Raw genomic sequence first — 271,487 nt, forward strand, 5'->3', positions numbered from 1 at the left:
GAGACACACCTGAGAGTGGTGGACCAGGTCCGGCTGAGAAAGGGGTGGGTGGGCCAAGTATTCCACTCAGGGCTGGATGAGAAGAGGAAGGGGGTGGCGATCCTGGTGGGGAAGAAGGTGTCGTTTGAGGCGTTGAAGGTGGTGGCTGACAGTGGCGGGAGGTACGTGATGGTGAGTGGCAAGCTGCAGGGGGAGCGGGTAGTGTTGGTGAATGTTTATGCCCCAAATTGGGACGATGCGGGGTTCATGCGGCGTATGCTGGGCCGCATTCCGGACCTGGAGGCGGGGGGCCTGATCATGGGGGGAGACTTTAACACAGTACTGGACCCCCCATTGGATCGATCCAAGTCCCGGACGGGTAGGAGGTCGGCGGCGGCTAAGGTGTTGAGGGGATTTATGGACCAGATGGGGGGGGTGGACCCTTGGAGGTTTGCAAGGCCAAGGGCCAGTGAATACTCGTTTTTCTCCCATGTACATAAGGCCTACTCGAGGATTGATTTTTTTTGTCCTGAGCAGGGGGCTGGTGTCGAGGGTGGAGGAAGTGGAATACTCCGCCATTGCCATTTCGGATCATGCCCCGCACTGGGTGGACCTCCGGCTGGGGGAAGAGAGGGACCAACGTCCGCTCTGGCGCTTGGAGGTGGGGCTGCTGGCAGAGGAGGAGGTTGCCAGGAGGGTCCGGGGGTGTATTGAGAGATACCTCGAGGCCAATGATAACGGGGAGGTTCGAGTGGGGACGGTCTAGGAGGCATTGAAGGCGGTGATGAGGGGGGAATTGATCTCCATCCGAACCCATAGGGAGAGGGGGGAGCAGGGGGAAAGGGAAAGACTGATAGGGGAGATGGTGCAGGTGGATAGGAGATATTATGCGGAGGCCCCAGAGGAGGGATTGCTGGGGGAGAGGCGTAGCCTTCAGGCCAGATTTGACCTACTGACGACCAGAAAGGCGGAAGCTCAGTGGAGGAAAGCACAGGGGGCGGTGTATGAACACGGGGAGAAGGCGAGCAGGATGCTGGCGCACCAGCTCCGGAAGCGCGACACGGCCAGGGAGATTGGGGGAGTGATGGATAGAGCTGGGAAGGTGGTGCGGAGGGGGGTAGATGTCAATGGGGTCTTCAGGGACTTCTATGGGGAACTGTACCAGTCTGAACCCCCGGTGGAGGAGGGTGGAATGGGGCGCTTCCTGGACAAGTTGCGATTCCCGAGGGTGGAAGAGGAGCGGGTGGAGGGACTAGGGGCGCCGATTGAGTTGGAGGAGGTGGTCAAAGGGATAGGGAGCATGCAGTCGGGGAAGGCGCCGGGGCCGGACGGGTTTCCGGCTGAATTCTATAAAAAGTATTTGGACCTGTTGGGCCCCCTGTTGGTCCGGACCTTTAACGAGGCAAGGGAGGGGGGGGCTCTGCCCCCAACTATGTCACGTGCGCTGATTTCCTTGATCCTGAAGCGGGACAAGGACCCTCTGCAGTGTGGATCATATAGGCCGATTTCGCTGCTGAACGCCGATGCTAAGCTGCTGGCAAAGATCCTGGCCACTAGAATAGAGGATTGTGTGCCGGGGGTCATACATGAGGACCAGACGGGGTTTGTGAAGGGAAGGCAGCTGAACACAAACGTGCGAAGGCTCCTCAATGTCATTATGATGCCGGCTGTGGAAGGGGAGGCGGAGATAGTGGTGGCGTTGGACGCGGAGAAGGCCTTCGATAGGGTTGAGTGGGAGTACTTGTGGGAGGTGTTGGAGAGGTTTGGGTTTGGGGAGGGGTTTATCCGGTGGGTGAGGCTGCTCTACGAGGCCCCGATGGCAAGTGTAGCCACGAATAGGAGGCGGTCGGAGTACTTTCGGCTGCATCGGGGGACGAGACAGGGGTGCCCCCTGTCCCCCTTGCTCTTCGCGTTGGCGATTGAGCCCCTGGACATGGCACTGAGGGAGTCAGGGAACTGGATGGGCATGGTGCGGGGGGGGGGGAGCAGCATCGAGTGTCGCTGTACGCGGACGACCTGTTGCTGTATGTGGCGGACCTGGTGGGGGGGATGCCGGAGGTGGTGAGGATTCTTAGGGAATTCGGGGGTTTCTCGGGGTATAAGCTGAACCTGGGCAAGAGTGAGGTGTTTGTGGTGCATCCGGGGGATCAAGAGGAGGGGATTGGTAGGCTCCCATTGAAGCAGGCAGGGAAGAGTTTCAGGTACCTAGGGGTCCAGGTGGCGGGGAGCTGGGGGGCCCTGCACAAGCTCAACCTCACAAGATTGGTGGAACAGATGGAGGAGGAGTTTAAGAGATGGGATATGTTACCGCTGTCACTGGCGGGGAGGGTGCAGCCCGTCAAGATGACGGTGCTCCCGAGGTTTTTGTTCCTGTTCCAGTGCCTCCCCATCCTTATCCCGAAGGCCTTTTTCCGGAGGGTCAAGAGCAGTATCACGGGATTTGTGAGGGCTCGAAGAGTGTTCCTGGATCGAGGCAGGGATAGGGGGGGGGCTGGCGTTGCCCAACCTCTGTGGGTACTACTGGGCGGCCAACGTAGCGATGGTGCATAAGTGGGTAATGGACGAGGAGGGGGCGGTGTGGAAGAGGATGGAGGCGGCGTCTTGCGTGGGCACGAGCCTGGAAGCGCTAGTAACGGCGCCGTTGCCGCTCCCTCCAATGAGGTATACCACGAGCCCGGTGGTGTCGGCTACCCTCAAAATTTGGGGGCAATGGAGACGGCACAGGGGAGAAATGGGGGGCTCGATGGAGGCCCCGATACGGGGGAACCATCGGTTCGTCCCAGGGAGCATTGATGGCGGATTTCTGGGCTGGCACAGGGCAGGGGTTAGGAGGTTGAGGGACCTGTTTATGGAGGGGAGGTTCGCGAGCTTGGGGAGTTAGAGGGGAAGTTTGGGCTCCCCCCGGGGAACATGTTTAGGTACATCCAGGTGAGGGCGTTTGCCAGGCAGCAGGTGGAGGGGTTCCCCTTGCTGCCCCCACGAGGGGTGCGGGATAGGGTGCTCTCGGGGGTGTGGGTCGGAGGAGGGAGGATTTCGGACATATACTGGGTAATGCAGGAGGTAGACGAGGCCTCGGTGGAGGAACTGAAGGGGAAATGGGAAGAGGAGCTGGGGGAGGAGATTGAGGAGGGGACGTGGGCGGATGCCCTGGAGATAGTGAATTCCTCCTCTTCCTGTGCGAGGCTTAGCCTCATACAGTTCAAGGTGCTGCATAGGGCCCACATGACTGGGACAAGGATGAGTAGGTTTTTCGGGGGCGAGGACAGGTGTGCTAGGTGCTCGGGGAGCCCAGCGAACCACGCCCATATGTTTTGGGCGTGCCCAGCGTTGGGGGAGTTCTGGAAGAGGGTAGCAAAGACGGTGTCGAGGGTGGTGGGATCCAGGGTCGAGCCAGGCTGGGGACTCGCAATTTTTGGGGTTGCAGTGGAGCCAGGAGTGCAGGGGGCGATAGAGGCCGGGGTTCTGGCCTTTGCGTCCCTAGTAGCCCGGCGGAGGATCTTGCTTCAATGGAAGGATGCGAGGCCCCCAAGCGTGGAGGCCTGGATCAATGATATGGCGGGGTTCATTAAATTGGAGAGGGTGAAATTTGCCCTGAGGGGATCAGTACAAGGGTTTTTCAGGCGGTGGCAGCCTTTTCTGGACTTCCTGGCGGAACGGTAGGGAAAAAGGCTGACAGCAGCAGCAACCCGGGGGGGAGGGGGGGGGGGGGTGGTGGTGGTAAGGATTGGGGGGAGGGAGAACTGTGCACATGGGTTTGTGGAGGGTGCTATCTCTCTCCTTTGTTTTTTTTCTTTTCTCTTTTTCTTTGTTTTTGTTCGTTCCTTTTGTTTGAAGTTGCTTTTGAAGCTGGGGGGGCATTGTTTATGGGGTGTTACCGCCGTTGTATGTTAATAGAGTTAAGATGTTTATGTTTTGTATTTTGTAAAAATTTCAATAAAAATTATTTATAAAAAAAAGAAAATGCGGCTGGTGGACCGAAGAATCCCGCCCAGAATCTTTTCATCAATGGGGAGCTGCACGCACAGATTGGGCCACCAATTTGAAAGGGTGCCCCAATCTCTAAGTGAGCTTGTGGGTACCCCCGCCCATGTGCAATGTCCCCCCTACAGACATGGCACAGCTCCACTCTCCCGCAATTGAGGACAACGTGCTGTGGGGTCCCTAAGGGCCTCCCCTCTTCAGGACCCACCCCCCCCCCCCCCAAGTCCTACAACAGACCCCCCTCAAGGACACCTGCCCATCACCCCACAACCTCCTAGAGGTCCCTCATACCTGCCATGTACCCTCCCATCTTTCAAAACCCCCTCCACACTCTTTTCATAAGCATGGCCCCTTTTGGGTCCTGACCTTTGGCAATGTCATCCTGGTGCCTGAGCATTCTTGCACTGCCATCCTGGCACCGCTCCTGCCAGTTTGGTGGTGCCACCCGGGCACCTTGACAGTGCCAGGGTGACAGAGCCAATGTGGCAGCCGGGCAGTGACAAGGTGTCCATGTTCCAGTGGGAGGGCAAGGGAGTCACTCTGCGCTATCTCTGGCCACCCAGGGGCCTCCGAAGGTCAGGGAGACCACCACGGCTGCATTTCTGCCTAGTCCACGGTGTGTGGACCTGTACTGAATGGCGCCCCGCTGCAGTCTTGCTGGTGAGGCCAGTAGTTCCCGGGAGACTGGTAGATACAGGGTAAGCTCGCCTAAGTAGGTTTTAAACCTAATTTATGCGAGCGCTGTTTGGTCATGCTCTTTTTGGGGGGGATTCCGATGCCTCGTGGGACTTGGGCATGTCCCACGAAATGTAAAGGCTGCCAAGAAGCCTGCAGGAGGCCTCTCTAGGATCTACTGGCCTGGTTGGTCTCTCGCTTGAGCGCAACGCGGTCGGTAAATCGCACCCAGAGAGGGATGAGGCCCTGGAGTTATTTGAAAACAAAAGTGGGGATTTTAAAATTGAGGCAACATTTGCTCAGGAGCTGATGGAGGTCAGCAAGCACATGGGTTTCCAGATTTCTGGATGATCTCCAGTTTACAAAGGGTGAAATATGGGAGGCCAGCCTGGGGAGCATTAGAATCATCAAAGCATGAAGGAGATTGGGGCAATGTTGTCTGATGTTACGAAGGTGGGAGTAGGTTGTCTTAGTTGTGGCACGAATATGTGGTTGGAAGCTCACCTCGGGGCTAAGTAAAGGCACTAAAGTTTCATACAGTCTGGGGATTCAGCCTCAGGTAATTGTCAAGGAAATAAGTGTAAATGGAGGTTAGGGGACAGGGTTTGGAGCAGAGACTGAAGACAATGGGTGGGATTTTGCCAAAGCGATCTTCCCGGTCCCAGTGAAGGTGACCACCATGGCAAGTCCCATGGCGGTGTGGCCGGCGAGCAATGCAAATGGTCATTGACTTTGGTGGGGCTGGAATATCCCACTGGCAGCTAATGGCGAGAGCCGGGAAACCCGCTGTGTGTGTGTGTGTGTGTGTGTGCGGCAGGAGGGAGGGGGGGTAGAAAATCCCAGCCAATGGCTTTGGTTTTCCTGATCATTTATTTGGAAGAAATTTCGGCTCTTCCAGTACTGGATGTCAGTTTAGCGGTCTGGCGACTTAAAGACAACGGAGGGGTTGTGAGAAGTGGTGATGAGGTAGAGCTGGATCTCATTGGATTGGGTTTGTTTATTGTCACGTGTACCGAGGTACAGTGAAAAGTATTTTTCTGCGAGCAGCTCAACAATCATTAACTAGATGAAAAGAAAAGGAAATAAAAGAAAATACATAATAGGGCAACACAAGGTACACAATGTAACTACATCACACCGGCATCGGATGAAGCATACAGGGGTGCACTGTTAATGAGGTCAGTTCATAAGAGGGTCATTTAGGAGTCTGGTAACAGCGGGGAAGAAGCTGTTTTTGAGTCTGTTCGTGCGTGTTCTCAGACTTTTGTATCTCCTGCCCAATGGAAGTAGTTGGAAGAGTGAGTAAGCCGGGTGGGAGGGGTCTTTGATTATGCTGCCCGCTTTCCCCAGGCAGCAGGCGGTGTAGATGGAGTCAATGGATGGGAGGCAGGTTTGTGTGATGGACTGGGCGGTGTTCAAGACTCTTGTGGTTTCTTGCGGTCTTGAGCACAAGTGAGAATTATGGAGATAAGAATTAGGAGGTGGGGTCTGAGGATAAACCCCTGGGCACACCAGCGTTTATGGTTCAGGAGCAGCAAGAGAAGCCACTGCGAGTAATATGCTGGCTCGGATTAGATCGATAAGAATGGAAGCTGTGAGAAGAGCTGAATAACAGTGGTGGGTGCTGGAGGAGGGTGGTGTCAGCCTTGTCAAAGATTGCTAAAAGATCAAGAAGGAAGATGTGCCATCGTCACATTGGCTGTCACCTGTGACTTTGATAAGAGCTGTTTTCAGAATGAGGGATGGGCAGAAATCCCATTAGAAGGCCACATCCAACGTTAATTCATTGTACTTGGAACCAAGGCAGTAAATACAAGAGATCAAAGCAGGACTAGCATCCTCTAAGTTGTTCACTTTAAATTTGTAGACATTAGTGAAGCCAAAATGGCATTTCAAGAATGGCAGGCAGCCATGTGACGTAGTTAGGGGCATAAATAATGTAAACTTTATAGTCACAATGATTCTTCAGAAAAACAACTGGGATTGAGTGGTGCCGATTTACATGAACCGTAACTTAATTAATTTACTCAAGAAAGAGCCAGAAGCAAAGTGAGGTGATTTATTTTATGGATCAGGTTATTATGATCTGGAACCCAATGCCTGAAAGAGAAGAAAGTTACTTTCAAAAGGGTGTTTTGAAAATACTTTAAAAAAGAAAATCAAAAATCAGGGCTATGGGGGAAGAGTAGGGAAGTGGAATTAACTTAATTAATTTGAAAGAGTCTCAGGTTTTAAGAACACCACCAGCTTCGATTCCAGTAGTTTTGTGGTTTAGTAAGAGCTCGTCATTGCTTGGAGGCAGTATGTTTGTCCTCAGCACTCCTGAGCTGAGGGGAGTGGCTTGGGGTAGGGAAGCGGGTCTGGGCCGGGGTTGAGGTTGGTCAAGTATCAGCTGGTATCTGCTCGGGGAAACTGATGTCTTCTATCGTTGAGTAGCCCACAGCGTTCGCTATCTACGCTCGAAGAGGGAGGGGTGATTAATTCGAAGAAGTGCTAGGCAGCTACTGATACATGTGAAACCCTATCCAAGCAAGACTCAAGCAAACCATCCAACTGCCCCGCCCCAATCCTAACCTGCCTGACGTTACCCAAGCACAGTGTTTCCTAAGTTCACTGCACCAATCCAATATTGTCCGCTCCCCGGAAGAACACTGGTATCTGGTTTGAGGCTGTTTCAAGTTTGAAGCAATGGCAACAGTTGTCATGTTTAGGGACTTCTGGCTTCTCCCTGATTGTGCAGCTACTGCAGAAAGGGGCACTCTGATTTCCCCCTTACACCGAGTCAATAGCCTAGAATATGCTGGGCCTACAGGAAAGAAATGGAGATCCACTTTCTTAGACCCCCATTGTGTTTGTTTGGTTGGTAAATATATTCAAAAATAGATCCATTTGCCATTAGCTGTGAGGAACAGTTATGTCTTTATGAAATGGGTAGGCTAGGCACTTCAGTGAATGGAACCTCTCTGAGAGCCTGAAGCATTGGAACAAGAATAGGCCATCCAGCCCCTCAATCCAGTTCAATGGTTGACCTGAATCGCAACTTCACATCCCAGTTTAGCACCAAATTCCTTGACGTCCAATACCTAACAAAAACCTATCAATCTCAACCTTGAATATTTCAATTGACCCAAGATTTACAAATATTTGAGGGAGATCACTGCAGATTTTCACCACCCTTTCACTGCTGAATGGCTTAGCTTCTCTTTGAAGACTGTGTGTCCCATTTTCCTGAAATCCATCATAAGATCTACACCAGAGGGCGGGATCTTCCGGCTATTCACGGTAGTAGGGTCTTCCGATCCCACAAAGGGCCCAGCTCCACCTTGGGTTTTCCAGTGCAGTGAGGTGGATTCAAGGGAAATCCCATTGACGGAGGCGGAGCCAGAAGATCTCGCCACCGGCCATGGTGGGCCACCTCCCATTGCTGAGAAACTCGCCGTGAGGAGGCCAGAGAATCTTGCTCAGACTATCAAATCCTTTTATCAGTTTTAAATTAGATTATCCCTCATTTTTCAAAACTAAACAGGGCATGTGATGCAACCCATCCTCATATATGACCACTTTTAGCCTCCTCACCATTCTGGTAAATCTGCACTGTACATCCTTCAATTTTAAAAAATCTTTCATGGGGCTGTGTGTGTTGCCGGCTAGGCCAGCATTTATTGCCCATCTCTAATTTCCCTGGAGAAGGTGGTGGTGAGCTGCCTTCTTGAACCGCTGCAGTCCAAATGGTGTAGGTACACCCTTGAGAGAGGATGTTCTGGGGTTTTGACCCAGAGAGAGTGAAGACATGATGATATATTTCCAAGTCGGAATGGTGTATGGCTTGGAGGGGAACTTGGTGGTGGTACCATGTATCTGTTCCCCTTGTCCTTCTTGGTGTTAGAGATCACGGGTTTGGAAGGTGCTGCCAAAGGAGCCTTGCCCAGGGCTGAAATAGTGCTCTGATTGGCATCTGACCAAGGCTCGGTATAGCTGAAGTATAATTTCCAACCCTAGGCATTTTAACCTCATTGTGATAGTGGCTTATATTCCATTAGACCTTTGGATTATTCTTTTTATCTTTACACAAGCATTTTGTGGCAAAATGGGTAGTGTCCCTATCTCTGAGCCAGAAGCTCAGGGCTCGAGTTCCATCCCAGGACGTGATGACCAAGTAAGGTGCGTTCATAATGTGAACATCAAACAGGTTGTGTGACAACCTGGAAAATCCTTCCAATACCCCAATGGCCGGCAGTAAGAGCAGGAGAGATTTTTGGTCAGCCACACCTAATGTCGAGGGGCACCCCACAAGCTATAAACTCCTGGTGACAGACTAGTGACTTGCTCCGGGAATTACCAGCTATGGAAACAGACAAAAGTCTGGCTTAGAAAACTTGTCTTCCTTGGGTCCAAAGTGGACAAGCTCACATTTCAGGTCACGCCCAAATTCTACGTGAACTGCACAAGAGCACATCAACATTAAACTGACTGTTAATTAAGGGCAGGCTCATTTTGTGCAGGTGTAGTTTAACCAGCCAACAGCTGGGAAATATCAATCTACTCCCCCAAGCCTGCCTCTAAGATGTCACAGTGGTTAGCACTGCTGCCTCACAGTGCCTTGGGACCCATGTTCAATCCCAGCCTCGGGTGACTGTGTAAAGTTTGTACGTTCTCCCCGTGTCTGCGTGGGTTTCCTCCTGGTGTTTTGGTTTCCTCCCACAGCCCAAAGATATGTGGGTTAGGCGGATTGGCCATGCTAAATTGCCCCTTAATGTCCAGGGTTCGGTTTTGGGATTATGGGGATAGGGCGGAGTGGACACTCGTAAATGGGCAGAGTGCTCATTCGAAGGGTCGGTGCAGAATCGATGGGCCGAACGGCCTCCTTCAGCACTGTAGAGATTCTATGATTCTATGAAAAGGCGAGTCCATTCCTGAAAATAGCTTGGGCAATAGGCGAAATAGGTCAATTATTTGTATGTTGATCAATTTCTATCGTGAGGACAAGCAGGGTGACCGCTGGTCTTCTTCAGCTGCACAATCTAACAGTCTTCATTTCCCAGGTGCGGGGAGATGACAAAATGAGCGTTCAACACATCTTTGGCTGCCCACTGTTCCAGCAGCAGTTCTGAGGGACTATCTTTGGGATGTGCTTCTGTCCCAATACTTGGAAATAAACAGAACTAAATATATTCCACGATGGTGTGGGGAGACAGTGGGGGAACACAGATAATTTATAGTTTAATCAGCGAAAATATAAAAAGGCTGTCAACTTTGGTACAATACAATTTATTGTGACTGAGAAACAGTCTCCACTTGGGCACAGGCAGTGTATGGGAAGTAGAAAATATTCCAGTAAATATTACTGACAGCTGTGAGCTATAGTCAAGAATTGGTACTTAGAAAATGACAGCAATTTCTATTTGCATTTTGTGGGGTGAACAAACTTATGGAAAAGTCGTGAGAAACTTCCAGAAGATTTTTTTTAAAGAAAGCCTTCCTTTCACTCGCAGGAGGAAATATAACAATATTATTTATCCATATCTCACTACCCAAAAAAGTGAACTATGCAGTTATTAGTCTCTATGGAGGAAATGTCAGCATAATTTCCCAGAGTAATGAGTATCGGGCACAATAAATCTTGCAGAATGTTACATTATTTAGTGTTCCGTGTGGTTCTTTCTGAGAAGTCTCTCAGGTGGCACAGGCACAATACGTTCGAGCTACATAAACTTTTACATGTTGTCAACCCAGTTTTATTTACAGGAAGCCAGGGAAGTTGGGGTACGGTGAGTTCAGAACATTGACAGCAGAGTGTAATCCAGGCAGCTACTCCAGTGCAATATGGAAAAACATTGCACTCAGAGGTACCGGGCAGGATTCTCCGTCCAGCGACGCCAGCATTGCAAAACGGGATTGGGCGGAGAGTGGCACGGGAAAGTAGCGATCGTCATAGTGGCACTTACAGTTCAATGGCTGATGGCTCAACGGCTGGTGATGGAACTGGAGTCAGGATGCGATGTATCAGCAAAGCGAAGCCGGAGCGATGAAAACAGCAGAGAGCCGGAGCCAAAAACAGACCGAACCATGTGCGGGGTCTACTTTTATAGGTCCCCCAAAGTCCGTGGCCCTTCGGGGCGGTCTTTTACCTGCCATGTATCGATTGGGCCTTTTCCCAATCGATATCTTCCAAACCCCCCAATCTGAGGGTCTCTTCTCGATGGGTGGGGCGGTGCCTATGGTTCTTTGTGTTGGATACTATGGTGCCGTTCTGTCTGGGCGTCTACTCAAAAGTATCCATTCATACTTAAATGTTTCTATTGTGCGGGCCTGGATCTGGATCACCTCATTACTATGTAGATCTTGTTGCCATTTATACCTTTGGCTGAAACTCTGCACCTGGCCAAAAACTGGTTTCTGTACGTGCAGAATGCTAATTAGTCTTCTGCAAACTGCTTGTCCTTGCTAAGACTGTTTTCTCCCTGCAGCCTTAGCAGTTCTCCATTTTGTAGCCCAGTGTCCATCTTAGGTGGCTACAGCATACTGCGGGTTAGCTGGATTAGTGTGGAGTAACTGGACTTGTTCCACCAATGGGTCGAACTGGTGCACCCGCACATGCTTCCGGAGAAAGATGGGTCCGGGGGCGGCCAGCCACGTCGGGAGAGGGGATCCAGAGGACGACTTCCTGGGGAAAACAAGAAGTCGTTCATGAGGTGTTTGATTTGTTGTGGTACAGAGTAGTGAGCGGATAGAATGTAGGGCATCGGGGATAACCTCTTGCCATCGGGAAATAGGGTGATCTCTGGACCGGAGGGTCAGTGGTATGGTCTTCCAGATGGTACCATTCTTCCGCTCGACCTGTCCGTTACCCTGAGGGTTATAGCTGGTCGTCCTGCTAGAGGCAATGCCCCTGTTGAGCAGGAATTGACGCAGCTCGCCGTTCATAAAGGACCCCCGATCGCTATGTATGTATGCGGGGTAGCCGAACAGGGAGAAGATGGAGAAGAGGGCCTTAATGACGGTCGATGTGGTCATGTCGGGGCAGGGAATGGCGAAGGGGAAGCGGGAGTATTCGTCGATTACCGCCAGGAAGTAAATGTTGCGGTTGCTAGAGGGAAGGGGCCCCTTGAAGTCAATGCTGAGACATTCGAAGGGGCGGGATGCTTTGATCAGATGTGCGGGCTCGGGGCGGTAGAAGTGCTGGTTTAGCTCACTGGGCTAAATCGCTGGCTTTGAAAGCAGACCAAGGCAGGCCAACAGCACGGTTCGATTCCCGTACCAGCCTCCCCGGACAGGCGTCGGAATGTGGCGACTAGGGGCTTTTCACAGTAACTTCATTGAAGCCTACTCGTGACAATAAGCAATTTCATTTCAAGTGCGGTTTGCACTCTGCGCAGATGTGGCAGTCACGGGTTACTGTTCTGACTTCCTCGATGGAGAAAGGCAGGTTGCGGGCCTTAATGAAATGGTAGAAACGGGTCACCCCTGGATGGCAGAGGTCCGTGTGGAGGGAGCGGAGGCGGTCCATCTGCACGCTGGCGCAGGTACCGTGGGACAGGGCATCAGGAGGCTCATTGAGCTTCCCAGGACGATACAAGATCTCATAGTTGTACGTGGACAACTCGATCCCCCACCGTAAGATCTTGTCATTCTTAATCTTGCCCCTTTGTGCATTATCAAACATGAAGGCCACTGACCGTTGGTCTGTGAGGAGGGTAAACTTCCTGCCGGCCAAATAGTGCCTCCAATGTCGCACAGCTTCGACTATAGCCTGGGCTTCCTTTTCCACAGAGGAGTGGCGGAGTTCGGAAGCCTGGAGGGTTCTGGAGAAGAAGGCCACGGGTCTGCCCGCTTGGTTCGGTTTGGCCGCCAGAGCTACTTCTGATGCGTCGCTCTCGACCTGGAAGGGGAGGGACAAGTCGATGGCGCGCATCGTGGCCTTTGCGATGTCCGCTTTGATGCGGCTAAAGGCCTGGCAGGCCTCTGTCGAAGGCGGGAAGGTCGTGGTTTGAATGAGGGGACGGGCCTTGTCGGCGTAATTGGGAACCCATTGGGCGTAGTAAGCGAAGAAACCCAGGCAGCATTTGAGGGTATTGGGGAGAGGGAGTTCCATCAGGGGGCGCATGCGTTCGGGGTCGGGGCCTATCACTCCGTTACGCACTACGTAGCCGAGGATGGCTAGACGGTCGGTGCTAAACACGCACTTATCCTTATTGTACGCGAGGTTAAGAAGTTTTGCGGTTTGGAGAAATTTCCGGAGGTTGGCGTCATGGTCCTGCTGGTCGTGGCCGCAGATGGTGACATTATCGAGATACGGGAAGGTAGCCCGTAATCCGTACTTGTCGACCATTCGGTCCATCTCCCGTTGGAAGACCGAGACCCCATTTGTGACACCGAATGGAACCCTAAGGAAGTGGTAGAGGCGCCCATCAGCCTCGAACGCGGTGTACTTGCGGTCACTCGCGCGAATGGGGAGCTGGTGATAAGCGGACTTAAGGTCCACAGTGGAGAAGACTTTGTATTTCGCGATATCGTTTACCATGGCGGAAATACGGGGGAGAGGATACGCGTCCAGTTGCGTAAACCGGTTGATGGTCTGGCTATAGTCGATGAACATCCGGTTTTTCTCCCCAGTCCGGACCATCAGCACTTGGGCTCGCCAGGAACTGTTGCTGGCCTCGATGACCCCTTCCTTCAGCAACCTCTGGACCTCGGACCTGATGAAGGTCCGGTCCTGGGCGCTGTACCGTCTGCTCCGTGTCGCGACGGGTTTGCAATCGGGGGTGAGATTAGCAAACAAGGAGGGGGGGTCCACTTTGAGGGACGCGAGGCTGCAGACAGTGAGGGGGGGTATAGGGCCGCCGAATTGGAAGGTCAAGCTCTGCAGGTTGCACTGGAAGTCCAGTCCTAGGAGTGCCGGTGCGCAAAGGTCAGGGAGGACAAGGAATTTGTAATTTTTAAAAACCTTCCCTTGGACCGTGAGGTCCGCGATGCAGCAGCCGGTGATACGAACGGAGTGCGAACCTGAGGCTAACGTGATTTTGTGTTTTACAGGATGGACAGGGAGCGCGCAGCGTCTTACCGTGGCAGGGTGAGCGAAGCTTTCCGTGCTCCCGGAGTCCAGCAGGCAGCCCGTCTCGTGGCCGTTGAGGTGGATCAGCATCGTTGTTTTGGCGAGCGTGCGTGGCCGTGACTGGTCGAGTTGAATGGCCGCGAGCCGTGGAGAAGAACCATCGTCGTAGTCGTCGTCGGCCGAATAGTTGCTGGCAGAACCTTGCGTGCCAGTCCAGGATGGTGGTGCCCAGGATCCGCACGTGGAGTCGGGGTCCCAAGATGGCGGCGCCCAGGACCTGCACGTGGAGTCGGGGCCCCAAGATGGCGGCGCCCAGGACCCGCACGTGGAGTCGGTGCCCCAAGATGGCGGCACCCAGGACCTGCACGTGGAGTCGGGGTCCCAAGATGGCGGCGCCCAGGACCCGCACGTGGCGTCCGGGGCCAAAGATGGCGGCACCCACGGGACCCTTGTGGTTGGTGGGGCGGGGTTAGTGGTGCCAGCGGGCCGATCGGAGCGGCTGAGAGCGGGGGCAGAGAGGCGCGCAGGCCGGACGCAGGGGCCGAGGGGCGGGGGAGAGAGATTTGCACAGTGCGCTGGAAGGGCCCGGAAGGGCCCGGAGTATAGGGGGAGGCGCGCAGGCCAGGCGCAGGGGCCCGGGGGCGGCGAGGAGAGAGTTGCGCGGTGCGCTGGAAGGGCCCAGAAGGGCCCGGATGAGAGGGGGAGGCGCGCAGGCCGGGCGCAGGGGCCCAGGGGCGGGGGGGAGAGATTGGCGCGGTGTACTGGAAGGGCCCGCAAGGGCCCGGAGGGGGGGATACAGCAGCGACCGATTTGGCCTGGCAGACAGATGAAAAGTGGCCCTTCTTCCCGCAGCTCTTACAGAGGGCAGAGTGGGCCGGGCAGCGCGGGCGAGGGTGTTTAGCGAACCCGCAGAAATAGCAGCGGGGCCCCGCTGACTTGTCGGGGCATCGCGCAGCGCAGGCCTGAGGTGGGTCGGGAGTGGCGGATGGCGGTGGGGAAGCGTGCCAGGAGGCCCAGGGTGCTGCAGCGCGGCTGGGGACATATGCGCGGGCGTTTAAATCGGCGACCTCCAGGGAGGTGGAGAGAGTCCGTGCCTCAGTTAGGCTGAGGTCATCTTTCTCCAGCATCCGCTGGCGGATAGCGGCAGACTGCATCCCAGCCACGTAAGCATCTCTGATCAGCAATTCCATGTGCTCCGTGGCTGAAACTTGGAGGCAGGAGCAATTCCTCCCCAGGACAGCGAGGGCCTGGTAAAAATTGTCTAATGACTCACCGGGGAGCTGTTGTCTGGTGGCCAGCAGATGTCGGGCGAATACTCTGTTTACCTGTTTAAGAAACTGTCTATTCAGCTTAAGCATGGCCGCATTGTAATCTTTTTCCCCTTTTATCGTCGCGTAGGCTGCCATGCCCACGCTGGAGTGGAGGATGTGAAATTTCTGTGCCATGGTGGAGGGGCTGTTTGCAGACGCCAGGTATCCCTCGAGACATGCCAGCCAATGTTGAAAGATTTCTGAGGCGTTCTGAGTTTGCGGGCTGATGTGGAGGCATTCGGGCTTGATCCAGAGCTCCAACTTCAAAATTCTAGTTTATTAAATTGATGAACCATCAATCGAACGCGAGACGAGTTGCTGTACAAAAGTTAGGCTTTAATAAGCTAGAAGTTAGCCCTGCGGTCGACTACAGCAAATGGACGAAGGCCGGGCGTTCTGGGTATTTATACCTTGCTCTGGAGGCGGGGTTAACTCAGCCTCTCGATCAATCGGGGAGCAGTCACATGACTGGTCTCAACCAATCGGTCGAGAGGCACATGACCGACCAGGGCCAATGGTAAGCAAGTGTTCTGCACCAATGGCAGGCAGCTATGCAAATCATACCACCACAGATCCTAACAGTGGGCTGGATTCTCCGATTTTGGGACTAAGTGCTGATGCCGGCATGGGAACAGTGGCGTTTTACGACAGGAAAAATGGCGCAACAGCTGCACCGATTCAGCCACGTGGGCTAGCCACGTCGAACGCAATCAATTCCATGCAAAACGGCGCTGGATTTGCGATTGGCATACATGAGGTTCACACGCTGCAGCCGCACAAACGATCCATCCCCCTCCCCCACACACACCGTCCCATCCAACAAGATGGCTGGAAGGAGAGCAGCACCCCAGTTCAGGGACGCTGAGCTAGAGACCCTCCTGGACACCATGGAGGAGAGGCGGATGACCCTGTAACCTACCACAGGAGGAAGGCCACTAGGAGCGACCGTTCTCTGTGCCTGGGCACAGCTGGCAAAGGCTGTCAGCACCATGGGCAATGCCACCCAGCTGGTCAGCAGTGCCAGGGTGAATTGGCACATACCCGTCACCCTACCCACCCACCCCGCACCCAAGGTACCGTCGAACCCCCATCTTGCCCCACATGGCAGCACCCCTGCCAGCCGCCATGGTCGGGTGTCCTGGCCACTGAGGCCATCATCTACCCAACCCCTGGGCTGCATGCGTCGGAACGTCTAACAGTGTCATTGTTTGTGTTTTCCACCCCCCCCCCCCCCCCCCCCCCCCCCCACACAATGGCTTGGGCTTCCTTTTCGACTGAGGAGTGTCGAAGTTCCGAAGTGGAGAGTGTTCGGGAAAAGAACGCTACTGGCCTCCCTGCCTGGTTCAGAGTGGCAGCGAGAGAGACCTCTGAGGCGTCGCTCTCCACCTGAAATGGGACGGATTCATCCACCGCCCGCATGGCGGCTTTGGCGATGTCCTCCTTAATACAGTTGAAGGCCTGGCGAGCCTCGGCTGACAGTGGGAAGAGTGTAGTCTTAAATAGTGGGCGGGCTTTGTCCGCATACTGGGGGACCCACTGGGCGTGGTATGAGAAAAATCCGAGGCACCTCTTGAGGGCCCTGGAACAGTGAGGGAGAGGGAGTTGTAAGAAGGGGCACATACGGTCAGGGTCAGGTCCTAGGACCCCGTTTTCCACGACATAGCTGAGGATGGCTAGTCTGGTAGTCCAATTCACCTAACAAGCAAATCTTTCAGGAGTTGTGGGAGGAAACCGGAGCACCCGGAGGAAACCCACAAGGAGAATGTGCAGAATCCGCACGACAGTGACCCAAGCGGGAATCAAACCCGGGATCCTGCCGCTGTGAAGCAACAGTGCTAACCACTCTTCCCTTCCCTTCCTTGATTTCTCTCTCCATTTCTGTTGAAAGGTTGTCCAATATTTTTTTTAAAATAAATTTAGAGTACCCAATTATTTTTTCCAATTAAGGGGCAATTTAGCGTAGCCAATCCACGTATCCTGCACATCTTTGGGTTGTGGGGGTGAAAGCCACACAGACACGGGGAGAATGTGAAAACTCCTCATGGACAGTGACCCAGGGCCGGGATTCGAACCCGGGCCCTCAGGAGTGGCTGGCTGGGCCTCTTTTTTCTTGAGAAAAGAAGGTGAAGCATGAACAAATAGAGGCCTTTAAAATTATGAAATTTAATTAAAGTGGATATGGAGAGAGAATGTTTCTTCTTGTGAGATAGAATATAATTCGAGGCTATCAATATAAGATAGTCACCAAGAAATATAATCGGGATTTCAGAAGAAACTTCTTTATCAAGGGAGAAGTGAGAATGTGCCGCGGGACAGGTCATCTGGGGGTTCATTGAGCTTCCCCGGTCGATATATAATGTCATAATTATAGGTGGCGAGTTCGATCCTCCACCTCAAGATTTTATCATTGATTTATTTTGCCCCTTTGCGAGTTGTCGAACATGAAGGCAACCAATCTTTGGTCGGTGATGAGGGTAAACCTCCTACCTGCGAGGTAGTGCCTTCAGTGCCGTACGGCATCCACAATGGCTTGAGCTTCTTTTTCGACTGAAGAGTGTCGAAGTTCCGAAGCGGAGAGGGTGCGGGCGAAGAAGGCGACTGGTCTCCCAGCCTGATTCAGAGTGGCGGCGAGAGCGACCTTTGAGGCGTCGCTTTCCACCTGAAAGGGGACGGATTCATCCACCGCCCGCATGGCTGCTTTGGCGATGTCCTTCTTGATGCAGTTGAAGGCCTGGCGGGCCTCTGCTGACAGTGGGAAGAGTGTAGTCTTAAATAGTGGGCGGGATTTGTCCGCATACTGGGGACCCACTGGGTGTAATAAGAGAAGAATTCCAGGCACCTCTTGAGGGCCCTGGGACAATGAGGGAGAGGGAGTTGTAAGGTCCGGGTCAGGGCCCAGGACTCCGTTTTCCACGACATAGCCGAGGATGGCTAGTCTGGTAGTGCGGAAAACGCATTTCTCCTTATTGTCGGTGAGATTGAGTTTCTGGGCGGTTTGGAGAAATCGGTGGAGGTTGGCGTCGTGGTCCTACTGATCATGGCTGCAGATGGTGACATAGTCCAAGTACGGAAACATGGCCCGCAGCCCGTACTGGTCCACCATTCGGTCCATTGCTCATTGGAACACCGAGACCCCATTCGTGACGTCAAAGGGGACCCGGAGGAAATGGAAGAGGCGGCCATCTGCCTCGAACACCGTGTAGTGGCGGTCCTCTGGGCGGATTGGGAGCTGATGGTAAGTAGACTTCAGATCCACCGTAGAGAATATGCGGTACTGGGCGATCTAGTTGACCATGTCTGCAATTCTGGGAAGGGGGTACGCATCGAGGTGCGTGAACCAGTTAATGGTTTGGCTGTAATCAACCACCATCCGGAACTTTTCCCCGGTCTTGACGACCACCACCTGAGCTCTCCAGGGGCTGTTACTGGCCTCTATGACTCCCTCACGTAGGAGCCGCTGGACTTCGGCTCAGATGAATACTCTGTCCTGCAGGCTGTACCGCCTGCTGCGGGTAGCTACTGGTTTGGAGTTAGCCGTTAGATTAGTGAAGAGTGGAGGGGGTTGATTTTTAGAGTCGCTAAGCTACATATAGTGAGAGGAGGTAGGGGTCCGCCGAAGCTGAGTGTGAGGCTCTTGAGATTACATTGGAAATCAAGCCCGAGTAAGAGTGGGGCGCAGAGGTCAGGGAGTACATACAGCTGGAAAATAGAGTAGCCGGCGCCCTGAATCGTTAGGGTCGTGACAATGCGCCCTTGTATTTGGACCAAGTGCGGGCCCGAGGCGAGGGAGATAGTTTGCCGTGCAGGGAAGATAGGGAGCGAACAGCGTCTTACCAGGTCAGAATGTACGAAGCTCTCGGTGCTCCCGGAGTCGAAGAGTCTTGTATCCGTTGACTTGAACGGACATCATTGAGCTCTGGAGGTACTTCAGACACGACTGGTCCAACGTGACTGCGTTGAGTTGCGGTAGTTGGCGGCTCGATCAGCAGTGCTGGAGTGGCCCCGTGATGACTGTCCGCGGAGGTCGTAGTCGTCGAGGTGAACATCGGGTGATGGCCAAGATGGCGGCCCCCGTTGATCGCATGTGGCAGATGATGAAGAAGATGGCGCCCAAGGTGGCCTCCCCTGTGGATCGAATGTGGTGGGGGGGTCGAGAAAGATGGCGGCCCCCATGACTCGCACATGGCCGGCTGCGTGGGGGAGGATTGCCAAGATGGCGGCCCCCATGGGTCGCACATTCGGGCGGAGGCGGAGGCGGCAGACACGCTGCAACGTTGCGGGGTCTGCGGGCCTGCGAATTGGGGGAGCGATTGTTCTGGACTGCGGGAGATTTAGAGGGTTTCGATTTGGCCAGGCATACTCTGGCATAATGTCCTTTGCGACCGCAGCTGCTGCAGGCCACGTTGCGGGCCGGGCAGTGCTGCCGTGGGTGTTTGGGCTGGCCACAAAAATGGCACGCTGGCGCTCCAGAGTGAGTGGGTTGCCGCGCGGCGCAGGCCTGGGGCAGTCGCTGGTCGGGGGTCCACGATTGGGTCGCTTGGTCCGCGGAGAATGAGTATAGACTGCAGGACACGACCTCCATAGTAGTTGCTAGCTCTACTGTGTCCTCCAAGTTCTGGGCCCCTTTCTCGAGTAGTCGCTGGCGCACATAGTTAGACCGGAGCCTCGCAATGTACACATCACGGACAGCGAGTTCCATATGCTGGGAGGCAGTTACAGCATGAAAGTTGCATTCCCGAACGAGGGCTTTTAAGTCGCATAGGAAGTCCTCTAGCAACTCTGCGGGGCGCTGGCGGCAGGTAGTGAAAATGTGCCGCGCGTAGACCTCATTTACCGGCCGCACGTACAATCGGTCGAGCATAGCGAGGGCCTCAGTATAGAAGTCGGTACAATTGAGTTGCGTAGAGATGCGCTGGCTCACCCGTGCATGCAGTAGGATGAGTTTCTGCTCCTCTGTAGTCTTGGAGGTGGTTGATGCAGCCAGGTAGGCCTTGAAACACCAAAGCCAGTGTAGAAAAATTTCCTTTGCCTCTACAGCCTGTGGGTCGAGTTCTAGTCGATCAGGTTTGAGGGCTGATTCCATAGTAGTTTTCTTAAGTCTATTAAATTGATGTGACCATTAATTCACTCGGAACACAATTGGAAGTAAACTGTGGTTTTAATAGACTTACAACTGAGCCTGCCTGCGACCAGAAGAACTGAGAGCAGGCTCACACAGCTGCAGCACTTTATACTTCCAGTAGTGGGAGGGGCCAGGGGCGGAGCCATGGGAGGAGCTGAGGGTGGAGCCCTGTACAAGCTCCTCATCTCCCCTTGTGGGCAGAGCCGCGCAACGGCTCACAGACAGAGCCCACAAGGACACAATACAATACAGTAGACACAATACAATACAGTGTGAATTACATTCACCACAATTATTAAACTGCTTTATTGCACTGAGTAACACACAAGGTTTCCCATTTCCCGCAGGGGTTTACATCGAGCAGACCCTGGCTGCTATAAGGAAGTCCCTGATTCAGGGAAGTTTGCATTTATCCTGACTTGCGGTTCAGTTCCTTAACCGGATAACCTCTTGGATACAGTAGTGGGTGGCTGGGGGTATCAGCCCTGCAGATTAGCATTGGAGAGGAGGCCCTTGAGGTTTGATCAGGCAACGTTTGGGTCACTTGAAGAAGTTTTGTTCTCTCCCTCTCTCTCCCTGTCTCACTGGGGTCTAGTCCAGACTCAGGTTTTACATGAAGGTGATAGCTTTGAACTGGGAGCTTTGGTCAGAACCAATGTGAACTTGGCTCTGCCTGGCACAGACTTACCAGAGCCACAAATAGGGGAAAGGGATAGTATTTGGACCACTCCAGGCCATACGGCCCATCGCGTTCTGTGCTGTAAAGATTCTGTGATTCTCACAGGACATGTCACCCTGAACTCAATTTTGTACCAATGTTCCTGAACTACACCCTGTGATCATACTCAATAACAGGGAGCTTTCATAGTCCAAACAAAACTACAGTAAAGGCAAAGGCCATTCAGCCCTGACATACCGACGCTGTCTCCTGTCACTCCAGAATTGAGGCTGCAGAGTTGTGGTTTTTGAGCTGAGTAATGAAGATATCCTGGACAATTGACACTACCAATGAAGAGGTGCTGGTAACATCTGAGAGCAAAAGAACTCTGCTGACCAAGATCAGGAAAAAACAGCTGGAGTTACTTGGGCAGGTAACAGGAACTCATTTAGAAAGTATGATACTGACGGGAAAGATGAATTGTAAAAAAGAGATTGGTTAGACAAAGAATGATCTTTTTAAAGAGTCTTGCAAACTGGGTGAATGTACCACCAATGAAGATGATCCTGTGTAAGATTAACATGTATCGTAACCATTATTGCCAACACTTTCTTAGGGCATGGTACCTGAAGATAGAGAGAGTGATAGCCCCTATGCATGCACATCATATCTGAATAAGTTACTGCTGAATCTGATGTTAGTGCAGGCAGTGTTGAGAACATTCTATTAATTTATTCTGACTGCGTATTTCCTGTCGACTTTTTTTCTTCATAAATTCTCATGCTCACCACGGTGCAGATTTCGCAATCAGCAGCAACGTGATGGCACCCACTGTTAATCTCAAAGAAAGCTGCCCACAAAGATTGAGTAATCTCTATGCCATGTATCTCTTCTTTCCAATGCCAGTTTGAATATGGCACGAAGTCAATGGGATCTCCAGGTTTCCAGCATCAAGGTGTCATCAAGAGGTTAAATAGCCAATGATTTTCAAGCATTCTCCCATGCAGCAAACCAGGAAGTTAAATGCATTGATCCTCCTTAATTTCTTATTAAACCAGCACAGACCCACAAAACATTTTCAGTCAAACTGGTACCTTTATTGATACAAGACCTCTTAAAAAACATTTCCAGTTATTCTTTCACCAAAGACTTTAAGAGAATCATGGTGTAGTTACTGGTACAGTAACACAAACCATTATTCGTGAATGTAAATGTTATATACATGACACAGAATGTACATCAAAGTACTTAAGATGTGGTCTTCTTCGATTACGGTAAGACTTCCTTATTCTTAAACCCCAATCCCCGGTGGTATAGGCTGACATACCAGTTGCCTTCCTAATGGCTTGCTGAAACTGCTTGGTAACTTATTTTATCTGAGGACAGGGACCACACAAATCCTCACGTTTTACAAAATATCCTATTTTTTCATTTCCACGTCCATCCTGTACATCTCCACATTATACTCCATCTACCTTATTGCCCAATCACTTAACTGCTCAAAATCTCCTCAGCTTATCTTCCCACCTATCTTTGTATTGTCAGAAAACGTAGATATATTACACTCAGTCCCCTCATCTAAGTCATTGATATAGACTGCAAATAGCTGAGGCTGAAGCACTGATCCTTGCAGCACCCCACTAATTACAGCCTTCCAACCTGAAAGTGACATGTTTATTAGTACTCTCTGTTTTCTGCCCTTTAACCAATCCTCAATCCATGTTAATATATTACTTCTCATCCCTTTTCTAAATTCCCTACTGGATTTATTAGTGACCACCTTGCATCTGTGGACCTTAGTTTTGGCCTGTTTGACACAAGAAAACATCTCACAAACCCTCTCATAATCTTAAAGATCCTATACCAAGTTAACCTTCAGCGTTCTCTTTTTAAATAAAAGAAGCCCAGCCTGTTCAATCTTTGCTGATTGATATAACCTCTCACTTCAGGTATGGCTCCAGCATGTCTTTTTGGCACCAGTGCCTCTATATCCTTCATATAAAATGGAGACCAAAGCTGTTCTGGTCTAACTAAGCGTTTGTGCAAGTTTAAAATCATTTTGTTGTTTTTCAATTCTATCCCTCTGGAAATGAACTTGAGTTATTCATTTTGCTTTTTTAATGGCCTCATTAACCTGCGTTGCTACCTTTATACAAAAGCAAAATACTGCGTGTGCTGGAGATCTGAAAGAAAAACAGAAAACGCTGGGAAAACTCAGCAGGTCTGGCAGCACATGTGGAGAGCGAAACAAACATAACATTTCAGGTCTGAGTCCTTTCACCTGAACAGTTGAACATTTTCTGTTTTTATTTTAGACATTTCCTCGAGATTTATGTCTCCGTAAAAGTTATTTGACCTTTCCCATCATGGTTCTGTGTGATTCATATCAGACATTTAAAAGGATGTCATCTTTTTTTATGTTGCAAAGGCGTTACAATTTACTGTGTGCCTTGGAACAGTACACAGTGTATGCCTCAACACACCTTGTCTGATGGCAGCATGATATAATAGTACATGGGGGCCTGTTTAGCTCAGTTGGCTAGACAGCGAGTTTGTGATGCAGAGCAAAGCCAAAAGCGTGGGTTCTAATTCCCGTCCCGGCTGAGGTTATTCCTGTAAGCTTCACTTTCTCAATCTTGCCCCTGGCCTGAAGTGTGATCCTCAGATTAAATCATTACATGTCATTTCTACCCCTCAAAGGTAGAAAGCAGCATATCGTCAGATGGGACTATGGCGATTTTACCTGCAATAGTACATGTGATATTGCATGCGGTGTGGGGGTAAAATTAACATTCCTGTTGGTGTAATTAAAATGGGTGAGAGTTAGGTTAACTGCAAAGTCCAGTTCTGGCAATCCATTGAATCATTAGAAGAGGGCAGAAATTAGAATACTTTTTAAACAAATGAAGATCATTCATGTGTCTTAACTCGGGGGTGGAGGCGGACACACTCTTTATCTTTGGAAGTTACTTTTCTATGGAGAATTTAAGAGCAATGTGCAAATAAAATCTGCTATCTATACATAATTTAGCTCATCACCCTAAAGATTGCTTTAAAAACATTAAGCGCATTTGAATGTCAACCAGTGTTCAGATTCAGGCAAGTAAATCTTATACTTAAAATGAATACTGAGCCTTAACTGTGTAGTTTGTTAACTTAACACTACGTACAAGGAAACTCATGACTGAGGCCCCTTATTCAGTTGCAATTCTGGTCAAATGCTTGCTTGTGCTCAAAATGTCCAAATGCAGTGTCAAGTTTGAAAGATGTCGAGTAGTCACTTGGGTAAGGTGTTTAACAGCTTTACTTGCTCTTTTCTCTCCCTACAAATGCTGCCAGACCTGCTGAGATTTTCCAGCATTTTCTCTTTGGTCTGAGATGTATTCAAATCTGTAAATAAACAAAAATGGTTTTCATGAATAATGATCAACAGTAATATTCTTAGGGTAACAGGCAGCCCTAATGAAACCCCATCTAGACCCGGAACTCATGATGAACCAAACAGTAACTACCCTCAGGTAAACTTTACTCAATAAGCTTAAAGGCAGGGGAATGTATCTATTAACCAGCTGCTTAAAGTAATGGATTATCTGGCTATTGTCTCAATACTATTTGTAATAAATTATTGTGTGCAAATTGACTGCTGTGCTTCCTACATCAAAAGTGGCTACACTTCAAAACACTTCATTGGCTATAAAACATTTTGGGTCACCCCCAGGTCATGAACGGGACTATATAAATCCAAGCTGTGATATAAATCCACGTTCTTTCATTTTAGATGATGCCATCATTGCATGTTTCTGTAAAATTGTAAGCAGCTGAACATAAGTTACTGACTGCTATTCAGGTTCAGGATTAACACTGTGACATACTGCTGAAGTACAACAGTTTCACCCCTGGACATAATAGATAGTTAAAGGCGTCCCTAAAGATAGATTATACAGATTTGAATCTGTTAAATTAATCCACCGTATCTTTAAGCACAGGTTACATATAATATTGATTGCATTTATTTTTCAAGCTATTAATGCTTCTCACTCTATTATTATATGTCCTGCTGGTCCTGTTTCTGAACTAGTCTATGTGTATAAGAATTAGAGGATTAATGTGAGTGTCTGAGTGCATTGAAACGTCACTCCAGAGACTGGGGCCTGGATTTTCCAGCCCCTCCAGTGGCAGGCAATGTTGTGGACGGGAAGCGAAAATTTGGAGACTGGCGATGATGCCCATTGCTGGCAGGATGGGAAAGTCACGCCCTTAAGCACATAATCAAAGACAGCTGTCCAGTGCAGTAATGAGGGAGTGCTGCACTGATGGAGGTGAAGTCCTTTTGATCGGACAGCTGCCACCTCAGATGGATAGAAAAGATCCCACATTCAAAGAAGAATAAGGAAGTTCTCCTTGTGTTCTGCTTAACCTTTATCCCGCAACCAACTTGACTAAAATACTTCATTTGGCTATCATCATACTGTCATTTGTGGGGACCTACTGTGTGCAAATTGATTGCTGTGATAACTACATTACAATAATGGCTACACTTTAGAAATATCAGGCTCTGAATCCCCTTGGGACATCCTGACATTGAGAAAGGCACAATATAATTTTAAGTTATTTCCTTCTAATGAGAAAACAATGCTTAACTAGTATTTTAATGTTGCTTATAACTGCTTGCCTAGCACTAATGTGGGAAATGAGAAGCAAATGACATTTACTTTAAGGTCATTAGCATTCCTATTTGGAGCTATATGTCAATACATATGGTGACTTTGAACTTGAGGAAGGTATTCCTTCAGGATCTCCTGGAATCTTGCACAGTACATGTGATCAGCTGCAGTTGACACACAAGGATTCTTGTCAACACTTAAAAAATATTTTTTGGACTATAATAATGGAGTCAGATATCAACCTCAGTACTTCCATTGTCTACATGCTATGGCACCATTGGTGCTATTTATTTCTTTATTGCCTTTCTGGCAAGTGTTTTAAATAGATGTCCCATCTTGTTCTATTCCATCACAGAACTGCTTTGGCAGATGTCACAAAAATACATTGGAGGATTTGCAAAATCTTATTTATAAAATTAAACATTGAAAGATTATATTTCTTATGTAAAATTCCTCTGAGTCACAGAACATTGCCGAATTAGACAGGACGTTATTGTTATATGTTTGAGTTATATTACTCACTCTTACTCGAAAGGTATCTTTGCTTTTACATCTTCAACTGCTTATGATTACATATCTTTCTGACCGTTCATACTTAATCCAATATCTAAGATTATTTGATAGTGATCCCAGGCTAATAAACAGAAAACCTTTCTTTAGATTTGTTTTAACCACATTTTGAATCCTGTGCCTCGAAGTAGCTTAGAAGTAGCAGACGACACAACCAAGGCATACAATTTAAATCTAAAGATGGGACATGTATGTGGTCTAGGTAGGTGTTGTTTGCCAGCACCTATTTTAACTGTGATTTCTTGCTTTTTAGTCTTAAATTGCTAGCCTAATTTCTTGAAGAGGACCCAAGGAAGCAAGTAAATAAGAGTAATGTATATAACTGCAAGAAATGTTAGATTATGTAAATACCTCATTAGACAAATAATAAATGCTCCACAAACTATATTTTGAACTATTCATTACCTATGTGTGTAACTAAGGTTTATACTCTCACTTGCTATGTCAGTGTCCTATGTGAGTGGATTTTCATCAACAATACATGATACGTTCACAGACTTTAGATCGAATAGCTATAGGCCAATAAGTGCCCCCAGAGAATTCCGGGCACCTTGGAATTGATTCAGGAACATTTGTAAAGCCGGAACATCTGCAACAATCGCATGTCAATTTCATGTTCAAACTGCAGGGCTTGCTTCCTTCCAAGACTGTACTGACTCAACCAAGCAATTGTAACAACATTGTGTGGACATAGTCTGAGATAGGGGCACGATTTAACAGTGGGGTGGGGGGGGGGGGGGGGGGGGGAGAGAGTCCCATTTCCACCCCCACGTCATAAGAGCAGGGCACCCCCAACCCAATCCCCAGCAGTGCCAACCTTGCACCTGGCAATGCCAACTGGGCACCCTGACAGTGCCAGGGTGGCACTACAAAGGCACCTGTGTGGCAGTGTCAAAGTGCGAGCAGGAGTACCAGGGTAGCAACCTGCCCAGAGCCCCCAGTACTAAATGATGCCACAGCATGGTCTCCCAATACAAGAGTTCGTTCCCAGGCCTTTGGAGACACCGGTGCAGACATATTTCAGTGAGGCTAGCTGTCGCTTCAGTATGCAAATCTGGATCCGGCCCAGTGAGGGCAAGATCCAGATCACATGGTCTCACAAAATGTCGTTAAATCCCGTGAGGTGTCCCGAGCATCGCAAATATCGCGTGAGGCCTCTCTCGAGCTGCAACGGCCTCGTCCCCTCGCGAGTGGGGCGGGATGAGCCGTTCAATCAGGGCCAGCGTTTCCACGGGTGAGTTCAATCTTAAAATACTTATGTAGTGTCTGACTGAATTAACTGAAGCTAAACAAAAAATATTAATTCTGTCACGATTATGTTACTGAACCTAAACCATCAGGATTTTTTTGATAAGCGTGCAATGATAGATATATTTGAAGACTGTGTCCTATGAGCCTCCGTGCAGCTATAATATGAGAGTGGAATTTATTCCAGTCGAGGTTATGAAAACATCCTTCTTTCCAAAATGAGTATTTTAAATAAGATTTTTAAATGCAGTGTATGACATGCATTTACTGTAGAATTACCAACAACAAGGGGTAAATCGTCTGGTGCTGCCCGTTGCGGGCTACGTCGTTGGCGGAATGGACAATTTGACAGATCGTTGAAAGATCCGTTGACCTTGGGCGGGTGGGACCGGAATATCCCGCCACAAGGGTCTGGTATCGTCGCAAAGTTCAATACCCAGCAGAAGCATTTGTATTATTCCACAATAAAAAAAAGAAACAATTGAATTAACATCGGACCTATTATGTCCCGATGTACTTTCCAACCGATGAATAAAATATAATGGATGAAAGTTGTTCTATGTGGATAGAGTAGGATTGGCTTTAAAATTTCTGGTTGAATACCCCATCTCTGCCAACTGATGGAGTTAGTTGGCACATTTGATAGGATAACTCTGCAGGCCGTACATGCTTGTAAACGTAAGTAAACCTGTGAAAGAATGTGACTCACTAAACATAATAGACTCAAAAGGGTTTAGTCATTGACCGATATGCATGGCCTATTCTCTATTTGTTTTTCTTTTATGGCATTAATAAATGGGTATGGTATTAGCTCCTTTCAAGACCTTGCACTTCAGGGGGCCTTTGCCTTTCTCAAGAGTCCGTTTAATGGAATTGGATGTACCTCCAGGGCTCGCTTGGCACTGCAATTGAAGGCCATATTGGTCTGGTTTCTGTACTGTTTCAAGGACAGGATAGGAGTTAATGTGCACAGGCATGCTCCTGCTTACTTTTTGATTGGCAAGGTTAATGTCAAGAGGGACGAAACAGGCAGGAGTTTCTTCATTGAGCTACTCTGATTTGATTAGCTAACTCTCCTGCCTAATCCTCTAACACCACTGTGGCCCTGGGACAGTCAAGTGATTTTTCACACTAAATGTACGTGCCACAAATTAGACTTGCCAGCAAAGTTGAAGCTCATGGAACAAAAGAGAAAGTAACAGCATGGTTACAAAGTTGGCTGAATGACAGGAAATGGATGTAGTGGTGGAGGTTGATTTCTGCACTGAACGAAGGCACACAATGGGGTTCCAGTTGTCAATATTAGGACCACTGCTTTTGGTGATTTATATTAATGACCCACACATGGATGTGTTGGGCACAATTTCAAAATTTGCTGATGGCACCAAACTCGGAAGAGGATAGTGATAGACTTTAAGAGAACATAGGTTGGTGGAATGGACAGAGAAGTGGTAGATGAAATTTAATGCAGAGAAGTGTGACGCAATACCATTTGGTAGGAAGAACAAGAAGAGGCAATATAACATAAAAGGTAAAATTCTAAAGAGGGTGGAGGAGCAGAGGGACTAGAGGGTGTATGTGCACAAGTCATTGAAGATGGGCATGTTACGAAAGTTGTTAAAAAGACATACGGCATCCTGAGCTTAATAAATAAAGGTGTGGATTATAAATGCAGGGAAGTTAAGATGAACCTATAGATAACATTACTTTAGCCTCAACTGGAGTACCGTGTCCAATTATGGGCATTGCATTTTCGAAAGGATGTAAAAGCTTTCAGGAGGACGCAGAAAAAAATTATGCGAACTGACATAATATGCACCCATGGACATCATGAGGTAAAAGCAGGCAGTGACAGACACCCAGGCGAACCAATCAATATACAGAACAGAACACGACCAATCACAAGACACGACACCAGAGTGGGGGCTTCCAACCATAAAACACGCGAGGCATCAGCACTCTGCCTCTTTCCACTGGTGACAACTGTAGTGTCAGTCAGGGTGTACAAATCATTCAACACCTTCTACATGTGGATCGGAGCTAGCCTGGTCTAGATAGTTAATGTTGGTTTACTTCGAGTAGTAGAGAGTCAACCCACAGGCAGCTGTGTGCTTCGTTACTGAAGTTCAATAAATCTTATGTTGAACCAATGCCCACGTTTGGTGTATACACGATCAGTTAACTGCATCGTGTGCAGTCCGTGTTACCCCAGGGTGAGTAACACGACATGATACCAGAAGTGGCTACTGCTTCTAAGTAATTTACCTTCGAAAATTCACTGATGACCAGCAACTGCCTTCCAGTGGCATGGAAAAGATCCAGGCACCTCCGCAGCTCTGGATCTCTGGGAACTTTGGCACCAACTGGCGGGTCTTCAAGCAGAAATTCAGTCTATACATTGAGGCCTCAGGCCTCGAAAGTGCCTCCGATGCCCGAAAAATCACGCTGCTGCCGTCTACTGCAGGAGACCAGGCCATCCAAATCTTTAATTCGCTCACTTTTGCCAACGGTGAGGACAAGACCAAATTCCAGACCGTCTTAGCCAAATTCGGCAGTCACTGTGAGGTCGAGACAAACGAAAGCTTTGAGCATTATGTCTTCCAGCAGCGCCTTCAGGGTAAGGTCGAGCCTTTTCAGTCACTCATCTTTGCATCCTAGCGCAATCCTGCAACTTCGGAACACCGCTTACTCCCTCATCAGGGATCAGATTGTGTTTGGCGTCCACTCTGACGCCCTGCGGGAGCAGCTCCTAAAAATTAAAAATATGATCCTGCCAGTGGCCATCGATACGTGCAAAGTCCACGAACAGGCGTAAAGTGACTATTCCCACCTAAAGCCGGCAGAGCAGGACCAACTTGCCTCCCACGAGGCTGAGAGTGTACAGGCCATCGCTCGCATACGGGGCCTGAGCATCGATGAAGGCGGCCATTTTGCACGCTTTTCCAGGGGTCCCACGCATGCGCACCACGGTAGGGAAAATGAAGCGGCTGAAGACTACACTGCGCAGGTGCGAGCGGTGGCTGACTGTCGACATGATGACATGCCCCAACTACGGCACTGCCCATTTAAAGCGGCAATGCCCTGCAAGAGGCAGGCGATGTCTCAACTGCAAGAAGCTTGGCCATTATGCGGCTTTGTGCAGATCTGCACCTCCGACAGGGAGCCAGCGATCCCAGTTCCAATGTAGATGAGTTTGCAGTGTACAGCAAGGGCTGCTCGACTTGGAACTGGATTCTGTCACCGATCCAGAGGACGACTGCCAGGAGTCCCCTTATCGAGCGGGCATCATCATCATGCATGACAAGGCCTCCTCGCATTCACCAACACACACACACACACACACACACACATCCTGAACGTGAATTATGCAGACGAGTGGCGTGCCACAGTACATGTCAACGATTGTAGCATCCGGTTCTAGCTGTACTCTGGTGCTTCGGCCAACCTAATATCCCAAGCAGATCTTGCTCGTATCCAAAGGCAGCCTACCATTCTTCCGTCAGCCTGCCAGTTGCTCGACTACAATGGGAATGCCATCACGGCGTTAGGGTCCTGTCACCTGCAGGTATCCAACAGGGCCATCAAGGCTCCTTTGCGGTTTGAGATCGCCAAGCCCGCCAGGTTTCTCTGCTCAGTGCCCATGCATGCAAGCTACTCCATCTCGTTCAGTGTGTACATGCCATTTACTCTGCCAACAGCACTCTTCAAGCCGACATTGAGGAGCTACTATCGCAATACCCGGATGTGTTCAGTGGGATGAATACGCTGCCCTACCGCTATAAAATCCTGCTCAGGACTGATGCCAGGCCTATCATCTATGTGCCACGCCGGGTGCCGGCGCCCCTCAAGGACCGTCTAATGGTGCAGCTGCAGGAGCTTCAGGATCAAGGAATAATATCCAAGGTGACAGAACCAACTGACTGGGTCAGCTCGATGGTTTGTGTCAAGAAACCCTCTGGAGAACTGCGCATTTGCATCAATCCCAAGGATCTGAACCACAGCATCATGAGGGAAGACTACCTGGTCCCGAAGCGGGAGGAGCTGACGAGTGAGATGGCGCATGCCAAATTCTTTACAAAGCTGGATGCATCGCTTGGCTTCTGACAGATACAACTGGAAGCTCTGGATGTTTAATACACCCTTCGTAAGATATTGCCACAACCGCATGCCATTTGGCATTGTTTCGGCCTCCGAAATCTTTCATCGAATAATGGAGCAAATGCTTGAGGGCATTGACAGTGTGCGGGTTTATGGTGACAACGTCATCGTCTGGTCCACGACCCCGGAGGAACATATTTCACGTCTGCAGCAAGTCTTCAGGCGCATACATGCCAACGGCCTGAAGTTAAACCAAACCAAATGCTCCTTTGGCAGGTCGTCAATTAAGTTTCTGGGTGATCAGATCTCCCAGCAGGGCGTGCAGCCCTACCCGGAAAAAGTCCAGGCAATCAACACGATTAAGACCCCAGAGGAGGGCTTCGTCAAAGGTAGACAGCTTACCTCGAACATCAGGCGCCTGCTGAACGTGATAACGACCCCCTCCGGGGAGAGAACACAAGAGGTGATCGTCTCCCTGGACGCAGAAAAGGCCTTCAACAGAGTCGAATGGAAATACCTCATAGAGGTACTGGAGCGGTTCGGGCTTGGAACAGGGTTCACCGCTTGGGTAAAGCTCCTATACAACGCTCCCATGGCGAGTGTCCGGACCAACAATACCAACTCCCAATACTTCCAGCTGCACAGGGGCACCCACTGTGATGCCCACAGACAAGGATGCCCACTGTCCCCGCTGGTGTTCGCACTAGCAATCGAACCGCTAGCAATCGCGTTCAGGGCAGCAAAAAATTGGAGGGGGATCCGAAGGGGAGGCAGAGAGCACAGAGTCTCACTCTATGCAGATGATCTGCTCCTCTACATCTCGGACCCACAAAGCAGCATGTACGGAATCATCGCGCTCCTGAAAGAGTTTGGAGCCTTCTCGGGCTACAAACTCAACATGAGCAAAAGCGAGATCTTCCCAGTACACCCGCAAAGGGGGGGGGGGGGGGGGGGGGGGCACTAAAGGGGCTGCCGTTCAAACAAGCCCGACATAAATTCCGCTACCTGGGGATCCAAATAGCCCATGACTGGAAAGGGATCCACAAATGGAACCTCACCAGCCTGGCGGAGGAAGTAAAAAAGGACCTGCAAAGATGGAACACACTCCCACTCTCCCTCGCGGGGAGAGTCCAGACGATCAAAATGAACGTATTGCCCAGGTTCTTCTTCCTGTTTAGATCCATTCCGATCTACATCCCCAAGGCCTTCTTCAAAGTGCTGGACAAACTTATCATGGCGTTCGCATGGGGGGGGGTAAAAATGCTAGGATCCCAAAGAAGGTCCTACAAAAAACAAAATCCGGGGGGGGCTAGCTCTCCCGAATCTACAATTCCACCACTGGGCGGCAACAGCCGAGCGAGTAAGGGGATGGATCCAGGAGCCAGAAGCCGAGTGGGTGCGTGCGGAGGAGGCCTCCTGCATGGGGACCTCCCTCCGGGCCCTCGCCACGGCAGCACTCCCATCCCCACCCAAAAAACACTCCAGCAGCCCAGTGGTGACAGCCACCCTCCAATCCTGGAACCAACTGCGGCAGCAATTTGGCCTGACCAAAATGTCGGACAAGGCTCCCATCTGCAACAACCATAGGTTCACACCAGCACTGACTGACGCCACCTTCAAAAGGTGGAGGCAGGACGGGGAGACACTGACAATCAGGGACCTATACACGGACGACAGGATCGCAACACTGGACGAACTGACAGAGAAATTTTGGCTAGCTGGGGGGAACGAGCTGCGGTACCTCCAGCTCAAAAACTTGCTACGAAAGGAGACAAGGACGTACCCACAACCGCCACGACAGACACTACTGGAAGACCTACTGGACGCAAGTATCCTAGAGAAAGGGAACTGTAGCGACTTGTATGACCGACTGGTAGAAAGGGACGACACCGTACTGGACGCAACAAGAAGGAAATGGGAGGACGTCCTGGGAATGGAGATAGGGTGGGGACTCTGGAGCGAAGCACTACACAGGGTCAACTCCACCTCCACGTGCGCAAGGCTCAGCCTGACGCAACTAAAAGTGGTACATAGAGCCCACTTAACAAGAAACCGTATGAGCAGGTTTTTCCCGGAGGTGGAGGACAGATGCGAACGGTGCCAAAGAGGCCCGGCCAACTACACCCACATGTTCTGGTCTTGCCCCAGACTTGTGGAGAACTGGACAGCCTTCTTCGAGGCTATGTCCAAAGTGGTGGGGGTGAGGGTGGAGCCATGCCCGATAGTGGCGGTCTTCGGGGTTTCAGACCAGCCAGATCTATTCCTGGGGAGGAGGGCAGACGCCCTTGCCTTTGCCTCCCTGATCGCCCGCCGTAGAATCCTGTTTGGCTGGCGGTCAGCAGCACCGCCCAGAGCTGCAGACTGGCTGTCCGACCTCTCGGAATCTCTCCAAATGGAGAAAATCAAATTCACCATCCGAGGGTCGGACGACGGCTTCCACAGAACGTGGGAGCCATTCATGCAATTGTTCCGGGACCTGTTTGTGGCCAACGAACAAGAGGAAGAATAGTCGGGTGGCCAAGAATCAGGGGAAAATGGATGGGAATCGGGGGAAGGTTGCGGGGGGGGAGGGGGGGGCTACAGGTTCGTTATGGGGGTTTGACGGCTAGCTAAGGCTCAAAACCAAACTAAATAAATGCCAATAAACATGTGCCTTGGCCATATTGGGGAATGTAAAATATGTATGCCGGCTAAAGGGGGGAGGCCACAGTTGTTATTACGAAGATGCTTACCTGTAAATATATATGTTAATTTTTGCGTGTTCTTTTTTTTTCTCTCTCTCTAACAATTTGTAATTTGTTCAATATAAAACATGAAAACTGAATAAAAAACATTTATTAAAAAAAAAAGACCCCAGAGGACAAGAAGGCGGTCCTCCGCTTCCTCGGGATGGTAAATTTTCTGGGGAAGTTCATTCCCAACCTCGCATCACACACCATGGCCCTCAGACACCTGGTAAAAAAGATCACCACTTTCCAGTGGCTGCCCGCACATCAAGCAGAGTGGCTCGAGTTGAAAGCAAAACTAACCACCGCTCCTGTTTTAGCTTTCTTTGACCCAGCAAAGGAGACTAAAATCTCCACAGACGCCAGCCAGGACGGCATTGGGGCGGTGCTCCTCCAGAAGGACGACACCTCGTCCTGGGCTCCAGTGGCCTACGCATCCAGGGCCATGACCCCCACTGAGCAACAATATGCTCAAATAGAGAAAGAATGCCTGGACCTTCTCACTGGCATCGTGAAATTCCACGATTATGTCTATGGTCTCCCGACCTTTACAGGAGAGACGGATCACAGACCCGTAGTGCACATTATACACAAGGACGTAAATGACATGATACCCAGGCTCCAGCGCATTCTCCTTCGACTCCGCAGGTATGATTTTGAACTGGTTTACACGCCTGGAAAGGAGCTAATCATCGCGGATGCCCTGTCGCGTGCCATCACCTCGCCATATGAGCAGGTCGACTTCATACACAACATTGAGGCGCAAGCCTCTGCTGCAGCGGGTCATACATCACCACACGAATGGCTGACAGAAAGGATAATGCCCACAATACTATAATGTAAAGGATGGCCTAACTGTTGTTGAGGGCATTCTCCTGAAATTGGGTCGCTTCATAATTCCGCGCAGCCTCCAGAGCTTGGTGCTCACACAGATACACGAGGGACACCTCGGTATAGAGAAGTGCAGGTGCAGGGCCCGGCAGGCTGTCTATTGGCCCGGCATCAATGAGGACATCTCAAACATGGTCCTCAATTGCGCGACCTGCCAGCGCTTCCAGCCTGCTCAGCCCAAAGAAACGCTCCACCAGCATGAGATCATGACCTCTCCATGGTCTAAGGTCGGAGTGGACCTTTTTCAAGTCAACGGGCGTGACTACGTCCTGATAATTGATTACTTCTCCAGTTACCCCGAGGTAGTGAAACTGTCGGACCTACCATCCAGGACCGTCATAAAGGCTTGCAAAGAGGCATTCGCCAGGCATGGAATCCCGTTCACGGTCATGAGTGACAACAGTCCCTGTTTCTATAGTCAAGAATGGTCCAATTTTGCAAAGCAATACCACTTCCAGCACTTCACCTCGAGCCCGCATTACCCACAATCTGATGGGAAGGTCGAAAAAGGGGTACACATCGTGAAGCAGATGCTCTGCAAGGCTGCGGACTCAGCTTCGGACTTTAATCTTCCTCTTCTGCTGTACGGCGCAACTCCTCTGTCCAACGTAACCTGCGGACAACTGTTCCGGCCATTCATGTACCTGACCTGGATCACCTTCTGATGCTGCAAAAGATGCAGCAGATCAGAACCCGGCAGAAGCTGACATATGATGCTCACGCTACGGTTTTGCCGGTGTTCTCTTCAAAGGACGCTGTTCGCATCAAGTTGCCTGGTGAAGGGTGGTCAGCTCCAGCTGTTGTTGTTCGACAGGCTGCTCCCAGGTCGTTTGTGGTTCACATGGCTGATGGATCTATTGTGAGGCGCAACAGAAGGGCACTACGCAAACTTGGCTGCCCACCACCGGATCTCATTTTCCCAGATGTCACTTTCCGGACACCTCTCTCCAAGGGGCCATCAATCTGGCTGCATGCCAACCGATCAAGACACCATCATCCCCACCTCCACCTCTCAGGTGGTCCACAAGAATCCAACGACAGCCTCAACAACTGGACTTATAAATAGTTCCTTGTACATATGCTGTTATGTTTCTGTACGCTAGACACCTTACATGTACATATCCATCCACTCACCAATTGCTGTATATATTTACTCTTGTAAATATGTCGTTTCTGCTCTAAGCAACCGACAATTTAAAAAAAAGGAGGCATGTCATAATATGCACCCATGCACATCATGAGGTAAAAGCAGGCAGTGACAGACACCCAGGTGAGCCAATCACCATACAGAACAGAACACAACCAATCACAAGACGGGATACCAGAGGGGACCTTCCAACTATAAAACACAGGAGGCATCAGCACTCTGCCTCTTTCCACTGATGGCAACTGTAGTGACAATCCGGGTGTACAAATCATTCAACACCTTCTACACATGGATCAGAGCTAACCTGGTCTAGATAGTTTAATGTTAGTTTACTTTAGAGTAGTAGAGAATCAACCCACAGGCAGCTGTGTGTTTCGTTACTGAAGTTCAATAAACCTTGTATTGAACATCGTTTGGTATATACTTGATCAGTTAACTGCATCGTGTGCAGTCCGTGTTACCCCAGGGTGAACAACACAACAAGAACGTTTCTGATGATGAGTGACTACAGTTACCTGGGTAAATGGGAGAAACTATTTTCATCCCTTTATAAAAGCAAAAGTTAAGAGGAGATTTGATGGAAGTGTTTAAAATCATGAGCGGTCCAGGCAGAGTGGATAGGCAGAAATGCTTTCTATTGTCAGAAGGTTTGAGAAGCAGAGGACACAGACTTAACATTACTGGCAAAAGAAGCAATGGCGGGCAACATGAGGAAAAACATTTCTATGCAACAAGTGGTTAGAATCTGGAATGTGCAGCCTGAGTGTGTGGTGGAGGGAGATTCTATTGAGAATTTCTAAAGGGGACTGGATAAGCATTTGAAGATAAAATTCTTTACAGGACTAAGGGGAATAGATGGAAGATTGGACTAACTGTGTTGCTCATACAGGGAGAAGGCATGGTCTCAATTGGCTGAATGGCCTGCTTCTGTTCTGTAACTGTGATTCATCCGAACATTTTCCAAGTCCGGTTTCAGGTGAATTTGGCGGGTTGGTTGACAGTGGCTGCAGTGCCGAGATTGACATCGCTATTCAATGGCACCTAGCCATTTGTTTCGGGTGTTGAGGAGTTTCTCTACAAGGAGGGTCACCCTTTTGGAAATTTCCTGCACTGGGGAGCTAGGCTTGCCAGCAGGACTGGCTCCAAGCAGGTCGGGTGCTATTTTGAACGGTTGCCCCAAACTCTATACCCCCCTTTCAGCACTCCTCACTTTCAGAAATCCCCCAACCTTTCTTTGACTCCCTTAAACCCCCCCCTCACCCTTGCTTTCATGGGCATGATACCCCATGCCCTGATTCCTGGCAGTGCCAATGTGGCATCCTGGTAACTTGGCACTGTCATCAAACACCCTGGCAGTGCCAGGTTGGCAAGTCAGGGTGCCCTTGTGACACTGCCAGGTACCAGGATAGGAGTGCCAAGGTGCCAGGGGGAGTGCCAGGGTAATACCCTGTCCTGCCTCCGGCCACATGGGGAGCTCAGCGAGATGTCCCGAAGTGCCATCAAGCCTGGTCCACAACTATGGAAACCAGTGCTAAACCCTCAGCAAGCGTGGCAGTTGGCTCCCGGGCACCGGGCAAATATGGTTTCCGGATATTTAAATGAGCCTAATAGCTCAGCTGGGCCTGTTCCAGATCGGACCAGGTGTCCCGAGTCGGGTGACTCGTGCAAGGTTTTGTGCTCAGCTCGGAGCCCGATTTGGGACTCTCTTAGAATTCACCAGTTGTGTGCTGGACGCAATAGGTTTGTTGAATCACACCCGTGGCTTTATGATTCTGTTATTCTATGACGCGTACTATGGTGTAGACTGGGTGCTGAGACAGGAGATTGCACTTTACCGAATTTTGGATGAGATCTGACCATGGAGTAGGAGCACCACGAAGTTAAGGGATTTGTCCTTCTGTGGAAGCTGTACACATCTATATGTGTGTGTGACTGTGGGCTTGTTGGAGTATGAAATGCATAAATCTTTTCAGTCACTGGATTGCAATACTTGGGATGTGCTTTGCCTTAAGTCTTTTTGCAACAGAAATGTAATTGCGCAGGGAATGAGTGGGGGGCATAGAAGTGCCGAATAAGCATAGGAAAACCAATGAAGAGAGGGCTGTGAGATGGAGTGTTTTTATGGACCATGTTCTTTGGGTTCTGTGTATGGGGGCATGGCTATGTCATTGTGGGTTTTTTTCCTTTATTGGATTTTTCTGTTTAAAAGTGTTAAAATTATAAATGCCTTAATAAAATATTTTCTAAACAAAAATGTCATTGCACGAACCTCAAACTGCAAAGGCAATCAGCCTAACTACATCTCACTAAGGGACTGCAGGCTGTGTTTTTATAGATATCCTATTCATATGTATACCCATCTATATTTATTGAGTGGCTTGTTGTTGCTGAGATCCTCCCACCTTTCCTTAGCCAGTAATATATGTAGAGAATTACAGTGCTCAGGCAATAAATTGCATTTCATAAAAATATTTTGCAGGATGTTGCACCATGTCAATTCACTTGCCCTAAATATAGGGTGAGATTTTCTGCTCCCTCCCTTGGCGTGTTTTCCGGTGGTGGAGGCAGCCTGCCATTGGCTGGCCCCGGAATCTTCTGGTCCTGTAAGCTTCTATGGGGTTTTGCAAGCTCCGCATCCTTGTCCCCCGGGGAACGTGCGGTGGGTTCTCCATCGGAAGGACTGGAAAATCCCGTTGACAGTAAAGGCCTGAAAATTCTGCCCATAGAGCCTTTGCCAGTGGTACACGACTGAATAAAATCTGGTGAGACTGTGTTACGATGTGAATCGAGCACTGCTTTCACCTTTATTAGTTTTCAGTTTTGTTACACCACCTTATAGTAATAAGTGCCACAATTTCATGCCCGCATTCGCCACGAGTGCAGATGGTGATATAGGTGCAATATATCGTGAGACTCGGAAAACAAAAATCTTGCTGGCTTTCCTGCCACACAGTTTCCGCTCCCCTCCCCCATCCCGACATTAGGAATTCCCCATTGGTGAGGTTTCCAACTGGTTTTAAAAAATGGGAACAAGGGTTAGGTTTAAGGTTAAGGTTACCCAATGGGGGCACAGAGGTACTTATAGCCCCCGGGGGGGGGGGGGGGGGGGGGAGGGGGGACAGCAGCTGGCCAGTATCCTGGCACCCTAACACCCTGGCATTGCCCCTGGTATGACGGCATGGGCCATACTTGCAGGCTTGTTTCTGCACGAGTACTGTATATACTGGTGAGAAAAGCTGGCTGCACAGTCTGCGAGCTGCACGCCAGTTTTGCCGCTTCCGCCAGCACTTAGTGCAGGGAATGGAAAATCTGTCCAACATCTCTAATTTAAAAAAAATAAACTGTAAATTGTAACAAACGTCTGACACCTGGTGCAGACACGATGGGCTGAATGGCCTCAATCTGCACTGTAGAAATTTTATGAAACCTTGGACCCCCTTCTATATTTCATAATGTGAAATAATTTTGTTTATTTTATTTTGGACATTGCCACTCAAGTTGGTCACATTTGACGCACCTGGCTTATAATAATCTAACCACACTGATATTTTTGTTGCTTAAGAGGTTACATTTGGTCAGAATTAGACATAAACAGCTTGCATTTTTTTTAATGCCTGTAACTTAGTAACGTGTCCAAAGATATGGCAGCCAATTTATGCACAGCAAGATTCCACAAACGGGTGTTGTTTCAGAGGCAAATAGTGTCCAGGACGTCACTGAGAAATCACCAGCTCGTCAAAATAGTGCCATGGGATCTGTAGCCTGCCTGTGTAAGATAATTTTAGTAAGATTTGAAGCCCCATATTGGGGGCACCTTGGGCCTACCCATTCAGCTGCAAGGATCAGTGGAGTTGCTAGGCAAATGGTCTTTTGGGAACTAAAATGGAAAGGGTTTTCTGAATATGAAATAACAAATAATCAATGATGCTTAATAATGGGATCAGCATCCAAGTCACTGGATTATATAGCTTTGTCACCCATTCCTCAGGCTCTATTCTTTAATATGAAGCAGGCCAAGTTAATCAAAATAAATAACAGATTCACCCTCCGAGATCCCAGGTTCGATCGCGGCTCTGCGTCACTGTCCGTGTGGAGTTTGCACATTCTCCCTGTGTCTGCGTGGGTTTCGCCCCCAGAACCCAAAGATGTGCAGGCTAGGTGGATTGGCCACGCTAAATTGCCCCTTAATTGGAAAAAAATTAATTGGATACTCTAAATTTAAAAACAAATAAATAAATAAACAACATATACTGGAATTTGTATACAGCAAGAAAAATTGTACCAATTCTGACCTGGGAGTTAATTCCTTCTTACATTTTATAGCATTGCTTAGTGTGTTCATATTCATTTCTATCCATGCTATTCAAACTATATAAAATAAATAAATGGATAACTATTTTAAAATAGTATAGATGGGAATTGAACATAAACACGATAACTAGAACAATAAAAAGAGCAAGAGAAAAGAAACCTGGTGCTTGTGATGTGCTTGTGATCTCCCATCGAGATAGTGTACTCACATATCCAGTTATATTTTAAAAACCCTGGGATCTCTATGTTGATAATACAGTTAATCAGCCGAAACCTTGTCTGAATACAGCTGTGCAACTCATGGATTGTCTGCACACGGCATTCCTGTAAACCATTATGGAATCAGAGAACCACCTTTAAGGTGCTCTGCTCAAATTCATCCCTGGCCAGGCTGATCTTCAAGACCATTCTTCAGGCCCAGCCTAACATCTCATAATGAAAGTTAGCAAAGCTAAAGTGTAATGTTACGTGCCGTTGTGAAGAAACACCAGTGCTGGAAACCATGCCTTACTATTTTATTAGAATTCATTGAGGTGGTAACGAGCAGGATAGAAAAAGGGGAACCAGTAGAAGTAAAACACTTGGATTCCCAAAAAGTGTTCAAAAAGATACCACACAAAAGGCTACTTGTTAAGTTAAGAGCCCATGGTGTTGGGGTAGTATATTAGCACGGATAGAGGATTGGCTAATTGATAGAAGACAGAGAGTTGGGACAAGAGTGCCATTTTCAGGGTGGCAACCTGAAACTAGTGGAGTGCCACAGGAATTAGTGTCGGGCCACAGAATTTACAATATATATTAATGACTTGAATGAGGGAAGTGACTGTACCATTGTCAAGTTGGCGGATGACACAAAAATAGATTGAAAGGCAAGTGGCGAGGATGACACAAAGAGCCTACAGGGGGATATTGACAGGTTAGGTGAGTGGGCAAAAACTTGGTGGATTGAATATAATAAGTTTTGCACCTTGGTAGGAAGAATAAAGGAGCTCAATATTATTTAACTGGAGAAAGACTGTAGAAAGCTGCAGCACAGAGGGATTGGGGTTCTCGTACATAAATCACAAAAAGCTAGCATGTACGTTCAGCAGGTAATAGGGGAGGCAAATGGAGTTTTGGCATTTATTTCAAGGAGAATGAAAACAATTGTTAAAACTATTCAAGGCACTCAATCCTGGCCCGGGATCACTGACCGTGTGGAGTTTGCACATTCTCCGCATGTCTGTGTGGGTCTCACCCCCCACAACCCAAAGATGTGCCGGGTAGGTGGATTGGCCACACTAAATTGCCCCTTATTTGGAAAAATTTAAAAAACTGAACAAGGTACTAGTTAGACCACACCTGGAATAGTGTGAACAGTTTTGGTCCCCGAGGTTCACTAAGTTGATCCCTGGTATAGAGGGATTTTCTTATCAGGAGTGGTTGAGTAGGGTTGGGCCTGTATTCATTGGATTTTAGAAGAAGAATTGCCGTAACTGCACCACGCCGCTGGCATGTGATTCTCCGAGGAGCGGAGAATCGGCGGCGGCACATTTGGCGTGGAGCTGGTCGCAGGCCACTGTCTGTGGCCAGACCGCCGATTTTCTGGCCTTGATGGGCCGAGCGGCCGCCTGGAAATGGCGGAGTCCCGCCGGCGCCGTTCACACCTGCTCACAGCCGGCGGGAGCTCTGAGCGTAGGGTCGGGGAGCGGCCTGTGGGGGTGGTGAAGGGAGCTCCTTCACCAGGGGGCTCCGATGGGGTCTGGCCCGCGATCGGTGGGCTGGCCTCTCCAGCCCCAGCCCTATTTTATTACTCGGCCGGCCCCTTTACCCCCATGCCATGTTGCGTCGGGGCCGGCGCGTTGAGGAAGTCCCCCACGCATTTGCGGGTTGGTGCGGCGCCACTGCGCATGCGTGGGTTGGTGCAGCGCCACTGTGCATGCGCGGGTTGGCGCGGCGCCCAATTAGCGCCGGGAAGGGAGGCTGGAACGACGTGAATCGCTCCAGCGCCGTGCTGGTCTCCTGTGGGGCCAGAATCGGTAGTGCCCGTGCCCGTTTCGTGCCGTTGTGAAGCGCAACGGGGTTCATGACGGCGCGGACACTCTGCCTCCATTTCGGAGAATCCCGCCTATAAAATTCTCAGGAGGCTTGACAAGATAAATGCTGGCTGGAATTTTCCGTTCCGAGTTCGCCCCGTCACGGCTGCCAGCGAGAACAGAGAATTTGATGCTCACCCAAAACTCCATTTACTGCAGTGGGATTGGAGAATCTTGCTTGTGTGAACAGACAGAGAATTCCGGCCCCGGAGAGGTTGTTTTTCCTTATGGCAAGTCTAGGACTTGAGCTGATAGTCTCAGAATAAGGTGTTGCCCATTGAAGACAGAGGTAAGGAACTTCTTCTGTGACTGTACTGAATCTGTGGAATTCAGTTTACCGCAGAGAGCTGTGGAGGCTGGGTCATTAAGTATGTTCAAGGCGGAGATAGACAGATTTTCAATCATAAAGGAATCAAGGGTTACGGGGGTAAGGCAGCAAAGTGGAGTTGAGGATTATCATATTAGATGATTCATAATCTCATTGAATGGCCGAGCAGACTCGTTGGGCCTGATAGCCTACTTCTGCTCTTACTTCTGCTCTTATGTTCTTAAATATATAGGAAAGGTAACTTAGAGAGAACATTTTGTCAACTCAAAAATAAAAAGTGGGCAGCCCTGTTTAAAACTTTGAACAGGGGAGTTTAGCAATCTGCTGTAAACTGTGCTTCTGGTGAATACATGAGTACATTTTCCTTGTAGCTTACTTCATTTACCAAAGATCACAATGACTAATTTGGAATGATTTCTGTTCAAGAACTTGGGACTTTTATTTACCATACATTGCAGACGTGCACAATTGATGTCAAGTTGTGTCAGCTTTAATTATCATGATACTGTGGTTGGAGTGCAGTCCTGTGATCTAGAGTTGCCATGCACATGATGTTCCTGGACAAATCCTTTGTATCCCCATCAATAACCTGTAGTCACATGAACTGGCATAATGATCAGACGGATCTTTGTTCCCATTCTCTGCCTCAAAGCAGTCGCTCGTTGAAACTTCCATAGTAGCACACATAACTAACTAATTATTGTTCATCTTGACAGTGAACGGACAGTGGCGCATTGGTTAGCATTGCAGCCTCACGATCCCAGGTTCGATCCCGGATCTGGGTCACTATCCTTGTGGAGTTTGCACATTCTCCCCGGGCGCGATTCTCCGGTTTTCACTCCGGCGTCGGCTGTTTGTCTCCCTTTGGGAGAATTGCGCCCTCTGTGTTTGCGTGGGTTTCGTCCCCACAACTCAAAGATGTGCAGGGTAGGTGGATTGGCCACGCTAAATTGCCCCTTAATTGGAAATAATGAATTGGGTACTCTAAATTTATATTTAAAAAAATCTTGACAGTGAATATCAGCAGGCAGTTTGACTATAGACAACAAACCAAAGCTGAACCTGTCTTTTACCTATTATCCACACTTCTTCGCAGGGCACCGGAAAGAAGCAGGATGTTGGGATGATTTATCCCCTCTCTCCTCCAGGGGAAGTAAGCTATTTTATAGGTCCCTACTATTATCAGCTAATTCAACATAAAATGGAGATTGAACCTGCAAATGTTATGGTCCAGGTGATTCCACAGAACATTAAACATCGCATTTATAAACTATTGGAAGAACTTCAAACAAGGTGAGAGCTTTATTGCAGCTCAGTACAGAGGGAAAGTGCACCATAGTCAGTCCCCAAGGATGTCATTTCTGACTTTGTTTGAGCCGCTGCAATACTGTGGCAGGGGCAGATATCTGAGTAGAGAGATGCAAGCAAGGGCACAGATTTGGGAGATGGCAACACGCTCAGGGTGCCTGGAGACTAGCAGAGGTTTGTAAGGACAAGGTTCAAGGGTCAATTTTTCTGAGGAGGAGGCAGAAAGAGAGGGAACAATGTGGAAAGGGATGCATTTTCAGCCAACTAACAGTGGGGTGAGAAAAAAGGAACGTTTAGTGGGAATGTGGTGCAGGTGTTTCTTCGCATGGACAAAATGAACTCAAACAGGACGTGAGGGGAAATGGTAAAGAAACTAGAGAGAAGGAAGGTCACGAGTAGGGCAGGGGAGCCAATGGCTCCCAAGTCCAATGGCTACAGTTGGAGTACTGTGTGCAATTCTGGTCACCACGCTATGGGGGTTGGGGGGGGGGGGGGGTTGGGGGGGGGGGGGGGGGGTTGGGGGGGGGGGGGGGGAATTGATTTTGGAGATACTTTGGAAGGGATTTGAGGAAATACTTTTTCACCCAGAGGATGTTGTGAATCTGGAACTCACTGCCTAAAAAGGTGGTAGAAGTGCAAACCCTCACATTCAAGAAGTATTTAAATGAGTGCTTGAGCTCATACAAGGCTGCAGATCAAGTGTCGAAAAATGGGATTAGATTAGACAGGTGCTTGATGACTGGCGCAGACACGTTCGGCTGAAGAGCCTCTTTCTGTGCCGTATGAACATGTGAAAGAGAGAAGCAGCAGATTCATCTAAACAAATGGTGTGGAATTTTCCAGACCCCCCCCCCCCCCCCCCTCGATCATGTGTCTCCCATGGAGTGGCTGGCGAGCCATTGAAATCTCCATTCACATTGGCGGAGCTGACGATCCCGCGGCGTGAAGGGTTGGAAAATTCTGGCCATGATCTCAACCTCGATGCCAAAGAAGACCATGAATGTCTTGCACTTCTTGGAGATGAATGTGGAGAGGGTAGGGGAAGGGGGTCTTTGAAGAAGGTTGGGTTATCTTTTACTGTTGGAGTGATTGGCGATTTTGACAGAGGTGGTGAAGCCCAATAGCCCTTAATATGGTTTGGTTAGATCCAATAATTATTGAAAGTGAATAAAATGTCTTTTATTCCTTCCACATGAACATATGAAAGACATTTTCATGTTTCGTAGACATGTTATCTAAAATAAGGTTTGTGACAACAAGTTTAAACATCAGAAATTGTTTGTTTCAGTTCATTAGTCGAAAAACATCTGTATTAAGAGATGGCTATTAATTTACTAACCTATGGTTTGAACCACATTACAATCTTGGTATCTAAGGTCACCTTGTACCTAGTCTGTATGAAAATTTCTGCCACTTAAAATGCACCTGCATAAATTAACACAATTGAAGCAAACTTAGCAATTGGAAGAAATGATTTTCCCACATACTTGGGGACTTTAGACTAGAACCACAAAAATGCAGTTCATTTTATGTTCTTAACAAAATTGGCCACAAACCAAACTGGTTGCAATGAAACGTTCCTAATTATTTTGATATTCTCCACGGTGACCTTATCCAAAAGGAATTAATTATCACAGAAAGCTAAGAATGCGCTTAGAAAATATAACAATGTGAAAAAGCCCCATTCAAACATCCAAATGAACCAAAATATGATAATGATCACTCATCTCAATGGCTCGTGTGAATGCAAAATCCTGCTCCATCTTCAACCTTTTACTTCACAAGAATGAAATTTCACTGAGATGCACATTGGCAATCCTAACGATGGATTTACTGGTTTATTGGATATATGGATTATATATTTTTGTTTTCTCACTTTTTTTCTGTTCATTCAACCACTATTCCTGTTATTCAAAATCAGTATCTTTATTTTAACCATATCATTAGTGAGGTGAGTGACTGCCTGACACAATTGCAGCGTTTGATCGAGTGTGGCATGAAGGAGCCCAAGCAAAATTGAATCAGGGGAAAACCTTTCCACTGTTTGGAATCATACCTAGCCCACAAAGGAAGTGGTTGTGGAGGTCCATTATTTAAGCCCTGGACATTGTAGTGATCTCTATGTGTTAATACATGTTAAGTTAATGTAAAGTAAGTACAGATGATCACTAAATGGCAACGCTAACAGGAGCTATATAAGGAGTTCCCCGCTCTGTCTTTAGTTGGTATGTGTGGAGGACAGCTAGAGTGAAGACGTGATCAGATGAGAGTGTAGTGTATTATCATAATTGTTAGTTTAATTTTAATCTAAACTTTTTTATTTGTTTTACTAGTCTAGTATTAAAGTGAAAGAATTAACAAGTTTATTATATATTACTCAGTAAATATTTTGTCATCATCTGGAAGACTTCCACTGTTTGTCATCAGAATTCAACACAACTCGGCAAGACAAAAGAGTAATATTTATATTACATTTCAGTAATATAACAGACATCACTGCAAGAGTTCCTCAGGGTAATGCCCTTGGCCCAACTATCTTCAGCTGCTTCTTCAACGATCTTCCCTCCATCATAAGGACAGAAGTGGAGCTGTTTGCCAATGATTGTGCAGTGTTCAGTAGCATTCATAACTCCCCAGGTGCTGAAGATGTCAATCTCCACATGGAACCAGATCTGGACAATATTCAGGCTTGGGTTGATAAGTGACAAAGAATATTCACCTCACACAAGCACAAGGCAATGACTATTTCTAACAAAGAGAATCTGACCATCTACCCCTGATGTTGAGCAATGTTACCATTCTCAAATAACTGAACTGGACTAGCCATATAGATACTGTGGCTACAAGAGAATCATAGAGTCCACAGTGCAGAAGGAGGTTACCTGGCCCATCGAGGCTGCACCTGCTCCCGGAAAGAGCACCCCAGCCAAGCCCACACCTCCACCCCCTCCCCGCAACCCCACCCAACCTAAGGGCAATTTAGCATGGCCAATCCACCTAATCTGCACATCTTTGGACGATGGGAGGAAATCGGAGGAAACCTACGCAGACACCGGGAGAACGTTCAGACTCTGCACAGACAGTGACCCAAGCCGGGAATCGAACCTGGGACTCTGGAGCAGTGAAGCAACTGTGCTACCGTGCTGCCCATGGAAGGTCAAAGGTGGTGTATTGTGAAGTAAGTAACTCGCCCACTAATTCCCAAAAGCCTGTCTACCATCATGTCAAGAGAGTGATGAAATATTTTCCACTTGCCTGCATCAATGCAGTTCCAACAACAATCAGAAGCTTGACACCATCCAGGACAAAGCAGCACTCCATCCACCAGCATAACCATTCACTCACTCCACCATCAGCGCACATGGCAGCAATGTATACCATCTACAAGATGCACTGCAGAAACTCATTAAGACTCCTTCAGCAGCATCTTCCAAACCCACAACCACTACCATTTAGAAGGATAAGGGATGGTATTCTCCGCCCCGGCACCAGTTTTCTGGTGCAGCGCGCTCCAGCCGGCAGAGGGTTTCTCCGTCCCACCTGCTGGCCAGTGAGATTTCCCATTGTTGGCAGCCCCATGCCGTTGAGAAATCCCTGGCCATGGGTGCGCTGCAGGCGCAACAGAGAATCCCGACTGTGGGGAATCCATCCCGGGAACAGGAAATACATGGGCGCCCACCACCTGGACCTTCACCTTCAAGCCACTCACCATCTTTTTAAAAAAATAAATATTTTATTGAATTAGCAAATATAAACAGTAATAAACACATGGACAAAAATATACTCAAAATAGAGACTTCATAAACAACAAAATGAAATAGAAAATAAACAACAGAATCAAAAGTAGGAAGGCAGTTAATCAGTGCAGTGGAATAAGGAACCCCAATTACTAAACTACCCCCCACTAATTCAACCCCCTCTATCCCTCTAACGTGTCTAGATCTTTAAAGAAAGAGATGAATGGCTGCCATCTCTGGTAGAAACTCCGTCACTGAGCCTCTGATTGTATGCTTGAGCTATTCCAGATGCAAGTCCGATATATCTTCCACCCATATGATGCCTTGGGTAGAGAGGGGAATCTCCAGTTGAGTAATATTTGTCTCCTGGTTGTTAAGAAAGCGAAGGCAAGAACATCTGCCCTCACTCTCAAATAGAAAGAAGGGGAGTCCGAAACCCCAAACATTGCAACCAGCAGGGAAAGTTCTAAGGTTGTTTGCAAAACCTTGGATATTGTGTCGAAAAAGGAGGCCCAGTATATTAGGACAAGACCAAAATGCATGCGTGTGCTCAGCTGGTGTAACAGTGGTCATACTTGCTCTTCACGTCTTGAAGGAATCCACTCATCCTTGCCTTCGTCTGATGTGTTCTGTGCAGCACTTTGAACTGAACCAAACTCAGTATGATACAGGATGAAGTGGAAGTTAGCCTGTAGAGGTCTTCTCTCCAAACCTCCTCAGTAAGCCAAGGGCCTCGTTCCTCTACCATTTCTCATTTACTCTATTCAACGTAACAAGATCTGAAGATAAAAGTAGGTTATACAGATTAGAAATTAATTCTCTCCCCTTGCTGTGCCAAGGCCAATACCTTTTCCAACAAGGAAGAAGGGGCAGGGGGCCTGTGAAAGAAGAAAATAACTTTCATGAGAAATCCCAAATTTGAACAAACAAAAATGGTTGGGATCTGTCTGTGAGATTTTCAAGGCTGGCAAAGCCTCCATCAAAAACAAATCCCCAAAGTGTACCAGGCCTCCCATTCTCCAGGTCCAGGCCTGAAGGGCCACACACCATCTTGACTTGGAAATATATCGCTGTTCCTTCACTGTCACTGGGTCACATCCTGAAATTAGGCAATCCCCTCCCCTTGTCCCTCCTCCAACAGCACTGTGGGTACACCTACACCATTTGGATTGCAGCAGTTTAAAATGGCAGCTCACCACTACTTTCTCAAGGACAGTAAGAAGCCTTACAACACCAGGTTAAAGTCCAACAGGTTTGTTTCAAACACGAGCTTTCAGAGCACTGCTCCTTCCTCAGGTGAATGGAGAGGTATCCTCCATTCCCATTCACCTGAGGAAGGAGCAGTGCTCTGAAAGCTCGTGTTTGAAACAAACCTGTTGGACTTTAACCTGGTGTTGTAAGACTTCTTACTGTGCTCACCCCAGTCCAACGCTAGCATCTCCACATCATGGCTTCTCAAGGACAGTTGGGGATGGGCAACAAATGCTCCTTTATTCATGAAAAAATTATTTTTGCTGTTACCTTTTTCTCTTTTCTCGTCTTTCGGTTTCTTTTCTTTCAAAAGATCAGAGTATTGAGCTATGCCAGGTACAATATTGACCAGGGATAGTGCATGATGATATCTCTGGTCCTGGATCAAGCTGCTTTCCCAAAGTTAACATTGAGATTTGGAGATCGCTTGAACTCGAGAATGGAGTTTCCACTTGACCCAATAGCATGTGTATTTTTACAGCTGTAGGTTCCTGTAAAAATGATTAATCTGCAACAGATGAAGAATACTAGGATGAAATATGTTCCTTTTGTTTCCATCGTTCTATTTTCCAGCCACCTGAGATGACTGACTTATCTCAAAGTCTCAGCCAAAAGGTGTCACCTCTGACAAAGCAGCACTGGAGTAAGTGTTAGCCTACATTTGGTGCTCAAGTCCCTGCAGCAGTCTTGAACTCTCACTCTTCAGCCACAAGTCAGAATGCTCCCACCGAGCCATTGCTGGAAACAGCTCACAACTTCAACTGCCTGGAAAAACAGAAGGTTTGAACTTTACAGCAGGTCAGTTAGAAATGTTTAGCAATCATCACTAAGGTAGGCGAAAAAATGTCAACTGCAAGTGTTAAACAGGGGAATTCCTTTCATAGTCTCGCTAATGTGTCTGTTAACATTAGTAATCAGAGGAAACTACACACTTAGAAGTCAGTGTAGTGATTTAAAAATCATGTGAATAGGACAGCTAACACTAAATAACAATGTATCATTGGATGAGTACAAACCACATCAGAGTAAGCCGTTCATGACAGATGTCCGAAATTCTCCAGTTGTTGCGATTCAGTTTTCCCACTCGAGGATTTACGGCAGTGTGGGGTAGTTACAATGGGAAATCCATTGACAATCGGTGGGAAGATAGAATTCCCAGCCAGCAAATGGCGCGCGCCCGAGAAACACGTGGCTGGTGGACCGGAGAATACCGCCTGTTATTTTGCTTAAAAACTGAGTTTGAACAATGTCAGCCTCTCTTTATTTATCTCAGTGCTACAAAAACTTTTGGTTTTATGTATGTATCAGTTGATTTAACTCCAGTGCATTCATCTGATCTAAGACCACCTTGTGAGTACTCTTTATTATCTTAAACTGGCACCTCGAATATCCAATAAATGACCTACATAAACAGACATTTGAAAGTCTTCAAATGTGACTGGAGATTAGAAGGAAATTTTATTCTCAGAAAATAGAAGTTATCAACAGTACGGTGGCACAGTGGTTAGCACTGCTACATCACAGCGCCAAGAACCCGGGTTCGATTCAGGTCTTGGGTAACTGTGTGGAGTTTGTCCTTTCTCCCCGTGTCTGCGTGGGTTTCCTCCGGGTGCTGCGGTTTTCTCCCACGGTCCAAAGATGTGCAGGTTAAGTGAGGTTGCGGGGATAGGGCTTTATGGGGTGCTCCTACAGAACGTTGGTGCAAACTTGACTGGCCGAATGGCCTCCTTCTGTTCTGTGGAGATTCTATGGAATAGCAGTCCCGGCAAAGGTGGTTATTGCATGTTATCTCATTGCTGCAACAAACGCACCCTTTTGATTGTCTCATATCTTCTTCGGAGTAGAGCAGTGCTGATCATTGCTGGAAGCAGTCTGAATGTATTAGGGGAGTGCTGTACTTCCCAATACCTAAGTCTCCAGCAGCTATCTTGGCCACATGACAATATTTGTAGTGCAGAAGGACTACTTTTGCGGTTTTTCAAATATACACTGTTGGTCTCTTTAAAGATAAACCAAGAAAGCCCTTGCTCAGCCTGGAGCTATTTAGGAATCATCAAGCCACATTACTTCACAACAAGTGAACATTCAGAGCAAGTAATGATCAGATCCATTTAATTCAAGTTGCAACTTGTCTTTGTGCAGTAATTCATAATAATGAATGCTCTATATCCCCCACAGCACTGGGTCATCTTATTTGACTTATACAAAATAGCAGTATTCTCCTTGTGAGCCTGATCAAAGCTGCTCTGGTAGTTTCATTGCAAAAGACTGTCCAGCTTCGCAGCATTTTCTGGACCTCACTATCCTTCATAGAATTCTGTTTTCTGAAAAATGAAATGATTTCCTATGGTTTTTTGCCAGTGGAGTCAGCTCGCCATTGGCCGAAGATCTCGCCGGTGTCTATGGACGTTTGCATGGAGATGGGCCTATATCTCTGCTTCTCTCTGGATGCACCCAGGAGATGTTTTAAACACTCCCCAATACAAATCCAAGTGAATAGTTTATAGGCCACTAGCATGAGCTAACAAATTGAATATTATTTTCAAGTCTACCGGCAAATGTTATCGCAAGCCTAGCTCATTTGTATTTGAACCACTCCGCGCTCTGTGCCTTTTTTTTTACTTCAACAACTAAGAATGTGGAAATGATTTGCCATTCTGAACCCACCCCCAACCTGAATCTTTTCACAAAAAGTGAGCCAAGCTCGCTAATTATTCTATTGTATTGAAGCTGAAGCGATTGTTATGAACTAGAAGGGTAAAGAAGTCAAAAACGGTTTCCTGTATGGTTTTCTCCTTTGCATCTATCTATTCCTGAAGAGGGGAGGTGATATTAAATGTTTACGGTGACAAATTTGACAATATGCATTGTAGCCATGGGAAATAGCTACTCTTTTCCTATACGTTTTCTCAGGCAGTTGAAATTTGTTGAACAGAATGTACTCCACTTAGCAATTCCTTCCTTTTTGTTAATGTAATTAAAATAGCACTGATTCAAAATCTTAAGCCATCATAAAAATGTCACAAAAGACATAACAGCCACCACCAAGACTTTTAAGTGCTTGCAGTGAGTACTCTCACCCCATCAGCACTTAATTAGAAATTAGGCAGGGATTGATGGAATGAGAGGCAAAAGACATTTGATGGATTGAGGTCGGAAGATGGTCAAAGTTTATTTCAAAACAGCTTCTGCAGTTTAGTGGTGGATTGCCCACTCAGCTTTATTGGTTCAAGTTAAACTGAAACTCGCAGTATAAATGAGCATTGTGAAGTTGTTTAACATGCCATTGCCGCTTCCATATATCCCTTTACATTCACCATGTAGAGAATGATCAGCAGCTGGAACAGATTTCCATGAAGGTTTAAGACAGTAGATTTAAGAAGCCGTTAGATGCTGTCACGATGATGGTTGGTATTTGGGAAGGATGAGGTCAAATGGGTCAAAAGGCCTCTTTCACCTCTCCTTATCTTGTGATCTCTAAGTATGTTTTATGTTTAACAGATGCAAGGCAGCGCAGCAAGTATTAGATCTGTGGACTGTATTCAATCCCGTATGCTGTTATTCTTTTCTCCCAACCCATTAATCTTTGGTGTGAATGCAGCAGTGACTGGGGTTAAAGAGGTTAAATCCTGCACTGTACAGTCACAGGCTGGAAATGGCTTTGATCAACGAGGCTGCTGTGAAAGTTCTATATTCTTCATTTTTGATTGGTTTACAATTAACTATGATCTCGTATATCTTCTTGCATGTGCTTGCAATACTACCAAGACAAATGTAGTGCCTGGACTAAAGCTCCCAACATCCCTGGGATATTTAAGTAAATACAAATATCCCAGAAAAGTAACTGTAATTCGCCATCCTCAATTGCAGTTCCTCAAACACCAACTTTTTTTATTGTTACCGAATAGGTACATTTGCAAAATAATTTTAGTCTCCATTATTCAGCAAGGATAAAAAATGGCGGAGTCAAAATACGCAACCCAGCTGATAGAAAATGTATGCAAAAATAAGTCACACTCCACAGTAATCGCTGCAAACCTGGTTTCAATAGTTATGTGTTAAAAGTAAAACAGTATCCCTTCTGTCTTGCTTTCCGGAAACATCATGAAAGGCTGGTTGTCCCATGTGGCAGGTCATTTAAGGTCCATTGCAGGTCACATATCAAAGAATAAATCTGATTCCAACAAGTTCTGCTCTATCTGGTGATCCAGGGCCACCGTATAGATTTTGTCCTCAATCTTCAACTTGAATCCATCATCTTATAAGCTGTGCACTTTTTAACTTGGAGTGTAATGTTGTTTTCTGTTTTTGTTCTTCAGGATGGTGAAGATTGTAGTGTTAACAAAGAACAGCAAGCAGTGTTTAAGAAACAAAGCTAATTTATTAGACTACACTGAATTTGATTCAAACATATTACTAAGGAATTAGATTAGTAAAAATTACACTACACGTCTACAATACTAAGCTATTCTGTCAGCTAATCTATCTTACACCTACTCCGTCTGGCTCCCTTCCACTCTCTCCCAGAAGTCAAGGAGGCATGTGATATTTATATGGTTGCTCTATAGCACCATTTAGTGACTAGAGTAGTAACATTACATTAACCCTTCATGTGCTTTACAATATCCACATATTTGTGACAAGTAACTGAAGAGCAGAAGCAACTTTTGCTGCAATGGTAGATTTGTGAAATAGACTCACTTTGGAGATGACTGCTACTCCTGCCAGTTGCCTCCTTTTAAAAGTATCGCAAAAAGCCTGGTTTCTGAAATGATGAAATGATGAAAGGTTGTAGCAGAGGTGATGATTACAACTGTCATATCCACGTAAAAGGAATTGAATCAAAGTGATCTGCGAGCTAAGAATGTGTGTGTGCGGTGTACAATGGGGAGAGACCTGGGAAGGCTGTCCCATGATCTCGTGTTCTTATCAGGAGGTACACCCAAAGAATCCGGGGAACCGCAGTGAGGTGAGCTCTCCCAAGGATGGGAGGAAGTGAACAACCTCTCCAGCCAAGAATGGAGGCCAAGGGTTTGGAATGCGCTCCCTCCAATCTGGGTATGGTGCACCAAGAGGACTCAGGACCTCAGGTGGTTGGGAATGGTAAATGGCATGACTTCTTTGGGTACCAAACACCACCCTGACTTTCCAAATATTCTCCTGTACTGCATTCCTCGAGCCAACATATCTACCTTTCTCTGCAGGCACCTCACATCCACTTCTGAGCAGCCAAAACTCACACTCAACCTCTTGAGTCAATCCTATTGACGTGTCGAGTCCATGCCCCTCAGTCATTCTCCACAAGTGCTACCCTTACTCCTTTCTACAGAGTCCATTTCTAATACCCATAACCCGCTGCTTTCCCTCCTTGTAGGAAAAGACCGCACACGACCTTGGGGAGAGAAAGAGACCTGGGGAAGGTGGCCCTCCTTAACAGCCACCAACAATGTGTGCCCATCAACTCAGTTCCGAGGAGTTCTTGGTCCAGGAGGATACAGACACTAGCGGCAACCTGCTGTGAGAGACTGAGTCTCAGGAGACACTGGTACTGGGGCATGTTAAGGGAATTGAACCTTTCCCTTAAACCCTGTGTTGATGGGGTTGGGGGTGGGGGGGGGGGGGAGAAAGAGGAGAGGAAAAGAGTCTCACCTCCTTCCGGCTGAATCTCAGGGCCCACTCCCCCTCCTTTGTGGAGGGGTATGTCGCTGAGGAGAAAAAGCAGCCACTGCTACTTCTGGTGGCCATAAAACCCGACCACAATCACAATACTCCCAAGCAGAAAAACATTTCTTAATGTAGATATCCATTTGTAAATAGCTGCTGATAAGCTTTTTCCTTTGATTAGTTACTTTGAGTTGTGAGCAGTAATGTGATTCCATGGTAATGGCATTATTACATTGAAGCCACATGCAGAAAACAAAATAAAAAAAGCTCCTGTTGAGTGTAATTAGAATTTTTGTGGAGAATTTTACATAATGCTATTGAGTGGGACAAGACCACAAGGCAGATATTCCAAAGATTCCACCAATTAAGAACCGGTGCGGGAAGAGAGGAGCTCTACATTGTGGAAATCGTTCTTCTGATTAAATTTTTGCTCCCATTGCAGCAATAACAATTTGCACTAATATAGCACCTTTAACATAATAAAATGTTCCGAGGTTCTTCGCAAGGGGGTTATCAAGCAAATCTTAACACATTGCGCAACATACGATCTAATAGGGAAGGTGACCAAAAGCTTGGTCAAAGCGGAAGGTTTTAAGAAGTGTCTTAATGCCGGAGAGAGAAGGAGAGGGTTGGGGAGAGAATTCCAGATCGCGGCCTTTGGCAGCTGAAGGCTTGATCATCAGTGCTGGAGTGATGGAAATCGGAGATATTGAAGAGTCTCACGTTGGACGAATGCAGCTATCTGGGAGGGTTGTAGGACTGCAGAAGATTACAGAGATGGGGAAGGAGGTGAAGCCAGACCACAAAATGTGCCTGAAATTATTATTAAATCTTTGTGTTGTTGGGGTGAGACCCACGCAGACACGGGGAGAATGTGCAAACTCCCCACGGTCGGTGAGCCTGGGCCGGGATTGAACCCGGGTTCTCAGCGCCATGAGGCAGCAGTGCTAACCACTGTGCCGCCCTACGTGTTGAAATTATATCAATACTGTAGAAAAGGAAATTGATCATGATGAGACAATTAATTCCATTGTTGTAAAGCAGGGGGAATTACGTCCAGGAATGTAGTTCCTAAAAAGGGTGCTTTGTTCAAACTACTCCCTAGTGTTAGTTAAATCCAAATGGATTTCACTGCGTTACCTGGGTTAACACACAACACTGCAATCACCTTGCGTATAGTTTCTGGTCCAGTGTGGTCATAAAATTTCATTCCCAAGCGCACCTTGAAGCCTCTTCATTGATTCCGTTAAAATCTGAAGAGATCAGCGCCAATGAACACCAGAACGTCAAACTCCAATCCTTTCCATAATGTGCGCATGTATTCAGGTAATTGCTTCCCCGTCTTGAAAAGGGTTAGTTACCTTTATCGAGCCACAAATAAGTAAGATTTTAATTATTACCTGTATTTGTAACTGAGATTTCTAATTGAATTACATGGGAATAAGAATACAGACCGAGATCATTCAGCTCAACCATTCTGTGTTGGTATTTACCCACCATATGAGCAATAGTCTGAATCGAAGGGTCTGCTCAGTTCCTTTCTCCCTTTTTATCCCCCTCCCTCTCCACTGTATATTTAAAATGTTCTTAAATGTTGACATTAATCACCAACTCTAGTACTTGCTGCACAATTTCACAACCCTTTGTGTCAAAATATTTCTCCTGCATTCTGTCATAAACCAGAATTGGGGAAGGATAAAAATGGTAGACGGAATTCCCACTGCGATCCCACCTGCCTGACCCAGATACAGTTTTATGATGGAGCGAACAGGGCCTCAAATGAGAAGCTTACCAATGCCACTATTAATGCCCTTCATGACCCAGGATTTCTCTGAGGCCAAGGTACATGTTCATTCGAGTGTAAAATAGCAGCCAGCCTATCAGAGTCAGTGACTCTCCGGTGACCAAACTCCCATCATCTGAAAAATTCAGGCCAATGGGTGTAATTTAACGGGGGAAAAAAAGTCACGTTGTGGGTGCGTTTAGCGGGGTGTTTCTTGACTTCCGCACTGCCGAGAATAACCGCGCCATCAAACCGCCTCAGCGAGGAACACACAACCTTCATTTCCTGCACTGGCGAGCTCAGTCCGTCAGACACCCGCACATAATATCCCCTCCCCAGTCCACACAACCACCTTCTCGTTGCCGTAATGTCCCTGGTGCAGGGGCCCAGCCCCTGGGTGTTCAGATGTTGGCCACTGCATCTGTGGTGTTGGCTCCCACAGTGTTCAGGTATAGAGTCCAGGCATCACGGTCGGAATGCGATGCTAGGCGATAACTCCCACATGCTATATGGCACGCCTACCCATGGAATCCACTTGGGAGCTGTGAAGTGCTCACTTAACTATGATTGCCAATTCCCAAATCGCAATAACCTTCATCCACACGGCCAGAGGCCTTCACGGTCAGTAGGAGTTATGGATGGTCGGTGGGACGGGCAGCACGGTGGCACAGTGGTTAGCATTGCTGCCTACGGCGCTGAGGACCCGGGTTCGAATCCCGGCCCTGGGTCACTGTCCGTGAGGAGTTTGCACATTCTCCCCGTGTCTGCGTGGGTTTCACCCCCACAACCCAAAAGATGTGCAGGATAGGTGGATTGGCCACGCTAAATTGCCCCTTAATTGGAAAAAATAATTGGGTACTCTAAATTTATAAAAAAAAAAAAAAAATGGATGGTCAGTGGGCCGGAATGAGACTACACGATCCAGGGGTGGCATAGCGAATCTGTGGGCACCCATCTCCACTCCGCTCACCCCCCCACCCCCGGCCATGGGCAGGCACTGCACCGCCAACCCCCCCACCCCCACCACCACCGATGACAGGACTCCATGGGCTCCCCCCACCTGCCTCCTCCCGAGCATCAGTGCAGTAATCTCATTGTCCCTGTTAATTGTATGGAGACTGGCTTTAATTGGTGATTAATGATTTCTCCCCACGCTATAGTGGGTTCGTGATTTTGCCAATGGCAGCTGGCTGCTTAGATTGCAAACCGATTGGCGCCTGCTGCGGTTCTCGTTTTTGGCCCCTCCCACGATCTATAGGCCTTGTCGCGCTCTCGCTTAAGTGCAACACGGCCATTAAATCGTGCCCAGCATATGTGATTCTGAAGACGAGTCATATGGACTCAAAACGTTAACTCTGTTTCTCTCTCCACAGGTGCTGCCAGAACTTCCAGCACTTTGCAGTTTAATCCTAACATTTTCCAAATCTCCCTTTGTATTTCCTGATAGAATAACTGAACAAAGACATCACAGATGTAAATACCGTGAAACAATGACTAGGTTGAGACAAATCAGCTGGATAACCCAAATATATACTTTTAAAAAAAATAAAATAATTTTATTCAAATTTTCAACAAATTTTAATCAACAACACGGGGAGAAAAAACATTAATCCCCCCCAAATACAGAAGCAATAAATTAACAAAAATAATAATTAAATAACATGGAAACAAATATACATACCCAATAAAGAACCCCCCCCCCGTTGCTGCTGAAATTGACCACCCCCTAATTCTCCGCCAGGAAGTCTAGAAACGGCTGCCACCGCCGGACCCGCACCGACCCCCTTAGGGCAAACTTGACCCCCTCCAGTTTGATAAACCCAGCCATATCGTTGATCCAGGATTCTACGCTCGGGGGCCTCGCATCCTTCCACTGCAAAAGAATCCTGTGCCGGGCTACCAGGGACGCAAAGGCCAGAATACCGGCCTCTTTTGCCTCCTGCATTCCCGGCTCCGATGCCACCTTAAAAATTGCGAGCCCCCAACCTGGTTCAACCCTGGAACCAACCACCCTTGACAACGTCTCCGTGACGCCCCTCCAAAAGCCCTCCAGCGCAGGGCACAACCAAAACATGTAGGTGTGGTTTGCCAGGCTCCCTGAACACCTGACACACCTGTCCTCTCCCCCAAAGAACCGGCTCAGCCTTGTCCCAGTCATGTGCGCCCTATGCAGCACCTTCAGCTCCTCCACTGAGGCCTCCTCACCCTCCTGCATCACTTGGTAGACTGCCGAGGTCCTCCCCTCACCGACCCACGTCCCCGGGAGATCCCTGTCCTGAACCCCCATTTGCGGCAACAGTGGAAACTCCGCCGCCTAACAAACGCCCTAATCTGCATGTATCTAAAGATGTTCCGTGGGGGGAGGCCCAACCTTCCCTCCAACTCCTCCAAGGTCACAAACTTCCCGTCGAGAAAGAGGTCCCCCATCCGCCTGATACCTGCCCTGTGCTAGCTCAAAAACCCTCCGTCCATCCTCCCTGGTATAAACCGGTGGTTCCCCCGTATCGGGGACCAAATTGAAGCCTTCACCTCCCCCCTATGCCGCCTCCACTGCCCCCAAATCTTGAGGGTAGCCGCCACCACCGGACTCGTCGTATACCTTGTTGGGGGGAGCGGCAGCGGCACCGTCACCAGTGCCTCCAGGCTCGTGCCCACACAGGACACCACCTCCATCCTTTTCCAAGCTGCCCTCTCCCCCTCCATCACCCACCTACATATCATCGGCACATTGGCAGCCCAGTTGTACCCACACAGGTTGGGCAACGTCAACCCCCCCACATCCCTACTCCGCTCCAGGAACACCCTCCTCACCCTCAGGGTTTTCTGCGCCCACACAAACCCCATAATACTCCTATTGATCCTCCTGAAGAAAGCCTTCGGAATCATGATGGGGAGGCACTGGAAGAGAAACAAGAACCTCGGGAGCACCGTCATTTTGACAGCCTGGACCCTGCCCGCTAGGGAGAGTGGCAACACATCCCACCTCCTAAACTCCTCTTCCATCTGCTCCACCAGCTTCGTAAAGTTGAGCCTGTGCAGGGTCCCCCAGCTCCTGGCTATCTGGACCCCCTAGTACCTGAAACTCCTCTCCGCCCTCTTCAGCGGGAGCTCTCCAATCCCTTTCTCCTGGTCCCCCGGATGCACCACGAACAGCTCACTCTTCCCCACGTTGAGCTTCTACCCGGAGAAGCCCCCGAACTCCTCAAGCGTCCTCATCACCTCCGGCATCCCCCCCACAGGGTCTGCCACGTACAACAATAAATCATTCGCGTTTAACGCAAGCCGATGCTCTGCGCCCACCACCCGCACTATCCCCCTTCAGTTCCTCGACCCCCTCAGCACCATGGCCAGGGGCTCGATCGCCAGCACGAACAGCAGGGGAGACGGGAGACACCCCTGTCTCGTCCCCCGGTACAGTTGAAAATTCTCCGACCTCCTCCCATTCGTAACCACACTTGCTACCGGGGCATCATGCAGCAGCCTCACCCACCTGATAAATCCCTCTCCAAACCCAAACCTTCTCAGAACCTCCCAAAGATATCCCCACTCCACCGTATCGAAAGCCTTCTCCGCGTCCATCGACGCCACTATCTCCGCCTCCCCATCCACCGCTGGCATCATTATGACATTGAGAAGCCTCCGTACATTGACGTTCAGTTGCCTCCCCTTCACAAAACCCGTCTGATCCTCGTGCATGACCTGCAGCACCACATCCTCCACCCTCCTGGCCAAGACCTTTGCTAGCAGCTCCGGTTTCCTCCCACAGTCCAAAGATGTGCAGGTTAGATGGATTGGCCATGATAAATTGCCCTTGGAGTCCAAAATTGCCCGTAGTGTTGGGTGGGGTTACTGGATTATGGGGATAGGGTGGACGTGTTGACCTTGGGTAGGGTGCTCTTTCCAAGAGCCGGTGCAGGCTCGATGGGCTGAATGGCCTCCTGCACTGTAAATTCTATGTATGTAAAATTCAACCGGGAACCCATCGGGCCCCGGTGCCTTCCCCGACTGCATGCTCCCCATCGCGATAACCAGCTCCTCCAGCCCAACCCCACCTGCTCCTCCCCCACTGTCGGAAACCTTAGCTAGCCCAGAAAGTGGTCCATTCCTCCCTCCTCCACTGGGGGCACTGACCGGTATAGTTCCTCATAAAAGTCCCTGCACACTCCGTTAATGCCCCTCGCACTCCGCACCAGACTTCCTCCTCCATCCCTAATTCCCCCTATCTCCCTAGCCGCCTCCCACTTCCGGAGCTGGTGCGCCAGCATCCGACTCGCCTTTTCCCCGTATTCGTATACAGCCCCCTGTGCCCTCCTCCACTGCGCCTCCACCTTCTTGGTGGTCAATATATCAAACTCCGCTTGGAGGCTACGACGCTTCCTCAACAGCCCTTCCTCTGGGACCTCCGCGTACCTCCTGTCCACCCTCACCATTTCTTCCACCAGCCTCTCCCTCTCCTTTTTCTCCCCCTCTCCCTATGCGACCTGATGGAAACCAGCTCCCCCCTGACCATCGCCTTCAGCGCCTCCCAGACCACCCCAACCTGCACCTCCCCGGTATCATTAATTTCTAGGTACCCCTCTATACACCTCCGGACCCGCTCGCATACCTCCTTGTCCGACTGCAACCCCACCTCTAACCTCCACATCGGGCGTTGGTTCCTCCCCTCTCCCAGCTCTAGATCCACCCAATGCGGGGCGTGGTATGAAATAGCCTTCGCCGAATAATCCGCACCTTCCACCCTCGGAATCACCGCCCTGCTCAGAACAAAAAAGTCAATCCGGGAGTAAGCCTTGTGGACATGGGAGAAGAACGAAAATTCCCTAGCCCCCGGCCTCATGAATCTCCAGGGGTCCACCCCTCCCATCTGGTCCATGAACCCCCTCAGCACTTTGGCCGCCGCGGCCTCTTACCTGTCCTGGACCTCGAGCGATCCAGTGCTGGGTCCAGCAATGTGTTAAAATCCCCTCCCATTATTAAACCCCCCGTCTCGAGGTTCGGAATCTGGCCCAGAATGCGCCGCATAAAGCCCGCATCGTCCCAATTTGGGGCGTACACATTGACCAGCAACACCCGCTCCCCCTGGAGCTTCCCTCTTACCATCACATATCTGCCACAGCTATCTGCCACCGCACTCAGCGCCACAAACGGCACTCTCTTCCCCACCAAAATCACAACGCCCCGGTTCTTCGCATCTAACCCCGAATGGAACACTTGCCCAACCCACCCCTTTCTCAACATCACCTGATCCACCACCCTAAGGTGCGTCTCCTGGAGCATGGCCACATCCCTTACATTCCCCCCCCCACCCCCGCCGATCAGCCATATCTCCTAGGCCAGCCACGTGCCCGCGGTCCCCGTACGGCCCAGCCTTCCCCAACCTTCAACCCCTCCCAACCCTCAACCCCTCCCAACCCAATACCTTCCCCCCCTTTCCCGGAGCCCATTCAACAGGCCTACAAAACATCCCCCAAACTTACCCAAAAAAACAAAGGAACAAGGAAGAAAAAAACCCAAATCACTATACCACAGTTCCCGACTCCCCTCAAGTCTCAGTCTGAGTCCAGCTTTTCGGCCTGGACAAAGGCCCAGGCCTCCTCCGGGGAGTCAAAGTAATACTGGGCGGTCTTTATAAGTGACCCAAAGCTGCGCCGGCTGTAACAGGCCAAACTTCACCCCTCTTCTGTGCAGCACTGCTTTCGACCGGTTGTATCCGGCCCTTTTCTTCGCCACCTCCGTGCTCCAGTCCTGGTAAATTCTGACCTCTGCATTCTCCCACCTGCTGCTCCGCTCCATCTTGGCCCACCTGAGCACACATTCTCGATCGACGAACCGGTGAAACCGCACCAGCACCGCCCTTGGCGGCTCGTTGGGATTGGGCTTCCTCACCAGCACTCGGTGGGCCCCCTCCAGCTCCAAGGGCCGCTGGAAGGACCCCGCTCCCATTAGCGAATTCAGCATAGTGACCACATAAGCTCCCAGGTCCAATCCTTCCAGCACCACCGGGAGGCCCAGGATCCGCAAATTCTTCCACTGCGAGCGGTTCTCCATTTCCTCAAGCCTCGCCTGCTATTTCATGTGGAGCGCCTCGTGCACCTTCACCGCCAGGCCTAGGATTTCATCCTCGTTCTCCGAGGCTTTTTACCGAACCTCGCGGATCTCCGCCGTCTGGGTCGCCAGGAGCTTGTCGAAAGAGGCCTTTAGCGGTTCCAGCAGCTCAGCCTTCAGCTCCCTGAAACAGCGATGAAGCTGCTCCTGCGCCCACTGCGTCCACGCTGCCGGTTCCCTGCCTGCTGCCATCTTGTTTTTCCTCCCTTGCACCTTTCTCTGCTCCAGCGGCGATTTTTTAACCGCCCCGCTCCTGGTCCAGTCCATCCACCGGCAGGGGAGCGTTACTGAAGCCTTCCCACACCGGGAAACGTCCGTCAAGCGCCGTTACGGGCCCTAAAAAGAGCCCAAAAGTCCGAAAATAGCGGGAGCCACCGAACGTGCGGCTTAGCTCCGCATCGCCGCAACCGGAAGTCAACTCAAATATATACTTGATAACTGGTTAAATTAACTGAGCAGGATCAGGCACATCGTGTGTTCCTTATTATGGATATTTTCTGTTAGGTAACAGTAGCACAATACCATTTGAAGAAGAGCACAGAGCTCTCCTTGTGTTCTGGCCAATATTGATTCCTCAGGCAGCACTGTCTGCAGCAGACCTCTAAGCCATTCTACCTCTTTGCTGTTTGTGGGGGTGATGCATTGATGGAATCAACTGTTTTGATGGCAAGACCACAGAGACTGCACTTCACACCAAAAGTAACTGAATTCCTGCCCGACATTGAGGTTTGTAATTGTTTCAATTCTTCACACCGCTGATGTATCCGGCAACCGCTGCCGTATCCGGCAACCGCTGCCTCAAAATTTGAGGCTGGGCAGGTAATAGGCCTTTAGTGGCCACCCAGTGGACTGGAAAAAAGATGTATAAATGCAAGATATTTTTACTTTCATTTACTTATCTCAACTTGTGTGTAGGACGGTAACGGAAAATAGTTGTGTGTTAAGATTTATTGAGCAGTTGATTCCTCATTCCTGTTTCATAGATTCATAGAATTTACATAGAATTTACAGTGCAGAAGGAGGCCATTCAGCCCATCGAGTCTGCACCGGCTCTTGGAAAGAGCCCCCTACCCAAGGTCAACAACTCCACCCTATCCCCATAACCCAGTAACCCCACCCAACACTAAGGGCAATTTTGGACACTAAGGGCAATTTATCATGGCCAATCCACCTAACCTGCACATCTTTGGACTGTGGGAGGAAACCGGAGCACCCGGAGGAAACCCACACAGACACGGGGAGGATGTGCAGACTCCGCACAGACAGTGACCCAAGCCGGAATCGAACCTGGGACCCTGGAGCTGTGAAGCGATTGTGCTATCCACAATGCTACCGTGCTGCCCCGTGCTGTTTCCTCAGTGAACTGAACATTTGCCCGTAAGCACAAAATACAACTTTTATTTGAAGGAGAGGCGGATGTATTAAATTGTAGCCATTAAATACTGTTCATGCGACTTCTCTAACAATATCTGCCAAATAATTACAAACCTGATGTTTAAAATTCAAGACTAAAACCAGGAACCGTTTCATTTTGAAATGTTGGAAAATCTCAGCCGGTCTGGAGAGAGAAATTCGGGGTAACGTTTCGAGTCCTCATGATTCTTCTCCAGAGCTTCCCTGACTTTAACCTAACTGTCACCATACCTATTTGAAAATGGGATTTTACCGGGAATAAAATCACAGCAGTGAGCCATTTTTCATGTCTCACTTAACCTCATCTGTGTCATTTTGAAAGGCCTGTTTTTGACAGCTTCAGATGTTGTCTCTCCAGGAGGGCAGGGGTCTCACTGAGATAAGGGTCTACAGGCTCTAATTGAATTTAACCCCTGGTTAGGCGACTCGAGCACAGCGCCATTGGCACCCAGCGAAACTATTGTACGAAAGCTCCATGATCAGAAACGTCCCAGTGGTTAAAGAGGTTATTTTTTTTCCCTTGTAAATCAAGCATGGTGGAAATGCTCCTGTTAGTTCTTCAAGAAGTCTTTGGGTTTTCCGCACCCCAATTTTCCTTCTCCTTTTCCAAGGCTGTCATTGGTTCAGATTCCACTCACCCCATCAGTGACCTTGAGTCGGAGGCATGTCCTTCAGTACATGGCAGCCATTTTCCACTCCTTCCTACCCACTGGCCTCAACATCATTCCCACTGGCTTTGGTCAGGAGGAAGGTCTCAAAGACAGCAATGAGATCTGGTCAGATAATCTGTTTAAGTGATGTTTGTTAAGAGGTAAATATTGGCCAAGATACCCGAGTATAAATAACCTGCTCCTCTTTGAAATAGTTGCATGGGATCCTTTCTATTCATCTGAGCGGGCAGAGTGGATCACAGCTTAATGTCTGATCTGAAAGATGGCAACTCCGACAGTGCAGCACTCAGCTGTCAGCCTCAAATTTACGCTGAAGTCTCTGGAGCTGTGCCTAAACCCACAACCCTCTGGCTCCAAGGCAGGACCCAGTGAGCCATGGAACACAACCATCATTGTCCAAACGACTGTCCTCCATGCATGAGCTGGGCCGGTGGACAATATCCGTGTGCATTCAGCAACTGAGGAAAATACAGATGTTTTGTTTAATCTCCAATTATTGTTATTCTCATTAACATTGCAATAATGGAAACAGGCCCCACCCCACACTTCTTTGACCATCACCCCACCTCTGTCTTTTTTCTGGAGATGGCGAAACGGGGCAGTATTGAAACTTGCCCCCAGCGTTCTTAACGAGCTTTGGAACGGAATTCAAAATATTTGTGAACAGCTGGAGCAATTCGAAGCAGCCAGCCAGGCCCGGGGCAAGGTTCCTGCACCCATTAATAAACCGCTGCAGATAGTCACTTGAAAGGATCACTGTAAAAATGGTATGCACAACTGCAAATAAATGATTGTTAACATATATGTGAGCTTTGTGAGCGCAGACAGTTTGTCTGGGCGTGTGGACATCACTAGCAAACACAGACCAGCTTCCGACCAAAGTCCACATGTGTGCGCTCTCTGGTTGGAGCCACTGGGCGGGAAAATCGAGGGAACTCTCTTCTTTCCTTAGTGATGCTGAGGGAGGTCTAAGGAGCTGAACTGTCCCATCCATTGCTCCATAATCAAGGCTTCGCACTGCTGTTTAATCTTTCCCTTAATCTAGACTCCTCACATGGGCATTTTCCAGGATGGATCACCAAGCAATGAACACTCCAGCTTGTTTTCTCCTCCCTACCTCTATAACCCAGGGTGATCGCTGCTGATTGTCCTACCCATTCTAGTGAAAGACACAGCAGGCCTGCAGCCGTTGTGTTCACGTCTGATTTTGTGCTCCAACACCACTTTCCCGCCCGCTTCCCATATCCCTTGCTTCCTTGAGAGATCAAAAATCTGTCTATCCTACTTTTAAATGTATTCAACGATGGAGCCTCCACAACCCTCTGGGTTGGATAATTCCAAAGATTCACAACCCTTTGAGTGAAGTAATTTCTCCTCATCTCAGTCCTAAATGATAGGCCCCCTTATCCTGTGGCTGTGTCCTCGTGTTTTATATTCCGCAACCAGCGTAGACATTCTATTAGTGTCTACCTTGTTAAGCTTCTTCAGAATCGTGTATGTTTCAACGAGATCACCTTTCATTCTTCAAAAATCAAGAGAGTAAAGGTCCAATTTACTCAGCCTCTCATCATTAGGAAGCCATCTCAATCCCAGCGACCAAAGCAGTAAACCTTCGCTTTACTGCCTCATGTGAGCAAGGATGTCCTTCCTTAACTATGGAGGGCAAAACTGCACATATTCCTCCAGGTGTGCTCTCATGAAAGCCATATGCAATTGTAACGAGCCTTCCTTATTCTTGTACTATAACCCCCTTGTAATAATGACCAACATGCCATTTGCCTTCCTAATTGCTTGCTGTAACCTGCGATGAAATATTAACAGGACATATTAGTTCAAGGGTCATCAGTTAGGAGAAGACAAAGAGGAAAGTCGGCCTCACACAGCTGAAGTGCTGTCATTAGCATTGGGAGGTCTGGAGCTCAGGGACGTCCGGAAGCCATTGGTAGCTTTATGCTGCCGAGTGTTGGTGCTTATGGATGCCCTGGGGGCAGTGATGTTCTGTCAGAGCAGCTCGAGTGCTAGGATTGCGTTGATCAATTCATTGATAGCTCAGTTGTCTACTAGGGAGTGGAATTGTTCCAGGGTGGTATGGTACCACAGTGGAGGGGCGGGACGGTAGCACAGTGGATGGGTGGCACGGTAGCACAGTGGTTAGCACAGTTGGTTCACAGCTCCAGGGTCCCAGGTTCGATTCCCTGCTTGGGTCACTGGAGTCTGCACATACTCCCCGTGTCTGCGTGGGGTTCCTCCGGGTGCTCCGGTTTCCTCCCACAGTCCAAAGATGTGCAGGTTAGGTGGATTGGCCATGATAATTTGCCCCTTAGTGTCCAAAAATGTAAAAAGGTTAGCTGTGGTTACTGGGTTATGGGAATATGGTGGAAGAGTAGTCTTGGGTAGCGTGCTCTTTCCAAGGGCTGGGAAGACTCGATGGGCTGAATGGCCTCTGTCTGCACTGTAAATTCCATGATTTTATGATTCTAAGATTAGATGCTGGAGTGCAGCCTTGAGTCCAGTGGAAAGAGTGTGAGCAATTGGGAGACGAGCAGTTATTAGGGCAATCTGAGTTGGAGTTTTTGTTGAGGGAAATAATAGACTAAACCTTCAATACAAGAGCTGAAACCCTCAAGTGGACGTCAGAGTTTCAAATAAATGTTGTGGATCACAGTGATTACTGATGTCTGCCTGGGTTGCTGAGAAAAGCATTGAGATCTGTCTTGGTTATCCCTGCCATTTTGAGGACAGTTTCTAGGGCGTTTGATCACAGTTTGCCTGTTAATTCATATTTACCTCTTGTTAATTCTGTATATTAAAGTCTAAGATGGATAGGATGGACTGCTTGCTTGTTGAGCCTTGAGTAGTAAGATTTCTTCTGTTTGTTTAAAATCGCGGAATCTTGTGGCTTTATTCTCTTAGCAAGTAATTCGGATTTCAAAAGGGTAGTGAGTTTAGGTATAGGTAGGTCTCGACTTTGCGCGAAAGGAATGGCTGACATTTGACCCACTACTGGAGTACATGTTATTAGAGCAACTGCTGCTTCCTGATGACTGGCAGGGTTGGGGACATATACGGTGGGAGAGCAGGGCAAGGCACTAGTGCCGAGGATAAAGTGTAAGTGGGAGGAGGAGTTGGGGAGGGCGAGTGTGAGGCTGTGCGGTGAGCGAATTCAACCTCCTCCTGCGTGAGGATGAGCTTAATTTAGTTCAAGGGTGGTGCACAGGGTGCATATGACTCGGACAAGGATGAGTGGGTTCTTCCAGGGGGGCAACAGATGGGTGTGAGAAGTGTGGGCAGAGGCCAGCGATTTATGCTCTCGTGTTTTGGGGCCGCGAGAAGTTGGAGAGTTTTTGAGAGGCGGTGTGTGGGACATTATCCAGGATCGTGGGGGCCGAGGTCAGGCCAGACTCTGGTGACAATCTTTTGGGTTTTGGAGGAGCCGGGACTGCTGGACGGGAAGGGGGTTGATAGCCTTCACCACTCTGATCTCCCGGTGAACGATCCTTTTGAATTGGAGGCTGGATACCCCTCTGGGGGTGATGACCTGGTTGGGGGATTTGTACGACTTTCTCTGACTGAGTTTAGGGGGTCAGAAGAGGGCTTTGAAGTGGGGTGGAAGCTACTCATGAGGCGGGGTGGGGGGGGGGGGGGGAGGAATGATTAAAAGGCAAAAAACGGTTAAAACAATTGGTAACCGTGTTTAGTTGGACTGTATTTTAATGATATTGTGTATGTTTGGAATAATATATCTTCAAAAAAAAGTTCCGCCATCGACCAACCGAGAAACCGAGGGGTTTGGAAAATCCCCCAACCCTCCCCTGGCATTAACTCTGCTTCTCTCACCACAGATACTGCCAGATCCACTGAGTTGCAGGATATTCTGTTTTCATTTCAGATTTCCGACAGCTACATTATTTTGCATTTGTTGGTAAAAGGAAGGATTGTGCTCACAACATGAATCTCTAAAGGACGAGCTTGAAGCAGGAAAGGTTTGGATGTCTCTGCTCTGAGCCGTGAGATATTTCAGTCTACTTTCTTTCAGCTTTTGTGTGCTTGCCCTTCACTCAGAAATGGGCCCATCAGGCATTCTGGGCTGACTGAACAAAACACACATTTAATGCACCACAGCTTCAATTACAGTACCACAGATTAGAATATGGGCAACCACAGAAATATGCAACTTTGCAAATGTTACGATCCCCTGGGCTTGTGCACGGTCAATTCCACCCCACTTGACCTAGAGACACAACACAATTGAAGTTAACAAATACATCTAACGACAGTCACCAGGTTTGTAAATTTAAACACAATTGATGTTATTTATAACAGTAACTATAATTAAATATGCAGCAAATACAACCGGTTAACTATTATCTAATTCTTAACCCCCCCCTCCCCGCTTTAACACACCCTCACCCTCCACACGCACACACAAGACAGACAAACAAACAGAGGGGAAAGAGGTGGGAAAAAAATGATGAAAGTAAAAGGATTTGTTTCAGGTGGTTGCCTTCTAGCACACATTCCTTCAGTCTACGCTTTCAGTTTGAGGTTTCTGCTTTCAGCCTGTAATAGTTTTTACTGTAGATTCACCCAGGTTCTCTGTAGGTTCAGAAGTAGAGCAGCTATGCAGCTTTTCCAGAGAAAGAGAGAGAGTGACACTCACAGCTTCTTCTCTGAGCATCCAGGATCTGACTGTCCTTTCCTTGGTTCTCTGAAAACCATCCCACTCAGATAGGACCCAATCACTGCCTGTTGCTGGGTAGAACATGACTTTTTGCCAATTCATTTGCCACCAGCCAACCAATCCCTCCTGAACTGAATCCCTCTGATCTCTCGGGTACCAAAAATCTTGGGTGGAATTCTCCGCTGGTGGCCAAAACCGTGGAGGCCGTCGTGAACTCGGCCGAGGTTCACGACGGCCTCGGGGCCTGCTCCCCGCACCTAATTCACCCCCACCCGGGGGGCTAGGAGGGGGCTCCCGTCGTTCCCGGCCACGACCTCGGCCGCCGGAAATGACACCCGAATGGTGCTTCGCGGATGTCATCCACGCATGCGTGGATGACATCAGCGCGCAGCCGACGCGAACCCGCGGTGCCGTCTTTGTCCACCGCCGCCCGGCAAGACGTGGCGGCTTGATCTTGCCGGGCGGCGGAGGGGAAAGAGTGCGTCCGTTTTGGACGCAGGCCCGACGATCAGTGGGCACCGATCGCGGGCCTGTCCCCTCCCGAGCACAGTCGTGGTGCTCCTGTGCCAATCGGGCCCTTAGATGCCCCAAACGGGCATCCGGCGCCCATTTGACGAATGCAGCGACAAGGTGCGGTTGCTGCCGTGGTGAAACGGGCGTGAAGGGCCGGCTGCTCGGCCCATCGGGCTCGGAGAATCGCCGTTCGCCATGAAAAACGGCGAGCGGCGATTTTTCCGAGAGGGGGTGGGGAGAATCGCGGGGGCGCCGGGGGGGCGTAAAAAATGTCGGGAGGCCCTCCCACGATTCTCCCACGCCACATGGGGAGCGGAGAATTCCGCTCCTTGAGTTCTGCTGTTCAGAAGCTAGCACAGTGCACTATTGTAACTTTTGAGTTCCTCTCCTCCTCCGCTCGATTAAAATGCCCATTAAACATTCGTGGATAAAAAATGATAATGGTAAAATAAAATCAATGGTAAATACGGGAATCAACAGGAAAGGGCATTGCACAAACTATATTTGTGAACTGCAGTATCAGCGGGATTTGGAATGAGAAAACTTTGCTCGCCACTGGCAGAACCGGAAAATGCTGACCTGTAGTGTTGGTGATTGTTAAATGAGGGTCCATGCTTCAGGAGGCAAAGCTTATTCTTCAAAGTAAATTCACACTTTTAGGTAAGCGTACCCTTTAAGGTAGTGTTAACGAATCAGTCAAGTGGTTTCAACTGTGCTGAGATACTGATAAACCAGGAACAACCCATTTAAACATCTTTACCAAAACTCAACAAAGCTGGATTAAGTTCGTAGCCAAATAGATTTGTCAACTTTTGCAGTTAAACATGTGAGGTTTTTTAAAGATGTATATGATTCTTGAATATCAGTATTTAGGAAATCACAAATCAATTTCTGGATTGTAAATTACTTTTGATCAATTTGTGCTGATATCTCATATACCTACATATGTTGGGTAGGCTAGTGTAGCGGTTATGAATTGGGTGAGTAATCCTGAGGTCTGGACCATTGATACAGATATGTGAGCATAAATCACACCACAACTTTGTTAGTTTGATCCAGTTTTTCCAAAAAAAATCAGCAAGTGAAAAGGTAGAGGCATTAAAAAGTGTCCCTGATTTTGTCTGATTTGTTGTGGAACCCAATTTGTTCACAAATGTTAAAGAACAAAAAGGAAACCTGCCAACCAGCGCGTTGAAGTTATGTAGAGTCCAGACACGCCATTCAGTTGCATCCAAACCGTTACCATCTGTTCAAAGGGAAGAGTCGCTTTCCAGGACAACGAGGGCTCGGGAAAAATGACAGCCTTGCCAGTGATGTCCACATCCTTCTCGAGGGCATTGAACATCCTTGGGGTTACAATTGACCAGAAAACATACCACTTGCCTGGATGAATAGAGCTCCAACAACACTCGAGATTCGTCATCACCAAGGCAAAGCAGCTTGCTTGACCTCCACCCCATCCGCCACCTTACACATTCACTCCCACTGGCACACAGTAGCAGCAGCATGTACCACCTACAAGATTCTTTTTTAAAAAAGTATTTTTATTGGCATTTTCAATTTTACATAGTGAAACTTAGCATCTGATATTTACAGTTCATACAGTTCTTATGAACATACAATCTTTCTTTATTTATCCTCGCCCTCTTTTCCTGCTCCCCCGCTCCCTGGCCCCTCCATGGCACCCCCCTCTTCCGCTCTGGGTGTTCTGTCCCTTCCTTCTGTCTTTTTTGTTGCAAGCCTTGTGGGATCTGGAGTGGGGGGGGGAGGGGGGGGGGGCTTCCTGCCCCTTCTCCCTCCCCCTCTTCCATACTTTTTCCTGTGGTTCCCTTGAGCTTAATCCTCATTTCCTCCCTCCATCTTGTACCTCTTAGTGTTGTATATTTCTGTCTGCTCTCCCCTGTCTCTCACTCTTTCCCTCTTTTCCTAGTCGCTGTTGGCCTTGAACAGGTCTTGGAACAGGCTGATGAATTGTTCCCATGCTTTGAGGAAGCCTTCTTCCGACTCTCAGATGGTGCACCTGATTTTCCCCAGATGGAGAAATTCTGCCAGGTCTGCCGGCCAGTCTGCAGCCTTGGGTGGTGCTGCTGATCGCCAGCCGAGCAGGATTCTCCGGCGTGCGATTAGGGAAGCGAAAGCAGCGGCGTCGGCCCTTTCCCCATGTGTAGCTTTGGCTGTTCTGATATCCTGAAGGCTGCCACTCTCGGGCACGGCTCCACCCTCACCCCCCACAACCTTGGACATTGCCTTGAAGAAGGCTGTCCAGATTCCTACAAGTCTGGGGCAAGCCCAGAACATGTGGGTGTGATTGGCCGGGCCTCCTTGGCACCATTCACATTTATCCTCCATCTCCGGGTAGAACCTGTTCATTCAGTTTCTGGTTAGGTGTGCTCTGTGTACCACTACAGCATTAGGCTGAGCCTTGCGCAGGAGGAGGTGGAGTTGGCCCTGCTCACTGCTGCACTCCAGAGTCTCCAGCCCACTTCCGTCCCCAATTTGTCTCCCCATTTTCGTCTTCGTTCAGTGGCAGTCTCGCCCTGTCCAACAGCTGTCTGTAGGTTTTCGCGCAGCTTACCTCTTCCTTATTTTCGGTGTTTATCAGGTCCTCTATTAGTGTGGTTCTCGAGCCCTGGGGTATCCTACCGTGTCCTTGTGGAGAAAGTGGTTTGATTTGATTTATTTATTATTGTCGCATATATTAAAATACAGTGAAAAGTATTGCTTCTTGCATGCTGTATAAACAATGCATACCGAACCTAGGGAAGGAAGGAAAGACTGCAGAATATAATGTTACAGTTATAGCAAGGTGTAGAGAAAAGATCAACTTAATACGAGGTAGGTCCATTCAAAAATCTAATGGCAGTAGGGAAGAAGCTGTTCTTGAGTCGGTTGGAACGTGACCTCAAACTTTGGTATCTTTTTCCTGACGGAAGTAGGCAGAAGAGAATATGTCTGGGGTGCGTGGGGTCCTTAATTATGCTGGCTGCCTTTCTGAGGCAGCGGGAATTATAGATAGAGTCAATGGATGGGAGGCTGGTTTGCGTGATGGACTAGCCTACATTCACGACCTTTTGTAGTTTCCTGTGGTCTTGGGCAGAGCAGGCTCCATACCAAGCTGTGATACAACCAGAAAGAATGCATCTATAGAAGTTGGTGACTGACATGCCAAATTTCCTTAGTCTTCTAAGAAAATAGAATCGTTGGTGGGCTTTCTGAACTATGGTGTCGGAATGGGGGAACCGGGACAGGCTGTTGATGATCTGTACACCTAAAAACTTGAAGCTCTTGACCCTTTCTACTTTGTTCCCATTGATGTAGACGGGCATGTTCTCCGCTATGCTTCCTGAAGTCGATGACAATCTCCTTTGTTTTGTTGACATTGAGATTATTGTCGACGCACCAGATCACCAGATTCTCTATCTCATTCCTGTACTCTGTCTCGTCATTGTTTGATATCCGACCCACTACGGTGGTGTCGTCAGCAAATTTGAAAATCGAGTTGGAGGAGAATTTCGCCACACAGTCATAGGTGTATAAGGAGCACAGTCGAGGGCTGAGGACACAGCCTTGTGGGGTTCCGGTGTTGATCGTGGAGGAGGTGTTGTTGCCTATCTTTACTGATTGTGGCCTGTGGGTTAGAAAGTTCAGGATCCAGTAGCAGAGGGAGGAGCCGAGGCCAAGGCCACGGAGTTTGGAGATGAGTTTTGTAGGAATGATGGTGTGAAGGCTGAGCTGTAGTCGATAAATGGCAGTCTGACATAGGTGTCTTTGTTATCTAAGTGTTCCAGGGTAGAGTGCAGGCCATGGAGATGGTGTCTGCTGTGGACCTGAAGGTGCCTAAGATCCAGTCTTGTCGGTAGTTCCAAATCTTCATCAGTTCGCCCAGTGTCGCTAGTCTGCCTCCCACGTAAAAGTCCTGAACTATTAGTGCCCCTGACCTGTCTCCATTTCTTGAAAGTGGTGTCGAGCATGGCTGGTGGGAATTTGTGGTTTCCGCAGAAAGGGGCCATTGGGGACATCTCCGTCAAACCAAAATGTTGTCTCATCTGGTTCCATGTCTTTAGTGTAGCTACCACTCGCTCTTGCCCAGGTTAAGTTTATAACCCGAAAAGGTTCAAAACTCTTTAGGAGCTGCATGATTGCTCTCAAGCCTTCCTCTTTACCTACAAGATTCACTGCAGCAACTCACCAAAGCTCTTTGAACAGTACTGTCTAGCCCCGAGATGGAAATGTAGAAACACCGCCACTTACAAGCTTCCCTCCAAGCCACACACCATGCTGACTTGGAACTATCGCCTGAAGGGTTTTGGGGATAAGGCATGAAAGTGGAGTTGAGAATTATCGTATCTGAACAATCAGGAGCTCATTGAATGGCAGAGCAGACTCGATGGGCCAAATGGTCTACTTCTGCTCTTCTGCTGATTCCTTCATTGTTACTGGGTCAAAATCCTGGAACTCCCTCCCTAACAGCACTGTGTGTGAACCTACACTGCATATGGACACAGTTCAAGAAGGCAGCTCACCACCACCCTCTCAAGGGCAACTACGGATGGGCAGTAAATGCTGGTCTAGCCAGCGATGCCCACATCCTGTAAATGAACAAAGAACATTAGGGATGAGCAACAAATGCTGGCCTTGTCATTGATGCTCACATCTCTTGAATGAATAACTAAAAACTCTTGACTTTCAACTAAAACAAATCTATGAATAATTGCATTTAGGTTAAACCAGAGAAGAAAAGTTAAGATGAATGAGGTGAAGGTCTTGAAATAGTACTGTGGCCTGTTGGTACACTAATCCTTCCCACATTTGCCTGAAGTTCCTCTCTCTCTCCCTGCTTTGAATCGGAGGTGTTAATGCATTATTTTATGACAGTTGACAACTCAGCTAAAATAACAAAGGAGTTCAGATCCACATGTTATGGGTAGAGCAGGGGTGGGCAAACTACGGCCCGTGGGCCGCATGCGGCCCACCAAGTCATTAAAAAAATAAAAATAAAATTTTTTTTTTTTTTAAGGTTAATGGGGGGGGGGGGGGGGGGGGGGGGGGGGGGGGGGGGGGGGCTGTTGGGTTACTTACTGGTATAGGGTGGATACGTTGACTTGAGTAGGGTGATCATTGCTCGGCACAACGTCGAGGGCCGAAGGGCCTGTTCTGTGCTGTACTGTTCTATGTTCTATATGAGGCGCCCAGAATCGTAACCGGGTGAAGTAATTATTTTACTTAATATACTATGCGGCCCTTTAAAATTGTGAATTTCTGAATGTGGCCCTTGCACGGAAAAGTTTGCCCACCCCTGGGGTAGAGGCTCTGGTACTTTTTGATATAATTTCAGGTTCAAATTGACTTAGAACTTTCATTAAGTGGACCTCATCCACCCAAGCCTGGCAAATCCAGGCATGAATATTTACAGTAAGGTGATTCTGGCGTCAGGTTGAAATCATAGAATCAGGCAGCATAGAAAGAGGCCATTTGACCCATCATGATTGTCCTGGCTCTGTGAAAGATTTCTCCCATTAATCCCGCTCCCCTTACTCTTTCTCCATGCCCTTCCAAATTTTTCCCCTTTCAAGTAGATATCTAATTTCTTTTTTCAAGCTCTGATTGAATTTTATCCCACCACCCTGTCCACTGCTCTTTCAGGCAGGGCATTCCGGGAAATAGGGACTAACTGCATTGTAAAAATATCTCCTTTTGCCTCCGAGCAAACCATGTTCTAGTATGATTTTCCTTCCTGTATATTTTCACTTCCTAGCTTTCCATATATTGTTCAAATTATCCGAGCTAGAGAAGGGAGGAGATGATGGCCCAAGCTGGTTTTAATAAGCAGCTTTCCCACATAAAAAAAGAATCAACCTATCAGCACTTTAAAGTTTGCCTAACCTCAGGTGTTCTATGCTGCACAATAGCCCCTCCTCCCACAGCAACATGTGTAGGCCAGCTGTAATTCACATTACCTTCATCAAATGCAAGTTCAGAAAGCTAGGGTCCTCACAGGAACTGTAAAATGGTATTCCGAAAAATTTAATTTGCAATTGCTGGTTGCCAAGGAAATAATTTAGTACTCGGGGACCACAAGGGCTTCACTCACTTTGGATGTTAACCGTTTCTGTGCTGTACATTAATGTCAGCCACCAGGAAGCTCCGAGAAGAGGAGGGGTGGGGGTGGGTTCTTCAAGTTAGTTCTTGCAGCTTCAGTGACAAAATGTCATAAACAGCTGTTTGCCAGGGGTTTTCACCAACACGCCGTGAGGGATTGGGAAACTTGTGGGCATCTTGGATCCAGATGCTTAATGTTTCCTGAGTAAAAGAGTTCAAAATTTTCAAATCCCAAGCCCACATCTGAGGTAGAAATAATAAAGTTTTACTGTTTACTGTCCTCTTCACTTGTTTATTAACTCTCCCACTAGTTGAAGTAACATTGTATGATGTTTATGTTTGATTCATAGTGCAGGATCAGGCAATTTGTTCCAACTTGCCTATACTCCACATGAGCCTCTTCCCATCCGATGTCATCTCGCCCTATCAACATATCCTTCTGTTCCTCACTCCCTCATGTAATTATCTAGTTTCTCCTCAAAAGGTCTCTATGCCAGACGCCTCAACCAGTACATGTGATAACGAGTTTCACAACTCCCCGTATAAATTTTTATTTTTATTTTTTATAAATTTAATGTACCCAATTAATTTTTTTCAATTAAGGGGCAATTTCGCGTGGCCAATCCACCTAGCCTGCACATCTTTGGGCTGTGGGGGCGAAACCCACGCAGACACGGGGAGAATGTGCAAACTCCACACGGACAGTGACCCAGAGCCGGGATCGAACCCGGGATCGTGACCAGCGCCATGAGGCTGCAGGGCTAACCCGCTGCGCCACCGTGCTGCCCACACTCCCCGTATAAATATTACAAATGATATGACAGAAATATCATCTCCCCCACCTCCCCATTTTGAGCACCAACAGAAGCCAATAGCGGGATGAAAATGCGCAGAGACCAGTTCGACGGGTTTCAATTAGGCCACGATTTAGGTGGCCATTGCTCGTGCCAGATACCTAATAAATATATTTAAATTAGTGGCCAAAGGCTTAATTTAGAACACATTATCTGGATACGATATAGTGCTGTCACCCACTGCATCTAAAACTCACCCACAAATCAGTGCATGACGGGAATTTCAAGGGCCATTTAAGGGGTTACGGGAGTATAAATTACTGGAGCTTGTCAATCTAAAATGAATAGAGTAAGTGGAAAGCCAGTTTATGTAACCAGCCAGTATGTAAAGGGTAACTTCACATATGTTTCATCATGGTACCAGTTCCTTACTGGAATTTAAAGCATCTTCCATTAACCAAGAACATTCCTTCTCCACAAGTACCTGGGCTACACATTTTCAAATAATGTGAATTGAAACCTTCTAGGACATTTCCGTATTTAAACTCCATCGTATTTTCGTAGATATTCACAGAGTAACTGTGGAGAAAAAGTAACCTTTGTGTGATAACCGTCACAAGAGCCACAGGGATAACCCAATTGATCTCTCCATGGGGCCTGTGGAATACGAGCTCCCCTGCAGAGGGACAGAGGCCTAGCAGCTGAATCTTGCACTTAAAAGCCTGCCTGGATTGGGATTGGCATGATGGGCAGTCCTGGCTGGCACTTATGTGGTGTGTGCCGTGTTGTGGCCTTGACTTTTGTTTGCCAAATAAACCTTTGTGTAATTTGGGACTCCTGAAGATTTTATAGGTGAGTTAGCTGCTGAGGACCAGCTGCAATATTTGAGTGACCAACAGATGCTATATTGTTGGTTTGGTTTAGTTTTGATTTTCATAGCAAAGTACAGCGTTGATAGAGGGTGTTTGGCCCATTGTACCTAAGCTGGTTTCTTGTTAGAGCTATCAAATTAATTCCAGTGCCTTTCTCTTTCCCCATAAACTCCTTTTCCTTTTCAATTAAATGTTAAATTCCCCTTTGAAAGTTAGAATTAAATCTGCCTCTGCCACAATTTCAGGCAGTTCATTCCAGATCATAATAACTCACTACATAAAATAATTCTGCCCCTTCTGCCGATTGATCCTAGATATGTGCTCTCTGCTTCCTGATTGCAACACATAGAATCGATGACTGTAAGAAAAACTCAAATTTATTTTATCTACAAACTGTCCAAGGGATCCTCAATGCCCCATCGATGAAATTTCGGATGTAGGTTGCATTGCCCGACACAAGGGCGGGATTCTCCCAGTCCTCGGTGGGGCCGGATAATCCCCGCGACCGGGCCACGCCACCCCGACGCCGGCACGCGATGGGCCGTACTGCTGTTGGGAAAAAAGAACGAGTCCCGCCCGGCGCTGTCCACACCTGCTTGCAGCCAGCGGGAACTCTACGTGCAAGGGTCGGGTCGCGGCCTCTGGGGAGAGGAGGGGGGCTCCGATCTGGCCTGCGATCGGAGTCCACCGATCGGCGGGCCGGCCTCTCTGTCCCCCGGCCTGTTTTCCTATGCGCCGGCCCCTGTTCTCCTGCGCCATGTTGCGTCGGGGCTGGTGCGTTGAAGGAGGCCACCGCGCATGCGCGCATTAGCTCCGGTGCCACTGTGCATGTACTTGTTGGCTCCGGCATCACTGCGCATGCGCGGATCCCGTGGCGCACAATTCGCACCGGGATCGGCAGCTGGAGCAGCACAAACCGCTCCAGTGCCGTGCTGGCCCCCTATAGGGGCCAGAATTACTTCTGGCAGCGGCCCGTTCACGCCGTCGTAAAGCGCGCCGCCGTTTACAACGGCGTGGACGCTCTGCCGTGGGATGGGAGAATCCCGCCCCAAATTCCTGTTGGGTCTGGATCGTTGTGTTTTGGTGTGTATCTGCTGGTCGCAGACTTTAGCAAAACAATGTTTACGGTTCCAGGAGCACCAGAGGCTATCCCCTTCAACTCCGCTCCACCCATGGGAGTGGCTGGGCTAACCATGGTCCACCTCCACATGGATTTCATGGGACCCTTTCAAGGAGCCATGATTACTGAAGGCCCTGGTATCATGCTCCATCTGGATAGGGAACCTGTTGATCTGGACCGTCACCTGGATTCTCTCTCTCTCTCGCCCCCCCCCCCCCCCTCTCTCTCTCTCCCCCCCCCCCCCCCCCCCCCCCCCCCCCCCCCCCACACACACACACACACACAATAGAGGTGGTGGGCACAGGAGCTCTGTGGTCTCCTGTCTTATATCACTGATCTCCAGTTGCTGGAAACAGCTTATCCCTGTCAACTATTACCCACTGCCCAACAAGTGCCATCGATAAGAGTTGAAGCCTCCTGTTTGATCAAAGTGTCACACAACTCCATTAGTGAGGTGAAGGCAGGTTTTTATTTCTGCCTCAATTGGTCCTAATTGACAACGACTAAAATCAGGTGCAGAACCTTTTGGTAGACTGCATGGAATTCAGTTTCTATCACCTTTCATTTCAGCCTTCATTAGTCCTATGTTGAAATCTATGACCTAAGCCACTCAGATGCCAGTCTCAGAATTAGGCGCTTATCATTTAGGACTGAGATGAGGAGAAATTTCGTCACTCAAAGGATTGTGAATTTTTAGAATTCTCGACCCGAGATTGTTGAGTGCTCCATCAGTGAATATATTTAAGGTTCGGATAGATAGATATTTGGTCTCAGGGAATCGAGGAATGTGGGGAAATGGCGAAAAAATGGAGTTGAAGCCCAAGATCAGCCATGATCGTACTGGATGGTGGAGCAGACTCAATGGGCTGAATGGTCTTCTCTTGTCCCTATTTCCTATGTTCTTATGTCGCTAAGGTGATTGCACCTTATCAATCATTTTTGGTAATCATTTTGAAGTTTATACAGTCATTACCTTTAAGCTATTCACTGTTTGCCTCACCTTCCCGACTAGCTGACTTTAAACATCGGAACATGGAACATAGAAACCATTGATCCCTTCGAGCCTGCTCTGCCATTCAATACGATCATAGCCGAACCTCTATCTCAATAACATATACCCACTTTCCTCCCACACCCATGCCATTAAGTTCTTAAAAAAATCTATCTCTTCTCGAAAACATTCAGTTATATAGCCTCTACAGCCTTCTGTTGTAGTAAATTCCACAGTTCACTACCTTTGAGTGAAGAAATGCTTTCTCATTTCAGTCCTAAATTGTGTATCTCGTATTCTGAGATTGTGCTCCCTGGGTCTAGATTCCCCAAGCAGGGAAAACATCCCTGTATATAGTGTGTCCCTTCTGTTATAATTTAATACATTTCAATCAGATCTCGTCTCATCCTTCTAAACTCCAGTGAATGCAGGTCCAGTCGAACCAATCTCTCCTCATAGGACATTCCCATTGGCCCTGGTATCAGCCTAGTGAATCTCTACTGCACAACTCGATAGCAAGTGTACTTTTTCTTAGGTAGAGAGACAAAAGCTGCACACAATACTCCAGGTGTGTCCTCACCAAGGTCCTGTCTAACTGCAGGAAGACATCTCTACTTTTGAACTCAAAGTCTCTTTCAAGAAGGCCAATATAAAATTTGCCTTCCTAATTGCTTCTTGCACCTGCCTCTGCACTTTCATTGACTGGTGTACAAGCATTCCGAGGTCTCTTTGTACATCCCAATATATCACTATTTAAATAATACTTTTCCTTTCTGCTTTTCACACCAAAGTGTATAACTTGATGTTTAGTCACTTATACTGCATCTGTCATGTGTTTGCCCATTCACACAACTTGTCTAAATCACCCCGTAGTCTCCTGGCAATCTCCTCACAATTCCGCCTAGTTTTGTGTTGTCAGCAAACTTGGAATTGTTACATTTGGTTTATTGAACAGCTGGGGTTCAAGCACTGATCCCTGACGTACCCGACTAGTCATTGGCTACCACTTGGAAAAAGACCCTTTTTCCTGTCTGTCAACCAATTCTCGATCAATGCCAGTACATTCCCCCCTATCCCATGTGCTTTACTTCTCCCCTCTAACCTCTCATGAGGGTTCTTATCAAATGCCCTCTGAAAGTCAAACACACTACATCCACTGGTTCTCCCTTATTTTTGCTAGTTAGATCCTCAAAAAAAAACTCCAGTGGATTTGTTGAGCATGATTTGCCTTTCATAAATCCATGCTGGCTTTGTCCAATCCCATTAATGTTTTCCAAATGTTCTGTTATCACATCTTTTATAATAGACTCCCAACATATTCCCCACAACTGATGTCAGGCTAAATGGTCTGTAATTCTATCTTTTTCTCTCCCTCCCTTTTTAAATAATGGATATATATTTGCCATCCTCCAATCTGTAGGAACTGCTCCAGAGTCTATAGAAGTTTGGAAGGTGACTACGAATGCATCCATTATTTCCAGGGCCGCTTACTTTAATACTCTGGAATATAGATTATCAGGTCCTGGTAATTTGTCAGTTTTAACCCCATTGATTTCCCCAGCGCCATTTTCTTACGAATACTGATTTCCTTCAATTCCGCTTTCTCACTGGACCTGTGGTTCCCTAACATTTCTAGTAGGTTACTTTTTTTAAACTTTAAACTTCTTTTACATGTGTATGCACTCTTGACAGCACGGGTGTGCTTCTCCTTGACCACAACTTGGGAGGAATTCTCCGACCCCCTGCAGGTTCGGGGAATCGCCCAGGGCCGGCGTAAATCCCGCCCCCGCCGTGGCCGGAATTCTCCACCACCCGGGAATCATCGGGAGCGGGAATCAAGCCCCGCCGATCGGTGTGCTCCCCGCGCTGATCAGCGTGCTCCCCGCGGCGATTCTCCGGCCCGCGATGGGCTAAAGTCCCGCCGCTGACAAGCCAATCCCGCCGACGTGGTTTAAACCACCTCTGTGCCGGCGGGATTGGCGGCACGAGCGGGCCACCGGGGCCCTGGGGGGGGGGGGGGGCATCGGGGCCCACCGATTGGCGGCCGGGCTAGTGCTGTGGGGCACTCTTTTTCTTCCGTCGCCGCCACTGCCTCCACCATGGCGGAGGCGGAAGAGACCCCCCCCACCGTGCATGCGCCGGTGGAGACGTCAGCGGCCACTGGCGCCCCGGCGCATGCGCGGACTCACGCCGGCCGGCAAATGCCTTTCGGCCAGCCCTGACGACGGCCGGCGGGAGCCAAAGGCTGTTGGAGCAGGTTTTGACGCCAGTCGGCGTAGCGGGAGCCACTCCGGCGCGGGCCTAGTCCATAAAGGTGCGGAGAATTCCGCACCTTTGGGGAGGCCCGATGTCGGAGTGGTTGGCGCCACTCCGCTACGCCGGGACCCCCCCCCGCCCCGCCGGGTAGGGGAGAATTTCGCTCCTGGTCTCTGACTCTTCAGAATAGCACTGGCACAGCGAAGTGCAGTCACGTGAAGATCCTTTTGGTAGCTGTTCTTATGATGTGTCGTAAAATGTTCTGGGTAGCGCAACCGTTCTTGTTGATGGAGATCTTTTCATAGGATGTTGCTGGTTTGCAATGGCCCTCTCGCATTTTGAGGACGACCGCCACTGCATTTCCATAAGCTGCTGGCTCCACACCTATAGTTTTGTGCTGAATAATCCAATTGTCACGGAAAGAGTTCTTAGACTTCAGATTGTTGGGCTCAGTGCTAAGATCTGGTTTAGCTCAGTGGGCTAGACAGCTGGTTTATGATGCAGAACAAGGCCTGCAGTGTGGGTTCAATTCCCATTCCATCTTACCCGAACAGGCGCTGGAATGTGGTGACTAGGGGCTTTTCACAGTAACTTCATACTTGTGACAATAAAAAGGTTATTATTATTATTTAGACCTGCTTAGTCCTTTTCATTAAGAGCTGGAGCAGTTCTGGATGATAATTTATTGCAGATCAGCTGACATTATTCGCCACCTGCTTCGATCATCATTATTGTTGCTGTCTTTTGTGAAGACAGAACCAAAGTATGTATTCAATTCTTCTGCCTTTTTTTTGTTGCCCGGCTTCTGACTGCAAGGGAACCATATTTGTTGTTACTAATCTTTTTCTCTTTACATATTTATATAGAAGCTTTTATGGTCAGTTTCTATGTTTCCTGCAATTTTACTGTTATATTCTATTTTCCCCCTCTTGATCAAATTTTACATCCTCTTTTGCTGAATTCTAAAATGCTCCCAATCCTCGGGCTCGTCGCTTTTTTCTGGCAATTTTATGTCTCCTCTTTGAATTTAATATTATCCCTATTTTCTTTTGTAAGCCATGGTTGAGCCACCTTCTTATTTTTCACCAGACAAAAATGAATACATATTGTAATTCATGTATACGTTCTTTAAATATGAACTGTCTGTTAGAAGTGGGTTAACAGACCTTCCAATTAAATACTAATTTGATGTTAATTATTCAATAGATGTCACTGATATATAAAGGGGTTACAGGAAGCACTATTTGTTGTTAGAGATTTGTGTGTAAAGTGGGATCACAGAAATAAAGAAACAGAAATCTTGTTACCTTTACTCTACAGAAACGTAATCACCATCAACCTCTTTAGGAAGGCTCACCAATCTATCCTTGCGAATTTGCGATTCATACCCTCATAGTTCCCTTCATTTAAATTCAGGAAGCTAGTTTTGGATTCACCTACCTCACTCTCCACCTTAATGAGGAATTTTATCATACTCCTCCTCCACTGTAACATTGCTAGCTTGGTTTGTCCAATGTATGTATACATTACAGTCACCCAGGATTATATTTGTACCCTTACTGCATGACTCTCTGATTTCTTGTTTAATAACTTTCCTTATATCTCTACTACTTTTTCTGCCCGTTGGTGTTTCTTATCTTTACCCATTCACATTCCACATCGTAATTTTCCGAGCCAATGTCCTTCCTCACACTTGCATTGATTTCCTCCTTTACTACCAATGCTACCCCACCTCCTTTCCCTTTTTGTCTGTCCTTCCTAAATAATGAATACCCCTGATGTTCAGTTCCCATTTTAGTAACCCTGCAGCCATGTCTCTGTAATTGCAATTATATCATAACCGTATATATCTATTTACACAGTTAATTCATCCACCTTATTGCAAATGCTCCACAAATTAAGACTTGTCTTTTTAACATTATTAATCATTTTATTTTGCATTCTGGCCCAATTCGTTTTTTGCCTTTGTTTTTTCTGCCTTTCACTTTTGCTTCTTACATTTCTGTCTAAAAGAACTCATTTGTAGAGACATGTTTGACAAAAATATTCTTATTTGTTTGCAAACATGCAATGAGTAGATCATATGGAAACACAGCTTATTACTTGTGTATTGGATAATATAGAAATGAACATAAATATCAACACAATTGCTGAGAACGGTGACAATCTAAGGACCATAAAGTAAATTGAGATTGGTTTTACAATTGCTGAGAACGGTGACAATCTAAGGACCATAAAGTAAATTGAGATTGGTTTTACAATTGCTGAGAACGGTGACAATCTAAGGACCATAAAGTAAATTGAGATTGGTTTTATTATGTAGTCCTGAGCCATTTCGTAGTTGATAGATCTTCACTAGGGGCTGGTTTAGCTCACTAGGGGCTGGTTTAGCTCACTCAGCTAAATCGCTGGCTTTTAAAGCAGACCAAGCAGGCCAGCAGCACGGTTTGATTCCCGTACCAGCCTCCCCGGACAGGCGCCGGAATGTGGCGACTAGGGGCCTTTCACAGTAACTTCATTGAAGCCTACTCGTGACAATAAGCGATTTTCAATTTCAATACATTAGGAAGGTTATCTTCCTATTAGTTTAAATGCTGTTATTCTGCCTGTGCATTCACCTAGTCTTCACTGTGGAATTCAATTATATAATCTGATTTGACTGAGTATCGTATAAAAATCATACAGGATGGTAAAGGTTTTCCACAGCTTCATTATTAGAACATAAAGTGATACAATGGGAAGAAAAGGCTACGAGGTCCTGTATGGCTGTGCCAAGTGTCTGTCTTCTCGTCAGATCCTTCAATCAATCCTGCAGCCTCTTGAATCCATTCATTTTACCCTCTCCAATGGCCTTTCCAGATAACTTCTTCCAGAAATCCATTAGATTAATTAGATCACCTCAAAGTCTCTTCGCAAAAGAGGCCAACTTCTTTGAACATTTAATTTAAGTTCATAAAGTTCAATATCGGCTTACTGGTTCTGAGCATTGCAAGACCGTTATACCTCGAGAACGTTCAAACCCTCAAAAAGTCCACTTTGGGGCAGCATGGTGGCGCAGTGGGTTAGCCCTGTTGCCTCACAGCGCCGAGGTCCCAGGTTCGATCCCGGCTCTGGGTCACTGTCCGTGCGGAGTTTGCACATTCTCCCCATGTTTGCGTGGGCTTCGCCCCCACAACCCAAAGATGTGCAAGGTAGGTGGATTGAACATGCTAAAAATTGCTCCTTAATTGGAAAAAAATGAATTGGGTACACTAAACTTATATATTTTTTTAAAAAGTCCCCTTCTGATCTTCCTTCACTTCTCAAGTTGTTGCACCTACTTTCTCTTTAGTTTTGCTTTCATTTTGTATGATTGCCACACTGTCATCCTCCAAGTATAGAACATAGAACGATACAGCGCAGTACAGGCCCTTCGGCCCTCGATGTTGCACCGACATGGAAAAAAACTAAAGGCCATCTAACCTACACTATGCCCTTATCATCCATATGCTTATCCAATAAACTTTTAAATGCCCTCAATGTTGGCGAGTTCACTACTGTTGCAGGTAGGGCATTCCACGGCCGCACCACTGTTTGCGTAAAAAACCCACCTCTGACCTCTGTCCTATATCTATTACCCCTCAATTTAAGGCTATGTCCCCTCGTGCTAGCCACCTCCATCCGCGGGAGAAGGCTCTCACTGTCCACCCTATCTAACCCTCTGATCATTTTGTATGCCTCTATTAAGTCACCTCTTAACCTTCTTCTCTCTAACGAAAACAATCTCAAGTCCATCAGCCTTTCCTCATAAGATTCTCCCTCCATACCAGGCAACATCCTGGTAAATCTCCTCTGCACCCGTTCCAAAGCTTCCACGTCCTTCCTATAATGAGGCGACCAGAACTGTACGCAATACTCCAAATGCGGCCGTACTAGAGTTTTGTACAACTGCAACATGACCTCATGGCTCCGGAACTCAATCCCTCTACCAATAAAGGCTAATACACCATAGGCCTTCTTCACAACCCTATCAACCTGGGTGGCAACTTTCAGGGATCTATGTACATGGACACCGAGATCCCTCTGCTCATCCACACTACCAAGAATTTTACCATTAGCCAAATATTCCGCATTCCTGTTATTCTTTCCAAAGTGAATCACCTCACACTTCTCCACATTAAACTCCATTTGCCACCTCACAGCCCAGCTCTGCAGCTTATCTATGTCCCTCTGTAACCTGCAACATCCTTCCGCACTGTCTACAACTCCACCGACTTTAGTGTCGTCTGCAAATTTACTCACCCATCCTTCTGCGCCCTCCTCTAGGTCATTTATAAAAATGACAAACAGCAACGGCCCCAGAACAGATCCTTGTGGTACGCCACTCGTAACTGAACTCCATTCTGAACATTTCCCATCAACTACCACTCTGTCTTTTTTCAACTAGCCAATTTCTGATCCACATCTCTAAATCACCCTCAATCCCCAGCCTCCGTATTTTCTGCAATAGCAGACCGTGGGGAACCTTATCAAACGCTTTACTGAAATCCATATACACCACATCAACTGCTCTACCCTCGTCTGCCTGTTCAGTCACCTTCTCAAAGAACTCGATAAGGTTTGTGAGGCATGACCTACCATTCACAAAACCATGCTGACTATCCCTAATCATATTATTCCTATCTAGATGATTATAAATCGTATCTTTTATAATCCTCTCCAAGACTTTGCCCACCACAGACGTTAGGTTCACCGGCCTATAGTTACCGGGGTTATCTCTACACCCCTTCTGGAACAACGGGACCACATTTGCTATCCTCCAGTCCTCTGGCACTATTCCTGTAGCCAATGATGACCTAAAAATCAAAGCCAAAGGCTCAGCAATCTCTTCCCTGGCTTCCCAGAGAATCCTAGGATAAATCCCATCAGGCCCCGGGGACTCATCTATTTTCACCTTGTCCAGAATTGCCAACACTTCTTCCCTACGCACCTCAATGCCATCTATTCTAATAGCCTGGGTCTCAGCATTCTCCTCCACAATATTATCTTTTTCTTGAGTGAATACTGACGAAAAGTATTCATTTAGTATCTCGCTTATCTCCTCAGCCTCCACACACAACTTCCCACCACTGTCCTTGACTGGCCCTACTCTTACCCTAGTCATTCTTTTATTCCTGACATACCTATAGAAAGCTTTTGGGTTTTCCTTGATCCTACCTGCCAAAGAATTCTCATGTCCCCTCCTTGCTTGTCTTAGCTCTCTCTTTAGATCCTTCCTCGCTTCCTTGTAACTATCAAGCGCCCCAACTGAAACTTCACGCCTCATCTTCACATAGGCCTCCTTCTTCCTCTTAACAAGAGATTCCACTTCTTTGGTAAACCACGGTTCCCTCGCTCGACCCCTTCCTTCCTGCCTGACTGGTACGTACTTATCAAGAACATGCAATAGCTGTTCCTTGAACAAGCTCCACATATCCAGTGTGCCCAACCCTTGCAGCCTACTTCTCCAACCTACACATCCTAAGTCATGTCTAATGGCATCATAATTACCCTTCCCCCAGCTATAACTCTTGCCCTGCGGGGTATACTTATCCCTTTCCATCACTAACGTAAAGGTCACCGAATTGTGGTCACTGTTTCCAAAGTGCTCACCTACCTCCAGATCTAACACCTGGCCTGGTTCATTACCCAAAACCAAATCCAATGTGGCCTCGCCTCTTGTTGGCATGTCAACATATTGTGTTTTTCAAAGCCCTCCCATATGAATCGCTTCAGAACATTTTACTGTGGTGGAGGCATAATGAAAATCCAAGCTGTGATTGTTGTTGATCAAAGTAGGGATGAGTTGAAATAATTTGGGAGAAAAAGTAATCTTTGGCCCAAATAGGAACATTGCTTTGGGTGGCTTTTCCATTTAAAAATCAAATGGCAGTGTACATTAGAGCGTCACGGTTGTGGAAAGCTGATAAACTAATGCACCCTATGTTACTCTGCATCCAGGTTTTGTGGCAGAGAAATGGCCAGCTTTCAGGAGGTTGCAATGCAAGCCAACATAAGTCTCACTGAGGATTGACAGGGACCTAAGACCACACTCTATATGTTCATAAAATATATATAAAAAGCAGGATGGCTAAGTCATAAAATCCGAAAACAAAAGCTGGATATAGGCTTTGAAAATGACTGTCTGGTCATGACTCAAACAAAGGGGACATTCTGGCATTCAGAGAAGCTGACACTTCAATATCTCTAAAGGTCCACTAATTACCTATGTGACTGGAGAAAGAAAATTCCAAGAGAATTGTACAAAGTCCATTTACATTTCTCAGGCCATTTCTGGCCAACAGAGATGACGACAAGTCTGAAAGGACAATGGACCCTGTGAAACCTCTTTTGAAATCCATTATGGTTGAAACATTGACAATCTCAAAAGTCTATACTAAGGAATATACATCCTTTGTCCAAGTGAAAGTGGAGAAGTGGGAATCACATGACCCCATGAGCTGGTGGAACAAGTAATTTTGCCTTTGGGGGCTGTTAAGCGCAGACTGCCATTACCTGTCTTGGAGGCAGCAGCTTGGAAAAATGGCTCTGTCCAGGTTTGATTATCTGACTCCCCATCCACATTATTTCTACTGGAACTTCTGTACCAATGCCTACAAGACTTAATTCATCCCAACATGCCTATCCCATCGTGGAAGACATCTTTACTGAAAAGGTGAATTATCCAGCATCAGTTTTCAAGCTGCCAACCTCTGTGGAGGAATACACCATTGGACTTTAATTCTGGATTCTGGACTCAGGTAAAATAATTATTATTTTCTCTGTGGTCTAGGCGCTTGTAAATCTTTCTTTCTCTAACCCCCTCCTTCATTGTATGAATGAAAAGGAGGCCACAGACCCAACAGAGTGTGGATCATATAGAACCATCCCACTCTTTAAAACTGATGCAAAAGTCCTAGTGAAGGTGTTGGTGAGGCACCTGGACAGCTGCCTGCCAGAAGTAATCGCGGAAGATCAGACTGGGTATCAATGGCAGCCAACTAACAGCAAGCATCAGACCCCATCCGGGGAGAGGACACAAGAGGTGATCGTCTCCCTGGACCCTAAGAAAGCCTTTAATCAGGTAGAATGGAGGTACCTCATGGAGGTAATTGACCGATTTGGGTTTGGAACAGGGTTCACCGCTGGGTGAAGCTCCTGTACAGCACACCGACGGTGAGCATAGGGGCGAATGTCACCAGCTCCGAATACTTTTGGCTGCACAGGGGAATGAGGCAGGGGTGCCCGTTATCACGGCTCCTGTTCACATTGGCCACCTCGCCACAGGCCATCGCCCTTAGATCATCAGAGTGGTGGATGGGTATTCTGAGAGGGAGCAGAGAGCACAGAGTCTCACTCTATGCAGATGACTGGTCCTCTACGTGTTGAACACCCTAGCCAGCACGAGAAAGATAATAGGACTCCTGAGGGAGTTTGGTACCTTCTCGGGTTACAAATGCAATTTGGGAAAGAGCAAAATCTTCCTGGTGAACCCCCATGAGGGAGGAGTGGAGCTGGAAGAACTACCATTTAAAGTGACCCAAACTCCAAGTCAGGGTACCTGGGAATCCAAGTGGTCCACTCCTGGACGAGGTTTCACAAATGGAACTTCTCCAGCCTGGTGGAGAAGATGAAGAGAGATGGGACTCACTCCCTCTTACGCTAGTGGGAAGAACACAGACGGTCAAATTCAATGTGCTGCCTAGGTTCCTCTTCATATTCAGATCACGCTCAATCTTCATCCCCAATCCTTCTTCACCAGGGTTGACAAGTTAATCATGGCCTTCGACTGGGGTAAAGAACCCATAGGATATGCAAGACCATCTTACAGCGAGGACGACACGTGGGATACCTGGACCTACCAAACCACCTGTTGTATCACTGGGACAGCAAATGAAGAGAGTGAGGGGATGGCTAAGGGAACCGGAGGCCTCCTGCTCTGGGATGTGTCTCTGAGCACTGGCCACCGCACCATTCCAGCAGCCCCCCACACACACATTTGAGGTGTCCAGTTGTAGTGACCACACTATGGACATGAAACCAGTTCATACGCCATTTCAAGCTTGGTGAGATGTCCATAGAGGCCCCCATCTGCAACAACCATAGGTTAACACCAGCAAGGATAGACGCAACATTTGGGATGTGGAAGGAGGACAGAGAGTAGAGGACATGTACTTGGGGAATAGACTGGCGATCCTGGGGGAACTCTCAGAGAGGCGCCAACTCCTGAAAGAGAATGAGCTCAGGTACCTGCAGCTGTGTGACATCCTCCACAAGGAGACAAAAACGTTTCGCCATAGACCCGGATACACATTTCTGGGCACAGTGGTAGGGCTAGACTGGGTAGGGGACGACAAATGTGGAGACATCTGCGGACGACTCCTAGAAAAGCTCACGTTCCATTAGATGAGACAGACTGAAATGGGAGCAGGAGCTGGGCAAGGAGATGGTGGGGGGGAGACTCTGGAGCAAGGCACTGCACAGGATCACCTCCACCCCCTCTTGCACTGGGCTAAGCCTGATGCATCTGAAGGTGGCACACAGAGCGCCCCTCACTAAGACAGGCATGAGTGGATTCTTCCTTGAGGTAGGGGATAAATGTGAGTGGTGTTGGGAGGTCCGACGAACCACATATGCATGTTGTGGTCCTGCCCCAGATTTGGAGTTCTGGACGGCCTTTTTCAAAGCCAGGCCCAGAGTTATGGGGGTCGTGATGGAGCCGTGCCCGTCTGTGGTGGTCTTCGGTGTGCCAGAGCATCCAGAGCTCAGGACAGGGAAAGGAGCGGACACCTTGGCTTTCGCCTCACTGCTTACCAGGTGGAGACTTCTGTCAGGCTGGAAGTCGGCAGCACCACCAGTCAACAGGGCCTTGGAGTAACTCTCAGACCTGGCTGGGTTCCTGAAACTGGAAAAAATAATATTCTCGATAAGGAGGTCTGAAGAGAGATTGTATGACACGTGGAAGATGTTCACAAACTCTTTACAGACCTGTTTGCAACCAGCACCTCTGTTGTGGTGGGGTGGGGGGGAAGCAAATATGAAGGGGGGGGGGGGGGGGAAGATAGGAAGTAGGGACAGGGAGCACCACCTTAATGAAAGAGAGCTCATGTATAGCAGAGAAAAAATGGGGAGGAAAACATTCATAGGAGTGGACACAGATCCCTCCCACACAGGTCAAACCGGGAAGGTGGACCATCCAAACCCCCCCCCCCCCCCCCTCGAGAACCCAAAGGGGGGAACAGGACAACCCCCCCCCAAAGAAAAACTAATGTAACTATAAACAATGTAAAGAGTCCTGGCAGTAAATTGTAAATATGTATGTAAAGTTTCATATAATTATTATTCCTAAAAGTTAAAAATCCTCCAAATTCACTTTTAAAGAACTGTATGATACACACTAATGTAAATAATGTAGGAAAAGATAGACTACTGTCACAGATGCGGTGGCGTAGAATCATAGAATTCACAGTGCAAAAGGAGGCCATTCGGCCCATCATGTCTGCACCGGCCCTTGGAAAGAGCTCCCTATTTAAGCCCACAGCTCCACCCTAGCCTCATAACCCAGTGACCCCACCCAACCTTTTTGGACACTAAGGGCAATTGAGCATGACAAATCCACCTAACCTGCACTTTGGACTGTGGGAAGAAACCGGATCACCCGGAGGAAACCCACGCAGACACTGGGAGAACGTGTAGACTCCACACAGACAATGGCCCAAGCCTGGAATCGAACCTGGGACCCTGGAGCTGTGAAGCAACGGTGCTAACCACTGTCCTACAATGCTGCAGCTTGTGATCCTTGTGTTGGTGTTGTCATTGTTTTGGTTATTATTATTGTTTTCATATTGTTCTGCAAAGTTTTGAGATTGTGCAGTTCATTAAAATATTTTAAAATAAAGACAAGGAGGCCAAGTTGCTACCCTCTCAATTTTTAAGTGTGTGCAAATAAACTGCCCCTCTGATTTTACCCTACTTTAGTTTGCTGTGTGGTTTTTTGGAAAAATTTTAAACACAGAACATGAGAAATAAAAGGACTACACAACCACCCCCCTCGTCAGCTCAACCAAACACCACAGTTTGCCCCCACCTGCCTTTAACAGCTGACAGTAACCAGCTACTTGAAAAGTAGTACAAACAAACCCCATCTCTTGTGGAACTCCTCACTTGCCTCCCACCCCCCTCCCAAAGAGCCAATTTCACCTTTTACAGACACAAAAACTATTAGACCCCCAACCACACCGAGGCACAGGGTGGGGTAATTGACCTCCACCCCAACAGGATCCGCCTGCGAGTCATCAGGGAGGTGAAGGTTAAAACATCTGCTCCTGCTTCCGTCTGCAGCTCTCGCAAGTTCGATACCCCAAATATGCCCCCCAGAATACTGGGCTCTAAATCCACATGCAAGACTACCGACATGGTGCTGAAGAAGGACCTCCAAGATTTCTCCAACTTGGGGCAGGACCAGAACATATGCATGTGATTGATTGGGCCCCTCCCACACCCCTCCCAAGTATTCTCCACGCCTTCAAACGACCGGCTCATTCTTGACTTCATCAGGTCCGCTCGATGTACTACCTTTAGCTGTATCAACTCCAACCTCACACATGAGGTGTAGGCAATCACCCTCCGCAGCACTGCACACCACAACCCCTCCTCCAGTGCCATCCCCAGTTCTTCCTCCCACTTGATCTTAACTACTTCCAAAGACGGCATGTCCTCCTCCGCAATCCTCCCATAGATCGTCGACATGACCCTCTCCTTCAGCTTCATCACCGACAGCAGCCCTTCCAGCAACGAGGGTGGTGCCACTGGAAAATTCGGAAAGACCTTTTTCCCCGCATATACCTGAAAACCTCCCCCCTCAAGATCCCAAACCTCTTTCCCCCAACTCCTCCAAACTCACAAAATGCTCTTCTAGAAATAGGTCCTTCATTCCCACCATAACCCTAACCCTTGCTCCTCACATCCCAAAACATCAATCCTCGCAGGCTCAAACCCATGGTTCCCTTGGATTGGTATCATCTTCAACTCCACCCCTTGCTGTGTGGTTAGTAATAGAAAATTGAATCTCACCGAAACTGAGGGGTTGGGAAAATATGCCACCGCTTCTAAAGCGGAAATCAAAACATCTTTCTGTTTATGGATAGGTGGCGAGATGAGAAATCAGGGCTCTTTAAAATTAAATCCCCTCTTGTCCAGAACAGTGATCCTTTGTAAACTGTCCTTTGAGTTTGTATCAAAATGATGTTTGTAGCGGTTAAAGAATAAGGCCCATCACTGCCCTCTGAATCTCATGATGGGCAATAAACATCTGTGATGGTTATATCCTGAGAATGAATAAAATTTAAAAAGTAGTTTGGATTATTGACCATATTCTGAGGTAGATATTGTGTTCTATTTACAGCATTGTCATCAATGGCAACTCATGATGTGGAGGGACAACCAAAAAGGTGGTTTTCCTTCACGAAATTGGAGCAGCTGTAAGGGAATGTCAACAACTGTCCCCTGTGCCAGTAGCTCTTCCCCCCCCCCCCCCCCCCCCCCCCCCCCCCCCCCCGGCCCCCCAACCATATACTGTCCTGCACACACTTTCCCCAGACAGAGATGAAGGGCTGAAGCCAAAAAAATGAAAGCCCATACTCGTGTCTTAGATACAGCTGCTCATTTGGAAGCCTTCAGATACACATCTGGTTTAACAGGGGCCGTGTGGCTGTGGAGTCTCTGGAATGAGTCTGCAATGTAAAGGGCATAGATTGCAGAACCATAATCATGGTAACTAGAAACATTTTGCTTTGAAGTGGTTCAGTGCTACGTGAACGTGCTGCATTCCAGCTCCGAAGTCAGATAGAGATGCTGAGCCCTTTAACATCCTAAAATGAATATCAGAATCATCAGACATAGAGGCTTTCTCCTACCACTGATAGGACACACCGTCAGATTTAAACTGCAGAATCAACTTCAGTCAACATAATATTACAAGCTGGTCTAAATAGTTACCTATGATAATTGGTATTTAGTATAATATTTATAATTAGCATTGAAAATAACCCCTTAGTCATGTAATGAAGTCAGTTGTGTTCTTTGGACACTAATTTTCTCACATATTACTTAATGTCAGACTCCCAAGGCCAGTAAGTATAGTATCACCATTGTACTAACAGCTGTTCATGTGTCTCATATTGTAAGCTGTTTCCAGTGTATGTTTGTTTATGAACACAGTCATTTAGCTTCTGTATAGAATGGTGAAGCAGTTTGAGTTCTCTGTTTGAATCGGCTTCGTAGGTAAGAGAAAATTCCCGGCAGGGTCACTGTCTGTGCGGAGTCTGCACGTTCTCCCCGTGCCTGCGTGGGTTTCGTCCGGGTGCTCTGGTTTCCTCCCACAATCCAAAGATGTGTGGGTTAGGTGGATTGGATGTGCTATATTGCCCTTGGTGTCCAAAAAATGTTAACTGGGGGTTACTGGGTTGCGGGGATAGGGTGGGCTTCAGTAGGGTGCTCTTTGTCGGAGCCAGTGCGGACTAGATGGGTCGAGTGGCCTTCTGCACTGTAAATTCTAAAATTCTGTGAAAATCTATTAGCTGTCCCCACAGATTCCTGCCATTGATCTAACACAGGCACGTTGGCTAGTCTTCCCCATGTCTCATACTCTGTTTCTTTGTCCTTGGATGTCCTTGCTGTCTGACGGGCCGTGGCACTATAGGTAGCACTTTCATCTCGGTTCAGAAAATAGTGAGTGGGTTTAAGCCTCTATTCTAAAACACAAAGATCTGGGGTGACACTCCAGTGCAATACTGAGGGGGTGCTGCACTGTTGGAGGCCTGCCTTTCGAGTAGGATGTTAAATCAAGGTCCTGTCTGCCCTTTATGGATGTAAAAGATTTAATGGCCCTACTTCAAAAATGAGACCCTGGCAATTATCTCTTATCCACGACGGTTACTGAAGTAAATTGTCTGGTAATGATCTTGTGGGACCCTGCTGCATGCAAATTGGCTGCAGTTTTTTCTACATTTCATCAGGGACTATAAGTAAACTGATTTCAATGGCTGTGAAGTGTTTTGGATGTCCTATGGCTGTGAAAGGTGTATATATGAAAGTCCTTTCCTTTCTATCTCTACTCTCCAGGCAGTTCTTTTCTGGTCCAATCTTAGTCCCGGCCTATTCCTAACATTTGCCCCTGATCATTACGAACTCCCAGGGAGCAGTCATTTATTCATTTCCATTCCAACTTCAAACATTCGCTTTATTTGTCGGAAAAGATTTGTACAGTTAAATTGTTCATGAAAAGTTCCAGGACTCTTTGCAATTATTACAAAATGTCCCTCCACTGAATCCAAAGTCCTCCTCTGCGGTTACCTCTCAGTCCTCAGTTACATTGCCAAGCAAGTGCACCACAGCTGTAACTGTTTCCTATCACTGTTTGCTCCAGCCACAGTGTAGACATGGGAGGACCAAACACATGGTCAGTCTATTTTATATATAACTCTTGGTCATTGTTTTGTTAGCATTTGAACCCACAAATGTTTGATGGATTTTCAAAGATTCTGTTGCAAACAGAAATATATATATTTCAAAGTATGTTTATGAAGCCCTTTTCGATATTAAAAACGTTTGGAAAGTTTGGATTTCTTTTCTTGCTGATGATCTCATGTTAGCTTACAGTTGGCAAGTGAAGCAATCCATCTAGATGAGATTTAAATTAAATAACTAAACTAAAAATCGTAATTCTACTTGCAGCGATTCAGGGTGGAAAATTCCAGCTCTCCCTGCCAGCAGGGTCTTCCGGTCCGGTGTTAATGGCGATTTACATTCCTCACGGGTGCTGCCATCTGGGATCCCACGATGGGGGTCGATTTCGGCAGGATTGGAAAATCCTGGCAGAGCGAAGGGCTGGAAGTTCCACCCTGATGGTTACGGGTTTCATGCCTTTTTAACCAGATAGAATGTAAAATAAGTTGAACCTTATTGTATGTGGTCCATACAAAGGAGTTACTAGACTCTGATAATTGATGTGATAGTGGTTGAGAGGGACAGTTTCTTTAAAGGGACAGGCAATACAACTTCTGGCCTAGCCAGTGCCACCCACGTCCCATGAAAGAATATGTTAAAAAAAAAGCTGAATATATGGCTGTTATTCCAGATTTTCCCCCGATAGCTCCCAAAGAGGTTGCAACTAGTCAAGAAATATGGTGACTAGCACATGGTAAGAGTCTGGACATCTTCTATATGGTTCTCTCCTGCATTTTAAATTTGTTCAGAGGATGTGGGCTCCACTGGCTAAGCCATCATTCATTGCCGATCCCTAGTTGCCGTTCAGAGGTTGGTGGTGAGCTGCCTTCTTGAAACACTGCAGTCCCTGAGGTGCAGGTACACTCACAATACTGTCAGGGAGGGAATTCCAGGATTTTGACAGTGAAGGAACGGCAATATATTTCCAAGTCAGGATGGTGAGTGACTTGGAGAACAACCTCCTGGTGGCGGGGTTCCCAGATACCTGCTGCATTTGTCCTTATAGGTGGTAGTGGTCATGGGTTTGGAAAGCGCTGCTAAAGGAATCTTGGTAAGTTCTTGCAGAACATTTTGTAGATGGTATACGTGGCTGCCACAGTTTGTCGGTGCTGGAGGGTTGAATGTTTGTGGAAGGGTAGCAATCAAGTGGGTTGCATTGACCTGGATAGTGTCGAGCCTCTTGAGTGTTGTTGGAGCTGCACTCATCTAGGCAAGTGGGGAGTACTCCATCACACAGGAAGCGAGGAAGGATCTAAAGAGAGAGCTAAGACGAGCAAGGAGGGGACATGAGAATTCTTTGGCAGGTAGGATCAAGGAAAACCCAAAAGCTTTCTATAGGTATGTCAGGAATAAAAGAATGACTAGGGTAAGAGTAGGGCCAGTCAAGGACAGTGGTGGGAAGTTGTGTGTGGAGGCTGAGGAGATAAGCGAGATACTAAATGAATACTTTTCGTCAGTATTCACTCAGGAAAAAGATAATATTGTGGAGGAGAATGCTGAGACCCAGGCTATTAGAATAGATGGCATTGAGGTGCATAGGGAAGAAGTGTTGGCAATTCTGGACAAGGTGAAAATAGATAAGTCCCCGGGGCCTGATGGGATTTATCCTAGGATTCTCTGGGAAGCCAGGGAAGAGATTGCTGAGCCTTTGGCTTTGATTTTTAGGTCATCATTGGCTACAGGAATAGTGCCAGAGGACTGGAGGATAGCAAATGTGGTCCCTTTGTTCAAGAAGGGGAGTAGAGATAACCCCGGTAACTATAGGCCGGTGAGCCTAACGTCTGTGGTGGGTAAAGTCTTGGCGAGGATTATAAAAGATACAATTTATAATCATCTAGATAGGAATAATATGATTAGGGATAGTCAGCATGGTTTTGTGAAGGGTAGGTCATGCCTCACAAACCTTATCGAGTTCTTTGAGAAGGTGACTGAACAGGTAGACGAGGGTAGAGCAGTTGATGTGGTGTATATGGATTTCAGTAAAGCGTTTGATAAGGTTCCCCACGGTCGACTATTGCAGAAAATAGGGAGGCTGGGGATGGAGGGTGATTTAGAGATGTGGATCAGAAATTGGCTAGTTGAAAGAAGACAGAGAGTGGTAGTTGATGGGAAATGTTCAGAATGGAGTTCAGTTACGAGTGGCGTACCACAAGGATCTGTTCTGGGGCCGTTGCTGTTTGTCATTTTTATAAATGACCTAGAGGAGGGCACAGAAGGATGGGTGAGTAAATTTGCAGACGACACTAAAGTCGGTGGAGTTGTAGACAGTGCGGAAGGATGTTGCAGGTTACAGAGGGACATAGATAAGCTGCAGAGCTGGGATGAGAGGTGGCAAATGGAGTTTAATGTGGAGAAGTGTGAGGTGATTCACTTTGGAAAGAATAACAGGAATGCGGAATATTTGGCTAATGGTAAAATTCCTGGTAGTGTGGATGAGCAGAGGGATCTCGGTGTCCATGTACATAGATCCCTGAAAGTTGCCACCCAGGTTGATAGGGTTGTGAAGAAGGCCTATGGTGTGTTGGCCTTTATTGGTAGAGGGATTGTGTTCCGGAGCCATGAGGTCATGTTGCAGTTGTACAAAACTCTAGTACGGCCGCATTTGGAGTATTGCGCACAGTTCTGGTCGCCTCATTATAGGAAGGACGTGGAAGCTTTGGAACGGGTGCAGAGGAGATTTACCAGGATGTTGCCTGGTATGGAGGGAAAATCTTATGAGGAAAGGCTGATGGACTTGAGGTTGTTTTCGTTAGAAAGAAGAAGGTTAAGAGGTGACTTAATAGAGGCATACAAAATGATCAGAGGGTTAGATAGGGTGGACAGCGAGAGCCTTCTCCCGCGGATGGAGGTGGCTAGCACGAGGGGACATAGCCTTAAATTGAGGGGTAATAGATATAGGACAGAGGTCAGAGGTGGGTTTTTTACGCAAAGAGTGGTGAGGCCGTGGAATGCCCTACCTGCAACAGTAGTGAACTCGCCAACATTGAGGGCATTTAAAAGTTTATTGGATAAGCATATGGATGATAAGGGCATAGTGTAGGTTAGATGGCCTTTAGTTTTTTTCCATGTCGGTGCAACATTAAAGATAAAGAGGTCAGTGAATAGCACTAGAACGGGTGCAACTACGTTTTCTATAGGTTTTTTGGTGATATTTAATGAAATATTTACGTGGGCTCTTTGGGGCATACAATCAAGATTTGCCCCGGGCATCACCAGACCTCTGCACGCCACTGCCAGCATTTATTGCCCATCCCTAATTACAAGTGCTGGTGAGCTACCTTCCTTGAACAACTGTTTTGTGCAGGCATACCCATAGTGCTGTTAAGAAGAGAGTTCCAGAATTTTGAGCCAGCGAGTGAAGGAACCGCAATTATATTGCCAAGGCGGGATGATATGTGACTTGGAGGGAAACTTGTCCTTGGTGGAATTCCCTTGTCCTACTAGACAGTAGAGGTTGGAAGTTGCTGTCAAAGGAATTGGTGCATTGCATCACTGCTGCCCTGTCTGCCAGTGGTGGAGCGAGTGAATGGATGATGGGATGCTGATCAAGGGGGTTGCTTTGTCTTAGATGGTGTCGAGCTTCTTCAGTGTTGTTGGAGTTGCACTCGACATCCAGGCAAGTGGAGAGTATTCCATCACACTGCTGACTTGCCTTATAGATGGCGGGCTGGCATTGGAGAATCAAGAGGTGAGGGAGGCACAGTGGTTAGCACTGCTGCCTCACAGCGCCAGGGACCTGCGTTCAATTCTGGCTTGGGTGACTGTCCATGTGGAGTTTGCACATTCTCCCCATGTCTGCATGGGTTTCCTCCGGGTACTCCGGTTTCCTCCCACAGTCAAAAGATGTGCAGGTTAGGTGGTATTGTCCATGCTCAATTGGCCCTTCGTGTCCATGGATGCACGGGTTGGGGGATCGGGTTGGGGTGGGCCTGAATGGAGTGCTCTCTCGGAGGGTTGGTCAAGATGCAATGTGCCGAATGGCCTCCTTCTGCACTATAGGAATTCTATGACTTCTCTAAGTTATTTGCCTCAGAATTCCCAGCCTCTCACTTGCTCTTGAAGCCTCAGTACTTTATATGGCTGGTCCAGTTCAATTTCTGGTCAATGGTAAACCTGAGGATATCAATGTTGGAGGATTGAGTGATGGATTCAGTGGCCTTTGAGCATCAAGGGGAGATGGTTAGATTCTGTCCTGTCAGCAGTCATCATTGCCTCACAATTCTGTTCTGCAAATATTACTTGCTTTTTACCAGCCCAGTTCAGTTGATGAATGACATACTACCTTTTACCTGGAGGCTCTCTGCATGACTCAGACTAGAATGAATACCAGTCCTCTCAATCAAACCTCTGACAGATTAGACAGTGCTAAGAAACCTGTGGACATAATGATGTGACATTAATCAACTCACGCCTGGCAGTACAATTAGCTCTAGGCCATTTAAACACAAAGGATAATAACTAGGGTTACCGATCCTCCAGGATTGGCCTGGAGTCTGCAGGAATTGAAGATCTATTTTCAGGATCCTGTTTGTATAATCCTGGAGAAATATCATCAGGACATTAAAACTCTTTGTTCTTTTGTTTGGAGATTTCTCTTTGCCAATTAAAAAAAGATTGAAAACTGTGTGTGGGCGCGGGGGGTGGGGGGTGGGGGGTGGGGGGTGGGGGGCATTTGGTTGGCGGTCAAGCATCATCCAATTGGCTAATAAGTATTTTTGCTTTCCAATTGGTGTAGGAAGGCAATTCATCACAAGGATGAATGTGTTGGCCGGCTATTGGCAAGAGCGTGGAGGAAGTTACGCGATGAAACCTTCAGGAATGCATCTAATTACAGTTGACAACTCGATAAACGGCGCAATAAATAGGCACATGGAGTATTTAAATCCTACATCAATACTAAACCTAATAAATACCACAGAGCCACTAATTGCAGCTTTATTGAGGGGGTGCACATGCCCCATAGCTCCATGTAGTTGCTTTCCATTTGAAATCAGTAGGCTTCTACAAATTGAAACCAAGTCCAAAATTTAAGTTAACCAAAATTGTGTGTATTTCCTAAATGCTTTGGTCATTCATAGATTTTTGGAACTGTCCTGGCTACCATGGGGAATCAGAAATAAGCAATATCAACATTTTTGGGAGTGATTTACTCATTTTCATTTGAACATTCACTGAAAAAATGAAAGGAATAACACTTGTAATGTGCAAGACTGTGTGTAATCAGACTGTGATGCATTTCAGGAATGATGGGTCAAAGTAGGTCATTAGCCCAAGGGTCAAAGTGACAGAGTAATATAAATGACCAAAATTCCGCATATCAGTTGTATGTAAGCCTAAATGAATTTTCACAGCTCTACAAATGATCCAACACTGTTAGTAATATCTGAAAAGTGATGTGTCACTCTTCTCATATACTTGCCATAAGCAATGTAAACTATTAATGGAACAAAAGATTGTCTGAATTTTGCTAATCCTGTTGGGGCGCCTCCAGACATGTAAGGACCCAATGGATGAAAGCTTGAGCTGCTGTCGGCCACGGGAAATAAGGTGGGTGGGTGCACTTAATTGTGTGGGAGGCAAAATGTTAGGCTCCTGAATGTGGGATGAAAGTTAGGATTTAAGCTTGTGACGATTGAAGGCAGTTCGAACTTCCTGATTGCAAACGGTGGCAAGCTATTTTTAATGCATTAGCATGCCATTCACACTCGCTAAATCACCATTTCATCACATTACACGGCACCTTGCAGTTAACACTGCAGCAAACGACAACCATATGCTTTTAGATTCATGACTGGGTAGGTAATGGTCTGCATGACTCTTGCATGCTAAGTCAGTCTCAAGTGCCACAACTCTTTGCCCCAGCCCCACTCAACAATTGCAGGTGAGTCTCCTGGAGGATAGGGGATGTCCACCGAAGACCAGATCATGACCCCTGTCCAGAACCCACAAACCCCGGCAGAGAAGAGGTGGAATGCCATCATACGCCAACGAGGGCAACAATAGGGCAAACCTTTGGAATGCGGAAGATGAGGTTCCACTGCCTGGATCATTCAGATAGAGCACTGCAGTATGTACACAAGATAGTCTCGAGGATCATTATGGTTGTAGGCCGAGTGGTCACATGATGACACAAATACGCAGTTGCTTAGGAGGTCACGTGACGGAAGCGCGGGAGTTCTCCCTGGAGCGCGGGCAGAGTGCAAGCATATAGGGCGCAATTCTCCGCACTCACGACGGTGCGGAGAATAGCGGGGGTCGTAAAATTTTACGGCCACGCTAGTCCGACGCCCTCCCGCTATTCTCCCCCCCCCCCCCATGCCCGACTCCCGATACGAATCGTTTTTTTACGGCCAGCAGCGATTCTCAGCTGGCCGATGGGCCGAGTTCCAAGCCCTTTACGGCTGTTTTTACGAACGGCAAACACACCTGGTCTGGCCGTTCGTAAAAACGGCCGTAAAGTGCCGATTTTTAAAACCATGGCACCGATTGGCACGGCCGTACCACGGCCGTGCCAAGGGTGCCATGGGCCCGCGATCTGTGTCCTTCCGCCGCCCCGCTGTATCACTTTGCGGGGCGGCTGAGGGGCATCCCGGCCCGCGCATGCGCGGGTTTTGCGCAAATGCGCGATGACGTCATCCGCGCATGCGCGGGTTGGAGTCTTCCAATCCGCGCATGCGCGGCTGACGTCATATGACGCGTCAGCCGGCGCAAACTCTGGCAAGCGGGCTTAACAAAATTCATTAAGCCCGCGATGCCGGAGTTTACGGCGGCGGCATGCTAGCCCCGACCGGGGACCAGAATCGGTTCCCGGTCGGGGAGGGGGGGGGGCTGGCGTCAAACCCGCCTGGATTTGACGCCAGCCTTACGATTTCTCCCTGTGTGGGAGAATCGCGCCATAAGATCTACTCAGGTAATGAACAACAGTTTATTCACTAGAAGTCCTTGGGAATCCACTCATTCTACAGTGGTCTGCTGTGTCCCACACAACCTCGCACAGCAAAGGAGCAAGGAATTTTCCAAAGGGGAGGGAAGGAGCCAGAAGCCTCATCAAATGAGGAAGAGGGAAAGAAGGTGACATTCATTTAAAAACAATTTTAAAAATTGCTTTTTGTATGTAATTGTAACAACAAGGAACGGGACACAAAGAAAAATAGCAAAATAAACAGGTATGCTCACATAGGAAACAGAGATACAGACGAGGCATATTAACATTAACCAGTTATTACAACCGTACTATTAACTACATGCATGTTGCCTGTGGTATTAAAACATATGGAGGGTGTGTTTGAGGCCACCAAGACGTACCCTGGTGTTGTTTGCCCTGGCTGCCTCCATTTGTTCTTTTTCTCCTTGGTACCCTTTGGTTTCTCTGCACATACATCCCTTGCTCTCTGGGTGATGCCTCCCCTACTCCCTGACCTCCGCACCCTCCCCTCTTTACTACCATCCCCCTCCCTTTCTTCTTTTTCCTTGTTTGGTTCGGTTTCTCCTCCCTGCTCCTCCCCCGCCCCCCTTTATTGGTCACTGGTCATGAAAAGGTCCTCAAACAGGTTGATAACTTGCTTCCATGCATTGCAGAAGCCTTCTTCTGATCCTCTAATGGTGAATTTTATCTTTTACAATTTGAGGGATTTTGCTCTAAGTCGGGTAGCCAGTCTGCAGCTTGAGTGGCGCTGCTGATCTGCAGCCGAGCATGTGTCTCGCATGTGGTTGGCCGGGCCTCCCTGGCACCGTTCACATTCGTCTTCCAACTTTGGAAAGAATCCTCTCATGCGTGTTCTGATCAGGTGCGCCCTGTGCACTACCTTTAGCTGCGTTAGGCTCAGCTTTGCGTATGAGGAGGTAGAGTCCGACTTATGCAGTGTTTCAATCCAGAGTCCTCCTCCTATCTCCATACCCAGCTCTTTCTCTCACTTTTCTTGGGCAGAATTCTCTGACACCCCGCAGGGTCGGAGAATAGCTCGGGGCCGGATAAATCCCGCCCCTGCCGTGGCCAGAATTCTCCGCCACCCGGGAATTGGCGGGGGCGGGAATCGCGACGCGCCGATCGGCGTGCCACCCGCGGCGATTCTCCGGCCCGCGATGGGCCGAAGTCCCGCCGCTGAGAGGCCAATCCTGCCGACGTGGTTTCAACCACCTCTGGTGGCGGCGGGATTGGCGGCGCGAGCGGGCCCCCGGGGTCCTGGGGGGGGGACGCAGGGCAATCGGACCCTGGGGGATGCCCCCACGGTGGCCTGGCCCGCAATCGTGGCCCACCGATCATCGGGCGGGCCTGTGCCATGGGGGCACTCTTTTTCTTCCGCCACCGCCACGACCATGGCGGTGGCGGAAGAGAACCCCCCCTACCGCGCATGCGCCGGTGGTGACGTCAGCAGCTGCTGACGCACCGGCGCATGTGCAAACCGGCGAAGGCCTTTCGGCCAGCCCCGACGCCGGGCGGCGGGCGTCAAAGGCCGTTGGGGCCGGTTTTGGCACCAGTCGGCGTGGCGCCAACCACTCCGGCGCGGGCCTAGCCCCTAAAGATGCGGAGAATTCCGCACCTTTGGGGAGGCCCGACGCCAGAGTGGTTGGCATTACGCCGGGACCCCCCGCCCCGCCGGGTAGTGGGGAACCCCGGCCTTTGTGCCTGATTGGCATCTGGCAGATTGGAAAACAGCAAATGTGATGCCACTGTTTGAAAAAAGGAGGTAGACAAAAGGTGAGTAACTATAGGCCGGTTAGCTTAACTTTTGTAGTGGGGAAAATGCTTGAATCTATCATCAAGGAAGAAACAGTGAGATATTTGGATAGGAATTGTCTCATTGGCAGACGCAGTGTGGGTTCATGAAAGGCAGGTCATGTTTAACTAATTTACTGGAATTCATTGAGGACATTAGGAGCGCAGTGGATGACGGGAAACCGGTGGATGTGGTGTATCTGGAATTCCGGAAAGCATTCGACAAGATGCCGCACAAAAGGCTGCTGCATAAGATAAAGGTGCATGGTGTTATGGGTAATGTATTAGCCTGGATAGAGGATGGTTAACTAACAGAAAGCAAAGAGTGGTGATAAATGGGTGTTTTTCTGGTTGGCGATCAGTGGCTAGTGGTGTGCCTCAGGGATCAGTGTTGGGACCGCAATTGTTTATACTTTACATAGATGATTTGGAGTTGGGGATCAAGTGTAATGTGTCAAAGTTCGCAGATGACACTAAGATGAATGGTAGAGTTAAGTGCGCAGAGGACACTGAAAGTCTGCAGTGGGATATAGATAGTTTAAGTGAGTGGGCAAGGGTCTGGCAGATGGAGTACAATGTTGGTCAATGTGAGGTCATCCATTTTTGTAGGAATAACAACAAAATGGACTATTTTTTAAATGGTAAAAAATTGCAGCATGCTGCCGTGCAAAGGGACCTGGGTGTCCTTGTGCATGAAAGCAAAAATGTTCATTCGCAGGTGAAGCAGATAATTAAGAAGGCAAATGGAATTTTGTCCTTCATTGCTAGAATGATGGATGTTAAAAACAGGGAGGTTATGTTGCAGCTGGATAGGATGTTGGTGAGGCCACACCTGGAGTACTGTGTACAGATTTGATCTCCTTACTTGAGAAAGGATGCATTGGCACTGGAGGGGGTGCAGAGGAGATTCACTAGTTTGATTCCAGAGTTGAGAGGATTGGCTTATGAGGAGAGACTGAGTAGACTGGAACTATACTCATTGGGCAGCACGATAACAAAGTGGTTAGCACTGTTGCTTCACAGGGTCAATTCCCGGCTTTGGTCACTGTCCGTGTGGAGTCTGCGTGGGTTTCCTCCAGGTGCTCTGGTTTCCTCCCACAATTCCCGAAAGACGTGCTGTTAAGTCATTTGGACATTCTGAAGTTTCCCTCAGTGTACCTGAACAGGCGCCGGAATGTGGCGACGCGGGGCTTTTCACAGTAACTTCATTGCAGTGTTAATGTAAGCCTACATGTGACAATAAAGATTATTATTATAATAATTTAGAAGAATGAAGGGGGATTTTGTAGAAACATAAAATTATGAAGGTAATAGATAAGATATAAGCAGGGAGGTTGTTTCCACTGGCGGGTGAAAATAAAACTAGGGGGCATAGCCTCAAAGTAAGGGGGAACATATTTAGGCCCGAGTTGAGGTGAAATTCTTCACCCAAAGGTTTGTGAATCTGTGGAATTCCCTGCCAAATTAAGCAGTTAAGGCTACCTTGTTGAATATTTTTAAGGCTAAATAGATCGATTTTTGAATTGTAAAGGAATTAAGGGTTATGGTGAGCGGGCGGGTAAGCAGAGCTGAGTACAGAAAAAGATCAGCTGCGATATTATTGAATGGCGGAGCAGGCTTGAGGGGCCAGATGGCCTATTTCCGCTCCTAGTTCTTATGTTCTTATCAAGCAGGGCCCTTACTTCTTCTAGCAGTCATCCATACATGTCGGCGCATTTACCGTCCCCTAGTGCGTCCAATGTTGGAAGTCTGTCCAGTAGGGTGTGTTCGGGTAGCTGGGGGAACGTTGCTTCTCCTGACTGAAGAAGTTCCTTATTTGCACGTACCAGAGCTCGTTCCATTTTGGGAGCTGAAGCTTGTCCGTTAGTTCCCTCAGGGTCGCTACTCTGCCATCCACGTAAAGATCACCAACCGTCAGTACACCTTCGTCTCCACTTTTTAAAGGAGGCATCTATCGTTGTGGGGTGAATTTATGGTTTTTGCAGTTGGGGGGTCATAACGGATATTGCACCCAGGTTGAAATGGTGCCTGAACTGATTCCAAGCCCTTAGCCTGACCACCACCACTGGTCTTCTCAAGTACTTTCCTGAAGGAAATGGGAATGAGGCCGTGGCCAGTGTTTGAAGGGATGTCCCAACAGGAGGTCTCCCTGTCCAATACAAACCTCTTGATTAGTTTGTCGACTTTGGTGAAGAAGCCCTTGATGATGAAGATCGAGAGAGATCTAAACAGGAAGATGAATCTTGGCAGCACATTCATTTTGATTGTCAGCACTCTTCCACTCCTCCACCAGGGAGAGTGGGCGTGAGTCCCACCTTCACAGGTCTCTCTTTACCTTTTCCACCAGGCTCGACAGGTTCAGTGTCCAGTCGTGGACTTCGTAGATCTCTAGAAAATGCTAGAAAATCACAACAGTTCTGGCAGCACCTGTGGAGAGAGAGAGAGAGACAGAGTTAATGTTTGAGCCTGTCTGACTCTTCTTCAGAGCCACTTGTAAGTTTCCCTCCAAGCCACAGACCAAGCTAACTTGGAATGATATCACCATTCCTTCACTGTCGCTGGGTTAAAATCCTGTAATTCCCTTCCTAACAGGGTACACCTATGGGTGTACCTACATTACATGAACTACAGCAGTTCAATAAGGCAGCTCACTTTAGCGATGGGTAATAAATGCTGGCCTAGCCAGCGACGCCCACATCCCATGAATGATTTTTTTTTAATGAGTTCCAGTTGGCATCTTGTATTACCAGTTAAGTTATTTTTCCATCACACCACTTGCTCTTGTTTCATAGAACAGTTGGCAGATCTGGCAGCTGTGGGTGTTTGTTAGCTCCTAACACAACACAAAGTGGATAGATCCGCATGAAGTTAATACAGTTATTGGGGATTTAAACAATATGTGGGTCAAACATTTGGGAGTTGGTGGGAGTTTCCTTAAGGGCAAATGAGGAGAGGTAATATTCATCTCATAATAATGTGTCTCAAGTGCTGTATGTGAAAGAATAAATATGTGGTCTGTAATCCAGTTTAAAATTACATTCAGGATTGGGCAAGTTCCAATTTTACACCATTCTAACATAATGATATAATGTAACTGTATATAATCCTAATGTAACTATATAATTATGATATATTATATATATCATAATATAATGGTGCAATATAACTATGTATATCCTAATACAACCATATAATAGAACTTTACCTGCATATAATCATATATATCCTAATATTTAGAATATGTATATTTTATAGAAAAATTTTCATTTATAACAAACACGACATTAACATCAAACAGCCCAGGCAGGAACTGAATATCAAATAATAATATTGTACAAAAGAAAAGAAAAATGCACCCAACCGAACTTAACCCAAAATAACCCACCCACAATAATAATAACTAACCCTCCCCAGCAGCTGATGGTAATTAACTCTTCAAAGTAGGAAATGAATGGCTGCCACCTCAGGTAGAATCCCTCCACTGACCCCCTAACGGAGTACTTGACCTTATCCAGGTATAAAAATTCCATGAGGTTACCCAACCAGGCTAAGGCACTGGGCGGAGGGGAAGATTTCCATCCCAGCAGAACTTGCCTCCAGGCTAACAACGAGGCAAAGGCACGAACATCCGCCTTCACCTCGGTCTGCAGCCCTGGCGAATCTGACAGCCTGAAAATGGCCACCAATAGACAAGGTTCCAGATCAGTGTTAAGAATCGCTGACATGGTGTTAAGAAGGAGATCCAAAAGCTTCCCATCATAGGACATGACCGGAACATGTGGGTGTGGTTAGCAGGCTCAGGAGAGCACCGCTCACACTTGTCCTCCATTCCTGTGACGAGCCCACTCATCCTAGCCTTAGTTAGATAAGCTGAATGTACCACCTGAAACTGAATCAGACTGAGCCGCATGTAGGTGTAAGTGGAGTTCACCCCACGAAGAGCCTCACCCCACACGTTCTCACCCATAATAGGTCTCATCTCCCCCTCCCACTTCTCCCTCACCTGGTCCAGCAAGACAGCTTCCATTGACATAATCTGCCCATAAATATTTGAAATGCAACTCCCCCCCCTCCCCACAACCACCAGTAATAAGCAAGCAAATTGGGTAAAGCCAGACCCCGTGACTGCCGGTCCCTCTGAAGAAATACCCTCCGAATTCTCAGTGACTTACCCGCCCAAATAAAAGAGGTGATTAATTTGTTAACCGTGGCAAAGAAAGACTTAGCAAGGAAAACAGGAAGACATTGAAAGAGGAATAAAAACCTTTGGAGAATGTTCATCTTAACAGTCTGGACTCTGCCCGCCAAGGACAGCAGAAAGTTAGTGCACATCTGTAAGTTGAACCTCACCCTATTCACCAAAGTTGGATAGTTTAATCTATGAAGCACGGGCCAATCATGGGCTATTTGGATACCAGATACCGGAAGCTACCTCTGGCAAGACGAAAAGACAATATCCTAGATTGGGTCACCTCCCTGGAGGATTAACTGGAAAATATTCACTCTTCTCCAAGTTCAATATGTACCCCGAAGAGGAGACAAAGCTCTCTGGTAGCTTCATTATTTTGTCCATTGAGGAGCCTGGAGCCGTAACAGACAGAGCAGATCATAGACATATAAAGGCACCTGCCTGCCTGCCCCCCCAATACTCCTCCATTCACCTGAAGACCTCAGCGCTGTGACCAAAGGTTCTATCGCTAGTGAAAACAGAAGCGGCAACAAAGGGCACCCCTGTCCCGTACCCCTATTCAATTGGAAATACCCGCAGACAGGTTCTAGGGCCTCCACACAATAGCTAAACCCATGAGATGAACTGCCCAAATCCAAATCGCCCAAGCACCTCAAACAGATACTCCCATTCCACCCTGTCGAATGCTTTTCCAGTATCCATAGATATTATTACCTCTGGTTCAGGGGCTGAAGAGGGGAGAGTTCCACATTTAGCACACACCGTATATTAGCTGATAATTGCAGCCCCTTAAAGCCTACCTGGTCTCTGCAATTACTTCTAGGACACAGGCCTCCAATCGCAGTGCCAGCACCTTGGCCGGTAGTTTGGCGTCCACATTCAAAAGAGAGATGGGTCTATATGATCCACATTCCGTGGTGTCATCCTTTTTCAAGATGAGGAAGCTAAAGGCCTTCAAAGACGTTTCGGGCAATGAACCCTGAGCGGAAGAATCGTTGAACACATCTATGAAAGGGAAAGACCAAATCTTTCCTGTTAAACCTAATATATTCCTCGACGGTCGCAGACACAGGCTCACAAAGCCCCATCTCCGCTAGTAATGCCATATCTAACCTCCACGGCAAGAGCTGAATGGGATCCATCTCCAGCACCAAGTCCACAAAGTGTGGAGCATGGTCAGAAGTTACGATTGCCGAATATTCTGGTCATTTAACACACAGGAGCAGGGGCCTAACTAGAAAAAAGAAGTCACTGCTGGAATAGATCTTATGCACATGGGAAAAGAACGACAACTCCTTTTCGCTTGGATGCGGAAGGATGCAGAAATTTCCATGGGTCGGGCCCCCCCCCCCCCCCCCCCCCCCCCCCCCACCATCTGCTAAATAAAGGCCAGTAGCACCTTTGCCACTCCTGATAGAATTAATGATTTAGCCCTGGGCAGGCCCACTTTAGGATCCAGTACACAATTAAAGTCCCCTCACAGAATCAACTGGTGCTTTTCCAGATCGGGAATAGAAGCCAACAGATTCTTAATAAACGATAAATCACCATGTTGAGGGCATAGACATTTATCATTACCATCAGTATCCGCAGAGACCCACTGACCACGTACCAACCATTACGATCCGTCACAATCCTGGTGATCGACAAGTGAACCCACTTATTAACCAAAATTGCTGCACCTTGAGCCCTGCCATCAGAGAACGAATGAAACATATGTACCACTAAACTGCCTGGTCTCACCTCTTACCTGCAAGTGAGTTTTCTGCAAAAACTCCAGCATTTAGATTCCTTAGTTGTGCAAAAACTCTTGATCGCTTCACTGGGCCACCCAACCCCCTTACGTTCCAGGTGACCAACCGAATTGGGGGTCTCCCACCCACCCTCATCCAGGAATCAGCCATTTCCACCATCAGGAGCTACTAGGTAAAAATTCACAAAGTGCAGGCCAGAGGCCCTCCCATGATGGCCGCCAAACTCACCCCTGAGTGAAACAGAGGATGCCCTACCATCACCATCAGCAAACTAACCCCTCGCCCACTCCCACCTAACACCCCGTCCAAATACAAAAACTTAAACCAACCCCAAGATCCAAACCCACTTCCCAAGCCCCAACCCAGACACTAAGCTCGCCAAGCCTGGCCAAACTTGTTCAACGGCTGCAGTTCCTCTCCCATCTCACTCCCATTCGCTAGCCTTGTTTATTGCTCATGGGGCAGTCCCCACGCAAGACAAGGAAAAATACAATGATTTTGCCCACCTAGGGATAAATGAATCCTCATAGTCAGTCCCCGTTATAAAAATCCAACATCAGGCAGCACGGTGGCGCAGTGGTTAGCACTGCTGCCTCACGGTGCCGAGGTTCCTGGTTCGATCCTGGCTCTGGGTCACTGTCCGAGTGGAGTTTGCACATTCTCCCCGTGTTTGCGTGGGTTTCATCCCCACAACCCAAAAGATGTGCAGGGCAGGTGGATTGGTCATGGTAAATTGCCCCTTAATTGAAAAAGAAATGAATTGGGTACTATAAATTTATACAAATAAATAAATAAATATCCCACATCGACCCCATAAACAGAAAAACAAATTTTATCAACAAATATCAACATCTATATACAGAATAACCCACCCTTCCCAACTCACATACATCAAAGATCTTATACAACACATTCAAATAGCTCCAAGTCCCTGCTTTTCTATGAAGGTGCCCGCTTCCTCTGGTTCCTCAAGGTAGTAGTCCTTTGACACATATGTGACCCACAACCTTGCTGGCTGCGTACAACTCCCCGAACCAAACTCCTTTCTTATACAACACAGCCTTAACCTTATTAAAGGCTGCCTGTTTCCTCACCATCTGAGCCCCCACATGCTGGTAAATCCTCGCGAGTCTTCCTTCTCACTTCAAGTCATGGTGTTTTTTGGCCCACTTCAGGACTCTCTCCTTTTCCCTCTGGAAGCTGAAAAAGTAAATACTGATCACTTGTGGAGGCTCGTTTGTCCGAGGCTGTTGCCAAAGTGTCCGATGAGCCCTGTCCAACTCTGGAGGGAACGCGAGGCCATCATTGCCCATCTTCCCAAACATCCACGATAAGATATTCTGTTGGATTTGGGCCCTCCACCCCCATCCGACAATCCCACGATTCTGAGGTTCGACCTCCTTGCCCAATTTTAACAACATTGATCTCAGCCTTTAATCTCTTATTCTTATTGGCCACCACTGCCGTCTCGGCTTCCAACAATGCAAGCTGCTTACCTTGCCTTGTTAAAGCCTTCTCCACACCCTCCAGCACCTCGCCCTGTTTTATTACTGCCTCGGCGGTCTTATCAAGTTTCATCCAGATGGGCCCAATGCCTACTCAATCGATTTTTGTAGGCTCTCCAACACCAACTTGCATTGCTTGTCAAAGTGTTTATCAAGCTACTTTGCAAGCGCATCCGAGAGCATGTAAGCTGTTATTGGGGCGGCCATTGTCGAGAATGCTGCTGCCGCAATTTTTACTGCTGCCGAACTGCTCAAAGCCTCCGAGTCTGCTGAAGGATTACCTTCTGTGGTCTTTTTGCTTTCTTTTCCTTTTCTTTTTGACTTGTGTTTGATGCAGAATTCGTGCATTATCGATCTAGAATGTTTTCCTGCAAATATCTCCCAGAAAATCTGGCACAAAGGCCTAAAAAACCCGAATCCAGGTTGGAGCCACATTGTGCACAACCTCCCCTGACATGCCGCCACCAGAAGTCACCTATATCTTAATATAACTATATAAGATAACTATATATCCTAAGATAACCATATAATATAACTATATATTCTAATATAACTCTGTAATGTAACTAATATATCCTAATATAACTACATTGAACAATTCAATTTGTCCAGAAATGTACTTTATTCATAACAGTTATAAAAGTAGATTACAAAACATTCTGACTTGAAAATTACAGAAAGTCCAATAAAATTCAACTTGTCTCAACACAGCATTCTCCATTCTGAGGTGTCCATTTTAATGAGGTATTTATAGTTTTATAACAACAACAGTGTACATACAAATATAAACATAGTGCAAAAGCCGGATTCGCCGCCCAATAATAATTACGATAGTTATTATTATTACGATAATTCAGCAGCGCCAAATTTCGATAGTCTTGACATTTACAATGGACATTCCTTGTCAGGCATACAGCCAGTGGGGTTTTACACAGTTTTTAGCCCCTTGGCGTATCCCACTGAATGGCCTTAGGCAGCGACATTTGCACGTTGTGCCTCTGCAGCAGTTGTACCAAGCTTTAGTTTAGTGCATCTCTCAGCACATAGTCCTGAACCTTAGGGCTGAATGAACTATGCAAACTAGCATGCATTACATAATGTGATTCGTGTTTTGATCAAAGACCATTCTTGTGGGAATGTGTACTGCGTTTCCACATGTTACTTGTGCGACCCCTGCAAAAGGAATGCTTTTTGAGTGCAATGGCGAAGGTGGGTACAGACTAGACTCCTTCAATCATGTGTTATTAGAGTTTCAATCTTCCCAAAGGCTCATTGGTTAAGTGAAATGAAAATGAAATGAAATGAAAATCGCTTATTGTCACGAGTAGACTTCAATGAAGTTACTGTGAAAAGCCCCTAGTCGCCACATTCCGGCACCTGTTCGGGGAGGCTGGTACGGGAATTGAACCGTGCTGCTGGCCTGCCTTGGTCTGCTTTAAAAGCCAGTGATTTAGCCCAGTGTGCTAAACCAGCCCCTAGCTAAGTGCAATGAATGAGCTAATTGAGTACAAATCAGGGAGTAACTGCTGTCTGACAGAGCGATGAAAGAAAATAAATCACTGTCAATATTCCTGCTTGCCGTCCAGTTACCCATGAGGATAAGTCTGAATGTGTGGATGCCAGATGAAGGCAGAAGAGGTCTGCGTAATGCAGTCAGTGAAGATGAAGACTCTTCTACTCTCTGTTTTAAAATCAGTTGCTTCTACGTTGATATTTCTGGCGCTATTTCAACATCGTTTTCTACATGCAAGACTCTGTCTCATTCAGTTAGTCAGGGATGCCATCCATGTGGAGGTAAAACAACATTTATTTGGCTCCAGCAGTGGTTTAATCAAGGATACCTTTTTAAAAAACGAGGACCAAACTTAAAAAAAGTTAACAAAGTTAGCATCTTTTTTTAAAAATTAAATAACTCTCCAACTTTAATTACTAATTAGGTTCCACTTGTTAAATATTTACGGTGGATTTAAAGGTTCCCATGGTGCTATTTTGAAGAAGAGTAAGGGAGTTATCTTTGGTATTTATCAAAATCATTAATAAAAACAATTTTCATTGCTGTTTTGGGAGCTTGCTATGCACAAATTTGCTGCCACACTTCTTAAATTGTAATAGTGGCCATCCTTTAGAAGTAATTCATTGACTAAAGTATTTTGGGTGGTGGTCCTGAGGTTGTGGAAAATACAGTGCAAGGCAACCTATTTTATTTAAGATTTTACTGACAACTCTCCTTGCAGCTCTTCCCTTTCCCACTCTTCTTGTTCTATGTTCTAACAGTAAGTTTAAGTGAAACAGGTGCAAGTTCTCCACCCATTCAGAATAAATGACAAATTAAATAAGCTATGTTTGATGTGCCCTGATTTTTAAAAAAAAGAATGAACATTTATTTGCATAGTACCTTTCAGAAGTTGGCCTCTATCATACTGCGTCAGTCTTCTAACTCTCTTGTCATCCCATTGTACCAATTGGGACAAGTTAGCCCTGCTGTGTGAAAATGCACTCTGCCCTTATGATCTGAAATTTGTGTCTTTCACTCCCTCCCATGTATGCTATGGAGCTTTGAGTGACAAAGGAATTGACTGTGATTCCCACCAATCAGTGACGGAATAGGCAAGCAAAATTTCTTTCAATGCTTATATAATTTGGAAAAATATTGGATTTGGGAAAGTAAAGGTTGTTTAGATTGACATTTAGGAATTAGCTAATCAGGTGAGAAATGTTTGTTTGTAGTTTACCATTGGCACAGGAGGGTTGGGCATTGCAAAGATAGACATGTTGGGCAACCAATTGCTGGTGGGTGGAGATCGGGGAGGTAGAGGAGAAGAGGTCATGTGGTGTCACATGCTGGGATCCATCCATCCATCCAGAGTGCACAGCCCTGGCCTAGCTGTGAGGGTGGCCACTTGGACAAGGTACGAGCGGGTACCATTCATTCAGAGTACTGTATCCACTGGAGGGAACGCCTTCAGATTTCCCATACCTCTGAAATCAGTGTGAAATAAAATTCCTTTTTAGTGAAGAAACATATACATATGTATTTTAAATTTAACGTGGACAATTTAGCGTGGTAATCCACCTACCCTGCACATCTTTTGGTTGTGGGTTGAGAGCCACGCAGACACGGGGAGAATGTGCAAACTCCACACAGAGTAACCCAGGGCCGGGATCGAACCCGGGTCTTTGGCGCCGTGAGGCAGCAGTGCTAACTGCTGTGCCACCGTGCTGCCCAACTACATCCATAATATATCATGCTCTCTCCCAAGGATAATGGGCATGGTTTTATTGTAGACAAGAATTAGTTGCTCTGGATTCCCTTATCTCTTAAGTGGACCTTTCCCTCTCTAATTTAACTCTTCCATAGCTAACCAGCAAGTAATTGTTTATAAACAACAAATATGAGTTTTAAACAAAACTCTCACCTGCTGGAGAACTATTGATGGTGAAAATTTCAATAATTTTCCAGTAGTTTGTGCTTACATTCCTGATATTTGCCCTTTGACTTTACATTCTGTCTCTAGGGATCTGGAATTTACCTTATTAGTTATGCTTTGCTTTGATGTAATTGATGCACATACCAGGCCTCCGCCAGTCAAGGGGTGATTTACAAACTCGGCCCAGGTCCACTAACCATTCTCCAAGTGCAGACACATCTAACACGCCAGTACTTCATTGAAGAATCTAAAAGCTTATGTTGTCCTTTGGTAGATCCACTTCACAATACTTTGTTTGAGATCCATATAAAAATGTTAAGGCTGCTATATGTTTGGGCTATGATGTGAGATTAGATGGATTTAATCAAATTTATACCACAAAAACAGATCATTTGCCATCTTAATCTAATCCTATCTGCGTATCATTCTATCCCTTTTCCTTTGTTTAGCTTCCCCAAAAAGCATCAAGCCATTTGCCTCACAGGCACTCACTGTGTCGTGAATTCCATATTTTAACCACTTTTTGAGGAAAAGAACTATCTCCTGAACTCCCTTTTGGACTTACTAGTCACTCTTTTATATTTATCGCCCCTAGTTTTGATCTCCTTCACAAGTGGAAACATCTTCTCTGCATCTAATGTTTTGAGCCCCTTTATAATCTGTTATGATTCCGGTTGATGGTATAACTGGATGGGAAGATCCCAGAATGGAACGCTGCTCAAAAGACTAACTTTTATCTTTTGTTTCAAAAACATGGAGGAACACACTCACAGGATTTCCAATTAGTTTTAACAACAAGGAAAAAAATAAACATACTACTTTACTCCCCACTTAGTTCAACAGTTACACACAGATTTTAGGATTAATACAGATTACAAAATTCATTTTGATCTACAATGGTCTCATTAACACACTGTTCCCTTTAAGCATACCAGATGACTGTGGGCTAATACGCTCTCCACTCTGAACGGTAAGTGAGTTTTTATGACTGTCTCCTCAAAATCGCCCGCACCAGGTGATTGTCACATGAGAGTTTCCAAACTCCACCCTCAAAGCCCACATTAATATTTTCTCTCATCATTTTTCATCCCTTAGTGGTTTGCAGGTTTTCCAAATGGCATGATTAAATAAAGCTTCCACTCCACTTTTAACAGCAAATCCAGTCCAGATTTTTACATCAACCCCTTTAGGATTTATTTTTCTTGACAGTTCTGCAAACTGCTCACAATTGCTTTAACTCTCATCCCAGACTGCATTAAAATGGCATCAGACATTTGTCTTACCTTCAAAGACTGTTGCCTCACTTTAAACCTGGTTACTACAATTGCATCTTTAACTCAGAACACTTTGTTTACTCTTCCTTGAATTCTTCTGAACATACCTTGGTCTCTATTCTCTTAATTCCAGTCATTTTTAACATTCTTTCTGTCCCAATTCCCTGGTTATCTGGACTGTAACTTGTACTTTAGGAAGCCTGCCTCTTCGCAGCTCCCATCCTGTCCGGTCTTTCTTCTGGCAGAGTTGAGAGATATTCATTCCCCGAAGTCTGTCTCCAACTGCCCACAAATTCAGCTAAAACTAAAACTTACAAACATTTTTTATCCTTACAATGGCCTCCAATTTCTAAGCAACCCCACATACTTATGCCTTTTATTTATTCTTCATGCCATAGCCCTCTCTAAGCACAATAAAAACACGGCTGGAACTTAACCAACTCCCACACATACAAATACACCTTTGTCCAGCATGAATCCAACTATAGGTTTTAATCTTCCAGGCACAGAAACATTAAATTAAAACCGCTTAAAACTATTCCTTATTTCTAATGTTTACCAATACATATATAAATCCCTTATAATTACCTGTATTTTACTAACAATTTCAAAAGGCCTCAATTAAACCACCCATCGGCCTACTCTTCTCGAGGGAGAAGAGACCCAGCCTGTTTGTTTTTAAAAAAACAACTTGCTACACCGCTTTAACTTTATTTGATCATGAAGTTAATGACATTGCTAAATATTTTATAATAGTAGATAAATGTTTCACATTTGAGCCGTCCAAAGACGATTGACTTCTTGGCCGGAGCCGGAGAATTCTGGCCATGATTTATGGCAAGCCTCCTATCGGCACAAGACCAACAGGTCTCCCATGCCTGCGATACAAGGATGTCTGCAAGGAAGAGTTCAAGTCGCCTGGGATTGGAGTTTATGCATGGTAAGTCCATGCTGCTGACAGGTGCATGGAGACAAGGAAGCAGGAAGAGTGTGGAAAAAGCAGAGAAACAAAGAAATGACCAGATTGTGGAAAAGAAGGAAAAGGCATCAGTTGACCTCGGGCCAGTTGTGGAAGGGATTGCCTCTCACAAACCTGCCTCTACTGCCACAACAGACATCGGCCATCGCTCGACAATCACCAGGCAGGAATGTTCCCCTCCAGTCGGGGAACACTTCAGTAGTCAAGGGCATGCAGCCTCTGATCTTCGGGTAAGCATTCTCCAAGGCGGACTTCAGGTCGCACAACAACGCAGAATCGCTGATCAGAAAATGATAGCCAAGTTCTGCACGCTTGAGTATGGCCTCAACCATGACCTTGGATTCATGCCTCACTACATTCACCTCCCACCATCTGGCCTGGGCTTGCAAAATCCTACCAACTATCCTGGCTTGAGACAATTCACACCTCTTTTACCTGTGATTATCCCTCTCCAGTCGCACCGTCTGGACCGTAAAGATTTAATTACCTGCAAAAGACTCACATTCAAAGTATCATCTTGCATCATTGACTTTGTCTATATACATGCTTCTGGAGCCCAGCTCTTCACTTGCCTGATGTAGGAGCTGCACTTCTAAAGCTAGTGATTCAAAATAAACCTGTTGGACTTTAACCTGGTGTTGTAAGGCTTCTTACAACTTCAACAGACAATGTTTATTATAGAAGTGACGTACACCCTGGACACAGTCCACCAACTACTAAGATGGACAGACGTTTATATAGATCTATTATTGGGAATGAGTATGGGTAGCTTGTTATGGAGTATGTAGTTGGTATTTTGGCATGACAGGTATTTAATTTCACTTCAATGTAACTGCAAGGTTACAGAAAACGTTTGGTTGGTAGACTTTTGTGTGTACTTTAATTTTTAGTTTTGTGGTGATGAGCAGCAAAAGCAACCTACGTACAAAAGCTTTGCCTTCAGAGGCCAATTTACATTTGGATCACATGGCATTATTTTGAGAAGGAGCTGGGGAGTTCTCCCTGGTGTTATGGCCAAGGTTTATCCTTCAACAAACAGGTCTATGTTCTATAAATGGAATAGTGTAGGTCAGATAGGCTTCAGATGGTTTCACAGGTCGGCGCAACATCGAGGGCCGAAGGGCCCGTACTGCGCTGTAGTGTTCTATGTTCTGTCATCTGCTTGTTGCCGCCCATGGAACCTTGTGTGTAAATTAGCTGTCATGCTTCACATATTAAAACAGTGACTATGTCATTGGCTATAAATTGCTTTGGGACATTCAGGATTTGAGAAAGGTGCTACATAAATGCAAGCTCTTCCTTTTTCTGTTAAGTCTTAGCCAATGTCAAGAAGAAGCAAAAAAGTCTTTCAATACTGGCCATGGGTTTTAAATGATTGAAAACAGCGCTCCCATTGTTACATATGAATTAGTCAGCCACCAGCATTCAGTGGACGGAGCAAATGCTGTCTCTCTCTCTCTCTTTCTCTCCCCGCACAGGAAGGAGGGTAAGATGTTCTGGGCACCAGAAATCTCTGCAGCAGCCAGCAGTGTAGCTCCATGAGCCACAGCAGGAGGCAGTGATTCAAGTGAGGTCATCTGGTAAGAGCAGGAGTTGGGTTCTCTTCTTCATAGACAGGAAATTTTTTCCAATTTGGAACCATGGCCAAAGCTGCCCAATGCTTGACAAAAGCTAACACCATCCCAATAAAACTGAGAGTCCTGATCTTCGTGCCATCTGTAGATGCCAAATGTACTGAAAGTTCAGCGAGACTTAACACATCATGGCTTAAGCTGTAGGTATATTCAACACATGGGGATAAGTTTTTCGGCCCTGTCGTGACCAGGTGCGGAGTGGGCAAGTGTGTAATTTTCCTAATGCGCCGGTTTCCAAGAGATTGGGACAAGGGTTTGGATTGTTTACTATTTACCACTGGGGGTTCCCTGAACAAATCTACTGGGTTTATCTCTTTATCCCATTTGCAGTGGCCTATTGTCATGAGGTACGGGTCCATTAAAGTTGTTGAAGGAGAAGTTTCTAAAACAAAAAAAAAATCCTAAATGTTGGATTACCTATCCACATTTCTGGAAGGACACACAGGAGCTTGTCAGTTAACCCAAAAACATTTGAAGGTTTAGGTCACAATGTGGGCAGACAAACCTGCCAGGTCCAGAATATTCCAGGCTGGAATTGAGGTACTGGCATGGTTACCTTTGCAGGGCGAAATTCAGCGGACCTTATAACGTCGTGTGGAGGACGAGTAAGGTAACTTTGCTAATAGATACTCTCGGCCATAGAAAGAAGGAGCAATTATGCCACATAAATATGTTGAAGATTTATCATCGTTAGGAAGAAGATAGGAAGATACCAGGTGGTAGAAGGAGTGGAAGATGACAGAGATGTTAAGAGTAAGGTTGGAGAAGAGGTTAAAATATCATCGATCGACCCTCCTGTGATTGATCCATAATAGCAAATACGGTAATACGAGAACAGATACTGAGTTTGCAAACTTGGAAGAAAAGCAACACAAAGATGTCATAAGGCAAAAGCATAAGAAGATTTGTAGGGACACACCGGGGTACACTTTATTAACTGAACATGATATAGATGTAGGTGACTCCCACCCAATAAAACAGTATCAATATCAACTGAATCCATAGAAAGTAGCTCTGATAGAAGCGGAAATCCAATACACGTTGGAGAATCATTTAATTGAACCGAGTAAGAGTAGCTGGAGTTCTCCGATCGTGTTAGTACCTAAGCCGGATGGGAGAACCCGGTATGTGTAGACCACCAGAATATCAAAACGGATTTGTATCCGATTCTAAGGTTGGGTGACTGTATCGACAGAATAGGCTGTGTCACATTCCTTTTGAAAGGGGTATTGGCAGGTTTCTTTAATGCCCCAGGGCTAAAGAGATACCCACCTTTATGACTCCCAAGAGGATTGCGTCAGTGTAAAATGATGCCGTGTGGATTTAAAAATGCACCAGCCAAATTTCAGAGACGCATGTACCAAGTAGTGGCTGGGGTGCCTAACTGCATGGTCTATTTGGATTCTGTGGTAGTTTATAATGATATATGGAAGGAGCATGTAGAACAATTGGAGGAGTTATTCAAACAACTGCACTTGGCCGATTTAGTCATCAATTTGGCCAAAAGCGAGTTTGCCAAAGCAAAAATAAGCTACCTAGGGCACGTTGTGGGACAGGGATTAGTGCTATCAAGAATGGGTAAGGTAGTGAAATTATGAGATTTCCCGTTCTTCAAATGAAACAGGATATTATGAGGTTCCTGGGCATGTATGGTTGTACAGAAAATTTGGTTCTAACTTCAGTACCGTAGCGGTACTGTTGGCCCATGTATTGCGGAAACAAGCAAAAATGGCATGGTCTGCAGAATGCCAAACTGTGTTTGAGAAATTGAGGGCCATATTGGGAAGTGAACCAGTGTTGTCCACCCCTGATTTTTTCCAAACCGTTCAAGATGGCCACGGATACCAGTGACCTGGAGGTCAGAGCAGTGCTACTACAGGATGACAAGTCAGGAATAGAGTGGCCGGTGGGTACTTTAAAAAAATGAAGTCTGTGCCAAAGAAACTACTGCAACTTTGAGAAGGGAGCCTCAACATCGCTACTGGCCCTCAGAATTTTGAAGTTTATGTCCAGCATGACAATAAGAAAAGCCTAGTCTATACTAACCCATAATCTGCTTGCATTTGTAGAATAATTTGAAACTTGGAATGCAAGATTGTTCCGTTGGAGTTTGTTGTTGCAACCCTTCAATGTAAAATTGTACATATTCCCAGAAGGAGCAATATTATAGCGGATGCATTGTTACAGTTTTAAATTTTGCTAAGTTGCAGATTTAAGAATTGGGGCAACTCAATTCTTGGGGTGGGTAAGGAAAGATGAATGTATGTGTGTTTTGTGTCATATACCTTGTGATGAAACGTCCTTGCAATGACGTTTCAACTCTCTAAGGAGGAGGTATGTGAGAGTCTTTCCTGTTTATTTCCTTTGTTCCCATTTATTTTATTTCATTATGTTTGGTCTGTGGACCCACAATCAGAATGTGCCTTGAAGCAGAAAAGTGCTTGCCGGGACACTGTGGGCGGGATTCTCCCAGCCCCGCGCCGGGCCAGAGAATCCCCGCAACCGTGCCATGCCGCCCCGATGCTGGCACGCAGTTCTCCTTGGAGCGGAGAATCGGCGCCATTGGCACTGGTGCGTTTGGTGCGTCGCGGGCCGCTCTACGCGGCCGGGCCGCCGATTCTCCGGACCGGATGTGCTGAGAGGCCGCTCTAAAATGGCAGAGTCCTGCTGGCGCTGTCCACACCTGGTCGCAGCCACCCACCACTTGCTAATTAGCCAATTGAAACACCTTCCTCCAAAACCGGTTCCTAAGATTCACTTGGTGCCTGCGAGTCTGGTTCCTCCTCTCCAAAAGACAAAATCTAGGAATAGTGTTTGAGAAATTGCGCAGGGTTGGGGGGCGGCCTGTGGCGGGGGGCGGGTGGCTCCGACCCCGGGGGTACCTCCGATGGGGCCTGGCCCGTGATCGGGACTGACCGATCAGCAGGCCAGCCTCTCACTCCCCGGGCCTATTTTCTTACGCGCTGGCCCCTGAACTCATGAACGCATGTTGCGTCGGGGCTGGCACATTGAGGGAGGCTACTGCGCGTGTGGCTTGGCATGCCGCACAGTTCGCGCCAGAATAGGAAGCTGGAGCTGAACCGTTCCAGCACCGTGCTGGCCATCGATAGGGGCCAGAATCGGTACTCCCAGCGGCCTGTTCACGACGGCGTTTCCAAAATCGTGGACACTCTGCTGCCGAATGAGAGAATCCCGCCCCCTTTTCCTAGATTTTGTATTTTAGAGAGGTTGGACCAGGCTCGCTGGCACCAAGTGAATCTTAGGAACCGGTTTTGGAGGAAGTTGGTTCAATTGGCTAATTAGCAAGTGGTGGGTTGGCCAGGGGCTGTGTTCTGCCTGACAACAGTCAATGATTGGTTCATGTCTGGTTTTGTTTTGGAGAGAACCTGGCAGAAGCCTCTCAACTCTTGAAGGAAGAGGAGCTGTGTTTTCTCCCTCTCTCTGCTACTGGTTGCCTGCTTCTCTGTGAGTCTGCAGTGAACATCATTACAAGCTGAAAGAAAAGAAAGAACTCAAATGAAGGTCTAACCCTGAGAAAGAAACTAACTGGAAGACATCTGTCTGAATCAAGAATCCTTACTTTTTATTTTATTATATTTTCTTTATCTTTCCACCATCCTTTCCTCTCTGTGTTGTTTGTCTGTGTCTGTGCACAAAGTGGGGGGAGTTAGAAAGGGGGTGTTGGGAAATATATTAGATAGCCAGTTAAATTTTTTCAGTATCTATTATAATTACTATTAATAATAAAAGGTGGGCTGCACGGTGGCGCAGAGGCCCCAGGTTTTATCCCGGCTCTGGATCACTGTCTGTGTGGAGTTTGCACATTTTCCCCGTGTTTGTGTGGGTTTCGCCCCCACATCCCAAAGATGTGCAGGCTAGGTGGATTGGCCACACTAAAGTGCCCCTTAATTGCAAAAAAAATTAATTGGATACTTTAAATTTATAAAAAATGAATATACAGTTACTTGTGTTTAAATTTACAAACCTGGTGACTGTAGTCAATTTAACTCAACCAAAGCCATGGGTATGAATAGAAAACTTAATTTCACCTGTGTTGTGACTCTGGGTCATGTGGGTCTGGAATGACCGTGAACCATTCCAGGGTGCCACAACACTGTTATTGCAAGATCCAATTGCTATCATTGTGCTGCACTACTTTTATCCAAACAGTAATGAATATTTGTGATGAAATTGGTGAGCCTTTGGCCTACATCAGAAGCAGCAAAGAACATGTTGTTCAATCGGATTCAGGAAAACACGGACATGATGGTCTGGAGAGAAATCAAGTTGGAGCACTTGGGATTGCTTGTTTGTTGGAGAAAGAAAGAAACAGTTTGAACTGTAAATATATTCTGTAGTTATTTTCCATAGAATACGCCAGGTTAGCAGATTTTGTTCTTTCAACATTGAGTTTCCAGGTAAACAGCCAATCGGTGAAAAACATCCTTCACACTCCTGTTGGCTCCCGGTGCACATTTTAACAGCGGCTGCTAGTGTAGGGCTAGAGGCTTGATGGAATGTTTCCTACACGTTCTGACTCTGTGAGACAAGCAACTCTTATGCAGTTATTAGACATTCAATCAACTTGAAAGATAGTGTTGTTTAGCTCCAGATACAGCACTGTTTGTCCATACTGGGGATCCTTGAAAGGGTTGTCTGTATCATAACGTTACCAACATTTACCTCAGAGAGCAGCTACCGCTCAGATCACCCTGTATACCTGGGGCCGTTTCTCAGATCAATGTTGACAGGGTAATAACAACCTCAAATGTGCGGTCACTGGACTTACAACTCTGTTAAAGGCAATGCATCCACTGCTGCATAAGGGGCCTTTTGCTTTGGAAGACCACAGTGCCCTTTCATTTCCTAAGGTGGGCTTTTGATTCTGAGCCTCTGGACACTATGGGCAGAATCTTACCACAGATTGGCAAAGTGTCAGACTCAGACTGAAAACTGGCGTGTAGCTGTCCAGTTGCACTGACCAGCAGACAGGATTCTCCGTTTCCCGACGGCGATTTCGTAATCGGCGATCGGGTGGAGAATCCCTTTTAATGCCGAAATTGGGGGCTTTGTCTCTTTGACGCAGGATTTGTATGCTCCGCTCCATCTGAAACGGCGTCATCGCATTGCGCTCTGCATACCATTGGGACGGCCTCAGCCCGTAACCTGAAGGCCCTCCCTGATGCTCTACCCCAAGTTCCCGACCGCATGGTTGACGTGTGGTCTCAGCAGTCGGGAACCAGGCGTTGAGGTTGCGGACTGTGTCCAGTGCCGCCACAGATGGATGTGAGCCGTGTTACTGACCGGGGTGGGCTTCCGAGAGAGCTGGTAGAATTGATGAGGGATGGCAAGGGGGTGTCCGGGGGGTGCTATCTGAGAGGTTGGGTCTGCACATGGCCGGTGCCATGTTTTATGGCGCGACCGCTGCAGGTTGCCGCCGAGCGCATGGGCGGCCATGGACCCGGCAATTCTCCAACCGTTTATATCGTGGAGGCCGAGTGTTTTGTGTGGCGCGGTTGCGAACCCCTCGCCAGTTGTGATTTTTTTCACGTAAAATGCCACAGATCCTCCACACAGCCTCAGAAACTGAGAATCTGGCTCTCAATTTCTCTCCAGATCTTGAGCCTCTTCAAAAAACACGACTTGGCAGGGTTTATGGCATCGTTCTGGTGGGGCAGGGCAGGGCCTGATAGAGCCGTCACCCGATCCACAGAGATTGGGGTGCCATCTTTAATAGGCGCCCCACTCAGCATTGAAACCTACCAACGCCCTCCCTCCCCCCCAAACCCCCTGAATAATCATCGAGAGCTTTCCCCTTCACACCACTGCAAAAGTATTGCCAGCATTCGTCCTAAAGCGTCCGCTCCCCCCACACCTGCAAATTCCTCCCTCACTGCCCCCCCCAAACACTCGCCTCTGACCACGCATTAATGGAAACCACTCCCCCACAGGGCTCCCATGAGTTCCTGCCCTGACATTGCCTCCTGGCACAGATAGACACTGTCAGGTTAGCACTGTCAGCTAGACAGTGCCAGGTTGACAATGCAACTTGTGTCAGGTTTTCAGCACCGGCCTGAACCCCCACCCACCTTACACTGGCACATCTGATGAGCAGTGGGCAGAAAAGGGTGGCATCTCATCTCCTGTGACACCCAACAGTTGGCGGGGCCCATCCAAGTCCAGGTCCTCCAGAGGACAGCCATCAAAGGCATCTCAGGTCAGTGAGCGAGATACGCATAAGGCCGCATTCCATGTCTGATGTGCTGTCTAGCGTCACACCTAGAAGGAGCCGTAGGCTACGTAAAATAAGGAAGTTACACAGCAGTTACATTGGCACGGATGCAGAGCATAGGTTAGAGGTAGGGATCAGGGAGCAATAAAGTATATAGTCAGTATTAAACGCGTCTTCACCAACATTCCAACCTGCCTCAATCCTCTATTTGAAGTGTGTGAGGTATGACCTGGACTGGGTGTCAATGTGTGCTGGATGGGGATGTGGGAGGTTGTTGGCGTGGGGTGTGGGTGTTTGGAGGATGGCATGGGGCAGGGCCCTGAGGACAATTGCATGTTGACCCTAGGGTCACCCTCGGGGATGGCAGGGAATGGGTCAGAAGTATGAGGCCTCCTTATAGCACAGCTTACCCAGTGAGTGACCCATCACCACTCACCATCTCCATAATTGCTTCCCCCTCCCCAGCAACACCCCAGAAAATATGCGTGCCCATGTGATGGAATGGCCAGCATACATGTGGGGATCACCCAGACGGACAGGGGAACGTGATCCTGAAGGCAGGAGTCGGACTTTGTCAAACGATGAGGAGCACCAGAGCTCACTTCACAGTGAGACTTCATCATATGCCATCCCGTGGACAAGACCCGCTGACACTGCCTGCCCAGTGCCAACAGCCTGTAGTGATGCTGGTAGGACCGTTGTCATTATAGCGGTTCTCTACGTCAGTCTGTGGTCTCCAGACTAGCGTTATTGACCAGGAACTTAGCAGGTAACCCTTGTTGCTCAAGAGCCATCTCCTCACCCGAAGAAGCGTCTCAAAGGTGCCAGAAACTGATGGGTGCGCCAGGATGTATGCATCATGCCCGCTGCCTGGGTATCAGCTGCAGCCGTGTATGATGTGTAGCTGGTAGTCACACACCAACTGCACCCTGAGAGAGTGGAAGCCCTTCCAACTGATGAAGGGCACCCCTTAATGAGCCGGTTCTCTTGAGGGAGCATGTGTGCCATCGAGCACCCTCTGGACCTGGGGTAAACCCAGCTGCCTGGGCATCCTGGTGTGCCTGGTCCAAACTGAAGTGTATATAGTCTGCTGCCTCGGTGCGTAGGGCAACCACCACAGCACAGGTGCACCTGTGTACAGATGTGTAAGAGATTCCAGACAGGTCCCCGCTCAGCCCCTGGAAAGACCCAGCGGCATAAAAGCTCAGGGCAACCGTCACCTTGACAACTACTTGGAGCGGGTGTCCTCCTACAAACCCCCGTGGTGCTTGATGCACTATCATCTGTCACAGGTGGTGCACGGTCTCATTGGTCAGCGAAAGTCTCTAGCGGCACTGGCAGTCCAGCAGCTCCTCGAAGGACAGGCTCAGACGGTTTATACGTGCACTGATGCAGCGCCTCGTTCGCTCCCGCTCCTTGGCCTGTTGGACGGCCATCATGCGAGCTTCAACAGCTGGCCTCTGCTCTTCTGGGGTAAGCTCCTCCTGTGCAGAGTCCTCCCTGAGCAGACCCTGTACCTCCAATGCGTTCACAACTGCACCTGCGGCCAGGTTGATAGCAAGCATTCCTGGTTGTATTCCGAAATTCATTCTCTGCAGGGTTGGAAAGGCAGACACGTTAGCAAGATGAGTATTCCCGTGTCCATCCAGATCCAACTGGCTACATGGTGACCTGAGTTGCACTTCAGCTCCAACTACACATGCACCCCCGCACAAACCGACCCGTCTGTTCCCCCTATGTTGGCGTTCCGCACTGCACCCCTGTCCCCAGTAGTAAGTGTCACTAGGGAGCCTTTATCCTCACCACCTGTCCCTGTCAACAGGGGTACCGGTGGCTGCAGCAACCCATGTTAGCGATTGCTCTGCAGCCCCTTCACTATCTCCCCAGTGGAGTCTATTGTGGGTGTCCTCATTGGATGGACCGTGTACTACCCCTCCAGCAGGGTGGCACCTGGTTTTACAGTGGAGAGGATTAAGGTGTGCCACGAAACTCCTCCATGCTTCGAGGCTTGTGGGCAGGTCCTATAGATGGGGGTGAGGAAGGGAAGTGTGTGCCTGCTAGAAGTGTAGCCGCAGTGTAATGTGGGTCCTGGGTGTGACACACAGGATGTGACAACCTGTCAGGGGGCAGGATGGGTGGGAGCAGGGGTGCGGTGGACAGGCAGAACTTGGAGACAGCTGGTGGTCCTGCAGATTGGATTAGCTGATAGTGTCACTGATGATGCCTCTGCCCTGAAAGTGTGCCAGGGAGGGAGCCAAAGGTCATGTATCTTTTGTTTGCTATTCGCCTGCTTGCCCTGCAGTAGGGCTGTCCTTCTGATGAGTGCGCTGAGGAGTGCCAACAACTGGTGTGTCACTGATTGAGCTTGGCCACACCTATCCCTGTGATGGGTCAGCTGGGATCTGAGGGTTTCCCGAGGCGTGGCCTGGGTGGGTTCCCAAATGACCAGTGTCTCTGTGAACATTTACAGGACACAATGAGCAGTCAGTAGAGTGAACAGCCAGGGGGAGCCTGTAACTTGTACCAAATACTGCAGCAATGGTGGCCTGAGCCAAGCCACCCCAATCCCAAGGAGATCACAGTGGAGGCCTGGAGCGTAGTGGGTCAAACGTGCTAATCACATTTTTAAATAAATGCAAATGCAGGTTTTGCATGTTGCCTCCGTCGCGAGGGGCAAACTTGCTCTCCCACCAGTGAGGGACTGGAGCATGGCTCCTGAATTGGCTCAGGGCGCAGACCTCGATTTTGGCCGGAAACTCGATTCTCCCCCCGAATGCGGTTCACAATTGTGGCAGTCACGAGGCGGAGAATTTTGCCCCTGATTCCAAAGCCGACCATGAAAGTGTGAGAATTGAACTCGTGTTAAAAAAAATCTAAAATGCATATCTGGGTATCAGTGATAATTGTCCTAAAAACTTAATGTCCCTCAGGGAAGGAGAACTGCTGCCCTTCCCATATCTGGCTGATGTGTTGCACCAATCCCAGATCAATGTGGTTGCCTCTTAAGTTAACTGTCGTCCCCAGTGGCCGATTGAACCACATAGCTCTATCAAGACTATTTAGGTTCTGGGGCAATAAATACTGACGTTGCCAGAATGCAAACATCCCCAGTGCGTATTATTTAAAAATCTATTGTAACCAATATCTGGTGACTGTAAGGGCTTTTTGAACATTAATCTGATATCTTCATATCAGCATTTCTGCATGTGGAAATGAGAAAGAAACCACAAGCTTGTCTGCTGTAGGGATTAGAAAAATGCCACACTAATGCATTAGTAGGTGTACACCAAAGGCTGGGAGACAAGGCCCGTTCTAACAGGGAACAAATGTTCGATTTCCTTCACTTCAATGGGGTAAAAGGAAATTGTGCGTTGTTTAGCATCTTACAACAGTGTAGGAAAGCCTCATTAAAGAGTTAACTCTTCTGAGACATGGCAGATGTAGGCAAACAAAATACCATAGAGCATAGTGGGATCCCAAATCTGCACTGAGATTAATGGCCAGTTAATTTCCTACAAACATGGGAAAAATTATGGACAGGAGAAGAACAACGTTTCTATTCCGCTTGTCCCACATCAATGTCTTGCCGAGTGAATCTTATTAAATTCATGCAATCACTTGGAAGAGGCGAAAATCCAGATAAAAACCCAGACCCACTGGGAGAAATCTGTGGGACATTCCTCTCCAACTCCCTCAAGCAATCAGAAGGTGTCCAAGCCCTGGATAATGTCAAAATGTCAACAGGATACCTTCACTCCGGCTCTCACTTAAATGAATTCTATGAATCAATGCACTTCTAACTGGGAAAAGAAGAATCTCCTCGTTGTCTCTTTACAGAATTTGAGGTGGGACCTCTGATCATTCCCTCAACACACACACACACATCTCCCCACCCCCCGGTGGCCTATTTAATTTTAACGACGATGGGTATGCTGGTGAATGACCTCAACCAACCTTTGTTGCTCGTTATGCTTTTAGTTAATTGCTCTGTTTTAATAACCTTTGCTCTAGAGTCGCCAGGTATCTTTCTGATACCACCACGAGGTTCAAAGCCAAGTGCTGATCAATAACTCAATACACCAGTTAGTAAGTTTCAAATAAAAACACATTTATTATATACACAGTCAATCACTACTCATGCATAAAACTCTACTTACTAGACTATCACTACAACTAAAGGCCTATACTTAACTTTCAAATGGCCCACCAGGTCAGAGGAACAATGGCCGTTGTCCGGTTCTGAATCTGCAGGCTTCAAGCTGGTATGGGATAGCAGCTAGGAGCGCCTATCTCGTAGCGTGCGTTGACTGGACACTAGAGGGAGCATCAGAGACATGACACGCAGACATTCAACCAATAGGTCAGTAAGGTAGGACACGACCAATGGGCATTCACGATACACACAGAGGTGACACTACCACAGGGGGGCATTACACCAACCCATATATAAAGGACACAGCACACATGAGCTTTCTCTTTCCAGTGGAGACACTCAGTGAGTACAGACACCAGGTTGATTGAACATCATACCCAGTCTGTAGCAGACTGGTTCATCAGTCTGAGTAGCTATAGAAGGATTAGCAGTAGTGTTGAATCCAAGTAGGAGAATTGCTAATAGTTTAATAAACGTGTTGAAGTTATCTCCACGTCTGAACCTTCCTTTGTCAGAGTGCACATCAAGGAACCAGCTTATGCTAAGTCAAGAGCATAACAAGACAGCAGTGAGCAGGAACTGCCGCGAACTTCCCGACGCTCGGCCCAGAGGAGACGTCACCTCTTCACGCCACAACTGATAGTCCCACCAGCTGATTCACTGAGACCCTGCTTGCCAGCATCCCGCAAACAAGGGAGAGCAGCACTTAAACCGCTCCTGCACTGCCAATCCAATACATTTCACAGCCATGCCTCCGAGAAGACCAGCCCCACGATTTGGGGATGCCGAACTGTGCAGATTATTGGTCGTGGTCGAGGCCAGACTGGATGCCCTGGTCCCTCGACGGTCTCGGAGGGTCAGCCAAAGGGCAGCCAGTGTCAGTGTCTCTGGGAGGAAGTGGCAGCGGCCATCAACTCGAGGAGTGTGACCAGGAGGACCGGCACCAGTGCCGTAAGAAGATCAACGACCTGTACCGGGCTGCATGGGTGAGTTGGCACACGACCCAGACCCCCCCACGACCCCCCCCCCCCCCCCCCCCCCCCCCACAACGGGTATCCTCCCTGCACCGCCCCTACCCGGCACCGTTCCATGCCTTGGACCACTGATGTCCAGCAGTTCTGCCCACACCACATCCCCCCGTATGGGCCGCAGCCGCCGGCTGTACCACCCTGTCCCCGAGCCCCCCTGCAAAAGAACGACGCTTGCAGCTAATGTTGCCCCCTCTGTCTACCTGCAGGAGATGTTGGTCCACAACAAGATGAGAGAGGGCCCAGACGGAATCGAGATGCCGGAAATCAGAGTCCTCACCCCCGACGAGGAATGGGCCCTGGAGGTAACTGGAGTGAAAGAGGACAGATCTGTCACCAACGTAGAGGTTGGCATACAGCACAGAGGTGAGGATCCACTGGCCCCCACCTAGATGACCTGTCACACCTGAGTTGTTAATGTCATGCAGACTGACCCATCCCTCCCACTGACCACATGTCCATTCTCACGCAGGATCGCCATCCGACGGAGCCGGTCCATCGTGGTGGTAACCCCCTCCTCCCGCCCCAGCCTCCCATGAGAACATCTCAGAGGAGAGCTCCAAGGATGCCACCATCGATGTGCCACAGCTGCCATCCCCACCCTCCACTAGTGCAGAGACACACACACGTCGATGGGCAACGTTAGTGGACAGACTTCTGGGGCACATTCCGGTGAGCACCACACAGTTGCTGGTGCACATTAGGTGGAGACAGGAACATCCCGGCAATACAGCATTCGGAGGTCTGCTGGGTCCCAGCACCGAGATGGGTCCAGTCAGATGCTGAGTCTCTGGACCAGATTTACTCGGAGCTGATGCAGATGCTAGGGTGCAGTTGTAAGATTCAGAGTGGAATGTGAGCGACCATCCAGCAAGCCCATAGCTGATTGGAGGAGTCCCAGAGGTTGTGGGTGCAGGAGACGGTGCCGGCAATGCATGGCACCGAGGGCAACATTGCTAGGTTGGTGACTACAGTGGAGAGCCTGGGGCACAATGTTGGTAGCATGAGTGGAGGTGTCAAAGGAGTGGCACAATCGGTGACGGCCATGTCTGACCACCTCAACAGCGTGTCCCAGTAATTGGGGTGCGATACAGGCGGAGCTTGATGAGGTGCTGCGGGGCATGTCCCAGTCACAGGTGGGCATTGCTGAGGCCCTCCAGAGCATGTCCCGGTTGCCCATGTCCCTGGGAGGTCTCCCAGTCCCTTATGGGAATAGCCAAGGTGCTGCGGGGCATGTCCCAGTCTCAGGTGGGCATAACTGAGGCGACGCAGAGCATGCCGCAGTCGCTGGTGGATGTATTCCAGTCACAGGTGGGCGTTGCTGTGGCGCTCCAGAGAATGTCTCAGTCAGAGAGGAACATCTCCTAGGACATCAACACTGTACTGCAGACATTGGGGAGGCACCAGGGCTGGCAGAGACCGATGTCGCAGGGGCAGCTGAGGCTCGATCCGGCTGCCCCTTTCTCCCAAGGTGAACCCCAGGGTCCTATGGACACTAACTGGGAGGACAGGGAGCTGGGTGCAAACCCAGAGCCACCTTACGGAGTGGCATCGGCGGCCACCCACTCCCCCGAGACCCACCCCACTAACAACGCCGTGTCTCGGAGTCAGCAACAGGAACAAGGTGGCGTGGCATGTGCTGCCGGCAAGTGCGCTGGAGCCCTCCGACCCCAGAGGACGCCCATCAGTGGCATCGAAGGTAACAGGACGCGATAGGCAGCAGGCTACCTCCACCTTAGATGTGCATCGTGCGGCATACCTAGACAGTGGTAGAGCACAGAGGGCTAAGCAGATACAGGATCAGTGCCTCCCGATCTTTATCCCACAGTCCTTCTTCAAAAGGGTTAACAAGATGATCATGAGCTTTGTCTGGGCGAGAAAATCCCCGCGGGTGTAGAAGGCGATGCTTGAGAGGAACCGCAGCGAGGGAGGGCTGGCTTTGCCGAGTCTGATTAATTATTACTGGGCGCCCAATATCGCTATGATAAGGAAGTGGATGGTGGGTACGGGGTCTATCGGGAGCGGGTGGAGGCGGCTTCATGCAGGGGCTCCAGCATGGCAGCCCTGGTCACGGCTCCTCTACCGCTGCCGCTGGCCAGGTACTCCACCAGCCCGGTAGTGGTGGCGACCCTGCGGATATGGGGCCAGTGGAGGAGGCATGTCGGGGAGATGGGGGCGTCTGGGCGCCAATCTGCGACAACCATCGGTTTTCCTCCAGGAGTATGGATGGGGGGTTTCGGGCATGGCGGCGGGCGGGGGTGGGGAGGGTGGGCGATATGTTCCTGGAAGGGAGCTTTGCGAGTTTGAGGAGCTTGGAGGAGGAATTTGGTCTGGTAAGGGGAAATGATTTTAGGTACCTACAGTTGTGGGACAGGTCCCATCCTTCCCATGCCTCCCGCCATTGGGGATCCAGGACAGAATAGTCTCTAGGGGGGAAGGAGGGGAGAGTAGAGTCTCTGACATTTATAAGGTGCTCATGAAGGTGGAAGGGTCCCTGACGTAGGAACTGAAACTCAAATGGGAGGAGGAGCTAGGCGGGGAAATGGAGGATGGGCTGTGGGCAGAGGCCCTGAGTAGGGTACATTCGACCGCAACATGTGCCAGGCTCGGCCTGATTCAATTTAAGGTCGTTCACCGGGCCCACAGGACGGTGGCTCGGACGCGCAAATTCTTTGGGGTAGAGGACAAATGCGCTAGGTGCGCAGGAGGACCAGCGAACCACGTACACATGTTTTGGGCATGCCCAATGCTTAGGGGATACTGGGAAGGATTTCCAGGGATCATGTCCCGGGTGCTAAAGTCAAGGGTGGCGATGGGCCGAGGGATGGCAATTTTTGGGGTTTCGGAAGACCCGGGAGTCCAGGGTAAGAAAGAGGCCGATGTTTTGGCCTTTGCTTCCCTGATAGCCTGTCGACGAATATTATTGGCATGGAGAGACTCAAAGTCCCGAAGACTGAGTTGTGGCTTACGGACATGTCAAGTTTCCTGGTTATGGAAAAAATTAAGTTCGCCTTGAGGGTATCTGTTCAGGAGTTCGCCCGAAGGTGGCAACCATTCATTGACTTCTTTGCGGGAGAGTGAGCGTCAGCAGGTATGGGGGGGCGGGTGTGTAGAGTAGAGTAGGAGGGATAAATTGGCGGGTAGTACCGGTGGGAGAGGAGCGGGCTTGTGCAGTATTTTACGACTGAAGTGTTGAATGTACGTGGATGTTTGCACATTTTTGCCTTTTTTGCTTTCTTTCTGTTGATGTTTGTAACTGTTTACAATGCCAAAAAACTACCTCAATAAAATTGTTTGCCAAAAAAATAAGCAGATACAGGACACTGAGTGGGCACTGGGGGCGAGGGGAGTTGGGAATAGGGTAAGGAGGGGTTGGGTGCGCAGTGGGGGGGGGGGGGGGGGGGGGTTTCTGGGAGCAGTTAGGGACATGTGTTAATCTGGCATTTTCTTCCGCAATGTAGACCGAGCACCAATCCCATGCCCCGCCCATCCAGACACAGAGGTCTTGGATACCACTTGCCACCCCGCGCCCCCAGCACCTTGCCCCCACCCCGGCACATCACGTGCAGGTGATAGATGTGAGTAAGCACTCAGCAGACAGCAGGGAACAGTGATGGCAAGGAATGAGGTGCTCAGCTCGCAGCACGTTATCGTCACCCCGCCCTGCCTTGACAGTGACCCACTGACAGTGCCGACACAGTTCAGGCTGGCTGGTGACAGGGGCAGAAGCTGAGGAATGGGGCAGGAAGGTGGGCGTTGGCGAGATGGAGAATGATGGACGAGGCCATGTCCTATGTGAAGCAGGTGAGGATTAGGGCCTCCCTGGCCCTCCGGGCCTGCCGGACTCCTGTCGCTGCCAACTGTCCTCCATCCTCCGGATGGGCCTGCAGGGCCTCCCTGGGCTTGCCCTCCAGCCCCGCCTGGTCCGGCGCCTCCTTGTTCTCCTCCTCGGAGGTGGACACGTGTTCCTCATCCTCCACCTCCAGCCCGTTGCCCAGCTGCTATGCCAGGTTGTGGAGGGCACAGCAGACCACTATGGGTGGTGTACTGCAGGGCACCACCAGAGAGGTCGAGGCATCGGAACCGCATTTTGAGTAGTCCAATGCACAGCTCAATGACAGCCAAGGTAGCCGCATGGGCCTCGTTGTGTCCGGCCTCCGCATTGGTCACCGGCTTCTGCACTGGCGTAATTAGATTTAAGACCTTAGTCTCTGATTGAACTCCATCACTTTCAAACTTAACATAAAATGTTATCTGGTGGTTACTGTTTCCTAAAGACTCCTTTACAGCAAGATTATTATTCAGCCATTTTTCATTGCACAATAGATCTAAAATAGCCCATTCTCTGCTTGGTTCCTCAATGTACTGATCGAGAAAGCCATCTCGTGTACATTCCAAGGATTCATTCTCCACAATACTAGTCCTCATTAGGCTTACTCAGTCTGTATGTAGATTGAAAACCCCATGATTACTGTATTACTCTTGTTTCATGCACCTCTAATTTCCTGATCTGTACTGTGATTTACAGTGTCACTGTTCTTTGGTGGTTTATAAACAGCTCCCACCAATGTTTTCTGTTCCCTGCCGTTTCTTAATTCCACCCAAACTGATTCATATATTGATTTTTAGAACTGAGGTAAACTCTCACTACAGTCCTAATGCCCCCTTTAATTAACGAGTTACTCCACCACCTTTTCCCAGCTCCCTGTTCCTGAGTGTCATATACCCCTGGATATTCAAGTCCCAGCTTTGGCTTCCTTGAAGCTGCACCTCTGTAATGGCACTCAGGTCATGCATATGAATTTCTATTTGAGCTGACAATTCATCTGTTTTATTGTGAATGCAACAGACCTTCAGATTCAGAACCCTTAATTCAATTTTTTTGACAAATTTTTTTAACTCTGGCTCTATCTGCTGGTAGACTTTGCAATCACTGTCCCTTCTTGTCATGCTCTGATTATCATTACCTTTAATCCTACCCTGTCATTTCCCTTCAATTTCAAAAATAATCTTTATTGTCACAAGTAGGCTTGCATTAACACTGCAATGAAGTTACTGTGAAAAGCCCCTAGTCGCCACATTCCAGCGCCTGGACATGTACACGGGGGGAGAATTCAGAATGTCCACATTACCTAACGGCATGTCTTTCGGGACTTACGGGAGGAATCTGGAGAACCCGGAGGAAACCCACACAGGCACAGGGAGAACATGCAGGCTCCGCACAGACAGTGACCCAATTCGGGAATTGAACCGGGGACCCTGGCACTGTGAAACAACAGTGCTAACCACTGTGCTGCTGTGCCGCTACATGATCCCTTCCTGCATCTAGTTAGGTTAAAGCCTTCTTTACTTCTCTAGTTTTACGACTCATGAGCACATTGCTGTCAGCACCATTTCAACACTCCAACAGTAGAGCTCCCATTTTCACCAGTACGGGTGCCAGTGCCCCATGAATCAAAATCAGTTGTCCTACAGCAAACTTTGAGACTCGTATTCATCTCCCTAATCTTATTTATCCTATGCCAATTTGTAAATAGGCATACCTTTGAGGTTCTGCTATTTAATTTAGTGCCAAGCAACTCATATTGTCTATGCAGAACCATTTTCCTGCTCTTATCTATGATGCTGGTAACTACATGAACCATGACCACTGGATCGTCCCTCTCCCAGTGCAGACGCCTCGCCAGCCTTGAGGAGACATCCCAAGCCCTGGCAGGCAACACCTCCCTCATGGGCTTGCGCTCTCAACTGCAGAGTACAGAGAAACATAGAACATTGGAGCAGGAGTAGGTCATTGGGCCCTTTGAGCCTGCTCAGCCATTCATTATGATCATGGTTGATCATCCAACTCAGTAATCTGTTCCTGCTTTCCCCCACATCCTTTAATCCCTTTAGCCCCAAGTGCCATATCTACCTCTTTCTTGAAAACAAAAATGTTTTGGCCTCAACTGCTTTCTGTGGTCGAGAATTCCACAGGCCGTCCACTTTCTGGGTGAAGAAATTTCTCCTCATCAGATGCGTACTTTCAGTGACTGGTGTACAAAGAGACCCAGGTCCCATTACACATTCTCTTTTCTCAATCTGTAGCCATTCAGATAACAATCAGCCTTCCTGTTTTTGCTACCAAAGTGGATAAACTCACATTGATTTAATTTCATCTTTAATGCTACTCCCAACATCACCACTACAGATTTGGGATCTATATACAATTCCTGCTAACAATGTTTGCCCCTTGGTGTTTCTCAGCTCTCCCCATACAGATAACACATTGTCAGAGCTAATATCCTTCCTCACTATTGTGTAATTTTCCTCGTAAATCAGCAATGCAATTAAACCACCTTTTCTTTTTTGTCTCCCCCTTCCTAAATATTGAATACCCCTGAATGCTTGGTTCCCATCCCTGGTCACCCTGCAGCCATATATCCATAATCCCGACTATCTCATCCTATTTACATCTATTTGCATGATTAATTCATCCACTTTATTACAAATTCTCTGTACATTAAGGCACAAAGCCTTAAAAGGCTTGACTTTTTAACATTACTTGTCCCGTTCCCATTATTTTTCACTGTAGCTCTGTTTGATTCTGGCCCTTGATTTCTTAGACTTAGAACAGTACAGCACAGAACAGGCCCTTCGGCCCTCGATGTTGTGCCGAGCAATGATCACCCTACTTAAACCCACGTAACCCGTATACCCGTAACCCAACAATCCCCCCATTAACCTTACACTACGGGCAATTTAGCATGGCCAATCCACCTAACCCGCACATCTTTGGACTGTGGGAGGAAACCGGAGCACCCGGAGGAAACCCACGCACACACGGGGAGGACGTGCAGACTCCACACAGACAGTGACCCAGCCGGGAATCGAACCTGGGACCCTGGAGCTGTGAAGTATTGATGCTAACCACCATGCTACCGTGAGGCCCATCTCTGCGCATCACTTTTCTTATTTCACTTTCTGTCTTTTGTTTCTGTCTGTGTTCCCCTTCTCTGACTCATTGCATAGGTTCACATCCCGTAGCCCTTTTAGTTTCAACAGTACTAATCCACCTAACTAGTCCTGTCTCCTATCAATACTTCATTCCTCTTCGGTTTCCCCACTTGAATGGCATGCTTCATCATGGTACCATGATCAGTCAGCTCATCCACCTTGCAGTCCTTCTCCTCAGCCACACAGATATCAAGCACCTCCTACCTATTGGACAAAGTCAGGGGTTAAGGCTCTTCCATCACTACGTGCTGGTTCTACTTACCTGCCTGACTCTCAGTCACACTCTCCTGTCCCTGACCAACACTAACGTTCTGTCTAACTTAAGGGTTGTGATTGCCTCTTGGAACAAAGTGTCCAAGTAGCTCTCCCCCTCCTTGAGGCCGCATAATGTCTGCAACTCAGACTCCAGCTCGGAGCAGACGTTGCACAAGTTGCAGACAATTGCTGCAGATATGGTTGTCCGCGAGTGCAGTGTATTCTACAGATTGCTGCATGCTGCAGTCATGGCACCCCACCAGCTCTGCCATTTCTGTCTATCCTTATTTAATTCATTAATCAATTAATTCAGAATTTGCACAGCTACTGTCATATAGAATTGCAATCACCGAGCTTGTAGACAAGGAAGGAAACTCACCAACCACAGAAGGCTTAAATAAAATAGACAAAGGAGACCATATTTCCTCCACACCGACTTCCCACCCAAACCAAATTCCCAATCAAAGGGTCAGGGAAATGTTCCTGAATCCACCAGATTGGCAAGTTCCACACCATACAAGTCTCAGGTGCCCACAGGTTGGATATCTCCCCCTTTTAATTTAATCATCAGTTTATTTAACTTAGCTTATTTGGTTCAATCTAAGTAGTTGGATGTCACCAGACAGAAATTGGATGCAAGATTTTCATTATATTGCATGTTTAATCCTCTTTTAATGATGTTCTATAGCTACCAAATACCCTGATTATATTTTGTGTGAAGCTTGTGGCGCCATTATCACAATCTGATGAAACAATGTGACGACCTCTTACATTCTTTAATCTCAATATAAATTCAGTGCTATCTTGAACCCATAATTAGTATTGCTTTAATCTCATTGAAGCTATGCATGAAAATCTAGATAGTAACAGATATAATTTAGCCTTTGTTGTTTTTGAAACTTGCAAACAATTTGAGCTTTGCTCTTGTAATTATTTTAAGGGGCTCAAGGTGTTCATCTGCACACGAGATCTGAAATATCAATGTTGGTCCTCGCACTGGAGCCATTAAGTTTCTGACCGCAAAATATTTAGCATAGATTCACAATATATGCTGTCATACTGCATGTTGGTGTTGAGTGACCACGTTGCTAATGTTAGGAATTTTTGCCCTGCAAGCCAGGAATTCTCCACGACCACATCCAACTAATAATGGCTCTGGGAAATGGCTGCAGAACACACAGTTGCAACATTCTAAACTTCCCTCTCAAGATTGTTTTCCCCCTTTCACAGGGAAGTGTTGCCGTTTTAGGAAAGTGCACGGTTGTAAATCATTTCTCAGGCTGGTCTGTGGGCCACAGAGTGAGACTGTACAATAAACTGTGGCCTCGTCGTTTCTTTCTGTGAGGACTCTTTTAAAGCTCAGTGAGTTGGAGGTCTGTTGTTACTCGTGTCTTAATAAAGCTCGTAGTCTCAAATGTGGAGAAGATGCTTTATTGTGAGTTCGTTCTCTCTTCAGGGCTGTTTCCTACGGCTACCTTCAGTGCTCCTAGCTGGCGTGTGTGTGTGTGTCCTGCTCCAAGTTCTGCCGTCTGTGAAGTGTGTCCTCACTTCCTGTCCCCGTCTATTTATATGGCTCTCCCGTGCCCCCTCTAGTGTTTGCTCAGTTGTATTGCATCTAGTTAACTTGTGATCACCACATCCCCCTTTTTCTCTTTACATATTTTCTGTATATCGTTTAGGAAAATTGTACATCCTGTCCCGGTGTATTTATAGCTCTCCCTCTGGTGTTTGCTCAGTTGTTTTGTATCTAGTCAATCTACGATCACCACATCCCCCTTTTTCTCTTTACATATTTGCTGTACATCGTTAAAGAAAATTATAGAAAACAGTTACTTATGATATGCGTATCTATACAGGTGATGGTGCTATTGCATATTGTACAAAGCCAATGTAGTTATATGTCCAATCTTAATAAAAACATTTATGAGTCCAAACTTGATGAATTTGTTCAGAGCTTTTTTTTCTTTTTGTTGTTGATGACGTGGTGATATTGATATTGCAAGTCCGCTGTGAATGTTGTTGGTGTTCCTTGTTATTTTAAGTACCCAATGCATCATCCCGAGGTGTTTGCATGGTCACCTCACTAATGTTGACTGGCATGGACTTTTTTCTGTGCTTGTGGGGTTGATTTATTGTCTCATCCACCTTGGATGCTGGTGTGCTTGCTCGTTCTGGAGCAGACGTGAGTTTGTACGATTCGTTGTCATCCCATGACATGTTTGTAGTCTTGTCATCGTTTTGCAGTGTGCTGTGGCATTGTCCTTCATGTGCCGAGTAGTACCATTGTGTACAAGTCGTTGTTTCATTGCTGTTGTTTCTGTCGTTCCTGTTTTTGTTGTTTTCGTTGCCGTACTTGTTGCTGTTTTTGTCGTTTCTGTCTTCATCTTTTGAGTATTTAAATCCATTATACACTTTCCTATTTACAGGCCCTGCGGTGAGAATTGCTATTTTAATGTTGTCTGAGGCTTCTTGTACATCATTAGCTGTGAGATAAATATCAAACATTTGTTTAAACCTTTTCCAGACATTTCTTCCAACGCCAGTCTGGTCCAGCTGATCTGGGTATCCATACCACATCCTCGAATTAGCGATGTCTTCCCAAGTCAAATGTCCAGTAGGAGATTTCCATGCCATTTTGAGCTTTCTGTATCTGCCACTGAGTTGTCCTGTAGTAAGCGTCTGAAGCCACTCCTGGGTACCATGTGTTGTTACTCGTGTCTTAATAAAGCTCGTAGTCTCAAATGTGGAGAAGATGCTTTATTGTGAGTTCGTTCTCTCTTCAGAGCTGTTTCCTACGGCTACCTTCAGTGCTCCTAGCTGGCGTGTGTGTGTGTGTCCTGCTCCAAGTTCTGCCGTCTGTGAAGTGTGTCCTCACTTCCTGTCCCCGTCTATTTATATGGCTCTCCCGTGCCCCCTCTAGTGTTTGCTCAGTTGTATTGCATCTAGTTAACTTGTGATCACCACAGGAGGGGTGAAGTGATGTGCAACTTTACGAGAGGGTGTGTTCACAAGGATAAGGTCAGGAATTCCTGGATGCTCGACTGACATCTCACTCTTTCAGAATCAGTCATGGGACTGAAATACAAAATGGAACCCTAAATTTCTTTGAAGGGAGAATAAAAATCAAAAGCTGTAAAAAGTCTGTCCTTGTGATCATGCATTTCTAACAGGTATTTCTATCTGCCATGCTCAGCCTGCACGTCAAATGGTTTCTTCAATTGAATGAGCAAATACACTGGTTCATCTGGTGAGGGCGAAGATTCAATCCATGGCCTTTATTAAATTAGCTGTTCCAATCGGGCACAGTAACTGACTATGTCAGTGGAAGCCAGCACAGCCCTGAGAGGAAATGGGAAGAATTGTAAATTTGAAGTTGGCATTTCCACCAATTACAGCTTTTATTTCCAGTGTGTTCAGTTTTCCTTCTAATCAGTACAAGCCACGATGAACATTAAGGAAGCTACAGTGTAAGCCAAGTAATGATTCAGGTTTACCACACTCACAGCAGGCACAATAGTTCCTGGCCCGAATTCTGCAGTCAGCAGTGAAGGAACAGCACTTGCCATGCTTGATGCTGACAGCTTCCCACAGATTTTTCATGTGGCCATTTGAGCAGTCTCGTGGCTATTGGGGATGTGATCCAGCAGAGCGCCTTTTACAGGGGATCTCTGGTGTGAACAGGGTCAGCAAAGGGATGGCTCTTCAACCAATCAGAATAAGAATTCTGAGAGCTTCAGGGCGGGATCTTGTCCCGCTGAAGGCAAACCCCCCCCCCCCACTTTGCGACGGGTTGCCGGGCAGTGGGGCGGGTGTGCCATATCTCCTGGGCAGCGTCATCTGGGGCTACGCTTTCCAGATAGAAGCTGAGTAAATCTGTGAAGGACTGCGGCCCACTTCCAAGAGTTGCTGGCCCAATCAGAGGACCAGTAGTTCAGCAGCCTCAGCAGTGCCACCACTAGCGCTGGCCATTGTGGAGGCTGCACCTGGAGGGTGAGGGCACATTGTTAGTTGTACACCCTGAACATCAGGAAGGTACGTTCTCAGAGTGCCAAGGGAAGGCAAATGGGCCTTGGTTGTGGTGGGCAAGAAGGAATGGGGACGGCGCCATGTTATCACATGTGACCATTGCTGCAGGCGATGCCTCTGTGAACCCTCGAGTGCCCAAAAAAGAAGCCCTTGATGAAAGACCCAAGACCCAAGGAGGGGTTTACCCCCATTTTGCAGCAGTACTTCCATTGCATCAGGGACATGATTGGAGACACAAAATCCTGGGCAACAATCCAAGCATATGTATGCTGTAGGCAAGAAACGTGCTGATATCATCAAGTAGCAGAATTCAACACAAATGACAGGTACTAAATTCCCATCACTACCAGTTTTACATCCTTTGTAAAACACAAACGCAACTTCCTGAACAACAATGTGTACTCCTGAGATTTGAGTAAATAATCTCGACTGGCATAGCAGTTTACTCCTGAGGGAATGCTGCACTGTCAGTGGAACCTACAATTGAATTAGATATTAAACTGAGGCCCCATCTTCTCCCGTGTTGCTATTTCACAGTAGAGCATAGGACTCCTCTCCCTGTGTCCTGGCCAATATTTATCCCTCAATGTAGAGTTGAAGTCTCGTTTTCATATTAAGAATACCCTCCATCGTGATCTGTGGCACTAACACGATGCTAAATGGGATACACGTTTAACAGAGCTAGCAACTCAAGAATGGGCAGCCATGAGGTGCTGTGGGCCATCAGCAGCAGAATTGTACGTAGCCACTTACCATTACCACCAAGCCAGGGGATTAAACCTGATTCAACGTAGAGTGCAGAAGCAATACCAGGCATACCTAAAAATGAGATCTCTCATGCCTTCTTCCCATAATCCTTGATCCCCTTAATAATCAAGAACCTATTAATAGGATAGGGTGGGGGCCTGACCCTAGGTAGGGGATGGGATTCTCCACCGGCGTGATTCTCCGTTTTGCTGGCATCCGGGGGTTTCCTGACGGCGTGGGGCTGCCCCACAGTGGGAAACCCCATTGACCGGCTGGCGAGATGGAGAATCCCGCCGGCGGGTAGGGGCAGAAATGTGGCGCGGCGGGGCGGAGAATCCAGTTCAGGGTACCCTTTCAGAGGGTGGGTGCAGACTTGATGGGTCAAATGGCCTCCTTCTGCACTGTAGTGATTCTATGATTTCTGGTTATCCCACTTGTGGAAACATCTTTTCGATGTCTTCCCAGTTCCAGGTGCAAAAACCAATACATTTATTTTTGGTGCCACACAGAAGATTGGGTAACAGCACCCAATTATATGTAGCACAAACAGCAGGACATTCATCAACAAATTACTGTCACTCTGACTGTCACTCTTACTATCATTCCTGAGTCAAGCAGACATAAAAAAACTGAAACTTCAATAAATTTGATAAGTTAATTAACAGTGGCAATGTGAGGTTCGTTCACAATGAATTCACTGAGATTTATAATAATGGTTTAATTTATTTTTGAAATGTTTTTTCTGGCTGGTTCTATAACAATGCCAGTATTGATGAAAAAAGAGACATTTTTGTTGAAGTTTTTCATCTTGCACTCATCAGGGCATTTGCAAGAACACAACTTGAGGGAAACCAACACATTTCTACAATATGAGAAGGGGTGCTCTCTGCTCATACACTATTATTTTGTTGATTTCCGTTGTATTGTATTCTTGCAAATGTCGTGGTGAGTGCAAGATGAAAAGCTTTGACAAAAAAGTTGCTTTTTGTTTTAGCGGTGCCGATATGTTTCAGAACCATATCACTATTATTTGTGAATTTCTTTGAATTTGTTTTCCCTGTCCAGTTAAAGCTGCGTGGGTTGATTCTGAGTGCCCTGCCCCACTTGGTGTGAGCAGGATGTTAAGGGCCTAAAAATAGGCCTGGTGATCTATCTGCCTCATCAACAGCAGTGACTCAGCCAGCCGCAAGGGTCTACCTCTGGGTGTTTACAGGCCTCATTTAGGCAACAGGCACCATTTATTATGGAAAACGGGGTACCACCATGACGTGAATAGGATCCCAATCGTCTTTTCAGCCAGAAGTATTGGAGCTGCCACAATACCAGTCAGTTTCACAAATGATGGAATAGAGGAGTCCCTCGAAAGATAAACTTGAATAATTTGTGAATATTGGCAGGACAGAAGTGCCCCTGTGGGGCCCACTGAAATATGATCGCCATTGCTACCCCAGACCACCCCTCTCTGCAATTGCAACCTCCCCTGCCTTGACTTACATTCCCAAAGTTTAATGGCAGCTCAGTCCTATTTTCAGGCACCAATCCGGCGTGTAGAGTCAGGATGACTGTTTAGTGCATTGCACTTTGCCTCTTGAATGAAGTGGAGACTCAAAATCACAGGGAGCCCACAAACACAACCCCTTGTCCAGTTCATGACATGCAGCAGTCTTTCTCTGCTCTGCTTTCCTGCTGCCATCTGTGAGCCAGGGCAGTGTGCATCTTGACCCTTGGGGTATCACTGCAGAACACCATCCCAACCTTAAGCAGAATTCACTAATGCACTGGAATAGTGATCAGAATCGGGAACACAGGCTACTTCCTTTTCATGGACCAGTTTTGCTAATGAGAATTCCAACTCCCCTGCTGCCCTTCTGGTCGAAGTCAGCGAACTGAAGAGGGAACTGGTATCAATAGAAGTGAGGATGAAGCCTTCGGACTGTTGCAAAATCTCACCAATTCACTAATATCTTTCTTGGAAGAATGTCTGGCATCCTTACCCAGTCTGGCCTATGTGTGACTCCCAGTCCCACACCAATGTAGCTGGCTCCTAACCACAATCCTGGACAGCTCGCGGTGGGCAATAAATGCCAGCCTTGCCAGAAATCTTCACATCCTGAGAATGAAAATAAAGCTGCGATAAAACCTTGCAGCACAGAAGAATGCCATTCAGTCATCATGTTAGTGCCGGTTCTTTCAGAATAGACCCATGCCTTCCACACAGCTCCACATTGAATTTAGGAATTTCTTTGCTCATTTTAAGTGATAGAGGAATAATTTGTGGAAATGTCAGTATTTCTGTTCTCTCAATGAATTCCTTTGACATCAATAGCATTCAGCATGCGGCATTACAGGACAAGAAACCTGTGAGATAAAGTGTTTTGAAAATGGGGCTGGTGATAGTATCTGTCAGGGTGATATTTTAAATTACTCTCTTCCCTCAGCAACAGTCCAATACCAAGCTGACAGAAAAGCAACATCCTTTTGTATTTAAAGTAAGATCAATTTGTTTCCTGATCTACTGATTTTAAATGCTACTTCAGTTCTGTTTGGCTTACCAATGATGATTTTATCTGTGTCTTTTCTATAGGGTTGCCACGGACCACAACACTGACAACACAACAGCAATACTGCGGGAATGGTTAAAGAATGTTCAGAAGGCCTATCATTATGTGGAGTGGCGGCCCCTGGATCATCCCAAGTGAGTGGTCTACATTGCTCGGCCACCTCAGTCAATCTCGTCCGCTCGTATGAATTTTTGATTTAGGTGGTTTCCAAATATTTTCATAGAAACGTTGTTCTGCAAAGCTTGGTGCAATTGATGTCTGGAAATGCACCTTGAAAATATAATTACAGCAATTAAAGGGGCATTGCATTTCCTTCATCCAATAAAAGGTTGGGGGAACTGTTTTTAATACACTGAGGTAAATCACACCAGCACTGTGCTACAAACATTCAACACTGTCCTGACAAAAGTAACTTATTTCATTTTGCTGCATCTGTTCCTCCTCAAATGTTGATCAGGAATGCCAAGCATTTTCCCTTTAATGAAGGCATAGTACATTTCGGATTTATTGTACCAGACATCAACGTAACTTTTTTCCCTGGAGTACACAGGGCAATTTGCATAAGTGCCTGGCCTCTTTCAATCTGTTTGCATGGCCATGTATGCAAGGTAATTTAAGGGTGCCAACTTTTGCACAGTAACTCTTAGGTTGCTGCATGGCCACAGTTTGGAGGGAACATTCCCAGACATTGGTACCATGGACCTGCGAAGCATCACTGGTTCGCAATGAGCAACGCTTGACACATTTTGAAATCTGAACTACCTTTACGTGCACACCAAAGATACGTACAAGGGAGGGATTAATGCAATCTTTACACAGAAAGTAGGAGCTTTTGCTTTTCGGCGGGAATTCAGCTGTTGGAGTGGGCGGAGCTACAGAGTGGAGCGGTGAGTATTTAACCTAGCTGCTTGGCAGATTCCAGTCTTTTCAGCAGGAATTCAGCGGTTGGAGTGGGCGGAGGTACAGAGTCGAGCAGTGAATATTTAAACTAGCTGCTTCGCTGCTTAAACGGCCACAGGGTCTTTGGGGTTAAATTTGAAGAGTGACATCATAGCAAAGCAGTAACCTGATTGGCTGGTAAAGAAAGTGCTCCAATTAACAGTAGCTAGGAGAAATTTAACTCTTTGTGTGTTGGAAAGTATTATGATGGGTAAGTAAAATCTTTATTCCGTTCACTTATTCATTATTTGATATTATATTTGTAATCAGTTAAGGTAAAGTGTAAAAATGGCAGGAGATCCCAGACCCGTGTTATGCTCCTCGTGTTCAATGTGCGAGCTCACGGACGCAGCCGATGCCCCTGACTCCTTCATGTGCGGGAAGTGTGTCCACCTGCAGCTCCTGTTAGACCGCATGACGGCTCTGGAGCTGCGGATGGACTCACTTTGGAGCATCTGTGATGCTGAGGAGGTCGTGGATAGCACGTTCAGTGAGTTGGTCACACCGCAGATCAGGAGTGGTGAGGGAGACAGGGAATGGGTGACCAAAAGGCAGAGAAAGAGCAGGAAGACAGTGTAGGTGTCCCCTGCGGTCATCTCCCTCCAAAACAGGTATACCGTTTTGGATACTGTTGGGGGAGATGACTCACCAGGGGAAGGCAGTAGTCGCCAGGTTCATGGCACCGTGGCTGGCTGTGCTGCACAGACAGGGCAGGAAAAAGACTGGCAGGGCTATAGTCATAGGGGATTCAATCATTCGGGGAGTAAACAGGCGTTTCTGTGGTCGAAAACGAGACTCCCGAATAGTATGTTGCCTCCCGGGTGCACGGGTCAGAGATGTCTCAGATCGGCTGCAGGACATACTGAAGGGGGTGGGTGAACAGCCAGTTGTCATGGTGCATATAGGCACCAACGATATAGGTTAAAAAAAACGGGATGAGGTCCTACAATCAGAATTTAGGGAGTTAGATAAGTCAAAAAGTAGGACCTCAAAGGTAATAATCTCAGGATTGCTACCAGTGCCACGAGACAGTCAGAGTAGAAATTCAAGAATAGTCAGAATGAATACATGACTTGAGAGATGGTGCAGGAGGGAGGGGTTCAGATTTTTGGGACGTTGGAACCAGTTCTGGGGCGGTGGGACCATTACAAAGCGGATGGTCTACACCTGGGCAGGACTGGAACCAATGTCCTAGGGGGTGCTTTTGCTAACACTGTTGGGGAGGTTTTAAACTAATGTGGCAGGGGGATGGAAACTAGATTAGGAATTTAGAGGTCAGTAAAGAGGCAGCAACTAAAGCCAGTAAGGTACTATATAACAAACTCATTGTGACTAAGGGGAAGAGTAGACAGGGAAGAGATGATGAACACAAAGGACGGGTGGTTTGAGGTGCATTTGTTTTAATGCAACAAGTGTAGCAGGTATGGCAGATGAATTTAGGGTTTGGATTAGGACCTGGGAATATGATGATATTGGTATTACTGAGACTTGGGTGAGGGAAGGGCAAGATTGGCAACTAAATATCCCAGGGTATAGATGCTTCAGGAGGGATAGAGAGGGAGGTAAAAGGGGTGGAGGAGTTGCATCACTGGTCAGAGATGATATCACAGCTGTGATTAAGGAGGGCACTATGGAAGATTTGAGCACTGAGGCAATATGGGTAGAGCTAAGAAATAGGAAGGGTGCAGTAACATTGTTGGGACTTTACTAGAAGCCTCCCAAAAGCGAGCGTGAAGTAGAGGTACAGATATGTGGACAGATTAAGAAAAATGTAGGAGCAATAGGGTGGTCATGATGGGAGATTTTTAACTTCCCCAACATTGGATGGGACTCATGTAGTGTTGGAGGCGTAGATGGAGCAGAATTTGTAAAGAGCATCCAGGAGTGTTTTTTAGAGCAGTATGTAAATAGTCCAACTTGGGAAGGGGCAATACTGGACCTGGTATTGGGGAATGATCCCGGCCAGGTGGTTGAAGTTTTAGTCGGTGATTACTTTGGGAATAGTGATCACAATTCCATAAGTTTTAGAATACTCATGGACAAAGACGAGAGTGGTCCTAAAGGAAGAGTGCATAATTGGGGAAAGGCCAAGTATAACAAAATTCGGCAGGAGCTAGGGAATGTGGATTGGGAGCAGCTGTTTAAGGGTAAATCCACATTTGAAATGTGGGAATCTTTTAAGGAAAGGTTGATTAGAGTGCAGGACAGACATGTCCCTGTGAAAATAAGGGATAGAAATGGCAAGATTAGGGAATCCTGGCTGACGGGTAGTTTGTGAGAGTATTCACCAAGGAGAGGGACATGACGGATGTTGAGGTTAGGGATGGATGTTTAAATACTCTAGGTCAAGTCGCCATAAAGAAGGGGACGTTTTGGGTATTCTAAAAGGCATTAAGGTGGACAAATCCCCAAGTCCGGATGGGATCTATCCCAGGTTACTGAGGGAAGCGAGGGACGAAATAGCTGGGGCCTTAACAGATATCTTTGCAGCATCCTTGAGCACGGGTGAGGTCCCGGTGGACTGGAGAATTGCTAATGTTGTTCCTTTATTTAAAAAGGGTAGCAGGGATAATCCAGGGAATTATAGACCTGTGAGCTTGACGTCAGTGGTAGGCAAACTGTTGGAGAAGATACTGAGGGATAGGATCTATTCACATTTGGAAGAAAATAGACTGATCAGTGATAGGCAGCATGGTTTTGTGCAGGGAAGGTCATGTCTTACAAACCTAATAGAATTCTTTGAGGAAGTGACAAAGTTAATTGATGAGGGAAGGGCTGTAGATGTCATATACATGGACTTCAGTAAGGCGTGTGATAAAGGTTCCCATGGCAGGTTGGTGGAAAAAGTGAAGTCGAATGGGGTTCAGGGTGTACTAGCTAGATGGATAAAGAACTGGCTGGGCAACAGGAGACAGAGAGTAGTGGTGGAAGGGAGTGTCTCAAAATGGAGACGGGTGACTAGTGGTGTTCCATAGGGATCCCTGCTCGGACCACTGTTGTTTGTGATAGACAAAAATATCTGGACAAAGGTATAGGTGGTCTGATTAGTAAATTTGCAGATGAGACTAAGATTGGTGGAGTTGCAGATAGCGAAGGGGACTGTCAGAGAATACAGCAAAATATAGATAGATTGGAGAGTTGGGCAAAGAAATGGCAGATGGAGTTCAATCCAGGCAAATGCGAGGTGATGCATTTTTGAAGATCCAATTCAAGAGTGGACTATACGGTCAATGGAAGAGTCCTGGGGAAAATTGATGTACAGAGAGATCTGGGAGTTCAGGTCCATTGTACCCTGAAGGTGGCAACGCAGGTCGATAAAGTGGTCAAGAAGGCATACAGCATGCTTGCCTTCATTGGACGGGGTATTGAGTACAAGAGTCGGCAAGTCATGTTACAGTTGTATAGGACTTCGGTTGGGCCACATTTGGAATACTGCGTGCAGTTCTGGTCGCCACATTACCAGAAGGATGTGGATGCTTCAGAGAGGGTGCAGAGGAGATTCACCAGGATGTTGCCTGGTATGGAGGGTGCTAGCTATGAAGAAAGGTTGAGTATATTAGGATTGTTTCCGTTGGAAAGATGGAGGTTGAGGAGGGACCTGATTGAGGTCTACAAAATTATGGGAGGTATGGACAGGGTGGATAGCAACAAGCTTTTTCCAAGAGTGGGGGTGTCAATTACAAGGGGTTACAATTTCAAGGTGAGAGGGGGAAATGTTTAAGGGAGATGTGCGTGGAAAATTCTTTACGCAGAGGGTGGTGGGTGCCTGGAACGCATTGCCAGCGGAGGTGGTAGAGGTGGGCACGATAGCATCATTTAAGATGTATCACAGATCCATGAATGGGCAGGGAGCAGAGGGATACAGATCTTTGGAAAATAGACGACAGTTTTAGATAGAGGATCTGGATCGGCGCAGGCTGGGAGGGCCGAAGCGCCTGTTCCTGTGCTGTAATTTTCTTTGTTCTTTGTTCTTTTGTTCTTTCCAGCCTGCTTTGCTAATCATTATGATCCGGGCTGATTATTCAACTCAATAACCTGTTTCCACTTTCCCATATCTTTTGATCCCATTCGCCCTAAGAACTATCTAACTTCTTCTTGAAAACACAGGACAGAATTTCCCGGCCGTTGGGATTCTCTATTCCCTCCGGCAGTGCACCACTGACCCCCTCCCCTACAATGGGTTTCCTGGCGGCTTGGGGCGTCGTCAATAGAAGATCCCATTGACAAGCGGCGGCAGTAGAGAATCTCGCTGCCAATAAAAACGCTGCAGGGGAACCGAATTCTTGCGCCCCACAATCTTTTGGCTTCAGCTGCTTTATTGAGAATAAATGGTAAGGGGCCAAACCACAGTCACATCTAGTGTGAGTCTGCCGAAAAGGCCTTGGTAAATATTTTTATTTAAGTTCTCTGTCGAATCTTAGTGGGCCAGAAGGAACTGGGCTTAATCAGGCGATCGAACCACCAGGCAGGAGATTCCAGGCCATTCCTCGAGTCAAAATCAGGCCTTGAAAATTCTGAGAAAGGATGGGCACGCAAGAGTTTTCTTACAGGTGTGGAACTTCACTTCTGCAACAGTGATGCACCATGTGTATTGGTATGAATACTCTATTATTTTAAGACCTTAACGATAGTGATGTTTAAGGGGCATCTTGACAAATACATGAAGAGTATGGGAATAAAGGGATAAGGGCCCCAGAAGTGTAAAAGGTTTTAGGTTAGATGAGCAGCACGGTCGGCAAAGGCATGGAGGGCTGAAGTGCCTGTTCCTGTGCTGTACTTTTCTTTGTTCATTGTTCTTTCTTGCCTAAATTGTATTAGATCATCAAGATTCTGTAACAATGATTGTCAAGGAACTGCAAAATGCCAGGGGGCAACCAAGTTGCAAACCTGTTTCAACATTTGGAGCGCAGTTTAGTTTGAAAGAATAGCTAACCTCAAAATTGTTCAATGGGTGAATTTTACAGTCCTCCACCCACACCTGTTTTTTTGCAGGGGTGGCGGGGAAAGGGCACATCAAATATGATGAGCGGCTCGCCAACCATCTTCTTGCCCACCCTGACCCATTCCCCATAATACGGTGGGTGAGAAAGGTGCCCACTAGCTGGGTACTTAACTGCCCAGTTAAGGGGAAATTACGATGCAATTAACATCCTCACTTTGCCACCACTGCCATAATATGCTGTGCTTTGGAAGGCGGACGAAATTGGGCAGCTCCTATTTCACCAACCGAGGGTAAAAAGCATGACGATAGGGTGCATATCTCTTTTGGGGATGTGCCCGGTGCACATCTGTGGCACTACTCCCCCCCCCCCCCCCCCCCCCCCCCCCCCCCCCAAGATGGTAGCCTCTTCACATTAACACTCCGCCACAGCCACCAAACTTGACCCCCCCAGCCCCCTCTTACCCGCCCCTAGAATGTCTTATCTCTCACCACTCAAAAATCCCAAGTTTCGTTCAGTTCGGTATTCATGATGTCTCCTGACTGGGTCTGCTTGCAGTCCCAGCAGCACCCACTGCTGAGTTTTGGCGCTGCTGAGGCTGCAAGATCTGTGAGCCTGGGAAATAATTTTTTAAAAAGCAGCCTTTGCAGTATTATTTACCACTGACATATGTTATAATGTTTAGATCAACATAGCTCAAAGAGGGTGAACAGGCATGGCACTGACTGAAGAAATGGCCCAATTATAGAGAACAGAAGCTCTGTTTATTGCTGAAGTAAGGGACATGTTGTTGAAGCTTTTCGTCTTGCACTCATCAGGGTAAATGCAAGAGTACCAAATTTTGAAGGCCGTGAACAGCTCGGGTAATGAGTCAGTGGACAGAACCAATAGAAATCAGTCAGCAACTAAACTGAGCATAGTTGATGATCACTTTGAATAGCACTGACCAGGGGTCCCTTGTGCTGCTGAACACATGTTCAACCATGTGTGTTTGAGAATGCAACGACAGAACTGGCATCAAATCAGCATCACACACTGACTGAGGCTTGATTTTTCCATTCTGTATACTAATGGCTCATGATTCTATATCCCTCACCAAAATGAAGCCCAACAAAGATTATGCCAGAAATGGATATATGTGGCACTGATCTGTTACCAAGATGGCCACTGTCATCACAAATGACGCATGCTATTGAGCCAGGTGTTGTGGTCAATGTGAGTTAGTGGCCCATGGATGGGGAAGACATTACAATAAGGAGCATGAATAAACAACATGCACAATCTACTGGAGTTCTTTTAAAACAAAATGTCCTACAGGTTTCACTCGCTTCAAGCCAGAATCTCTAATCTATGCACAACTTACAAAGTGTCATTCACTAGTAGCAAAGAACTATCATTTTGCTTTTACTGTAAGAATATACGGGTGGATTTTACAGTGAGGTTGTGTATTGCAGCAACACCTGCTTTGATTTGAATGCCTGTGACTAATTTCTTGTTACGTTTCTTTGATGACAGGTTGACTTGGTTCAGGACTTCACCTTCCCCTTTCTGAAGGAGGATGTTGAGTTCAACACCAGCAGTAGTGAATCAGTTCCCCCATTCTACTGCCCACCTTGTCATTGTCACACCCCTGCCAGAGGTGAAGTTCAGCAGCCCCTGAATCAAAACATCAGCACAGGGTCAGTCAGTGTGCCCTGCCAATGATGCCCCCACTGATCTAACAGCCTTCATTTGGTTCCCCCAGGCACTATTCTGACGAAATCGGACCAAAACATTGGAGCAATTCCAGGTTCTCACATGTGATGAAACTCAAGCAAACAGCACTGAAAACTGCAAGGGAGAAGTGGGCTGACTACATATTGGTGAGCGACATTTCAGGCTACAGTTTCTTTCGAAACAATTGACGGTCCTCTTTGCCAATTATTAATTAGGATGGCTAAAACCACTTTTCAGTTCAATGGCTCACCACCTCTGTAGTTGGTAGAAAATACGAAGAGACGTAACAAAGATTCTCGATTTTCTACCACCTTTGCGAGACCTTTTAAATTGCTTGGGCCAAACTGGGTGAGATTAGTAATGAGGCAGTCACACCAAATTGGATACCTAATTATGAAAAGGATTGGGAACAAAGTAAATATTGTAGCACAGGTATTTCATTTCCTGTACTAGTCACAGGCTGACATTGCACTTTATCAATATCTGCTGTTTGGGTGAGTTGAAGGAAGTGGGGAGAAGCATCAAGATTGGCACAGATCTGTTGGACCAAATGGCTTATTTCCATGTTATAAATTCTGAGGAATTCTATGCAGTTTTGCTCAGCTGGTCTGAAATTCTGTTATTCCAGTAGCTCTTGAAGAGCCTTCCCCACCCCTATTCCCTCCCCAAAACCTCTACTCCCTCACATAAGTTGGAACCAGCTGCTCAGTTTGTTCACCCTCCAGAATTGTCCTGGAATCTCCAAGAATGCAAGATTACTCTCCTGAGCACAGCTTTTTTTCATTCATTCATGTATTGTGGGCGTGGCTGGCAAGACCAACATTTATTGCCCATCTTTAATTGCCCTTGGGAAAGTGTGGGGAGCTGCCTTCTTGAACCGCCACAGTCAATGTAGTATAGATACATCCACAGTGCAGTTAGGAAGGGAGTTCCAGGATTTTGACTCAGTGACAGTTAAGGAACGATGATATATTTCCAAGTCAGGATGGTGAGTGACTTAGAGGGGAACTTCCAGGTAGTGGTGGTCCCATGTGCCTGCTGCTCTTATCCTTCTAGATCAGGGGTGGGCAAACTACGGCCCGCCAAAGGTCTTTATGCGGCCCATCAAGACATTACAAAAAAAAAAAAAATTTATTTTTTTAATTTAAAAATTTTTTTTAAGGTTAATGGGGGGGGGGCTGTTGGGTTACTTATTGGTATAGGGTGGATACGTTGACTTGAGTAGGGTGATCATTGCTCGGCACAACGTCGAGGGCAGAAGGGCCTGTTCTGTGCTGTACTGTTCTATGTTCTATATGAGGCGCCCAGAATCATAACCGGGTGAAGTAATTATTTTACTTAATATACTTTGCGGCCCTTTAAAATTGTGAATTTCTGAATGTGGCCCTTGCACGGAAAAGTTTGCCCACCCCTGTTCTAGATGGTGGTAGTCGTGGGATTGGGAGGTGTGTTACTACAATGCAATTTGTAGATGGTACACACAGACGCCACTGTGCATCAGTGGCGGAGGGAGCAAATGTTTGTCGATGTAGTGCCAATAAAGTGGGTTGCTTTGTCCTAGATGGTGTTGAGCTTCCTGATGGTTGTTTGAGCTGCACTCACCCAGGCAAGTGAGGTGTATTCCATTACATTCTTGACTTATGCCTTGTAGATGGTGAACAGGTTTGGGAGGGTCAGGAGGTGAGAGGCTAGCGTTCCCAGCCTCTGACCTGCTCTTGTAGCCACAGTGTTTACATCACTAATTCAGTTGAGTGCTAAGCCAATGTAATCCCCAGGATTTTGACAGTGTGGGATTCAGTAATGGTAATGCCATTGAATATGAAGGGGTAATGGTTAGATCCTCTTTTATTGGACATGGCCATTGCCTGGCACTTGTACGGCACAAATGTTATTTGCCACTGATCAGCCGAAGCCTGGATATTGTTCAGGGCTTGCTGCATTTGGACATGGACTGCTTTATTCACTGAGGAGTCGCGAATGGTGCTGAACGTTGTGCAATCATCAAGTAACTTCCCCATTTCTGTCCTAATGATGGAAGGAAGGCCATTGATGCAGCAGCTGAAGATAGTTGGGCCTGGGACACTACCCTGAGGGATTTTTGCAGTGATGTCCTGGGACTTATATGATTGACCTTCGACAACCAGTTGAGAGTTTTCCCTGATTCCCATTGACTCCAGTTTATCTTATAATATCGCTTATTGTCACAAGTAGGCTTCAATGAAGTTACTGTGAAAAGCCCCCAGTCGCCACATTCCGGCGGCTGTTCGGGGACGCTGGTACGGGAATTGAACCTGCGCTGCTGGCCTTGTTCTGCATTACAAGCCAGCTGTTTAGCCCACTGTGCCAAATCAGCCCCTCGGGCTCCTTGATGCCAAGGCAGTCACTTTCCATTGGAGGGTTGACTCCTGGGCGACAGGGGTTATCCGCTACGGTTGACGCCTATCCGGAGGCCACAGACCGACGTGGAGACCCGCTACAACGACGCCCATGAAATGACCAGAGGTGTGAACATGCAGTGCTTCGGCATCCTGAATATGCAGTCCAGGTGTACGCCCATTCCCCCTGCACACTCCAGCTGCCCCTCCATCCTAAGTTCACCCTCAACGTCCTACGGGCTCTGACTGGGAGGAGGGAGTGCCGAAGGCTGACCTGGAGTCTCCCTAAAGGGAACCCCGCAGAACCTGGGCCCCCAGAAAATGCCCGCCAGGGGCATCAAAGGCCACAGCGCACAGTAAGCAGCTGGCTGCTTCCACCTCTGATATGCATCCTGGGACACACTTAGATGTAGCAGCAGAATGCAGAGGGCTAAGCAGTTTGAGGATCACTGAGGGGGTGGCGCGAGGCGAGGCACCATTGGTAGCTGGGAAGAGTCGTTCATCATTAAAACATGTTACACCCAAGGCATGTGAAGCCTCTGCCACGTTATTTCGCACAGCGGGCCGACCAGCACCCCAAACCTTGCTCTCCAGTTGCTCTCCATCTTCCTCCAGCCCGAGCTCCCCGGGCACGGTGGTCCTAGAACTGTGAAGTTGAAGAGTATGAGCACCCCACCAGCAGACACACTGGAGTCAGACTATGGCACAGATTGAGGAGCACTAGACCTCACCTCACAACAAGTTATCAGCACCCTCCTGCCTTGTATATTGACCCGCTGACAGTGCCAACACAGGCACATCACCCTGTAGTGAAATAACACAGACTCTGGGAGCATGGGGCAGGGTGATTGGTGGTGGGGGGACTTGGTGGCTGAAGGGGAGGGAGAGGTGGGTCGGAAGGGGGCAGCACAGGGCAAAGGACACCTGGTGAGGACGGTGGGTCGGAAGGGGCTAGGGGCACGATGACGGACGAAGCCAAGCCCTAAGAAGCAGGCAAGGTTGAGGGCCTCCCTGGCCCTCCGGGCATGCCGGACTCTCACATCCACTGCCTGTCCTCCTTCATTTGGCTCCACCCACCGATCCTCCCTAGACTCGTCCTCCAACTACTACTGGTTCGGCACCTCCTCGGACGAGTCCGTATGTTCCTCCTCCTCCACCTCCAGCACATCGTCCCGCTGCTGTGCCAGATTGTGGAGGACACAACAGACCACCAAAAAGCGGGCAGCCCTCTAGAGGATGTACTGCAGGGCACCAACACCAGAGCAGTGGAACCGTATTTTCATCAGTCCGATGCACCGTTCAATGACAGCCTGGGTGACCACACGGGCCTCGTTACATCGGGTTTCCGCCTTGGTCTCCTGCCTCCGTACTGGCCTCATTAGTCAGGACCTTAGCCAGTGACTCCCGCAGGGGACGTGCCGGAACACCGCAGCACCACGGACACTGCCCCCTTCTGTCCCAGCGCACTTGGTGCTAAGCGGGCAGAACAGGGCGCAGCATGCCACTTCGGACACCCGAGCAGCAGCCGGGCCCATCCAGGCCCGGTCACCCCAGAAGGTGACCGCCAACAGGGTGGGAACCACAGCAGGTCACCTCCACTCCTGGTGTAACATCTGGGGATCTTGTCAATGAAGGGCGCTCCTGGACCGCCCGGTGTGTTCAAAGCGACATGTGTGCCATCAATTACAACTGGACCTGAGGCAATCTGGTGATGGTGGATAATCTTGCTGCCCAGGCATCTTGATGGGCTTGGTCCAGGTCAAAGTTTATATAGTCAACTGCCCGGGCAAACCGGGCATCCCTGACTTCACTGATGCAGCTGTAGGGTGAAAAATGCCACACAAGTCCCTGCTGGAGCCCTGGAATGAATCCAAAGCATAGATGTTCAGGACCGCACTGACCTTGACAGCAACCGGGAGTGGGTAGCCTCCTTCTCCACGTGGTGCCAAGTCCGCAAGGACATAGCACAGGTGCCGCACCGTCCCCTTGTTGAGGCGGAACCTTCTGCGACACATGCTGTCCAACATCTCCTTGAACGCCCAGCGACTGTATACCTTGGTCATCGCCGGCTTCCCCTTCTGGTTCACTCCCCAGCCTGATGGTCGGCTGTGTCCTCAGGATGTGCCGTGGGCCTCTGCACATGGGCTACTGCCTCGAACCTCCGTCGACGTTGCTGCTGCTGCCTTCTCCGGTGTCTGGCCCCCTGGCCTTCCACCATCACTGTGAGAGTAGCTGCTGTGATGTCCACGATACCATCCATAATGTGATACCTTTAAGAAATTGGAGCGGCTGAAAGACTAACAATCTATGGCACAGATTGAGGAGCACCAGAGCTCATCTCACAGTGAGTTATCTGCATCTTCCTGCCTTGTATATTGACCCGCTGACAGTGCCAACACAGGCCCATCACCCTGTAGTGATGTAACACTGACTCTGGGCGATTGGGAGGGTGGGGACTGGGTGGCTGTTGGAATAGTTGGTGAGGGGAAGGGAGAGGTGGGTCGGAAGGGGGACCCTCGGGGCCCCAAGCCTCTCCCACCTTTCCATTTCTGCCAATTGTGCAGGAATGCTTTCTATCATTAATATGCTTTGTAGATTTGAAGTATCCCTGCCCCTATCCCCCCCGGCTATTTGCTATTCCCTGGACCTGGGATCAGCTGTAACTGTCCAGTGGGCTCAAATTGGCCCATCTGCATCAAAGTTTAATATCTCAAAGATTTTCATTTAGTCTGTTGGAGATATAAGAATAGGGGGCGGGTCAGAGAATCGCTGGGCCGGGCGTGATTTACACGACGACACCCGGACGCCGATTTGTTTTTTACATTTAGAGTACCCAATTTATTTTTTCCAATTAAGGGGCAATTTAGTGTGGCCAATCCACCTAGCCTGCACATCTTTGGGTTGTGGGGGCGAAACCCACGCAAACACGGGGAGAATGTGCAAACTCAACACGGATAGTGACCCAGAGCTGGGATCGAACCTGGGACCTCGGCGGCGTGAGGAGAATTAGTGCCATTGGTACCGGTGCGGTCGGCGCGGCGCCGGTCCTCTACGCGGCCCCCCCGGCAATCCTCCGGGACTGGATGATGGCCATTTGATGGTTAATAAGTGACCATTAATTAGTATCCTATATTTGATGAGAGGACCATCTATTATAATAAGGATGCCCGTTCACATGTGGTCTTACCCAGCGGGACCTCGCTGTCCATCCTGCGGGGGGGGGGGCTGGTGGGGGGGATCCGGGGGGGGCCCTCTACCATGGATTGGCCCACGATTGGGACCTACTGATCGGTGGGCCGGCCTCTCCTGGTGGGGGCCTCTTTTACTCCGCGCCGGCCCCTGTAGCTCTCCGCCATGTTGCGTCGGGGCCAGCGCGGAGAAGGAAGCTAGTGTGAATTCGCGCTGGCTGCAGCGCGCATACGCAGACCTGCGCCGCCTGTTTGACGCCGGTCTCAGCAGCTGGAGCTGCGTGAGTCGCTCCAGTGCCGTGTGGGCCCCCTGTAAGGCTCAGGGTCGATGCTCCTGGGGGTCTGTTGACGCCGTCATAAAACGCGACAACGTTTACGACGCTGTCAGCACTGAGCCTCAGGATCAGAGAATTACGCTCAAGGTTTTGAGTCCAGGTATTTGGATCAATCAATTCCAAAATTCACTGGCATTTTGTCAGGACAGAACCTCAACTAGAATTTTAAAATTAATTTTGTCAGTAAAATCTCAACCCTCATAGTGAATTGAGGGCGCTACTTTATTTGTTGTCCCTGGAAACTTGAAATCAACCATGTGAGCTTCTGTACTTAAACTAAAATCACATTTAGATATGAATGTAAAATTCGCATTTTGGGCGCTGTGTATTACAATCCTTCCTGTTTCTTGGGAATATTTGGGATAAGGCCTATCTTTCAATTAACCCTCCTGAACTTCAACCAGAGGGAGTCAGACTGGAGGACTTGTAACTGGATACACTGAATTCGAACAACCTCCACCGAAAGGAAAGGAAGAAGTTGTGGTTATTTCCTGCGTCTTGATAGCCTGAAAATGCACAGATTTTTTACAATAAGAATACATGCAACTTGGTGGCTAAACAAAAACAGCCTACTGTGAGGCTGCTTTACGCGGCGCCGATGGCGAGTGTAGTCACAAATGGAAGGAGATCGGAGTATTTTAGGCTTTATCGTGGGACCAGGCAGGGGTGTCCCCTGTCCCCCCTGCTCTTTGCACTGGCGATTGAACCGCTGGCCATGGCGTTGAGGGAGTCAGGGAAGTGGAGGGGTCTGGTGCGGGGGGGGGGAGGAGCACCGGGTATCGCTGTATGCAGACGACCTGCTGTTATATGTGGCGGACCCAGAGGGGGGAATGCCGGGGGTGATGGAACTGTTAGCGGAATTTGGGGGCTTCTCGGGCTATAAGCTGAACTTAGGAAAGAGCGAGGTATTTGTAGTGCACCCGGGAGATCAGGAGGAGGGAATTGGGAGGCTCCCCTTCAGGAGGGCAGTGAAGAGTTTCAGGTACCTGGGGGTGCAGGTGGCCAGGAGTTGGGGGGCTCTTCATAAGCTTAACTTCACCAGACTAGTGGAACAGATGGAGGAGGAATTTAAAAGGTGGGACATGGTGCCGCTATCGCTGGCGGGCAGAGTGCAATCCGTCAAAATGACGGTTCTCCCGAGGTTCTTGTTCCTCTTCCAGTGCTTGCCCATCTTTATCCCTAGGGCCTTTTTTAAAAGAGTGACCAGCAGCATCATGGGATTTGTTTGGGCGCATGGCACCCCAAGGGTGAAGAGGGTCTTCTTGGAGCGGAGTAGGGGTGGGGGGGGGCTGGCGTTGCCCAACCTCTCGGGGTATTACTGGGCGGCCAACGTGTCGATGGTGCGTAAGTGGGTGATGGAGGGGGAGGGGGCAGCATGGAAACGGATGGAGAGAGCGTCCTGTGGGGATACAAGCCTGGGGGCCCTGGTAACGGCGCCGTGGCCGCTCCCTCCCACGAGGTATACCACGAGTCCGGTGGTGGCGGCTACCCTCAAGATTTGGGGGCAGTGGAGGCGACATAGGGGAGAAGTGGGGGGCTCGATGGAGGCTCCGTTAAGGGGGAACCATAGGTTCGTCCCGGGGAACATGGATGGGGGATTTCGGGGATGGTATAGAGCGGGCATTAGACAGCTGAAGGACCTGTTTATCGACGGAAGGTTTGCGAGCCTGGGGGAGTTGGAAGAGAAATTTGGGCTCCCGCCGGGAAACATGTTTAGATATCTGCAGGTAAAGGCATTTGCTAGACGGCAGGTGGAGGGATTCCCTGCGCTCCCCGCGAAGGGGGTGAGTGACAGGGTGCTCTCGGGGGTCTGGGTCGGGGAGGGGAAGATATCCGATATCTACAAGCTTATGCAGGAGAAGGAAGAGGCGTCAGTAGAGGAGCTGAAAACGAAGTGGGAGGGGGAACTGGGGGAACAGATCGAAGACGGGACATGGGCTGATGCCCTGGAGAGGGTAAATTCTTCCTCCTCGTGTGCGCGGCTTAGCCTCATCCAATTCAAGGTGCTGCATAGGGCCCACATGACTGGGACGAGGATGAATAGGTTCTTTGGGGGTGAAGATAGGTGTGCCAGGTGCTCGGGGAGTCCAGCGAACCATGCCCATATGTTCTGGGCATGCCCGGCATTGGAGGAGTTCTGGAAGGGGGTGGCGAGGACGGTGTCAAGGGTGGTGGGATCCAGGGTCAAGCCAGGATGGGGACTCGCGATCTTTGGGGTTGGGGTAGAGCCGGGAGTGCAGGAGGCGAAAGAGGCCGGTGTGCTGGCCTTTGCGTCCCTAGTAGCCCGGCGAAGGATTTTGCTACAGTGGAAGGACGCGAGGCCCCCAAGCGTGGAGACCTGGATCAATGACATGGCGGGCTTTATTAAGCTTGAGAAGGTTAAATTCGCCCTGAGAGGATCGGTGCAAGGGTTCTTTAAACGGTGGCAACCTTTCCTCGACTTTCTGGCTCAACGATAGGGTACTGGGACAGTAGCAGCAGCAACCCGGGGGGGGGGGGGGGGGGGGGGGGGGGGGTGGGGGGGGGGGGGGGGGCGTTGATTATGTTAGCTTATTTTATTTAAATTTGATTTATCTAATTTTAATTTATGGTTAAGTTCTCTTGTTTGGGGGGGGGGGTGGGGGAATGTGATACATGTGATGTTACGGTATGGGGGGAATTGTGGGTGTTATGGGGCTGTTAGTTGCATATTACTGCTTTTTGCTATACTTTTTGTTATATTTTCTGCAAAAAATTCCAATAAAAAAATTAAAAAAAAAAAAAAAAAAACAGCCTACTGGGAATTAATAGACTCCCCATATGATTGGAGGAGTCCCAAAGGCTACGGGCACAGGAGATGATGTCGACAATGCGTGGCACCAAGGAGGCTGTGGCCGAAAAGCTCTTGGGGGCTCTTTTTCAGCACTAAGTGGCCTTTTTAAAAAAATATATTTTTATTGAGGCATTTATAAATAAACATCAAATAAAATCACAACCAAAATAAAAAGATAACCAACAAATAACAAACAGGAGAACACAGCATTATTCAATAAACAGCGAACAACCGCAACCTGCCCTCCCTACCATACCCACACCTTCTCTGCCTCCACTTTTTCTTGTTAACCCTAAACCCCACCCCCTGCTGACTTAACTGTCCTGGAAGTAGTCGATAAATGGTTTCCATCTCCGGGCGAACCCTTCCATCGTCGCCCTTAAGGCGAATTTAATTTTCTCCAATCTAAAGAAATCCGCGAGGTCGCTCACCCACCACGGCGGCTCCCGAGTCCCTCCAACCAAACAGGATCCATCTATGGGCTACCAGAGAGGCAAAGCCCAGAACGTCAGCCTCTCTCACCCCCTGGACTCCCGGGTCTTCTGACACTCCAACCACTGCAAATTCTAGATTCGGGACCACCTTCACCCTCAGTACCTCTGACATCACGTCAGCGAACCCCTGCCAAAATCCCTGTAACTTCATGTGAACATGATTCGCCCGCCCCCGCACACCGCCCACAGCTATCCTCCACCCGGTCAAAGAACCTACTCATTCTAGTCACTGTCATATGCGCCCTATGGACTACCTTATATTGGATGAGACTCAACCTAGCGCACGAGGAGGACCCATTTGCACTTAGTGCCCTTAAATATTGGCTGCAATCTTGCCAATGTGGTCGTCGAAAAACACCCCGCCAGTCCATGCCTGAAATGAAACTCAGGAATTTTTCCATTAAATTGCGTCCATCATCTCAAAGTAACCATTTCCAACAAATAATAAAATCATATTACCTTCATCCCCGAGCATGTGTGATGCGCTAGGCTCAGACCAGGGGCGAAATTCTCCGAAGACCTGCGTGACGCCCATTTCCGGCGGGCAAAAGCGGTGCGGATGACTCCGGCGTCGGGGCCTTCTTTTAAGCCGTTAATCTCCATTCCCGAAAGGGCCAGCAGCGGACTGACGCGATACGCGTCATTTTCACGCGCTGCGGAAATGGCGCGTCGGGCGACATCATCAACGTCGCCCGGCGTTTGGTGGGGGGAGTACCAGCGTTTGTGTGGGGGGGCGAGGGGGGGGGGAAGAGGGGGGAGAGGGGGTGGGAGAGGGGAGGGGGGGAAGGGAGGGGGGAGAGAGGGCGGGAGAGAGGGGGGAGAGGAGAGGGGGTGGGGGGAGAGGAGAGGAGGGGGGAGAGGAGAGGGCGGGGAGAGGGGGGAGAGGAGAGGAGAGGGGGAGAGAGGGGGGGAGAGGGGGGAGAGGAGAGGAGAGGGGGGAGAGGAGGGGGGAGGGAGGGGAGGGGGGAGGAGGGGGGGGGAGAGAGTACCGGCGTTTGTGGGGTGGTGGTGGGGGGGAGAGAGTACCGGCGTTTGTGGGGTGCTGGTGGGGGGGGGTGGAGAGTACCGGCGTTTGTGGGGTGGTGGTGGGGGGGAGAGAGTACCGGCGTTTGTGGGGTGGTGGTGAGGGGGTAGGGGTGGGGGGAGGGGTGGGGGGTAGGGGTAGGGGTGGGGGGGGAGGGGGGAGGGGTAGGGGGCAGCGGCGTGCAGAGAGGGGGTGACGGTGCGTTGGCCCCGGGCATCCATTGGATGGCGGCATCAGCAGATCTTCCTCAAGGCTCCCCTTCCTCCCAGCTGCCTTGTGTTTGTTTGAGAGACAGAGGGAGATTGTGGGGACAGACAGAGAGAGAGAGACAGAGAGCGGGAGTCCCGTCCGTCCTCTGGCTGAGAGCAGGGCTTTGGTGAGTATATTGCAATCTGCCTAAACCCAGGAATATTGCCTGGTTAGAATGCAGAGGGAAATGCTGGGATCCCGGGGTGGATTTGTCTATTTCAGCTTCAGCCTCTGCGATTTCAGGTCAGTTTCACAACAACAGGAAAAACACGCGGAGAGAGAGGGAAAAACTTTTGGCAAAGTTTAGGGTTCTGCCTTTATTATTCACAGCGCAGAAAGGGTTCTGCGCTGCGAATTATCAAGGCACCTTTTCTAATCCTGGGGAGAAAGAACCTTTTGAAGAGTCTGAGGAAATAAGCAGGAATTTGGATTAATTCTGCCTCCCCACCCCCTGGGCCTCTTTCACCTCCTTTCTCCTCCCTCCCCCTTTCTCCTCCCTCCCCCTTTCTCCTCCCTCCCCCTTTCTCCTCCCTCTCTCTCATTCTCTTCATCCTGCCCTTTGTTCCAGAGCTATTTGATCCCCCTGTGCACTGGCACAGATTTACAGTGCGGTTTAGGTTCTGCGTTTACCCCAGGTGTGGGGGCGGGGAATAGAGGGAGGGTTCGGCATTCCTCAGGTGAACTGCATTGAACCACCCCCACCCCCCTCCCAAATCATCCTCCATCTAACCTCATCCATCCCTCTTTTCCCCGCTACTGTGTTTTTCGCCGACGTGACCCGTGGCCACGTCGGCGGGACTTCGGCCCATCTGGCACGGAGAATTTCTGACTGTGAAAAATCAATGACTTCCCGCCTGCGCCAGCTGTTCTCAGAGGCTGCCGGCGGGATTTGCACAACGCCGGTTTTTGGCCGCTCGGAAAATTCAAAACCCGGCGGGAGCGGGAATAACGCCGCCGCCGGCCGATTCTCCGACCCTGCGTGGGGTCGGAGAATTTCGCCCCAGGTCTGCAGCCAATCAACGGGAAACTAACAAGTCTGAAGATTTAAGATTGGGTTGAGAGATTTGTAATGAACTTTCGGGTTGTATAATTGATGGGTTACGTGGATGATGGCCATCTGATGGTTAATAAGCGACCATGAATTAGTATCCTATATTTGGTGAGAGGACCATCTATTATAATAAGGGTGCCCATTCAATTTCTAAGCGGTGTTATTTTAAATTTATTCCTCAAAACTAGACACCACATAACAGTCCGTCAAGATAATAAGACATGAAGCCCAGCTTTTTAAAAAATCTGATTGCTGTTTTACTATCAGGGGTAGCATTTTATGAGCTAATGTACTGGCAGGAATCACTGAATCCTGTCCTTAAACTGGTAAAGAGAGGAATTAATTCCAGGCGCAGTGTCATCTGCAGGAGAAATCTAAAATATTCAGGGCCCTAACTTCACAACAAGTGTCTTAGCCTGTCAAAGTTGTGTAAAATCAAGCTTGCCTTATCACAATCTGTGTGGCCAGGTTGACCACACATGGTATAGTTATAGTTGATATTCACACTGCCTAAGAGTGTAATCTGAGCTGTAAACTGACAGTGAGAAACTGCAGCCACAGCCGCGCAGCCTGTAAAGGACGTAGTCAGAGCACTCCGGCATAAGGGCGGAATTGTCCATTTCCTGCGCAGAGTACTGGCTGAGGCGAGAAAACCGGCATGCAGCTCGCAGGCTGCACAACCTGGCTTTCTCTCCAGATCATCCAGCACTCTGTGCAGGAAAAGTATGAAGTGTATTTTAACTCTAACCCCAATGGGGACTACCATGGATCGAGGACCCTCCCTCGACAACCACCTTCACCTGAGTTCAAAGGAGCAACTTCACACAGACACTAGGACTGAGAAAGTGAACCACATCTCCCCCAAGGAAAGCGACTATTGAGAGATCTTGGGTGAGATCTACCGGTCATGTTGCACCCGAAAAGCAGATCAGCATAATGTGATTGGTAGATGCTGGGAGATCCCATTTCCGGGATCTACCTGGTTCGCCACGCCTCGCAAAATCTCGCAAGACATCGTGATGTCAATCCCGCCCATTGTGGGTGGGATCACTTTCTGGCAAATCTGCTAAGTCTCACTCTAATATGCGTTCCCGAGATTTAACCGATGCTTGGGATCTAACCCCCTCCCCTTGGAGACCTCGGGCGAGCGCTGTTCAATGCAGGTCTCCACAAATGAGCACCAGATGGAAAGGCACTTGTGGAGGTCTTTCAGGTGATTGAAGGTACCCAGCTGCTTGCCCATTGGGCAGGTGGCACCCTGGCACTGCTAGCCTGGCATCCTGGCAGTGTCATCTGGGCACCAACCTGCACTGCCTAGGTGCCCAGAAGGCACTACCAGGGTACCAGGCTGGTACTGCCAATGTGCCAAGCCGGCATTTTTCACGCGGCGGGGATCGGGTCAGGGGGTGCCCTGCCCCGGTGTGGGAGGACGTGCGGGGAGGCCGAGGACCCCTTTATACCTGATTTGGAGCTGGGGGAATTTGGGGATCGCGTGGGAGGCTTGAAAGTTCGGGACGCCATGCAGCAAAATGGACTAAGTGCGGCCTCGGACCGGCTTCCCCGCTGAGGCCCCCGATATATCTGGGTGGTGTTAGAAAGCAGGGTGTTTCTCAGCACTCTGAGCACCAGAAAACACCCAGCTAATCACACGCTACAGGACTCTTTCCCCATTCAGGTAGATTGTGCCCCTTACCTTTTCCCAGATAGCCCGTAAATAAGATAAGTTGTTGGCCGCGTTGTAACTACCTGGATATTATAAAGGTTCGGCTAGGGGGGCTCCCTTCAAAAAAATTGTTTCTTCCCACTTTCAGAAAATACAGGAAAGGTGGGTTCCTATATTGTGTGCCACAGGAATCTGTGCTGGGTCCCCAATTATTCGTTATTTATATAAACAACATAGATGACTCTTTGCGATGATACATAGATTGGCCGGGTGGTTAACAGCGCGGTTAAGTGTCTAGGGTTGCAGGTAGACGGGATAGTCAAATGGTCAGAAAAGTGGCAGATGGAATTTAACCCTGAAAAGTGTGAGATGATACACTTTGTAAGGTGTAATTTGACAAGGAAGTATTCAATGAATGACATGACACTGGGAAGTTTCGAGGAACAAAGAGACCTTGGCGTGTTTGTCCAGAGATAACTGAAAGCGGGAGGACACGTTAATAGGGTGGTGAAAAAGGCATATGTGACACATGCCTTTATCAACCGAGGCACACGGATTACAAAAGCAGGGAGGTCATGTCAGAACTGGAGTAATGTGTGCAATTCTGGTCACCAACTTATAGGAAGGATATGATTGCACTGGAGTGGGTGAGAAGCGATTCACCAGCATGTTGCCTGGATTGGAACATTTAAGTTATGAAGAGATGTTGGATAGGCTTGGGTTGTTTTTGCTGGAGTAGAGAAGACTGAAGGGCGACCTGATCGAGGTGTACAAGATTATGAGGGGCATGACAGGGTGGATAGGGAGCAGCTGTTCTCCTTAGTTGAAGGATCAGTCACGAAGGGAAACAAGTTCAAGGTGAGGAGAAGGAGGTTTAGGGGGGTTGTGCCTCTTCTGCACTGTATTTTTCTGTGATTATTTGAAAACATCTACAAGAGACATGATACTTTACCCACTTATTTACAAGTTTATTGCAGAACCTTAAAGCCGATAAGTACATCACAATGTTAATGACCATCAAAGATAAAATAGGGCTGAATTTCTTTTTTAACAAAGTGTTAACTCAGGTGGGAAAAGCGGTGTGCAGACTGCCAGCTGCACGGCTGGCATTTCCTGACAGACTTTTTGAAATTTAGTTGATAAAATGTTGGAGGCGGGACCCTCCACAAACTAGCACTACAGCAGGGTGACATGCTGGAAGTGGAGGAGGAGGAATATGCGACCTCATCTGAAGAGGAGGAAGAGGGGTAGCCGGACGTGGAGGACAATGCTGGGAAGAATCTGCGGGGGGAGCCAGAAGCTGGTGGGCAGGCAGCGGCGAGGGTCTGGCATGCCTGGAGGACCTCATCTTTGCCCACTTCTCATACATGTGGCTTCGTCCGTTATCTCGGCTGACAGTGCACTCAAACCCATCACCTGCAAGTTGTTTGCTTCGGGGGTGGAAGTTGGAGGGAGGGGTGCGATTTGAGACCACCATGTCCTGACGGTTCTGCCAGCCCTGGCGGCTCCCCATGGTCTGCATCATGGTGCTGATGACCTCAGCGACCTTCTGTGACCGGGCGACACTCTGCAGTGCCTCGCCAATGAGCATCATTCCTCAGCGACTGGGACATGCGCTGCAGCACCTTGCAATGCCTACCTGAGACTGGGACATGCACAGGAGCGCCTCGACAATACCCACCTGCGACTGGGACACGTCCCCCAGCGACCAGAGCATGCTGTTGAGGCGCTCAGCCATAGCCAACACTGACTGAGGAACAGCTTGGACATCGCCACACATGCTGCTGACGCCACCCGAGAGTGTTTGCCTCGATGCCATGCATTTCCGGCACCAGCTCCTGCGCCCCTAGTCTTTGGGACTCCTCTAATCGGCGGTGGACCTGCTCAAGTGTCACTGACAATCCCCTCTGAATCTCATGGCCAGACCCTAGTGCCTGCATCTGCTCCAGGTTAACCTGGTCAAGAGGTTCAAAATCTGAATTGGGACCCAGCTGGGGCCTGGGGTCTCCCCAGAATGTTCCTGCCTCCACCTGATGAACATCAGCAACTGGAACTGTGTGGTTCTCACCAGACTGTGCCCCACAAACCTGTCCTCTACTTTTCCCACTGAGGTGCGTGTCTCTGTGCTGGTGGAGGATGGGGATGACAGCTGTGTCGTCTCATTGGTGGCATCCTTGGAGCTCTTCTCCGAGATGTTCTCTTGGAAGGCGACGGGGGGTGGGTGGGAGGCAACTAAGATGGGCCAACACCATCAGGTGGAGATCCTGTGGGACATTAGACATGTGGTCAGTGAGAGGGAAGGATCATTCTGTCGGGCATCAATAACACACGTGTGACAGGTTACCTGGACCGGGCCGGTGGTTACTAACCCTGCGACATAGGCCAAGCTCGACTTCGGTGACCGCACTGTCCTTGTAGGGGGTGAGGACTCTGATTTACGGAACCCTGCCGCCAGCCTGGACCCTTTCCTGTCTGTTATGGATCAACTTCTCCTGTGGGTACAAAGAGAGGCGTGAGCCACACGCTTCATGCATTGTGAGGGGTGGGGGGTAATGGTGGGGAACAGGCATGGGCTGTTGTACATGGGTGGATTGTGCTGGTGGGTGTCAGGGTGTGCTGGGGCACATGTGCAGTATTGTGCTGGGGGGGCGAGGTGGTGCCGAGCCAACTGCAGGGTCACCCGGGGGAGGAGGTGCGGCAGCCAGTGATCGTAGGTGACAGGTGGTAGATGCCAATTGACCCATGCAGCCTCCACCTGCCCTCCATCCTCTGGCTGCTCCCGTGGGTCCTTCCCAGGATCATCCTCCAACCCACTTCTCGTCCAGCTCCTCCTCAGATGAGGCCGCGTGTTCCTCCTCCTCCACCTCCACCTCCAGCATGTCACCCTCCTGCAGTGCTAGGTTGTGGAGGGTCCTGCATCCAGCAGGTTTTCAACTAAGTTTCAAAACATCTGGCAAAAAATGGCAGCAGTGGAGGTTGTTGAGCTTCTTGTGGCACTAGGTCACAGTTCTCCTGGTGACAGTCCCAGGTGGCACTGGCTGACCTGTGGCTGTCCCTCCGACTCCCTCGGGAGGACAGGGCATCCTGTCTGGACTACACCACATCCAACAATCTGGTCAGGTTGGCATTTCTGAATCGTGAATCAAGTCTGCGTGGTGGAATGGCTGCGTACTCTCGGGGGTTTGCATTGTGCGATCGGTTTAAGAGCTCCTTAGTGGGGAGCTGCTGGGGGCGGTCCAGGTGAGTCAGCTGGTGGGAGAGTCATTTCCGGCATGAAGCCCATGGGGCATCTTTACTGGCCCTAGTTGGCGGTAGATACTGGTGGTGGTCTCGCTGGGCCGGCCGGCGGGAAACACCTGACAATTCTCATTCACTACCGCACTTAGAAACTTTTCAGTTAGATCGCGCCCATAGATTTTACCCATCCATTTGTGTATTTCCTTCAAAGTTTATATTCAAAATCAGAGCTGTTTGCAATTAAGCTGCCGGTGTATGTGTAAGTGTTTCTGGATAAAAATAGCTCTCTGTTAGTCTGTAACCAATTGTAATAATAATAATAATAGCTATTGTCACAAGTAGACTTCAATGAAGTTACTGTGAAAAGCCCCTAGTCGCCACATTCCGGCACCTGTTCAGAGAGGCTGGAACAGGAATTAGACACGTGCTGCTGCTCTTGTTCTGCATTAGAAGCCAGCTGTCTTAGCCTACTGTGCTAAACCAACCCCTATTCAAAAGCACAATATCCTAATTATATATGAATTCTAACTAATACTTATATTTTACCAAACCATTTGTGTTTATCTGGCCCAGGATTACCCCTAATTAATATCCCATTATCAGTGAAACCACCACTTATAAGGAAGGTGCCCATTTAATTTCTAAACTGGATTTCAACCTAGTGCATGAGGAGGACCCGTTTGCACTTAATTAAAGCACAGGTTCCAGAAAGATATTAGGGCTTGAGGCCTGATATTCTTTTTTCTGCTTCTGGTTTTAATAATTAGAGCTGGAGAATGATATGCTAGTGTCACAGCAAGAACCTTGGACTATGAATTTATGTGTGTGTCTCTCTTATTGGCGAATTCTCATTATGAAGGGAGTTAACCATGTTGCTCCGCAAGCTGGTTTTGATTCCTGTAATGAACTCCAATTGGCTTTATTGGTTGGTCAATTGGAGTATGAGCTCCCTCAATGATAGCTCATTGAGGGGGCCCAGATAATCACCTGTGTAGGCTTTGTGAGCCAGTCTTAAGTGGACAGGACTGCTAGCAGCACTGTTTGTAGCTGCTCCTGTAATATCGTTGTTGTAAATAAATATTGGTGTGGTGACGGAACTCCTGCCTCCCGTGGATTACTACAGTGGCGACGAGGTAAACTACGAATTTTGCGGAGACCAGCTGCCGCACTCGGAGGGTAAGCCTTGCCATTTTAAAAATGCCGTTTTTTGGGAGGTTCGAGGCATTCGACCTGGCTATTGAGGACTGGTCCCAGTATGTGGAGAGAATGTGTTACTTCTTCCGGGCAAATGATATACTGACGGACGAAAGGAGACGGCTTATCCTGCTGTCGGCGTGCGGACCCTCCGCTTTCACCATTATACGTAGTCTGACTTATCCCGATGCGCCGGACACGAAAACTTTCCAAGAAGTAACGGAATTGGTGACAGAGCACTCCGACCCAAAACCACCCCTCATTTTGCGTAGGTACAGATTCTACACAGCGAAGCGGGAAGACAGGGAGTCAGTCACAAATTTCTTGACCCGCCTGAGAAGGCTGGTGGAAAAATGTGAGTTCGGCCTGACGCTAAATGAAATGCTTCGGGACCGGTTAGTGTGCGGTATAAACGACCTCACAATACAGAAACGCCTGCTGGCGGAAACGGAGCTAGACTGCAGGCAGGCGTTACAGCTTGCAATGTCCCTAGAAAAGGCAGCAAGTGGGGCGCAGGAACTACAGGGCACGCCAATGGAGGTAGATACCTGTGAGAGGGACTACCACAACGGGTCCTGCTACCAGATAGCCGCTCTCAGGATGCAGGGAAGTACACAACCTAGACGCCCCATCCTCCTCCGAAGGGGAACAATTATATAATATTACAACGAAGAAAGCAGAACCCATTAGGATTACCCCACGGGTGAACGGGCGGCCGACAATAATGGAAATAGACACGGGTGCGCCCGTATCAGTAATGGGAGTGGCAGCATTTAGAAAAATCAAATATGGACTCCAGCCACTAACCCTAACAAAAACATCGACGAAACTTAAAACCTACAAGGGGGAACCCCTAGAAGTTCTAGGCACGACTCATGTACCTGTGGAATATGAGAAACAATTGCTCAGATTACCGTTGACGATAGTAGAGGGCTCCGGACCGAGCTTAATTGGACGGAACTGGCTGAAAGACCTAAAATTAGATTGGATGAAAATTTTCCAGAGTGGAAGCGGGCAGTTGAGTGGAGTACTCCAAAAATACCCGGAGGTCTTCCAGGAAGGTTTGGGGGAAATCATAGGCGCCAAAGCAACTTTGCACGTGGACCCAGAAGCCCTTCCGAGATTTTGTAAGGCCAGGCCGGTACCTTTTGCATTAAGGAAGAAAGTAGATGACGAAATAGAAAGGTTACGGCGCGACGGCATTATCAGACCAGTACAGTTCTCGGAATGGGCAGCGCCGGTGGTACCAATTTTGAAGCCAGACGGCTCGATACGTCTCTGTGGAGATTTCAAACAGACAGTAAACAAATACGCACTGCTGGACAAATACTCAATCCCAAAAATAGACGACCTATATGCCAAATTGGCAGGTGGGCTTTTGTTCACGAAATTAGACATGTCCACGCTTACCTGCAGTTAAAACTGGACAAGGGCTCCCAGAGGTTCGCTATGATCAACACCCAGAAGGGCCTTTTTCGTTATACTAGGCTACCTTTTGGAGTGTCATCAGCCTGCGCTATATTCCAGCGTACGATGAAAAATATTTTGCAGGGACTACCGCAGGTGGCGATTTATTTGGTCGATGTCTTAATCACGGGTAGGACAAACAGGGAACACTTAAGGAACCTGGAGGAAGTGCTCAGGTGTTTTGCAAAGGCAGGTGTATGGCTAAAAAGGGAAAAATGTGTTTTTCTGGCCCCACAAGTGACGTACCTGGGATATAAAGTAGACGAGTCAGGCTTACATCCATTAGAAGACAGAGTAAGGGCAATAAAAGAAATCCCAGCTCCCACCACGGTCCAGGAGTTACGATTATTTCTAGGGTTGGTAACCTATTATGGAAAATTTATTGAAAATAGGGCGTCCATCCTAGAACCCCTCCACCAGCTACTAAAAAAGGGGCAAGAATGGAAATGGTCCACCCGCCAAAACCAAGCATTTAGGGACATTAAGGAACAGCTGTCATCCGAAAATGTCCTAGAGCATTATGACCCAAGGAAGGAGTTGGTGGTCATTTGTGATGCATCCCTCTGTGGGGTAGGAGCCGTCTTAGCCCATAGAGGAAGGAATGGGGAAGAATGGCCAATAGCCTATGCTTCGAGGACCTTGGTGATGGCTGAGAGGAAGTACGCCCAAATCGAGAAGGAAGGACTGGCGGTGATATTCGCAGTAAAAAAATTTCACCAGTATCTGTCCGGGCGGAAATTCACCATAGTGACGGACCATAAGCCGTTATTAGGGTTATTAAAAGAAGACAAGTCAATACCCCCGATTGCATCAGCTGGAATCCAACGCTGGGCGTTGCTACTGGCGGCATATAGATACGTTCTGGAGCACAGACCGGGAACGCGAGTAGCATATGCAGATGCTTTGAGCAGACTTCCCCTCCCGGACACTCCGCCGCAAATACCAAAAGTAGAGGAGACAGTAATGACTCTAAATTTTTTGGACACCCTACCAGTAGACGCACAACATATTCGGTTCTGGACGCAAAAAGACCCAGTTTTAGCCAAGATGAAGCATTTACTGCTAACGGGGAACTGGAAAGACCAGTGGAGCCCCAGATGCACCCATACTGGAGCAGAAGGGACCAAATAACCGTAGAAGACGGTAGGTAATCGTCCGAGCTTAGGGCCGTCAGGCAATCTTAACTGAGTTACATCATGGACACCCAGGGGTGTCTAAAATGAAGATGCTAGCTCGAAGCTACGTTTGGTGTCCAGGTTTGGACACAGACATAGCAGCCTTGGTATGTCGGTGCCAGGAGTGCCAACAGGGGCAAAGAGTGCCACCAGCGGTGCCATTGCACCCGTGGGAATGGCCAGGCAGACCGTGGGCCCGCCTGCATATTGACCACGCCGGCCCTTTCATGGGCTCAATGTTTTTGGTGATAGTGGACGCCCACCGGGTAAACATGGCAAGCACAGCATCGACAATTGAAAAGCTCAGGGCCTCGTTTGCAACATATGGGCTTCCGGAGGTATTGGTGTCGGACAACGGAATGGCATTCACAAGTGGGGAATTTGGAAAATTCCTGAAGGAAAACGGAGTCCGTCACATCAAAACGACCCCTTACCATCCAGCGACCAACGGCCTGGCAGAGAGAGCGGTCCAGACACTTAAAGCGGGACTCAAGAAGCAGCCGGCAGCGTCAATAGATACAAAGCTCTCCCGCTGGCTGTTTGATTACAGGACCACACCGCATTCCACAACGGGCATACCGCCAGCTGATCCTTAATGGGAAGGCGGCTGCGAATGAGGCTGAGTCTCCTTTTCCCAAATTTAACAGGGAAAGTAGAGAAACAACAGGAGGCCCAATGCAGGGGGCATGATAATAGTCGGCAGCAGAGACATTTCCAGGTGGGGGCACCGGTTTGGGTCAAGAATTATGGGAATGGACCAACGTGGGTCAAAGGCACGGTAGAGTCCCAAACAGTGCCCATATCCTACGAGGTTTCAATAGGAGGTAAGGTGCTGAAGAAACACCTAGACCAAATAAGGGCAGCGGAACCACACCTGGAGGCAGGCGAAGCAGGACCGCCTCAAGCTGGGATAGTCCAGACGGAAAGGATACCCACACCCCAGCCCCGAGCAATTTCTCCAGACCCCGTCATCCAGTCATCAGAGTCGGAGATGGACACACTCGACGAGGCCGCCGCGACACCTCTCCCCGAGGAGGAGGAAGAACAACTTCCAAGGAGGTCGTCAAGGAAAAGACGGGCACCTATAAGGTACACCCCGCCCACTTCGGAGAACGACCCGGCGGACGACACAGAGGTGACAGACCCAGACATGAGGAGCAGGAAGAAGCTCAGAGGAATGCCAGCTGGCAGGAATTCCTCAGACCTTGGGGGGGTGGAGGGATGTAATGAACTCCAATTGGCTTCATTGATTGGCCAATTGGAGTATGAGCTACCTCAATGATAGGTCATTGAGGGGGCCCATATAATCACCTGTGTAGGCTTTGTGAGCCAGTCTTAAGTTGACTGGACTGCTAGCAGCACTGTTTGTAGCTGCTCCTGTAATATCGTTATTGTAAATAAATATTGGTGTGGTGACGGAACTCCTGCCTCCCGTGGATTACTACAATTCCTGACAAAATATGTTTCACTGTGAGTTTACCCAAGTAACGTTTAACCTAATATTCTTAAATTAACTCTATATTATTTGACCCTTATTCTTTCACATCCTAACAGATGCTGACAAATTTTTATTTTCTGTTTTGTTCCAGAGGTTCAGATGCACATATGCAACAGAAAATACTATGGCTACCTTCCAGTGCCCCTAAAGGCCCAGCAATCCTTGCAAGAGGATATTGAAAGCTTTGTCCATGTTCTTATTGAAAGAATGAGTAAGTCCACAAACAAAGACAGAATAAAAATCTTTATCTGCCATGAAATATTTTCTAACAAATACTGTTTGAAATCTTCATGTACAGTGGAACGTACAAGAAGGGGCTGGTTTAGCACAGGGCTAAATCTCTGGCTTTTAAAGCAGACCAAGGCAGGCCAGCAGCACGTTTCAATTCCCTCACCAGCCTCCCCGAACAGGCGCTACAATGTGGCGACTCGGGGCTTTTCACAGTAACTTCATTTGAAACCTACTTGTGACAAAAGCGATTTTCATTTCATTTTGTTTTTTTTTTAAATCACCAAAGCACAGACAAGGTGTGAAATGCTGACTTCTTATAAGACAAATAGTTAGAATGCCGCGTTATTTCTTTCCTTGTATACTGTATCAGGGGGAATCAAATGGTTCATTCAGATAAATCCACGCAGGTGACTCCATAGAATCCCTACAGTGGAGAAAGAGGCCAGTCGGCCCATCAAGCCTGCACCGACCCTCAAAGAGAGCATCCTTCCTAGGCCCAATCCCCCACCCTAACCCTGTAACCCCAGTAAACCTGCAAGTCTTTGGACACTAAAGGGACCTGACCTGCACATCTTTGGTTTGTGGGAGGAAACCAGAGCACCCGGAGGAAATCCATGGTCATCACAGACAACAGGAATGTAGCAAACAGCAGGCTGCCTCCACCTCTGCTGTATAACAACAGAAGAAAGGTTAAGGAAGTGTGATCTTTTGAGTTGACCCAAATAAATTGAATTGAACAAACTGGAGGACACATTAAAAGAGAAGCCCCTTAAAGGAATACTACATCAACAAAAAACAAATCACAAAGGAATTGTGATTAAAGGAGCCAATAAACCACCCAGTCCCCATGGTGCCCACTGGACAGGGAAAGCCTTCATCTTGCTGATGAACACCACAGGCTCCCTCTCGAGGGACACCAGTCTTCAATGTAGCCGGGGTACAGCGGCAGATATTTGTGCCGGATGACCCCCTAAATCGTTCAATGCCTGCTGATGATGAGTTTGCCAGACCCCGAAACAGGAAGAGGTCATCCTCCTTCCATGCCACTCTCCCCACTACGTACCCGTGGATTGGGAACGTGGGACTGAAGTGCAAATAAAGCTGCAAAAAAGGTTTTTCAAAGAACTGAGAAGGAGGAGCAGTTTGCAGCTCATGTCCACTTGATTCATGGACCCCACAAAGCCCCAGAAAACACAGATATCTTGGGAGTCTGTGAACTGATGCATCCTACGGTTGTATGGAACTGCCGCGTGCAAAACCTTCCAACCCAGGACCTCAAGAATAAGAGGGAAGATTCTCACAAAGTGAACCCTCCATTGGAGATCTCTGTCAATGGACGGCAACAAGGGTCCAGGTAACGGGCGAGGGCAAGGAAGTGAAGGGTATGCAGCAGTAGCCCATTCAAAAACCCCTCCAAGCATTACTTAAGGGCATGGAGGGCATTTCCACGAAGCAGCACGAGCTGTGGGGTTTCGGCTCCCCAAGGAGGGTTCAGGGCTTGGTGCCAATGTGAAATTCCCTCTGAGCAGGAGTGCGCTCAGACGGGAGTACACCGCATACCTGCGCTGCCTCGAGGCCACGAGCGCCATTGGGTCTATGATTGACCATTTTAAGGCTACAGATGGCACTGGCCATGAATTGGATATCCACCAACATGCAGCATGCCAATTTGTTGGGTGTCACGCAGCCCACCCCACCATCTAGCAGTCCCCAAACCTGGTTACCCCAGCGGCTACACCCCCAGAAGGCATAGTTGCATAGTATGGGAATGGATGTTAATCACTTGTACATGATATTAGCTTGTGTAAATACACTCACACCAATTATACCCTCTCTATGGCTCCTTGATATGATGATCAGTATTCCTGTCAGTCTGATGTGACAGCTTAGTTCCTGCTGAAGATAAATGCAAATTCTCAGTCTGCCATTAATGGGAGTCGGGGATGCTCACGTCCTGCATTTCTGCCACTGTGAAATGCAACTAAGGCCTTCTGCCAACATTTTCGAGTCACGCCATCGAACATGCCCACCCATATCGGGCATGGAAAATTCCGGCCTTTGCATTCGTTCAAGGCTAAACCCAAATGTAGATTTGGGATCATAGGAATGGGTTGAGGCAATTTGATGCTCAAAACCACTGCACCATTCACGTAGGTCATGACTGATCTGTATCTCTAAACCTTTTAGTTAACTTAACTACATAGCCTTTGGTACTCTTACCGAACAACATTTTATCAATCTCAAATCTTGAAAGCTTCAATTGTCCTTGTTAATTTAGTTTACTACTCATGTCATTATGTGGAGATGCCGGCGTTGTACTGGGGTGAGCACAGTAAGAAGTCTTACAACAACAGGTTAAAATCCAACATGTTTGTTTCAAACACTAGCTTTCGGAGCACTGCTCCTTCCTCAGGTGAATGAAGAGGTATGTTCCAGAAGCATATATATAGACAAATTCAAAGATGCCAGACAATGCTTAGAATGCCAGTATTTGCAGGTAATTGAGTCTTTACAGATCCAGAGACTCAATTACCTGCAAATGCTGGTATTCTAAGCATTATCTGGCATCTTTGAATTTGTCTATAAATATGCTTCTGGAACATACCTCTTCATTCACCTGAGGAAGGAGCAGTGCTCCGAAAGCTAGTGTTTGAAACAAACATGTTGGACTTTAACCTGGTGTTGTAAGACTTCTTACTCATGTCATTGATATACAAAACAATACTTTTCAGTACCATTTGTATCATGAAACAACCAAATGCATTGGCTGGGATTCTCCGAGCCCGTGCCAGGTCGGAGAATTTCCGGGGGGGGCGCGAGAATCTTGCCACGCTGCTCCGACGACAGGCCGCCGATTCTCTGGCGACGGGGGAATCGGCGCCAATCGCGGTCACAGCGGCGCCGGTCGGGGGCCTTTAAAAGCGGCCCCCGCGGCGATTCTCCGCGCTCGATGGGCCGAGTGCCTGCCGAGTCCCGCCGACATGGTGCACATATATTCCCACCCGGCGAGACCTCGCCGTTCTGCCTGCGGGGGCCATCCTGGGTGTGGGGGACCTGACTCCGGGGGGGTAGGGCTCCACGGTGGCCAGGCCTGCGATCAGGGGCTACTGATCCGTGGGCCTGCGCATTCCAGGGGGGGGCTATGCTCCTCCGCGCCGGGCCCCTGTAGGGCTCCGCCATGTTGCACGGGGCCAGCGCGGAGATGGCAACCACACGCATGCGCCGGCGTGGAGATAGCCATTGCATGCATGTGCAGACCCGCACCGGCCGTGCAGGAACAGCTTTTGGCGCCGGAGCAGCGAACAGCACTCCGGTGCCATTCTAGCCCCCTGAAATCTGGAGAATAACTGGGTCAGGAGGCCCGTTGACGCTGGCATACACCACTCTGGTGTTTACGCCGGCGTCAACACTTGGCCGGGATTTCGGAGAATCACGGCCACTGGTTGTAGCTTTGTTAGATGTTGGGCAGAATTCTCCCACCTGGGACTAAATCCTGTGGTGGGGGCAGGAATGTGGGGTGTTTCCCACTGCGAAGGCCAGCGGGGAAACGCGCCATGGGTGGGATTTTCCTTTGGACAACGCCGGAATTGGGAAATACAATTGAGCAGAGAATCTGTTTTGAAGCCAAAATCGTGGTGGGCACCGATTTCACATCAAATCACAATTCTCCGGTGCCTCAACAGCGGCATCAATGTGTTTGGTGGCACAGTAGCACAGTGGTTAGCACAATTGCTTCACAGCTCCAGGGTGCTAGGCTCAATTCCCGGCTTGGGTCACTGTGCGGAGTCTGCACATTCTCCCCGTGTCTGTATGGGTTTCCTCCGGGTGCTCCGGTTTCTTCCCACAGTCCAAAGATGTGCAGGTTAGGTGGATTGGCCTTGCTAAATTGCCCTTAGTGTCCAAACGATAACTAAAACTAATATTGTTTGTGTCCAAAAAGGATAGGTGGAGTTACAGGGATATGGTGGAGGTGTGGGCTTAGGTAGGGTGCTCTTTCCAAGGGCCGGTGCAGATCTGATGGGCCGAATGGCCTCCTCCACTGTACATTCTGTGATTCTATGTTCCAGAACGCACGTACAGTAAATGCTATTCGTATCTAATTAGCGGGCCTTCGGGGCCTCCGCGATTCTCTGCCTCCAGTGGGGCGAATTCCCAAAGGCGAGACTCACTTGTGCTTTTAAAAATCGTGAAACTGGTGCCGTGGCTATGAGGGAGAGAGAGGAGGTATGGAAAGTGTCCAACATTGCCATAGTTTGCTGACAGTCATGCCACAAGCTGGCGGGCTTCCGCCAGCTCTGCAGGGAGTAGGTGCCCTCTGGCCCCAGCCAACTCATCAGTGGAATGGGTGCACTCCAGCGCAACCAGTGCCATCTTTTTGGCTGGGATGAGTGTGTGTGTGAGGAGTGAAGTATGTAGATGCAGCTGCAGCTTGTCAGCCTCCTGAGTGTCAATCACGGACCAGGCGAATCCTGCACCATTTTACATTGGAATCAATTGTGTCCCACGTGACGCCAATGCTGGCTCCTCAACAGTCGCTGAATCGGTCCAGGTGCGGCGCCGGTTTTGATGTCGCAGAAGTCCACAAACCCTGCCCCGGTGTCAACACTGAGGAACGGAGAATCCCGCCACTTATCTTTAGGCCCCAACCTCATTAGTTATGTACCCAGGGGTTTAGTGCCGTATTCCATGGAAGGGTGAACATGATGGCATGAGTCCCGCCATCATATCTGGGTGCCATATTGAAAAGATGCCCAACATCATTAACCCACCATTGATGAAAGAAGATGGATCTGAAAAAGATGGTTCTCCACGAACACCCTGAGGCTGGAAGATGGATCTCCTGGATGACACTGAATCTGGAAAATCCACCTGTCGATGCTCCATCCACCCACTGCTGTGGTTTTCTGCAGTCGGGGCCATGGGAAAAGTCCAAGATCGTTTTTCGTTTTGTAGAATCGTTTCTTTTCCAATGAAAGTGCAATTGTATTTTCTAAATGTTTTTTCACCCTGCTCCTGTTATGTCAGTGCTAAGCGATTTGGCAATTATGATATAAATGTGTCCTGGATCGGGATATGCATCACATGGTGTTAAAAGTTAGCATCACAGTCTGTGACTTATGAAGCAAAATGGTGAAGAAGAGGTCGTTCCGGTGGTGGCGATGACGTAGGAAGCCGCACATTTGGGAGCTCCCGATTCAAACGGACTTTTCGGCTATTTTTAGAGCCCAAAACGGAATTTTTTCGACGTCTCCCGGTGGGAGAAGGTGTGCTGATCGACTTTCTCCACATTTCATGACTTGAACTCGGAGTGGAAAGGGGGAAAAACCGACAGCAGCTCCCCAGAAAAAACGGGGGAAGGATTCTGTGTTGTCACTCGTGTCTTAATAAAGCTCGTAGTCTCAAATGTGGAGAAGATGCTTTATTGTGAGTTCGTTCTCTCTTCAGTGCTGTTACCTATGGCTACCTTCAGTGTTCCTAGCTGGCATGTGTCCTGCTCCACGTTCTGCCGTCTGTGAAGTGTGTCCTCACTTCCTGTCCCCGTCTATTTATATGGCTCTCCCGTGCCCCCTCTAGTGTTTGCTCAGTTGTATTGCATCTAGTTAACTTGTGATCACCACATCCCCCTTTTTCTCTTTACATATTTTCTGTACATCGTTAAAGAAAATTGTACATCCTGTCCCGGTGTATTTATAGCTCTCCCTCTGGTGTTTGCTCAGTTGTTTTTGTATCTAGTAAATCTACGATTACCACATCCCCCTTTTTCTCTTTACATATTTGCTGTACATCGTTAAAGAAAATTATAGAAAACAGTTACTTATGATATGCGTATCTATGCAGGTGATGGTGCTATTGCATATTGTACAAAGCCAATGTAGTTATATGTCCAATCTTAATAAAAACATTTATGAGTCCAAACTTGATGAATTTGTTCAGAGCTTTTTTTTTCTTTTTGTTGTTGATGACGTGGTGATATTGATATTGCAAGTCCGCTGTGAATGTTGTTGGTGTTCCTTATTATTTTAAGTACCCACTGCATCATCCCGAGGTGTTTGCATGGTCACCTCACTGATGTTGACTGGCATGGACTTTTTTTTTGTGCTTGTGGTGTTGATTTATTGTCTCATCCGCCTTGGATGCTGGTGTGCTTGCTCGTTCTGGAGCAGACGTGAGTTTGTGCGATTCGTTGTCATCCCATGACATGTTTGTAGTCTTGTCATCGTTTTGCAGTGAGCTGTGGCATTGTCCTACATGTGGCGAGTAGTACCATTGTGTACAAGTCGTTGTTTCATTGCTGTTGTTTCTGTCGTTCCTGTTTTTGTTGTTTTCGTTGCCGTACTTGTTGCTGTTTTTGTCGTTTCTGTCTTTGGTGTTGGCACTGTCGTTGTTCCTGACTTTGTTGTTTTCGTTGCCGTTCGTGTTGCTGTTTTTGTCGTTTCTGTCTTTGGTGTTGTCGCTATCTTTGTTCCTGACTTTGTTGTTTTCGTTGCCGTTCTTGTTGTCTCTGTCTCTGTCGTTGTCGCTATCTTTGTGCCTGACTTTGTTGTTTGTCTTGTCGCGCTTCATGTTGCTTTTGTTCTTTCTGTTGTCGTTCTCGTTTCTGCTGTGCTTCTTGCTATTGTTGTTGGTCTTGTCGCGCTTCATGTTACTTTTGTTCTTGCTGTTGTTTGTCCCGTTTCTGCTGTGCTTCTTTTGACTGTTGTTTTTCTTGTTATACTCTATTCGTGTCCCGAGTGGATAATTTGAGTCATTGAGCATTTCGTCTCGAGAGTGGTGCGAATGATCTGATGTTGCATCGGTGCAGGTGACATCAATCATTTGTGGAGAATTGGATTCCTCATCTTTGCTTTCTTGGTGCTCCTCTTCCGGAGTCAAATTCTTCTCGATTCCATTTGACGCGGTGTCTCTGGATTCTTGGCGCTCCTCTTCTGGAGTCAAAACCTCCATGATTACAATTGACGTGGTGTCTGTGGACTTCTGGCGCTCCTCTTCTGGAGTCCAAATCTGCATGATTTCAGTTGACGTGGTGTCTCCGGACTCTTGGCGCTCCTGTTCTGGAGTCCAATTCTGCATGATTTCACTTGACGTGGTCTCTCTAGACTCTTGGTGCTCCGCTTCTGGAGTTGAAATCTTCATGATTTCTGTTGATGTTGTCTCACTGGACTCCAGGTGCTCCTCTTCTGGAGTCAGAATCTGCATGGTTTCTTTCGGCGTTGTCTCTCTGGACTCCAGGTGCTCCTCTTCTGGAGTCAAAATCTGCATGTTTTCTTTCGGCTTGGTCTCTCTGGACTCCAGGTGCTCCTCTTCTGGAGTCAGAATCTGCATGGTTTCTTTCGGCGTTGTCTCTCTGGACTCCAGGTGCTCCTCTTCTGGAGTCAAAATCTGCATGTTTTCTTTCGGCATCGTCTCTCTGGACTGTTGGGTGGCCCGACTCTGTGCTTCTGTACAGACAAGCTGAGAACTGTCAGTCTCGCTGTGATCCTGTACGTCGAGTGCGATCACCTTGTTACTGTTTTCGCTCTGTGCTTCGGTACAGACAAGCTGAGAACTGTCAGTCTCGCTGTGATCCTGTACGTCGAGTGTGATCACCTTGTCACTGTCTTCGCATGCAGTGGGTAGAGGTGCATTGTCTTCTTCTTGTTCATGTGAGCCTGTTAGACTTTCATAGTCTGCTTGTGGTTGCTCAGATACAGCGGGTTTACCTTCATGGTCTTGTTCATGCATGGTGTTCGCCAGGGAGTGTTTGCTTGCATCCCTTTTGGAGTCTTTCATCACTCGCACTGTGGAGCCTGTCATCGCTCGCTCTGTGGAGTCTTCCTGTGCTCTCTGTGTGGCGTCGTCATCGTCTAGGGTATTGCTGTCATCCAATGTATCGACGAGCTGCCATGGCATCATGGTGTTGGATTCATCTACCATGAGTAGAGTCGTGTTGAGCTTTGCAACGGTGTCGCTGATGCTGTGATCAGCATGTCCAAATAACTCCTCCATGTCTGAGTAGTATTCTTTGATACCCATTTCATCTTCATTGGCTTCTTCTACCACGAGTTGATTCGTGTTGAACTTTGCGACCGTGTTGCTGATGCTGTGATAAGCATATCCGACTGACTCAGCCATGTCTGAGTAGTGTTCTTTGAAAACCAAATCATCTTGGTTGGATTCCTCTACCACGAGTTGGTTCGTGTTGTGCTTTGCGACCGTGTCGCTGATGCTGTGATAAGCATATCCGACTGACTCAGCCATGTCTGAGTAGTGTTCTTTGAAAACCAAATCATCTTGGTTGGATTCATCTACCACGAGTTGGTTCGTGTTGTGCTTTGCGACCGTGTCGCTGATGCTGTGATAAGCATATCCGACTGACTCAGCCATGTCTGAGTAGTGTTCTTTGAAAACCAAATCATCTTGGTTGGATTCATCTACCACGAGTTGGTTCGTGTTGTGCTTTGCGACCGTGTCGCTGATGCTGTGATAAGCATATCCGACTGACTCAGCCATGTCTGAGTAGTGTTCTTTGAAAACCAAATCATCTTGGTTGGATTCATCTACCACGAGTTGGTTCGTGTTGTGCTTTGCGACCGTGTCGCTGATGCTGTGATAAGCATATCCGACTGATTCAGCCATGTCTGAGAGGTAATCTTTGAGAAACAAATCATCTTTTGTTGTTTCGGAATTCTTTTTGTTCTCTTCACTTTGGGTGGTGCAGACTGCTTTTTTCAGGGTGTTGTGCAAGTTGTTTTTAACTGTTGGTTTAAGTTCAGGCGTTTTTCTGTGTTCTGAGGCAAGAAAATTTGTGTTTACCACTTTAAGTGTCTTGTTTGCAATTTTCGGGCATTTCCCTTTTAAGTGGGCGTGGTCGGGATGCTCAGACGTCATGACGTCACGCGCAGGAATGCATTGCGCATGCGCAATCGGCCTTCCTCCTTCACTGTGCGGTTTTGTTTCCATTGCGCATGCGCGGCGTGCGCATGCGCATTACGATCCGCGACCAAAACTTTTTTTGACTGCGCATGCGCGGCTTGCGCATGCGCATAACGATCCGCGACCAAAACTTTATTTGACTGCGCATGCGCGACTTGCGCACTGCGCATAACGATCGGCACCGCGATATTTTTTAAACTGCGCATGCGCGGCTTCCGGTTCCGGCGCATGCGCAGACGCAATTTGTAGTTCTTTGCTTACCGGAGACTGCAAAATGTGCTCCGACTGCCATTTTTTCGCGGATTTCAGCGATTTTTCTGTCCCATCTGGACTGGATTTCTAAAAGTTGTAAGTTACCTTCTCTTCCCGATTTGGACTGGGTTTCAGCATTTTGGCTTTGTGAGAAATTCTTGTTATTTCTTCTTTTTGATCTGTACTTTTCATTCGCGATTTCTTGTTCTTTTCGTGATTTTTTAAGTTTTGCATCACTCAGTCTCTGTGCAGTTAGGACTCTGAGCATGTCTTGCTGTTCAAATTTCTCACAGTACTCTTCAAATTTGTTTAGTAACGTTTGTAAGCTGTTTCTGTCTTCATCTTTTGAGTATTTAAATCCATTATAAACTTTCCTATTTACAGGCCCTGCGGTGAGAATTGCTATTTTAATGTTGTCGGAGGCGTCTTGTACCTCATTAGCTACGAGATCCAAATCAAACATTTGTTAAAACCTTTTCCAGACACCTCTTACATTGCCAGTCAGGTCTAGCTGCTCTGGGTATCCAAGCCACATCCTCGAATTAGCGATGTCTTCCCAAGTCAAATGTCCAGTAGGAGATTTCCATGCCATTTTGAGCTTTCTGTGTCTGCCACTGAGTTGTCCTGTAGTAAGCGTCTGAAGCCACTCCTGGGTACCGTGTGTTGTTACTCGTGTCTTAATAAAGCTCGTAGTCTCAAATGTGGAGAAGATGCTTTATTGTGAGTTCGTTCTCTCTTCAGTGCTGTTACCTATGGCTACCTTCAGTGTTCCTAGCTGGCGTGTGTCCTGCTCCAAGTTCTGCCGTCTGTGAAGTGTGTCCTCACTTCCTGTCCCCGTCTATTTATATGGCTCTCCCGTGCCCCCTCTAGTGTTTGCTCAGTTGTATTGCATCTAGTTAACTTGTGATCACCACAGATTCCACGATGGCAGCCGGCAGAGCACCAGAGGAGTGGAAGCAGTGGGCCCAGGAGCAGCAAGCTACTCTCCTGCGTGTTTTGCAGATTTCAAGGCTGAGGTATTGAGCTCTCTGCAGGAAACGAATAAAAAGCTCTCGGAGATTCAGACGACCCAGGGTGCTGCCATCCAGGTGCTGCAGGCGCAGGCCACTGAACGAGAGGAGGAGGCCGTGGTCCTCGTGAGTTAGGTGGAGGGGCACTCGGCACTCCACAAGAAGTGGCAGGACCGCTTCGAGGAGCTTGATCACCGCATGAGGCGGAAAAATCTGAGGATCTTGGGCCTTGCGGAAGGGCTGGAGGGGTCGGATCTGACAACCTACGTGGCTACGATGCTGAACTCGCTAGTGGTGGCAGGATCTTTCCACCTGCCCCTGGAGCTGGAGGGAGCCCACAGGGTACTGGCCAGGAGGCCTAAGGAGAATGAACCCCCGCGTGCGGTGCTGGTGAGGTTCCACCGGTTCAGTGATCGGGAGTGTGTGCTGCGCTGGGCCAAGAAGGTGAAGAGCAACAATTGGGAGAATGGGGTAGTACGGATCTACCAGGATTGGAGTGCGGAGGTGGCTAAGCGGCGGTCCGGGTTCAACTGGACGAAAGAGGTGCTCTACAAGAAGAAGATAAAGTTTGGAATGTTGCAGCCTGCGCGCCTGTGGGTAACTTATTTGGACCGGCATCATTATTTTGATTCCCCGGAGGAGGGGTGGGCCTTCGTGCGGACAGAGAAACTGGACTCGAACTAGGGGTTGGGGGTTGCGGGGGCGGTTGTAATACTTTATTGCTGGTTTCTGCTGTTGCTGTGTTCTCTTTTTCTGTACTTTTGTAATTTTGATATGGTTATTTATTGGGGTGTTGTTCTGTTTTTTGTTGGGGGGCATTGTTTGAGTTTTGTATCTTGCGGGGAGGGTTGGGGGGGGGTTTGTTCTATTCTATATCGGGTTGGGAGTATGGAGCAGGGCTGGTACTTGGGAGCTGCGTCAGAAGGGTGTGGTGGGGCAGTGCGAAAGCGCGGGCTTTCCTCTGGTTTCCCGCTTTGCGGGGTTGGGGGGTGGAGATGATGACGGGGGTGGGGGGGGGGGGGGCCTTAACTGGTTCTTCCCCGCGCTGCAGCGGTGCCTGTAGGAGGGACAGGATGGTGGATGATCCCACTTTGGGAGGGGTCGGGTTTTTGGCGGGAGTTTCCGGGGTCAGCAGAAGTTAGCTGACCCACGGAAGTACAATGGAGGACGGTTCCCGGCTAGGAGAGTTCCTAGCCTTGTGGGGGGGGGGGGGGGGGGAGAAGGGGAATACTGGGTTGCTGCTGGCAGGGTCAGGAAGGAGCTGGTGTGGGCCGGGGGGGGACAGAGATGAGGTATTGTCGCTGTGGGGACTGGGTCAGGCGGGGGGTGCTGGCCTGGGGCGGGCAGTCGACGGGCTATAGCTAGTCGACGGGGGAGGGGGGCGGGACGCCCTCTGATCCGGTTGGTCACCTGGAATGCGAGAGGATTGAATGGGCCGGTGAAGCGGTCGAGGGTGCTTGCTCATCTGAGGGGGCTAAAGGCAGATGTGGCAATGCTTCAGGAGACCCACCTGAAGGAGACCCACCTGAAGGTGGCGGACCAGGTCCGTCTGAGGAAAGGGTGGGTGGGGCAGGTTTTCCACTCTGGGTTGGATGTGAAGAACCGGGGAGTGGCGATTCTGGTGGGGAAAAATGTGTCGTTTGAGGCATCTGAGGTGGTGGCGGATAAGGGGGGTAGGTTGTTATGGTTAGGGGCAGGCTACAGGGAGAGAAGGTGGTACTTGCTAGTGTGTATGCCCCAAATTGGGACGATGCGGGCTTTATGAGGCGTATGCTGGGACGGGTCCCGGATCTAGAGGCGGGAGGTCTGATTATGGGGGGGGGACTTCAATACGGTGTTGGATCCTCCACTGGATCGGTCCAGTTCCAGCACGGGTAGGAGGCCGGCGGCAGCCAAGGTACTGAGAGGGTTTATGGACCAGATGGGAGGGGTGGATCCATGGAGGTTTGTGAGGCCGAGGGCACGGGAGTACTCTTTCTTCTCCCAAGTACATAGGGTCTATTCTCGGATAGACTTCTTCGTGGTGAGTAGAGGACTGATTCCAAGAGTGGAGGAGGCCGAATATTCGGCCATTGCAATCTCCGACCACGCTCCGCATTGGATAGAGTTGGAGATGGGGGAGGTGCGGGACCAGCGCCCGTTGTGGCGGTTGGATGTGGGGTTGTTGGCGGAGGAGGAGGTGTGCAGGAGGGTCCGGGCAAGTATTGAGGGGTACCTCGAGGTGAATGATACGGGGGAGGTCCAGGTGGGGATGGTCTGGGAAGCCCTGAAGGCAGTGATTCGTGGGGAGCTGATATCCATCCGGGCACACAGGGAGAGGAGCGAGAGGAGTGAGAGGGATAGACTGGTGGGAAAGATGCTGGAGGTAGACGGGAGGTACGCAGAGGCACCAGAGGAGGGACTGTTGGGGGAGAGGCGCAGCCTACAGGCTAAATTTGATTTGCTGACCACTAGAAAGGCGGAGGGACAGTGGAGGAAAGCACAAGGGGCAGTGTATGAACACGGTGAAAAGGCGAGTAGGATGCTGGCTCATCAGCTCCGCAAGCGGGATGCGGCTAAGGAAATTGCTGGAGTGACAGACAAGAGTGGGAATGTGGTGCGGAAGGGGGTAGAGGTGAATGAGGTCTTCAAGGACTTTTACGGGGAACTGTACCGGTCGGAGCCAACGGTGGAGAGGAGGGGAATGGAGAGGTTTCTCGACGGGCTTTCTTTCCCGAAGGTGCAGGAGGAGCAGGTGGAGGGGTTGGGGGCGCCAATTGAGCTGGAGGAGCTAGTTAAGGGGATCGGGCAGATGCAGTCAGGGAAGGCGCCGGGGCCGGATGGGTTCCCGGTGGAATTTTATAAAAGGTTTGTGGACCTAGTGGGACCCTTGCTGGTGCGGACACTTAATGAAGCGTGGGAAGGGGGAACTTTGCCCCCCGATGATGTCGCGGGCGCTGATTTCGTTAATCTTAAAGAGGGATAAGGACCCCCAGCAGTGTGGTTCATACAGGCCCATATCTCTTCTCAATGTGGATGCCAAGGTGCTGGCCAAAATCCTGGCCACCAGGATAGAGGACTGTGTGCCAGGGGTTGTACACGAGGACCAGACAGGTTTTGTGAAGGGAAGGCAGCTGAACACGAATGTGCGGAGATTGTTGAATGTCATCATGATGCCGGCGATTGAGGGGGAGGCTGAGATATTGGTGGCACTGGATGCGGAGAAGGCCTTCGATAGAGTGGAGTGGGCGTACTTATGGGAGGTGTTGGGGAGGTTTGGATTTGGTGAAGGGTTTATTAGATGGGTGAGGCTGCTATATGAGGCCCCGATGGCGTGTGTGGCCACGAATGGGAAAAGGCCGGCTTTACCGAGGGACCAGGCAGGGTTTCCCCCTGTCCCCCTTGTTGTTTGCATTGGCAATCAAGCCGTTGGCGATGGCGTTGAGGGATTCAGGGAGGTGGAGAGGTTTGGTGCGAGGTGGGGAGGAACATAGGGTGTTGTTGTATGCCGATGACCTGTTACTGTATGTGGCGGACCCGGTGGGAGGGATGCCGGGGGTGATAGAGCTGCTAGCTGAGTTTGGGACCTTTTCAGGCTATAAACTAAATTTAGGCAAGAGTGAGGTGTTTGTGGTGCACCCTGGAGACCAGGAGGAAGGAATTGGTAGGCTCCCGCTTTGGAAGGCAGGGGAGAGTTTTAGGTACCTGGGGGTGCAGGTGGCCAGGAGCTGGGGGACTCTTCACAAGCATAATTTCACCAGGCTTGTGGGTCAGATGGAGGAGGAGTTCAAGAGGTGGGACATGCTGCCATTGTCGTTGGCGGGGAGGGTGCAGTCCGTCAAAATAATGGTGCTTCTGAGGTTCTTGTTCCTCTTTCAGTGCCTGCCCACCTTCATCCCCAGGGCCTTCTTTAGGAGAGTGACTAGCAGTATTTTGAGCTTTGTGTGGGCACATGGGACTCCGAGAGTGAAGAGGGTTTTCCTGGAGCGAGGGAGGGATAGAGGCGGGCTGGCGCTGCCCAACCTTTTGGGGTACTATTGGCCGGCCAATGTGTCAATGGTGCGTAAATGGGGGAGGGGGGGGGGCGGAAAAGAATGGAGATGGCGTCATGTAGAGGTACGAGCCTGGGTGCCTTGGCAACGGCGCCGTTGCCGCTCTCTCCTAAGAGGTATACCACGAGCCTGGTGGTGGCGGCGACCCTAAGAATCTGGGGACAGTGGAGACGGCATAGGGGGAAAACAGGGGGCTTGATGGAGGCTCCATTGGGTGGAAATCATCGGTTCATCCCGGGGAACACTGATGGGGGATTTAGGGGATGACAAAGGGTGGGCATCAGAAAATTGAGGGACCTGTTTATTGGCAGGAGGTTTGCGGGCCTGGAGGAACTGGAAGATAAATTTGGGCTCCCCCAAGGGAACATGTTCAGATACTTGCAAGTAAAGGCGTTTGCTAGGCGACAGGTAGAGGAGTTCCCTTTGCTGCCCTCGCGGGGGGCAATGGACAGAGTGCTTTCGGGGGTGTGGGTCGGAGAGGGGAAGGTGTCTGACATTTATAAGGTAATGCAGGAGGTGGCGGAGTCCTCAGTGGAGGAGCTGAAGGCTAAATGGGAGGGGGAACTTGGGCGGATGCCTTGGAGAGAGTCAACTCTTCCTCTTCATGTGCGAGGCTTAGTCTCATCCAATTCAAGGTGCTGCACCGGGCCCACATGTCCGGGACTAGGATGAGTAGGTTCTTTGGTGGTGAGGACAGGTGCACCAGATGTTTGGGGAGTCCAGCGAATCATGCCCATATGTTCTGGGCATGCCCGGCACTGGAAGAATTCTGGAAGGGGGTGGCGGGGACGGTGTCGACGGTGGTTGGATCCAGGGTCAAACCAGGGTGGGGACTCGCGATTTTTGGAGTTGCGGTGGAGCCGGGAGTGCAGGAGGCGAAAGAGGCCGGTGTCCTGGCCTTTGCATCCCTAGTAGCCCGGCGGAGGATCTTGCTGCAGTGGAAGGTTGCGAGGCCCCCAAGTGTGGAGACCTGGATCAGTGACATGGCGGGATTTATAAAATTGGAGAGGGTCAAATTTACCCTGAGAGGATCAATACAAGGGTTCTATAAACGGTGGCAGCCTTTTCTGGACTTCCTGGCTCAAATATAGGTATCTTGGTCAATAGCAGCAGCAACCCGGGAGGCGGGGGGGAGGTCAGGGGGGGGTGTTCCTTATTATTGTTTCTATTTTTTTTTCTATGGTTATGTAACTTAACATTGTGTTAATATGTTGTGTCGTTCATTGAGGTGGGGCGAATGTTTATGATCGCTATCATTATTGTTATTGTTGGTATTTTATTATGGTTCGATGTTGTTGTATAAATACAAAATTCTTCAATAAAAATTATTTTTTTTTTTAAAATGGTGAAGAAGAGATTGGGGAGAGGTGGATCAGGCCCAGTAACACTACTGGTTTTCCAACACCTATTTTTGAATTCTTACAGCGAACCGATTGTCCGTCCTCTAGGTACCATTCACAGTTGTCGAAAAGTGAATTTTTCTCACACTGGACAGTCCAACTGGCCTAGTTGACTGGGCGTTTAGAATCAGGGCATTGGATTTGGTCAGGAAAAACAATGATTATATGATGAGATGTAAAAGTCACATCTATCCCTTTGAGACACAAATTGCACCTGAGTCTTTCAACAGTTTCTTAAAAACTAGCTCATGTAGATTTGAATTTGAAGTTAGTGTGAGACCATACTGGCTGAAGAGAGCTGAGAAATTGGAAACTTGCCCACATGTCCAATTGACTTCAAATTAATTCCTCATGTCCAATTGACTTCAAATTAATTAACTTTGAGGAGGGCAGGCGGGAAATTGCAATAATAATGACAAATGGGTCAGTTGAGCTGCTGATAGGACAGCGAGGAGAATCATATCCATAAAATTCACTGAACTGATAGGAAAGGAGCTGTGAGTAAAACAGCTGCTAGTTCATGAAGTCCCAACGCTGACAACACTTCAGGCATCTTGACCTTTATAAATGATCAGAAAAACAAAAAGCAGGCAGTGAATTTGACTTATTTGGGCTGGCGTCTGGACACAAAAATGCTTAGTTCATTTTGTCAGCAATTTAGTACAGCATCAGTCTCCCAAAGCTCTGTGACCATTTTTTCATGCACAACGAAGATACAAGATACAATCGGTGCATTTCCATTTGACTCACATTGTCAAAGAGCAACATTCAGAGTGATTTTTAACCCAGCAAAATATGTATTCAAAAGGCAGCAGCAAACTTGAAAACCAGATTCTAGAAGGCATAGAATCCCTACAGTGCAGTAGGAGGCCATTCGGCCCATTGAGTCTGCACCAAGCTCTGAAAGACACCCTACCTAGGCCCAATCTCCGCCCTATCCCCATAACCCCATATAACCTACATATTCCTGGACACTAAGGGACAATTTGTAGGCAAGGCCAATCCACCTAACCGGCGCATCTTTGGACTATGGGAGGAAACCAGAGAACCTGGCGGAAACTGGAGCATTGAACAATTCTACCACAGCTTGGTATCAGAGCTAATTTTGTATCAGTTGACCTGGCACGCTGCCACCGGTGGTCACTGTGGACAACAATCCTGGCGCTATCACTTTTCTGATCTGTAACTTGGAGCTGCTGAGGCCAATTGTGGCACTTAGACCCACAATAGCTGAGGTTGGCCAAATGGGTACAAACCTTTGATCTGAATATTGCAATGGCAGCTGATACATTTTTTACATTGAGCTGCTGGGAGCAGTCCTGTGGCTTATCAGTTTTACAATTCATTCAAGAACCGTTGACCCTTTGCAGTTTGCTTGGCCATTAGGAATCCCTGCCGGAATTTGTTGAAGGCTGGAATATGAGGTGAAGATTGAGCAATAAATCCCTTTTCATCTCTGCCTCAGAAAATGAAAAAAATGAAAATCACTTATTGTCACGGGTAGGCTTCAAATGAAGTTACTGTGAAAAGCCCCTAGTCGCCACATTCCGGCACATGTTCGGGGAGGCTGTTACGGGAATTGAACCATGCTGCTGGCTTGCCTTGGTCTGCTTTCAAAGCCAGTGATTTAGCCCAGTGAGCTAAACAGCCCCAGAGGATGCATAGAGATGAAAAAAACTCATAATATAGCCCCAGAGGGCTTATATTTCACATTTATAGCAGCTTTTGGCACATCTTGGTGATTAAATGGCTTAATGAGGTGACAGTGCTTAAAGTGCTAAGTGTGTGTTTGCGAACATGCTTTCACACCCTGAAGGCTGGATGTGATCTGTTCCTTATCCACTTTCTTTGCTTATTTCTGACTTTGAAGACAGCAATAGCCTTTCTTTGGCATGGATCCTCGGGTTTGACAAGTGGCTACTATTTTGGTAAGGGTCTTGGCGATGGAGGCTATTAACCCTTGCCTGTGATGGACCAAATACGGGAGAGGGGAGGGGTATTAAGCCAAGCAATCCCTACAATGCAGAATGAGGCCTTTCAGCCCATTGAGTCTGCACCAACCCTCCAAAAGAGCACCCTACCTCGGCCCACTCCCATTCCCTATCCCCGTCACCCCACCTAACCTGCACATCTTTAGACAATGATTGACGATAAAATGCACCTGTGTACATTTAAGTCTATTTGTCATGTATTCATCCGAGCTAGAGGAGGAACAGGCAATGTTTCCATGGAGCAATGGCATTTTGACATTGTAACGGTCATGGACTTTTTCATCAAGCAAAATTAATTGGTTTGAACGACAAACAGGACGCTATTGAGCTTCCCGATTCATTTGAAGCTTACTCTGATTGACCAGCACTGCAGAATATTAACAGCTTCATTTTACCAAATTTTAATTTTAAAATATACCCGTGCCAAATTTTAATGCGAATAGGAAGCCCTATTTTTGATTAGGGGGTGCCTTTCCCTGCTGCATTTCCTGGAAGGGAAGGTGTAGAGGGAGGGATGAGACTTGTAGCTGTGTCAGTGGCACTAACAATACAATTCACATTAGCATGACAGAAACCGGACACTATTGATCTCCTTGGTACTGCCTCTGCTGTGTGGCATTGAGCAATTGGAGAAAACCACCAAACAGATATACTCAAATGTATTACAAAGTAACACAGTGCAGGTTACGTTCGTGGCCATTTGAAGTTGGGGGTTTTTATGCTAAATAATCATATGAATTAAGCAAAAAGTTAATTTTAATGAATTGCATAGAATTGACCCTGCAGGTATGTTAATGTTTATGCTCCACATGGATCTCTTTCATCTAACCGTTACCTGCATGTCCTCCTATTATTTGCTCCTTCATCTACTTATCTAATTTCTCCTTAATTGATTCCTTATGGTAGAAAGTTACGCATTCTAACAACCCGCTGAGTAAAGAGTTTTCTCCTGAATTCCCTGCTGGATTTGTTAGTGATGACCTTTGTTTTGGAAGTGGAAATAAGTGGAGTTATCAGATCATTTCAATTAAGCAGTTTAAAAGAGTAGGTGGCAGTTAACTATGTGGACGTGAAGTTGTTGATTACTTTTGTTTCAAGTGTTTCTACCTCTTTACAGCTATATTGTTGATGCAACTCACTCCCTTTCCCAGTGGAATACTGCAGCAGTTCCAGATAAATGACCAAACAGCATTTCAACAAATAACCAGCTTCTGCCCCAATGTTGAGAGCAATGCAGCACAAACATGGAAAGGCCATATGCCAACCTGATATACTTCAGTATTCTGATTAATTTATTTTTAAAAGGTTTGGCAACGGCAAAAAAATATAACTTGAAAGCAGCTCTGATTCAGATTGATGATCAAAGGCAACTGCATAAGTGAAATTCCATTTTTATTCCATTAGATTTCAAGGAAATGACAGCCGTTACATTGGGGGTGCTGGTATTTGTTTCTTGAAGAGGGAAATGAGCATTGATAATGAGACATTTATCTCTGGATTTTTAAACAAGGGTTGGATTCTCCGTTCCTGAGGCTAAGTGCTGACGCCAACAGAGGATCTGTGGTGTTTCACGACAGGTAAATCGGCGCAAAACCCTCACCGATTCTGCTACCGGTGAGGGGCTAGCACCGGCGTCACGTGAAACACCTGCGGAACGCACAAAAAATGGTTGGAGAATAACCAGGCTCGTGCTGCACATGCGGAGGGCTAACAGGATGCAGCCATGCATACACAAACCCCCCCCCCATACGCATTGATCAGGCTGGAAAAGATGGCGCCAATTGTGCTGACCGCGTATCCATCCACCTCGACCCCACAGCCCACCTCCTGGCCACCCCCCACCACTCCCTCCAGTCTTATCAGTCTTATCCAAGTTTTACCACATTGGCAAACAGTTGGGGTAAACCGTCAATCAAGTTAGAACATAGAACACTACAGCGCAGTACGGGCCCTTCGGCCCTCGATGTTGCGCCGACCTGTGAAACCATCTGAAGCCTATCTGACCTACACTATTCCATTTTATCCATATGTCTATCCAGTGACCACTTAAATGCCCTTAAAGTTGGCGAGTCTACTACTGTTGCAGGCAGGGCGTTCCACACCCCTACTACTCTCTGAGTAAAGAAACTGCCTCTGACATCTGTCCTATATCTATCACCCCTCAATTTAGAGCTATGTCCCCTCGTGTTGGTCATCACCATCCGAGGAAAAAGACTCTCACTGTCCACCCTATCTAACCCTCTGACTATCTTGTATGTCTCTATTAAGTCACCTCTCAGCCTTCTCCTCTCTAACGAAAACAACCTCAAGTCCCTGAGCCTTTCCTCGTAAGACCTTCCCTCCATACCAGGCAACATCCTAGTAAATCTCCTCTGAACCCTTTCCAAAGCTTCCACATCCTTCCTATAATGTGGTGACCAGAACTGCACGCAGTACTCCAGGTGCGGCCGCACCAGAGTTATGTACAGCTGCAGCATGACCTTGTGGCTCCGAAACTCAATCCCCCTGCTGATAAAGGCTAGCACACCATATGCCTTCTTAACAGCCCTATTAACCTGGGTGGCAACTTTCAGGGATTTATGCACCTGGATGCCGAGATCTCTCTGTTCATCTACACTACCAAGAATCTTGCCATTAGCCCAGTACTCTGCATTCCTGTTACTCCTTCCAAAGTGAACCACCTCACACTTTTCCGCATTAAACTCCATCTGCCACCTCTCAGCCCAGCTCTGCAGCTTATCTATGTCCCTCTGTATCCTATAACATCCTTCAGCACTATCCACAACTCCACCGACCTTCGTGTCATCTGCAAATTTACTAACCCATCCTTCTACACCCTCTTCCAGGTCATTTATAAAAATGACAAACAGCAGTGGCCCCAAAACAGATCCTTGCGGTACACCACTAGTAGCTGAACTCCAGGATGAACATTTGCCATCAACCACCACCCTCTGTCTTCTTTCAGCTAGCCAATTACTGATCCAAACCGCTAAATCACCTTCAATCCCATACTTCCTTATTTTCTGCAATAGCCTACCGTGGGGAACCTTATCAAACGCTTTACTGAAATCCATATACACCACATCAACCGCTTTACCCTGATCCACCTGTTTGGTCACCTTCTCAAAAAACTCAATAAGGTTTGTGAGGCATGACCTACCCTTCACAAAACCGTGTTGACTATCGCTAATCAACTTGTTCTTTTCAAGATGATTATAAACCCTATCTCTTATAACCTTTTCCAACATTTTACCCACAACCGAAGTAAGGCTCACAGGTCTATAATTACCAGGGTTGTCTCTACTCCCCTTCTTGAACAAGGGGACAACATTTGCTATCCTCCAGTCTTCCGGCACTATTCCTGTCGACAAAGACGACATAAAGATCAAGGACAAAGGCTCTGCAATCTCCTCCCTGGCTTCCCAGAGAATCCTAGGATAAATCCCATCTGGCCCAGGGGACTTATCTATTTTGACATTTTCCAAAATTGCTAACACCTCCTCCTTTTGAACCTCAATTCCATCTAGCCTGGTCGACTGAACCTGAGTGTTCTCCTCAACAACATTGTCTTTCTCCAGTGTAAACACTGACGAAAAATATCCATTTAATGCTTCCCCTATCTCCTCTGATTCCACACACAACTTTCCACTACTATCCTTGATTGGCCCTAATCTTACTCTAGTCATTCTTTTGTTCCTGATATACCTATAGAAAGCCTTAGGGTTTTCCTTGATCCTATCCGCCAACGACTTTTCGTGTCCTCTCCTCACTCTTCTTAACTCTCCCTTTAGGTCCTTCCTGGCTAACTTGTAACTCTCAAGTGCCCTAACTGAGCCTTCATGTCTCATCCTAACATAAGCCTTCTTCTTCCTCTTGACAAGTGCTTCAACTTCCTTAGTAAACCACTGTTCCCTTGCTCGACAACTTCCTCCCTGCCTGACAGGTACATACTTATCAAGGACACGCAGTAGCTGTTCCTTGAAAAAGCTCCACATTTCGATTGTACCCATCCCCTGCAGTTTCCTTCCCCATCCTATACATCCTAAATCTTGCCGAATAGCATCATAATTGCCTTTCCCCCAGCTATAATTCTTGCCTTGCGGTATATACCTATCCCTGCCCATTGCCAAAGTAAACATAACCGAGTTGTGATCACTATCACCAAAGTGCTCACCTACATCTAAATCTAACACCTGGCCGGGTTCATTACCCAGTACCAAATCCAATGTGGCCTCGCCCCTTGTTGGCCTGTCTACATACTGTGTCAGAAAACCCTCCTGCACACACTGTACAAAAACTGACCCATCTATAGTACTCGAACTATAGTATTTCCAGTCAATATTTGGAAAGTTAAAGTCCCCCATAACAACTACCCTGTTACTCTCGCTCCTGTCGAGAATCATCTTTGCAATCCTTTCCTCTACATCTCATATGTTAGCCATATGACCATATTAACCATAGTTAATATGGTTCTGTTTGTTCATGGGATGTGAGCTTTGCAGGCTAAGCCAGAATTCATTGTCCATCCCAAGTTGCCCTTGAGAATGTGGTGGTGAGCTGCCTTCTTGAAAAGCTTCAGTCCATGTCGTGTATACCCACAGTGCTGTTAGCCCAATGACTGTGTAAAAACGGTATAGTTCCAAGTCAGGATGGTGGGTGTCTTGGAGGTGAGCTTGCAGGTCGTGTTCCTGTGCATCTGCTGCCCTTGTCCTTCTAGGTGGTAGAGGTCAAGGGTTTGGAAGGTGCTGCCAAAAGAGCCTTGGGGAGTTGCTTGGTGGGAATATATAATAAATGCATCTATATTATGCACTGACAAAAGTACCCCAGGGCTAGATAGCTTTGATAAATCACTAATTCTTTATTTCAATTCGTCTGTCTTCTAACACCCTGCAGTAACTCTTATATTCAGGTCATTTCCTGATTTATAGGATGAGGTATTCCAGCTCCAGCCCAACCAGCTGCCGGGATTGTCCAGTCACGGCCATATTTTCCATGAGTTGCCGTCATTATATTCACTTTCAACCAAATCATAATGAATCACCAATCATTCATTTGGTGCTACCAACAGGACCCGCCTCAAGGCAATCAGCCAGGCGAAGGCTAAAACATCCACCCCTGCACCCGCCTGCAGGTCAGGCCGGTCCGACACTCCGAAAATGGCCTCTAGGGGACCCGGTTTCAAGTCCATGTGTAGTACCCCCGAGAAGATGCTAAAAACCTTCCTCCAATACCCCTCCAACTTCGGGCAGGACCGAAACACATGTACATGGTTTGCGGGGCCGTTCCCGCACTGCCCACTTGGGTAAAACGGCCGGCAGGCATTGGAACAAAACAAAAATCGTGGCAACACATTCATTTTAATTGCCTATTCCTGACCAGCTAATGACAGAGGGTGATTGTCGCACCTTGCCATGTCAGCCTTCACCCTCCCCACCAAGCTAGTGAAGTTGTTCCTATGGAGCTCCCACCCCCAGTCCCGCGCCACCTGCACCCCCAGATACCTGAAGTGGGTTGTCGCCCTGCAAAATATCAGCCCCACTCCCAGCCGGGGCATCATAAAATATTCACTCTTCTCAAAATTTAGGTTTTCCCCTGAAAACGTCCCGAATCTTTGGAGAAGTCCCATTATGTTCCCCACTGATGTACACGGCTCTGAAATATACAGCAATAGATCATCTGCGTACAAGGATACCCTGGCCAGGATTCTCCTATCCCACGGCCAAGTTCTGCCACCGGCGTCAAAAGCGGCGCGAGCCACTCCGGCGTCAATGGGCCTCCAGGCCCATGTATTCACCCCATCCTAGGCGGCTAGTACGGCGCCAGAGTGGTGTCTGCTGCTCCGGTGCTCGAAAGCCGGCGCACCACGGCCGCCGCGAGTCCACGCATGCGCACCACGGTTGGCACAAGCCGCGCATGTGCATGGGTTCCCGTCTCCGCTCTGGCCCCCGGGCAATATGGCGGAGCCCTATATTGGCCCGGTGCAGAGGAACATAGGCCCCCCATGGAACTAGCCCGCCCGCCGACCGGTAGGCCCCGTTCGGAAGCCAGACGTGGACCCCCCCCCCCCCGGAAGTCGGATCCTCCCACCAGGATGCCCCCGCGGCCAGAACTCCGAGGTCCTGCCAGATGGGACCATACGTAACCCACGCTGGCGCAACTCGGCAGGCACCTCTTAATAATAATAATAATAATAATCTTTATTGTCACAACTGGGCTTACATTAACACTGCAAAGAAGTTACTGTGAAAAATCCCTAGTTGTTTCTGTTTCACTCAACTCAGGACCTTCTCCTTCACATGGTACCTGTGAAAACAAGTTATTACCACCGTGGTCAGTTCATTCGCCTTCAGTTTAGGCCTCAATGACCAATGAGCCCGATCCAGTTCATGCCGGGAGGGATTTTACCGCTCCCCCAGCAACTCCGCCAACATCTTGGCTAAGTACTCAGTTGGCCTCGGGCCCTCCACCCCTTCGGGCAGGCCCACAATTCTTAGGTTTTGCCATATTAACCTAATTTCCAGGTCCTCCACCTTCGCTCTCAGTCCTCTGTTGGCCTCCACTACCCTCCGCAGCTCCTCACCAATCAAGGTGAACTGGTTGCGATGCTGCGACAAAGCCTCCTCTATCCACTTCAGCTTCTCTCCCTGCTCTCGCACCCACCAACACATTCATTGATGCCATTATTTCCTTCCTCATCACCCCATGTGTTTGGCAAACTGTTTTTCAAATTCCACGGCCATCACTTTGGTCATCTTTTCCACGGTGTAGGGCGATACAACCAATGCCATCTCTTTAATAACTTGTTCATGGGATGTGGACATCGCAGGCTGTGGCAGCATTTATTGCCCATCCCTAATTGCCCTTGAGGAGGCAGTTAAGAGTCAACCACATTTCTGTGGATCTGGAGTCATCCCTGGTGGCTCCCTAATGTCTGCAGCACAGTGTCAACTTCCTCGATGATGCTCCTCTGTGACTGGGACATGCTCTGGAGCGCCCAGGTAATTCCCACCTGTGACTGGGACATGTCCCCTAATGACCAGGACATGCTCCGTAGCACCTCGGCTATGCCCCACCTGAGACTGGGAGACCTCCCCTAGCAATCGGGATGTGCTCTGGAGGACCTCACCAACGCCCACCGGTCGCAGTGCCTCATCAAGGTCCGCTTGGTACTGGGCCACATTCCCAAGCGACTGTGACACGATCGAGGCATGGCCATCACTGACTGAGCCGCGCCTTGGACACCTCCACTTATGCTGCCAACTTTGTGCGCCAGGCTATCTACTGCAGTCGCCATCCTAGAAGTGTTGCCCTGGGTGCCACGCATTGCCAGCACCATCTCCTGCAACTGTAGCCTTTGCCTCCACCAGATGTGCATCAACAACTCTGTGGTGCTCACCAGAATATGCCCCAGAAGCCTGTCCACTACCATTGCGTATAGATGTGTATGTCTCGGCACTAGTGGAAGGTGGGATGACAGCTGTGACTGACGCACAACGGTGGCATCCTCGGAGCTCTCTTCCGAGGTATTCTCGTGGGCAGCTGGGTGAGGACAACCACCCCGGATGGGCCGGTACCGTCAGATGAGGATCCTGCGGGGAAAATGGACATGTGGTCAGTGGGAGAGATGGGTCATTCTGTATGGCATTAACAACTCATGTATGACAGTTCATCTGGGTGGGGGCTGGTGGACCCTCAACTCTGCAGCTTATGCTGACCTCTACGCTGGTGACAAATCTTTCCTCAGCCTCCCTCGCGACCTACAGGTACCGTTCCTCGGACAGGTTGAGGACTCCAATGTCCAGCATCCCACCACCCGTCTGCGCCCTCTCCCATCTGCTGTAGGCCAACTTCTCCTGTGGGGACACGGGAGGGGAGGGGGGTTGGTAGTGTTAGCTTCACACGTCGTTCATCGCAGGAGCGGGTGGCCTGGGGTGGTGTGTGGGGGGGGTGTAGCGTGGGTGGCACTGCTGGATATCGGTGGGCCAGGGCACAAAACAGTGCTGGGTGGGGACAGTGCCAGGCGCATTTTTGTAAAGGGGGGGTCGGTGGGGCGGGGGTCCAGTGCCAATCCACCCGTGCGGCCCGGTGGAGGTCATTGATCTTCTTACAACACTGGGTGCCGGTCCACTTGGTCACATTCCCCGAGCTGACGGCCACTCCTCCCAGGCACAGGCTGCACTGTGGCTGACCCTCCGAGACACTTGTAGGGGGAACACGGCATCCCTTCTTACCTCGACCGCGTCCAGTAATCTGCCCAGGTCATCATCCCCGAATCGTGGGCAGGTTTTCTCGGAGGCATGGCTGCAAGCTGTGTGGGGTTGGCTGTGCAGGAGTGATTTAAGTGCTGCTCCCCCTTTGCTAGTGGGGTCTGGTGGGCGCGGTCCCGGAGAACCAGCTCGTGGGACCATCATTTGCAGTGTGAAGCTCGCGCAGCCTCGTTATGTGGACTAATTAATGTTTTATAGCCTCGCCTGGCCAAGCATCAGGAAGCTTGCGACAGTTCCCCCTCACTACCACACTTTGAAACATTTCTGTTAAATCGCGCCCTATATAAACCACAGCCAATTACGTGCACTGCTAATTGCCCCTTTGTTTTGTAGTTGACCATCCCCCCATGGAACCTTCCAATAATGTTTCTATACCCGTCAGACATGCGGACAAGATGGGATTCGATGAGGTAAGAGAAAGGGCCACACAGTCATTGCTGAACATCTGGTCAGAAACAATTACTGAAGTATGAAAGACCATGAAGAGTTAGAGCTAAAACACCAACTTTTTAGAGTGATCTTTGCTGCAGCAAACCAGAATCCAATGAGTAGAATTTGGGTCTAAATTAGCTCCAGGAGGTATAGGCTACTGCTCAGAATTAAATTACTTTGTAACCGACTATTCCACAAGGATAATAATCTTCCAGGAATATAATATATCAAAATTACTGTCCATTGTGTTGGTTAAACTCATCCTTGACTGTTTTAGCTATAGTAATGTAGTTGTGGTGGAATAAAATACTATATTAACATGTGATAATCGATTGAAAAGCTTATTTACAGCTGTGATATAACAACAACATGAACATATTGATATTACTATAAAAACATTTATTTACGCACTCCCTTGGGATTGAGGATGAGTTGCTTCCACTCCAGTTTGTTGCGTTCAAAGATGGTGGATCAGCTCAATGCGTGATCTGCAGCCTCTGCCACACATGGACAGGTGGTGCTTGAAGGATCGCTTAAGTGGGATGTTTGGAAGTTTGTTTGCCCTTTCCGATGCCTTGACTTGGGCCTCTGTGTGTTCCCGAAGAAGCCGCTTGATTTGTTTGGTGCCTTGCCGAATAACCCTTCACCATTTTGGTGGTCACAAGCCAATGTCTCCCCATGAGGATGTGTGGATGTTTGGTATCTTCAGGGATGTTATGAGGCCATCCAGAAGCATTTACGCTGTCCTCCTGCGAATCTCCTGCCACAACTGAGTTCCAAACCGAACAGTTGCTTTGCTGGTGCCCAGCATATGAGCGCTATGTTGTGCCCAGTGGAGCTGGTTATGAGTGAGTAATGACTCAATGTCAGACACGTTGGCTTGGCAGAGGGTGCTCCCCGTTGAACTGTCTTTCTTGCCACTGGATTTGGAAATCCAATGCTGGTGGCATTATAAATAGAACAGTGCGTGAAGCATTAGCTTGGCCTCTAATTATTAGTATTGCATCTGGAAATTCATTTGATACATTTTGTAAGCAAAATCAATCCATTAATTAAAAAAGGACCTGACTAATGAACTGGTTAATTAATTAATAGAATCCGTGTTGTTGGCTTAACAGCAGTTAATTCAGATTGTATTTAAATCGCTCCCTTAGCTCTTGGTAAATGTAATAGCTGATGTCGCGTTTTTCTTTCATTGCTCATAATATTGCCTCCATAAAATCGGGATGTGTGAAAGTCTATCACATTAGTCACAATTGAAAGTGTCACCCATGCAAATCCTGCAAAACATTCAAACTTAATTGCCTCGAACCTCAGCAACAACAAACTAGAGGAATCAATGAGGAATGTAGGAGTGTGCTAAATAACAAGTGTCATTTTCTGCTGGATCCACTGCCTCTCCCCATGGGGTGGATCTGTGTTTTATAAATAGTGTGTCAGTCTGCAGTCTTTCTGAAATGAAAAAATGAAAAATGAAAATCGCTTATTGTCACGAGTAGGCTTCAATAAAGTTACTGTGAAAAGCCCCTAGTCGCCACATTCCGGCACCTGTCCGGGGAGGCTGGTACGGGAATCGAACCATGCTGCTGGCCTGCTTGGTCTGGTTTAAAAGCCAGCGATTTAGCTGAGTGAGCTAAACCGGCCCCTTCTTCAATGAAAGCTGTTTTTCACTACTGGATGTGTCCTTCCACAACAAATAGGTTCCGTGGACTCAAAGGGGCAGCTGATTAAATCCTATCCTCCCAACCACTCCCAAGAGGTGTAAGTGCAACCCAAACCAACTTGCCTTCTGATCCACTCTTGCGCCCTAGCGATTGCTCAACCCCTCCAACAACACTATGACAGAGATAGAGGGAAATACGATACAGGGAGAACTGCAATGAGAAACCCATTTCTGCTCACAGTGTGGAATAGCACCTTGGAATTCCAACACACTGTACACCACTCTCCGCTATCCCTTCTTACAGAACCCCGTATATTCACTTATCTGGCCTAATTGAAGCCATTCCCAAACATAGCCATGAATGTGCTGAGTATTCTGTCCACCCAACGGATCTTCCGGTGGTCATGATTGGATCCTTACATATGGCATTGAGCTCAGGAATTGACGATACACTAGCACTTCCATTATTCCCACCCCATCCTACACCAACACCATGCCAGAGCCTGTCAACTTAGGCGCAGGATTCAAACTTGCCACAAGCGATGCTTCTGGGATAAGGATAAAATATTGGGTGTTGCCAACAACAAATTCAGCGTTGAATCACTTTCTGCTTTGAGTAATAAATATGTTTGTGGGCTGCATGGTGGCGCAGTGGTTAGCATTGCTGTCTCACGGCGCTGAGGTCCCAGGTTCGATCCCGGCTCTGGGTCACTATCCGTGTTTGCACATTCTCCCCATGTTTGTGGGTTTCGCCCCCACAACCCAAAGATGTGCAGGGTAGGTGGATTGGCCACATTAAATTGCCCCTTCGTGGAAAATATTAATTGAGTACTCTAAATTTATTTTTTAAAAATATGTTTGTGATTTCATTCATTATGTATTCCATCTCACATCTGACCTCAAAAACTGCAGAGCTAGAGATATTTACTGGGTCGACTGACAGAGTAGTGTGATAATCCTGTTGACTCATTGATTGATGAGTTTTGCAACAATGCCAATTACTCATTGATTAAGAGTCTTGTGATAATCCAGACTCACCAAATGACAAGAGTAATGCGTTAATCTCATTGGCTCATCGATTGATGGAGAACGATCAACAAACTTCTTTACACTTTGAATGGTATTTTGGGATCTTTCCCATCCACCTGAATGGTATTATGGGATCTTTCCCATCCACCTGAAAGAATAAAATTATTTGACTTTGAATCCTTATTACTTATCTTTTGTTGATGAGTGGATAGTGGCGGTGAGAATGTTACGACAACTGATAATTTAGCCATTAGATGTTGACCCACCATCATTTTTTAAAGACTGGTTCTAAACAAAACACAGCAAGTATTCAAAGCAAGTGGTTTACCTTGTGTGTTAAGAAAATGTTCCCAGTGTGCCTGATTGAAGGGATAAAACATCAACGGTATGTAAAAGCCCTCAAAGTGGCAGGTATCACCACCAAGTCAGTACCTATAATCAGTTAATGTGAACTTGTGTTTAGATCTTCATGATAAACCTCAAGCGCAGGACAGACAGGAGGCAACGAATGTTCCGCACACTTTATGAACAGAACATTGACGTCAAAGTGGTAGATGCTGTAGATGGGAAGTAAGTACCGAATATAAAGAAAAAACATACAATCACCCCATATAGTTTCCATTTACCCATCAAAGAGTGAAATTCTATTACTTTCCTTCAGCGTGTACTGCTTTTGGTAAAATGTTATTTATTGGAGAAAATGTATTGGAGACAGTGCACCCCTGCTCGCGGGTTTCCCAGCAGTGTGGGGTGGCTTCAATGGGAAATCCCATTTACAAGAGATGGGAAGAGAGAATCCCGCTGCCAGCGAACGGCGGGTCGCTATGAAAAACGCGGCTGGAGGACCGGAAAATCCAGCCCCTGGTACCTTTTTCACTTGACTTGGGTGGCTGCTTGGTTGTTAATGCAGCTAGCTGCTAAAATGGGCCATCTTTCCACTGAAACTCAGGACTCATGTGCTACTTGCTGGAGTTAAAATTAACATAAAAGTTTCCAATACAATTGTATAGGCATGATAAATAGACCCTATATTATTATTATTTTTTAGAAAATATTTTATTGAGGCATTTATAATTTTAACATTTTGAACAACAGAGATCCAACACGTGCAAAAACCCCACAATAACATACGCAACACCCCCAGCCCTAAACCCTAACTACCCATACATTACATTCCCTGCCCTTATTTGTCACTTCCGTGCCTCCCACCCTGCTGATGGTCAATTCTCCTTGAAAAAGTCAATCAACTGCTGCCACCTCTGAGTGAACCCCTGTAATGAACTCCTTAAGGCAAACTTAATTTTCTCCAACCTGAGAAACCCTGCCATGTCATTGACTTAAACCCCCGACTTTGGACGCTCCGAGTCCCTCCATCCCAGCAAAATCCATCTCCGGGCCACGAGGAGGCAATGGTCAAAACATCGGCCTCTCTCCACCCTGGGCTGCCTGGTTTCCGACACTCCAAATATTGCCGTCTCTGGACTCATAGAGTCATAGAATTTACAGTGCAGAAAGAGGCCTTTCAGCCCATCGACTTCACCGGCTCTTGGAAAGAGCACCCCACTTGAGCCCATGCCTCCACCCCATCCCTGCAACCCCACCTCACCTTTTTGGACATTAAGGGCAATTTATCATGGCCAATCCACCTAACCTGCACATCTTTTGACTGTGGGAGGAAACCGGAGGAAACCGGCAGACACGGGGAGAACGTGCAGACTCCGCACATGACCCAAGTCGGGAATCAAACCTGGGACTCTGGAGCTGTGAAGCAATTGTGCTAACCACTATACTACCATGCTGCCCAGTAAACTTGGAGTCACCCTCCCTTCCAAGACCTCTGACATGACATCTGAAAATCCCTGCCAAAATCCCCTCAGCCTCGGATACACCCAAAACATATGTACATGGTTCGCAGGACTTCCCCCACACCGACCACACCTGTCCTCCACCTCCTTAAAAAACTTACTCATCCGGCCATAGTCATATGAGTCCTGTGCACCACCTTGAACTGGATCAGGCTATGCCTGGCACACTACGAGGATGCATTGACTCTTCTCAGGGCCTTCTCCCATAACCAGACTTCCAACTCCCCTCCCAGCTCTTCCACTTCCTCTTCACCTCCCCTATTGGAACCCCTTCCCACTCCATCAGTTCCTTATATATTTCTGAGACCTTCCCCTCCCCAGCCCCTGCTTTTAACATCACCTTATCCTGTAGCCCCCTTAGTGGGAGGCGAGGGAAGCTTGGGACCTGCCTCTGAATAAAATCCCTGCAGGTACCGGAACCTGTTCCCACCCGGCAACTCAAACTCTTCCTCTAGCTCCTCCAAGCTCAGGAAACCCTCTCAATGAAGAGATCCCCAAATCTCTCAATCCCTGCCCGCTGCCACCTCCTGAATCTCCCATCTAGCCTCCCCAGAGCGAACCAGTGATTATCACAAATCGGTGACCACACCGACGCCCCCTCCAGTCTCATGTGCTGCCTCCATTTCCCCCACACCCTCAGGTCTGCCACTACCGCTGGGCTTGTGGAGTCCCGAGCCGGCGAGAAGGGCAGAGGTGCCGTTAACAAAGCCTTAAGAAGGGCAGCACGGTGGCCTAGTGGTTAGCACAACCGCCTCACGGCACTGAGGTCCCAGGTTCGATCCTGGCTCTGGGTCACTGTCCGTGTGGAGTTTGCACATTCTCCCCGTGTCTGCGTGGGTTTCGCCCCCACAACCCAAAAACGTGCAAGCTAGGTGGATTGGCCATGCTAAATTGCCCCTTCATTGAAAAAATGATTGGGTACACTAAATTTATAAAAATAACATTTAAAAAAAAAAAACAAAGCCTTAAGACTCGTGCCCTTGCAAGATGCTGCCTCCACTCCCTCCCACACCGACCCCTCCCTCACTATCCATTTCCTAACCATCGATATATTAGCCGCCCAGTAGTAATTAATAAAGTTTTGAAGGGCCAAGCCCCCCTCCCCGCTCAGGAAGGATCTTCTTCACTCTCGGGGCTTTCCCGGCCCATATAAAACCCAAGATCGCCGTACTCATCGTTCTTTAGGGATGAAGATTGGAAGACACTGAAAGACGAACAGAGATCTTGGGAGGACTGTCATTTTCACAGTTTGTACCCTCCCCGCCAGTGACAGCGGGAGCACGTCCCACATATGGAAGTCCCCTTTCATTTGCTCAATCAACCTGCCCAAATTTAGTTTATGAAGCTGACCCAAGTCCCTTGCCACTTGAATCCCCATGTATCTAAAACTCCCTCCCACCACTTTGAATGGCATCTCCCTCAGTCTCCTCTCCTGCCTCTTGCCTGGATCACAAAAAACTCACTCTTGCCCATATTCAGTTTGTAACCTGAGAACCGACCAGATTCCTCCAGTATCCCCATAATTCCTGCAATTACCCCCAATGCATCTGTTATACAATGATGTAGAGATGCCGGCGTTGGACTGGGATGAGCACAGTAAGAAGTCTTACAACACCAGGTTAAAGTCCAACAGGTTTGTTTCGAATCACTAGCTTTCAGAGCACTGCTCCTTCCTCAGGTGAATGGGAGGAAGGAGCAGTGCTCCTTCACCTGAGGAAGGAGCTGTGCTCCGAAAGCTAGTGATTCGAAACAAACCTGTTGGACTTTAACCTGGTGTTGTAAGACTTCTTACTCTGTTAAAATATAAAGGAGCAAATCATCCGCATAGAGCGAGACCCCATATTCCCCCCCCCCCCCCCCCCCCCCCCCCCCTCACTATCCTCTGCCAAATATTCAATGCTCTTAGCACCATTGCCAAAGGCTCTATGGCGAGGGAAAACAGTAATGGGGAGAGTGGACACCCCTGTCTCGTCCGTGGATCAGACTAAAATATTCTGATCAAACCCGATTTATCCTTACATTAGTCACCGGTGCCTGATATAGCAACCGGACCAATCCACAAATCCCTGCCCAAACCCAAACCGACCCAAAAAACAGGAAATACAAAAGAAACCCAAACAACAAAAACCCAAAGTTTTTCACAGCATAGATCAGTTCTCCTCATTCAAATTCAAGGTCCTCCTTCCCCTGCTAGTCCATTCTCCTTCATGAGGTCCGTTGCTTCCTCCACCGAGCCAAAGTACAGTTCCCGGCCCCCATAGGTCACCCATAGGCGAGCCGGGTACGGTAAAATAAACTTAACACCTTTCTTGTACAGGGTCAATTTGACCTTATTAAAGCTCGCCCTCTTCTTCGCGAGCTCTGCTCCCAGGTCTTGGTACATCCGAATCTCGACGCCTTCCCAAGTGCATCGACTCGGCTGTCTGGCTCTCCTCATGATGTGTTCCTTGTCCAGGAACTGATGCAATCATACCACCATCGCCCTCAGCGGCTCACTCCACTGGGGCTTTCACATCAGTGCCCTGTGGGCCCTTTCCACCTCCGTGTTCAATACCCAATTAAGGATGACAGGTGGATCAAGGAATGTAAGACTCAATAAGAACTACGGTGGCAAAGTGGTTAGCACTGCTGTCTCACAGCTCCAGGGTCCCAGGATCAATTCCGGCCTTGGGTGTGGAGTTTGCACTTTCTCCCTTTGTCTGCGTGGGTTTCCTCCGGGTGCTCCTGTTTCCTCCCAGTGTCCAAAGAAGTGCAGGTCAGGTGGATTGAACATGCTAAATTGCCCCTAGGTTACAGGGCTAGGGTGGAGGTGTACGCTTAAGTAGGGCCTGTGCAGATCCGATGGGCTGAATGGCCTCCTTCTGTACTGTAAATTCTATGTCATCAGCAATATCCAAACATATCCAGATAATATCGCATGGGCGGAATAGTAGCACAGTCGTTAGTACTGTTGCTTCACAATGCCAGTGACTTGGGTTCGATTCCCAGCTTAGGTCACTGTCTGTACGGACTTCGCACGTTCTCCCCGTGTCTGCATGGGCTTCCTCCGGGTGCTCTGGTTTTCTCCCACAAGCCCCGAAAGATGTGCTTTTTAGGTGAATTGCACATTCTGAATTCTCGGTCGGTGTACCCGAACAGGTGCCGGAGTGTGGCGAATAGGGGCTTTCCAAACAAAAGAGCTCTTACACTTACATGAGGTCCCTGATGTACCGTGGGCATTCACGGCAGTAGATATTTTTGAATGGGACGGCAAGCAACGCCTGGTATTGGTGGATCCGTACTCTGGCTGGTTTGAACTGGACTATTTGGCAAGTACAACCAGCAGTTTGGTAATTGTAAAACTCAAGAGGCACTTTGCCACACATAGCACACTGCAAAAACTCATGACCGACAATGACCACCAGTCTCTGCTGAATTCCATCCTTTGGGATTTTCATCACATACCAAACTGCCCTTTATGTCCACAGTCAAATGGTTTTCCTGAGAGAGCTGTACTCTCCGTCACATATCTTCTGGAGAAGTGTACACGGGACAACATTGATTTCTAAGCTGCACTTCTAAGCCTATGTAATGTTCGCTGGAAGGGCCTGGCCTTGCCAACTCAATGGCTGTTCTCTAGACACACCAGGACCATGTTCCCGATCACTAATGCCATGTGTTACAGCCAGATTTGTACCAACCGATGAAGTGTTGATACAACGCAAATTAAACAACAAGTCACATTATAACAAACACACCCATGCTCTATGTCGTATAGCACTGGACAAAGGGTCCATATGCGTATCACATGAGGCTATGACCATTGAGTCAACAACAAGGCTTTGTACCCCAACAGCTTAGTAGTGGCCTTCAATGGCGAACAGTATATACGCAATCACCATCACATGATGCCAATAGCCAAGCCACCACCAGTAGCTGATTACCCAGATCAACCACTGTTCCTGGACCTCAGGCCCCACATGTTTCCCTCAACCGGATGCTGTTGGACTCCTGCATGGCAAATCCAAGGCCTTCAAACTGGACAAACGATACACTTTCCGTGCCCACCACAATGCACACTGCCAATAGGACAGTCCCACCGGCAGTATCAGGGCTTCATCATGTCTTAAAATGCCCAGACTTACCAAAATCATTCCATGAGTTTTACTTTCTCCCTTCCCCAACCTGTTCTGCGAGGAGGTGGAGGAGTGCACACAATGGACACACAACGTGCTATTCACTGGTTGCAAGAGCCAAGTTGAAGTTCTATTGTTCAAATGCACACACAGGGCACAGAACAGTCTATGCACTAACTGCATGAGCCAAATTGATGTTTTATTGTTTGTATCGACTGTTGTACACTCCTGTAAATTAGTTGTACGTAGTTATACGCATAAACTGTTCCATCTTACACTGCTGGGGGCCCAAACTAAATGGGGAGGACGTAGACCGGGTCATCACGTGGTTACGTGACTGTGTGATGATGCGGTCATGTGGATCACCACGGGGGCGGAGCTGAGCAGGGATACCTGGGACCTCGGGCAGTCGATGTGTTAATGAAAATTTGTATGTTTAGTTAATAAATCTCTTGTTTGTTGAAAGTTCCTTGTGTAGTCGTTGATTTAACGGACCATGCAGAACTACATCAGCCTCAGCTTCTCCAATCTATCCATATAACTGAAGTTCCGCATTCCTGGAACCATCCTTGTGAATCCTTTCTGAACCCTTTTGAATGCCTGTTGTTCCTTCCTAAATTGTGATGACCAGAATTGGAGATAATACTCCTGTCGAGGCTAAACCAGTATTTCATACAAATCCATCATAACTCCTTCATTGTACTCTATACCTTTACTTTAAAACCTAGAATGCTGTATGTCTTAACCGATTTTTAAATCTGCCCTGCCACCTTCAATGATATACCTCTAGGTCCCTCTGCTCCTGCACCCCCTTTAGAGTTGTATCCTTTAATTTATATTGCCCCTCCTCATTCTTCATACCCAAAAGAGTCACTTCACATATCTGTGCATTGCATTTCATCTGCCACTTGTTCACCCAATCCACTATCCTCTCAGAGCTCATAAAGCATCCAAGTTTTGTGCCATCTTCAAATTTTCAAGTTGAGCTCTGCATACAAAGGTCTAGGTCATTTATATACAGTATGTCAGGAAAATAAGTGACCCCAACACCGATCCCTGGGAATCCCACTATACACCTTGCTCTAGTCCAAAATAAGAAGTGTTGGAGTTAACCCAAGCAGAATAGTTTTGGTCTTGCCAAGGTTCAGATAACTTGAGATTAAACAAGCAGGCCCGAGGTTTATGCTGCAATCAGTATTTATCACTATCAGCTCATAACAGGTTTTCAAACCGTGATCCATGTGCCATCAAACAGTATGATAATATAAGATTGAGAGTCTTACGTTCCAAACCTTCCATTTGATTGGGTGTAGTTGAACTGGGGCATGATAATGACAGGAAATGCCATAGGCTCTGCTGTCATTCCAGATTATTGCACGCCAAGGCTGGCTCTTTCCATAATATGTCATAACCCAGCTCAGAAATAGGGTACCATAACATGACAGACATTTTGTATTGACAGAGCCCTCAACACAAGTCATCTGAAAGCCCTCAACATTGAAATGTTACCGGAATATCATGACCCTTACTCAGGAAGAATACTGACACGGGGAGAAATAGGCTGCTTCCTGAGTCATTATTACATCTGGAAAGAGGTAAGACGATTGATCCTCATGACACGTTCACCTATTTCAGGCAATTGTAGATGTGTTGTCATTTAAAAGTGTGGTAGGCAGCATGGTGGCGCAGTGGTTAGCACTGCTGCCATACGGCACCATGGACCCAGGTTCGATCCCAGCCTTGGGTCACTCTCTGTGGAGTTTGCACATTCTCCCTATGTCTGCAGGCATTTATCCGCCACAACTCAAAGATATATAGGATAGGTGGATTGGCCACACTAAATTGCCCCTTAATTAGAAAAGAAAAACAAATTATTCTTAATTTACAAGTGTGGCTATCTACCTCCAGAGATTCCATTCGTGCTCCTAATGCTTTAAGAATGTTCTGTGACTTGAAATGAATGCATCTGGAGATTTAAAAAATAATTTAGTGTACCCAATTATTTTTTTCCAATTAAGGGGCAATTTAGCTTGGCCAATCCACCTAGCATGCACATCTTTGGGCTGTGGGGGCCAAACCCACACAAAGACGGGAAAAATATGCAAACTCCAAACAGACAGTGACCCAGAGCCGATTTCGAACCTGGGACCTCGGCGCCGTGAGGCAGCAGTGCTAACCACTACACCACCATGCTGCCCCACCTGAAGGTTTTATGCTGCTGATGTAGAACCATCAATTCAGAAACAAAGACCGGAATTTTCCCATTGAGGGCGGGACCCAGATTGCAATGCCTCGTGAGATCTTGTTAGATCTTGCGAAACTTAACGAGCATCATAAATCTCACGAGAGGCCTCTCGCGGGGTTTACCGGCTTTGTTGCATCTCCGAGAGTTGGGCCCGATGAAGCCGGTAGATTACGCCCACTGTCCATACATTTCTGTACTGCAACTCTTGTACATAACTCACCATGGAAGCCTTTTTGAATCAACAAAAAAGTGAACATCAATCTTGCAAGATCATTTGTTTGACTTGCAGCTGTTAGCCATTTTATAGAACTACTACCAGAGAACTTCCAATATCACCCTGAATCTCTCAACTGGAAGCGAATGTACATTTAGTTTCGATAGCGCATTGAATGGACAAAAGCAAAACATAACTAGATATCGGGTGTGATTTTTCAGGCCACCGCACCAATTTGGCAGCTAAATCTCACAAGAGGGCCGGAACTGGATTTGCGCCGGTGAAATCTCGGTTTCAGATCTTCCCCACACCCTGCCAGTGACGTGGTCAGGTTCACGCCCAGAAAGGGCAAGAACCTGATTTCCATGAATTTAAATATCTTCACACTGTACCTTCCAGCCCTGTGTGATGTTTAGCCCTGGTGCTGTGATGTAACGCCAGCATGACTCACTATTGATCTTGGGACTCGAAATCCAGTCGTGATGGCCACACTGGGTGTACAGAGGTGCCTTGAGGCTCCAGGGTTAAGGGCTGAGGCTGGGCTATGGCAGTGCCAGGGGGTTGTGCTGGGGTCAGTGCTGTGGGGCAGTGAGAGGGGGCAAACCCTTCTCCTTGGGGGGGCTTTCTAGTGGGGGAGAGGGGTGTGTGTCAGTGAATGTATGGGATGGTAGAGTGGGAGAATGCCCTTCCCGATGTTTTTGTGGTTGAGGGGAGGGGGGGCCACCCCGAAACTTGTTGGGAGGTGGGATTCTCCATGTATGCGGGGGGGCTTTTCTGACAAAGTGTTGGAAGATCTGGTTAGAAAATCTGGCTGTGTTTTTGGGGATCAACACACCAGTTTTTCAGTCAGAACCTGATACTTGGCCGTTTGTTTATAAAATCCCACCCATCATCTCTCCTTCTGAGGATAAAATGGTTTTACTTGATTGATTTGTATTACTTATACAATGGGGTTTGCTGGACAAATCTACCAGCCCCTCCACTACCACTTGCGATCATAAAACAAAATTATTTAAATTTATAAAAATAAATTTAGAGTACCGAATTCTTTTTTTTCCAATTAAGCGGCAATTTAGCGTGGCCAATTCACCTACGCTGCACATCTTTTTGGGTTGTGGGGGTGAGACCCACGCAGGCACGGGGAGAACCCACTTGTGATCTTATATAGTAGCTCCTCAGTTACGGTAACTTTTCCTGTTATATGTATATTGAGCTGACAACAAGACATGACATGAGTTATGCATTACCAGATGCAAGTGAATCAGCATTTCTTTTCAATGTCTGGTGTACAATTAGCTGCCTGTTGAAATGAAAAATGAAATGAAAATCGCTTATTGTCACAAGTAGGCTTCAAATGAAGTTATTGTGAAAAGCCCCTTGTCGCCACATTCTGTGCCTGTTCGGGGAGGCTGGTACGGGAATTGAACCGTGCTGCTGGCCTGCCTTGATCAGCTTTCAAAGCCAGCAATTTAGCCCTGTGCTAAACCAGCCCCTGGAAGAAATAATTGCTTATTGTCACAAGTAGGCTTCAATGAAGTTACTGTGAAAAGCCCCGAGGCGCCACATTCTGGCGCCTGTTCGGGGAGGCCGGTACAGGAATTGAACCCACGCTGCTGGCATTATTCTGCATTACAAGTCAGCTGTTTAGCCCACTGTGCTAAATTAGCCCCAGCCTGTTTTTACAGTAATGAACAAAACATCTGACTTCAAACACTTTCAAAAAATTGATGTGTCGAGAATTTCTTCCTCCAGGTTTAGAATAACAGGTTTGGACACCCAGGCAAAATTTCACTACCCTCTGTCATTTTTTTAAATAAATGTTTTTTATTGGGTTTTTGAGCAAGGTATAATTACCATTATGTACACAGAATAAGAAACATATATATATACACACATTTAGAAGAGAAGGGCACACCCCAACATAAAATACAATAAAATATGAAATAGAATAACTGGTAGGGTATCTGGAAAAATTATTTACACCACGTAAGTAGGTGTGATACTTGGCTGTGTTTTGTGTTGTTGTCGCCTGCTTCTCCTGGACGGGTCTCGCTGCCGTCCCGCGCTCGCCTCCGCTTCTGCTGCTCCTCCAGTCCTCCATCTTTATTTTCCTCGTTCCCCGGTCCTGGAGATGTCATGCACGTTTTGGCATCTCGTGCCTTCCTTCCGGCTCCTGTTTCCCCGCCCCCTGCCCCACCCCGCTGGTTCTCCTCTCTTGTCCCCCCCCCCCCCCCCCCCCCCCCACCCCCACAGTCTATCTCTCCCTTTCATGACTTGGCTACCTTCCCCTGATTCTGGACTAATTTCCTCTGATTCTTGGCTACCTGGCTATTCGTCCTCTTATTCGTTGGCCACAAACAGGTCCCGGAACATTCGCGTGAATGGCTCCCACGTTCTGTGGAAGCCGTCGTCTGACCCTCGGATGGCGAATTTGATTTTCTCCATTTGGAGAGATTCCGAGAAGAACCTACTCATACGTGTTCTTGTTAAGTGGACTCTATGTACCACTTTTAGCTGCGTCAGGCTGAGCCTTGCGCACATGGCGGTGGAGTTGACCCTATGCAGTGCTTCGCTCCAGAGTCCCCACCCTATCTCAATCCCCAGGCCCTCCCATTTCTTTCTTGTTGCGTCCAGTATGGTGTCGGCCCTTTCTGTCAGTCGGTCGTACGTGTCACTACAGTTTCCCTTGTCTAGTATGCTTGCGTCCAGTAGTTCTTCCAGTAGTGTCTGTCGTGGCGGTTGTGGGTACGTCCTTGTCTCCTTTCGTAGGAAGGTTTTAAGCTGCAGATACCTTAGCTCGTTCCCCCGGCTATCTGAAATTTCTCTGTCAGTTCGCCCAGTGTTGCGACCCTGCCGTCCGTGTATAGGTCCCTGAGTGACAGTGACCCTCCGTCCTGCCTCCACCTTTTGAAGGTGGCGTCAGTCAGTGCTGGTGTGAACCTATGGTTGTTGCAGATGGGAGCTTTGATCTAAACAGGAAGAGGAACCTGAGCAGTACCCTTTTGCTGAAGGCCTTGTCAGCTAGTAAGGCACTGTCCAACCTCCATGTGGGGCGCTGGGCCCTGCCCATCTCTAGCCGCACGTCCATGTAATGTTGAGCGTGGTCTGATATCACAATTGCGGAGTATTCCACTTTGTCTATCTCTGGAAGCACCGTTTTCCCCACCACAAAGAAATCAATTCTTGTGTATACGTTGTGTACTGGGGAGAAGAAGGAGAATTCCTTCTTCCCCGGGTGGGCGAACCTCCAGGGGTCCACTTGACCTATGAAGTGGGGACCATTGTCAGAGCTCAGCCGGGCTGGAATTCCAAATCGCGGAACAATTTCTCGCATTAACACCTTAACTACTGTCGAGGCCTTGTTATCCGTAGTCGGGTAGGCCTCGATCCATTTGCTAAAAGTGTCCACAATGACTAACACATATTTATAGCATTGACATCTTTCCAACTCAATGTAATCCATTTGTAGGGTCTCAAATGGACCCTCAGGTAAGGGGGTTGTGCCAGGATCACAGGGGACGGCCTTACCGGGGTTGTGCTGTTGACAGATTAGGCACCGACTGCTAATTTGTTGGGCCATTTCTTGCAGTCGTGGGTGCCACCAGCTTTTTAACAATATGTCCCCTGTGGCACGAGCTCCACAGTGAGTTGCAAAGTGTACACATTCGGTCACCCAGGCTGCTAATGCATCGGTCATACATGTTTGTCCTACCGGGGTGACCCACAGCTTATTTTCGATATCATATATACATCCTAGGTTTTTCCACATATTTACAGCAGTTGCAGGAGCGTCCTCCTGCATTTGGATTACGTCAGCAATGGTTGGCATAGGTTTTTCAGAGGGAGACTTTTCCGGGGGGGTTTTAGTCTGCCTCATCATTCTAGGCACCATTAGTTTGCCAGATTTAGAAATTTCTTTTGCCTTCTCGTCCGCTCTCCTGTTGCCCGTTTCCACCAGTCCTGTGCCTTTTGTATGCGCTGCGCATTTTATCACCGCTATCTTGTCTGGGAGCATAAGGGCCTGCAATAACTGGGTTACTAACTGCTGGTGTGAGATGGGTGTACCAGCGGAGGTTAGAAATCCTCTGTTTTTCCATAATTGCCCGAAATCATGTACTACCCCGAAGGCGTATCGGGAATCTGTATAAATATTAACCTTCCTCCCCTGTGCCAATATGCATGCTCGTATTAACGCAAACAATTCTGCCTGTTGGGCAGAAAAGGGAACTTCAAATGCTGCTGCTTCTACTACGTCACCGTCTTGATCGATGATTGCATAGCCAGATTGTCTATCCCCCCTTTCGCCGACGGAAGAACTTCCATCGGTGAAAAAGGAACAATCTGCACTTGGGAGGGGTATATCGGAGAGGTCGTCTCGAACCGAGGAGACTTCCTGCAACAGTTGCAGACAGTCATGAGTTGGGTCGAGCATGTCTGTGGGAGGATGCGTCAAAAAGTTAGCAGGGTTGATAGTGGTGCAGTGGGCAAACTGGACCTTTGGGTTATTAAGGAGAGCAATCTCATATCTATTCTGACGAGCCATCGTGAGATGCTGAGTCTGTAGCTGTCCCAAAAGGGCCGTAACAGAATGGGAACTATAGACAGTGATATCTTGTTGGAGGGTAATATTAGCAGCCGATTGCAGGCTGTTGTAGATAGCTGCAAGAATTTGGGTCGAGTTTAGAGGAGTAGTATGCAACCGGGCGACAGCGGTCGCCGTGGCGTTGGGTCAGGACAGCTGTGGCGCAGTCGGCAAGGACTGTGCAATAGAGTTGAAAAGGGCGATCATACCAAGGGCAGGGGCCTGGAGGAGTGCCTCCTTGAGGCGGTTCTGCTAGTGACTGTTTGTGATCAGCGGGCACTAGGACCCTGCGGAGCCATGCAGTGTCAATTTCAACGCAGCAGTTTCGAAACTGCCCAGCACAAATTCTTTATCTGTTTATTCTGAGACCAATGTAGTTCTGAACATACTGAGTTACTCATAATACTGATCACATTCCAGGGGCGGTGGCGGAGGTGGCTGTGGGGGCTGTGGGGGCTGTGGAGGCTGTGGGGGCTGTGGAGGCTGTGGGGGCTTTGGGGGCTGTGGGGGCTGTGGAGGCTGTGGGGGCTTCTGACGTCCCCCGCAATTGAACAGATGTTCCTCATCCCCATCGTCCCCCTCCTCCCAACCTTGCTTCGCATTGCTGACCGGCGCCAGGGTAGGATTAGCATTCTTACGTTTCTTATATTCTTTACATTCCCTTTTGAAGACCTCTACTGTTTTAACAATTCCCCCTTTGGTGAGGCCAATACCCAATTTTGAGGCATTTGCCTGCCAGCTAGCCAGTATAGATGCATCTTTCATTAACTGACAGTATTCCCTCCACAAGGCAATTAATTTCTTTGCGGTGGGTTCTTGATAATACAGAAAAATGTGTCATTTGAAACATGAAAGTCTGGCAATATCTGGTTTGAGAGGGTACAGGGAAAGATCCCACAAAAGGTTAATAGCAGCTGCAAAGAGCAGGGTTATAAAATGCAGATTCTTGCTCACAAGCAGGTTTCAGCAGAAACAATGGCTCACACCTTCATGGAATGTAACTATCTCAGAAAGCATCTGAAAAAGCATGGATGAGAGTTTCAATTGCATTAAGTGACGAATGTTTAAAACAGGCAAGTCTGTCAAGTCACAACCAAGTTAAATTTTAGCATACAGCTAAGAGCAAAGTTTCACACCTTAATTGAAATAAACTCTCTTAGTAAACAGCTGGAAAGAATGGAAGATGCTCAGTCGAATTTAGTGTCAATTTCAGGGGTAAAATTCTTCGAACATCAAGTTAATTAAAAGAAAATTGGAGATGACCTGGCTACGAGAAACATCATTTAAGTCAAAATCAAAGGCAAAGTTATGAACTGGGGACAATTGGAAAATTAAACAATTTGTAATCGCAGAAATAAAAGTTAACTATTAAAACGAAAGCAATTTTTTAAATCAAATCTGTGAGGAGACGATATGCCTGAAATGAATAATTAGTTGTAGTAAGATGTTTACATCAAAGATACTTTTAAACTATCAAAGTGAAACAAGCCCATATACAATACAGTCGTTAAAACTTAATAACTCTTCGAAAGAGAATATAAACCCAGGGAGCAGAAGCAGCAGCACTCTGCAACAGCAACAGGAGAGAGAGAGAGAGAGAGAGAGAGAGAGAGAGAGAGACGCAGCCTGCTGGAGAAAGACAAGGAAAGCAGCCAAGTTTAAACAGCTAATACAACTCAGGAAGACCAGATTTTAAGTGGTTATTAGCTTACTTTACTTCCTTAATAACACAGGACCCAGGACACCAATGCTATTAAGGGGTAAGTAGGTAAAATTCTTCGGTGAAAGTATGGGTTATACCGGGGGATAGGCTCCGAGAACCCCGCCCGTAACTTCCAGAGAACGCTGCCTGGAATCACGGCGGCAGTCCCGTCCGGAGCCCACAGCCCGTTAACCGTCCCCTAGCAATCCTGAGAACCCCGCCCGTAACTCCAGCGAACGCTGCCTGGAATCACGGCGGCTCCTCAGGTTGCCCCTAGCAGTCCTGGCAACCCCGCCCGTAACTCCAGCGAACGCTGCCTGGAATCACGGCGGCAGTCCCAGGCTGCCCACAGCCCGTTAACCGTCCCCTAGCAATCCTGAGAACCCCGCCCGTAACTCCAGCGAACGCTGCCTGGAATCACGGCGGCTCCTCAGGCTGCCCCTAGCAGTCCTGGCAACCCCGCCCGTAACTCCAGCGAACGCTGCCTGGAATCACGGCGGCAGTCCCAGGCTGCCCCTAGAGACGATAACCACAGGGTTCACTCACTTACCCTCTTTAAAACGGGTTCGCTGGACTGACCTGGATCTCGCAGAGGCTTCTCGACAAACCAACGGCAAGGCTGAGCAACGATCAAACTAGTAGTAGGCGAATACCAAGGTGGAAAAGAAATTTTTACTCACGTTGGGGGCCAAATTCGTCCTCTACTTTGAACGAGCTCAGTCAATTACGCCGGTTAGTTGCGCAGACCCCTCTGGAGATCCCCGTACGGGCCACCAAATGTGAATTGCGCTTTCACGTATCTGATCGTCAGTCCAGAAGTAAAACACTCGAACACGTCAGTAACGAATATTCGTTTATTTACGGCCGGGACAAATCTCTAAGCAGTCGGGTAACCACCTTCGAGAAGTGCCAAAGTCCAAAATATGGACTGTCTCTTTATACAATTACAGCTTAGAGGTGGTCCCCTTAAATTCCTAGATACACCAATGATTTGGCAAGGATCCAGAACATGTACATATATGGAATTATTCTTCGAGGTCGGGAGGTTATTTTTGACATAATCATTAGCACAAGTCACTATCAATATTAATACAAAGGTTTTTGTATCCCATGGCCATATGGCTCAACTCACTCCAAAGACAGTCCCTCTTACATTTCAATGTTTATTTGTTCCAACTGGTCAAACGAGCTTAATTACGTTATCTCTGCAATAAAGTAACGGTTCCCATTCATTCCATTCTTTGACTTTTTGACCTCTCTGCTTTCACAGATGGGGTCAGAACATTAATTAGTACCAAAGTCACACTCCCTATATTCCATCCCATAACCTTCTGACATCTTTGCTTTCACAGATGCCGGTCAGACACACTCCCTTTATTTCATCCCTTGACCTGTTGACATCTCTTTCACAGAGCTTTTCAGAACTGTTATATTAACCCTATCAGCGAAGTTCCAAATGAAATCCACTTCTACAGGTGAGGACTCTGGATCTCTTCACTGGGCCGTTGAGTCCTCTTATGTTCCAGGAGACTATCCTGGTGGGGGGCTTCTGCCCCCTCGCTCCTGTGGGATTAACCATACTTATCTGGTGGACGCGCCCCTGCCCTCCGGGGTTTCCCTTTGTTAGGGGGCCATCCAGGATGGCCGCTGTCGCTGCTCTCTCCATGCGGTCGGGTCTCTGCGCTCTGGGGTTTCCCCTTGTCCCAGGGGCACCCGCCATGGCCGTCCACTGTGTGTCCGCCACGCAGGTAGTCCCCTGCACTCTGGGGTCTCCCTTCGCCCAGAGACCGTACTGGGTGGGTGCTTGCAGCAGTTCCTTGTTTCGAGCCCTTGGTTGTGGCACATTGTAGCCCTGTTCCTTTTCTAGCCTCTTTTGTCCCTCCTTCCCTGCATCCCCCCTCCCCGGTCTCTCTCTCCCTGTGTACGCCCTGCCCCCGGTCTCTCCCTTTTCCCTCCTCCCCCGTATACCCCTCCTTTTCCCCTCTTTTACTACCCTCTGTCATTAAAATAACTGGGAATTGGTACTATATAAAAAAGAAGAGACTGCCATCTAGGCTGAGTTAAAGGAACTGCAACTAACCACAGCAGGGGTTGACTAATAACAATTTAAAGTTTGATCCTTATAAAGGATTTCAAATAAATAAATGTCAATCATGGTTGTCAAAAGGGAATCAAATAATTATCTGAAGAAAGATAATTTTCAGGATTACAAGGAGTCCTGTTGTGGGGCTGGGTGAACTGTTCTTGTAGGGAGCTAGCACAAGCTTGAAGAACCGAATGGCCTCATTCTGCGCTATGACAATTCTATGCTGCAACTTCGGAGCTCCCCAGCATCGGATTTGTGAGGGGAGGAGGTGGGACCTCTTCAGAGGTTGCCAACTAAGGGTTTTCATGGCAATTGTCCAAAAATGCAAACTTCCCCTGGACAATTGCGCAGCACTGCGAACCATCCAAAAATGTAATTTAAATCACAAACCTCAGATAAGTACACAGAAAAGGTCAGACACATTAAAACCTCTTCTAACTTCTGGGGAATTATTGTAAAGACACAGACAGTACAAGACTACCCCACATCCCTGGAATCGCCCCCCCCCCCCCCCCATCCCCCAAGGACCCACCAACCCTGAGGTTCAAACCACCCCACTGTCAACCTCACCCCCAAGGTCTGAACCCCCAACCCGACCTCTAATCCCCCAATCCGAGTTGCACGCTCCACACACCTCCTCCCCGAGGATTCTCCTATCAGATGAAATAGTTTCTTTCGATCTCTCCTATCAAATCCTTGAGCTATCTTAAACACCTCAATTCGATCTGCCTTTAATCTTCCATACTTAAGGCCTCATCTGTGCAACAAAACGGTTTTGAATGTTCTGCCTGTTATATTTCAGGTCATTGACCGAGGACTAAAGAAGGCCCTCGTCTTAGAAGATGACAATAGGTTTCAGCCACATTTTCGAAGAAGAATAACGAAGCTCATGGACGATATCGAGGAGAACCAGCTGGACTGGGACCTAATGTGAGTCTCAACATATAGCAACTGATTCAAAACCTCAGATTCAACATTGCAGGACTTCTCTTTTTACCACAGTTTTCTAAATTAGATTTCCTCAGAACCTGTAATGACGGAACACACTAACCAATGTGCTGGCTACATGTCGCAGTTTGGCTAGAACAGCTATCTCCTGATGCACAAAGAAGAAAATGCTGTAAAACCCAGACAGCAGTGCAGGCAGCATTAGTGGAGGGACAAACAATGTATTTCAGGTCAATGACTTTTGATCAGAATGAGAAGATGTTGGAAACCTAACAGTTTTTAAGTTTGATGTGGAGAGCTTTTAAGTAAGAGCTTTTAAGTAAGTACAGAGCTAGGAACGGGATAGGGAGGAGGAGAAAAAATTAAGTAAAACGGCTGTGGTATATGTTCTCATTGTCTTTTGGTTCCCAGATGTTGCTAATAATTACACCATAAGGCTATAAGGATCTGAAACTCTAAGTTTAATTTTGCTATGCTGTCTGGTACGATTGAAGAACTGGATTGAACTGGTTCTGTTATACTTCACATGAGCCTCTGGTGCAGCAGTGCAATGTGGCCCCTGGGAACACTTATACATACAATTAGCTCCCTGCTAATGAGTTCCTAGCTCTATAGTTACAGACAATACAACAATATATAACAGTATGTGATAGAGTGAAGGGCATGGGGGAATCAATCATTGCAAGGTTGGTTTGGATCAGAAGAAGATCAGAAAGAGCATTGCTATCTCAGAGTTGTTGAAGTTTGCAATCCTTGGCATTTGCAAGGAAGGAACACTTGATCTGGATGAAGTAAAAGATAAAATGGGACTGTGGACCAGGATGAACTCTGTAATAGAATGAGTGGGTACTGCAGAAATCTCATCTATTCATCCATTGGGTTCTGGTCTGGATGCACGTGCGCACGTGTGTGTGTGGTGTGTGTGTGTGTGGTTTAAATAATCCAGTCGAGTTTACTAAGATATTTTGTTTCTTGCAAAATGTTCAGCACACACCATCTGCTTGTGAAGAATGATTCTCAATTATTTTTCAATTGCTGGCTGCATGCATCAGTACAAACTTGCAGCTTTAGACTGGGCACACCTTCTGTATCAGACTCTTCGTAACGGGCAACCTCAAATATAATGGGCTTATCAGTGACCCAGAACATGTACGCAAGGCACTATTTTCGAAGTACCCACAGTTCCCAAATAGCGATTCAAATTACTGGGCTCAATCTCAGGCTACACTGAGGCCTACTCACTCAGCCTGATTGTCTCAAGGGCCTTAAAATAGCCAGTGCACCTGCTTGCTACAGCATGTCTGTGCTATTTATAGGATCCGGCACAATTTTCTAATACCAGTGGGCAGATGTGCATGGAATGATGCTCTGCCCAGTATTATTGGATGTAGAACACCAGGAATTCTTAAGAGGACCGCTGAGGCTGCTCCAAAAATAATAATGAAGAAGATTTTTAAAGGCCTTTATTGTACAACTTGGCAGGATTGACATGGGCACTTAGCATCAATCGTTATGCTTTTGTAATTTTAAGAAATGCCCTTGCATATGGCCTTTTATTTGAATATTTGTTTTTTTTAAATGTCTCTTCCGAACTTAAATTTAAAAAAAAAACCTTCAACCTCTGCGGGATATCTGATGCGGCAGGTCAGAGTGGTTAATTAGCTCTGACTGTTGATTCCAAACAAGCCGAGGCTACTGGGAATAAGCTCTGCCCTGCTGCTGACTATAATGGTATGATGGAAAGTCAGCGTGAGCAGTCCCAGTTTAGCTCCAAAGGGAATGTGCTCACAGTGGGAAACTTCCTTCTTAAATCAGCACTGAATTGGGAATATCGCTCAGTGGGACTCCAGGATGGTGCAGGATGTTGCTCCTCTAATTTTAGGATGGACGTAATCCGGTGCTTTACTTCGCATTCTGCCATATTATATCTGCCCTGAGATTGGTTGACGATGGCACTGTCTGGAAAAATTCGTCTAACATCCTGACCTTGTGGAGTGAAATTAAATTACGTTTTACTTTCTGATTAAGAACTGTGATCTTCATGTCGCAGCACGGGGCAGCACAGCAGCACAAATGGATAGCACTGTGGCTTCACAGCGCCAGGGTCCCAGGTTCGATTCCCTGCTGGGCCCTGTCTGTGCGGAGTCTGCACGTTCTTCCTGTGTCTGCGTGGGTTTCCTCCGGGTGCTCCGGCTTCCTCCACAGTCCAAAGACATGCAGGTTAGGTGGATTCGCCATGATAAATTGCCCATAGTGACCAAAAGGTTAGGAGGGATAATTGGATTAAGGGGATAGGGTGGAAGGGAAGGTTTAAGTGGGTCGGTGCAGACTCGATGAGCCGAATGGCCACCTTCTGCACTGTATGTTCTATGACTTTGTCATTCTCAAGATTCAAATAATGAGAGTTAGTTTGGAAAAGTGCAAGTCATAGCTGAGCACTGCAATTTGATAGATCATTAGCCAACCTCAAATAATATGAAGACCAGTCTTTATCGAGACTAAGCAAGTGATCTTGATAAATACTCAACATTAAGTCTTGGCCTTGAGTATTTCTTTAACTTAGTATTGCTGCTATTGTTTTGTTATGTCAACCATCCTGTAGATTTTGTCCAATTACCCCTCAGAAATAATTTTATGTTAACATTCAGTAACATAAGCACCGCACTGAGTTTCGGATCTGGACTAAATGCAGGACTATATTTAATCTGTATCACAGAATTGTTACAGCGCCGAAGGAGGCCATCGGCCAATCATGTCTGCCAAGCTCTCCAAACGGCCATGATGACGCAGCACCATTCCCCTGCCTTTTCTCCATACCCTTGCATGTTGTTTCTATTTAAATAATCATCTAAAGCCCTCCTGAATGCCTCGATTGAACCTGCCTCCACCGCACTTCCAGGCTGTGCATCCCAGACCCTAACCGCTCGTTGAGTGAAAAGTTTTTTTCTCACATCGCATTTCCTTCTTTTAAAAATCACTTTAAATGTTTGTCAGTCTGCTCCTTTCCCACAAAGACATTGCATCTTCCGTTACTGTTTTCACTTCAGCTACGTTGGCCGGAAGCGGATGCAAGTGGACCATCCGGAAAAGCCTGTGCCTGGCATTATGAACCTGGTAGAAGCAGATTATTCCTACTGGACATTGGCCTACCTCATATCTCAGCAAGGGGCCAAAAACCTGGTGGCAGCTGAACCCCTTGGGAAGATGTTGCCAGTGGATGAATTTCTACCCATCATGTACAATAAACATCCAGTGTAAGTACCTGTCATAAGCCTGGGCAGAGGGGTGGGGGAGGCGAATTATGGCATTCAGCAATGAAGAGGACAGCAGAGTGCATATTAGCCTTTTACCGTAAGTACCATCTATCGAGAAAAATAGTCATGATGTGGAGATTAACCTGCAGGTTAACTTCTTATTGAGAAAAATAGTATTAGAGATGGATTTATCTGCCAATTTCCATAGTAGGGTTATTTCCTGATGGGTAGAAGTCCTTAATAATATTTGGTGACTGTATTTTCATTGGGGAGGCCTGAATCTAAAATATTTGACCTACCAATCAATTATTGACTGATTGTTCACACCAGGTAAGTTAACTTGCCATCAATCTCACTGTTTGACAGTGAATTGCTCCATTCACTGAGGGGGGGAAAGGGTGCCATCAGAAAGAATTTCTACATCTTTGTTGCTATCTCAAATTGACCTTGACAAGACAGCTGGTAAATAAAGCTCCGGTTTCATCCCACATTGTGTAGAATTTGCATGTTCTCCACGTGTCTGCGTGGGTTCCATTGGGTGCTCCGGTTTCATCCCACAGTCCAAAGATGTGCAGGTTAGGTAGATTGGCCAAACTAAATTGCCCCATAGTGTCCAAAGGTTAGGTGGGGTTACAGGAATAGGGCATGGGTAGGGTGCTCTTTTGGAGAGTTGGTGCAGACGCAATGGGCCGAATGGCCTCCTTTTGCACTGTAGGGATTCTATGTCACACCTTCAGGGTAAGAGGAAATCTGGAACTCATGAGACTGGAGGTCAATTGGAAACTTCAAAACTAAGATGGACAAATTCTTATTGCACAAGAATACTAAGGATTATAGAAGCCAGGCGAGTTGATGGTGTTGGGCTACATATTGTCCAAGATCTCAATGGATGGCAGAACAGGCTCAAGGGGCTAAATCCTTTTCAGTGAAACACAGGAAATAGGTGCAGGATTATGCCATCTGGCCCTTTGAGCCTGCTCCACCATTCATAATGATCATGGCTGATCATCCAAATATGTTCCTGTGGCCCTAGCTCATATTCTAAAATAGACCAGTGTGTCAACACTAATGGCTGAGCAAGAAAACACCAGCACATGGTGTGGCCCCAAAGTCACTTACATTCGGCAAGCTCCAGAATTCAGTGTTGACTTGTAAGGGGTCACATGATCTCAACTTGGGTCAAACAGGAAGCTTAAAGTTGGCCTCATCATCCTCATTCTAAGGAAGTGCAAAATCAGCCATGGCTCCTGTTTTCTGACAGCTAGCGAGCAGTCAATTACTGGAAGGGTGAGATTGTTTGTGCTGGGTAAGAATTAGATCGGACGTAGTGCTCATTGTCCATGTTCAGAAGGGAAGAATGACCAATTGAGGAGAGATAGGAGAGGACCCCTATAAGCTCTGCTACCGCAGCCTCACAGAAATCACTGGCTTCCAGGGTAAAGGAAGGAAGACAAAGTGCTGATTTTAAGAGTGGTGTTTACAACAAGTCAAAGGCTGGAAATCACAGTTTTCCCAGTGGACGGAAAATAATGGGCTGCAGGCTCACAATCCTTGAACAGTGTTCTCCATGATCGCTGCTCCTTTCCAGAGGTGTCTAACCATGGAGTCAGCCCGAAAATGTTCCCAACCATATAAACTGCAATGGGCTGAGTCTCTGATCCTAAGGCATCTTACAGGCACTCAGGCTGTTATAGTGCAAATTTTCAGGGTAGTCAACACTAATTTATAAGAAAATCAGGCATTTTCATAAAACAAGTGAAATTGGTCCAGGATAAATACTCTTGAGAACTTTCTCGTGCAATAACAGGCCATTCAGCACAGCAGGTCAATGCTCCACATAAACCTCCTCTTGCTCTAGTTAATTTAACCCCATCAACATATCCTTCTACTGCGTTCTCCGCAATCTACTTATCTAGTTTCCCCTTCAATACATCAATGTGATTCACTTCAACAATTCCACGTGACAGCAACTTTTACATTCAAACCACCCACTGGGTGAGGAGGTTTCTTCCAAGTTCCACACTGGATTCATCAGTGACCATCTTATATTTATGTTATTTATGTTCCCCAGTTTTAACCTTCCCAAAAGTGGAAACACCTTGGCTGCATTTATCTTATCAAACCCTTTCGCAATTTTTAAAGAGCTCAGTATCAGTTATCATCGTCGCCCACCCCCCTCCCCGCCCGCACCCATCTCCCTCCCCAATCTGCAGTCTTTCCTGATGGTTATTACCTCACAATTTGCCAGCAGATTTGTATTACCTTTTTTGTACCTTATGTCACTATTTCCTGTGCCCCAGCCAAGGTTCTGTACAACATTGATATGATATCGCGTTGGTGGAGATCTTCGTCTCCTTGGCGGGGTCGAAAATGCCAGGTGAGTTTTGTCCTGAGCTCACGCCACTCTCGCTCATGAGCTGGGAGCCACTGGAAGTCCGTAGTTGTTTTAACAAGATGGCGGAGAGTTGTGGTGTGTGATGCAAGGTTGGGGATAAGGGGCAGCATGGTAGCATTGTGGATAGCACAATCGCTTCACAGCTCCAGTGTCCCAGGTTCGATTCCGGCTTGGGTCACTGTCTGTGCGGAGTCTGCACATCCTTCCTGTGTGTGCGTGGGTTTCCTCCAGGTGCTCCGGTTTCCTCCCACAGTCCAAAGATCTGCAGGTTAGGTGGATTGGCCATGATAAATTGCCCTTAGTGTTGGGTGGGGTTACTGGGTTATGGGGATAGGGTGGAGTTGTTGACCTTGGGTAGGGTGCTCTTTCCAAGAGCCGGTGCAGACTCGATGGGCCGAATGGCCTCCTTCTGCACTGTTAATTCTATGATAACCGGTCCTTGGGAGCCCCGCCACCTTCCACGACCACCACCCTTCACCCCCCCCCCCCCCCCCAACCTCCCAGAGGCCCCGCCTACCTGCCCTACCTGCCTGCCCTTGGCAGTGCTGCCAAGGCACCCTTGCACTGCCCGGCAGTGCTCCTGCCAGCTTGGCAGTGCCAAACTGCTCATATTCCAGGGGAGGGCCAGGGAGCAACCTGTCCTACCCCTTACCAATCAGGGCCTCTGATAGGCTGGAAGTTCCCCCAGGTGCCATTTGCCTGGTCCATGTTTCTGGACCTGTGCTGAACAATGCCTTGCTGGGGACTCCCTGGGGAGGCTGTTAGATGCCGGGAGGCCGGTAAATGGCGGGCGATAGGCCTTAGTAAGTTTAAAGCCTACTTACATGAGCGCGACTTGGTCCTGCCCATTGTGGAGGGCTCCTGATCTCAGCGCCTCTCATCCCATGGACAGATCCGCGAGGCATAGTGGCTGCCGGGCAGCCGGCGGCAGGCTTCACCCCGCATCCAGCGGCCAGCGCAATGTGGTCGGTCGATCTCGTCCGATGTCTTTGTTTTCCAATTCCATTCCTCCAGAAGTGAACCCCGTTGGTTCAACTTCTGATGATTTTCAAAACCTGCATTGTTCATTTGAATATTATTCCATACCCCTGAATCCTTTTGCCTTGTTTGGATGCTTGGTGTATGTAATTGCTTTATGCATCAACTCACATTTATTTTATATGTTATTTGGATCGATGTAATAGCTCTTAATTCATTGCTTAATTAATCACTAACATAAAAAATGTATTTTGAAAAAAAAAGAAGGGGTACCGTCCCGGCCAATATTTATCCCTCAATCGGTATTCACGAGAAACAGATGCTCTGGTCATTATCCCATTGCAGCATTTGGATCTTGCTATGCCCAAGTTAGCTAGTGCATTTCCTACATTACGACAGTGACTGCACTTCAAAAAGTGCTTCAGGTATTCCAAAGTATTTCAGGATGTCCCAAAGCAATATTACATTACGGACGACATTTTGGGGGCCGTTTGCCATGGACGCAAACTCGTTATGGGTGCTAACTTGCAAGAGGGCATTAAGGTATTTCCGGCGACAAGGTCCCACTTTGAGAAATGGTTGTCAGATTCATGTCCAGGGTTGTCAGATTTTCCACGCTCTCCCCTCCCCCCCCCCACCGCCACGCACCCCCCACCCCTGCTGGTATGACAAGGCCGGCGGGAATCACTACTGGTTTCCAAAAAAGGAAGTCAATCATGCTGACCAAGCTGGGGGCTCAGAGGTGAGTATAGCTCCTCGGTAGTGAGGGACAGGGCCAGGCAGTGCCCTGGCACAACCCCCTAACACAATCCCCTGGCAGTGCCAGGTGGGCACTTCCAGGAACCCAATTATGGTGGGAGGAGTTGTACCCACATGGCGGAGGGGGAGTTGACACTTAGATTAGGGAAGTGCTCCAATTCCAGTGATGATGGGGGGTGGGGTCGGTTAGGTCAACCTGATGCCTATGTTGGAGGGGGTGGGGGTTGGGGGAGGTGGTGGCCCGACCATTGAGTGATGGGGGGAGGGTTGGGGGTGTTCCGCTTGTCTGCTGTGGGTCCCGATGTCCTGAGGGGAGCCTTTAACTTTCAAATCAGGTCACCCTTTAAATGATCTCTGAGTACATGATTTTACCAAAACATTAGGAGCGATAGTGAGCAGGAACTGTCACAAGCTTCCCAACACTCGGCCCGGCGTGGCCGTTACTGTTATAAAATGTTAATTGGTCCGCTCAACAAGGCCTCATGGGATTCACGCTGCAAATGATGGTCCCACCAGTTGATTCACCGGGACCGTGCTCGCTAGCCGCCCTCACTCACTGCTGTTGTGGCTTGGTCCATGTTAAAGTTTATGTAGTTTGCTGCCCGGGAAACCAGGGCATCCGTGACCTCGTGGATCACTTGTGGGATGTAGCTTGAGAAGTGCCACACAAGCCCTGATCAAGCCCTGGAATACTCCTGAGGCATTGAGGTACAGGGCTGTGGTGACCTTGATGGCAACTGAGAGTGGATATCCTCCTCCACAGGTGCCGCACCATCCCCTTGTTGAGACGGAGCGTCTTGCGGTACATCCTTTCCATCATCATTTGGATAGACCAACAAAGCCTGTACACCTTAGGCCATCTCGGGCCTCCCCCTCCAGGTCCATCCCGGGCCTGTTGGGCGGCTGGTCTGCAGGGCGTGGGGTGGGGCCCTCTACATGGGCCGTCGCCTTGAGTCTCTGTCGACACTGCTGCCGCTGCCTCCTCTGGCATCTGGTCGCCTGGCCTGCCAGCAGCACCACGAGGGCAGCTTCCCCGGGGTCCAAGATATCGTTCATACCGTGTAATATCTGTAAGGAATTAGAGAGGGTGAGAGACTAACAACCAGTGGTATCTTCCACCCCGGAACCTTCAAGACCCCCATTGCTCCTCCACCCCCCCCCCCCCCCCCCCCCCCCCACCACCCCCCAGCACACCCTGCCCACACAGCACCGGCCGCAGCGGGGTGCCCTGCTTGTCGGATCCTCCTACACCCTGTACCCCAGACATCCAAACGTAACATTGCCTGGTCCGAGCATTGGTCCCCTCCCCAGTGCACACACCCACCACTCTGTGCAATGTTTGGAAAATTCCTCCCTATATCTCTGATAGCAAATTCATGATCTGCACATCTTGTTTGCTCGTATTTTTCTCCCTGAATCTAAATCCTCCAGTTGGAAAAAGAAATGAAAGAAATTGAGACAAACATCCGCCTTGTCACATTTCATTTCGTACCAACAATCTGCAACTCGAGTTTCATCAATTGGGACAAGGTGAACTCCCTTGAAGCAGCCTTATGGCTTCCGTGGTACCTGTCCCCTCTCTGAAGTGCACATAGCCTCTGATTGGTTATTGGGGCCTTGGAGTGAGCTGTCATAAAGCCTATACCCTCTACGAAAAAGAGGGAAATAAAAGGGAGCATCCTACATTGGCCTGGTCAGCCCACCGTCTTCCCAATATTGTATTAGCAAAAGCCAAGATTGGAACCGGTATGATCAATAGTCCCAGCTGGGACTTGTGTGCTGTATGCCGCATTCTGGCTGTTACTTTTGTTTGGTTAAATAAACCTTTGTTGTTAAACCTTCTTGGGACTCCTGAGAATATAATAGTGTGATTTTTCTGGCCCTTCCCGCTAGTGGGATTTTCTGGTCCAGCCTACGGTGACCCCACCATGATGGGTTCCTCGGTGACTGGGCAGGCGAGTCATACAAACGGCGTAGACATTGCCGAGGCCTGAAGATTACGCCGGCAGCCTATGGTGTGCCCCCTCGGTCGCATGAATACACGTCGCAGAGGAAGCCAGAAAAACATCATAGAATCCTACAGTGCAGAAGGAGGACATTCACCCATCGAGTATGCACCGACCCTCCAAAAGAGCACCCTATCAAGGCCCAATTTGCCACCCTATCCCAGTAACGCCGCCTAGGGGAAATGTAGCATAGCCAATCCACCTAACCTGCACATGTTTGGACTGTGGCAGGAAACCGGAGCACCCGGAGGAAATCATCGCAGACACAGGGAGAATGTGCAAACTCCACACAGACAGTCATCCAAGGTCAGAATCTAACCCAGGTCCCTGGCGCTGTGAGTCAGCAGTACTAATCACTGTGCCACCCCTAGTGCAATGACCAGGAATCGAACCCGGATTAACTTCTAGGAAAGCAGCTATGCTCACGACCATACCACCATCCCGGCCATGGAGTTTTGTTACTGCCAATCGTCAGCTTTCCTTTCTGTCAGAAGTGATGGCAAGTTCATTTTAACGAGGGTGTCAAAACTCCCAGGCAATTTAAATAGTGCAGCATGCTGGCACAGGGCAGCACGGTAGCACAAGTGGATAGCACTGTGGCTTCACAGCGCCGGAGTCCCAGGTTCGATTCCCTGCTGGGTCACTGTCTGTGCGGAGACTGCATGTTCTCCCCGTGTCTGCATGGGTTTCCTCCGGTTTCCTCCCACAGTACAAAGACATGCAGGTTAGGTGGATTGGCCATGATAAATTGCCCTTAGTGACCAAAAAGGTTAGGAGGGGTTATTGGGTTACGAGGATAGGGTGGAAGTGAGGGCTTAAGTGGGTCGGTGCAGACTCGATGGGCCAAATGGCCTCCTTCTGCACTGTATATTCTATGTACTGATGTGTTGGGTAAGCTGGGTCTGTGAGGACTGCGTTTACTGCAGCAGTGAGAAACAGGCTTCCAACACTTGAAGAAATGCAACTCCATTTTATTGAACTCTTAACTATCATACATACTTTAACTGTGGGTTGACACTATGCTGACTTGAAATGAAATGAAAATTGCTTATTATCACAAGTAGGCTTCAAATGAAGTTACTGTGAAAAGCCCCTAGTCGCCACATTCCGGCACCTGTTCGGGGAGGGAATCGAACCGTACTGCTGGCCTGCCTTGGTCTGCTTTCAAAGCCAGCGATTTAGTTCTGTGCTAAACCAGCCCCAGACTTGACTGGAGACCTGAGGCTAACCTGACCAGACTATCTTACTACCACATGGTGTTTGTTCTAGTTGTTCATGGGCTCTGACTGTCTCAGAGGCTGGGTCCCAAGAGAGCGGGAAACCTAGTGCTCTCTGGCTTTATAGTGGTCGTGTCCTGTCTGGTGATTGGCTGCTGTGTTCATTGGTCATCCTGTGTGTCAATCACTCCTGTCTGTGCTCCATCATATACTTGTGTGTATATCATGACATCCCCCCCCCCCCCCCCCCCCCCCCGCTTTTATTTTATTTTAAAAAAATGTGTATAGGTCAATAAATAGTGTGTGTTTTTGTAGGAGCCTGACTATATACAAAGTATGTGAATGTATTTACATGGGAAGGTGTCTAGTGCAGATAGAGGGCAGATAACAAATTAGGAAGAAACAATATGTGCAGATGTGTAAACGAATCACAAGGTAATGCAACATTCAGTCTATAAATTCAGTCTCTGGCGGGCGACGAATTCTGGTTGACCGCCTCAAGGGTGGGTCAGGGGTCGCCTGCACTGGAACGGCAGAACTGCCTCCAATGTGGAGGTCGGTAAAAGAATTGGCAGATCAGTGGCCCCGTGGAAGGGCGCGTCCTCAGGAACCAGCATGCGAGTCGGGACATCACATTCAGGTGGTGAGCGTGGAAGTAGCCGCAGTGCCTGCCTTTTACACCAAAGAAAGGAGCCATCATGCATGTGAACGAGGAACAATCTTGGGGCCACTTGCTTAACCACCACAGCTGTGGAAGACCAGCCACCGTTAGGTAGCTGAACACGAACCCGGTCAGCAGGGACCAGAGCAGGGAGATCTGTGGCGTGGGCGTCGTACGCCGACTTGCATTGGGCCCGAGACTGTTGCATTCTCTGCAGGACCGGAAAATTGTCAAGGTCCGGGATGTGGATGGCCGGCACCGTCGTCCGCAGTGTGCGGTTCATTAGCAGCTGTGCTGGGGACAGGCCAGCGGACAAAGGAGTCGCCCTGTAGGCTAACAGCGCCAGGTTAAAATCCGAACCCGAGTCAGCAGCTTTGCACAACAGTCTTTTAACAATGTGGACCCCCTTTTCAGCCTTCCCATTCGACTGGGGTAGTGGGGGCCTGAAGTGACGTGCGTAAAATTGTACTGCTGGGCAAAATCTGTCCACTCTTGGCTGAAGAAGCGCGGGCCATTGTCAATCATGACCGTAAGTGGAATGCCATGACGGGCAAAGGTCTCTTTGCATGCCTTGATGACTGTTGCTGATGTGAGGTCAGTCAGTCTGACCACCTCGGGGTAGTTAGAAAAGTTGTCCACGAGGAGGACATAGTCTCGCCCCTTTGCATGAATGAGGTCAATACCAACTTTGGACCATGGGGAGGACACCAGTTCATGTGGCTGCAGAGTCTCTTTCGGCTGAGCCGGCTGGAACCTTTAGCACGTTGGGCAATTGAGGACCTTGTTGGCGATATCCTGACTGATGCCTAGCCAATATACTGCCTCTCGGGCTCGACGGCGACACTTTCCGACCCACAGGTAACCCTGGTGGATTTGGCCGAGGACCAGATCTCGCATGCTCTGTGGGATTACTATCCTGTCCAGTTTCATTAGTATGCAGTCCACTACCGCTAGATCGTCCTTTGCATTATAGAACTGTGGGCACTGCCCCTTTTGCCAACCATCCGTGAGATGTCGCATGACCCGCTGGAGTAAAGGATCCCTGGCCATCTCCTGATGAATCTGCACAACCCTTTCATCAGTGGCCGGAAAGTTGGATGCACAAAACTTCACTTGAGTGTCTATCTGACAGACAAAGTCCGACTGCTCACACGGCGTGGTGATGGATCGAGAGAGTGCGTCAGTCACAATGAGCTCCTTGCCCGGGGTGTAGACCAGGTCAAAATTGTAGCGGCGGAGTTTGAGGAGGATACGTTGTAGCCGTAGCGTTATATCATTGAGGTCTTTTTGGATGATGTGAACCAATGGCCTGTGGTCCGTCTCGACCGTGAATTTGGGGAGTCCATACACGTAATCATGGAATTTGTCAATCCCTGTGAGGAGGCCCAGGCATTCTTTTTCAATCTGAGCATATCGCTGCTCAGTAGGTGTCATGGCTCTAGATGCATATGCGACTGGGGCCCAGGAGGATGATTCGTCCCGCTGGAGGAGTACTGCCCCAATGCCAGCCTGGCTCGCGTTGGTGGAGATCTTCGTCTCCTTGGCGGGGTCGAAAATGCCAGGTGAGTTTCGTCCTGAGTTCATGCCACTCTTGCTCATGAGCTGGGAGCCACTGGAAGTCCGTAGTTGTTTTAACAAGATGGCGGAGAGTTGTGGTGTGTGATGCAAGGTTGGGGATAAGGAGCAGCATGGTAGCATTGTGGATAGCACAATCGCTTCACAGCTCCAGGGTCCCAGGTTCGATTTCGGCATGGGTCACTGTCTGTGCGGAGTCTGCATATCCTCCCCGTGTGTGCGTGGGTTTCCTCCGGGTGCTCCGGTTTCCTCCCACAGTCCAAAGATGTGCAGGTTAGGTGGATTGGCCATGATAAATTGCCCTTAGTATCCAAAATTGCCCTTAGTGTTGGGTGGGGTGACTGGGTTATGGGGATAGGGTGGAGTTGTTGACCTTGGGTAAGGAGCTCTTTCCAAGAGCCGGTGCAGACTCGATGGGCTGAATGGCCTCCTTCTGCACTGTAAATTCTATGATTCCCAAGGAAGTTGACCATCCCTAGGAAGCGGAGGACCGCCTTCTTGTCCTCCGGGGTCTTCATGGCGTTGATTGCCGACACCTTGTCTGCATCTGGCTGCACACCGACATGCAAAATATGGTCGCCAAGAAACTTTATTTCTGCCTGATCGAACGAGCATTTGGCTCCATTGAGTCGGAGGCCATGCTCGTGGATCCTATGGAACATTCGTTTGAGGCGATCGGTGTGCTCCTGAGGAGTTGTGGGCCAAACAATGATATCATCGATGTACAATCGCACCCCCTCGATGCCCTCCATCATTTGCTCCATTATTCGTTGGAACACCTCCAAGGCAGAGATGATGCCAAAGGTCATCCGTTTGTAACAGTAACGACCGAACGGGGTGTTAAATGTGCACAGCGTTCGACTGGACGCGTCCAGCTGTCTTTGCCAAAACGCTTTGGAGGCATCCAGCTTCATGAAAAACTTGGCGTGAGCCATTTCGCTGGTGAGCTCTTCTCGTTTACGTATAGGGTAGTGTTCCCTCATGATGTTATGGTTCAAATCTTTGGGGTCGATACAAATGTGAAGTTCCCCTGACGGTTTTTTGACACAAACCATGGATCTAACCCAGTCCGTGGGTTCTGTGACCTTAGAAATGATGCCCTAGTCCTGGAGGTCTTGCAGCTGATGCTTGAGGCGGTCTTTAAGGGGTGCCGGCACCCGACGCGGTGCATGAACCACAGGTGTGGCATTCGGTTTCAGAAGTATCTTGTATTGGTAGGGGAGTGTGCCCATACCTTCGAAGGTGCTGTGGTATTGTACTATGATATCTAATTGGGTTTGGAAATTGACATCTGGCGAAGTCGTTGCCTCAACGGACGACATGGTGTGAACCCGCTAAACAAGATTCAAGATTTTGCAGGCCTGAGCAACGAGCAAGGAAGCTCTGTTGGTTCCTACAATTTCAAAACGCAGGGTTGCTTTCGTGAAGAGCGATGGGATACCACAAGCTGGCATGAGCCACTGGCAGCAATGGCAGGCCGGTGGAAGAATGCTTGGCTTGACGCAGATGGTGTCAAGGTCAGACTTTGAAATGAGGTTCGCTGAAGCGCCGGTGTCCAGCCTGAAGCGTATGCGAGCCTTGTTGACTGTAAGGGTGGCACACCACTCGTCGTCCGGATCAATGCTCATCACTGGGAGTTGTTTCATCTTCTTGGTTGAAAGCATCGTATGCTTGGTGATGATGCCCACCCGGAATGGGGATGTGAGGCTTTCGGTGTTGGGATATGGAACCATGTCAGAGTCGGAGTCTGCAACGGGTTGCTGTACTGACCGGATGTTGCTGCGCTGCAGCTGGGATCGCTGTGTTGGGCAGTTGAGCAGATCTGCACAGGGCTGCGTTGTGGCCAAGCTTGCCACACTGGAGACAGCATCGAGATTTCTGGACATTGCCGCTTTAAATTGGCGGAGCCACAGTTGTTGCACGTCATGGCGCCGACGTCAGGACCCTCCGTGCGCCACCGCACATGCGCGGTGCAGTTGAACAATGTGTGCACCTGCCCAGTTCGGTCGTTGGCCTCGCCGTCCGCTTGGTTGTGGCGCGAATGTACAGGAGCCCGGGAAAAGCGCATGAAATGGCCGCCCTCATCTAGACTCAGGCCCTGGAGCTGTTTTACGGCCTGCACCCATTCCGCATCGTGGGGGCCTTGCCGTGCCATCTCTGCCGCCTTGATATGGGAGTACCGGTTGTTAGCGTGCTCGTGTAGGACACAGGTCTCGATGACGATGGTAAGGGTGAGCTGCTTAACTTTAAGGAGCTGCTGGCGAAGGGGATTGGAGTGGACCCCGAAAATGATCTGGTCGCGGATCATTGAGTCGGAAGTGGAGCCGTAGTTGCAGGACTGCGCGAGGATACGGAGATGGGTTAAGAAGGACTGAAAAGGTTCATCCTTACCCTGAAGCCTCTGCTGGAACACATAGCGTTCAAAGCTCTCGTTGACTTCGATGTCACAATGGTTGTAGAACTTCAGCAGGACTGTTTTAAACTTTGTCTTGTCCTCGCCTGCAGCAAAGGTGAGGGAGTTCAAGATGTGGATAGCACGGTCCCCGGCTGTAGAGAGGAAGAGAGCAATCTTCCTGCCATCCGATGTGGCTTCGAGGTCGGTGGCTTCAAGATACAGCTGGAACTTTTGCTTGAAAATCTTCCAGTTTGCACCGAGGTTGCCGGCGATGTGGAGCTGCGGGGGAGGGCGGACGCTGTCCATGTTACTGGATGGCTGATCGGTGGTCAAAGGCAGACTATCTCAAGGTAGGTCCATCAAATTCGAGCATGACACACTGATACCATGATGTGTTGGTAAGCTGGGTCTGCGAGGACTGTGTTTACTGCAGCAGTGAGAGAGACAGGCTTCCAACGCTTGAAGAAATGCAATTTGATTTTATTGAACTCTTAACTGTCACACATACTTTAACTGTGGGTTGACAATATGCTGACTTGACTGGATACCTGAGGCTAACCTGACCAGACTATCTCACTACCACATGGTGTTTGTTCTAGTTGTTGCTCACGGGCTCTGACTGTCTCAGAGGCTGGGTCCCAAGAGAGCGGGAAAACTAGTGCCCTCTGGCTTTATAGTGGTCGTGTCCTGTCTGGTGATTGGCTACTGTGTTCTGTGTGTTCATTGGTCATCCTGTGTGTCAATCACTGCCTGTCTGTGCACTATCATAGACTTGTGTGTATATTATGACATGTACTTCTCCCAAACAGATCCCAAATTCCATTTGCACACAAAGATCTCTAATGAGATCTTAAGAGACGTTGCAATCTGGATCTCGCTCTGAGCAGGGTGGCACCCTGGCTCCTGGCACCTTGGCACTGCCACTGGAGCACTCTGCAACAGGCAGGTATGCAGGGGCACCTCCAGAGTGCCGGGCTTGTAGTGCCTGGGTGCCAGTGATCAGCCCCGAGGCTCTCCTCCCTTAAGAATTGGGGTGAGGTGGGAGCTTGAGGTAAGTTGGGGCAATGGGGGGGGGGGGGGGGGGGGTTTCGGGGGCCAAGGTTGGGGAGCAGAGGGGGTTATCGAAGGATCGGTGCTGCCTCTAAAAATGGCGCCTCGAACGGCGAATCATCTTCCTGCACTGACCAGCTGAACAGGCCAACAGCCTGACACCAGAGGCTGTAGCTTGAGGAGCATCACTCCACATAAAACATGGCTTGACCAGGATACTCTCCCGCTCTTGCACCTGCCATAGGCATATTGGAAGGATTTTGTGTTTGGCCACATTATGAACACCATTAAGACCTGGAGTGGGATGCAAACCCAGAGCTTCTGGCTCAGGGATGTGGTGCTCTTTGTGTTGCGAAACTCAGGATGGTTAGCGTAGTGTTCACAAAGACCATAAAATAGATTGAACTTGAACATGCAGCACCAAAGGGCCAGCGCGAGTTTGCACATGTGCAGACCAGCCTGTGTATTTCCACACATGCGCGGGGGTTCTCTTCTCCCCGCAGGCCCCCGGGCAATATGGCAGAGCCCGACAGGGGTCCGGCGCGGAGGAAAGAAGGCCCCCATGGAAACAGCCCTCCTACAGGATCAGTAGACCCCGATCGCGGGCCAGACCACCGTCGGGACCCCCCCCCCCCGGGATTGGATTCTCTGCCCCCCACCCCCCAGGACCGCCCCAGCACACTTACCTGCCAGGTCCCGCCGTGCGTGAGGTGATTAATTAAGTCGGTGGGACTGGCCAAAACTGGACGGCCGGGGCCCAGAGTATCGGTGGGGGGCCGGCGTGGTGGGAATCCCGCCGGCCCCCGAAAAGGCGCCGGAGAATAGGGTCAGGGCAGCAGGGTGGGATTCGCGGCTTCCCCCCGGGGATTCTCCGACCCGGCGGGGGGTCGGAGAATCCCCGCCTTGGTGTTCCAGCCCAAACTGAATTAATTTTCAGCGGCACCGATGAATTTCAGCCATGAATTAGCCAATGTTTGTTAGACCTTGCTGTCCATAAATGGCTGCTGTGTCTCTCGTGTGTCACATCTCGTGTGGGCGCAAGAGATTTTTCAGCAGTAGTTGAAAAAGGGCAGGAAAGTTTTGATGTGCTGGCCAATATGTGTTTCTCAAATACTGAAAAAAACATATTACATGAGCGTGCTGCTTGATCTGTACAATTTAGCTGCCATGATTTCAACATTAAAACAATCACTTCAAAAGTACTTCATTGTTTGAACAGAGACTTAAGATACCCTCAAATGCGTTCCCATTATGCATTTCTTGTATGAAGTTTATTCTGTTAAACTCAATAGTCCGGGCAGCAATTTGGCAAAGAGTTTAAAAGGCTTTTTCTAACATTGGTGAGGTTCCAACAAAGAACAATACAGCACAGGAACAGGCCCTTCAGCCCTCCAAGCCTGTACTGGTCATTAGATCCACGAGGTAGTTTTATGGTAGTCAGTCATGGGAACTGCAGCACATCAAGCGTAATTTTGTTAATCATTCATTACATCTTTTAACAGAGAAGATTATAAGATATTCTACGAACCTCGTGATTTGACAGCCTTTTTGGTGGAACCACTGCTGATTTACCCTACGCATTACACTGGAGAACCAGGCTACGTGAGTGATACCGAAACCTCTATAATCTGGGACAATGTTGACATACGAACGGACTGGAACCGCAAGTTATCGAGAAAAACGAAGGAGCAGGGAGAGATCGGGGCAGAAGCTCAGAATACTGAGGCACTGCAGCCCCAATCCCCCATCGACACAGCCTCTCGAGATGAATTATGATGTGGTTCTGCATTACTCGGCTCTGATCTGTGATCAGAACCAATGTTCCTCTCTCAAACTGATATGCTCTGTGATAAAATGTCTGCTGGAAGGCAACTACAGAAATCTCCTGGGATAACAAGACATGAAATCAGTTGAAAGCTATACTTTCTCTGTGTATTGGACTTCCTTCAAATGGTGGTACAACAGCAGCTGATTTAGCTGACCAATTATCAATTACTGTTGGATTAGTTGATATTTTAAAGTTATTTATTTCCATTTCCCTTTCTCGCTGCATTGGCTTTCACCTGTTACGTATCACCCACTACTTTTAATAAAGAGCTCATGGGTGTGGGATCACCTTCGTGCTATCCAAAGGATAGTCCTGCTTCTGCCACTGTGCAATATTACATTGATATCAGCCTCACAAAGAATGTGAATCTATGGTTACATAGTTGGTAAAGGAAGTGAGCAGGGCTCATGACCGAATGGCTAACTGTTCAACTGCTGCAAAAACAAAGAGTGCTTAAATTTTCAAACTGCTGTTGTCACAGAGGGCATTCTTTGATGCCACAAATCAATATTCAGAATAACTCTTAATATTTCTGCTAGTACAGAACTTCCCAAAAGTGGTACTGTTTTTTCAAGTTTGTTACTTTAAATAATGATATTGTGTTTTGTGCGTGTGTTTATGTGTGTCATTTGTTTCTATTTATTTTTATTCTTCAGTGGCTTGCAATTCTTGCCCTATTGGGTAGTGGGTGCAAGTGAACCCCTTCCTCCCTCCACCTCTCTGCAGGTTTTCTTCTGAGGCAGGTTTTCTACTGAAGCCTGTGCAAAACTCTTCAAATTCATGGAAGGCCCCACACTCATGTCGATAATCAAGTATCACCTCTCCACGTCGGTACAATATGAGAACCCTTTGCTCGTGGAAAGACAAAATAACAAGATTGGGTAGCTTTCAATGTTTGTTATACTTTGACCTGTTTCCAAACCAATTCAGTTCATGTAGATATCCTGGAATATTACATCAGTCTGGCTGTTGGAAGCTAGTTTCTGTAAGTTGGTCATCTCCGTTGATTGCTACTATTTCCCAAAACTACAGAATGCTGCCCATCTTATTCGCAAAATCTTATTATCCTAGGTGATGTCTGGTGCTAATGGAATTCTAATTAAATTTTGTCTGGACAGGAGTGTAAATTTAGATTTGTGTTAATAGAGAAAAATCTCCTTGAGCTCACTGTCACCGAGTGCATTGTATTTAAAATCTCCTATGGCCTTGCTCTCTGTAACCTCCTTACACCCACTCAATGCCCTTTAATCCTCTGACTGCAGTTTGTCTTCTTATCCACCATTTTGTAGCGGAGCCACCTTGGCTGAATTCTCAGGAAAACATTCTCTGATACCTTCTGCTTCTTTTTTTCTCCCTCTTTGAAAGCCTTTGCAAAAGTCCTGCTTTCAACCAAGCTCTCGGAGTCATCTCTTCCTGAATATGTGACAGCGCTTTTCCTCTCTTTGTCATTTAGTAATATCCTTCTCCATTAATGTGCCTTTTAAATGCGAGTTTTGATGTCCACTTTGGAATATTTTAATTGACCCTAACTGGAATTAGGTTTGCCAAATCTCTCGCAAAACCAAAGCAGGAAACAACTACAAAATCACACTGTGCACCCAGCCAGCAGAAAACATTCTCATTAACCTTTCAAGTGGAGTGATCCATTCCAAACAACGGACCCCCCTCCCCGTTGCCGTAATAGAGATTTCCTTTTAACCAACAGAACTGGCTGTCTCTGCATTTTTGCCATTTTCATTGAACTCGGCCCAGGCCATTCTTTTGCATTTCACAGTCAGATCAAGGCTGCATTTGTTGAACTTTATCAATTTTGAACAGTTTTCCCTTGTATGTACTGTAATATTTGATCCAGAAATGCCGTTGGCATTTCAGCAACAGTAGGGGAGCCTACTGCATGGGAGACCACCTGATGAACCTTGAATTGGGGGTCCACTTAATTGGACACTCTTTAGCTCACAGCGGGCACCTATGTGGAAAGTTCTCCCCCGAGCCATCAGCAATCCTTCCACCATACCCGCCATCCCTTACCACCACCATCGTCAAGGCCTGCCCCCAGCGCTCTCAGGCTTCACTTGCCTGATTGGAAGGGAAGCATGCTTCCAGGACATCCTCTCTGTTGGACAGTGTCACCAGTGGCTACAGCATCCAGTGGTGCTGCTGAGCTGCCACCCCTCCAATTTGCCAGCTGCTCTTGGGGATGGCCATTCATCTTTTAAAGGGACGGGAATCCCAGTGACAATTAATTAGCTGTTGGACCGATGGAAAATGCTAGCTGCCCCACAATTGGCCGAGGCATGTTACCGCCATCTTTCTGACCTATTCTTGGGACCCCTGTCATGCTAACAAAAGTTTCAACATGGAGTTTTAATTTGGCATGAAGCTGGTGATATATAACTGGCAAACTTTCCTCTGATTGAGCAGCACCACTTTTGAAGAGACCTATTCAAAGTCGCGGTGTGAAAGCAGACTGAATGTATGTCACAGGTGTAGCTGACACAACATTCAAGAATAGCCTGTACGTGATGGTTTTGCAGGGTCATTAAAAATGGTCCTGGTGATGAGCTGACTTGTTTATGTAATTGGGCCATTTTTTAAAAAACCTTTTAAATAATTATGAATTCGATTATTCGGTTAACAATGTGCACTTTAGATAGAGAAGCCATTAGACTAACCAAAACTCAGAAATACAGGCTGGGATTTTACACTAAGTTAAGATCTCCACCTCACTGGTGTAAATTTCGGGGGCGAATCCACCCCCACTCTGTCAGACTGCCACACAGCCATTAACTGTTGGCTGACTATTATTGACTTAAGATGACTTTGGGGAGTGTACCCCCAACTTCAAGAGCTGCAGACCAGTCAAATGACCGACAGCGCTCTGGTCCCAGCAGCGCCATCTGAAAAGGTGGCCACTGCTGGGACTGCATATAGTTCACAAAGGCGATTGACACTGGAGCTGGACACTGAGGTGAGTTGTTATGGGTGGGGTGGTATCGCTCAAGCCAGTCTGACAAACCCTAAAGGCCTCAGTTGGCCCATGTACAGGTTATTAGATCGCTGCCTTCCCTGTGTCATGTACAATTGCAGTGAGGCTGGGAGCAGGAAGTGGACAATGGGTGGAGCGCCTATGTCGTTGTGCCCAATTTTGTAACCCCTGCAACCTGCCCACAGGGGCACATAAAATTCAACCCAAAGCCTTACCTCATTACTCGGCCAGAATTTTCCGGTGGTTGCGATTCACATTTCCCGCCGGCAGCGCACCCTGCTAGCAGGTTTCCCGGCAGGGTGAAGTAGCATCAACGGGGAATCCCATTGACAAACACCGGGAAGAGAGATTTCCGCTGCAAATGAACAGCGCTCCGCCAAGAAACATGCGGTTGGGGCCCAGAGAATCCCGCCCCTAATATTTTTTAGAAGGCTAAAAAAACACCATGAAAGGCTCTGAGTCTGTACATATGAGTATCTTACTATTCTTTTTTAAAAAAATTTAGAGTACCTAATTATTTTTTCCAATTAAGGGGTAATTTAGCGTGGCCAATCCGCCTACCCTGGACATCTTTGGTTTGTGGGGGTGAAACCCAAGCAGACCCAAGGGAGAATATGCAAACTCCACACGGACAGTGACCGAGGGCCGGGATTTGAACCTAGGTCCTCAGCGCCGTAGGCAGCAATGCTAACCACTGTACCACCGTGCTGCCCCAATATCTTACTATTCTGCTGTCTGTCATATGAATACATTTTGCTGGTTTAAATACTATCAGGAAAATATTACAGCGTGCCCATTTCTTAACAATATATAATATTAGATCACCCTCAACCGTCTATTTTCAAGAGAGCAGAGACCCAGCCTATCATTTCTTTGTGACATATATATACACCCATGAGCAGGATTTACCGAACACTCCGCCGCATGTTTTTCAGCAGGGGAGGTGACCTGCCAACGGGATCTACCAATCCTGCCGTTATCGGGAAGCCTGTGCACCGGCGTGAACAGCCGGTAAATCCCACCCAATGCATTTCTGGTATAATTTTCCTCTGCACACTCTCCAGTGCTTCTGTATCCTTTTCATAATATGGCAACCAGGACAGCACATCACACTCACTCTAATCAAGGTCTGATACAGATTGAGGATAGCTTCCCTACTTTTCTTATATATTCCCTAGAAATAAAATCTAGGGCTGGATTCTCCCCTCCTGGCGGGATGGAGTGACGTGAACCACTCAGGCGTCGGGCCGCCCCAAATCCGCACCTTTAGGGGCCAAGCCCTCACCTAGAGGGGCTAGGCCCACGCCGGAGGGGTTGGCGCCCCGCCAGACGGCGGGAAAGGCTATTGGTGCCACGCCAGCCGGGGCCGAAGGGACTTTGCCGGCCGGTGGAAGTCCACGCAATCGCCGGAGCGTCAGCGGCTGCTGACGTCATCCCCGCGCAGGGGAGGGGGTCACTTCCGCATCGGCCATCGTGAAGGCTATGGCCAACACGGAAGGAAAAGAGTGCCCCACGGCACAGGCCCGCCAGCTGATCGGTGGGCCCCAATCGCAGGCCAGGTCACCGTGGAGGCACCCCCCCAGGGCCAGATCAGCCCGTGTCCCGTCCCTCCCCCGGAGCCCGCCCGTACCGCCAGTCCGGCCGGTAAGGGAGGTGTTTTGATTCACGCCGGTGGGACCAGCCTTACAGCAGCAGGACTTTGGTCCATCGCAGGCCGGAGAATCGCCGGGGGGGGGGAGGCCCGCCGACAGGTGCGGCCCGATTCCCGCCCCCGCCAAATCTCTGGTGCCGGAGACTTCGGAAGACGGCGGGGGCGGGATTTACCCCCCAGCGGGGGGTCGGAGAATCCAGCCCCTAGTGCTTTGTCTGCTTTTTTATGCCCTTACAAACCTGCAGTGCAACTTTTATTGATTGATGTATTTTTCTTTGAGATTACTTTGTTCCTCCAACCCACCTGAACTTGCGACTTCTGAGTAATAAAATATACTACCTCACATTTATCTGCGTTGAACTTCACTTGCCAAATATTTGCCCAACCTGCAAGTTTATTGATACCCTCCTGCAATTTGCTGCAGTCCTCCTCAATATTGACTATCACTCCTCATCATCACCCAATGACCCCCACCATCACAAAACAATGTTGTGTCTTTGAATTGTTAACCAGTTTTGTTTTAATTAGGGAATATTTGATTTGCAATTTTATTCTATTTTGTTTTGTTTTGGATTGGGTTATATATATCGGTGGAGGGGTACAGTTGTTACTTCAATCTACAAAGTAGCCGTGTTTCCTTACCTTAAATCTGTGCCCCCTGGTTATTGACCCATCCAACCAATCTATGTCCCTCATAATTTTGTATACTCCGATCAGGTTACCCCCTCCCCCACGCCTTATCTGCTCGAAGGAAAGCAACCCCGGCGTTTGGATTTTAAAATATCAGGGGTGATTTAATGGAAATGAAACAGAGCCCCGTGTTGAGTGCGTTTATCTGGATGTTTCCTGGTGCTTGCAGTGCCGAAAAAGACCCCGCTATCTAATGGGACTCTGTTTCATTTTGGGGCCTCAGAAGTGAAAGCTCCGCTGAGGCCGCACTGTCCCATTTCCTGCACGGAGGAGCTCCGCTTGCCAGTGCAGGAAGAATCGGGGCACCATTTTTAAATGACACCCCGATCTCGAGACCCCCCCCCCCCCCCCCACCCCGATGCCCCAAGCAACTTATAAGGGGATCACCAAGCTCCCCACACCACCCGATAAAGGCAGAGCACCCAAAGGTCTGATTTCCTGCACGGGCAAAATGCCACCAGGGCACCTTGGCACTGTCAACCTGGCAGTACTCCTGCCAGCCTGGCATTGCCCACCTGGGCACCATGGCAGTGCCAGGGTGACACCAAGGTGGAGGTGCCAGGTTGGCAATGCCAGGCCTATGGCAGCACTGGGGGTGCCAGTCTACCACCCTGCCCAGAGCTCAGGCACCCAGGATCCCCGAGGCGACCCCCCAAGTACCGGTGCACCTGGTTCCCATTTGGGAAGACCAGTACTAACGGGCACTCGCTTGGAGTAACCGAGTGCATATGTTTACTGCAGCACTTTAATGTGCGGATTAGCCAGATCTGGATCCCGGCAATTGTGGGCAGAATCCAGATCGTGACATCTTGCGAAATCCCATTAGATCTCGCGAGACGTGGCATAGACTGTAAATCCCACATGAGGCCTCTCACGACATTTACTGGCTGTGTTATGCCCCGGTTCGGGTGTGGAACAGCCATTAGATTTAGCACAGCGTTACAAGAATGGCCCGGCTCAAGCACGGTGTCAGGGCCCAAAATTTATTCAGCTGCCGGGGTCCCAAACCCACTTTGAAACTCAAGCTCCTGCTCTCTACACAATGCTCTGCAACAAATCAGCTCTTGATTTCTCTGAAAAATACAAACGCAGGCCAAATGTCTCAGGCAATCACCTAGCCTGTAATTCAATCATTACTACTTTGTCCATCTGATGTGTACACGCTGCAAATGACACAATTTTCTGGTATAAGAAACCATCTTGATCAGTCACTGGCACACTGGACCTTGCCTGATGTAGCTGGGAGAGCTGCTCCATCATTGTCAACAGGCCCATTATTGCAGGCAATCCATTGGCTGTGAATGGCAATTGTGGGTGACTTAGAAAAAGAGCCTTTCAGTTTAATATTTTTCACTTTGCTTTGCATAATCGTCCCATCCATTCATTCGAGGTAATTAGTCCACTGTGCCCTTGTACATTTAATGGATTAGAAGTATATGTGTATATAAATAACAGCTTGCTTTTACAGCATGCCTTTAACCTGCTACCCAACAAAATTTGACACTGGACCACATTAAAAGGCTCTGGAAAATAGTTCGAAGGGTAAACTCATCTCCTCACGAATTTATGAAATGCGTCAAGCCATTTTACATTCCTGCGTTTCTTTTAAAGATAAAAAGCATGTGAGATGTAAGACAGACTGTTGACTTGCTGTTAGATAATAAATCAAAATGATTCTCACACAGAGTGCTGGGGCTTCTTTAGTGAGGGTGAAGGAAGGGGGTGGGTTTTTAGTGATATACAGACAGATCACTTAATAGACTGTGCAATAAAAAGTGCTATGACATTTTTTTCTGGGATGGAATAACTGCACAAAAAATACTAGGTGTTATTGGTCTGCAAGGCTCAGATCAGGAACAGTTCACCAAATGATTGTATATGGCCACAGAATGTTGAACTAGCTTCCAGGATTTATGTGATTTTCAGTATGTTTTACTCAAATTGGTTATTGAAGGCTAATATAATTGCATCACTCATTAGGTGTGGAGTCAACGAAATTGTCATATAAAATAAATGTTCTCAATTTTAGCAGGATAATATTAAACAATTTATACAGCTCAAGGTACAACAATGAAAAGTAATAGCTTTCCAAAGGAGCAAGCATCAGAGTGGATGAAATTAAACACTTTTAGGTGCCTTGTGGTTGCTTAGTGTTCACCATTGCTGTTTGTAATTGGTAACGTCTCAACTTGGGAAGATAGGAGTAATACAGGAGCAAAGTGTCAGATGCTAAACTTTCAGGCAGCCCTGATTCAATTGCTGGCTTAGTTTTCTTGGCTCAATACTCTCGATGAGTTTTATTTTCAAATTTTCCAATGAGTGCTTTTTAGCTGAGTGTACCCAGGCTCTTGGTATCTACCTCTTCCACTCCTATCTTGCGTTTCTCTTATCCTTGCTTAAGTTGTGTACTGTACAGCAGTAAAATCGATGTGATTTTCAGCATCAAACTATATTAATATATAATGCTACTTCTTTTCTTTTTAAGTGTTTAATTTATAAAAGCACATGCCCTGTATTGAAGATGCTATTTTAAATTATTTTAGATTAAGATGTATATACGAAAATTTACCAGCCTGAAATCAATTAGTTCTTCAGTTCTCGCAATCTGAGCAATGGAATGATCTTACTTTTCATAATATATCACCATTAACTCTTTCTGTATTTCCTCCTGGATGACACTGTGCATGTGTTAGCTCTAAAAGATTAACAATGCTTTCACATTTTTGTTTGATATGATTTAGACATATGTTAAGGACAAATTTAAATGCACAAAGACTATCCTTTCAGCACTCAGTTAAGATGCTATGTGACATTTATTTGAATTCTTGTCTTGTGTTTTTAAATCTTGCTTATCTTTGTGTGTAGAAATGGGATATTCCGTGTTTTCCACCGTGTATTTTCCATATAGTTTATTTCCCTGCATTAACCCTCCTTTTCAAAATCTGTATTTCTTAAAATGCAAACACACACACACACACACACACACACAAACGCGCGCACAGACAAGCTGCACAATTCTGTATCAAGACTGTCAACAGAGTTTAAACAATTATGCAAAAATCAAGTATTTCACTATGGAACCTTCTCAAATCTTAAAACTCAGGTCTCAGCTATAGCATTGTTCCCAGTGGATGGCAGGGTCATTCAGACTGGTTCTGCTTCAAATTTGCATTTCTTTCTGTCTGTGATTGTTCTTAAAAAAATATAAATTCTATTCAGAATAAAAGGCTTCACTGTTATTGGAAATGAGACATCATTCTCTCTGCATGGTTTGATGCATGTGTAAACGTATTCTTTTCGATCAATAGTCCCTGCTCTCTCTGAAAGCCATTTGCAGGAGAATTCTTTAGTTCCTTCAAAAGCTTTTTAAAAAGTCCATCTTTTTCATGGTGCCTTTTGTCCCATTTCTCCCCAGTCATTCCCATCTTTTGTTCAGGACCTATATCATCCCTGTAAAGTACTTTGAGATATGACTCTCAATGCAAGCTGTTGTTTAATTGTGGTGTATGCCACAATGAATGGTTATGTTTTTAGTCATAATTTATGATATACTTCCATTCCACACTCAAATATACAATTCTATTCATTAAATCAGCACCCATTCATTCATTAAATCTTAATTCACCATCAAATGTACACAGATAAAATGTAATGTGCAATGGAAAAGCAGAAATACACCTAATGAGATATGGAGTAAATTCATCAACATCTGAAAGTGATATGTAAATTAATGCTTCTCTGCATTTTACCCTTCATTAGAATAAGGTCACATTCAAAATCTCAAAGTTATGTTTCCATTTCAGATGTTGACTGACCTATTGGTTGTATCCATTAAATTTTCTGTTTTTACTTCACATTTACAGGGGTAAGACAATAAGACAACATTGGCTCACAGTGAAACAACATCACATTTTACATCACACTCCATGGGCGAAATTCTCCCCTACCCGGCGGGGCGGGGGCTCCCGGCGTAGCGGAGTGGCGCCAACCACTCGGGTGTCGGGCCTCCCCAAAGGTGCGGAATTCTCCGCACATTTAGGGGCTAGGCCCGCGCCGGAGTGGCTCCCGCTCCGCCGACTGATGCCAACGGCCTTTAGCGCTATGCCGATTGGTGTCGGGACTGGCCGAAAGGCCTTTGCCGGTCCGTGCATGCGCCGGAGCATCTTGGCCGCTGACGTCACCACCGGCGCATGCGCGGTGGAGGGGGTCTCTTCCGCCTCCGCCATGGCGGAGGCCGTGGTGGCGGCGGAAGAAAAAGAGTGTCGATCGGTGGACCCCGATCACGGGCCAGGCCACCGTGGGGTCACCCCCCCCCCCCCCCCCCGGGGTTCGATCGCCCCGCAGCCCCTCCAGGATCCCGAGGGCCCGCTCGCGCCGCCAATCCCGCCGGCACAGAGGTGGTTTACACCACGTTGGCGGGAGAGGTCTAACAGCGGCGGGACTTCGGCCCATCGAGGGCCGGAGAATCGCCGAGGGGGCACGCCGATCGGCGGGGCGCGATTCCAGCTCCCGCCGATTCCTGGGTGACCATGCAGGGGTCGGAGAATTCCGCCCCATGTCTTTTTCCATTGCAGTAAGTGTGAAAAGGGTTGCTGATTTGGGACAAACCACATGAATATACCATGGCCACAAGAGCAGTTCAGAGGCTGGGAACACTGGGGCAAGTAACATACCTCCTGACTCCCCACAGACTATCAATTATCCAGAAGGCATAAGTCAGGAGTGTGATGGAATACTTTCCACTTACCTGGATGAGTGCAGCTCCAACAACAGTCAAGAAGCTTTGCTGCAACTTATCAAGGGTCCTGCAGTCCCCTCCAAACCTATGACTTCTACCACATCATAGGACAAGGGCAGCAGATGCATAGGAACACCACCATCTGTAAATTTGTCTCCAAGCTGTCCACCATCCTCACTTGGATCCAAGGCAACAGTCCTTCATTGACACTGGGTAAAAATCCTGGGACTGCAGTGGTTCCCCACAACCTTTTCAAGAGCCATTAGGGATGGGCAACAAATACAGTCGTCCTCAGCAATGCCCACATCCTATGAAAGAAAGAAGCCCATTTCACATAACTAGTGAAGCCCACTTTAAACCATCTCCATTTCTCCATTCACCCCCCCGCCGCCCCCACTCTTGCCAGTCACCCACCCCAATTCGGTGTTTGCCTTATTAAATTTCTTTCTCTCTGGGATATCTCATTAGCAACAGTAAGACTGTTAAATGTTAAACCTAGGCCCCGAGGGTGGAAGGGCAAACCTGAGCCTGAGGGAGTGAGTGGAAGGCAGGACTTGGCATGAGGGGATATAGTGGCTGAGTGCTGGAGGGGCTTTGTAATTTTTCTTCACAGGGACAGTGCCCTACCGCACTGAGGCAGGTCTGTTAAAATGCCTGCCTCCACACCCAGTAGCCCCTGTGGCTGCCTCAGCATTTCTCCCTGAGTCGGCTGGCCTGACACCAGCCCACACCGGGCCCCCAGCAATGAAGCTCCCGGTTTTCCCTGAGGCAAGCGAGCTAGAACAACAAAGAACAATGAAAATTACAGCACAGGAACAGGCACTTCGGCTCTCCCAGCCTGAGCCGATCCAGATCCTTTATCTAAACCTGTCGACTATTTTCCAAGGATCTACTTCCCTCTGTTCCCCGCCCGTTCATATATCTGTCTAGATGCATCTTAAATTATGCTAACGTGCCCGCCTCTACCACCTCTGCTGGCAAAGCGTTCCAGGCAACCACCACCCTCTGGATAAAAAACTATCCACGCGCATCTCCCTTAAACTTTCCCCCTCTCACCTTGAAATTGTGACCCCTTGTAATTGACGCCCCCACTCTTGGAAAAAGCTTGTTGCTATCCACCATGTCCATACCTCATCATTTTGTAGACCTCAATCAGGTCCCCCCTTAACCTCCGTCTTTCCAACGAAAACAATCCTAACCTACTCAACCTTTCTTCAAAGCTAGCACCCTCCATACCAGGCAACATCCTGGTGAACCTCCTCTGCACCCTCTCTAAAGCATCCACATCCTTCCGGTAATGTGGCGACCAGAACTGCACGCAGTATTCCAAATGTGTCCCAACCAAAGTCCTATACAACTGTAACATGACCTGCCAACTCTTGTACTCAATACCCCATCCGATGAAGGCAAGCATGCTGTCTGCCTTCTTGACCACTCTATCGACCTGCGTTGCCACCTTCAGGGTACAATGGACCTGAACTCCCAGATCTCTCTGTACATCAATTTTCCCCAGGACTCTTCCATTGACCATATAGTCCACTCTTGAATTGGATCTTTCAAAATGCATCACCTCGCATTTGCCTGGATTGAACTCCATCTGCCATTTCTCTGCCCAACTCTCCAATCTATCTATATTTTGCTGTACTCTCTGGCAGTCCCCCTCACTATCTGCAACTCCAACAATCTTAATATCATCTGCAAACTTGTTAATCAGACCACCTATACCTTCGTCCAGATCATTTATGTAGATCACAAACAACAGTGGTCCGAGCACGGATCCCTGTGGAACACCACTAGTCACCCGTCTCCATTTTGAGACACTCCCTTCCACCACTACTCTCTGCCTCCTGTCGCCCAGCCAGTTCTTTATCCATCTAGCTAGTACACCCTGAACACCAAGCAACTTCACTTTTTCCATCAACCTGCCATGGGAAACTTTTATCAAACGCCTTACTGAAGTCCATGTATATGACATCTGCAGACCTTCCCTTTGTCACTTCCTCAAAGAATTCTATTAGGTTTGTAAGGCATGACCTTCCCTGCACAAAACCATGCTGCCTATCACTGATAAGTCTATTTTCTTCCAAATGTGAATGGATCCTATCCCTCAGTATCTTCTCCAACAGTTTGCCTACCACTGAAGTCAAGCTCACAGGTCTATAATTCCCTGCATTATCGCTGCTCCCTTCTTAAACAAAGGGACTACATTAGCAGTTCTCCGGGAGTCCCTCGCTTCCCTCACTAACTTGGGATAGATCCCATCCGGACCTGGGGACTTGTCCACCTTAATGCCTTTTAGAATACCCAAAACTTCCCCCTTCCGTATGACAACTTGACCGAGAGTAGTTAAACATCCATCCCTAACCTGAACATCCGTCATGTCCCTCTCCTTGGTGAATACCGATACAAAGTACTCATTAAGAATCTCACCCATTTCCTCTGACTCCACGCATAAATTCCCTCTTTTGTCTTTGAGTGGGCCAATCCTTTCTCTAGTTATCCTCTTGCTCCTTATATACAAATAAAAGACTTTGGGATTTTCCTTAACCCTTAGCCAATGATATTTCATGACCCCTTTTAGCCCTCTTTATTGCGCATTTGAGATTTGCCCTACTTTCCCGATTCCTCCAAAGCTTCATCAGTTATAAGTCGCCGAGATACTTATGTACGCTTCCTTTTTCATCTTAGCTCGTCTCATAATTTCACCCGTCATCCATGGTTCCCTAATCTTGCCATTTCTATCTCTCATTTTCACAGGGACATGTCTGCCCTGCACTCTAATCAACCTTTCCTTAAAAGACTCCCACATTTCAAATGTGGATTTACCCTTAAACAGCTTCTCCCAATCCAAATTCCCTAGCTCCTGCCGAATTTTGTTATACTGTAGCTAAGCAGGGAATTTTCCCAACTCTCCTGCACCCATCTCATAAATGAAATTCCTGGCCTTCATGTCAGACGTGGCTTAGGTAGTCACACTCTCACTCCAGCTTGTAGATTCAATTCCCACTCCAGAGAGTTCAGCACAAAATTCTATGCTGGCACTCCAGTGAAGTACTGAATGAGTGTTGAAGAGGTGCTGTCTTTCAAATGAAACATCTCTCAGGTGGACATAAAAGATCCCATGGCATTATACAAAGAAGAGTGGGACATTCATCCTGGCTAATATTAATCCTCAACCCAATCAATATAATGAATTATGATTATTGACTGGGAATTTACTGTATTGAAGTTGGTTTCTGAATTTCCTACTTTCAAGAAGTGCTTCATTTGCCACAAAGTCCTCTCAATGACATGTGAAAGATGCTACATGAATGAAACCTTTGGTCCTATACATTGTTATTATTATATCAGAGAATTTACAGTGCAGAAGGAGTCCATTTGGCCCATCGAGTCTGCACCAGCCCTTACAAAGAGCACCCTACTCAAGCCCACATCTCTACCCTATCCCAGTAACACCCAGTTAAGCTTTTTGAACACGATGGGCAATTTAGCATAGCCAATTCACCTAACCCGCACATCTTTGGACTGTGGGAGGAAACTGGAGCACCCAGAAGAAACCCATGCAGACACGGGGAGAATGTGTAGACTCCGCACAGATAGTGACCCAAGCTGGGAAATGAACCTGGGACCCTGGAGCTGTGAAGCAACTGTGCAAACCACTATGCTACCGTGCTGCCCAAATGTCATTTAATTAATAGTAATCTCAGGCCGTAGAGACACTCTCAGGAAGGAAGGGGTTGGGATGACAAAACATTGGTCGCTGTGCCATTAAAAAGAAAGCCATATCCTTGTTCCGTGTACAGGCTAGCATCACAATCAGTATATCGGTTGAGCAAGGATCCCCCAGAAGTCCAGCTTAGGAATGCCCATTTGGGCCTCCTAGCAATGCGGAAAGCCCTAGTCCCAACAGTGACATGAGAGACATTTGCCCAGCCACAAAGGAGCTGACGGCTGTCGTTCAATGGAACGCAGGTGGTGTTGTAACAGACGTATTGGCCGGACCTCTGAGTGACGTGACACCTCCTGTCCGTACAAGTGGGGAACAGACATGTTAACCGGTTTTCCGACTTCGACAACTGCTAATCAACCCATCCTGCGGCCTTTTGTAGGTGTCAACAAGGACAGATGACTGTACTATTGCACCATCTGCTCTGCATTTCTCTCCTCCACACAGCAATTGTCTCTGCCGTCGACAGAAGATCACTCGTATTCAACTAAAGCAAGCGTACAAGTAGTTCATGTGCATGTGCAAGAGGTTTTGCAATAGCATTTTACAGTTTCACTCCACAAAACCCACTTGAATTGTCATTGTGATTTGCAAAGGAAGACACCATTCCTTAAAACGTCCAGCAGAAACTTTGGCCTAACCCTAAACCGAGGACAGAAGAATGCACTATTGCATTTCTCTCCTCCACACAGCAATTGTCTCTGCCGTCGACAGAAGATCACTTGTATTCAACTAAAGGAAGTGTACAAGTGACAAAATAAGTTCTTTACCCGTCAGTCTGGTCTCAATAAAACTCGAGAGGAATCTGTAGGTATCGTATTATTTATTTTTAAACAACTTGCAAGGCTGACCCGCTCTACAGAGATTCAGAACACATACAGTCTCCTGAAGCTCCCAGAACCAAGTGAGACCGAGGACAAAGAGATCTTCTATACATATCATTCAAATGGCATCAAGTTTCACATACAAGATTCTCATAGGTCATCCTATACACCTCCTGACCTGGCCATATATCCTGATTGGCTCACTTCTCATTCCTCAACCCTGGGCCTCTTGTTACCCAGCATTCTTTTCACCATCCTCTGCACAAGGTTCCCCTCCCATCTTTCTGGTCATGCTTCATTCAATTCCTTTGTTCATTGCCTGCTAACTCACTACCATCAGACCGGCTCTGTCCTCTACATTATTCTAACTAATTATCCTATTTTGCATCCAGCTCTATCCTCTACATTATTCTAACTAATTTTCCCATTTTATCTCACATTCGTTTGTTCAATTCCTCATTCCCTCCTTTTATCATTTCATGATAACCTATCGGTCCAATCCGTAGCTACGCCCTGACGACCGTCCGGCCCCTCATCTAAGAAAATTTGTCGCTGCATTGCCAATTCTTGTTGCAGCACCCCATCAACTGCTGCACCCTTGTGGATCCTAACAGCCAAGATTCTAGGGGCGTCTATCTGTTCCAGTGCACCCTGCATTTTACCCATCACGCATTTAAGGATGGTCAGGCCCACAAAGATGCAGCCGAGTGCCACTGCTAAATACATGGCCATATTTATCAACCAGTCTTTCCAACCTCCGAATCCCCAGTTACCCCAAGAGCCAGGGTCCTGCATACCGTCCAGGTGGTCCCATATGCGACACATAAATTTAGTGATGTTAGCCGTTAGGTCTTGAACTCCCATGATATACTTGCCCTGCACTATGGCGCATACCCCACCCTCACGGACCAGAAGATAGTCAAGAGCATACCCCCCATACCTCCCAGTGTCAAGACGCTCAGAATTCCCCATCCGGCTGAGTGGCCCCGGTTGGGTGCTAGAACCTGAGGTTTTTTCCAGTTCTCGCAGAATTTGGCTGAGACTGCCCGGCGTGCTAACTGATTGTGCAGTATCCACGCAGAGGGGCAGGGGACTGTGGTGGGGACTAGAGTCCCGATAGCAATTCGGTGGGGAAATGGGGGTGACAAAACATTGGTCGCTGTGCCATTAAAAAGAAAGTCATATCCTTGTTCCATGTACAGGCTAGCATCACAATCAGTATATCGGTTGAGTAAGGATCCCCCAGAAGCCCAGTTTATCCAGCTTAGGAATGCCATTCGGGCCTCCTAGCAATGCGGAAAGCCCTAGTCCCAACAGTGACATGAGAGACATTCGCCCAGCCACAAAGTAGCTGAAGGCTGTCGTTCAATGGAACGCAGGTGGTGTTGTAACAGACGCATTGGCCGGACCTCTGAGTGACGTGACACCTCCTGTCCGTACAAGTGGGGAACAGACATGTTATATTCGTTTCCACCTCTACCAGCAAACAACCGTACCCCTCACTGCTGAAACAAGTTTCGTACGACCGGGAGTCTCTTTTGGGAGGGAAGTGGCTAGGTATATACGCCCTCCACCGTTGAAGCTTACCATACTGTGAGTGGGAATTATCCCGAGGAAGGGGAAGGCAAATGGCCGATGGTGCTGAACCCGGATCGTAAGGAAGAGTGACTTGCTCGGGCGGTGGCTCGGAACGCTGACAATGAACCACCGTTTGGGGAGTGCCCCAAAGCGGTGAAACAGAAAATAACCTAGACACCGATGCGGGGCTCGGATAGCAGACATCCCGTCCCTGGCTATACATGCGGTGGTAGATCTGGTAGAAGAGATTCATACTGCCCAAGTTTCCCTCATTCTGGGTCCTAAATGAAGTAAGTATATCTCCTGATTACCTACCTTCTAGTTGTACCCCCTTCTCACACGCTCCGTCCTCTCTCTAGTCCTCCTCTCACTCCCACAACCTCTTCCTACCCTCTCCGCACGGTCTGACTTTACCTTTATGGCACCAATCTTAACACATCCAAAATCAAATTTACATGTACTCCAAAAACAAGGCAATGTCTATGCAATGTTCCCTTCCCATCGCCGGGACCGGTGCAAATGCTTAATGAGTCCTGCATTGTCCGTTAACCTGATGACCTTCCATGAGTCGATAATATGTCCTCGTATATGGGGGCAGCGGAGAACGTCACCTCTGCATAAGTGAAATGTCCTTGTAGTTTGGTTGGGGTTACAGATATCGATGATATTTTCCATTTTCGCCGCCGATGTCACTCCAAGCGAGGCGAGGCTGAAGATTGCACAGGCAGCCCGTATCCAACCCATTATGCTCCACACCTGTAAAACAGTGCTGGGGAAGGGAGGCAGGTTAATGACCGACCTTTTTACAGTGGTGGAGGTGGACCCAAGCACTCCGCCCTTTAACTTTAATTGCAGTGGGGGTGGTAAGGAGAATTTGGAAGGGCCCTTCCCATCGTGGCTCCAACCCTTTCCGAGTCCAATTTTTGACCATGACATAACTACCAGGCTGCACTGAAAGTGAGCTATGTAATGGGGCCGGTGACGGGTGAGCTGCTCGGACCTGGCCATGGAGCTCCTTGATGACCTTAGTGAGGCCTAAACATAGGTAGTCATTTCTTCAGTCATATGGTGAAACTGGACCAGTCTGGGAACATGCAGGTTCCAGGGAGTTCTAAGGGGCCTGCCATAAAGGATCTCGGCAGGAGAGAGTCGGGCCGGTCCCACAGGTGTAACCCGCAGATGGAAGAGGGCAACGGGGAGCAACTTAAGACATGTCAATCCCGTGTCTGCTCTTAATTTAGCCAATTTAGTTTTGAGGGTCTGATTGTGTCTCTTAACCAACCCGGCCGCCTGCGATCTGTACGCACAGTGTAACTGCGGGCGTATGCCCAACTGGGAGCAGAACTTGTTAATCTGTCTAATAAAATGAGGCCCGTTATCAGAACTTAACTGAGCTGGTATGCTGTACCGGGGAATGATTTCCCGCATCAGAACTTTAACCACAGTAGCAGCTTTATTATCAGTAGTTGGATACGCCTCAATCCATTTGCTGAACACATCCACAATAACCAAGACATACTTATAACATTGACACCTTTCCAACTCAATGTAATCCATCTGGAGTGTCTCAAAGGGACCACTGGGCAACGGGGTTTGCCCCACACCGCAAGGGATACCTTTGCCGGTGTTATATTGCTGGCAAATCAAACACTGATTACTGATACTCTGGGCCAGCCCCTGCATTTTAGGATGCCACCAAGTGTCCAGTAACAAATCACTAGTCCCCTGAGCCCCACAATGAGTTGCAAATTGTACACATCCGATGACCCATAATGCTAGCACATCAGACATACAAGTCTGATGTGCTGGCATAGTCCATAAAGAAGAAACAGAATCATATATACAACCTAAACGTTTCCACATTTGTTTATCACTCTCAAGTGCGTCCTCCTGTAACCTTATGACGTCTTGCATGGTTGGCAATGTCTTGTCAGAGGCAGACCTATTTATTGCAGAAAGTTTAGGCACCACCACTTGCTGAGTTTGCGCGGCTGTCCGCGCTGCACAATCTGCACGTCCATTACCAACGTCAACCGGGGTCTTACCATTTGTATGGGCAGCGCATTTAATGACGGAAATCTGCGCGGGCATAAGGAGGGCCTGCAGTAAGTCATTAACTAAACCCCGGTGGGATATCTCCGTGCCTGCTGAGGTAAGGAATCCCCTATTCTTCCAGAGTTGTCCTAAGTCATGAACTACCCCGAAGGCGTATCATGAGTCAGTATAAATATTTACCCGGCGATCTGCCCCAAGTATACATGCACGGGTAAGGGCAAAAAGTTTGGCTTGTTGGGCTGAATAAGGGGTTTGAAAAGCGTCCGCTTCTAGGGTCAGGCCATTCTGATCCGCGATTGCGTAACCGGATAGTCTCTGGCCAGTGGGGCTTATTAATGCACTGCCATCAACATACATAATCATGTCAGGTTGATCTAACGGAATATCGCTCAAATCTTCCTTTATCGTAGTAGCTTCCTGAATCAAGGCTAGACAGTCGTGGCCAGGCGCGTCTTCATGGTCAGGGGGACCGCTAAGAAAACAGGCTGGATTGATAGTGGTACAATATTTAAATGTCAGACGTGGATTGTTTAAAAGGTATATTTTATACCTATTCTGACGAGCTGGGGTAAGATGCTGAGTCTGCAGCTGCCCCAGTAGTGCGATGACCGAGTGGGAGCTATACATCGTAATGTCCTGTTGGAGAGTTATATTGGCAGCAGCTTGCAGACTATTGTATATCACTGCCAGGATCTGGGTGCAAACAGGGTGGCCCAACGCCACTGGATCAAATTTGGAAGAGTAATATGCTACGGGCCGGTGCTTATCCCCATGTTGCTGGGTGAGTACCGCTGTTGAACACCCTTCCAGAACAGTACAGTATATCTGAAACGGTCAGTTGTACAGGAGCCTACCGAGGGCTGGTGCTTGTAACAAGGCCTGCTTCAGGCAATGGAAGGCTTCGATGGCCTCGGTGGTGAGAGTAAAATTCCCCCCTTCGCTAGTGTAAGGCGCAGCAGCTTTGTATAGACAGCAATGTTTGGTATCCACTGCCTACAATAATTCACCATACCCAGCCAATGACGGACCTTGGCTGTGGTAGGGGCAGGGAATTGGCATATGGGTTCAATCCTACTGGGTTCGAGACTTCTTTCTGTGGCTGTAAGTAAAACTCCTAAGAACTTGACCTTTGTCTGAACCACCAGGACCTTTGATTGTGAAACAACGTAACCCAACGAGGATAGGTGGTTTAATAACTGGATCACATCATGCCTGTTACTGGGCTCGTCGGGACTCGCTACCAATAGGTCATCAACATACTGCACGAGAGTGGAACCATGCTCCAAGGTCAAGGCCTGGAGTTGGGTCTGCAGACATCTGGAGAAGAGTAGGTGAGTTGATGAACCCCTGAGGCAGTCAGGTCCAGGTATACTGCTGTCCATTGTAAGTGAAGGCAAACATATTGGCTTTCAGATACGAGTGGAAGGGCAAAGAAAGTGTGCTGGAGGTCAACTACGGCGAAGACCCGGGCCCTAGCTGGAATTTGAGCCACTATGTGGGCGGGATTAGGGACGAGAGCATGTAACGGCTGCGCAATGGCATTGATTGAATGTAAATCCTGCACTAACCGGTACTGGTCCGGTTTGCCTGGTTTGGGCACCGCAAGTATGGGGGTGTTACATTCTGATTGGCAAGGGACCAGAATACCCTGTTGCAACAGTTCCCGGATTAATTTGTCTATAGACGGGGCAGCTTGGGGTTTCAGGGGGTATTGTCGAATAGAAGGCAGCGTTACATGGTTCTTAATCGTTACCTTAATGGGTGTAACATTTGCCTGTCCCACATGTGATGGGTATTCTGCCCAGACCTGTGGGTTGACATATTCCAAAACGTCACGTCCCAGGTGATGCTGGAGTCGAGTGTTAATCGTTTCAGGGGCCTCAAAGTATTTTATGGAAGTGCTGTCTGGCAAGACTTGAAGTGCGTACTCTGTTGGATCTGAATGGTCCACTGCCCTCCTTACCATAGGCCCAGATCCTTGCCATGGTATTGGTCATGGACTTGACGTGTAATGTGAGGGCCGACAGAAGCTGACTGTTGCCATAAATGTGGTGGTATTGTAACAAAATCGGCTGTACCTTCTTTTCCCGTGACTGTGGCTGTAATCTTGACTGGCCATTCGGTCCCAATTAATGGCCGGTATTTGTCCTCCAACTCCCTGTTCAGTCCGGTTCTGTCATAGGCCAGGGTAACGTGGTGCAGTGAATGTTCAATGTCCAACGTCCACCACTGGGGTGTGATAGAAATATAGCACTGTTGCCTCATCCTCCATGATTGAACTGTTACCCCTTCGTTTCCGCACTCTAGCTGTAGCTGGAAGATACACAGTAAATCTCGGGCCAACAAGTTACAGTCCAATCCAGTAGTCACCACAAACTGATGATCTGTAGACTTATTCTCATAAGTGACTGTCACAGGTTCAGAAATAGGATACTCACACACCTGGCCTTGGAACCCCGACAAATGCTGGGTGTGGTCGGGTAGTGGTAGTTGAAGTTCTGATTGCACCTAAGACATGGCTGCTCCAGTGTCGATTACAAATGGGTAATGTTGATCTCCTATCTGCAGAGAGGTAATAGGTTCCCTGTCCGATTGGAGAGTCCTTATGACTAAATTAGCTAGTCAATCTCGTGTTGGGAAAGGGTTTGCCTGGAAAAGTCGGTGTACCTCGTCTGTCCTCCCTTCAGTGGGTACCCCCTCCTTTGGGTCGGGTAGTCTCCTTCTGCTGTGGTTGAGGTGACTGCGGTACTCTGCTGGGGTTAAAACCTGCTGGACTAGGGCCCAGAGGTCCCTAGAATTAGCTTGATAAACTGAGATGGTAGTTCTCAGATAGTCCACGAAAGCAGCAGATTTCTTCCTGTCTGGGATTGCAGCCAGAAAAGCCATCATCTCACTGGGTCTCCATGGGAGATAAACGTCTATTGTGAGCTGGGCTTCTGCTGTAGCAACATCAGGATTGGGTATTTTCCTAATCGACAACTGTCTCAGAGTCTCACTAGGGGGCGCTTTAGCGGATTCCTCTGGCTCTTCAAAGACTTTGACGTCCTTCTCTTCCTATAGGGGGGGCTCCGGCTCCTCAGAACCATTCCCGTCCTCACCCCGTGTTCTCAGACTTTTCTGTCTTATCATATTGGCTTTAAGGGATCTAGGTGGTATGCGTAATTGTTTCTGGATAGGATCAGGCCCCTTTCCCATTGTTCGAGATCGGGTCCTAGAGCTAACCGTGCTTGTGGAACGGAGCTCCCCTTCTCTAACAGACGGTGAAGGTGACGAAATAGGACCCAAACTATCAACTGAAGGGACTGGAGAGGCTGATATCAATACCTCCGGAGCTATGTGATTGGCCATAGGGGGCAGTATAACTGCCGCAGCCTGTGAGACTGAATCTAAAGGGCTGGAGAGGCTGGCATGATTTGAATCTGGGAAGCAGCGACTGGATATAAATTATGATACCCTGGTGGCTCAGGAATTACTGCAGGCAATGCCGCTGGTGCCATCGGGACTCTACCAGACATGGTCCAATTCTCTAGGTCATCGTCTACCTCTGTCAATGCAAGGCCATTTTTAAAAACTCGAGTCTGCCCTGTTAGGTATTTCCCTCTCTTTATTTGCCCGCTTTTTGAATGCACACTCCTTTTTCAAGATCTCCAGAGTTTTCTGGTTCCCCCCTTCACTAATTGGAATCCCCATTTTAAGGGCATTTTCGTGCCAACTTGATAACATGATCTTATCCCTCTCCTCTTGACAATATTGTCTCCATAATCCAATTAACTCTTTGGCTTTCATACTTTGGTTCTTTTTCCAGATTTCACCCTGAATTTTCTTAATGATGTCCAGATCTTTAGTGCCCCCTAGTGGCCATTCATCACCCAATTTCTTCCTTAAAGTTGCTGACATTTTTCTAAAATCTCTCGCCTTATCTGGATAAGTATCACATAATATTTGCAATGAACTGTTTGGATTACTCGTGTTATCCAAGCAATTCCCCATAATCTTGAACTAGTCCTCAAGACTGTTGTTCGCCACTACTGTCCAAGGATACAATTTTAGCTTAATCAATTATAGTTTCCAAAACACACGTGGAACCGAACTATCTTTCCGATATCCCATCAATTCCGCAATCAACCCTTAACTGAACTATCACTATGATATCCCATCAGTTTTCCTCAACCCTCAGTCGTACCTACATCGACTGAATTTTTTTATTTTCTAACCCCAGACTGACCTTTGATTTCATCGAGACAATTTTTCCGGACCGACCGCGAGTGACCGGACTAATCAGACCATGAGAAAAGGAGAAAATCAATGTGGTCATTTTCCAGCTACTCACATTGTGGGCCCATTTCCTCTTTCCTTGTCCAACATCATTCTAATTCTGATTTCGCAGCTGGCCAGTGATCTGGAGAAGTCCCGGGTTTCGGCACCAAATGACAAATTAAGTTCTTTACCCGTCAGTCTGGTCTCAATAAAACTCGAGAGGGATCTGTAGGTATGGCATTATTTATTTTTAAACAACTTGCAAAGCTGACCTGCTCTATAGAGATTCAGAGCACGTACAGTCTCCTGAAGCTCCCAGAATCAAGTGAGACCGAGGACAAAGAGATCTTCTATACATATCATTCAAATGGCATCAAATTTCACATACAAGATTCCCATAGGTCATCCTATACACCTCCTGACCTGGCCATATATCCTGATTGGCTCACTTCGCATTCCTCAACCCTGGGCCTCTTGTTACCCAGCATTCTTTTCACCATCCTCTGCACAAGGCTCCCCTCCCCCCTTTCTGGCCATGCTTCATTCAATTCCTTTGTTCATTACCTGCTAAATCACTACCATCAGACCGACTCTATCCTCTACATTATTCTAACTAATTTTCCCATTTTATATCACATTTGTTTGTTCAATTCCTCACAAGTAGTTCATGTGCATGTGCAAGAGATTTTGCAATAGCATTGTACAGTTTCACTCCACAATACCCACTTGAATTGTCATTGTGCTTTGCAAAGGAAGACTTCATTTCTTAAAACGTCCAGCAGAAACCTTGGCCTGGTATTTGGGAAAAGGGAGTGGTGGCTATGTGTTAAATCCTGTGAAGTTCATGGGAGCAGGAAATGAAGTGGACAGGGGTGGGAGGCAAAATGCCACTTTCCCGATGGTGGGATAAATGTTGGGTACTAAATTGGCGGTGGATTAATGGCAAGACCAGGTTCCTGATGGCAAGCAATGAGAACCTATTTTCAATGTATTAGCATGTTATGCGTACTCATTAAAACGCATGGTCGCCAGATTAAATTGTACCTTTTTCCATTAAATTGGCAGTAAATGACAACTATGCGACTTCAGGTTCACACCTAGTTCAAGATGGCATGCAGCAGGTGAGGAGTCGTTTCAGTGGATTTGGAGTAAATAAAAACATATTTTCTTGTACGGCGAGCTTTATTAGACTTAAACTGTTGCATTGAGATTGGGTAGCAGCTTGCCATGTAGGTTGGAGCATGGCCATCCAAGGGAAAGATATTGAGTTGTAAGAAGGGCTGTTGGAGAGGGAGAGAGCTGGACCACTGAGGGAGAGTCAATCTTCTGAAGGTAACTCAAGCATGATAAAAAGGAAAACAAGGGTCATTGGGGGCAGGTCAATTGTGAGGTTGGGAAAATCAAGGGTAACCAAGGGCAGGTCAAGCGTGACAGAGGGTATGCCAAGGGTGGCAATTGGCATGTTGACAATGAAAGAGTGCCAGGGTGTGAGGAGGGGTGGTTGGGGGAGAAGGGGAAGAGGGAATTTCTGCAGCTGAATATGGCTTGGATTGACAGAAAGTTGTTCAAGGTTGATGTTTGGAGCTTTGAGAGTCACAGAAGACACGGATAGGGTGATGGAGTCAAAGGTGGTGGAGGGAAGGTCAAAGTTCACTGAGATCCTTGTAGCGAGGAAGTGTCCAGGGACAAAGCTGTAACTGCTAGAAGAAGTGTTCATATAGCACATCAAGGAGCGAGCTAGCCTGTGGGGTGTGGGGAGACAAGTGTGTTATCAAGGCAAAGCAGTGGGCTCTCCATTGCTCCAAGTCAGGAAAGTGAGTCACATAGGCTGGACTGACAAATCATCACTGCCTCTGTCTGCAGTTCACTCGTGCACCCGGTGCTTTTCACTGCTGTGGTGGAGGAGGATTTGATTTGATTTTGAAAATGAAAAATGAAATGAAAATCACTTATTGTCGCAAGTAGGCTTCAAATGAAGTTACTGTGAAAAGCCCCTAGTTTAGTCATCACATTCCGGTGCTTGTTCGGGGAGACTGGTATCGGAATTGAACCCGCGCTGCTGGCCTGCCATGTTCTGCTTTAAAAGCGAGCTATTTAGCCCTGTGCTAAACCAGCCCCTTGATTTGATTTGATTTATTATTGTCACATGTATTAGTATACAGTGAAAAGTATTGTTTCTTGCTTGCTGTACAAACAATGCATACCGTACATAGGGAAGGAAGAAGAAACTGCAGAATATAATGTTATAGTTATAGCAAGGTGTAGAGAAAAGATCAACTTAATACGAGGTAGGTCCATTCAAAAGTCTGATGTCGGTAGGGAAGAAGCTGTTCTTGAGTCGGTTGGTACGTGACCTCAAACTTTGGTATCTTTTTCCTTACAGAAGAAGGTGATGCGTGGGGTCCTTAATTATGCTGGCTGCCTTTCCGAGGCAGCGGGAATTGTAGACAGAGTTAATGGATGGGAGGCTGGTTTGCATGATGGACTGGACTACATTCACGACATTTGGATTGGATTTGTTTATTGTCACGTATACCAAGGTACAGCGAAAAGTATTTTTCTGCGAGCAGCTCAGTCGATTATTAAGTACATGGGAAGAAAAGGGAATAAAAGAAAATACATAATAGAGCAACACAACATATACAATGTAACTACATAAGCATTGGCACCGGATGAAGCATACAGGGTGTAGTGTTAATGAGGTCAGTCCATAAGAGGGTCATTTAGGAGTCTGGTGACAGTGGGGAAGAAGCTGTTTTTGAGTCTGTTTGTGCTTGTTCTCAGACTTCTGTATCTCCTGTCCGATGGAAGAAGTTGGAAAAGTGAGTAAGCCGGGTGGGAGGGATCTTTGATTATGCTGCCCGCTTTCCCAGGCAGCGGGAGGTGTAGATGGAGTCAGTGGATGGGAGGCAGGTTCTTGTAATGGACTGGGCGGTGTTCACGACTCTCTGAAGTTCCTTGCGGTCTTGGGCCGAGCAGTTGCTATACCAGGCTGTGATGCAGCCCGATAGGATGCTTTCTATGGTGCATCTGTAAAAGTTGGTAAGGGTTAATGTGGACATGCTGAATTTCCTTAGTTTCCTGAGAAAGTATAGGCGCTGTTGTGCTTTCTTGGTGGTAGCGCCGACGTGGGTGAACCAGGACAGATTTTTGGAGATGTGCACCCCTAGGAATTTGAAACTGCTAACCATACCGTAACAGCCTCCCCAAACAGGCGCCGGAATGTGGCGACTAGGGGCTTTTCACAGTAACTTCATTTGAAGCCTACTTGTGACAATAAGCGATTTTCATTTCATTTCATTTTCATTTTCTCCACCTTGGCCCCGTTGATGCTGACAGGGGTTTGTACAGTACTTTGCTCCCTGAAGTCAACGACCAGCTCTTTAGTTTTGCTGGCATTGAGGGAAAGATTGTTGTCGCTACACCACTCCACTAGGTTCTCTATCTCCCTCCTGTATTCTGACTCGTCGTTATTCGAGATCCGGCCCACTATGGCCGTATCGTCAGCAAACTTGTAGATGGCGTTGGAACCATGTTTTGCCACGCAGTCGTGTGTGTACAGGGAGTAGAGTAGGGGGCTAAGTACTCAGCCTTTCGGGGCCCCGGTGTTGAGGACTATTGTGGAGGAGGTGCTGTTGTTCATTCTTACTGATTGTGACATTTTGTAGTTTCCTGCGGTCTTGGGCAGAGCAGGATCCATACCAAGCTGTGATACAAGCAGAAAGAATGCTTTCTATGGTGCATCTGTAGAAGTTGGTGAGAGTCGTAGGTGACATGCCAAATTTCCTTAGTCTTCTGAGAAAGTCGAGCTGTTGGTGGGCTTTCTTAACTATAGTGTCGGCATGGGGGGAACCAGGACAGGTTGTTGGTGATCTGGACACCTGGAGATGAGTCGGCAGAAGATTGTCCAACAGCAATGGCCAGAAGGCTAACAAGGGACAGACATTTCAGGTTGCTGGCAAGCAGGGGCCAGTGTGATGCCAAACAATGACATATAATCAAATATACTGCATGCGGAGTAGCTATCTAAAAAGGTCAGAGAGGCAATATCAGAGATGGCTGAGCATATCAAAGCAGGACGTCACTGATTTATGTCTGCTGTTGCAGGAAGATCAACAGCCCCTGGAATAAGAGGCGATGTAACGCCAATCGCCTTAAACATCTCTGCGGCCTTGAATTTCTATGTCACCAGGTCATTCCAGGCCTCCACAAGGGGCATGTTTGGCATTTCCCAGTCAACCACACCTAGCGGAATAAGGGAATTATCTAAATGCCATGTTCAAAACGGCCAATGATTTTGAGCCATTCACCACACCCCCTGAGAGAAGGCAACCAAAGCTGTTTGATTCAGCTCCATATTTTCCACAGATAGAAGGGGCAATTGATTGCATACATGTTCTTGTGTGGTGCTGAATGTTGTAATACGCCTTCAAGGGATATCAGTATGCCTGCATGAGACGGGGCATGTGATCCAGTCTTTGTTTCACTTTTGCTTTGAGCAAGGCACACACACACTCCTGGAGGGGGATCTTTAGAACAGTACAGCACAGAACAGGCCCTTCGGCCCTCAGTGTTGTGCCGAGCCATGATCACCCCACTCAAACCCAAGTATCCACCCTATACCCGTAACCCAACAACCCCCCCCTTAACCTTACTTTTTTATTAGGACACTACGGGCAATTTAGCCTGGCCAATCCACCTAACCCGCACATCTTTGGACTGTGGGAGGAAACCGGAGCACCCGGAGGAAACCCACGCACACAGGGGGAGGACGTGCAGACTCCACACAGACAGTGACCCAGCCGGGAATTGAACCTGGGACCCTGGAGCTGTGAAGCATTTATGCTAACCACCATGCTACCCTGCTGCCTCTGATCTGCCTCATTCCACCTCTCGCCTAACCAGCACTAAGAAGAGCCCATGGCCAGAGTGACAGGATGCTGGTCCAAGCACATATCCAACAGCCACTGAGTGTTCTGCTCGAGGCGGCATGGTAGCACAGTGGTTAGCACTGTTGCTTCACAGCACCAGGGTCCTCTTTTGTTACCTGAAAATAGTGTGTTTGGTAGCACTACTGAGCATAACATGTGTTACTCAATCCAGTTGCTGAAGAGGCTTTCTGTACCTTGATGAAAAGAACTCAAATTCATTCAGAGATATTGAAAGGTTTATTGAGTAACTAAGTTAACAATTGCGTGAGTTCTTTACTTTAAGATCAATACCAGTAGAAATGTTACAAAGTCTATATACAGTAGCTCTGTCTGACCACACTAGTCACCCTGAGCTAAATCAATGCCCCTGCCCTCGTCACAGTCGAATCATGAAGAGAGGGATGAACTGCTTGCGTCTGGCTTTTATACCGCCAGTGCTACCCTCTAGTGATCTTCCGATTTCCCATTAACCCCTTATGTACATGCACATACAAAGATCACTACAGGTCCTAGGTTCGATTCCCGCTTAGGTCACTGTCTGCGGATTCTGCATGTTCTCCCTATGTCTGCGTGGGTTTCCTCCGGGTTCTCATGTTTGCTCCCACAAATCCCGAAAGACATGCTGTTAGGTAATTTGGACATTCTGAATTCTCCCTCTGTGTACCCAAACCGGCATCGGAATGTGGCGACAAGGGGCTTTTCACAGTAACTTCATTGCAGTATTAATGTAAGCTGCATGTGACAAAAAAGATTATTGTTATTATCTGCCTCTCCATGGCAACTGCCAACCTCTCCGTGGAGGAAGGCACACACTCACACACTGGAGGTATGACAGAACACATGACTTTGATGGCCGACTCCACCTTTCACTTGAGGTTGCGAGTAACTTTTGACATCTCTGCCATTTTTTACTGACTGACTATGTATCTCCACAGGGTTCTTACGGCCATTTACACAGGCACATAACCTGCATGGGGCTCAGCATGGTCCTGGTCTCACACAGTCCTCTGACTGTCAGAGGTCTTGGCTGTCATGTCCTCAGCTGATGGGACATGTCTGTGATGTGATTCCCAGATTGTGATCCTGAGCCAAATTGCAAAAGTACTCCCACCAAGATGACTGTTTCTGCGTTGGTGGAGAGTGCGGGAGAATGATGTGATTGTTCATCCTCTGACTGTTCTGTGTCATCACCCTCAGATTTGGAGATGCCGGCGTTGGACTGGGGTGAGCACAGTAAGAAGTCTTACAGCATCAGGTTAAAGTCCAACAGGTTTGTTTTGAATCATTAGCTTTCGGAGCACTGCTCCTTCCTCAGGTGAATCACAGTGCAGACATCGGCTATCCCCGTGTTGTCCTTTTCGGCGCTGCCAATCCCAGTGCTGTAAGATAAGCTTTTGTCCGAGGATGACATTGGGGAGGGCAGGATGAAGAGGTAGTGTGCTCCCATGGAAGAGGTCAGGCCCAAGTGGGAGGAAGAATTGGGGGCTCGTTGAGGGCCACAGTGCGGAGGGAAGCTCTGCGGAAGGTGAATGTGTTCTCGTTGTGTGTGATGGAACCATCAATTCACCAGACACGTGTTTCCGATATGAATATAGGCTTTAATCTACTTACTACAGAGCCAGCCTGTTACCCGTTGATGAACTCTCAGTGAACTGCAGGCTGACTCTGGACAAGGGTATTTATACAGCAGCACTAGGGGGAGGAGTCGTGTGCGGAGCCAAGGGTGGAGCCCTGTACAAGCTCCTGAGCATTACCAGAGCTACTCCCCTAGTGGTCGGATAACGCTACTGTGCTTACAAGATATAGTGTGAATTACCATGTTACATTCACCACATTCACCCCCTGCAAAAAAAATCAAGTCCGGCGGGGGTGGTGGTCTACAAAGTCAGTCTGTCCGGTGGTCGAATTGTCCGCTGTGATATGCGGAGCACCGGGGTTGCAGCCTCTTGCGGTGGCTGGATGGGTGTTGTGTGCTGGGGAAGGTTGTATCCGAGCTTTATACTCTCCTGGTTCGACCGGGGACTGGGGGCGCTGGGGGCTGGCCGGCATGGGTGCGCGGAACTGGTGGAGCGAGCTCGTGGGCTCAGGAGCGCGAGGGGGCGGAAGCATGGGGTGTCGGGTGAGAGGTCCTTCTGTGGGGGTAGAGGGGGTGCTGGATCTGGCGACGGCCAGATCCCGGAGGGGTACAGTGTCCTGACGACCGTCAGGGAACTCGATGAATGCGTACTGGGGGTTGGAGTGGAGCAGGCGCACCTTTTCAACAAGGGGGTCGGTTTTGTGTGCCCTGACGTGTTTCCTCAGAAATACGGGGCCCGGTGTCCTCAGCCATGCCGGAAGTGAGACCCCCGTGGTAGTGCCCCTGGAAAAAATGAAGAGTCTCTCGTGAGGGGTCTGATTGGTCACTGTGCACAAAAGCGTGAAGCGCGCCTGGGAGGACTTCCTGCCACTGGGAGACTTGGAGCTTTCTAGACCGGAGGGTCAGTAGGACGGTCTTCCAGACTGTCGCGTTCTCCCTCTCCACCTGCCCGTTCCCCCTGGGGTTGTAGCTGGTAGTCCTGCTCGACGCAATGCCTGGTTGCTGAGTACGTAGCTGGGGAGACCAAACACGGTGAAGATGCTATGCAGGGCCCTAATGACTGTGTGGGAGGTCATATCGGGGCATGGGATAGCGAATGGGAAACGGGAGAACTCATCTACGACGTTTAGAAAGTAAACGTTCTTGTTAGTTGAGGGGAGTGGCCCTTTGAAATCAATCGCGAGGCGTTCAGAGGCCTAGAAGCCTTGACCAGGTGGGCCCTGTCTGGTCTATAGAAGTGGGGTACGGGAGAAAAATGCAACTGGTCTCCCTGCCTGATTTAAAGTGGCTGCAAGAGCTACCTCTGAGGCGTCGCTCTCTACCTGAAATGGAGTGGATTCATCCATCGCCCGCATGACCGCTTTGGCGATGTCCTCCTTGATGCCGTCGAAGGCCTGGCGTGCCTCGGCTGACAGGGGAAATCGTGTGGCCCTAAAGAGAGGGCGGGCTTTGTCTGCATATTGAGGGACCTACTGGGCGTAGTAGGAAAAGAAACCCAAGCACCGTTTGAGGGCCTTGGGGCAATGGGGGAGGGGGAGTTCTAAGAGGGGGAGCATACCGTCCGGGTCTGGGCCCAGGACTCTGTTTTCCACGACATAGCCGAGGATGGCTAGTCTGGTTGTGCGGAAAACGCATTTCTCCTTGTTATACGTGAGAATCAGTTTCTGTGCCGTCTGGAGAAAACGGTGGAGGTTGGCGTCGTGGTCCTGCTGGTCATAGCCGCAGATGGTGACATTGTCCAAGTACGGAAACGTGGCCCGCAGCCCGTACTGGTCCACCATTCGGTCCATTGCTCGTTGGAACACCGAGACCCCATTAGTGACGCCGAAAGGGACCCGGAGGAAATGGAAGAGGCGGCCATCGGCCTTGAATGCCGTGTAGTGGCGGTCCTCCGGGCGGATTGGGAGCTGGTGGTATGCAGACTTCAGATCCACCGTGGAAAAGAGCCGGTACTGAGCGATCTGGTTTACCATGTCTGCAATCCTGGGGAGGGGATACGCGTCGAGGAGCGTAAATCTATTTATGGTCTGACTATAGTCGACAAGCATGCGGAATTTTTCCCCGGTCTTAACGACCACCACCTGAGCTCTCCAGGAACTATTGCTGGCCTTTATAATCCCCTCACTGAGAAGCCTTCGGACCTCTGTTCTGATAAATACCCTATCCTGCAGGCTGTACCGCCTGCTACGAGTGGCTACGGGTTTACAGTCCTTTGTGAGATTGGCGAAGAGAGGACGGGTGGGGGGATTCGCAGCATAGCGAGGCTGCAGATAGTGAGTGGGGGCAGGGGCCCGCCGAAGTGGAGGGTGAGGCTGTTAAGGTTACATTGAAAGTCTAGGCCTGATAAGAGTGGTGCGCAGAGGTCGGGCAAAACGTAGAGTTTGAATTTTGAGTAGCTAGCGCCTCGGATTGTGAGTGTCACGGAGGTGCGCCCCTGGATCTGGACCGAATGGGCGCCTGAAGCGAGCGAGATAGTTTGCCGCACGGGGAAAACGGGGAGCGAACAGCGTCTTACCAGGTCTGGATGTATGAAGCTCTCAGTGCTCCCGGAGTCGAAGAGGCATGGCGTTTGGTACCCGTTGACTTGGACCTCTGCCATCGAATTTCACAGATGCTTCGGGAGTGATTGGTCCAGAGTGACTGCGCTGAGTTGCGGGTAGTCGGCATCTCGATCAGCTGTGCTGGAGTGGCCCCGTGATGACTGCCCTCTGAGTTCATAGTCGTATTCTTCCGATGAGTTGTCCAAGCGTGGAGATGCAGGTCGGGCCCGTCGATCGCACGTGGCGGGCGGCGAGGAAGTTGGCGGCCCCCATGAGTCGCACGTGGCCGGCCGGGTGGTGGAGGTTTGCCAAGATGGCGGCACCCATGGATCGCACGTGGCTGGAGGGGGCGGAGTCAGGGCATAGGACGCAGCGTTTTGGGCCCCGCA

General features: G+C 48.2%; 1 protein-coding gene and 1 pseudogene across 1 annotated transcript; one reads left to right on the forward strand and one right to left on the reverse strand.

Moving 5' to 3' along the window:
* Positions 1 to 27,151: 27,151 nt before the first annotated feature.
* Positions 27,152 to 239,636, forward strand: LOC119964898 (procollagen galactosyltransferase 2-like). The gene is made up of 10 exons (XM_038794991.1): positions 27,152 to 27,245; positions 145,118 to 145,228; positions 152,718 to 152,835; positions 174,543 to 174,662; positions 200,880 to 200,956; positions 204,134 to 204,240; positions 211,113 to 211,245; positions 221,282 to 221,409; positions 224,475 to 224,681; positions 239,220 to 239,636. Exons 4-10 carry the CDS (start codon positions 174,551 to 174,553, stop codon positions 239,491 to 239,493), a joined length of 1,038 nt encoding a protein of 345 aa, XP_038650919.1. The 5' UTR covers positions 27,152 to 27,245; positions 145,118 to 145,228; positions 152,718 to 152,835; positions 174,543 to 174,550; the 3' UTR covers positions 239,494 to 239,636.
* Positions 81,330 to 82,796, reverse strand: LOC119964232 (annotated as a pseudogene).
* Positions 239,637 to 271,487: the final 31,851 nt, after the last annotated feature.

The sequence above is a fragment of the Scyliorhinus canicula genome, chromosome 4 (genome assembly GCF_902713615.1).
Source record: "Scyliorhinus canicula chromosome 4, sScyCan1.1, whole genome shotgun sequence".
NCBI lineage: Eukaryota > Metazoa > Chordata > Chondrichthyes > Carcharhiniformes > Scyliorhinidae > Scyliorhinus > Scyliorhinus canicula.

Coding starts and splice junctions, on each gene's coding strand:
- LOC119964898 (XM_038794991.1), top strand. CDS start 174,551: ATGCACATATGCAACAGAAAATACTATGGCTACCTTCCAGTGCCCCTA. Junction 204,241..211,112: donor GTAGATGCTGTAGATGGGAA/GTAAGTACCGAA, acceptor TTGTATTGACAG/AGCCCTCAACACAAGTCATC. Junction 224,682..239,219: donor ATGTACAATAAACATCCAGT/GTAAGTACCTGT, acceptor ATCTTTTAACAG/AGAAGATTATAAGATATTCT.